Source organism: Ciconia boyciana, chromosome 20 (assembly GCF_034638445.1).
Source record: "Ciconia boyciana chromosome 20, ASM3463844v1, whole genome shotgun sequence".
Classification (NCBI taxonomy): domain Eukaryota; kingdom Metazoa; phylum Chordata; class Aves; order Ciconiiformes; family Ciconiidae; genus Ciconia; species Ciconia boyciana.
This window is the reverse complement of record NC_132953.1, coordinates 3,404,549-3,633,962: the sequence shown is the minus strand read 5'-3', so window position 1 is coordinate 3,633,962 and position 229,414 is coordinate 3,404,549. Positions and strand designations below refer to the sequence as shown.

The 229,414-nt window shown below is 46.9% G+C and overlaps 7 protein-coding genes and 1 long non-coding RNA gene across 17 annotated transcripts; 4 read left to right on the top strand and 4 right to left on the bottom strand.

Annotated features, from left to right (window-relative positions):
• The first annotated feature begins 41,590 nt into the window (after positions 1-41,590).
• B3GAT1 (beta-1,3-glucuronyltransferase 1) lies at positions 41,591-93,226 on the top strand. 3 transcript variants are annotated; one of them, XM_072884695.1, is made up of 7 exons: positions 41,591-41,728; positions 77,516-77,634; positions 80,806-80,891; positions 80,975-81,314; positions 83,960-84,256; positions 91,178-91,295; positions 91,494-93,226. In XM_072884695.1, the coding sequence occupies exons 1-6, from the start codon at positions 41,671-41,673 to the stop codon at positions 91,262-91,264; spliced, it is 987 nt and encodes a 328-aa protein (XP_072740796.1). In that variant the 5' UTR covers positions 41,591-41,670; the 3' UTR covers positions 91,265-91,295; positions 91,494-93,226. The 3 variants fall into 3 exon arrangements, with proteins under 3 accessions (XP_072740796.1, XP_072740795.1, XP_072740794.1); XM_072884694.1 differs by lacking the exons at positions 41,591-41,728; positions 77,516-77,634 and adding an exon at positions 77,825-77,936 and having other exon boundaries at positions 80,806-81,314; positions 91,497-93,226; XM_072884693.1 differs by lacking the exons at positions 41,591-41,728; positions 77,516-77,634 and adding an exon at positions 77,825-77,936 and having other exon boundaries at positions 80,806-81,314.
• A 154-nt stretch (positions 93,227-93,380) lies between these two features.
• On the bottom strand, positions 93,381-121,338 carry GLB1L2 (galactosidase beta 1 like 2). 3 transcript variants are annotated; one of them, XM_072884689.1, is made up of 19 exons: positions 121,207-121,338; positions 116,477-116,674; positions 115,804-115,872; positions 115,391-115,486; positions 113,712-113,820; positions 113,302-113,394; positions 110,323-110,404; positions 107,069-107,133; positions 104,266-104,350; positions 103,068-103,205; positions 102,312-102,392; positions 101,978-102,084; positions 101,425-101,571; positions 100,937-101,008; positions 99,902-99,980; positions 98,590-98,677; positions 96,646-96,760; positions 95,622-95,738; positions 93,381-95,144 (listed from the first exon to the last, which is right to left on the bottom strand). In XM_072884689.1, the coding sequence occupies exons 1-19, from the start codon at positions 121,287-121,289 to the stop codon at positions 95,058-95,060; spliced, it is 1,911 nt and encodes a 636-aa protein (XP_072740790.1). In that variant the 5' UTR covers positions 121,290-121,338; the 3' UTR covers positions 93,381-95,057. The 3 variants fall into 3 exon arrangements, with proteins under 3 accessions (XP_072740790.1, XP_072740792.1, XP_072740791.1); XM_072884691.1 differs by lacking the exon at positions 101,425-101,571; XM_072884690.1 differs by lacking the exon at positions 115,391-115,486.
• Positions 121,339-122,250: 912 nt separating this feature from the next.
• On the bottom strand, positions 122,251-129,918 carry ACAD8 (acyl-CoA dehydrogenase family member 8). The gene is made up of 11 exons (XM_072884601.1): positions 129,708-129,918; positions 128,454-128,554; positions 127,876-128,045; positions 126,953-127,062; positions 126,615-126,691; positions 126,198-126,335; positions 125,647-125,782; positions 125,447-125,544; positions 125,049-125,201; positions 123,994-124,096; positions 122,251-123,161 (listed from the first exon to the last, which is right to left on the bottom strand). Exons 1-11 carry the CDS (start codon positions 129,808-129,810, stop codon positions 123,109-123,111), a joined length of 1,242 nt encoding a protein of 413 aa, XP_072740702.1. The 5' UTR covers positions 129,811-129,918; the 3' UTR covers positions 122,251-123,108.
• THYN1 (thymocyte nuclear protein 1) lies at positions 124,001-135,180 on the top strand. Of its 3 annotated transcripts, none has more exons than XM_072884605.1 (8): positions 124,001-124,164; positions 130,679-130,769; positions 131,695-131,924; positions 132,417-132,485; positions 133,195-133,287; positions 133,974-134,069; positions 134,714-134,864; positions 134,965-135,180. In XM_072884605.1, exons 2-8 carry the CDS (start codon positions 130,727-130,729, stop codon positions 135,009-135,011), a joined length of 729 nt encoding a protein of 242 aa, XP_072740706.1. In that variant the 5' UTR covers positions 124,001-124,164; positions 130,679-130,726; the 3' UTR covers positions 135,012-135,180. The 3 variants fall into 3 exon arrangements, with proteins under 3 accessions (XP_072740706.1, XP_072740705.1, XP_072740704.1); XM_072884604.1 differs by lacking the exon at positions 124,001-124,164 and adding an exon at positions 129,878-130,096 and having other exon boundaries at positions 130,683-130,769; XM_072884603.1 differs by lacking the exon at positions 124,001-124,164 and adding an exon at positions 129,879-130,096.
• Positions 135,181-135,726: 546 nt separating this feature from the next.
• On the bottom strand, positions 135,727-146,269 carry VPS26B (VPS26 retromer complex component B). Its single transcript, XM_072884600.1, has 6 exons — positions 145,899-146,269; positions 142,305-142,461; positions 141,297-141,461; positions 140,341-140,516; positions 139,522-139,664; positions 135,727-138,925 (listed from the first exon to the last, which is right to left on the bottom strand). The coding sequence occupies exons 1-6, from the start codon at positions 146,119-146,121 to the stop codon at positions 138,779-138,781; spliced, it is 1,011 nt and encodes a 336-aa protein (XP_072740701.1). The 5' UTR covers positions 146,122-146,269; the 3' UTR covers positions 135,727-138,778.
• A 313-nt stretch (positions 146,270-146,582) lies between these two features.
• Positions 146,583-176,305, top strand: NCAPD3 (non-SMC condensin II complex subunit D3). The gene is made up of 35 exons (XM_072884598.1): positions 146,583-146,744; positions 147,007-147,161; positions 148,187-148,349; positions 149,177-149,349; positions 150,200-150,376; positions 150,816-150,877; positions 151,125-151,212; positions 152,527-152,660; positions 153,374-153,446; positions 154,062-154,187; positions 154,374-154,626; positions 155,162-155,224; positions 155,399-155,482; positions 158,223-158,296; positions 159,243-159,377; positions 160,136-160,356; positions 161,828-162,019; positions 162,363-162,460; positions 162,591-162,706; positions 164,183-164,290; positions 164,817-164,931; positions 165,027-165,134; positions 166,160-166,398; positions 167,147-167,226; positions 168,522-168,659; positions 168,996-169,129; positions 169,280-169,479; positions 170,088-170,198; positions 170,615-170,770; positions 171,559-171,728; positions 171,969-172,108; positions 172,235-172,312; positions 175,279-175,353; positions 175,456-175,516; positions 175,610-176,305. The coding sequence occupies exons 1-35, from the start codon at positions 146,684-146,686 to the stop codon at positions 175,719-175,721; spliced, it is 4,473 nt and encodes a 1,490-aa protein (XP_072740699.1). The 5' UTR covers positions 146,583-146,683; the 3' UTR covers positions 175,722-176,305.
• A 1,058-nt stretch (positions 176,306-177,363) lies between these two features.
• Positions 177,364-209,958, bottom strand: JAM3 (junctional adhesion molecule 3). The gene is made up of 9 exons (XM_072884602.1): positions 209,783-209,958; positions 185,261-185,326; positions 184,261-184,374; positions 183,232-183,384; positions 182,795-182,997; positions 182,339-182,438; positions 181,862-181,991; positions 180,596-180,650; positions 177,364-179,950 (listed from the first exon to the last, which is right to left on the bottom strand). Exons 1-9 carry the CDS (start codon positions 209,838-209,840, stop codon positions 179,915-179,917), a joined length of 915 nt encoding a protein of 304 aa, XP_072740703.1. The 5' UTR covers positions 209,841-209,958; the 3' UTR covers positions 177,364-179,914.
• LOC140661837 (uncharacterized) lies at positions 192,115-208,823 on the top strand. Of its 4 annotated transcripts, XR_012045912.1 has the most exons (9): positions 192,115-192,240; positions 195,125-195,416; positions 196,386-196,511; positions 203,331-203,670; positions 205,335-205,515; positions 206,227-206,488; positions 206,683-206,805; positions 207,501-207,604; positions 208,549-208,823. It is a non-coding gene; the product is annotated as an uncharacterized lncRNA (long non-coding RNA). The 4 variants fall into 4 exon arrangements; XR_012045913.1 differs by lacking the exon at positions 206,227-206,488 and having other exon boundaries at positions 205,377-205,515; XR_012045910.1 differs by lacking the exon at positions 206,227-206,488.
• Positions 209,959-229,414: the final 19,456 nt, after the last annotated feature.

The following is a 229,414-nucleotide window of genomic DNA, read 5'->3' as shown; positions in this document are numbered from 1 at the left end:
CAGCTGTAACCCTGACAACAGTGACCCAGATGGTAATCAGCAAAATGGACTAATTGGATAATGTTGAGTTAGAACCAGTGCTTTGCAGAACTCTGGTAGACCCTGCAGTAACACAATATAATTTAAAGATGTTGAGTGAATTTCACATTCTCCATTGTGATCCTACACCTGGAGATGCTGGAACAGACTTGCATATGGACAGCACAGACAATATATGAGAAACAGCCCAGTGCGGCAGTGTGTATCTGGGGAGATCTTTCTGGAATTAAAAGAACTGGATTTACTTTTCCCCATAAAACTCTTTGAGGCCCTTGAATAACTTCAAGACACGGCTATTCATTACCAGTCAACAGTCATAGTCAGGGACAGATCTGCTGTAGAGTAGAGTAGACTTTAGAAGAACTCTAGAAAGAAGTCTAGAAGACTTTAGAACTCTAGAAAGAGCTCTAGAAGACTTTAGTAGAGCACCATGGCTGCGTATTTTTAGGGCTTTCCATTAGTTTGTGAGGCTTACCTGTGCCCTGAAAAGGGAGGGATGTACAGCAGGTTTGTGCATGCTTTTTCTCTGCTGGAATACTAACCCAGGTTGTTACCATGAAACCTCATTTTATATGTAACGTGCCGCAGCGCTGCTCAGGCTAGGGATGTTGCAGGGGCACTCTGAGCATCACTGCTCACAGGGACAGGGAAGGCTGGTAGCATGGGGTCCCCCTGGAGCTGAGCGCATTTGTACTAAGGGCCACCATACCTCTGATAGGACACAAGCAGGAGAAGATGTATTAAATGAGTCAGCCCACATAGAGACATATGACAGATGTCTGGGGGGAAATAGGAGTTAGAGTGTCAGAATGGTTGCTAAAAAAAGGGATGAGGAGCTAGTTCAGGCCTTCCCACCTATTGAGGCTATGGTAAGCACATAGGACTGGAAGGCTGGGCCCAGTGTAGAGAGCAGAGATCTGTTTCCAGTGTTGACTGAGAGGTCTGGGCTAGTGGTGAGTGTGGGAGGCTGGGATTCAGCCACCCCCAGGGCCTGTGTTTCTGCAAGCTTTGAATCAGCCTAGCTGCAGCAATAGAGAAGGATGGTTGGAAGCAGAAAACAAAGCATCTGTGAATGGGAAGGAGCATTGACTTTCTGTCATTAACCTTTGAGACCCTCTTTGGCAGCCCTAGCAAGGAGAAGAATAATGAGCAATGGCCAGTGTTGTTGCTCTGCAGAGACCACTCCAGCCAACTGATTTATGGGGCAACTAAATAATTCAGCCTGCCCCTGCAACGCTGTATTAATTCTTGTTCTGTCACCAGGGCTGAGGTGTGCCTGCGGTATATAGGCTTAGGATGGTTGCTTGACAAGCTCTTCTTCCTCTATGTAGACAGGACGCTAGAGGTGAGCCGAGACAGAAGGGTATGAAAGAAAGGGGCAACTGGAGTAGCAGCAGAAAGGTGCTGCTCGTGGGGAGTGTTGGGAATAGTTCTTAGATGAACGGGGAGCCCAGAGCAGTGCAACATAATTGCCCAGAACAAGACCAGGTCAGTCCAAGCCTGGAGCATCCATCAATTTAGCCATGGTAATTCCAGCAGACATGCACAACTTTGTCCCTGCTTGAGGGCAGAGACCAAGGGAACCTCTTAGCTGCAAAGGTCTGAAGAGCTTTCTCCTGTACACAGTCATTTCAGCTATGGTGATTGTTTGTGTGCTGCTAACTCCATTAAGTGTAACAACTCCAGGAATGCTACAGCTGTAATGATGTGTTACCCCTAATAATGAGTCCATTCGTGAGAATTGCAGTCCCCAGTGTGAAAAATGTTTTGAGACTACATTCAAAGGTCCATCAGTGGATAGAGGGCTGGAGTGAAAAGCCAGGAGAGGAATGAAGACACCCAGGTACAGGGGGTGGATGTGGGAGGGAGGTTGATGATGTGCTTTTGCCAAGATAGTCTGGGTGGCATCTGACATTTCAGAAAGCTGTAAAAAGCCAGAAAGTAAACAAGCCTCATTAATTCCAACAAAGGGCAATGTACATAGCTGCCAGCTTTTGCTCTTTTCTTTAGCTTTCCCCCTTATTGTCTAAGGGCTTCATTATCGTAAACAGCTTCACAAATTGCATAACAAATAGAGCTTTAAAATATTTAAAGAATAGTTGAATGGTAAGTAACTCATATTCCATGGAGTGAGTCTTTTTCTTCCCTCCTTCTTTCCATTGCCATAGATCCCTCCTTTCCTCTTTCTCCCACTTCACCTTGTGTCTCTGCTCCCTTGATGTCTTCCTTGCTCTCTGCTTCTGCCCCTCTCTCTGTCTCTCCTCTCTCAGCTTCTCATTCTGCCAGAGAGCACGCGTATGTTCCCAGTGCCTCCAGTGTTTAGCACAGTTATTCTCCTAGCTGTTGGGAAGGAAGAGATTTGGGGTGGAAAATTTAATGAGGTGATCCATAAGCCAGCTGTTTCCCATTTGTGTTTGTTTCTTGCTGGAATGAGATAATTTGTACATCCACTTGGCAAACTGAGGGACAAAGTGTCAGAGTCAAGCTCTGTGACACACACAGACTTCCACGTGCTTTTGCTCATGTATGATTTGGGAGATGCAGAGCTGTAGCCCAGGGTCACAGCTAAACTCAAGCTAAGTCCCACCCCAGGCTATGCCCAGCATAAAGCTGCCAGGAAGAGATCTGCAAGCAGGGTGCCTTTCAGGCGGAGGAAAACAGCTTGAGAAAGACACTGACATCGAAGAGCACAGGCAGAAGTGACAGACATTATTTGCAGAGGTGCCAAATAATTTCTGCAGGCTATTTCAGTTGAGGCACAGGGTAGCGAAACCACAGCCCCTCATAATAACCTATCATGCTGAGGAGCGCCTGGATATGGATGACAATTCATGCAGGGGTGCTCTCCTCTTTTCTTAGGGCTCGTCTGTTGGCCCACACATAATATTAGAAGATGCTGTATTTTTAGATATGAAGTATCATATTCAGGCATGAATTTATTTTCAAAAGTGAAGGTTCGTAGTCTGTTTCTGTTTGTGGAAAGGTTCCTTTTGAATGACCTGAACCAAAAAAAGATACAGACTCACCTATGGATACTAGAGACAGCTCCCCCACTTGAGAGAGCTTTCTTCCTGCTAAATTCTGTGAAATTCAAACTGGGCAAAAGTGAATATTGTTCAGCCAAGGATTGTTTTATTATTTAACAAGCCTACCCAGAGTTATAATCAAAGTGAAGAGCAGCTTAGGAGTATATGTTTAATATCATGCTCCAGGATTATGTCACACTGTGTTAAGGCTAAGATGTGATGTTGGAGATTTGGTTACTCTGTTATCCACTGGGGTAGGAGTTGATACTCAGGATGATCAGAAGAGGCAATGTGACAGTCTTATCATGTGGCTATTGGCCTCCTGCAGAAAGGAAAGCAGGTGCAAAAGTATAGCCGTTCTCATTTTAAACTAATCCAGCACATATATGTGAGATGAGAGTAGCTGCACAGAAGTCCTGACTCCGTACTAGAGTTCAGGAACGGTCTTCTCTCCGGCCTGCTTGCGTGGGCTCCCTGTTTCTGCTCTTTTCATGTCAGCCTATGTCTCTGAGACTATGCAGCATAGAGAAACTCCTTTTTGGTCCAAGGATCCGCCTGAAAGCAATCTCCTATCTTTTGTGGCTTGCCTGCCACTGCTTCAGAAGTTTCCTGTTCCATGAGCCTGGAATTCATTCTCTGCTACCACGGTTTGTGGTTAATAGCGCTGCTAACTTGAGCGCCTCTGGGATCTTTCCTCTGGCTGGAGAATCACCATGGAGACCCCTGATGTGTCTGTGCACCCAGCACACCTCTTGGCCCTGGCATTAATCCTTTTGCAGTGTACCACAAAGTCAGCTTTAGCTTGGAGGAGTGATGAAATAAATATGAAAACTGCTCCCAGAGGAGGTAAATATTCGCTAGACAAGCAGAAAGAAAAGCAATAATATACCATGTAAGCTACTGCCTTTTATTAGCTCAGCTCCCTTTTCTCCCCTTGTAAAGTATTGTTGCATTGTTATATTAATCTTTACTCTGAAGCAAATTAAAGCAGGGACAGTTGTCAGAGTATTATTAAGAACATCTGTTTAATTAGGGCTGCCTTTGCATCCATTTGAGAGAGAAATGTAACACCCCTGTTCATCCACTCCTGCTGTCTCGCTCCCCCTTCCTACCCTTCCCCAGCTACGTTGTGTGCCAGAGGAAGAACGTGTAGTGAATACAGGAGCACCTGGGGCCTTTATTACCTTCCATCTCCTCTGCTCATAAGAGGTGTCAGTTCTTCCTATTAATGCTGGGGAAGGAGGCGGGGCAGGCAGGGAGGTATAGCTGTCATGGGGTTTTTTAGTGATCTCTGTCTTGAGAGCCTCTATCCCTACTTTCTTCCCCTCAGAAAATAATTTGGAATTCTGTAAAGAGATCATGAATAACTATTAATTATCATTAGCAATTTGCCATTCCAGGCTAGCCTTTCATCTGGGAATCTCAGAGCAGTTTTACAAATGCTAATTAATTGAGACTACTTCATGAAGTAGTCTGTTAAACTCATTTTACAGGGGTAAATCAAGGCTAAGAGATATGAAGCAACTTGCTTGAGTCAAAGGTGGTGCTGCCAGTGGAACCCAGGCTTCCCAGCTACAAATCGTGTGTTGCAACCACCCCACAAGTGAGGTTCTCAAGCTCTCCCACCTTCCCCACAATGCTTCATCTGGAAGATGGCATCTCCCCTGACACTTATACAAGGCAACACCAGGAGGTGATAAAAACAGTCACCAAAGCTTTGGCCTTGTCCATTTCTTTGTCTTCATGAGATGGTTCACAAAATACAGGTTCACTAATAACGATAAAATACAATGATCTAACTGCGGTCTGCCTATGATTGCCAGAATTTGAAGGGAGGTATGGCACTGCTCTGAACATATTCTGTTCTTCCTTAAACACTTGCTACTGGTCTTTGTCAGGGCTGTGACCCAGCAAGGCTTTTGCTCTGACCCATTCAAAACAGTTCTTACAATCTTATGCCTGTCTGTCTCCCTTTCTCCATGTATCTCTGCATTTCTGTGTCTTTCCAGATTGCAGTATCTGATTGTCTAGGCACCATTTCTTCGGTATTTATGTAGCCATTTGCCCAGGCAGCCAGCAGTGAATTAATCATTATGTCTACAGTCTCAGCTGGGAGAGGTATTGACTCATAGATTCAACTCCAGGAGGCCAAGAGCTTGTTTGTTACCTGATAAGACTAAACTTCATTTGGGGCTTCCCAAGATGTCACGGGTGGTTTAATGAACTAACTTCGTGAACTATGAAGGAATGAGCTTAGCTCTTTGCCAGTGCATAGGAAACACAGTTTTTGTATCTGATTGGTCCTATTCTGTGTGCAGCAATTCGGCATGCTGCAGATCACAGCAGTGCAGGGAGGCGCTTGCAGCAAAGAACAGTTATGAATTCACAAGGGTTGCAAGAAACAGAACTAACTTCTCCCCCGCAACCCTTTCTCTTCTCCATGCCCTATCTGTCCCATCATGTGTTTTTGAAAATTAGAAATTTCAATTGAGTCAAACCTTTTTCTCCATTTAGCACAGACTGCTTTCCCCTAAGAGTATATTCCCTGAAAGGTCTGCCTGTTCAATCATATAAATTATCCACAGACTCAGGCTATCTGGTGAGTTAATCAGGTTTAGAGCTATGTCAGGTCACTCAGAAGTTCAAAGCAGGCCATACATACATGTGAATGCGAATTCCAGTAGCAGTCTGAGATACTGTGGCAAGAGCTGTTTTACATGCTCGAAATAGTAAAAAACCCATAAATCCTAGGTCCATTTACAAGTGCTTGGAAATATCTGGGGTTCTGGGATAGTCTAAAGTGTCTGGACTCTGAATATTTGAGGCTTTCCCATCATTATAAGTATTAACCATATAATTAGGCATTATCTGAGAATTATCCATAAATGCTCACTACAACATGATATTTGCTAAGTAATAATTAGCCTATGAAAGGAACTCAAACAATACCTTTGTCTAGGAAATTAAAGGCCCTGCATTGCATTTATACAGCACCATGCTGAGGGAGTAATAGGGTTTAAAATTGCAGTAAATTACAGTTAGACCAAATCTCAGCCCCCTTAAGCGTGAAGAAGCTACAGGGCAAAAGAGAATCAGGCCTCCAAAGAAATTTAAAGTCAGAAAGCTAGGCAAATTCCAGTTCTTTACGGCAAATTTGAAATCCAGTCAGTGAAAGATGCAAGCATCACAGTGTGCTTTACCATCCAGCTCCAGAGGAGCTGTCTGGCTGTTTTCAGCACGTTGGAAGGCCCACAGGCCACGTTCACACATTTCTGATACCAGGTTAGATGTACCCAGCTCCCTGGGCACTGCACAGAGCCATGCACTGACAGCTACAACATCCCTCATCGATGAGTTGACCATGTTACAAAAAAAAGACAGGACAAGGCACTAGGTCCGTTCACAGGGACAGCACCTGTGGACTACACCTCCTTCAACATTTTCATTTTAATTGAAGTCCCTATTTTCCAAACTCAGGTTCTTCTCAGAAGTACAGGATTTTTCTTCTCTAAACTTTCACTGTCTTAGATTGGGTGAAAGGAGAGCTACCAAGGATGGGAATGATTTCAAGGGGATAGAGTTACATTTTGCTTTGGTTTGCAATGTTTCAAAACTCTCCTGATGAGCACGGCAGAATCTTATGTCTTTATTTGTCATCATTAGAGATTTTGAGTTGTACCTAAGGAAGACAAACATGCAAATTTCATTGAATTTCGTATTTCCATTAGATTCATTTCAGAATCACAGGGCACAAGCACATTTAGGGCAAGCCTTTGCTGCATAGGACTAAGTGCTGAGTGTCTCAAAGCAGACTGCAAAATTAAAGGATAATTTAAACATTAGGTCATTTGTATTTCAACTTTGCCCTCCCTCCCCCTTTGAACACAGTGTAAAACAGGGATAGTAACCTTCCACATGAACTCCCATCTCAGTTTTATAAATATAAATCCACTCATGTTTGTGTAGATGTGTATAGATAAGCACTTCCAAAGAGATCAGGAGGAAGTGAACAGTTCTGCATGCACAGCAGGGCTTGAAAAGCAAGCTGCAAATAAGGCTTAGGGCCATGCAAAGAGCTTTGAAGGTAAAACAAAACCCTGAGTAGCTGCTCAGTTGTGGGGCACCATGTCTACTGGATGAGGATAGAATCAGCTTTGGATGAGGATGGTGTCACAGAGATAAGATATGGTGGGACACTCTGGTGGCAGACTGATCATAACGCATCTGCAGAGAGAGGTGAACTGAACATGGCTGGGTAGGCTTGGTTCTGAAATTGTCTAACATTTGCGTGCTGGAACTTGGAACTTGACCATTAAAGGTAGTATTTAAGGTTGGGGTTTTTTCCCCTCTCTCAGTCTGATAGGTTCTTTTAATTTTATCACTGGTGATCTCTATGTAGTAGAAGAAGCCCACCTCTGGTATCTTGTCTGAAACCCAGGATTTACTAAAAGCTCATTGCATCCTAGTGGTTGGCAGTTTATGGTGTTTTCAAGAATAAAAGCAGCATTTGACTTTTGGAAATGGAAAAGAACAAGAGCGTACTGCTTATGTGAGGCTTACTTATTCCTCTTCCTGCATGCTTTGCTTGTGGGATTACAACACATTTACGTTTTCTTTCCTGTGCAGCCAAACCTTTAAATGGATACTTTGGTACCTGGTGCATTTTGATCAATAATACTTGCTGTCTCTTAGTTACCTGTAGAGAGGGACTATAAATGAGAACAAGCAATACAGCAGAGTGTTATAACCACTGGCATAAGTCACCCTCTGCAGCACCTGACACATGACTCCTTTTGCCTTGAATATGTTTGCCTGGTATAGTAGTGTATGCCTGGTCACTATATTTTGAAGAGTGATTTTCTATGGATGAGACCAGCTCTCATCTTGCTTCTTGTTTGATGGCTCCTTGAGCTCTCTCCTTACCCAAGAGAGAAAGAAAATACATTTTCCAGCAAAGAGATGTCTGCACTGAATGGAAATTTAGTCTTTGTGTGGTTTAAACACTTTCATAAATAGATCAGTGCTGATGAAAGCGGCAGTCATAGCGGTTGGAATCCTCTGCAGGAGGGGAACAAAATGAGCAAATTCTCACTCCACACCTTGTACCATCATGATGCCTCAAACCTCCCCCTCTGGCCTCTCCAGCTGAGAAATGGCTCCCTTTTCTGGTCAGCAGAAACCAGTGGAGTTGAGTTAGTGCCACCAGAAATGGGGATTTCTTGGTATAGAGACCTGTCTGTTCACACTGGGATTGAGCCTCACCAAACTCAGTTCATGCCATTACCCAACTGCCACCAGTCAGTGCCAATCTGGGTTTATACAAGATTGGGACCTGGTTATCTCTAGCTTGGAGCAGGTGACAGCTGGGAGTCTGGCATCTGAATTAAATTCTAATCTCTTTTACACTCACCCTCTGGCAAAGACCATCGGCTTCAGGAGATCCAAGTCCTGCCCTGGTTGTTAGTAAGAGAGAGAGGCTGTGACATTTTCATACCATTAGGAAATAACAGAGCTGAGGAAAGAAGACAATTTGGCTAAAAGAACAGAAGTGTGTGAGGGCATCGATGGTGCTTAAATCTGTGCAGAAAGTGCAGTATAAACATCAGTTGCTGTGCAGGAGGCTGAATCAATTGAAATCTCAAACAGATTTTAAAATGTTTTTATTAAAGTTCCCCTTTCAGCCTTTTTATTGTAGGTTTTAAATCCTAATGTGCAAAGAGGACAAAGTAGATGACTTAAACCTGCCACTGCCTGGTGAACTTTGGCTTTTTATATAGAGAGTTGTCTGCCCAGAAGGCTTTGAAAAGAAAATGTGTTTCTGTGCTCTGATCCGTGAAGGATCTGTGCTATGTTTGTTCACTTCACAGAAGTAAACACCTACGTGTTGAGGACAGAAAATTTAAGGACAATGCCATGCTGGTAACATTAAAACTGGCTTAAAACTCTTGCAAATTTGGCTGAGGATGTTTAGAAAACCCAGCCCATATTCAGTGTACACAGCTATACCGGCTTGGACTGTTCAGATCTGCATCATGCCTGAGTTTTGGACAGGAGTCTACAACTTAAAACATACGTATTGTAGGACCCTACAGTTGTTAGTTGTTCCTCAAATGTCTGATGCAAAGGGCCTCGTGCTGGTTACCCTATGGGCATGTTTGTTTTGCAGAGCTCTATAGGTTTGAATGCTGCAGCCCTGCCCAGGTTACTTGTAACCCATATCTCTACCAAAGATTACTGTCTGCCTGTCTGTGGGAGGAATGTTTCACATGAGTGCCCTGTAAGCTGCTTCCATCAGACTCAGCCAGGTTAGTGCAAACATATCATTTATGCCATTTGAGCTAAGCCGAACCATTATGACTGAAGTGGATCGAGAAATGCTCTCAAGAAGCAATCTGTCTGCTGAGCTGCAGGGATGGTAACTTCTGACAGAAGGGCAGTAACAGTGCCGTGAGGTAGGGAGACAACATCTTAAACTTCTCCAGCTGGTCTGTAGAAGAGCCATCTTTTGGAAAAGGCGTTCTGGCATGGATACCAGCCTGCTAGCTGAGGTTCCTCTGCAGATGCAGGTCCCTCCCAGTGTGGTGTCAGTATAAATCTCATAGCAAGTTTTGCAGGTCTTGTTTTGTAAATTGCTGCCATCTCAGCCAGGTTTCCCCAGTGAATTCAGGTATATAGGTGAGGGTTTTTCACTTGCCATTGCAGAAATTTCCATATTCCACCCATCTGGCTGTTTGGGAAGAAATTCCACGGCTTTACAGTGGTACAGCCCTACTTCAGCATCCTCAGTAACTGGCATTCTTTCCTCTGTGGCTTCTCACAGTCCCAGCACTGGGACATGGGATGCTGCACTCTGCCTTGTGAGCTTCAGGTCTCAGGCTGTAGAATCAAGCAGCTCTGAATCTCTTATTGCAAGACAGAGATCCCACGTGGCAATAGTGAGCAATTGGCACCATCTGCCACTGTGCAAAGCCTTGTAGGCTTTTCTGTAGCTGGAGGAGGTTTCTCTCCATTGCCACCTGTGTGCCATTTAAATTATGTATGTGTCCCCTGCCTGATATCTTTGTTTCCAAATGAAAGGCAGAGATGAGACAGCAAGATATTGCTGGTCTGCCTCCTTTCAAGCACTCTAAATCTGCCATGTAACATTTGGAGTGGTTCGGGCTTGGTTCTTGTATGGTTCCCACTGGGGCAAAAGTAGAAGTATCCTCCTCATTGGGGCAGACTGCCATTTTACCACATAGGCCATTGAATAAAGAATGACATTCACCCTGCAGTACATCAGCCTGGGTCAAGTCACATTATCTTTTTCCATTTTCTGAAATCTTCTTCCCCACCTTATCTCTGTTTTCTTTTTTTAAACTTTAAAAAATCAGGACATGGTACTGAGCTTTGGAGTCAGAGTCCCTGGTGGATTATTAACACCAATAATGAAGAGCACAACTTTACAAGGACGAGGAGTTTGTTAAACTCATTAATTTTATTCATAATAGGGAATTAATGTGCAGAAAGGCAATGCCAGCCTGGCAGTAATTGCTTTTTGGCTTTAAAACGCTAAGTGGAAAAGTTAAAAGTCATTTCCAGCTGCTGCTTCCTTTCTCTTCTCCTTCACTCCCCACTTCCTTCTCTTTCTCTTCCTGTCTCTTATTTTTGTTTCACAAGAATTGGTTGGGTTTTTTTTCTTCTGCCTCTTCTTCATTATTAGTCATTATATTTCATCATTACAAGACTTTGGTCATATTTCATTGCTTTCCCATTATGTTTTCATAATTCTTTCTCCCAATATTACTGTACGGAGCAGAGCCAGGCAGAGAATTCAAGCGGCTCAGGTCTCTTTCAGTGCCTTAGCTCTTGTTGGAGTTAATGAGCAGCCATATCTCTGGCCACTTTTGGCCTTTGAGCTTGCAGATGCAATTTGTTTTCCCTCTTTCCTCTCACTGAATACACCACCTCCTTCAGGCAATGGGATATCCCGTGATTCAAGGTTAATGCCTTGTGAAAATGTAAATACCATTTCATGCTCTCTTTAAAGTTGAAATAGCTCTTTCTCCTGTAGACTTCAGAATGTGGGAGGAGGGAAGATTATTGAATAAAACAATTGAAGAGGAGCACTGACCAGCCTAAAGCTTGCTTAACATTGTCTGGCATTGTGGTCTTTTATGCTCTTGGAAAGGAGCATCATTCGATATCTACACTGCAAGGAGAAAATCTGCTGTGTCAAGCTTGCTGCTGTTGTAATGCTGTAGCCCTGGACTAAACCCCGGACTTTCTTTTAGGTTTGATAACACTGTCATAAGTACAGCTTAGTCCTGGGCTGAGCCCAGAAGTTCATGGTCTTTATCGTCTGACTCATCTAAGTCTTATGCAGAAGAAGATGTGTAGTTTGGTTGTCAACGTTTCACATACACATGTCCCCAAATGCATGCAGTCAGCTTCAGCTTTGCTTGAAGACAGAATGGGAATGGTGTGAAAAGGTCAGAGACAGACGTCACACTTCAATTTGAAGAGAGGAAGGAAGGAGTAAAAGTTCAGTCTTTTAAATTCAGTTTTTATTGTTGCAATAAATTTTATCAATTGCCTAAATGCAAGCAGATTCAGAAAAACTATATGCCAAGTTCCCAGAGCCTTACAGGACTGGAAACTTTAGAGGCAGCTTTGTAGTGCCTTTCTTCCAGGGTGCTAAAGTGATTCAGAGAAGTCTTGAGAACTGCTGTCAGTCAGACTCGGTCTCTGCTAAGGAGTCTCAGTTTGGGCTTCTTTTTAATCGTCTAGACCAGAACTTTAAGTCTGAAAAAGTCCTGTGACCCAGTTCCAGATACAGACCTCGTGACTCATTTCAACTGCACCAAAATATAAGAAAAATCAGTTATCATCCTTTTCTTGCTCTTTCCCTCTCCTTCTTTGTTATATCTTCAGTGTGTGTATGGCTTAATTTTAGTTCTGATAAAAGCAAATGACATTCTAATTTTTATAGCATGATTTATTGTCATTTGGGTTTTAATTTATGAAAAAATAATTGAAAAGAAAGAGAGATTTAACCCTGACCAGCATTCTTGATAGCTATGAGCCATAGCTATGAGACTGTAGCTATTTCAGGACATATTTTATTCACCCAAGCAAGACAGGGATATATCATTTTCTGATACTAGTTCTGTGCAAAGGCCTAATTGCTTGCTTGCTGGCTGAAAGAAGATTTGAAAAGAAAAATCAGCTGATGATCATAGTACACATTTTTTTCCACTCATTTTCTGCAATCAAAATGAAATATCGAGGAAGTTTACCTGTTGTTTATTCTATTTCTCTGCTCCATCACAGACCTTCTTTGTTGCTTTGTGGTGTGACCACTCTGTCTGATAGTCACTCCATGAGATATTCAAGAGTGAGGAAATAGCTGTGTTTCCATCCAGCAAGGTCTACTGGTCTTGGCACATGTGAAGATATCCTCACCTGCCCCGTGAAGGCAGAACTTCTCATTTTCCACTCCCTGACACATCCCCATGGTTGCAGAGTGCCAGGGCAGAGAAGAAAAGAGTATTGCTACCAGCAGCCATGTCCCTCCTTGCCCACCCTCCAGTCATTCGGGAAGAATGGGGTCTCCTTTCCCTCCTTTGGAAATGATAAATTCTGTTTCATAGCACCAAAGATTTGTGTCTGCTATAATTTATGGCTGATTTAGAGAACTCTCTATCTTCCGTCCCTCCTCCTTTCATGCCCTGGTCCCACCAGCAGTATCTGGCAAGCCAGGAAGACTTTCATCTCTAGCTGGCTGCAAGGATCGCAGTTCTGTCCAGGTCCTAAGCAGACGGTGGCTGCCTCATTGTCAGGAGTCGTCTATGCCTCTGCCACAAGCAGCCTGGCAGGCCAGAAAATATGGTTACCAGGCTGCCTTTCTAATTCCTGCTATGCTCCTGCTCTGTGAACTGCAAAGGGATTTCATCTTCCTGCAGGGCTGTGCCTCTCAGAGCCTGACCAGGACTTGGCAGCATCCAGCAGTGCCCTAGGGGCCCACAAAATAGCACAGAAACATCTACCGGCACCTCTTTTGTTCTGTGAAGATGCACATGGTGCCTCATCAGAGGCTAGTCATGCTCTGATGCACGGGTTAAACCCTGATAGCTTGCCAGGGATCCAGCCTGTATCAAATGGGGCAGAGCTGGGTTCCTCAGCCCTTCTGCACCAGCTTGCTGCCCTAGTGGGCTGCAGGAGCATGTCCTCTGCTCCCTCTTAGTGGAAGGTGACACTGGGGCTGTGCTCCATAGCATGACCACAAGGCACTTGGCAGCTGGAGAAGCAGCGTGAGTGCTTGGACCCAGCCCCAGTGTGTACCAGGGCCTAATTGGCACAACCAGTCCTTGAATGCTAATCAGGATCCTTATTAGCATCAGGCAGCATAGGCGCTGGAGAAGGAGTGGGCACAGCAGCAAACAGAAGCATAAGGAGTGCTACCCGAGTCCAGTGGAAGGGTCTAGCTAATCCTCTGTCCTGTCTAAATGGCTGGCATGTGCTCAGCTGCAAAGAGGGATCTTTCCTCTGATGCTTTTCTTTATCTTTTATAGCAGCTGTGCCCAAGCTCAGTATTTATATTAGTTCTTTTAAAATCCTCTTGGTCTCTATTTTATCTGCTAGTGAATTCAACAGCTTAATTATGCATTTGAAAAAAGTAATAATTTACCTATATTCATCATAAATGCCCTTTCCTCACTCCCCTCCCCCACGACTTTATTTTATGTATTCACAAGTTCGCACATCTTCATCGCAAGATGCCATTGCAAGGTGGATTTGTTAGGAGGGTTTTCTTTGGTGCCTGCTGTGTATGGCGCAGCGAGTACATACCACGGTGAAAGATGAGTATGCACAGGGCTGCAGCTTCCTTTTTTCCTCCTGGTAAATGTGTCTCCGTGCATTTGGTCACTGGGGATTTATGCAACGTTTTCTTATATGAAAAAATGCGATACAAAAAGATCTTGGCCTCTCTTTCACCTGCAGAGGGAGCTCTGTGAGGGCCAGGGAGATGCTAGCACTGCCTTTTCTGTACAATTCTGCAGATTTATCACATTTCAGACCCTGGACTGTTAGTTAAAGGCCTTTCACCAGGACTAAACTCACCTGAAGAAAAAAAATCCCGCTACATTCGTTCCCAAGCAAGTTCCTCTGCTTTTCTGTGCTTTAAACATCTTTGGGTAAACTGCTGTCAACTGCATTCTCTCCTTCCCTCCCTCCATGGGTCTGTCTTGTGAGCACAGCACGGGTGAAGAACAGTGAGCAGATGTTTGAATTTCACACTGCACCTCTCCTCCCTGCCCATCTGCCAGTCCTGGAAGAAGATTTTTCACCGATAAGTGCAATGGGGATTTTTAATGAACAACCTCTGCTAAACCAGAAAAAATGTCCTGTGAATACCGGGGACAGCTGATAGATGTGTGCTGGTGTTGAGGGCAGGATTCTGGGGAGCTGCACGGATTTCTTGCTTGGACAAGACAATTCAGAGTTCTTCCAGCCTTGTCTTTAGCTGAGGGGGTAGATCAAGGACTGCTGACCTGAGCTTTGCCAGTTCTGTAAAATTTAACATGACTGTCAGTCTGTGACCCCCAGTACTGAAGGACTCATGGTGTGAATCACAGTCCTGGTACCTGCGGACCTTCTTGTATCTTGTCTGCGGTCTTGTATCTTGTCTTGTATCTTGTCTGCAGTCTTCTTGTATCTAAGAGGCCAAGAGGAAGAAGCTTTTGGTTTCCTTTCTGAAATGCCCACATCCTCATGTATCAGGAATTAAAATCCTGGTCCTAATGTCCTGACATGACACCTGCTGCACTTAAATACTGATATTTATTTGTGCAAGGAGGGAAGGAAGTGAAATCCTAACCTATGTAAGCAGGCTTCTAAAGTGCAATTCTAGCAATACAATGCAATATTCTAGCAATAGATAAAATCACCGTGCTTTGCATATATTAGGGATGTGGTGATAAACTAGGCATTTACATAGCCCGAAATTCTCAGTGGATTATGCTAGGAAATGCAGCTACTAAAATGGGATCTGAAAATGGAGTGCATTTTTCCAGCTAGCACATAGCACATCCTGGGATGATATAGAGCCATGGGCATGATTTCTTGTCAGTCTGGGCATGTGTTTCCTACAGAAAGATTCTCCCCCTTTGGAAACATTTTCTCTGATTGTGATTCCTCTCAGCAGTTTCTCTCTGACCTTTGAGTTTAGAAAGCCCTTAAGTACCAGAAAGAAGGAAAGCAAAATATTTGTAGGGATAAATTTTCACCCTTGCTGGCAAGTCAGTATTGGTCCTATTTTTGTGACATTGCCAAGCTCTAATGGATCAAAAATGGACCTTGTTTCCAATAGCTTTGACTCCTCAAGCAGGTACCTGTGCAGTAGGCCACATTTTGTCTCCAGAATGTAGTAAAATGATATAAAATTTTATAGACGTTACATGTTTTGTTTATGTGCTTTATTTTATACATTTCAAAGGGATAAAAATGACAGACTCAAAATATGGTACTTTTGCAAAACTGCACCAAATTCCCAGCAGCATCCTAAATTAGAGTAGGTGTAAATAGACTGTACGGCATTTGGAGACCCTTGCTGCAGGTCTAGCTTGAGTGGCTGATGGCGTAGAGACATTGTTTGGCTAAACAGCTCCCAGTTATGCAGCTCTACAAAGTGGCAGCTGGGGCAGCCTAAGCATGGGCACTTGGACTCAGAAAACCCAGTGACTCAGCAGGCAAGTCCTGCGTGGAAGGACACCCGACCTAGCACCATGGTTTTCCACTAGCAGGTGCTGTGCTTGCTGGAAGGGTCCTCCTGCATGTGAGTTAAAGAACCAGCTTGGCTGCAGCCTGCAGACAGCGAAGAGCCCAGTGGACTCTGTTGAGACGTGGCTCACCTCAGTGTGTTTGCTGTGGTCTGGCTCACTCACTTTAAATCAATCCTGCAGTTTCAGACAGATGTGGTATGTTTTACAGTCTCTGCCAAACTGTTTGGTTGTCTGGCAGCATGCTGCTGTAAGGTCTACTGCTTGCCATGCCAGTACTGGCTGTATTTCAGTGACAGATGACATTTTCCTAGTGTATGCATAGTTTATAACCAGCTTTTATTAAAGATTTCTCCTTGAGTAAAAAAGGACATCTATTAGGAGGAGAGACTGGCAATGGAATCAGGGGTCTTTGATGCTGTCCTGTTGATTGACTAAGAATGTGGCATGTTCTGCTTCACAGAGCACAGCAGGAGTCAAACAACAGAAAATATCTCCTTTCCTTATATTTTCAGGTCTCTCTCAGCCAGCAATTGGGCCTAATATTCTCCCTTCACTGTCTTTCAGAGCTGCTAATTCTGCCTCTACATAGCTTCTCTCTTGGCTTCCTTAGACTTCTTGCTACTCTTTCACAAACATACAAACCATCAAACAAAATAGCCAACTGCATGTCTTCTGGGAGTAGCTTGTACGCGCATTTATTTTTGGCCGTAATTTTTCTGTTTGATGAAACACACTCATGTTTTAATTCTCTGATTCCATATATATCTCATAGGGGATAGGAAAGGAGGTGTGCCACATGAACATATGCAGTACATGGATTTTGAAGGAGTGTGGATGTGAATATACATTATTTTTGTATGCATGCATGCACATATCTTCAGATGCCTCTCAGTCTGTGCCAGGCGCCGTATATGACAATACAGTGATTTTATACATATTTGATGCATTTCTGTGCAACATCAATATGGTTTATTCTTCATGTGAATTCCTGTTTTAAACAACCTTCCTTTCCTTCAACCAGATTATTGTTTTAAGCTCTGCTTCTCTGTGAACTATGAAGGATAGGTAAATAGGGAGCCAGAGAATGGAGTGAGGCAGCTGGGAGATTATTAATATTGAAAATATCAGCAAGCATCAGCCCTTTGATCACAAGGTATGTTTACAAAAGGACCTTTCCCCTGCATGAGGACACTTGCACACTCCACCAAGCTAGTTGGCATTCAATGCATGCCACAGCATCTGGTTCTGTCTCTTGCTCTGTGGCTGTCCAGAGAGAGATTGTAAAATGAGTCGACAGGTAGATAAATAAAGAGAGAAAACTGGGCTATCGTCAGAGACAAATGCAGGTTTATGTAGATGCAACTTGACAGGAGGCGGGGAGGGATAAGTCACGTTTGCAGACTGCATGTGGAGGCATTGCAATTGCACTGGAGCCTGTGGTCCAAAGGATCTGGAAAGCTGGCTGGGAAGACTGGGAAGGAGAGAGGAGAGGTGGGATAAGCACTGTCAGTTAGCTGGACCTGGTGTCCAGTTTCAGCCCTTGTGCCACGCCTGATGCCAGCTGTGCCACATCACTGCTGCAAAGTGATGGTCCCCCAGTTCGTGATCTGATTGTGTTGATGCTGATTATGGCCTCTGGGCTGTTCCAAAACAGAAATAATAAATAGCACCAGTCTGCTCTGTGCTGCATCCTCATCTGGGTACTGACCTGAACCTTCTTCTGAACCATGCCCTTGGGAGAGGCTTTGAATCACTGCAAATCAAGAGCAGAAAAAGAACTGTATGGTCACCCAGTCCTGTCACCCCCAGTCCGGTGCAGATATTAATACAATTTCTGGGGTTTTTTTTCCCATGGGAAATTAGTGTATGACTCTGATGGCTTTTTTTTTTTTTCTTTTTAAACCAGGAATCCGCAATATCCAGCAAGACAGTGGATCCACTTTAGCCTTTCAGAGCCAGGTATGTTGTGACTAGTATAAAAACACCTGTAGCAGGAGATGGCATAGTGGAATCTCTGTTCTCTGGCTAAGACTGCCGGGTGCTAATCGCAGTGTAAATACTAATAATTAATAATAATCTATGAGTAGCTATCTGAAACTCTCCCTTGCTCAGTGCCATCCACATTGGCAGGCAGTGGCAGGAGATGGCTCAATATTTCATAAACAGCATTTGCAAGCTTTTGTTCAGACTCAGTACAGATGTTCAGTTCAGCCATGTTTGTGCCCCTTTTTATTCACCGTTGGCTAATACATGGGGAGAATCTGACTGTTTGGGGGAAGGGGGTTCCTTCTGGTTGTTCAGAGGACATTTAGAAAGGCAGTTATGGGTAAGTGTGAGAACGGACCTTAGATCATAAGTGTTACATGAAACCTTTGCAAAAGGAGAATTTCAGTCCCTTGCCAATGTGCTTGTCAACGTATGCCTGCCAAGCAGGGCTCTAAATTGCATGCTCCCAACGTCCATGAAGATTAGACCATGTTTGGAAATCAGTGAATTTCTAATGCTATAATGCTATGGGAGGAAAATATCCCTAAGAGGAAAATCATCTTAGATTTCACTGAAGTGATCTACACACTAAAATGATGGGAACAGAACATAAGGAGGAGGGACAATTCACCTGTCTCAGAGGCTGCTAATTTCCCGATCTGTCCTGTGACATACAGAAGAAAGGTTCTGTGTTTTTACTTCTGAATCTCTCTATACCTCTCTCTTACTCACATGAGGTATTTTTTATAGATTTAACTCCCCCTTCCCTTGTCTTTTCATCACACACAGAGGCAGTGTTTTATAGGTTTAGGTTCTGTATCTTTCTAGCACATGCAAATACCTGTATACAGAAATGCACACAAACTTTTTTTATAGATTTAGCTTGTGTGTATATCTGCCTTACAGTTGAGAAGGTTCCTATAGCTTTAGCTTGCACATATATAAATAGTCTCTCACATACACACATACATGAAAGCATGCTTCTATACCTTATAGTTCTGGTGTCACACAGAAACAGCTTTTGCTTCTTTTGAAAGGTAAGAAGTGTGGGAGGGGGTTGCCTAGCTTTACATTACTAGAAGTCAGATTAAAAGATCTGAAGAACTCTTTGCTGTGGCAAACTACAGTTTAGCCATAGGAGATGGAAATGCTTTAATTTAGCTGAAATTACTGCATTTAGTAGAGGTAAATATCATGTATATCATGGTAAGTATAATATCTGTGATATACAAGAGATCATCCTAGATAATCAGCTGGCTCCCTCTTACCTTCAAAGAAAGGTTGTGTCTTCTTTTGTACTGTTTACTTCTGGAAGAAAAAATGACAAAGCAATAGAAGAATGTATGGTTATAGTATTTGTTTCTCTGCTTTCCAAAACTAGAAAATGGTACTGGAAGCCAAATATGTTGGTAAAAACAAATAAAAGCTCATTTTTGAATAGCAGATAATATTTTGGTTTGCAGCAACTTTGTTCTTTTCAGGGTTTTCAATTTTCATTAGACTAAAATAAGCAAAGCAGTAAGCAAACAAGCGAAAAAAAGTATTCAAAGGAAATTTGGGGGGGGAGTATTTTCCCCTCATGATTTTTGTCAAAAAAATAATGAGCATTGTTTTTTTGCCAGCTTGTCCATAGTCTTTTGATTCAGTCCTACATTTTTGTACCTCTAGTAATGACCTGCTGTAGTATGAATCAAAAGGGTTTTTAACGTTATACCTCACAAATAATTTTAGGGCATTCTTCATATAGCATTGCCCCTTTATGCCAGCAATGGTCTTACCCACAAGAGAAGAAGCCTTTAGTGGGAGATGCTTACATTGGGAGGGAAGATAACTGCTGCTGAGTGGATGGACATGAATTAGCTATAAATTTCCTCAAGGGTGAATGTTACTCTAGCAGCATTTTTAGCATCTTTGCCTGACAGAGAACAGGGAGCTGAATAAGTGGTAATATTCTGACGTCATTTTAAATGTTCTTAGGGCTATCTCTAGTCACACTGTTTATACAGTTTAAGGTCTGAAATGTAAGTGTTACTGTTATCCCAAGATAAGACACAATGAAATGGTGTCTGTAGCTGGTGAGGGTTATTTCTGTATATCAAATTATTTCATGCTACTAGGTTTTCAGATGGACTCTAATTAAATTAAACAGCTTTTTTTTTTCCTTTATCACCACAGGCAGATTGAGATTGTGTTGCAATTATGGGGGAAGATCTATATTTATAGTGTGGAAAGAATTTCTACAGAAGCCACAGTTGTCTCTGCCTGGCATGACATTTTCATTCTGCACTAATGTTGTGTAACCTTCTGGTAAGTAAAACAAGCACAAAGTATTTACCAGCATTGTAAAGACAAAGCTACAGGTCTGTCTTCTCTTGTGCTTAAAATATGATAGCAGGTGCTAAAAACCCTTTCTCTCTAATATGTTGGTGGTTAGAAGTTGAAAGCTGAAATTCACACTTACTGACATGAATGCAAGAGCTAGGGCTTCAAGAGAAATATCAGGTATCCTTAGTTGCAGCAGAAAAATACACAAGAAATACAATACTGGTAATTTTTGCTGTGGAATTCCAATTATACTTTGGCTTTCATTTGCTATTTTATACATTTGTATCTGAGCATCTTATAATCTTTCATGTATCTGTCCTCAGAACATCCCTATGAAAAATTGCTGACCTATTTTCCCAGGAGTCACAATAGAGATTGGCAAAAGAAGTTGTTCATAACTTTTCCAATATCAGCCCCTCATCAATTCACTGTTGACAAAGGTTACACTGGAAAATTGGTTTCCCCCGGCATGAAAACAATGCGATTGGAGGCATTCAGTATTTATGAAAGATGCTCTTTTTGTAACAGGCCTTGGCTAGGGAGTTGTAAAATCTGAGTTCAGTTTGTAAAATCTGTTGTAAAATCTGAGTTCAGTTTTGGCTCTGCCAGACACTTCCTTAGTGTATGTTCTTGGACAAAGCAGGTCTTCCTCTGCCTCCGTTTTTCCAAGTGTGAAATGCACAGCTCTGTCTGATTAAGCACTCTCATTAGTGGTCCAGATGCACTGGGATATTGAGGGACGGAAACTGTTCATAATTGTGTGAATTCCAGCAGTGCAAATAGCATTCAGACATACAAATGCTGGCCTGGGAAGCTTGCCTATCACTGGGCTTGTCACTTGTCACTGGGCTCTCTCATTACCATAATCGATACAATTTATGCCCAAAATAATGAGTAACTGTCAGGAATGTTGAGAGCTGTGTATCTAATCTTCTGCTCCAATTCTGATCACTTTTTTCTCTACTGCTTGTGCTACAGCTTGCATTGTTATAAAAATGTCTAGAAGTTGCGCATAATAAAATGAAAAAAAAATTCCGATTCAAAGTTAAAGGTGCAGTCTCATTTAACGTTTCCAGAATAGCTCAGCTTATGCAGACACTTGGTGTCAGCTTCTGTGGCCCATGCCATTATTACTAAAATGTTTTGTAATAAATTTTTTAATACATAAAAAATAAGATAAGTATAAATGCAGAACCCAGATTCTTTGTGACTTTCTGGTGATAACAATTCAGATTAAGGAGAAATTAGAATTAGCCACTGAATCTGTTGCAGCAAACAAATTATAATATTAAAATGTGCCCTTTTTTGCTCTGCTAGTTTTTCTTTAACAAGCTGTGTTTTTTAGCCTTCTGCCAATGCTCCACAGTTTCTCAGGGAATTGCTCAGTGGGCAACTGGCTGGTCAGCTCTCAGATCGTCTTTTAACGGCAGGAGAGGAATGTACACCAAAGCTCTCCATAGCTGCATAAGCAATATACATGATCTGTGCACACAGAGAAGATTTGATGTATCCCAGCGGTGCCAGATTCCCTCTGTGTGTGCAGATCAGCTAAACTATCCGTGTGCAGTCAAAAAGCCTTCATCCTGCTCCCTGTTTGGATTCAAGGAGCACTTTGCAAAAAAAGGCTGCTGAGGGTGACTGCGACTACTTGCTCATCTAAACAAACACATGCTCATTATGCAGCAAGAGGGAAGATTGTGGTTCACCATGACAGTTCATTTACTCTGACACCTGAGGGACCATTTAGAAAGAGGGACATCAGAAGCAGGCTTTTTGCCCAGAAAATTGTCTCTCTGTGATATATGGCCTGCATTCACAGGTGGAGCATCTCTGCCTCAGGGAACAGATATCTTTGAAGAAGAAAACGACCATAGTTTAAAATCATTTTAGGCTTGCCCCACAAAAAGACACAGGGATCACTCATCTGATCTTCATGCAGCTGATCTTTGGGAGCCCTTGTTCTTCTAAGTGACTTGCCCAAAGTCTCATGACAACTTAAATTCAACACTGGAAGTAGGAGCTATGTGTCCTTGGCAGCTGCTGTAACTACTAGGCAGAGCCACACTTGTGGCTTGATAAAACCAAGGATGCTAAGCAGTTGCCCTGGCACTGTGCTCCTGAGGCAGCCTCCCCTGTGTTTTCTGTTCAGCACAAATGATATGTGGACAGAGTTGTAAGAGACCGGCTGGGTAAGAAGGTGAAGGCACTGGCTCTCCCTTTAGCATCTGGAGATGAGGATACTTCCAGATGGCTGTATGAGCTTTCCAAATAGAAGATTCATGGTCATGTTCAACTGATTATTTGCATCCAGAGAGTTCTGGGACATCTTTCAAATGCTGCCTAGATAAGCAGTAAATTAAAAACCTGTTAAGAATGAGAAGACAGAGGGAAATGATGCCAGGTGTGGAAAGCGGTGGTCTAGGTCTGTTTAAACTTGATACTCTGCCTGTCACACTTTATCTGATTGCTGGCTGTAAAACCAGTGTGCTTGTGCTCAGGGACCTCAAGGTAGCAGCACTGTTGCATGTCTGAAGCAAGCGGACACCTGAGCACTTGCAGGCAAAGTACTTCTCGAAGAACATCTCTCCTGCCTCATACCATTCATCATAGAGCCAGTTCTGTTCTCCATGTTAACATTACTTTCCTTGCTGTGCATCCACAGGAGCTCTCCTGCCTTAGGATTTCCTAACCTAGCCAAGTCACTAATATTATGAATCCAGTCTCATTATTATTAGTGTTACTCAGTGTGATCATTTTTATCACAGTTGTGCTTAGAAGCCACTCCCAAATTCCTGGTTTTGTTCTGCACACCTAGTAAATAACAGCACCTTTCCAAAAAACAAATGTCCCAGGTAATCCGGATGAAGCAGATCACCACTGCAGCATTTTGCATCTTTCTTGCAGTCTAGTCCATGTAACTGACTTCTCACGTCAAGTCCTGGCCACACTGAAATCAGCAGGAGCTTTGCCACAGGCATCAGCTGGACAAGGATTTCATCTCTAATGTATTGAGTGTGATCCAGGGTAGTTAATGACACTTGGGTTTCATCTTCGTTCAGAGGGGCTGAATTTATTTATGTATTTGTTTATTTATTTTGGGTTTTGCTAATGAACAGGTGGCCTCTGATTCCTGACTCCTCTTTGTAATGAAGCCATTTGCAAATACGCTGCAGAATTGTTTACTAAACACAGTTTACCAAGCTTTTGGAATAAAAACTACTTAAGATGTCCAAGTGCTGTGGCTAGTGATGTGCCTCATATGATCTGTTTTTCAGTAATGGATTATAATTCCAAACACGACACTACTTATTCCACTCTGTGGAGTCTAATTAACTGTCAGAAATGCATTGTTGAAGGAATGATGGATTATACCAAGGAAAACATTAATGAAGCTCATTCCAGGCAGCCCACGTGAAGACCACAGCTGATGTCACTGGCTGCATGGAGAGTCCATTCCTTTTGGTTTCCAAAGCCTCAAGCAGGGAGAACCTCAACTGCCTGTCAGTCCCACCCAATTAAGAGCCCATTAGATGCACCCTTTTCTTTCACTGTCATGATCAAGGTGATTTTTGTCTTTGCAAGTAGCTAGCTTTACCGCAGAAACAGAGACTGTGGAAAGTGAGCAATGACTATCTAATAGTCACAGTATGACTTTATTATTCCTGACCTGACAGTGCTGCCTACTAGCAGAGCAGGTGTAAAGTGGCCAAGGTGAGAGAATAAACTATGCTTGGCAATACACGCTTCCTAGAAGGTCAGCACCTGCCTCCTTTTGCAAAGCTGGGGACAGCTGAAAAATCTGAGCTCTGAAGAACAAACAGAGCATTTGTCTTTTCATGCTACCGTGTGTATCCTCCCACCTCAGGTGAATGATATCCCACACAGTGACATCCATCTCTGAAATTGTCATTCTGATCTAAGGCATGTGTCTTCTCCTCCTGACCATGGCTTGAAGACAGCCACCTCCAGTCTGGGAGCAGTAGGCTGACGCTGGTGTCTCCTTCCTGTCTGTGTGCAAAAATCTTGCAGGATCAGCTTTTCTGTGCCTCTCTTCCTACTGCACCATCCCCGGTAGAAACAGTACAGACCTGGTAGTGGCCTGCTGTGCTTCCTCACACAAATTGGGAAGGTATTTGTTTTGAGATCATACTGGGGAACAGTCTTCCCACTGGTGAGAGCTCCAGTTTCCCAGATGGCCTGCAATGCCTGACCCTCTCAGCAGGGAACTGCTGGAAGCAGGGCAGAGAGCATCCATTCAACACTCACCACAACTTGTCTCCTGCTGGCCAAGGCTGTGCCATCTGCTGAAGAGAGAAGAGCATTTCTCTCCAGCCACTCTCCAGCCTTCGGGTGCCAGTTCAAAGGCAACAGCAGTAAATGTGACAGCATGTAATTAAGTGGGAATGGATACCCGTGTGAACTCAGCGGACAGGGGTGAACATAAAATGCTGGCCAAATTCTTCTCACCTCATCCTGAGCAGATGGCACCAGATTAGCCCTTTTCTTTTTTTTTTGGTAACCTTTTAAATAATGAAGTAGCAACCTGGCTAAAATAGCCCCATCTGCATCATATAATCCTAATCTTCCTCAGGGTTAAGTGCAGGTTATCTCACCACAGGCTGAGGTAAGAGCATGGTCACTGGCACACAAATTGCATGGCTGGAAATCGATTCTCTTAAGTGACTTCATTTCCACCCATGTTAAATCTGGGATTAGAAACGCTCCCTTCTAGCTGAAGACCTTTGACTAGAAACCTAAACTAGTGGATATTCCACTGCTGCCTTTTTTTACCATTAGCGGTTCTCTCCCCACTCACCAAATCTGCAACAGGCTGGAAGAACAAGAAAGAGCCTTACTCTAAATTTAGCTGAAATCACATTTGCCCGATCTCGGAGCTGGCCCTAGGCTTGTAAGAGGTCAGGTCAGAGAGCTGGTTGTGGACTGTTCTCTGTTTCTACTCAATGGCTTGTCCAGCTACTTGATTTATTATAGTGGGATGCCCTGGGGACTGAGTCTAGGACTTGAGCCTTCCAGTTCTTCCTTCCAGTCTCTACAGGACCAGCCTGTGAAAGGCTGTGGGTACCAAGATAAGAAGGGGCTTCAGGGTGATGCAGTAAAGTCTGAATAAAGCTAGTGGGATTAAATAAAGCACAGAGAGGTTTACACTATCAGGAATTATATCCTATTAGACTACAGGATAATCCCAAGAGAGGTGGCAGAATGTGGCAGACAGTTTAAACCAAGTTGCTTATACCAGAATGTGAATACTGAAAGATAAAAGGCAGCAGATAAATTAATTAAAAATTCATGGTTCAGACATGCCTTGATATGCCTCTTACTGTCCTCGGAATTCATGAGGAGAGAGAACAGTACAAAGCGAATGGAGCAGCACAAGGGCAAGGCTCCTAGCATTTTTTTTGGCATCTGATTATGTCAGTTAATTTAAGCCAAAGACACTGCAACACAAAAAACATTCCAGCAAACAAAAGTCTTATCTGAACAAGTCATTTTTCACTTTTTTTATTACTGCATTTATCAGACAATCTCTGAAATAAAGTTCACCTCACTTATATCTCATCATGAAGACTCAGTGTCTGCTGAAATGAAAGCAATTAATTGAGGTCTTTGTTACAGAGAGTCGCATTACTTTCTCTCATGCATCGTTGAGTTAATTATTTAATGATATATAAATCCTAACGGTTCAAAAGGTCTGGGGCTGTGCTGGAACTACATCGCAAAGCTGTCTTTCATCTATCCTTTCTCACAGAAGAGCAACTTCCGCTTTCTTGTGAAGAAGTAGCTATCTCTTTGAAATATTGTTGTGGCAGCCATCAAAAGGTGCGATATGAAATGTTTATTCACACACAGATACCAGATATTAAACGAAATGAAACATATGTGATTGCCTGTTTGTTTGTTATTCCCCTGTTAAACCCTAAAGACATGTTCCTATCACTCTCTCTCGTTGGATTAGCTGTTGAATAGTGTGCGTCTGTTTGATGTAGTGTGTTAGTTTCATTAGATAATATTTCTCATTAAGGAAATATCACAAATTAATTAATTTGTAAAAAGACTGAACATTTTGTTAATAATGCTTTGGATTTATTTGGTACCTTTTATGTAAGAATCTCAAAGTGCTCTGCAGAACTGAATTAATTAATGATGAAGTTGCATTTTCTATCATACAAGTGTGATCTTGGCACCTTTGGGACTACAGCTTTTTGTTTGTCCTTTAAACAGGGTATTTGGACCCATCCCTGGCAGATGCTGGGTACCGTCATCACTGAGTGATGCAGGAACTCACTGACCCTTTCACGGCCTTGGGCACGCCATGTTTTCATATCAGTGTAAGCGTACTGACCCTTGTCTTGCAGAATCTTTCTAGGGACGCTTTCTGAGCCATTTTTCTGGGTTCTTTCACTGCCCAGAAATGTCTTCTTTTTGTGAACAGCTAGACCACAGTGAGGGTATGGTTTCTGCTAACGTCCCTACCTGTTCAAGTGACGTAAGACTGCTGAGAAAGTGGACTGGAAAGAGTTGAAGTCCTAGCTCCCAAAGTAATAGTAAGTGCCCAGTATTCAGAATTGCCACGTCACCTCTATATCCTTGGTCTGAATGCTGCTGTGAGAGTACTTTCCCCTTCTGTCCCTAGGTATGAAAGGTTCCTTGTGAACAGTTTGGTTTGGACATTTAGCCTGTGTTATGTTATGCTTTGCTAAGCGTGTGAACAAGATCTGCAGACAAACTGAGCCCACAGGCTGAGATTAGGCTTGACTTTGCTTCCAGTGGCAGGGAGATGCTCTGAGCTTGGAGTCTCATATCCTGCTGCCAAAAAAAGTGAAAGAGCACACATGGCCAGTATGAGTTTCCCTGAGATAATTTTCTTTCAGCTGACACTGGCTTCTTATTTGTAGCCATTTTGTGAATGGGATTGAATGCCTCTGTTTCACAAAAAAGAAATGGCTGTTTCTCAAACCCTTACTCCAAAGGCTAGAAACAATCATTCTTCATTGTAGACCAATCTTTGTAATGTGTAAATTATCTTGTGTCCATTACAATCAGTTAAAAATCTAGCGTAGATACATCCACTGTGGCTGGGGAAATTCGAACACATTTGCAAACATCCCTTGTCTGCAACGGAAACAATAGGCTGAGCACAGCTGCCTGGAAACAGCTCAGCCACCAGTGAACAGCTGCAGCTTTTGCAATGCCTGCTTTTCTGAGAGATGACATCTGTGAAGGTACTGTGGCAGGGCATCCAGACAGTTTTATGTGAGGAGAATACTCTCTATGTTGAAATGGTGCATAAAAGCCCAGGCATCTTTAGGAGCTGCTCTGGACCTTTACCAAAGAGTTAAAGGTGTTCTGGAGATCTGTTGAGGCCATGTTGTTCTGTCTTACATGATCTTGGTAGCTCATCTGTTTTGGAGCTGCAGAGGCACTTTAATACACAGGTTGCGTGCAATGGAAATTGAAGATGAGATGGGAAATCAGCCAAAGAAAACAGCCAAAGTTTCAATATGAAAACCACACAGAATTTCAAATGCCCACCAGAGCAGGATTTTTTCTAGTGCCAAGAACGTGTGCTAACATGGGGGTAAAATAGATAAGAGAAATGGGGCTTGGAAGAGGCTGGCCCTGATTGTCTTCTGACTTGTGTCAACCCCTATGCTGGAGCACAGATACTGCTCTGGGAAGGGTAACTCCAGCCACATGATGTTAGTGTGTCAGGGAGTCAAGCTCATTCTCCTGGAGTGCAGGGCTCCTCGGTTCACCAACGTTTTTGCAGTGCCTTTTAGTAAAGAGCTGTCGCAGCCTAGGGGGGAGCTCTGAAAAGCCTTCTATTTAGGGGACGTTCTGCATGCACGTCAGCTGGCATTTCTGTTCCCTTTGCTAACCATGCTGCAGGGGCCCTCCACATGAAAACAGGAGCTGCTTTTCTCCCGTGTCCATAATTTCTGCAACATCTACTCCATCCTCCCTTCCCTACCCTATCTGGAATGAGGGCTTTCTGCAGCAGTTGAAATCAGAAAGTTGAAATCAGAAAGTACTGAAGAAGGGTCTGAGTTGTCTGAAGTGTCTCACTCAGGTCAAAACTAGGAAGACGCAGCGAGAATCCAGGAAGAAGTCATTCTAGGTCATGTGTACCTACCTGAAAATGACAAAACACACAGGTATGCCTGCACAAATTAATGGGAAAAAAAAAGAAAAAATCCTTCATGGCCTGTGAAAGACAAAGATGCCACCTGTGAATCAAAAATCTTTTGAAATGCCCAACTCTGGAGGCTGTGATACTGTGTTGGGGAGAGGTATGCTTGCCCTCTGGTTACACTTTTTCCTTCACATTTGGTTTTACCCACTCTGAGAGACAGTATCTTTGGCAAGCTGGATTTTTAGTGAGATTTGGTAAGGCTCTGCAGACAAATTGAACCCTTCTCCTTCTTCCACCGAAGATGCTAGCAAATCTCTCCCAGTCTTCAACAGAAGTATCATGCTTTAACCCTTGCTCAGAAAACTGTGAGGCAGTGATTGCCACACCACGGCTGATTTTACAATAGAACATTTTCCAGGGCATGTTTTTTAATAAAAATACTTTTCCAAGGACTCCTGCTACTAAAGAGATCAAAGAAAAAGCTTAGCTGGTACAAAGGCAGTTGAAGGCATACATATCAAAATGAATATGAACAGAAATTAGCAAAGAGAGTGAGGACTACTCTGAAGATAATTCATATGCCTGATATAACAAGAGCTGTGCAGTTTTATTAATTATTCCTAAAGCAGTTTTTAGGAAATACCCTTTTTTACCTACTTGCTTTCTGATTCCTTGTTTCAGCCACAGCTAACAGGTTCTCTTCGGTTTCCTTTCCTCAGGGAAGGGGCTGTAATTGAAAGAAAGAGGAGAATGAATTAAATAGATCCACTTTGAAAGTGAATTGTAGCTTTTCAGGTTTCCCAAACTCATACAAGCTGCCCATGAGATAAAGCTTTTGCATCTGTGGAAGAGAAACAACTGGATGGCCCGGCCAGGAGAACCACTTCCAGTACATTTCAGCCACACTTTCTAAATTAAGTGTCTTAAATTAGATTCTGTCAGGCACTTTCTGGGTGTTAATTAAATACTGGCTGATTACGGAAAACATATTTATGGGGATACTAGACCTGCTGATGCCTCTAGGAGTATTTTATAACACATCCTACTTAGAAATAATTTTTTTTGCATTGATTTTTCTGTAGTCTTTTTTCACTTATTTTAAGAGTATTATCATGAAAAGAAATATATTTCTTTCTTAAAAGTTTTCCTGCTGTAACTTCTAAATTCTCTGCTTCTTAGTAGATGAGTAGGAGACCACAGGCAATAAATCATAAACTCAAGTTAGAAATATTTAGACTGTGGGAAATGTAGCAATTTCAATTTAAAAAGAGACATACAAACATTTTCTTCTGATTTGTGGGGCTACACACACGTTTTGCTATGAACAACCATATTTTTATTGTGAGTGTCAGCAAGTTAATAGTTAAAAGCTGACAGAGGATTAGAGATTCAGTGGCTCAAAATGTTTGCAAAACCTCTTTGTGGCTTCCCTGCAGGAAAAGTGTTCACATAAATGCAACAAGTGTGTGTGGAACTCTGGCAATTTATCTTAAGAATATAGCTCCTGTAATTGTCACTGTGATGTTTCACTGTCAGTAAACAGCTGAGATAACTAGCTCTTCTTTTGAAGCCTCTGCATAATTTCTGTCTGTCTGTGGGTAGAGGGGCAGCCTCTGCATGACTGTGATTTTACAGAGGGCTCCTGGCTTTGCGTTGTGCTGAACTAGTGATGCTGCTCGTGCTGGACCAGTATGTGAGATCCTTGCATAATTCAGCCCTAAGGAGTCTGTCTAAATAATACAGTGTAACATACCATACAAAGGACCTCCGTATTTGACTCATACATTGGAAGTCCAACATAGCACCAACATTTTGCTTGAAACTATTAAAACTGAGATTAGGAACACACTCCGAAAGAACAGGAATGGCAAACAAATATGACCGAAGCTCAAATAGATCAAATACAACTCTTTCAGGCTGGCATTTGCCCAAGAAAGCCAGATGAACAACTTTACTTTGCAAAAAGCATCAAAGGTCTTCAGAGACACGGTTTAATGTTGCATCAAAGGAAGCATGACCTCTTCTGTAAGTGCAGGTTCCTTGAACATCACGTTGCACTGCAGGTGGCCTGGTTCTGGGTCCAGATGAGCAATGCAACTGGCTGAATCACAGAGACAACTTGATATATCATCATTTGGCTTTTATTTAATACACAATAACATTGCCTCTAAGCCTAAATTAATTGCACAGTAGTACATATGAGTCACTTAATTGTAATTGTTATTACCTTAATTTCTACAATTACAGTGGATAAACAACTGTACTTCATTTTCCAAGTGATGTGGCTTACATTTATAGCATGTTTTCTTTCTACCTTGTGCGTTTCTCATAGCAATTCTCTAGAAAACTTACATAATGTAAATCCTCCCTAGCAGAGGATTCTGAAGCATTGTAACACGTTGTGTTAAGAACTTACCCTGGGACATGGTGACGGATTAACACCAACCTGCCCTACTAGGCGACAACTCCAGCTAGTAGCTGAGCAACCAGTGTCAATAGCTTACACTCCCTTCTCTTCTTTTAGTGGCTGTACCCCACAGAGAGATTTATAAATCCATTGTGCTGTCAGATTTATAGCTTTTCCAGACATTGTCCCCTTTTTTACTTTGAATGGTAAATATATATATTGTAGATCTCCTGGGTTCTGTTCTAGTAGATGATTGAGCCAGGAGTGTTTCCTCGTGACTGAATGGGACAATGGCTTTCCAGCAGCAGAGCTCTAGAGATGCATCACAGCTGCTGCACACATGCAGATCTATAAGACGAGAGTTCACTAATAACTTTAATTCCTGTACTCTCCCTTCAAGCTACTATCCCTTTAATTACAGGCCTGTAACATTTTTCAGTAGTTCTCACTTCCCAGCAAATAGTTTGGCTAATAGTAGCTGTATTGATGGACCCACCTACCAGAGCAGAGAAAGAACCAGAGCTCATAGATTTAAAATGAATGGAGTGTTTACCTGTACATCATTTTAATGGATGGTGAAATTCATTCTCATGATAGACCCATAAATGTCACTTTCTGTCTGCCACAGCAAAATACTTGTGTAACAAATGGCATGCTGCATTAATACCCAACAAGAGGACGTTCAAAGCAGCTTGACTTGCATTACACACGCTAATAAAGGCTCAACCTGGGATTTTTATTCATTCCGTTGGCTCAGGGAGCAGCAGAAACACATGGGTGGAGGTACAGCAACAAGGAAGATGAATGATATGAAGACAAATAAACCAGTCTGCCTTCCCAGAAATGATATGTCTTTGTTGAGCTTGGGTTTATTCCAGATGCTCTGGTAGAAACAATTCTTTTTTTTTTTACCTGTAGCTCCTTCTTCAATTTATACACAACCCACTGTCAGTTTGCTCACCTAGCCTGTGCTCCAAGAAAACTTTGAGACTGATTAGTTTCTTACATTCAACAGTGGAAATAGGCAGTCACATCTCTGAAATCCCAGTGTCCAGGGAGGCGATGAAATCAAAGCCCTCAGACTGACACAGGTGTGCATGAAAGAAGAAACATAGCCCTTTGTTTCTTTACATCCTGATTTGCCACAGTCTTTTAGGACTGCAGCAGTGTCTGTGCATGTCTGCAAAGTACTTTGGACACTGTGGGCAGTATGCAGACAGTAAGCATCAAAACATATTCAGCCTTCCTTTTGTTTTCCAGTGTGTCTGTGTATTTTCTACCCAGGAAAATCTTTTCTCAGGTTCCCTTTACTGAGTTCCCCTGAATTGTGGAGTGGTACAGATACGAAAGCAGCAATACTGCTCATCAGCCTCTCCTAGGCTCAGGGGCTGGCGTGCAATGTAGCAAACAGCATCACTGTTGCTCAGTAGGGAAAGGACCACAATCACTGTACCAGTACGCAGCTCTGTTTCTGTCCTATTGCTTTTAAAAAAATGCTGTTTGTCTGCCTCACAAATCCATGCTGATGTCTTGAGAGAGGCCTGTAGAATTTCAGAAGGATGAAACCAAAAGAATTCTTTAGAATTAAAAAGGGTTCTTAAGCAGTAACTCAAAAACTATGTAGTTCTATAGAGATTAGGTCCTTTCTGTACCTGTAAATCATCCACTAGACTTTAATAGAGAGTAATGTCTCGTATAAGGGATTGTAAAAGTAGGTTCAAAATGTAGAGAAAAATAGTCTCTCTCTCTCTCTTAAGTTTCCCATAAGCAGCTGTCTTCTTGGTATTTTTGATGTACTTATCACCCTATGATGGAAAGGGCTGGATGTTTCGTGAGCTATAAACAGTCCCACCACCACTTTGTGTTTGAGGCTTTTCCTAAGAAAGGAGTCCTGTGAAAGCTTTCTTGAATCAGCCCTTTATTGTTCAAGAAAGGTTTTCATTGAAGATGCCTACCTAAAGAGAACACTCACTCTTTGTGCCACCCAGCCTTTCCCTGGCAAGGTAGGTGATAAATTGGGAATGGGGATGGATTAGGTGGGTGCCCAATCTAATTGTGAGTGCCAAACTAATCAAAGTGCGATGCTTTTATTTTACTCAGTAACAGGAAAGAAGTTGTTTAACAGGACTAGAGTGACTGAGCTGAATCATTTAGTTCATAGAAAGCTCCCCCCTCCCATACCCGGCCAATTTTTTGTTATACCTTTCGTTTCTTCTTTCCTCACTTCAGCTTACTTTCAACTCCCTTGTATCTAAACTTTGAAAGGGTAGGCCTCCTGCTATTAAAAAATGCTGCAGCTCAGTTTCCAAGACCTGCTCAGCTCTGTCAATCAACCTAAATGGTTAACTGGGCCTGGATGGAGTATTTTCTAATTAGAGTTTTCTGTGTTAGAGGAATGTTCGTTAATTTGCATCTTCCAATATAAATATCCCCTGGATACCAGTGCTCAAAGCTAAAAACCCTTTCACAAGAAGAAGCTGGTAGGGACAGAGCTTGTGTAATGCAGAATAGTTTTCCCCTGCTTGCCAGTTCCCATGATCAATGGCCATTTTCCTCAGCCTTGGCTACAGCTCAGATGGCCCCGAAGCATCCAAAAGGGCAGTGTTGCTCAGTATCTGGATGGAGTCATATCTTCGGTCTCCATCAGAAAGCCAAGAGCATCTGTTAATCTCTTGAGCACTACTGTTGGATCAGGATATATGGCAATTGACAGGCCCTCAGCAGAGATGCGATCTGAAGCGTTCATCTGCTGCTGCTACTTTCTCTTGCTGAGCTGTTGTGCGAATATGTTTAAGGCAAATACCCTTGCTCCACTCTGATGGCCTCTCTAGCTTTTTATGTGAGGAGAGTGGTAATTCCATAGTGATATTTCAAGAGAGCTGGTTCTTTGTATTTAAGAGCTTTGAATTGTGAAGAGAAAGGGAAAATATAATCTTCTTACATTATCATTAAAGGCATCAACTAATCCTGCTGCAAAAGGTGTGATTTGCTGATCGGAAGGAAAAAATTTCTGCTGCATGGGAATACATATTGCCAGCTAATGAATACTTCTTCCCTAGTTCCTCAAATGCTTATCTGTGTCTGATAAATTCCATATCCCTGCCTAGTTAATACAGAATCCCCACATAGCAAATGCTATATCCCTTTCTCTAAGTATTTTCTTTTTTTCACTGCTGTGTAAATTCAGCCTGCGTAAAAACAACAAACTAATGATGCTGGGATATAAATGTGCTGCAGATCAGGCAAGAGGTGGCATAGTCAGGTGGGCTAATCATCACACTGTCAAGGGTCACACACTCAGTTTTTAATTTTGCTGCTGACTTGATGTGCTGCCTTAGGAAAATCACTTCACCTCTTTCTGCTTCATGTTATACCCATAGGGAAAATAAATATCGGTATATCCAGCTTTGCCCCACTCCTTTTAAAAACAGAAAAGGAGAAAACATCTGGGAGGAAGCATCTAGGCATTTAGGTAGTTGTGTGACAGTGATCTCTATCTGCCCTCTTGTCCATGGCAGGATGAGGGAAAGCCGAACTGTTGATTCCTCGTTTTTGCAGAGAGACACCCCAGCAAGTGAGCCATGAGATGGGACTCAGTTGTGCGAACTCCGCAAAGAGGAAGAGGGATATGAGCAAGGTTAGTGAGCTTCTGGGCAAGATAATTTATGGTGGAAAGAGATGCCAGTTTGCTGACAGTACATTTTTTTCCCCATGATATGTTTTGCTACTATTACAGGTGCAAATTGGCTAGATTTACCTTGCTGCTGTGTGTTTACAACAGTTCCATCTATAGACATGCAGCAAATTGGCTCTGCTGATAACATGTGCTGCTTCCCTTTCCTAATGCCCCAGGTCTTTGTACAGAGATAAATCATTCTCGGGGCCTTGAGCTCTCAGTTCTGCAGTGGCTTCAAAAAAGTGTTCCATGGTTTGGATGGACTTTGCATAAGGAAAAATCTGAGCTAAAATGTTGGGAGATGGCTAAAATGGTATTAATAGAAATGGAGTTTCAGGTTTGGTGCAAGTTGTGCAGAAATGTGAGTCAAAGCCAAGAATGCCTGTAGAGGTGTGTGGGCTGGGGACAATAACAGAGAATTTTGTTCCAGGGAAAGGAGGTTTCACAAGTAGAAAGTACATACAAGCAAGATGAATGCAAAGGGGCTATTGCTTAGAAGGCTGGAGGAGTTGAAGCATCTAATATGCGAATGAGAAATATTATATTAAGAAGCCTAAGGCGCATAGGGAACAGCAGTTCTGCAACAACAGCTAGAATTGTCTTGGACACGTGGGTTGACCATCACCAAATGCAAAGATACAACCGGCTTCTGACATTGCTGTCAGCAGACTTGAGGTTTGCAGCCAGCTGGCAGCAGAGGGTAAGTCTCTTATTTTAACATTTATTTTGTGCCAGTGTTTTGCAGTGCATCTGAGTGATTGCAGCACTATTCGAAAATGAACAAAATTATTTTGGATTTCCCATTTCTTATCTTTTTTTTTTTTCCTTAATGACTTGCTTTTAGTTAATGAAACATCCTGCTTCTTAGGAAAGAAAAGAATAGACCATGATTTCCAGCCAAATGTGTATGTGTTTGCCAGTGCCTGTCAGCATAATACCCCATTAAAGTTTGTGCATGGATCTGGGCGCAGGAAGCTGATTGCAGGATCAGGACCTGAGACTCTTCACTTGTCTAGCGTTTTTCATGCGTGATCTGGAATTTGTATTTAGGGTTACTTGTTGGCCTTTTATCAAGATGTGTGACAGTGTCGCTACTGTCAGTAACCTGGGTGGACATGCCAGGAACTGAACTAGGAACACACAGAGAGGAAATCAAACTTTCTGTAGCTCGGACTCCACACCTCCATCTTCTGTGGGTTGGACACAGATGACTTGTAAAATCCTGATTGAAAAGTGGTTAACAGTTGTGATTAAAAAGGAAAGCATCCGTTGTTATCTTTTGTGGGTTTTTTAAAAGCTTTTTTATCCCATACGTGGGGAGAAAAAGAGGAAAGATGCCTTTGAATAGCAACTGTGTCTTGGAAACATTTTTAAGATCCCTTTAAATATAAGCTACAGCATATTTCTATACAGCATGAACTGCTATTATATGAAAAATGTAGCAGTGGTGTTTTATGAAGGGGAAACATTTTTAATGCAAAAGTAGTGCTATTTTAGAATGAGTTGCTTTTATGAAATGGATGAGGTGGTTTTATTAAAAAAGAGCATTTGGGAGGGACAAGTGTGGCCGTATTTCTGTCCCACAGTATAAGGCAAATCTGCATTTTTCCCCCACCCCCTTTTTTGAAAAGCAGGGGCTAGGCTCTGATCATTTGGGTTTTCTGTGGAGACAGTTTAGGCTCTGTCTGCACACAAAAATGCTCTGCAGTGTTATGTGAAGGATGTGGTAGTAGCTGTTGACAACAGTAAGGTGTTTCTTTGGCCCAAATATAGAATGACCTTGTGGAAAACTGTGCTTAGGCAAAGTTTACATTCAGGATAATTGTAAATTCTTCCTCTTCTCCTCTGCTGTGTAGAAACTGCTGTGATAGCAAGTACCCAGTACTCCAGGGTAAGGAGGGGAGCAATCAAATATCAAATGTATTGCCACCAAGTTCAGGGTGCACCTCTCTCTCTGGGAACCACTCTGTGTCACCATTGCTAGGATCATTACCAGGTCTTTGGTTCTGGTAGCAAAGGGCTTTGCATCAGCCCTGAAGGGGGAAGCGGGCCTTGCAATGGCGCAGATCTTGAGCCACGGAAGTGGATATCATTGCTGATAGTTATCTGGCAATGAAGCCAGCACTGCATTCCTCCTGCAAGAGCCATGAGACCGGATGCTTTTAATTCAGGCATGGTAATGTGCTATTCTTGCTATTGCACAGAGAGAGAAAGCTGCACAGCAGGTGGTTGGTGCAGTTAAGGTGGTTGGCTAAGGCTCCCAGTCTTAGCCACAGGCTTGTCCTTCCTGCCAAAGGTGCGCTTCTGCTTGAGGAGAGGAAAGCATCACCCCCGCTTGGCCTTCAGCAGGCATGCCAGCTTAGTACATCTCCACAAGAGGATTGGAAACATAAACACTGTGTAATTCGGTTAAGTGGGAAGAGAAGGCAAACTCATCATAATAGCTCAAAATAAGAAACCCAAAACCAACAACCACCCCGAAAACAACAAATAACAGCTGCTTTTTGCAGGAGCAGCGACGGCCAATTTTCCTTCTCATAAAAGAGAGCAATGATGTGTATCTCTCCGAGCATGCTGCAGCTGCAGCCATCTCTCTGAGCACAGCTCTAACCAAGTTTCCGGAACAATATGATAGATTGTGTCTGCATAATCAGAAGAATGCAGGATCCTAACTGAGCCGAACTGCTAACAGGCAATAAAGCCAGGGCACTAACACGCTCACCCTATGAAGCACCTAATCGGTTACCTTTATATTTATACAAGTGCACTGCTTATGGATATATTTTTGGTTGAGTATAATGCATTTGTGCACTCTTTGAGTGATGGCGTTGGAATTGTTGGAACAAAAGTTAGGGGAATGTATACTACTTCTCTCCTGTCTCCTGTTGCCTGAGAGCACTCCACTGTTCCCAGCTACATTGCAGTCACTTGAGACCAGCTTGCCGAACTGTGATTCATAATACTGGGTTCTCATCTGCATCACCTGTGCAGTTTGTTTTCTCATTAAAAGCTCTTGTTCCTGGAATCACATTATTTTCCCAGAATCTCAGCGTGCTGCTTTCTCTCCCCCACCCCTTGTCCTCCGTAGTGAGCGTCACATCTTCATGGTTGTGGGCAGAGGGAAAAAGCTTGGGAATGCACACTCCAAAGATCAAAAAAGTAAAATGCCAGGAAAAATTTTTTTTTAAGTGCACTTTGTTGCATGAAGTTGTGAGTGTAGAAATAACTATGTAGCTGTTGTACAGAACTGTGATGCAGATCCATGCTTACTCGAAATGATCTTGAAGACAGACTGTGGGTGGCACAGGACCAAAGACAGATTTAAACTTTGTTTTCAGAGGTGAAATTGCTCCTTTCCTAAAGTACTATCTTGGCTCATCTTAGGGTATGTAGTGACTTGGTATATGTCTGATGGAGATGTTGCCAGAGAGGTAATGCTTTACCAGTCCTATGACTGACCTCAGATGTTATTTCCATGGTTCTGTTATTCATCCCAGGAAATTTGTGTTATTGAGCAGAGAAAGAAACCATTAGTCCTGTCACATCATCATCCAACAATACAGTCCACGTAGGAACTCAGTCTCCCTAATCATTTCGGTTTGCAGCAGCCAGTACTGCTGCAGTCAGTGTGTGCAAGGGGCCTGGGCTGTCAGAAAGCACCTTGTCTGCGATGAGCCCAGCAACATGTGCCAGGGCAGTGTTACACACATCCCCTAAACACTGTACATGTGTCTACAACACCACAATTGGCTGGAACTGGACCCTCCGGACAACCCACGTCTGGCAGTTCCCTGACAAGGAGTGCAGGAGAGAAAGGACACTCAGGCGCCCAAGGAAATAACTGCTGAATATACATGATCTCTCCTGACCTGAACAGCTGTGTGTTGTTGCTGCAGTCATATTGCTGGTACTTCTCCCCGTCGCAGTGTCTCACTGTTTCATCAAACATTGCAAGAGTCATGAAGTATCTTTTTTCCCTCCACAAATCTTCACTTTCTGGTGCTGCACAAGTATATGAATACCTCAGCTTTCCATTCAAATTAAGACCATAAATAGTTAGGTAGATCAACTGGTTGCAGATAGAGTGTGCTTCAGGTTAAGTTTCTATAATTGCTGGAGTTGAAAGGCAAAGGAAAAAACCTCCTAGTGTTTGTTTTGTCTTTAATCATGCCTTTACAAAGTCAGTTTTGTGACTCCCTGGGGTTTAGCTGGATATTTTTGCATATCTAAAAGAGGCGTTGTTGCCTTCCCCCTTCCCTCTCCATTATTTGTCTATTCCTTTGTGTCAGGTCCAGCTTAAGTTGTGAACATTTTCTGGGCTGTGGTGATAATTATATTTATTCCTCTGAGACGGTTTTCATTGGGTTTGCAAACAAGACAGAGCCTCTGAGATCCTGCTGGTTTTGGCCCTCTGATAGCTTTTGAACCATTTGCAAATTTCAAACAGATTTCTCCAGAACATGTCAGTCTCAAAGCGAACTCAAAGAGAATGTTATTTTTATTACCTAAAGGGACTGGCAGAATCCTATATTTCTATAGGCTTCGTAAACATAGGTGGCCAGAGAAAAGACTCTGTTAATCCCACTGCTGGGGGCTGCACTGTAAGGTCACCCTTACTAGAAATCAGGATCTGTGTCAGAGACATTGCAAATGTCCGAAGAACAGGAAAAGCTGCTTTGTGAGCATGCATCTCGCTAAAAAAAAAGCGCCTAAACCTCAATCCATTTCCAGAGGAAATTCAGAGTTCTCTGGTTCCGCTGCTTACAGAGTGACCTGAGTGTTAATAGGCTTATATATTTAGCTTATATCTTTACATGGTGTTCCTTTCACTGTTTAAGCAATATAACAGACATCTATCACATTATTTGTTTTCCCCACCCTAAGAAAGGAGTATCTGAGGACTGGAAAGTAGTATAAATTTTGCTGTGTTTCAGATAGAGACGGCAATGTCCGAGAAACACACCTTGTGTATGGCATTTTGGAAAGTGCTGTACACTCTGATCACTTCCCTTCCTGGAGGCAGAGATGCTACTTGGGTGCATGATTCAAGTTAACTTAATGACTTAGTCTCTTTTACATCTAAATGAGCTGGTACAGCATACCCTCTGGGATTAGTACAGATGACCTCATGTCTGGAAGAGCACAGTGTACCCTGTTCGTCTGCTTCCGGCAGGAACAAATGCACTTTCTGGATGTTTTGAGATTTGATTTTCAGTTGTGCTCTGACTGAGCATCTTCATTTAAGAAAAAGATGTGCAGAGCCTTATATGTCCAGTTTTCAAGGGATCAGGAGAATCCCAGTTTCCTGCATGAGAAAAAGGTAGGCTCTGGGTATAGAACAATTAAATTTAAATAGTCTGTTCCTCTTGAACTTGCATTTAAACCAATGAGAAACCTCTCTGAAAAATGCTGGAATCTCGTTTAATCAGCTATCTCCTTCACTGCATTTCAGTAAACTCTGAGGGTAAACAAAAGGCCTCTTGCGGTGTGAGTTGGGAAGGGACCTGCACCCTTCCCCCCGCTAGCCTTGCAACACAAGAACAGTCATTGCTCTTCTCTGTCAAAAGCTCTAATTCCTAATTTAGGAGGTAATTCTAGTGCAAATTAGTGCGCCTTGCAGATAGAATTAGAGTCTGTGTGATGATTTGGAAAATACAATCAATTTACTCCTATTGTTTGTACATGTCAGATCTCTCCAATAATGAAGAATTTACTCCTCGTGCATGAATACAAACAATGAGCTATTAGCCATGCGAGATGAGAGAGCCTGTCAGAAACAACAATCCCAAGATGCGATGTGCTACATTTGAACATCAGTGAGGATATGCCCAGCTCTGTGCCGTAGGTCTTGGTGCAGCAAATCCTGCCATGTGCAGAGGCTGCAGGATTGAAGTGCTGAGTATGTGAGTAGGGTGACTCCCTAGTTAGGGCATGAAAACCTACTCCCCTGTCCAAAATGATGTGGGAGGAGGGTAAAGGGAAGGCTCTCAATCCTGCTGCTACAGCAGGGGAAGATAATCCAATGCTGGGTTCTGGCTGGCACTGCCTCTGAAAGGGGGATTGTCTCTTACCCCTGCCGCTGAGCTCTGTTCTCGCAACGTGGCTGTGGTGGCCCTGTTACCCAGCCATGGGCTTCTCCGCAGCTCCTGTGCTCCTCAAAGACTTGCTTTGCCTCTGGAGCTTGTAAAGAGTGCCACTGTGCAACATCTTTTGAAGTCCCATTTGGGACTTTGCTGATGCAACTGTTATTAATAGTGTAGGTGTGGTTTCTCTGTTGCAGTAATACATTTTTTGAGATTTTGCCCTGTGTGGAAGACAGACTGGATCTTCAGCTGGTTCAAAGAGCTATGGATTATTTCTCAATATGGTGATTTACATCAGCAGAGAGTGTGTCCGGTGCTCCTACCTCTTTTAGAGCTCTTACAGACTATCCCTTTGTTCCACATCCATCCAGGGCTCATTAGAGGGTAAATGGAGAGTGTCTGTTGATCTAATCCTTACTTTCTGATCTTTCTGTGGTCTGATCTAAACAGCTTTTTAGGAAGCAAACAATATGCATATTTCATGAAATTCATTTCAATATCTGTTTAATTGTGAACACTCTCTGTGAGACTGTGAGATGCTTACTGCTCCTTGTGAATCATCTGAGCTAACAAGCAGGGAAACTGAGAAACTGGTAATGAATTTCTGAGCGCTAAGCCTTCTGCAGTCTCCTGCTCCTCTCCCTCTTCCATCAGAAACTAGCTCTTTTGCCTGGGTCCAGGAGCAACAGTCTGGCAGCCAGACCATCTGGTTTCTTCCCAGCATGGTTTCAGGTCTGATTTTTGGCTTTGGGCAGTTTCTAGCCCCCTTTCTGTCTGATACTTCCCCATGGTTTCTGGACCTCCAGAGTTAGGAGGATAAGTAAATCATGTAAAACCTCATTCTTGTACTGTTGTACTGAACTGCTTGCTGCCTGCAACCTGGATTATTTGCTGTTGTTTCCAAAGGGGCAGTCTGGCAGGTCGGTTCTTCTTTAAGTCAAATGACAGGGAAAAAAACACATGTGAGGTCTTGGTGTCTCTCAGAAGTCCCAGGCAGTTACTATGCAAACTTCCTGCTGTGCTGCTAGCTACATGGTATTTTTTCCTCAGTTTTGGTGATGTGGCAGTTTGTAAAATGTGCTCAGCCCTCCTCCTCTTTAGAGACATGGCTGAGGAATGTTGGCTGCGCCAGAGAAAGGCCGTTCCTAGGAAAAGGTTCCCTTTAATCCCCATGATGCCTACTGGAAAAGGTGACTGCTTTAGCAGGGGCCCATGCTGGCTTCTGGGGCTGGAGGCCAGGATGCAGAGATCACCTCTGTGCTGAATCCAGGTAGGAGATTCTGGTGACTATAAATTACTTAGGCATACAGATGTTTAAACATATGTATCCTATCGCTGGGGCCAGCCTTAATGCTGTGGGAAATGTATGAGATGGTAAAACCTACATTATCTGGGATTTAGGATGTTTGCTTTGCAGAACAAGGGATTAGAGAATAGAAAGCTGAAATGACCATCTGTCTGCAGAAAAAGGACCCTGTGAATTCAAATTTCCATGGTAATTTTCCCTAATCTGCTTGGCTTCATTTGATATCCTCTATCAGAGCTGATGTCCTTGTGCCCCAAACAGTAACATAGTTCATTTTCCACACACGGACGTTTTCTTCTACTTATGCCTTTCTACAAGGAGTTGCAAGGTATCTGTAGAAAGCATTTACTTAGCTGTTGCTCTTGGAATTTCCCATTGTTTGCAGCCCTACGTAATCTTAGTGCTTCCAGCACCTTCTATCTCCAAAGGATGACAGCTGTGAATGTGCACCTGGTTTTCGTATTGCTTCTATATCTAGTATTGAAATGCAATTGCCTCTGGGGTGGAATGACTCATGCTGTTGAACCGTATCACTGCACAATAGTTTAGATCAGGAAGTAAGTAGTAATACTGTGTGCTTATATACTAGTGTTGTCAATTTTTGCAATGTGATTGTGGATCTAATGGTATTTGATGTTCCTCTGTAGAGCCTCGGTTCCTGGAAACATAGGAACCTTGAGCTTTTGTTTTTAAATAAGCTTCTAGGCCTTGTGGCTATAGAGAAGAAATCTCGAAGTGTGTTAAAAGTGTAGCCTACAGATGCACAATCTAGAAAGCTGAAAGCCCCAAGCTTATTAATTTTAAATCTCATTATTTTTAAGAGCAAATTGTATTTTCCTTAAAGTAGCAGAGACATAATACCTGCAAAGAGCCAGCAGATCCTTGATTCTGTGGTGGAGCTGTGCACTGTGAAATGCAGTTATGTTATGCTCACCTAACATAACTGATACAGAGATGCTTAGAGTCTGAATGAAATAAGACTTCTCTTTGTTTTAAAACCTTTCCTTGCTGTCATTCTGTGGTGGATGTAGTTCTGAAGACAGAGATCCTGCCTGTGGGAGGTTGATTCTGGATATCTTCAGCAAGACAAAGAGGTTGCTGAGCACTAATCAGTGCAGGCAAAATGGCTTGCCCTTGTGCTGGTATTGGTATGTGCTCTCCAGAGGCTCACAGGTGCCTTCAGAGTGAAACACACAAAATAGATTGGGGTTCTCACCCTTGTGCTGGGATTCTCACCCTTGTGCAGGCTGTCTTGCAGCATAGGAGCTTGAGATTTTTTTTGCTGTACTGTGTGTTTTCCTTTTTCTTTTATTTTCTTTCTTTCTTTCCTTTTTTTTTTTTTAATTTAAGCACAAACCAGCACTGCCACTTAGCATTTCCTTGTTTACAGCAAGGTGAGTCGTATTTACAGTGCTGGGGAATTTGTCAGGAGCTGCATTCTGCTCGTCATCTGTTTCTTCCCTATTTCAGAAAGCAATTAGCAGGCGGAGCATGTGAATAACAAAATGTGCTGGAAGGGGCTGTTCACCCAACTGTGCTGAATGAAATGCTGCCTGTCAGTTGCTGCAAGCGACTGACAGCTCTGACACCAGGGTACAACCCAGGTCCCGTAAACAGAGATGCCCTGGACTGGCAAGTCAGCAGAGGAGAGAAGAAAGAGATCCACATGAAATAGCAACTGGACATCAGGATCCTTGAGGAGACTGTCTTAGGGCAAATAGTGGCAATTAGGGGCATATAGTGTAGAGCTTGGTCCTTCCTCTTTCCATATAAGCTGATGAGTTGCGCATGCAGACTTTTAGCAGTGTCCTGAGCTGTTACTATCTTAGAAAGGAAGAACAGAGGAACAAACTTTGTGCTGACTTCTGCTACTTGAGATGCAGCCTGGGCTGAGATAGCGTGTGTGACCGGCGTTTTAGCCAGGGGAGAGCTAAAAGATGCAGGACAATGGAGCAGTGTTTCATGGACATTTAAAAAGAAATCATCTACAAATATAAGTTAATATTTTACTTCAGTTGCATGGGATGTTTCACTGCCCTTGGAGTTATTGTGCTGAGTTTGGATGCTGGATTCAATTGGGGAAGTGTGAAGCAGAGGGATTTTAGTCTGCTTTAAGTGCAAATGTCTGTGCAAACTTAAACATGGAGCTGCTATAGACTTTTCCATTATTCATATATTAGATGTCTCGCTCTAAGTATGGACTTGGTTTCTCCAAAACTCAGCCTCTCCACTATATGTGTGGCTTGGGGGAGGGATGAGATTACCCCACTTGTTTTAGAAAAGGAGCACAGTAAGGCTTTTTGAGCTGCAAGACTGAAATAGGTGTATGTTCTTTGTCCAGAGCTGTGCAAGTCTCAGAAGAGCAGGTTAGAGCAGTGCCTGGCAACTGGGAGGCTTGGGTTCGTTACTAACCTACTCTGGGAACTTGAGCACACTGCAGATCTGAAGCTTGGAATTCTCACTTTGCTTCATGGAGATAGGTCTGAGGTACAAAGTTAATTTTTTGCAAAACACTCAGTGTTTGGACAGGCCCTGTTCTAAACCAGAAAATGCTGTCTCCCCAGGGTGAGGGACCAGAAGGGAAAGAGGAGGAGGAGAGGACGAGAGGAAGAGGAAGGAGGAGAGGAGAGGAGAGGGGAGGAGAGGAGAGGAGAGGAGAGGAGAGGAGAGGAGAGGAGAGGAGAGGAGAGGAGAGGAGAGGAGAGGAGAGGAGAGGAGAGGAGAGGAGAGGAGAGGAGAGGAGAGGAGAGGAGAGGAGAGGAGAGGAGAGGAGAGGAGAGGAGAGGAGAGGATCCTCTATCCCAGGCATTTGGATACTTCCAAATCTTTTCCTTCCCTCACAGATTTATTGTGGTGTCCTTCAAGTGAGTTTGTTGCCGGAAAAGCAGGCCCACTTCATAAAGCTTTGCATCCATCCAGCTTACTATAAAATAATAATCATACCATTTAGAATATGAAACCCATCAGTATCGCCCGAGGGTAGACGCGCCCTTGAAAGGGAAAGTTAAGAGTGTTTGTTCAGAGCAAGAAGGCAGCAGAGAGGATGGAGCTGAATGCAGGCGACAGCTCCTGAGCATGATGCTTTCTGACGGACAGTGGCTGCTCCCTCCATCAGCCAGTACCTGTGGGAATCCATCAGGCTCCCCACCTGAGGCCACGGTGTAAGGGTGAGCGAAGGTTTGGCTACACGGGCAGCACTGTGAACAACCTGGGCACAAGCTGGCTTGTGTGTGCAACATTGTGGGTGGGTCCAGAGCTTGGTCTCAGGAAGGATATGGACTGAAGAGCAGCCTTCCCAGGAGTGGCTGTGGGAAGAAGTCCCCTTCCATTAATCCAGATGTGTTTACGGCAGTAGTTTCCCTAGTGGGAATGGCGCTGTACATAGAAAAGATTGTCTTTGCAGGGCCGTTTCCCAGTGGAGCACTGCACTTGCTCATTTCATTGCAAGGGAAAAATGTTATTCCTGTCCTGTCTGTTTGTTTCTCAGCTGCTGGTAGAGCATATTCACATGTATCAGAACTAACCAGGGCAATATTTAATTTACCTGAACAGACATGAGCTGCTGAACTGTCACAAGCAACAAAAAGAAAGCATGGTGTCTTGGTGCTACAACTTGCAGGCTTGAAGTGAAGCATCATGACCAACCAAGCCTCTGAGCCCTGCTGTTTTGATTCTTTGTCTTATGCTGGCATTGAACAACTGCATTTGTTGGAATGGAGATGGGAGGAGAAACTGGGTCAGCATCGAACACAGCATTAAACTGGGTATTTGCAGACCCAAGTTTATTTAGTTCTAGGGACACTTTGGGCCAGTTTGAAAAAGTCCTCTGTGCAAGTGGAGCCCTGTGGCCCAAGGAAGAGTCCAGATCCTGTTCCTGTCTCTGCTGTCATGCCTGTGTGACAGAAGCATTGCAGCAGCTGTGCAAAAGGGCTTTGAGATTCAGCAACAAAGTGGTTATTTAGAAGTGAGATGTTTGTTGTTTTTATAATAGTGTGTTCCTTTGAAATGAGGGGCTCAGCTCCTTGGCAGAGGGTGCTGCTCTGTGTGAATGCCACCACAGCCTGCACGTCTACAGACACCGTGGACATAAATGCTCTACGTGCTGGAGACAGCCCAACTTGCAAAGCTCAGATCTGTATTCCTGCAGGAAGAGTGCACGTTTGCGCGTCTGTGCTTGAGTCCAAATGCTGAGCCTTTTCCTGCCTGTACGTATGTCATCAGTGTATGCTGTGAATAAGATTACTCTAAATCTGTGTGCTCCTGCGAGCACTGTAGCCCTTTAGGTTTCAGTCAGGGCTTGAGCTGTTTTCTTCCTGAAAGGATTTGGGCAGTCCCTCACCTGGAGTGCAGTCTGTTCACAGATGGGGCAAGACTTTAGCTCGCTTTTGGCAGGTCTGCTTTAGGAGATTTGTCTCTCTCTTTCTAGATGGGAATGAGTAGCTGGGAGACAAGGGAGGAACGAGGAGAGGAGTGAGAATAATGAGTAAATGTTAAATTTCTGTTTATGAAAAGGCTTTTTGATAAGTTGGTAGCCATTTAAACAGCACTGTTAATAAAATACAGTCTCTCAGAAAGGCCAGTTCAATTCTGTGCCATACATGGATTTGCAGTATCTGAGATGGATGAGATCTCTCTTCTGCTTTCACGAGAAACAATTTATTTACAGGGTGAGGCTGTCAGACCTGCATGAACACTGCCAAACCTGGCAGGTCTGCAGAATAAGCTTTTGTTTGGTTTATATTTCTAGCTTCTTCCTTTAGCCAAAGTGGCCCTGCTTGAGCTGCAGGGTTTGTTCTGAGAGGTATTAGATGGTCAAAAGATGGGCCCTGTTCTCGCCTGCCAGCTAGTCCTGACTGATGCTGCATGTGTTTGGCAGTGTGCTGTGTGGGATGGCTTGGAGCAGAAATGAGTACTGCAAAGGTGTTGTTGCTTGAACCTCCACTGAGAATAAAAGCCTGATTTCTCTCTTTATCTGGGAATTAGTCTGGGGAATGATTCACTCTGTTGTCCAAGTAGCTAATGCTGCCTGCAGGATTATCCTGGCTGCTGCAGCTTGGACTCGCCACTCACATTGTTCCAGTTAGTCAAGTGAGTGACACTTGGCCTTATTTAAAATTTGTAATTGTAGTTGCTTTTTCTTCACTGCTTGCTAAGCTAATGTGGTGATCAAAGAGAGAGGCGGGAGGATCTACTGGGAAAAGTCAGAGATCTTTCACGGCATTGCCAGAATGCCAGAGCTCAACCTGGTCTAGCCTATGGCATCATTTTTTACCAGGAGAGATCAAACACCATGAGCTTTGCATCTACTGTCTATAGAAGATTAATGTTTCTGTTCCACTGGAGCCTATGGCCCAGAAATAATGACCTGGTGAGAGGCACACCAAAATAGTGCATGGAAAGGTCATGATAACAATTACAGGAGAGTAATAAAAGCAATTAAGTATTCACAGCAGCTTATTCCTTTGCAAGGGTGGAGATATCCCATTTTAGAGAGGAGCAGAGGTCATGCTATAGAAAGATGATGAGCATATTTGATGTGGCAGGTGATGGATTCCCTGACTTGAGCAGGGTGAGTGTCCTTTTTGTCTGTGTTCAGGGCGGTGCAGGAGCAGGAGTCAGCATAGATGATGAAGAAGCCTTCCCTTACACCTGCTCTGAAGGCTGTGAGGCAAGAAGCTGCAGGACTTCCTCATGCTGTGGAGGGGAAGCGAGCATCTGTGCCAAATCCCCACGGTGGTACCAGTCCTCCAGGGAGAGAGAGCAGCAGCAGCATGCTGGAGCTTTCAGCATCCTTAGTGCGAAGATGCACATCCTCTGTGGTTTCAACATCTAATTCTGCCACTGCGATGCCTCTCCATCCCTGGGCTGAATCTAGTGGGTTGGGAACATTCCTAACACCAGAGGCTTTATCTGCCACGCTGCAGGCTTGTTCCTTCATCTCTGCCAAAGGGTTTGTAGCCTGCATCCTCTACTATGCAAAGGCAACATTTTGCTGCCAAGGTGATGGTGTAACTGAGATTTAAGGCCTGTGTATGTTCAAAACCCTGCAGTGTTTGAAATGGAAGTAGAAACACAGTCATCCTCAATCTGTTTTTTTGTATGATTCACAAGGGGACTCTGGGCCTTGAAAAGAAAACGTGTATCCCATGCCAATAGGTAAATGTCGCAACGCTTACTGGTGCATTAACAGTGTTTTCAGCGTAGGATTGATACCAAAGCATTGGGTGAGAGTGTATGCACATCCCATCAGCTTTATCAATGACAATGTTGTTGCTGTTGAAATGGGTGAGGAAGCAGGCTCAGAGTTAAGTGCCTTGGACATTTGGAGTCAGCGGCAGAGCTGGAAATAGGACTCTGGTGCCTTGGCTCTCAATCCTCTGCTAATCACGGCACCGGAGGTGAAATGAAAGCCTTCTTCAATCTTCTACTTCTAGTGCCAAGGGCCGGGAGGCACATTTCCTCCTTCTTGGAGCGGCTGGAGCGGAGATACGGATGGAGGGCTGTCAGTGCTGTCTGGGAGAGAAACTGCTGGAGAAACTCCTCGTGCTGCTCATGTAGGATGCTGTGGGGATGTCGGCTGCTCTTGCTGAGTTGGAGGGACTGCAGTAACACTCCCTGCTACTAACCCTGGACTGCTTTTTTTGAGTTCTCTGATTCTATCAGAAAGCAGTGTGCTTCACTCCCTTTTTGTTGTCTTGTCGGTGGTGGTGGGCTTTTTGTTTAACAGCAATTTCACCTTTGTTGCCAAAGCTGCGAGTAGGGCTGGGCCGAGCGAGAAAGTGTAATTAAAGTTTGCTCAGACAAAGGCATTTGGTGACGAGATGCAGTGTTGCTGAATCCACAAGGGGCACAATTAACTGATAAGAGTAAACTAATTGTTATTCATATTAAATTAGGGCACAGGTGATTTGGAAAATCTATAGACACTCCCATATGCTTTGCGATTTTGCATTGCAGATTATGGTTTTATAAGGCCCTTCTGGGATTCGGATTATAGAGGCAAAGTGTGGAGCTGTATCTAAACTGAACATACTCTTTCCTGATTAACTACATGATAAAAACATAAATGTGCACATCAGAGGATTTATCGCTGTGTTTGCATACTAATTTTTCTTTTCCAGGCATGAAGACAACAGTTTTTTATAGATCCAAGTGATTCTGTTTAGTGGCAGCTGGATAAACCCAGACAAGGTGATGTGATTCCCATGTTGTCACATAATAGTTTTGAGATGGAGGTTAATAGCAGGGAATGGGCATATGGCAGAGACATGACTGCCACAGGAGTGGTAGGAGATGCTGAGATATTTGCTGCTGGTTCTTTTGTGCTGTGCTGTCATGGTCTGCGAATGTTTGTAGGCAAGAGGCAGCAGGGCCATGCTCACCCTGGCAGGATGAAGTGAGGCTGCAAAGAGGTGCAGTTTGCCTGCACACTGCACGGGAATGGCAGGCTGGTTGAACTTTTGGGGCCTTTCTGCATCAGGCTCTGTTGGTTTAAAAGAGCTCTGACATGAATATTTATAAACGTGACACGAAAAAAGAGTCTAAATTGCTTGTGTGATCTTGGGACATGTGAGATATTATGATTATTTATGCGCTTCTATGTCTCACTTTATCAGTTCATTGTGTTGCAGTCCCAGAGTGTCACAAGCTGCTCCTGAAGGAGGTTCTCTTTCAGAAAGATCCAAAGCTGCCTGGCAATGCAGTGTAGAAAATGTGGGGACATCAGAGCAGAAAATGGGGCAGAGCATGTGTCAATAGCATAGCTAAAGTATTAAGGCAGAGAGAAATGCAGGCCTTTGGCTCGGACTTGCTGGTAAGTCTTCTGAGCCCTACAAAAAAAAAGGGCCTGTGACTTCTGTCATCTGGAAGTCCCCATTTGAGGTTGTCTCACTTAACACACTGAGAGACCTAGCAGTAATGCCAGCAGTGCATGCATGTTCTTGCTTCCTCTCCTCTCCTCTCTTCTGGTCTCAGGCTGTGGCATCCCAAGCAAAGGCAAGAGTTTCTGACTTGTATGATGGGTGTGTGGAAGGTTGGGCGGAGGGTTTGGAAACAGAGCTTAATTACAAAGCAGTGTGGAGAGAGCTGGGTCGCTGTTTATGTTTGTTTGCTAAGAGGGTGCTTCCCAATAAATTAAAATCCCTCAGAGAACAGTTTGGATGTATGTGATTTAGCACTGTCTGGGTTGCACTAGTCTCTGAACAATCTCTGCCTTGGATTCTGGCCAAGATAACGATCGGAGAAAGGCTGTAGCTGGACAAGGAGTCTAGGGGTTATTGAATCACTCCTGCCAACTCCCAGCACTGTGCTAAACCATTTCCTTTTAGATGTTCCCCTGAGTTAGGTTTACCTATGATGGGTCTTTAGCCTGCGAAGAGTTTCTTCCCAGATGTTAAGAAGCACCACTGTCCATGGGGAGCTCCGTGCAAAGTGTGGCTCTCCTTTCCTGGGCTCTGAGCTGATGCAGGCTCCGTCTCTCTCAGCAATGCAGAGAAGAGGGGTCTTGCGTTAGGCTGAAGTATCTTTACTGGAGGAAATCCCAGTGGTAAAATGCCAGGCTAGGGCTTAACTCGTTTGCCGATTTGAAGGGGAGAGCACCACCTGCTGATACATCACCACGACTTTTCTTTTGGTCTCCCCAATGCTTGCTCTGACCTGCTCCTAAATGTGTTTTGCGTATATCTGTGAAGCAACCTGAGGGCATGCTGAATCCACACGTCAGGGTGTATAAATGCCCTCTGTGCACGTACAGAGCCTTAATGGGGTGAAACAGCTCCTGACAGGCAGTGCTGCCAGGGAAGAGAGTATCTCCCTGTCTTGCCTTGAAGGTAAAGATGGGCCATACTCAGGGAATGGTTTTCCTCCAAAGGTCCTTTTGGACAGTCATCATATCAGGTAGATCAGTGCCCTGCCAGTCTTCCAAAGCCCGTTGTTGGGGCTGTTGGTTCCTTGCGTATGTCTGAGGGCACTGCCCAGCTGGGAAGGGCTGAGTGATCTGTCTGTGCCTGTCTGCTGCTCACTCAAAGGCTGGTCGCAGAAGTGGAGCTGGGTGATGAGGAAGGATCTCCAATAGCTTGTGTAGGTGAAGCCCGTGAGATAGACTTCCTGAGTGGAACATAAGGAGATTTTGGATGGGATGACAGCTTTTATTATTGCTTGCTGTACCTTTACCAGAAGAAAAAGAAACCTTGGCTTCAGAGTAGATTTGTCACAGAATTATCCGCCAGTTTCCCCCCACAACAGACTAAAAGGCTGGTAATTGCTCTCTGTAGCACAGCAACAAGGGCAATAGCAGCATGCGCTGGAAACGGTCTCTGCAAATAGCAGAACGTGTTGCTCCACTCCATGCGAAGCTTATGCTCTGCTTGAAAACCTGTTGGCCTCTGTTTGGCCCTTGGAGAGTAATAACTGGGCTAGCAGGTGCTTGCTAGAGGATCTTTTTGCCCAGCATGCACATGTCAACCAAAGTAGGAGCAAGGATCCGTTCCAGAGAGTGGGATGGACAGTGGTGCTTAAAGGGAGCACCATAAATAGGTGGAGGGGTTTTGTTGCATGCAGAATTAACACAAGTGATTAGTTTGATTTGTGGTTATGAGCAGCTACTGCTCAGCCGTCCTGTGGGAAGAAGGGGGTTGGCAAAGGGGCCAAACTTTGAGGGTTTTTTTCTCCATGGCCCCTCCTAGAGCCTAGGGTCCCTCTCATCTGCATGACAAGGTAAGTGGGACTATCAAATGAGGTTCTCCCTTCCTAATGTCAAGGTTGGCTCTGAAGAGCTCAGGCATGTAATTTCAAAAACTGGCCTGTCTCTTTCCTCGTCCTGTTTCTGTAGATAGTCATATCTCAAGTCTGACACCACAAGGTGGTAATAATCTTGAGAGATTATTAAGAATCTATCTTAAAAAAGAGCCCAGCCTATGGGCTGAGGAAACTCCCAGAAAGCCTGAGGCAAGATAGTTCCCATGTTCAGGCTGCCTGTGGCCTGAAAACAAGACAGTGCTGCTGGAGGGAGTGAAGCTGTGATTGGGGTAGCAGGGGAAGCTGCCAGCCAGGTTAGATGGGGAAACATGGACCACAGCAGCCCTTGGGTTGCTCCAGCTGGTACACTGCACACTCCCAGCAGCCTAGCACGGTGCTTGTGCGTGCACGGCTGAAACGTACCCTGCTATTTGCTGAATATTTGCCCTCGCACTCTTCCCTTTGCCCTGCGCTGCCTTGGCTAATGAGGTTATTGTTTAGCTGGGGAGAGGCATCTGCTCGTGTTTGTGCCTGGCTACAGCGTGGTTCCAAGCAGAGATCCTCCTGACAGTGCCAGATGGCAAGCTGCAAGCACGAGGAAGAGGGGGAAAGGGAGCTGCAGCTCTGTCCCCTCCTGGGAAAAAAGCCTGGTGGGAGTGTGTCTGCCCCGGCTCTGCTTCTGTGTGTCTTTGGAGTCTGGAAGGGGCAGACGGAGCACGATCAAGGAGTGGGCCTCCAGACGGCTGGGGCAGGCAGAGCGTGTCAGGCTGTGAGCATCTAGTTCAGGTTTTCTTGTGCCTCCAATCCTGTGGTAATAAACCTTACATAAATCTAGCTGGAAGCACAGCATTAATATTTAAAAAATGACATTTAAGGTATTGAATATATGCTACGTTCTCCAGAAGAATATCTATGTGTGCGTGTGCATGTGTGTGCACACTTGGGGCTTTGTTTTCCTTTTATAGTGCATTGTTGTGTGTATGTCTTTTACTTGGGGTATTTTGTGCTATAATAAGAAGGGGGAGGGAGCGGGAAAATACTGCTCTGTTTATATACACTGCTGTCAACAGTGATGCTGCGTGTTTCAGATTCACATCCTCTGTGAAGCACTCTGGATTCCAAGCAAACAACACCCTTCCCCCCTTTATCCCAAAATCCTTCGGGAGGATTGCCTGAGCCTCTCCTCCCATACCCCTCTTGCTGGCAGGCTTGCCCTCTCCTGGTATTTGGCTCTGGTGAATGTGGCACACTCCATACCCAGCATGCAAACAAGTCGATATGCTAAGGTTCAAAGGTACAACCTTGGAAAATGTCAGAGCAGTGTCTCTGCACCATTGTTCTGCTCCTCTGATCACAAAAAGGAGCTCTGAGTGAGTCAGGCTGTAATTTTCAGTCGGGGGGGCAGGGGAGAGACACAGCAATGCCTCTTGGTATGTGTCTATGTCCCTCCTGAGCTTCTTTGACACTTTTCCCAGTGCCTTTCACCTTTGTGAGTCTTCGGAGATGCTGATGCAGGGCTGAGCCTGAAATGTTACTGCTCACCCATAATTTTTATAAATCTCAGGTGTAGCACATCTCCTTTCCCTCCTCCCTGAGTTCTTATGTGTTTAGATCTTGTGGCAGGAGCATTTTTATGTCTCTTCTCCTTTGTTTTCCCCTCTCTCACCCAGCCCTGAAATAGTCAATGAATGTGCCGTTTCTTATCTCTTGATATAGGCCTCAAGGGACAGTTCCTTCCTATCCATCTCCTGAATGCCATAACAGCAGGTAGCCTGGGACATGCTGGAAAAGTGCTGGGTCTGAATCTGCCCTTTTGATATAAGTGGACATTATGCATTTTTAATAGACATAGAGTTCAGTGAAACCCTTAGTACTAGCTGAATTGGCACAAAATTCCCAGGCAAGTAGTCTTTGGAGCTGATCTCTCCCTAGGTGCCTTGCAGAAAATTAGACCAAGGACAAAAAAAGGCCATGTTCCCTTTGATTGCAGAACTGCCTGGTTTTGCAGAGGAGGTGGCTGAGCAGAAGCTAGCCCGGCTGTGCGGTCTCTTTAGCTCTGCGTGAAGGATTCTGGATTGGCAGTCCTTGTTCATCCTTGTTCATCCACAGAGTAGGCACAGCATGAGGGGAGAGGCTGTTACAAAGCACCTTCCTTCAAGCATCACCCTGTGTGGACAGTACTTCAGCACTGGCCTGGAGGTATCACCTCCCTGGTTTGTCCAGTGCAGGCCTTGCCAGTCTCAGCAAAGCTCACTTCCACCTCAGGCAGTGGCTTGGGGCCATGTGTGGAGTCCTCCAGCTTGCTTCACTTAAGGGGGAGAGAGTATGGGAGCTGCTGTCCATGGCCCTGTGATGGTGCAGTTAGGATTTGTCAGTGCGTCTTCATGCTTACTAATTTCTGGGTAGTGCTTTGACTTCCAAGCTACATAGCAGACATTTCTGCTCCCAGGTGTCCCTTGAGATCCACGAGTTAAAACTGGGGTCTGAATGCTATAGGTTTAAAACAAAAAGCCTGGTGAAAATCGTGGGAGTCACTGGTGAAGATCACTGAGATTGCTCCACGATATGGACCTCACTCCCTGAGTACTGAGGCTTCTCACAGTAACTGGAAGGTTGTGGTTTTTTCTTTGTTGTTCCTTTTTTGGTAAAGTGTAAGTAAATCTCCCTATACCTCCTGGTTACCATGGCACTGTAACCTTACCAGATCTGGAAGAGAAGGAGTAACAAGGGAGTAGCTGTAGCTATGGGTCAGTGCATGTCCACTGGGGAACATGTAGCCAGGAAGAGATGGTGGTATATGGAGGGGGTTGGTCTGGTTGGAAGCAGGTGAGCGGGTAGCAGTGGCAGGACAGGTAAAAGCTAACTCGCCCCCAACCTCGGGACTGACTTTTGGCTCATGTTAAACTGTCCAGCTGCGAGCGTGGCATTCAGAGACATATGTACTGTGGTGTTCAGCCATCTCTGAGAAATCTGCTGCTGAGCATGAGTCAGCCCTGCCTGGGTTAACTATTAAAGGGCAGTATCAGGAGATAAGATCTTTACTCTGCTCCCCAGACCCTTCAAGCCCTGCATCCTCCAGGTGGTCCTGATGAAGGAAGGGAGTATCCCTAGGGTCCTGCTGCATTGTTGGAGGTCACAGAAGTGTCCTGTCTGCCCACTGGGCTTGGTGCAGTTGTCCCCAGATTAGGGGCAGCCCTAGTCACATCTAGAGCCTCCTTCCCATGGGGGAAGCATGTTCCTGCTGTCCTTTGCCCAGTGCCAGGGCCCTTAGTCAGCTGCCAGGGTGGATGTGGGGGTACCTTGCAGTTTGGGTAGGGAAGGCTGAGTGAGGCCATGGAAAGACACGGTGCTAGATAGAAGGGGAGTCGCATGAGATCTAACGAGTGTTACCCACTGCTTGCAAAGCCCAAGTGGACTCAACTGGGGAGCCATCAGTCAGGGCATGGAGGCACGGAGGAGGGGGAGTGGAGGGTGCTTCCGCTAAAGTGTGCGTGCAGAAAGTGGAGCAGAGCTCAGCCTGCCTTCCTGAGAGGCTGGAGGGGAACCTTGCTTTCCACCTAGCATATGGTCACTGCTTTCTCTCAGAGAGGTGCTGAGCCTCCTCACCAGCAAGACCCTTCCCTCACACCCAGCCCTTCCTAGCCTCACACTTTCCATTTGCCTGCTGAGCTGGGAGAGCGTCTCCCCTAGCCTCTGGCTGCAAACTCGGTGGGTGATGCCGTGGAGTGAGGAGAGCAGGAACCAATTCCTTAAGGGGCCATCTCAGAGCCTTCCCTGGCTTTTCCTCCCGTCGCAGGGAGAAGTGCCCCTGCCTAAGTGGAATAAATTGGTACAGACCATTAGCAGCGCAGGTCCTCCTCTGGTGGGGGGGAGGGAAGGGGCTGTCGGCACTGCTCTGGATACAAAGCAGCCAGCCACGCTCTGGCTCCTTCCTCCCGCACCCCGTTGGCCTCCTCCTCCTCCTCCCTGTTTGCACACTCCCTCCCTCTTTCACTCTCTTTCTTTCCCTTAACGCCACGCTGCAGAAAGGCAGACCTGGGGAACTGGAGGTCCACAGAGGCAGTGGAGGAGGAAGGAGCTCTCCAATGCTGTTTCTTTGCGAGTGAAACGGGAAGGCAGAGAGGCAAGGAAGGAGTGTCTTGGTTGCTGCCTGGATTAAGAAAGAATACATTAAAAAAAAAAAAAAAAATCCGGACCCAACAAACGAGGAAAAAGGGAGGAGAGAAGGAGGAGGAGGTTGCTGGGGGGAGCCCACTCCGGTGGGTGAACAGCCGCTTTGAATCGTGCCTCTGTTCCCAGGGATTAAAGCATGAATGGGAGCAGCTTCCCAGCCACGATGGAGAGAGAAGGCGGTTCAGGCTATGGGAATAAGGTAACTCTTGCCTCTTGCAGGCATTGCATGGCTGAGCTGAGCAGGACAGAGATCCTTTATGCACAGGGCTGGGTGTGTGTGCGTATGTGTGTATGCAGCGGGCAGGGAGTGGGAGGAAGGAGGAACGACTCAAAGCGATTTTTCTACCCCTCCCAGTGTATTTAAAGAATGCAGAATGGATCCCGGGGGCTGCAGTGCTGGAGATCACTTTGCCCCCCCTTTTTGAGGCTGGGTGCCTGAGGACACCAAGCTGCTTTGCCTGGGGAAGGCTGGCTGGGTTATGGGGAAATATGCCCATGTCTCGCCTCCAGGAGCACTGTGCTCCCAGCCTTGCCCTCCCAGACCTGCACCTGCTCTGGGGCTCCCCTCGTGGGCTTGCGTGCGGCTCTCGGGGAAGCTGCGTGGGGACTACAATGGCCCCGCGCCCTTCCAGCCCGCCGGTGCATCCATGCAGAAAGATGGGAGGGAGGTGAGAGGCGACTGAGGGAGTTGCTTTTCTCTTCCCTTGGTCATCCTCTGCCTTTTCTTTGCAACAGAAAGGGATGGGATTTAGGAGGAGGGGGAACTGAAATCCCTTTCATTCGTGCCAGCAGTGGTGAGAGCCAACTTTGAGGCGGCTTAAAGGGAAAAGCTTTCTGAGTGCTAGCTTTTGGAGGAATAGGAGGTGGCTGAGTGATGCTTTGCCATCTGAGGAGTGATCTCTGTGTCGTGTTATGTTGTGGGAGTGGGTGGGGATGAAATATAGTGATTATGGGGGAGAAAGTCCGTGGTGAGCAATGAAGCTGTCCACAAATGATGCTTTCCTTTTCCCTGCTGGGCCTCTCTGTGACTCCATTCCTGACCCTGAAAGTCCTAGTTTCTCTCAGTCAGACCAGAAAGCACAACTTCAAATAGTATTGGGAGGTGGCTTAGGCCAGATGTTTGGGAAAGCACTGAGGAGAACCTGATGTTTACAGCTGTGGAGCCCATATCCAGTTAATCCCAGCAAGTACAGGTCTTTGCTTGGCGTCCGTCACTATCTTTGGCAGGATCTTGCTGCTGCAACATCCATTTGTTCCGTGCTGTCCGTCAGATACCCCCTCCTCCCCTTGCCTTCAGGGGCTTCGTGATGGGTCTTGGCATGGGGTTAGGAAGCATTTGCTTTGGTTACTTAAATAATGACGTGTCACAGAAGTCCCCACTTATGTGCACACAGTGCAGAAAGTCATGAGCCCCTGTGTGCCGCCAATTGATGTAAGAGCTTGTATGCACATCTGAGGAGCTTATGGTCCAACGTTATGGACTGGAAGAGACTATGCAGTCTGTTGCATAGGTCTTTATGTACTTGTCTAAATTGTTAGTGTCCCTGAACATCTACAGTGAGGTGTCACCAACTTGTGTAAATGAGTGAGGTTGGGTGTGTTTGTGCATGCACATAAATATGGAAGAAGGGCTGTGTAAATGTACAGTGGAGCTTCAAGCCGTTCTTTTGTTTCGTGAGTAATCCTTGCTCATATGAGGAAATTCTCCTAACTCACCCGAGATGCATCTTGTTTGCCTTGTTCGTGTAATTAGTCCTTCTCTGTACACAAATCTCCAATGCGAATGAATTGACCAAAATTTGGCTAGAAGGTTACAATGGTTGGGATTGCTTGGCTTACCTGACAGAGTTGGGATCAAAAAGGTGTGGGAAAATGGTGGCACTTGGGAAAAGAGGGTAAAATATCTTCTCTCTGTATGTAGCACCCAACTCTGTTTTCTGTTTCAGCCTCAAAGCATTGAGGATTATGGAAGATATTCTGGTGAAGGAATTGAATAATTAGACAGTGAAAAAGAAGGATATTTCTCCCAGGAGGGTTAATTCTGTGATAGGGGCCAAGAGCTTTGGAAATGACCAAAGCCAGCAGGACAGTGGATGCTGCTAGGATGGGAAGGTAGCTGACCAATAATTTTATTTCCCTGGTTGAATTATGGATGTATGAAAGACAGAGGAAGAAAAATGAAATCAGTGATGTTGGCTCTGAGTACTTTCCCATTTCATGCAACTGAGTTATAAATCCCTCGCTGCACCCCCCATAGGCATTCCTAGTGAAACAGTGTCAGCTTCTCTGGCAGAGCACTGTGAACTTGGAGTCGTTAGCAAGGCAGTAACAGCTTTAATGAGAGCTGGCTCCCTCCAAGCCGGGCTGACCCAAGGAAGGTGCAGAAGAGGGGGACCCAAGTCTCAAGTCGTTTCGATTCTCTAGGACAGCAAAGTGAGAGGGCATGTGTAAAGGTCTACCTCCACATGCATGGGTCAGCAAGGAGGAGAGGGGGAGAGCTTTCCCACTTGTTAGTTGGCATCCCAAAGTTTCCTGACCCATCGAGGTGGCTCATAGTGGAGAGTGAATGCAAAAAGGGGATAGTGCCCCAACCCTAGGAAGGGACTGTCACCTTGTACGTGTCGCAGGCCTGACACAGTGCCACTGGGGTCAGCGATTCTGTTCTCCTGTGGTTTTGTCCTCATCAGGGCAGTGTCTCACAGAGCTCCAGCCAACTACAGCAATGCCTGGATTTGCTCTCTTTCCTCCCTTGACCTGCAGCGTTGTTCTGCATCTTTCTGGTTTTTGCTCTGCAATTGTGCACCTTCTGAGGCAAGAAGAGCAGCGAGTGCCTCCAGTGTGCAGGCCCTTGTCGGTTTTTAGCATGCTCATGAATGCTGCATCTTTCTGGCAAACAATTGCTGTAGCTGGGAGATCTGGCCCAAGCTGACCAAGAAATCTTCCAGTAACAAAGTGTGAGCACACGCTCTCCCCTTGTGCGAAGCTGGCTGCTCAATGTCAAAATAATGCTTTCTGAAAGGAAAACAGTGCATCTGCCCTTTTAATCTTTTCCAGCACCCTCATGTTGCAACAGCAGAAGCCTTGGGAAATGAAAAGAACTGTCTTTTAAGGGACACTAGGGCAAATGTTGCAATTCATTTTTTAGTGTTTCTTGGAGGCTTGCCTTTTGCAATGCTTTTGCTCTCTCTTGCCGTTGTTCTATTTCTACTAACTCAAAAAAAAGTTGCGCAAAAGCAGTTCTTTCTTCTTCAAACAAAACCCAGTGGGCAGATTTGAATCCATAGGAAGATAGGATATGGTCCTTTCTTGCATCACTATGTATTTTGTCTTGCAGGGATGAGCAGTGCCAGAGGCTGCCTGGCTTCCAGGGCTGCTTTTCATATGGGCTTACCAGCAAGATCTCTGACTTCTGGGGATGCAGCAGGCCTTGGTCAACATCTTTCTCTGTGGGTGATGCCCTCTGTGGCTTTCTTGCCCTCCACTTTTTCTGCAGCCCTCCATTGCATGCAGTAGCCTTGAATGGTTAGGTGGGCTGTAGCTGTAAGTCTTGTTTGGGGGTATGGCTGAAGGTGCATTTGGTGTGGCTGCAACCCACCTGAAGGCAAAGCACCTTCTGGAAGCAATGTCATTGGAAGGGCCCTCTGCAGTGGCTTTTTCATGGTCCCTTGTTCTCTGTAACATGTTGTCTTTTATGCTTTGCTTGTGGAGATCCTGAATCAGTGACCTACCAGTGTTTTCTCTCTCTGCTGGCAAGAGAAGTGATCTTTGCCAAGCACCAGGTCTGAAGGGTGAGGACAGATTCTCCCTTCTTCTCCTGCAAGCCCCAGCTGTTTGTGTTTGGGTTGGCAAGTTGACATCAGGGCTGGATTCACCTTCAGAAGCTAATAAGGGCTTTGCTGAGTGGAGATCACAGGGTGTGGCCCCTAATTAATCTTCATATCCTGATCTAGACACGTGAACCACCTGCAAGTGCTCTAAGTAATACAGTGTATTAGTCACTATTGAATATATCCTCCTACCTTTTTTAATGGGAACTCCACACCTTCAGGGAACTGAGGCACTGAGAGATTGAGGAAATAACTGCGAACAATTCACTGTTAGGGAGCACACTTGCATAGGCAGCTTTGCACACCTATGTTCTCCATCCTGGTCTGTGTATAGAAGTGTGTTTTCCTCCCCTTGTACAGCTGTGTGCAGATGCACACATACTGTGTGTTTCTGTCTGAGAAATGCCCTGTCCTGCCCAAGTACCGCAGAGCCTTTAAGCAATTTGCCAGTTGCAGTGGTACCTCAGAAATCTCTCCAGCTATCCTATCCATATGAGCCGTGGGGAACACAATGTGATCTGCCTGGCAGTGACAGCAGAATAAATAGGAAATGCTCAAGATCCCCGTCCTGCCTGGATCCAAGCTATTTTCCTAAAGATGGGACAAGAGCTAAGCTTCTGTACAAGGCTTCCTGCGCTTCTTGTGCTGTTCTTTAAGAGCAGGTGATGTATTAGCTCTCAAAGTGTGTGTTAATGCATTGGTCACTGCTGGCCCAGCTCCAGCCTGTACACTGCCCTGGAATGCTATTTATTGTTAGTTCCTGAGACGTGGTTTGATACTCTGGAGTCCTTGGTGCTGTGAACATCTAGTCTCTGCACTGGAGCATAGCATGTAAGTAAACAGGATGGACAGAGAAAATACTGCATGCTTGCTTTTGATGGAAGGGTAGCCAAATGCTGACAAGGGAAAGGTGATTGGCCTGTGATTATGTAGGGAGTCCCCTGGCAAAGATATGGGAACCCAGAGAATAAATTCTGCCAGATAGAATGGGACAATCTTCAGAAAGGCATTAAAAAAACCCATCTCTGAAACCTCTGGGGAGGGGATTTACATCTTCACATTATGACTGAGAATTCTCTCCGTTCAGCTCCGGGCTGTTGCAAAGACATGTGTGCACTGCAGAGCCCACAGAAGAGAGATGTCTGCTGACCCCCGAGTTCCTTCCAGAGTGTCTGCTGGAGACTGGTTATCCACTCTGAAATAACAACAGCTGGTGCCCTGCTAATGCAACGTGGAAAGTAGAGTTCAGACTTTCTCCTTCCATTCCTGCCTTGTGCAATCTAGACCGGTGGACTGGGTTGTCAGAAAAATTTGCTCTTCTGCACTGTCTGCCATCTGGGAGCCTGGTCAAAGCCCAATGGATAGGGAATTGAAAGCTGTAGCTCAGAGAATGAAGTCTGCTTATACCCCAGAAAGGTGGCAAACCCTTTGCTTAAGTGTACTGAAGATGTGGATGTCGGCTTGTGTAGGTTCAGATGTATAGTAAAGAGAAATGGGCATTTCCAGGGTGCAGCTTTCTCATCTGAAGGCATTAATCTAAAATAGGCCAAATGAATTCTCCCTGTTGATTGCAAAAAGAATCTAGACAGCAAGCTCTGCTGTGGGGATCTACACCTATGGCACTGCAGGAAGCAGGGGTGGGTGTCTCCCACCCTAGGCCCCTGCGGATGGGCACTGCAAGGCCAGTGCAGCTCTCATCTGACCTTTTGTGAGTGGGAATTCATCTGGAGCCAGATGTCCACACCTGCAGCTGCGGCACAAAGATCTCCTCCCAGCAGGCTGCAAGGTCTCACTCCTCCAGCCTTGTGAATGCCGCGCATTATGTTGTGTGGGTGGCAGAGCCCCAGTTTCTCCAGTGCCACAGCTCACTGTGGTTACGGGGGCCAGAGCTCACGGAGAATAAGACACACTTCACTGTCTGACAGGAGAAAGGGGCATGGGATTTGTCTCAGCTGCCTTGCTGGATGTCATTCTTAAATGCCCTAGCACAGTTTCTTCCTCAGATTCAGTACCTGAAAGACAAAAGGCTAATCCAGAAGAAATACCTTGACTCTGCCTCACCTTCCACTCAGCTGGAAAGAGACCTGGAGCAAAAGGATGGATGCTGAGGCTCTGCTCTGGATTTCATGAATGGATGAATGTAGAGACGCAAGTGGGGATTTTGAGGGGATTTGGAAGCCTGCTCCAGGATTTGTCTGGCATGCAAAGCATTTATAATACTTCCAGCATTATCATAACATAATGCCAGTGTGATTCGGGGCCCACAACAGTTCTCAGTGAATATAAAGCATAACTCCTATCACCATCAGTAGGAGAGGGATCCCACTTTTCATAAGTTGTAGTTTTGCATAGCCCATACTCTTCTCTTGTCCTGGTGGCACAAAGCGAAGGCTAAGATGCTTTTGTGTGCTGCTGTGAATGAGTGGGACTGGTTGCATATGTGTGTGGGTGCTGAGCAAGCTGCACGAGTAACGCTGCCTCAGAGCAGCACACCGTGGCCTCTTGCAGAGAAACACAGTGTGACAGTGGAGTGGGTGCCTGGGTTGCCTCCCCCTGGGCTTGTCTATAAATACCACCTTGGTGCTGAAGCGTTCTGGCTAAACTCCTTAGATTCTGTCCTTAGTTTTTCCATCTGTTTAGCAGCTTCTAAAGCTAAAGAAGAAATGTGTACTAATGCATTTCTCTTAATACAGGTGGCCCTGTGAGGGCCAGGACTATACTTACCAGAGGCTGCATGGGAAAGCCCTTGGGAGAGTCCAGCTTCCCAGGGAATAAGCAAAAGCCAGCAAGCTCTGGGGATTGACATTGCTCTGGCCACATGGGACCAGACTAGATGATCTTCTGTGATTATTCCATCTGAATCTCATAGACTGTAACATGGAGAGTAAACCTGGAGCTGTGCTGAGACACCGATGGCCCTGCAGTGCTTCTGGCTAGTGCATCCAAGCAAGCTTTTTCCAGCTTCAGCTCATGTCTTCCCCATCCAACCACAAAAACATAGTGCCACCCTTGTACTGATGCCGCAGTCCTAATGGTAGGAATTAGTACTGTGGGAACCACTGTCCCAAGGCCTTCAGCCCATCCCTGCACAGGAAAAGCACATCAGAGTGCTGTACCAGTTTTAGGCACTCCGGTACAGGATTTTGGGCCTTTTTTGCAGTCTGCACTGATGTGCTCTGCTCATTTTTAGAATGGCTGTGGATGCTCACAGTGCAACAAGAGATGCACTGAGCTTGCCTGTTTCCTTCTGCCTCCTTCTCTCTGTGCCTGCCCAGCCAGCCTTGCCTGTCATCAGCAAAGGAGTAGCACTTCTGGAACGATTTTCTGTATGGGTAGATGAGGGGCAACGCGGAAAGAAATCATTCATACTGTTTCATTGGGCATAGGAGCCATCGTCCAACCCAGGGCAGCTATTACACTGTCCTGAGCGGTCCAGCACTGCCACATTCGGATTCAGACTTGATGGAAGGGAAGCATAACTTTGCTATTTTGTGTGAGCCCCTGCGTGCCTGCTGTAGCTAGATTCCTCCCTGGTACGTGAATAACTCTGCAGCGGCCTGTGACAATGTGCTAGATAAGTCACCGTCCTCCTGTGGGCACCATGTCACTTCCCATGCCCTCCTTCCCATGCCGTTCCTCTGTCCCTGTGGGGAACTGTAACTGCAAGCCCAAGGGAAAGGTTGGAGTTTGTGGAGTGTACAGGAGGTGAGCGATATTGTGCCATAGCCATTAACGAGGTACATTAACCAGATGATGAGGGAGCGGCCTGACAGGGTTGTTAACTCCTGTCCCTCACCGTAACAAAGCTGTAAAACCCTCTGGAGGGATCAAAGCGAGAACAGCACTACACTCTTCTTGGTTGAGTCCAGGCTGAGAAAAAAGCAGCTTTGCAGGAGGAATCTTGTTAGAGACTGGGTGCGGTACCTGGAACCTATTTTGGCTCATGAATAAGTTGATATTTTTTCTGAATAATAGATGCACATGATGGTTGCTGAGAGGCAGATCTGTGAGTGGGCTGGGTCTCTGAAGGAGGGAGTGAGACATAAAGAGTAAGCTGCAGTCCTGTTCTGAACTGGGAGCTTGCTGGATGCTGGAAGCCTGGCAGGACTGTGCAGGGGTGATGCTTGGATGGTAAACCTGTGTGACTGAGGCAGAGAGGGTGCCTGTTTGGTCTTTTCATGTCTCCTACGGTCGGTATATACCACTGCCCAGCTCAGGCTCCGGGGCTGAGGAAGATAAATATTTGTAATTATACCATTTATCTGCCTCCATGAGGGGCTTGGTGAGAATGTGTGAATGGGAGGAGAATGGTGCTGTGATTAAATCTTAGCACAGTTTATGGTGGAGGTCAGCAACCCGTGACGTGTGTGTGCCAGGGCAAGTAGGCAGGTTTGGGACAGCACAAAGCAAGGCTGTACCCTGAGAGCTGTGGCTTTTTTGGGGAGACAAAGGCTGTGCTCAGATTAGCAGGATGCTTTAAGATGCTGCCTCACACAGTGGTACTGAGAGGCAGCCTCTTGCTTCCTTGAGAGACAGCTTTCACCTGACTTTCTAGTGGCACGTTTTGCTTCTAATTCGGGAGAGAGAAGTATAATCTGGCACAAGCCTGCCACCCTTGAAAGGCTGCCAGCCAGTTTATGGCACTCTCTGTCTGCATGCTCCCTACAGCCTTGGTGAGATACAAGGATGTATTGCATGAGGATGGGAAGGAATATTCTGTCCTTCCCATCCTCAGCTCTTGCAGTAGCTGCAGGGATGCAGTGCCCCAGGAGAGGCTGACTTTGGCCGTGTGATGTGGGGTTGTATGGACATTCAAAGGTTTATTCAGATGGGCTGTGATCCACTTGGATGAACGGCAGCTGGCTATGGAGATTAGAGCTACAGAAGTCACTACTAATGAATAATTCTTCCAGTGTCTTTCTTATAATAGTGGCACATCCACGAGGCATGACTCTAACATATTCATTTTCAGAGAGTGTGCAGCTCCTGGAATGACCTTCTGCAAGGGTTCGGAAGTATTTGTTTCTGTTTGTCAGTTAGATGAGCATCATTTCTGGCATGATTTTTACCAGGAAAAAATTGCAAGTGCTAAAATTGGGAGCATCAAAAAGATTGGGTGGAATCTGAGTGGTAGGTGTGGGGGCCAGGACAACTCTACCTGCATTGGAAGCTGCTGGCGTGCAAGTGAGGTGTCTGTACAGTGGTAGGCTCTTTGGGCCAGTGGGAAGGATGCTGATAGATTTGTATGTGCTAGCTTGGCCTGAGCAGTGAGATTCAGGCATGGCAGGAGATTGTTAAAAGAGACTGTGAAGCAATGTGATGGGAATTCAACTCATTCTTGGGTGGCTCAGTTTGAAGACTCATCTACCTAGCTAGTCACTCTAAGTTATTAGTCACTTTAGCTCTGACATTCTCCAAGTGCAAGCAGCCAGTGTTCAGCCAAGAGTATTGAGAAGGGGGCCTGGCAGGCATAACTGTGAATAAAATCACTCTAAGATGAATCCCTTGGCAGCAAGGTGGAGCCGTCTGGATCCTGGAGGTGTAGATACTATCTCTGCCTCGAGCCTGGCAGACTAGCCTCAGGAAGAAGCAAAAATGGCAATAAAAGGTGCCTTTCTCTAAATAAAGCCCAAAGGACGGTAGGAGGGGGAGCTGCCAATTTCTGCCCTTTGTGGAGGAGTATCTGTCCGTGGCATTGTGAGAATACTGGGATTATTGTCACCGTAATCATGCGAAGAGGTGCTGGGGTCAGGAAAACATTGCACGCTGTAAACTTATTGCTGCTAAATACTTTTGGGGTTTCGCACTGGCAGGACACGTGTATGGAAGGGGTGCTTTGACCTGTGGAGCAGGGGGACCTAAGCTGTCTCCCTGCCACTGTCTTGTCCCTGGCTTTGGGAAATTTGACAGCTGTGAAGCCCCTGGTGGCAAAGGATTTGTTACAATCCTCTGAAGCTGTCACCCCACACATACACCTCCTTTCTTCCTCCAATTTATATTTTAATAATGCTGCCAACATTATTTCTCATTGCTGTCTCGTGCGCTCTCTGCTCTGCCTGGCAGTCCTTTTTGTCTCACCCAGGCATCTCGTACCATAACGCTCTAATGGGAAGAGACTCTGGCTGCTGAAGTCAATAACTTGTCCGACAGCCTGAGTCATTCTTGTTACAGAGCAAATTGTGAACTATGCAGCAATCCAGGGCTGAGACCCCGGTCTGTGAGGGGAAAGGGGTTGTGGAGTAGGTGAGTCTTCGCATTCGGGTTGGGATCAGCACACGCACTCCCCTGCTGCTAACGCTATGGTGCACTTTCAGCTTGTAAATCTTAGGATGCTTCCCAAAGCAGTGTTACATTGGGTAGATGTGGGAATATGGAGGATCAGGGAGTCCAGGGAAACCTGGTCAAAAGGGAGCCTGTGGAGGAGGCAGAATGAAACGAGGTCTTCGCTCTGCACTGAGAAAACCAACACATTCAGAGCGACAGAAAGAGGAAGGTCTCTTTTTTGTCAACATGACAGCGACTCGGAGGAGCAAGTGTGCCGAGATGTCCTCACAGACGTGCCGCATCCCCCTTTTCATAGCCTGCATTCTGCATTTGTCAGGAAGCCCCAGTCCCTTGAGCTGCAAAAAGGCTTTAGGGCCACATGCAGCACTGAGCCCTCCTGAGCCCAGGCAGCACTGATTTCTCCCTCTCTGTCTCAACCATCATTACTGCTCTGGCTCATTATCAACTGAGTCAAAGAGTTTAGTAACTCTTGTTTTTAAAGATTAGTCATCTGTAAGAATGACATTTGAAAGACTGACAGTTCCGATCAAATGACAAGGGCTGCTCTTGTGCTTGAAGATATTTGTTTAATTTAAAAAAGGTAAAATCAACCTGACTAATTAAGTGTTGTACCTTGAGATATTGCCTAGGAAAGTACAGATGTGGTCCTAGTCACTTGAGGAAGGTACGAGGCTGCCATCGCACAGGTTGGACAGGCCTGAAGGGAGTGTGGTGGGTCTGTGCTGTAGCTCTGTTGATACTCTCCTAACCCTGTTCCCTCCTTGGGCAAGGGATGGCCTGTCTCTCTGTCCCTGCCATGCAAGGTTGGTGACAGTCATAATAATAATGATGTAATTTGCCTGGTTGATTTGAGATGCACTGTAATTACTGCATGATTACAATATTCTTAGAGCAGCCATTACAAACCCCTCCAGTTTCTCAGAGCTCCCCAAGGGCTTGTCTCGCTCCTCACCTTGCAAGTAAAACACTGCAAGGGAGTCTGTCTGTCCATCAGCCATGTCTGCATCTCTCTTTGTGTCAGACTACATGTGCATGCTTTCAGCCACTTGTAGATTAGAATTCCCTGGTGCTGAGACACTCTGCGGACCACAGGGAAATATTTTCCTATGTCCCAACTAGTTTGGTGGCAGGATGGTGCTTGGCTGAGCAGGTCAAGCTTTTGCAAGTGATGAAGATGGTCTTGGAAATGGCAGGGGCTGGCGAGTGGTACTGGGGAGCTGGTCAGCAGGGAGAGGCACTCGTAGGTGCCTGTTTTCCTGTGAGGGCTCCCTGTTCACTGCTTTTTTGAGTTAGGCTGTGAAACTATTGGCTTAATTCTGTCTCTGGCTTTTGTTTGGCTTCTCCATTTCTCATTCATATGGAGAAGATCTGGGCTGGGTTTGGCCCTTGGGTGATTCTAAAATTAGGAGAAATGACCTTCCCCAGGCATGCACACCGGGCCGTCGGATTGGTGTGAGTTGCGCTTTGCCAGCACCTCAGGCATCAGTGCTTGTGCCATTTCTGTATTTAGCCTGTGAGCTACTTGAGCCTTGTGATTCCTGTCCAAAAGTAGGCAGCTATTTTCATCTCACCTCTAGAGCAAGCTGAGGTGCAGGTGAGCCAAAATAACTAAGCCACAGGGGAAGCCAGAGTCAGAACCAGGCTTAGATTGGAAGCTGGACAAACTGGTAGATTTAGCCCATGCCTTTCCCACTAAGAGACAAACTAAGAGCCAAATCCCACCTCCCTGGGCAATGCTGGAATAGCTCTGGGTTTATTGGATTGGCATATGGGGGTTTTATGCTAGTAGAAGGAAAGAAATCGTTTCCTTCCAAATGCCTCTCAAATGGAAGACGGGCCATGTTATTCTGACATGTCAAAGGTTCCCAGGCAGGCAAAAGCCTCCATGTTCACTGTGGAGAAAGGAGGTGAGGGAAGAAGGACAAGTGCATCACAGGAAGCCCTGTGCCCTTCCTTTCAGCAGGCACAGTAGGGTTAGGAGACCCTGCCGATTTTCGGCAGGGACCAGAAATCGAAGGGAGATAATTTTAAAATGACCTTCCTGTTTCCAAGGAGAAGGTTGTGTAGGTTTGTGGCTGTACTAATGGACTGCAGAACTGCAAGCGGCGATTGATTGTGTTTCAAGCTGCTGAATTATAGTTGGGTGTTTGCTTTATCATCCCAGATCCCCCCCCTTCCCTTTCCACGCTGTAGCATGAAAGAATCGATGTTAATCCCTCAGTCCCATTAGTGACTTTTGCAGAGATCACAGGCTGTCGGACTCTCTATGCCCTGTTTGACCACCCAGCACTGAGCAGGGTTTAGGATTTGAGCCTCATCTGCCATCTACCGGGGACGGGAGCTGGGGGTTTTCTCTGTAGGTTGATGTAATGGTTTTGGCTATGATTTTTTGACCAACTGCTAGCCAGGGAGCTGAGAGAGCTCTGAGTGCCATGCTGCATCTTTGCTAGATCTGTCCCACAAGGCCATAGGAGAGAAAACGTGCAAGAAGTACTTCTGTGACTCAGTGAATGGCCCTGTCCCTCCAAGCACTGCTGCTATGATATAAATATATTTCTGCAGCATTGGGGTATGCTATGATTCTGGAGGGTTTGTTGCTCAGGCAGCAGCTAACAAGGACTCTTGAACAGGCTGCTTGACTAGGGTGCAGCAGCTAACCTGGGAACCCTGGCCCTGTTGCAGGCTTGTCTGCAGTGAAAAGGTAGTTTGCAATAAGGCAGAAATTCATATGTGAATTTATAGCCCAGCAGCTCTTCAGCTTGAATTACCTGCATAGCTGCTCTTAGTGCCTCTGAAATACAAAGCAACTAATTCCAGGCTTCCGCAGCTGCCTCGTGAGCAGCACGTGTTGGAAGTGGCGTTGTGGGAAGGAGTGCGGAGGAGATGCCACGTGTGAATTTACAGCATGCTAGGAGCACTCTGCCTCCCCTAAGCAGGAACAGCACCATTGTGCTCCCACCGCACTGGATGCTCTTCACTGCCTGTCCAGAGCACCTCTCAGCCTGGACATGTGCACACTATCAAGCAACTCTGACAACGGCTCCTGCAAAGCAGTTTTTGCTTTAGTGGCGTCTTCAGGGACTTGTGCTTACAACAGCTGCTGTTTTCAAAAGTAATGGAGAATTTGGATGCCTGCATATTTTTTTCCCCAGCCTTCAAAAAAACCCACCTTTAAGATACTTGATGTTTGCTACTGAAAAAAAGGAAGAATTATGCTTTTGAAAACTAAATCCCTTTTTAAGGTGTTTAGGGTGCACAGTGGTGGCTTGCTGCAGTGAGAGAGGGCTAGCTTGCTCACTAGCTCTGCAAGGCTTCTTTTTTTCCACTTTTTTTATGCATTAGAATCAGGTTATTAATAACTTTTTAAATAGAGCAGGATTTCTTTTTTTTCAGGGGTGAAAAAGGGAAGAGCTCAGTAATTAAAAGTAAGTGCTGATGGCTATGAAGCCAGGTGTCAGGTACGGAGCTGGTGAGCTGCCTTCTAGCTGATGCTGAAAGGTGTGTGCCACATGCTGCGGGCCCTGACCCGCAGCTGAGCGGGGCAGTGGGCTCTGCTGCGCTCCCCCGGCCTCGTCTCCCTGGCAAGTCAAGAGGCAACAGTGTGTGGGAGGTGAGCAGTCTCATCTCCAGGTCTGGAATTGGGAACATATTGCAGAGCCAGCTGGGAGATAAAATTAGGGCTTGTGGCTTGCTGGGCACAGCTCTTCCTATTTGATGGTCATATTTGTGAACTTTCCCAGGTGCCAGTGTGATGGGAGGCAGCCTCCAGCATATCCCACCAGCCCCGGTTTCTCAGATGCACCCACGGAATCCCACGCCCTGAATTTAGACAGTATATAAAAGCCTGGGACTTCTCTCAGCCACCAACAACAAAAGCTGTGAATTGTGTGGTGGTGAGGTAATCTTACTACAGCATTAGCAAGCGCCACAGTCTTTCTTCTGACAGCCATGTCCATTCTTTCATCACCCAGCTATGTTACGCGTGTTTAACTTGTTAGACCTCCTTGGGTAGAGGGAGAAAGGCAAGTCCACAGGGAGCCTGGTGTTAGCTTGATATGTTTGGCTCAATGATTCAGTCTTGCAGATCCTAAAACAGTGGCCTTCCCTGGCCTGCTGGTTGGAAAGGTGAGGCTTGGTCATTACGGTCTGCCGCCTCTCTTACATGAGGAATCACGCGGAAGCGCGTGTCTTCAAACCCTTTGGACAAAGCATTGCAAAGCCTATTATGGAGCTGTGGAATTTAGTCCAATCATGTTGAAATTGGGTCATCCTTTGTTAGTGTCACTTTTTAAAATCTGTGGAAGTCAGCAGTGCACAAAATATTCAGTGCAATGCAGATCACAGAGGTGGAAATTGAGAGTCTGGAAATATGTCTGTCTCTGACAATGTTGATGTTGTCTTAGATGAGCAAAGAGGATAACTTAAGGTATCGTTGCATCACCAGTTCAAGAAGACTTGATGGAGAAGCCCTTAAATGAGCTAATTGTTGGAGCACTCTTTTCCCAGCACTCATTCAGTGTTCACCCACAAGCAACCTTAAAGAAAGTCGAACAACTTTTCATGGGTGTCATCAGCATTTCCCCTAAGAAAACAACTCACAGTTGTCTATTTTGGAAGTGGGCTGTAAGTCAAACAGCTTTTCATCGTGATGGAGATGCTTTTTAAAAACCATGTGTGAAGTGCAGCCGTTTATCAAGAAGTATTGGGTGCTTTCTCATCCAAGACCTGAGTCAGCCCACAGCTTTCCTGGCTTGAGAGAGAGTCTGGACCAAGCATTGCCAATCCTGACCAATAGGCCAGTGCATCCTCTGAAAGCAATGCTGCCTCTACGACAGACAGGATTTCCTGTGTGGCCAGGCCAAGACTGATGAGACTCTCCCAGGCACCAGGGATCCACATCAGCCTTGCCACTTCCTGTTGCCAAGTGCATGACACATTTTTTTGCTTCTGCCTTGCTTATCACAAGAACATTGCAAAGCCCAGGTTCAGCCCTCTTCAAAAGCACTGTAATAAAAGGATACCTGCCCCTTCCAAGGCATTCCCCTACGTGTCTTTGGATCAACAAGGAAAGGAAGTGCAGTGACTGTAGCTAAGGATCTTTGAGAAATCCTGGATGGCACTTGGGCACTGTGGTGATGATTGTAGTGTAAGAACCTGTACAAGAAAGCAAACACATTTAGGACAATGCATCAAATCTTTTAAGGATTTAACGGAAGATCTGCCTTGCTGTTGGAAGCAGCAAAATCTTGGGACTAGGCAGTGTAGTCAGCATAAGAGCAGTGCCATCGCATCTCCTGTCCTGTTTCTAGCTTTGGCCACCTCTGCCGGCGTCTGCAGAGATAGAGCAGCATGGGGGGAAGATTAATCTGGAGAAGAGAAAGTTTCTGATGCTTGTTAAAATTTGGCTGAAGCTCTGAAACTCAAGGGTTTATATGTTTTCCAAACTGGTGGGTGGTTCATTCTAATTCTGGATATGCAGTTCATTCACATACACAACTAATCCTTTTTCGAATCCTGTTAAGTTCTTGTTCTTCTTAGTATCCTGTGGCAATAAGTTACAGAAGCTAATTGTGCTTGCGTTGAGCTCCCTTGATCCACTTTGCTCATGCTTGCTTTAAATTTTAAGTGTTGTTCTGAGAAGCTTGGTTAATATTATTTTTTTCTGTGAGATAATCTGTGTTCTTGATCCCATTTGTTTGCAACAGGGCTCAAGGGCTCAGGACTGGAAGGGGAGAGTAGGTCAGGTTTTGCTTCAGCTGTTTCAAACTGCCTCAGTTTCTCGAACAGCTTGGAAAACACAAGCAGTGGCCCCTGTGTATGTAGCCAAGGCAAGTGTAGTGACAGAACTAGGGTTGGCAGGTGAAGCCGGACAAAAGCATCAAGTGGAAAAACAGCCTCCTAAAACAAAGCTTCCTTTACGGGCTTTTCCAATATTTCTGAATTTTCTATTTTTTGTGTTTAAAAAAAAAAGAAAGAAAAAAGAAGAACACATTATTTCTCTATTTTTGGCCACAGGAATTATTTTAATTTTTTAAAAGAAGGAATCAAATGCTGGATGAAGAGATGATGCAAACCATCACCCTCTGTCACAGACCCAGTCTGCATTGGCTCAACACTTTTGATTCCCGTGGATGAATCCGGTTCTCCTCTAGCTGGCAGATTGGTGACGGTGGTCTGAAACATTTCTGAATCATTCTCACTCCCTTTCTCGACTTGCAATTCAAGCTTCGTGTTGTACAAATCAGCTCTAGCTCAAGGATGGTGCATTGTCCCTTGCGGCGGCACGCAGCCTGTTGGGAGGGCTAGGCTGCAAAGCCTCTGTCCTTTTCTCCCGTGAGTCGGGAGAATCTGAGGTTGAAGTTAGCACCCCTGATTAAATCCTCGAAGAACAAGCAATTCTGCGTGCTCATTACTCAGTTCTGGCTATGTTCTGCTTAATAACTAAACAGTAATTAGCTCCACAGTTTTGCTACTATACTTATAATAGCCCCCATTAAAGTTATGGGGTTTTTAGGCAGTAATGGCTTACAGAGTAATTAACGAGCAAGAGGCTTTTATTACTACCTTTATTTTTAGCCTGTACTTTACAAGCCTTTTCTGCCAAATACCAAAATCTTAGACAGAGGCTTGTCATGCCCGTCCCCTGCCACGCGGTGTGGAGAGAAGAAGGGCTGCGTACGGACACCTGGAGCCAGCCACCAGTGTGCCCGCATGCGGCCGAGGGGAGCCCAGTGACAGAGCCCTTGTCCCCGGTGTCTGCTGGGCTGTGTGATTGCAAGGAAGAGCCGTAATTGCCCTGTGCCTCAGTTTCCTCATCTGAAAAGTGGGCATGACGGTGTTGGGCTCACCTGCCCGCAGTCATTTTCTGCGCAAGACAACTGGCTCAGGCGCGTGAACTTGGATGTAAAGTCAAAAGGGTTTGTTGGGTCACAGGGGTTGTGGTCCCACTGCTCAGTGGATTGAGGTGGGCTGAGCAGTGGGACCAGCTCTGGCTTGTGCTGCTCCTGCATTGTTTTTCAGCAGGGATCAGAACCAGTTGCTATTGTGAAGGTGAAAGAAACCCTGTGTTTAGGTTTAGGGGATACTTTGCCCAGGGGGAAAAGCTATTAGTGAGAATATACTTTGTATCCTGAAGTATGAGTGTTTATTTTCTTTGTAAAGCTTTTGTTGTAGGATATGGCTGTGTTTGTTTGTTATTTCCTGGCTGCTTTGTAATACAAGTGAGTGTTTGGTATGTTTGTTTGGCTTTTTTTGTGTGTGTTTTTCTTACATCTAGACAAATGTTTTTACTCCAGTGACTTTGGTATATATACAAATTCAACTCAAGCAATTCTTTAGTTTAACATGTTCTAAATCACTTCTGTTCAATGTGGGAAAACCAAGGAGTAATGACGCTGGGGCTGATCAGCCCCAAAGGAAGCAGGAAGGTAAAACTGACTATAAACCAGATTGGAGATCAAATCAGTGTTTCCTACGGTGTCAGAGCTGACGCCAATTAACTTGACTTAAAAAAAGAACCTTCAGTGTTTAATAATCTGGCATGTTACTAACACGTGGCTCCAGGATTTATTAAAGCTTTTTTATTAGATGAGTGCCCTTTTAATATTGTCATGCCTTGACACCATTGCCCTCTGCCGGAAGATGTGAAATCTCCTTCACCATGTGGCACAGCCCTTCTGCTTGCAGCATCTCAAAATACATTTCTGCCAAGGAAAGTCTTTCCAAACTATGCAAAACACCTTTGTTTTAGAAGTATTTTAACCCCAAAATCACTTACATTTGAGCTGGGGATTTGTGTCTTTTGCCTGATTTTTCAAAACTGAAAAAAGAAAGTATACTTTCTGTAGTGGAAAATAGAGTTTGATCTTTTTAATTAATTCATGTTTAAATTTGTTCCTCCTCTTTCTTTTCCCTGTGGAGGAGGAGAAAGCAGAAGCCTAAAACTGACAATCTGAACAAAGCCAGGTTTAGTTTTGAACGTTTTCAGTGGGAAAAGGAGAGTGGTATTATGATGGGGCAGGCGTAGAGTGAATGCCTTGAAGAGGAGCATAATTTTCCCCAGACTAATTTTTGGCTAGCCTCACTTGTGCCATAAACAGCAACAAAAAGCATTGTTTGGCTTCAGTAGCAAGGGATTTTTTGGATGTGGGGCAAGCCCTCTGTCTTGGGCTGCGAAGCTGTGACTTCTCTCACCAGCAGTGTAAAATCGCAGGCAACCATGTATTTCCTAGCTGATGTTGTTCACAGGAGAAAATGGATTTCACCTTTTGCAGCTTTAACATGTGACGGTGAGGTGGGAGCGTGGCTTTGTTACACTGAGAACTAGCATCACCCTGCACTGAGGCCCTCAATTGCATTAGCGTGTTGGGAGGGAACACGCTTGAAATACTTCATCTGGATCCAGATTTCGTAGTGCTCACAGCAGCCCCAAGTGAATTCTTCCAATGTCCTTCAGTCAGGCTTCTCAGGGTCATCAATAAAATCAAATCGCTTCAGGAATTAACAGTAAGCAAATGTCTGTGCTGCAGAGCAGAGTACATGGTACACTGTGGACGCTGACAGGCAGCTCGGTGTGCAGAAGCGTGGGTCAGCAACTGGGGGTCAGGCTGTGGTCTGTGCCTCCACGTTCTCCCCCAGCCGACCATTGCCATCTGCGGTTCAGATCCATACTGGGGTTGTGTCCCTTTGGGCATGTGGAGCGCGCTTTATGTAGGGAAGGGAACATTCATTACAGCCACTGCGCGCGGGGTATCTGATTCACATCTGCAGCCCGCGATTGCCAACGGTGCAAAAGGAGCTCAGCATTCAGCCAGCCCCAGGAGGACACGGGGAGGAAGCGTTCCCATGGCGGAGAGCGCCGTCCCCGGGAGCTCTCTGCTGCCAGCCGGAGCAGAGCTGCAAAGCAAAGCCAACAGCTCTCTGCTGGGGCATGAGTGGGCTGTGTTGGCCCTTGGCAGCTGGAGCATCAAAGTGACAGATGATTGACCAGGGAGCTGCTAAATGCTCTGTAGCAAATTAAAAGGAATCGATCCTGTAGAGACCAATGCACAAATCGTTGGAGCTGGCTCATTTTCCCCTGTGTTGAGTGGATGGAAATCAGAGTAGCACCCCCACCCAAAGGTGCCCATTCTCCATCATACGAAGCCCAGGGTCATCCTGTCCTATGGGAGGATGCTGGCAGTTTGAGTCTGGATTGGCAGGAGGCAAGGAAAAGGCATCTTTAAGGTAAGAGCACTATATTTGGAGGAAGCTGCCCTTGACAAACGGGGCATTTGATGCATGCCAGCCCACTGTGGCAGCTTGCCAGATGCTGTGAATTGACTCTGAGTGGCTTTTTTAGCATGTCATTTCCTCCCACCCCCTTTCCAGTGGCAGAGTCCTTTCCTTAGTGCATTTGCAGCAAATGCACTTTACCAGGCAAGGTGCTCATTCTTTTCAGAGTTGCCCCTTACGGCTGTACCCTACAGGGATGCTCAAGGGACATGTTCTGGCTTTATTAGAGGATTCAAAGGATGCCAGCGCTCAGTGCCTCTGTTCAAGCACTGACAGCAACTGCAGGGAGAGCAAGGATGAGGCCAGATGCTCTTTCCTGAGGGCACTGTGTGCTTTGGCAGTGCTAGGCCAGCGGGATTTCTCTGGCTCTGAGAGCTGGACAGAGATGCAGCAGAAGGCTGATGTTTGCTGGAATAATTCCTCCTCTTCCTCCCTGGTTTATTTTGTCTGGATGAGGCTGCTTTCTCCAGTTCTGAAAAAAATAGGGACAAGTCTGCATTGCTAGGAGATGCTTCCTTGAAAGACTGCAGGGTGTCTGGCTGCACAGAGCATATCCTTGGGCTGTGAAAAACTTTTTCCTGCTGGCTCCCCGTACTTGACTGCAGGAAACCCTACTTTCCGTAGAACCAGATGTGTTTGGTGGTTGGCTTAGAGGTTTGTTTTTGTTTCCTCTGGAGACCTTTCCAGGAGACTAGCTCCCTCTTATAACCCTCACTAGCTGCAGCTTGCCCTGATCCACCACAACCTCCTTCCATACCACTGGGTCCTTGCATTTCCTAAATGCAGTTTGCCAGCACATCTGCTGATTGCATCCTCTGACAACCATCTCCTGAGTGAGGCTTTGCCTCTGTGCACGGTGCCAGAGGAGTGTGGGTGCACATGAGGAGGATGGGTCCCCAGCTCTGTAGATGCTGGCACCATGATCTCTGGCACAGGTTTTTGTATGGGAGGAGGCAGGTCTCTCCCTGGTGAGAGACCCCTGGGTGGGGAACTGGCTGTTCGGTAGAGTTGGCTGGAAATTTTTTGATGAGTTGGGTTTTTGTATATGTGGAAAAAAAAATTGATTCACTGAAACTTTTGTTGAGGGACATTTACATGTCCCTTTTAAGGACAAAGGCCAACCTGTGTTTTCCCTACCCATTATTTTCCCTGGTAAATTAATACCTCTGTGATTGAAGTGCTAATTTGGAAGAACCAGGTTCTGTCCAGCAACTTGAATATCACTTGCTTGCACTTTAAACGGACAACCCATCAGTTCTTGGAGCCATTTCACTTCAAGTCTTCCACTGGGCTCAGTGCCGGAGGCTGACTGTACAGCCCAGTGGTCAAGGCATGGCCAAGGGAAATTCAGATCAATCCAAACTGGGCTACTCAGGGATTTGAACCTGGATCTCTCCATGACTGCCCCATGCAACCAAGAAGCAGCAAGCTCCCAGGGTCTCGGGGAAAACATTTGCAAAGTAGCATCATATCTACAGCCCAGGCTTGAGGAGCTCCCCTCTGATTTAAGGGAAACTATTCCAGGGCACCGAAGTGGCAGTGACTGACCAGCCAGCCAGCAGCTGTGCAGTGGGAGATCAGTGCTTTTCCCCAGAGCAGACTGCTCCCTGCCCTCGACTGCGGCATTCTCTGGGCTCTCCCTTGTCTGCAATGCAGCCCTTTTAGCAGCGGGCTAATGCGTTCCCCCATACGGGAACTAAACTACTACCCATGTTTGCAAACTGCCCACTGTGCGTGTCCCTGCTAAGTGATGTGCTTTGCTTGCCAAGATACTTGGATAAAATACAGTCTGCTTAAATCTTGTATGTGCTTGTATTGAATCAAACTAAGCCACTGTGGCAGTTTAATATACTCCAGTCGCAACACCTCCGAGATGGAAGAAATGAACCTGAACAGGCCATTGGAAGCCTGATTTAAAACTGGCTGCATCAAAGATGCCAGCGGGATGGTCTGAGCTGAGGGGATTACAATGACGGGCAAAATGCAGGGTCACTAGCTTCGCTGGAGCTCTATTCCCAAGAGCGTAGGTGCAGTCACCCTGAGTGCTCTGCCTGGCAGAGGGAGAGGGCCTGGTGGGTCAGAGCACTTGCTGATGTGTCAGGCAAGTAATGTGGTCGTTACGGTCTCTGCTTCCTCCTAGGGGCTTGGGCCTAGGACATGGTGGTGTGAGGCTTGGCTGGCTTGTGGATGAAGGGTCCTTGTCTGCTGGGGGATGGTTCAGACACGGCGGCACTGAGCAACTTTTGCTTGGCTGAAGCAAGGGACTTGCTTGTCAAGTGAATGCAAAGAAAAGCAAGGCTCTGGACGCCCAGGAGGCATCTCTCCCTGGAGGGGTGGGACACATTTCTGTTGCTCACTGCCCCAGTTTGATTTGCTCTTCTTGAGGAGGATTTGTGAACTCTGTGGAGCAGCTCCCTAGTTCTTTTCTCAGCCTACTCACCTTTGCTCTGTGTTGCAGGTTTCCTTCCAAATGCGTCCCTGAGGTTCCTGCTGGCAGCTCCAGCAGTGTCCTGTAGAAGTGCCCTCCTGCTCCTGGCCTCATCAGCCGAGGCCCCTCCAAACCTGCTTCTGCAATGGGTGGGTTGTAAGCACTGGTAAGACCTACGAGTCGTGTCACCTTCGCTGCTCTCTCCCTCTCTCGCGTTCTCTCTCTCTGTCCTTGTTCCTTCTTGCCCATTTATTTCTGTTCTCCATGTGCTCTGCTGTTCTGTCTCTGGGGTTTTCACTGTCAGGTAATGAGGAGCTGTGGGTCCAGTCAGTCTTGGAGATGCCGAAGAGACGAGACATCCTGGCTATCGTGCTGATAGTTCTGCCCTGGACACTACTAATCACCGTCTGGCACCAGAGCACCATTGCTCCACTGCTTGCAGTGCACAAGGGTGAGAGAAATCAAACCAGCCCATGCCAAGTCTGTGCATCCCTCCCTCGTCCTCATCTCTCTCATTTCATTTCTCCATGGCAGCCATGTTCATCTCAGCTCCCAGTCCATGCTCATGCAGAAGCCTCCCCACTTCTGCTGTAGGAACAGCCCAGTGCTCATAGGAGTTCTTCAGAGACATCAAACTCCAAGCCATGGGATACGCTTATTGCACTTGGAGAGCTCTTTATGGCCTAAATCCAGAGTACTGAAGGAAGATGCTTTTCTTTGTTCCCTGATGATCCATAAGAGAGGATTCCCTTCCTGCTGGCCTTTGCAGCATTCTGCACAGAAGTTAGTCCAGCAGGAAAGCTGCAAAAATGAGAGCAGAGGAAACAAAGCTGCCACTTGAGACAGCTGCTCTGGGAGACATGAGGCAAAGAGCCTTTTTTAAGTGTCCTCAGGAAAGCAGCAAACTGATGCTCTTGCACTTGAAGGAGAAGGCAAGAGCCAGCATCTCACCTGATTGTTTGGTGGAGTTAGAATGCTATGAGAGAGTCAGCTTCCACGCTACCTGTCACACAAAGCATTAAATAGAGCCCTGGCCCAAATCAGATGAATGCAGGAAGTTCTGAGGGATCCTCTCTGGCCAGAAGGGTCCTAGTTTTTATCCTATTCTTGGCACAGCAGCAATATCTAAGGGCTGTGAGAGCTCTTGGGGGCTGGAAGAAGCCACGCTGCCTACTGCAGTCTTCATTCTTGGTTCTGCCCTTCTGCTGAGCGCCAGGGCAGGTGGCTCTGCTTGGGGAGGCTTGTCTGTGGGGAAGAAGGCCAGCTCATTTTCCCTCTCTGGTCCCTTTCTCTGGGAGATTCTCTCCCCTTTTCATTTTAATGTTTGCACCCATCCTCCACAGTTGCTTATCCTTTTGCTGAAGTCTGATGTGCAGTTTGAATTGTCAGAAGTTCAGAGTCTGTCCCGAGCAGCTTTACCTTTGCCCCTGGAGGACTGACAGCCACCCCATGAGGCTTTGGGCAGCGTGATCCCCTCTAGAAGGTGGACAGTGTGTCAGAGGATGAGGGATCTACGGGGCTCTAAAACAGGACTTGAAAGACTACTAAGAATACACTGTCTGTATACCAGTTTGATTCAATGCCCTAAAAACTAGGAGCTGTTTTTTGTGAATGGCCACGGACACTGAAGTTACAGCACAGAGACTGCTCTGCTCTGACTCAATCCTGAGCTTACTGATGACCTTGGTAAGACACTTCCTCTGCCTCTGCTTCTCTGAGCCCCCAGTGGAAAATGAGTGGTGATAGAGACCAACCTGAAAGCTCTTGGGAGAAATCGTTTTGTTCTTATAATGTGTTTCTGAGATCCTTTGGTAGCAGGTGCTGAAAAATAGATGTGCATGCTAGCAAGCACAGAATAGCAGTGCTTACACATGCCAGGATTTACAGCTGAGGGTTTGACCTGCAGGGGTTTGCAAACTGTCTGAAGCACCGTCCTGGCTAATTACATTTGTGTCTGTGTCCAATGCATTTTGCAGATCTATTTTTGAATTGATTCCAGTGTTCTCTGCTTTCAGAGAGCTCTGCTATGTGATGCTGATGTGCTTTGCCTGATATAGGGCCTGATACCAACATGTGCAGGACACCTTGTCGCTGTCCCCCTGCCCCAGATCCAAATATACACCCTCCCTCTGTCAGTGCCATGAAGTACGAGGCCTTCATTCAGTTCAGGGCTGGTATCAAAGTCTATGCTGCTGGAAGAGTAACGTGCTATGAAAAAACCATAGGTAGTACCCTGCTGGGTCAGATCTAATGTCTGTCTGTTCCTGTTCTTTCTCATCTGAAGTTCCTGGTAGTAGCCGGTTTTGCAAAATCTATGGCTCAAAGTATTATGTGCCCACTAGAGAGCAGCTGGCTTATATCCTGAATGGAGGTGCCCCTTCATCTCTGCCAGTTCCTAACTGTAGACCGTGGTATTCCTGCTGGTCTACAGTGGTACGAAAGTGTGAAAGTTGCACCCTGGAAAAGTGACAGGTGCATGAACAGTTTTTTTCCCTTGAGCTGATCGTGAACAAGTCTCTCTTTGCAAGGATTTTATATGTTTGGATCAGTGTATCCCATATATATATGCTGTTCGTTGTTCACATCCGCACTACTGAATGGGCTGTTACGTTCAGAGATTGGTAGGGGTCTTTTTGAGGAGAGGTTAGTCAGAGGCAGGTGAAAGTCTCTGCAGGAAAAAGCCTACAATTACAGGCTTTAATTTCTACTCTCCATTTCTGGATTTGAAGTGTGTCTTTCCCTGCTTCTCTGTGCCCCATCCCAAGCCTGTCAGAAGAGCAGTGGGGTACTGCAGTATCCTGGCCAGATGATGCTGCTGGGGGATCTTCACTGGCTTGGTATTTTCGACCAGTTAGTTCCCTGCCTCCCAATCCAGGTGCTCCAGTGCCTGAGTGCAGAGCCATGAGTCCTGTCCTGCTGAGTGTGGTGCCCAGAGCACTGGAGCTCTTCAGGAATGACAGATTGTCAATCCATGTTGCTGTTTTCTTTATCTAGACCTAATTGCTGTACAAGCCTGTCTCTTCGGGGTGCTTTTTGAAGTTGCTTATTTTGAGCACTCAGCTGCAGCATTGTCCTCGGCTCTCAGGCCTTGTTTGGTGCTAGTCTTCTAACAGCAGGAACGTCTTTTCTCATGTGTGTTTGTCCCTGATTCCTTTATTTATTTGTGTACTTATTTATTAAAGCCTCCATCCGAGCTTGTTTCCTTTCCTCTGAAACCATGAGGGTGACCTCCTATTAGCAAGCAGCCTGCTGGCTCAGTCGGGGGGTGTTGGAGGACTGAGTCCATGCGGCTTTTTCTTCTCTCTCATACCCTTGCTCAGATGATGGTGGTGACTCCCGGCGTGATCTCGCTGCAGGCTTGGACTCCAAGGAATACTGCTTGTCAGACCGGGACATTGTGGAGGTGGTGAGGACAGAATATGTTTATACCCGCCCACCCCCATGGTCAGACACCCTTCCCACCATCCACGTCATTACACCCACCTACAGCCGGCCTGTACAGAAGGCAGAGCTGACGCGCCTGGCCAACACCCTCCTGCACGTGCCAAACCTGCACTGGATCCTGGTGGAGGACTCACAGCGGCGCACGCCTCTCATCACCCGGTTGCTGCGGGACACGGGGCTTAACTACACCCACCTCAATGTGGAGACACCCCGCAACTACAAGCTGCGGGGAGACATGAGGGATCCCCGCATTCCCCGGGGGACCATGCAGAGGAACCTTGCCCTGAGATGGCTGAGAGAGACCTTTAACAAAAATAACAGCCAGCCTGGGATTGTTTACTTTGCCGATGATGATAACACCTACAGCCTGGAACTCTTTGAGGAGGTAAGACCCTGCTGGGGGGCTCCCAACGGGCTGAACACAGCAGATTAGCACGTGAGGTGTAAAAGATGCTGTGTAGTGAGCTGAGGAGATGCTGCATACGTCCTCTCCTGAGCTCTGGGTCAGTCTTGTCTGTATAGTGGTCCCACCGCAGCTGTCCTGAAGTTTTCTCTGGGGCTTGGTTACTGCGCTGCAAAGTGTGTGTTTCCCAGAGTCAAAGGCATCCTCTGTGAAGTAACAGGAACCCAGTTTATCCTGTGGCATGTGATCAGGACACAGGTCATTTTTACTGTAAAGGAAGCTAATGAGGAGCTGCCTTCCCCTGTGGGGAGCGTTGTTAGGGTTGGAACATTGCTTGCTGTCTGATGTGCCTGTGCAGAAGCACGTGCCTAGCAAAAGAAACCTTGGCCATCCTCCTTCCATGCCACACCCTGGAGGGGATTTCCGGCTGGTTCCTGATCTGATGTTATCCACCTTTCTTCTCCACCGCCCCTATGTATTGCACTTGGCTGTCTGTTAATTCATGTTTGTTCTTGTTTGAGGAGTCCCTGGGGTTTCTCTTCCTTGTTTGCTGTTTGCATTTGTTTGCTCTCATCCCAGAGTGTCCACTGGTTAAATTCTGTATCAGTCAAGAGCCTGACGCCTGCTCTGCACAGATCCCCAGCTGAGGTAGCAGTGCCCTTTCAGAGTTCCATCTGAATGGTGCCAGCACAGTCATAGGCTTGCAGGACACCTTGTTCAGAGATGCTCCGTGTGGTTGTCTCTGGGTTGCCACACACGCGAGGAGCATGCGTTTGTCAGTGCTTGCTTCTCCTCCCAGGAAAGTGGAGCCCTTCACGCACTGCCTTGGAGAGGGCTGTCTCTCTGCCGGGAGGTGTGTGCAGTGCTCCCTTCCAGAGCTCCTCCTCTTGCAGCATCTGGGGACGGATGGTCTCTCATGCTGTTGTAAGTAGGCGATGGGGCTGAGGTCTCAGCCTGGAAGTTTGCGGCTCCAGGAACTGTGATGGCAGGCTGAATTTCAGCATGTCCTGATAGTCTTGTCAGGCTTGAGCAGGGGAAGGTTCCCATGTGCTTTCCCACCTTTGCTGTTTGTTCCACTCCTACTGGGGCTCGAAATGAACTCCTGTGCCTTTCCCTGTCTGCAGGTATGCAATGGTCTTACAGTGCCAGGTACACCATACCTCACCTGGCTTCCAGCTCAGAAATTACTTGTTCCCTTGCTCTCCTAAGGCCGAGCTCTCGCAGCAAGGGACAAGAAAGGAGGATTGCATCCTTCCCCACCAGTTACCAGTTTTCATACCAGGGATTTCCTGTTTATTCGCTCCATACATGCCCCCTTTCCCTCCCCTGTTGGCTTTCATTTGAGCTTGGATAGCCACAGGAATATACATGCTTTTAAAGCTGAAAGTAAATTCAGACTGAATGACTTTCTTCCACAGTCCCCTTTGAGGCTGGCTCTGGCAGCATCCTGAGACAGACACCACACATTAATAAAGCAGAAAGGGTTCCTTCGTTCACCCGTGTGCTTTTCTCGTAGGGGCTTCTCCTCTCTGATATGTAGCTGCAGTTAAGGTCACATGGAGCCAATGAAATGTGCTGTGAAATGCAGAAGACACGCACTATAGTTCCCTGTGGACAGGGGCTGCTGTTAGCATGTGTATAATGCAGAAGGGCAAGTGCCAGAGCTCTTCTGGTCTCGTTTGCAGTAATTAGCAGTGATGAGATTGGCTCTGGGAGATCCCTGATCTAAGAGACTGAGCTGAGAGTGAAACGCGAGGCCGAGCCTGCCAGCAGAGCAGGACAGGGCACTGGGGGGTGAATGGGCAGACTGGCATTCAAATCATCTGCGTTGGCAAGTGCAGGCATCTGAAGTGTCCCCTGATGGCTCCTATCTATTTCTGTTGACTTTACAGGGAGTAGAGGCATCCAGCATTGTTCCACTGGGTAGCAGGAGCAGCTACAAAGCACCATCCTGCATGTTGGGAGCTTCTGGAGAGGCTGTGCTTCTCAGCTGTCCCTGAGGTTGTGGGCTACAGCTGCAGTGCCTCACTCTAAAGATGCTTTTAGCCTTACTGGGGCTCATGGGTTGAAATTGCAGCTCAAACTCCTTAGCTTTCAGAGAAAGCACCTTTCTTCCTAGATATGCCATTCCTGCACTTCCAGGTGGCCTTGGACAAGGTGCTTCCCTCCTCTGTGTCCTGGTTTCCCCAGCTGTCCATGTGGAGGACTGATGCCCCACAGCTCTAAAGACCTTTGGACAAAATACCACTCTAAATCTCACTTATGTTTATTATTGGCAGCTTTGTTTTTAGTGCTGAACTCGTGCTTGGTTCTGTGGCTATCCATTACTATTGCTATTGTTAGTTGCCACTTTCCAAAGCACTTTGCTTCTCCAGCTCCAGGATGTGCATCCTTGTACAGGTGAGTAATGAGCTCTGTGGCTTGGTCCAAGCCACAGAGGGTGCCTGGGAACATAAGCCAGGCTCTTAGCTCTGGGGTTTGTGCTGAAGCTCAGGGACGTTTGTCTCCTGTAGGACAGTGAGCAAGGTGAAGTCATTCTGCTGGGGTGCTGGTTTGTGTGTTGGAAGTCGCGTGCAGCCGATCCTTCTGTGTGCGCCCACCATACCCTTCTCTTTCCTTGCCTCCAGATGCGCAGCACCAGAAAGGTGTCAGTGTGGCCAGTAGCCTTCGTCGGTGGCTTGCGCTATGAGTCACCCAAAGTGAACGCTGCAGGGAAGGTCTATGGCTGGAAAACTGTGTTCGACCCCCATCGCCCCTTTGCTATAGACATGGCGGGGTTTGCTGTGAACCTCAGACTGATTCTCCAGCGATCTCAGGCTTACTTCAAACTGCGAGGAGTGAAGGGAGGCTACCAAGAGAGCAGCCTGCTCCGGGAACTAGTGACCTTGAATGACCTTGAGCCGAAAGCTGCCAATTGCACTAAGGTATGGTCTGTTCCTCATACATGGGTTGTAAGGATCCAGAGGTAGGAGAAAGCCCATTCAGCCCCATCATTCAGTCACTTGTCCTCTGCGTTTGAAGAGAGCACCCTCCCATTGCAAGGGAGCTGGGAACGGGCGATTGTATTAAAATGTGTGGAGGGCAGTTACCTGTTTTGGTTGCAGACTGCTAGCGGTTGCCATAGGCCTTGAAATTCGGAGTCTTCTCTCCCTTGTAACTGTTCCTCTTTCTTATATTACCTCTAGAAAATATCCTTATTATTTTCAGGATGAGCTTATCTGTGGCCTTGCTAATCCCCTGGAGCAGGGAATTCCATAGGTGAAATGTATGTCAGTTGCTTTACATGAATTCCTGAGGGGGGGCTTTTGAGTACTGGTACTCCTGTGATAAGCCAGCATCAGATGAGATTTGGCCCTCCGGAACCCATCTGAACTGTAACCCAGGAGTACCAGCCACGGTGTTTCCTGGCTGCAGGGAAAGGCTGTTCACACAATCACTGCCTTATTGTGAAGTTGCCTTCTCCCTCTTGACATCGATGCAATATCGCTGTAGTTGTCCACAACAACCTGAATCTTTCTGTGCCAGAGATAATGTAGAAATGTTTTAATGCCTGGGATATTGCTCTGAGCTCTAGGAGGCTTCCGTAAAGCTTCATTTTGGGGGGATTTTACTGCTGTCAAATGACTGCTAATTATTTGACTGTACACATTGCCTAGGAGCCACCAGGTCATGGAGCAGGACCCCTATGTGCTAAATAATGTAGAATCTCAGAATACAATGATGGTTCTTGCCCTGAAGACTTCCCAGTCTAAGATGAGAGACAACAGATGGATATCTATCTGAAATGACAGGGGAGCATGCAAGATACAATGAGACAATGCTGGTTAGTGTGACAGGCATCAATCATAGCACATCAGCAACAGAGGTGCTGTCAAGTGCTTCTGAAAGCTTTGTGAGTGGGTCCACTGAGCACCGCAGGTGTGGAGGAGGTCCCTCTGAGATCACAGACCCCTGTGTAGCACTCTCATGCCTTTGTCTGTAATAGGCACCAGCCAGTCTGATTTAGGGAGGTTTTGCAGGAGGATTATTCTTTTTTTGCAAATTACCTGTTACTGCCAACAGACCCAGTGTTGAATCCCAGTCTCCATCCCTTTTTGGGATATGAAAAAATTTTGAATAATACCCTTTCTCTCTGCTTTCCATCTGCACTGCTCCACAGCCCCTAGCCATGGAAAAAAAAAGGATCTCAATGTTCAGCAGTGCTCAGGCAAGGAGTCCTGGCAGAAGGAAGAGGAGCTGAGGGGGAGGAGCAACTTTGTTTATTATCTGATACCTGCTGTGCCTCATTTTTTAAATCTACATGTCTGTGGTTATGGCTGTCCAGCACTGGGATAAATAACACAGATGGTCTCCCCTGGGTGGGAAAAGAGATTGGAATAAAATTAGATCTCTGTTCTTGGGCACTGTGTGGCCTACTAGCTAACAAGAAAGCACTGGCTGGAAGTAACTGTGTTTGCAGCAGGACAAGGGAGATGCACAGGTTGATTTTAGGCTGGTGTACAGAAGATTAGGGGCGTTTACTCCATGGCCAGTTATGCAATCTTTGGTATATTGTCCCTGCTGTAAATAACTATTGGAAAGAAGCTGTGTTAAAAGGCTGGGGATAGGAAATGACAGTTGTGGAGAGGAACACATGGAGGAAAGAGAGGAAGGAAAAGGTTGTTTCCAGGCAGGAGGAAAAAAATGATGCTGTCAGACAGGCTGCCATGTCAGTGCTGTCACACAAGAGCTGCAGGTCAGAGATGGAGACAAAGCAGGAATTGCTGGCCAGGATTTGAAGCAGACTGCGTTTCTTTTTTTGGCTAGGATCTTACAAGGGTCCTTGTTGTGAAGTGAATGCTGTCTGCTCCTGGCAAACTCTGAGTGCAGCTTTGCAGGTTGAGCTTTGCCTTTCTGCTTTTAGCTGATGCCAGCAGCCTCCATTTCCCAATTGCTGTTTTGCTCACCCATTTGACAAGGAGGAGGGTCCAGAAAAGCAGCAGAGGACAAAAGTAGGCTGTGGTCTGGGGTCCTCTTGCCCTGAGATCAAAGCACAGACTTCTTTCTCATTATGCTAGTGTGCTCCCAGCAGTTGTCATGGTTTGCTTCTGTTAAGCATAACCATGCTCCTGCTTTGCAGTGAGATTTACATTAAAAATTATGATGTGCTCAGATACAGTTGTTAAGGAGGGATCAGGGAAGTATGTAAGATAAGCATAGTCATCTGTTCTCCAGAAATGCTGCCTTCCCTGTGTGCAGTGCAGGTATTTGTAATATTTATCAGAATTCAGCCCACAAATGCACACTCCTGCAAAAAGCTTAAGCTTTGGCCAAAGACATGTATCCTGTTTATTTTCTTTGATTTGGGAACTGCCCAAAATTAAGGAGAAAATTAAGGAAGTCAGTATTAATTGCCAAGGACAAAGGGGAGAGTTATCCCTCCTTATCAGGAGGGAAGGGTTGGTTTATACTGGAGTTTTAAGGAAACAAGGCTTTGCAAGAGTGCTACGTATTTCTGTGTTCTGCTGCTTCTGCATTTCCCCCACACACACCCCCAAAGCAAACCATACTCTCTTCAATCCATTGACACAGGATAGAGGTCTGAGATTCTGTATTCCCATAAGGTTGATGTAACTGGGACATACTCTGCTCCCCATTTTCTATTAACACCTGAGGAAAAAAGCTGCAGTGTGCTCAACCAGGGAGCCCTTCAAGGAGAGAGACTTTGAGTGGTCCCAGCTATTGAAAAAGCCTCAGCGTGGGCTGGCATGAGAGGACAGACCACAAAATACAAGGTCATTGGAAATGAGGCTGCTCCTGGAGCCGCTTGTTTCTCCAGGGAGATAGGCGTAGGTGTGTTTCGCTGGGTGAGACAGGCTTTTGTGCACTCGGGTGGTCTCGGTAGCAATTCACTGGGATTGAAGTGGTGGCTAAAAGTAGTTATTCCTCCTCTCTCCTTATCTCTTGGCTGAGTCAGATCTGAGATTAAATCTGCGGGTTAGCAGCTCAGTGTTTAGGTGGATGTTGTGAAAGGGAATCGGCTGGCAGCTTTGCGATGGACCGGGAACGGCTGTCTGTGAGCCTTAGAGGCAGGGTGCGTGTGGGCACTGTTAAATGCCATAGTCAGTATAACCAGTTGCTATCAGACACAGGCTAGAGAACAGGGAGCAAAGAGAGCTCTCCCAGCAGTACCTGAACCACACACCAACACTGTGGCTACCGTGGGACTTGGAACTGGCTCTAGGAAGGGAATAAATCCTTGTGCATATGGAGGAGACCAAGCCTTTGGGCCCAGCAGCAGCCAGGAAATTGCACAGTAAAAGGAGACCAGAACTGGCTGCTTCGTGATGTCACAGATCTAAACCAGCTAAAACTGGCTCAGAATGGGCAGGAGAGAGGGTAAACATCAGCCTAAGGCAAGAAGGCTTGAAAAAAAGAGTACTTCGCTTCCGCCTGATTTTATCCTGTGATAAAATATGGCAGGGAGGGGAATCAGCTTCACGAGATCTTTGTTTTCTTTGCCTTTCAGGGGCTGAGCAGCAGGGTACGGATGGAGCAGATCTGTCCTCTTTGGGGTTAGATTGTTCCTGAGACTGGGCTCCTCTTTTCATGTGGGTTTGTGACCAGTGGTTTGCAGTGAGCGTTCAGTATCCTGGCTGCTCTGTGACAGCACTTTGTTGGTTAAGCTTCACACGCACACCAGTGAAGGCACTAGCACTTGAGCTGTTGATTTTTACGACAGAGATGCAGAACTTGGAGGGTTCTTTTGGACTTGTCTTGTCCTGATTAGTCACCAGAACTGCTGTGCCAATGCCATCCCCTGTACCACAGCCGAAAGCTGTAATTTACATTAGAGTAGTCTGGGTTTTGCAGCACTGTCTGCCTGCACTGCTCCACAGTGGACCTTCAGATCCATGCTGCAGCTGCAGTAGCTCAAATTAGACCGCTGTAACCCTTTCTTCTCTTGTGGTCTTCTATGTTTTGCCTATAATACCCATCACAAAGCAGAAATCTTCAAGTTGGTGTAATTGCACAGTTGAAGATTACTGTTTGAGCTCTGGTTCATTTAATAAGAGTGGCCACGATTCTCTCAACATATGAGAAAAGCAAGATTATAGGGAGAAGCAATCTTTATTTTTTATACCAGCGGATGTGCTTTTGGGAGAAGAGAGTCTCCACGATGCCTAAGAGAGCCTGCAGAAATTCAGTTTAGCAGAAGCTGAGAGGATGCAAATCTGTCATTTCAGCTTGGTGTCTCTTTTTCTTCACGTTGTGTAGTCTCCATTTCAAATAACAATTATTTAAACCCTCCATAGAGGGTCTGTGTGCTTGAAATCCTGTGACCCCCTCCAACTGTAGGTCGACTTGCCTGTTTGCTTTTTAATTTCCTGTTTAGAAGACAATGAAGAAGTCTGTTATGGAGATGAATCTTTGTAATGTCTTAGATGTGTTTTGGGTCCTCTGATTCGGAATGGCAAGGCTGTAAATCATTGGAAGTGTTTTGCAGTAGTAGATTTTTAAAGGGGACTCCCTTAGGTGACCTATATGAAACCACTGTTCAGAAGTCAGATACTTGGTCCCCCTCACTCTTTACTCCCTTGCAAGCTGTACTTTTTGCACAAGCCAGAGCTTCCCTGAGGCATAAAACAAACACACTGCTTGTGGAAAAAATCAAGCAATTGGCTGAGAGGAAAAGCAGGTGTTTCTTTACTAAATGGTGATCTCCCTCCCACATTAAAGAACACAGCATGAAAAATGGTAGAAGCTGCTGTATCAAGCTGCAAACTCTGAAAATTGGTCCATTTTAGTTAATTTAACTGTCTTTTTTGGCACTTGGCTTTAACAATCCAAAGGTGGGATCCAGTTTAAAGAAAAGCTAATAATGTGTAGTTGTGGTCTTCTCTTTACAGAGTATGTGGTTAGAGTTGTTTGAGTCCCATTCCTGGCAGAGTGCAGCCCTTGGCTATCAGCAGGGTTGAGTGTTTACGTGTCATAAGAGGAAGGAGCTCTTACCTGCTCCCGCTGGAAAGGAGAATTGGCTACAAGATTTTTCTAGCACCTGGACTGCATTAAGGTTTATACATTCTGTTTGTTGGATGAGGAGCCCATAACTGATGCTTGCATAGCACTGTGAGCCACTTGTACAGACCTGTTTGGTTTTGCCTTTTCATAGGAAAGTAACGCAGTAATTGCAGCAGCGTTGCTGCAGTGGGTGAGCAGGACTGTAATAAAGGCTAACTTTGATGAGCAGGCTCTGAAGTTGTTGTGGGGGAGCGATGAAATGGTTTTTTGGACCCACTCCAGACAGCAGTTGGTCTCCACTGCCTTAGTATTAGCAGGCGAGATTTAAGCCCCACACAGGAGGTGACTGCGCGCATCAGAGACAAATTTGGTCAAACAGCTTCTTGGGAAGGTGGGGGTGCTCCTGTTTAACCAGAAGGGTTTGAAAAGTGCTTTGTTCATCCTTTAGAAACAGAACATGCCCGTGCCCTCGTTTTTCAGAAAAGCAGGGACTGGGTATGAAATGGTTTGCAGATACTTGGATTAAATGTGCAGAGTATTGTCATAGCAACAAGAGGGGAACCCCCGCAAGGCAGGAAATAGCAATGCGAACAGGTGAAGGGGAGCAGGAAACTGTAGCTCTGAAGGGATAAAGCTGCTCCTCGCAATCCAGGTTCTGGGAGCAAAGCAGTAAGTATAATTGAGTTTAGTGAGGGGAGATAAACAGCTTCCAGAACTGTCTGTGCCAGCAGTATAGCACAGCTAGTAGAAAATATTTACCTATAATACTCCCACCCACCTTCAAAAATGTTAGACCACCTCTCCAATTTGTATTTTTTCCAGTACTCCTCCATGGATGTTGGTCTATATTAAACTTTGCTGCTAAGACTGAGGGAAGCTTTTAGTAGAAGCTTCAGTTCTAAGCAAGTTGGAGAGGGGCTCTAAAGCGATGCAACATACTGTACCTGGTACAGAGTAGTGGATGGCAGCGTGGGGCCAGCATTTCAAAGGAAATGTGTATGGGGCTTTTGAGGTGATATGGTAGACTAATGCTTGCTGGGTTATGAAAGGGCTGTGTACAGCCCAGAACGTGGGAGGAAGGGAGTGTTCTGTAACTAGCTCCTGCATCTTGCAGTTCTGAGACAGCAGAGGTTGCAACAGAGAACCGGAGCAGCAGTAAATACTTCTCAGATCAGTGTGACTCTCACATCTTTTTAGGCTCTTAAAAGAATTTAAAAGTCAAAAATAAGTGATAATGAGCAGACTAATGTCTTCCGTCCAATAATGTATTTTCAGAGACGCACTGAAAAATCCATTTTAATATTTCACACAACCAAAGACAAGGGTGACGACTGGAGCAGCTGGTGGTACTCAGGATAACTGCCTCTTCCCTCAAATGCACGAGTCACAGTGTGACCTGAAGTGACAAGAACTTGCATTTCCACTCTGAGCCTAGCAAATAACTCCACGCTGGCCAATGATGTAGTAACATGTAATAACCAAGAACCAGAGTAAGGAACTTGGTCTATGGGGAAACATGCATATCATTCTCTGGTTATGAAGGAACTGCCTTACATCACTGAAAAGGTTGATGAGCCTTTAGAGGAAGATGGTTGATAACTACATGGAAGGAGCAGGTTAATGTCCCAAGACAGTACACTGTAAAATGGGTAATTTCTGTGCACTGTGCATTTTGGATAGCAGTAGGCCTGCCTAAATGAAGTTTTATGCAAACCTCCTTTCAGCTGTGAATGCGCCATTAGGCTCCAGGGTAGATGGTTAAATTGCACTATTGATTTAATGTGCAAGAATATTTGTTAGTGCAGTGAAGAGATGCAGCTAATGACTTCTGTTGGCTTCTTTAGATTTTAGTCTGGCATACGAGGACAGAAAAGCCTGTGCTGGTGAATGAGGGGAAGAAAGGATTCACAGATCCCAATGTGGAAATCTGACTGTGCATGGCTGAGCGGAGACCAACACCTGGTAAGAGCTCACATTTTTGAACAGTAATGAGAAGCAACAGTAAAAAAGGAAAATACTAGACAATGACAGTAGAAAGACAAGAGCTCTTTTAAATCTGATTTTTAATCTGAGATGGGTTTTGGGATAGTTCCAAGGGTTGGCAGCTAAGTGCAGCGAGGCAAAAGGGTAATATACATGCTGGTTGTGTCTCTGTTGCAGAAGATTTCTTCATGCACAGCCTGCGAGGTTCCTCTGCACAGCATACAACCAGCCAGACATGCAGTAGCCAGGACCTCTGCTGACTTGCAAGAGTTTTAGCGTACTGAAAACAAGCAACACTGCATACATAAACTACCCGGATTCCCCTGCCCTTCCTCCTGGACTCTGAGCAGAACCAGATGCTCTGGAGGTGGAGAAAAAGCACAGAAAATACAGGACTAACATCGACTTCAGTACAAGACCAGCTGCCTCGTGAGATGCTCAGTTTGGGAGAAGTGCATGCAGGGCACGATGCACTGAAGACACAGCCCAGCTGGAATGGTAGTCTAGGCTGAGGGGGCTGTTTTACAGGACCTGAAAGCAAGGGTGAGAATGCCCACAGGAGTGTGTTGGCCCCTGATGACTTGTTTTTCCCGAGACACACGTACCTTGTGGCTATGTGTGCAACAGCCTAAGCAGCTCTCTGTTCGTGGAGGGGACAGCTGCCTTCTGAGATGGCACCTTAGCCCTTAATTTTAAACCTACTTTAATCAGTGTTTATTACGCTGCACAAGACAGGAAGGTTTCGGGGGAGGGTGAAAAGCAAGGCAGGTTAGAACAAACCCATTAAGTATCTCTGTTCTCTTTGTATTCCCTCTCCTTTCCCTTCATTAGTTTCATGGTTTGGAGGGCACTCTGACATACCTCTATGTTCCTGGATGGAGTTAAGTTTACAGCATGTGGTTCTTTATTCATCCATGCTAAAGTAATTGGAAGTGGGTTTTAATGAGATTGTTGTGGCCATACACCATAATACTTCAACCAGGCGCAGATCTTGGTTCTGTTTAGCTCTAATTTGGTTCACATGAGCATTAGGTGTGGGATTCTCTGAAGGGTGCTCCTACATAAAGCCAAATTTCCACTCTTAAAAAAATAAAGTTAACTGCTTAAAACTAGGGATTGAATGATAAAAGCTGATTTTAGTGCATTTACCATTCTACTGGAATGTATCCTTCAGCCCTAGCCCCTTTTTCAGGGCCATGCCATACTACTCCAGAGCTACTGGCGTGAAAAGCCACGCTGGAGCAGTTCGAGAGTTAACTTCTAATGGATAGAGCAGCACCCTTGTAAAGCGGATCCTGTGCTTAGTGCTCTGTTTCTTCAGCACCTGGCTTGAGGTAGGTTGAAAAACTATCTATGTAGAACACTAGTCACCTCTTCCCTGTTCTGTAACATCAAAGGACCTGAGATAGCATTGATGAAAGGGTGTTCTCTGATGAAACTGTATTTTGCTTCTCAGTGAGAGACACAGGACTGAGCAATGCAGAAGAGGAACCTGGGTGCTCCTACCTTGGTTGACTCTGTATTTGAGATTGACAAACTTGCTGAGGAAGAAATTGAGGTACAACATACCCCTTCTCCCCACCTCCAGCCCCTTTAAAAAAACCCAAAACTTACCTCCCCCTTCATAGTTGTCAAACCTTTGATCAACCTCCACTGTCCTAATTCTTTCAAAAAGGTCTGAAGCACAATTTTACCTTTGAATTGAGGGAAAATGTAATCCTGGAAATAGACTTGGTTATTTTTAGCCCTAACACATAGAACTATTAAAATGCTATAGATTTGATTGTTAGCTTCACAGTGCAGAAGTCTCCCCTTGGACTAATGACATTGTGTATTTCCTAATATTTAAAAAAAGGTATTTTTTTGTAAGTTATTTTCTCCCACTGTATATCAAAACCATTGGGGAAAAGTTGCATTCTTTAGTTCCCAGTCACAGAAGCCTTGCTATGTAGCCTTTACAAAAATGTTCCTTTAGATGCATTGGCTGAAGCACTACTTACATAGAAAGCATTTGATGCTACTGGCCGCTGGCTGCTCTATGGGAACAGGTATTGTTATCTTGTATTAAAACAGTAGCTCTCTGCACTCAAGCAGATTTATTCTGTTATTGTACTAGCCTTCCAAGTTCACTTCAGTCTGCAAACCCTAGAGTGGAAAGAGACATTTTTGAAGGACTACAAAGTTTTCATACTATTTAAATAGTTTCCAACTGATGTCCTCTCCCAGCTGCATGTTTTGTTTCACTAATCTTAATTCCAGTCCCTGCTGGGTTGCAACCTTCCCTCCGTGGAAGGAAATAACTTTCAGAAAAATGCAAAGAATCGAGTCCTGAACACAACCCTGCACATACGCTCCACTCTCCTCAAAGTTGGTCACACGAGCCAGGGCCCTTCCAACTTGCACGGAGGCTACCGTGGTCCTCGGGAGCAGAGATACATATGTTCAGTAAGACCAGCTCTGGCCAGGATGGAGTGTATTACAGCTGCACTGTCTGTTCTCAGTTTTAAACAAACTGTATTTAAATTTGTTAAATAAAATTATGGTTTCTAAGAGCCAGAATACCCCGCAACTCCATTATCAGAGACAGTGCACATGTCTGGTGTTTCTCTCATAGCCTGAATCCTCTGGTTACTGGAACAGAAAGCAGGGGCTGAGCGACTTCTCGGAAATTCTGAACAGATTCGCAGCTTGAATTTGATCTCTTCCTCTCCCTAAAGAGATGGCAGCTCCTCAGTAACTGTGGAGCTGGTGAGTTAAAAAAACCATGTTTTCCTAAATCCTAGGTTTCTGTTTTGAGGGACAAAAAGAAAAAAGACAACAGAACCCAAGATCCCAAGATTTCACAGCAGGTTTAACTAGAAAGTACAGATGTGCTCTCCCATTTGCAACTATGTATGCAACCCCTTTACTTCTTCCCCAACCAAGATCTGATCTCTGCTCATTTTACAAGGGGGAATTTCATCTTCAGGTGCTTCACAGTGAGAGCAGGGGTGGAGGGATGACTGGAAGACTAACTTGTCCTTTTCTCCTCCTGCACCTCCTCCTTGGAAGTTCTCATTCCTGCCTGGCCTGAAGCATAATGATATATTTGATAGAGGACAAAACACATTTCACTTTTTAAAACTTCTTTTTTCCTTTTTGAGAGAGACACAACCTCCATAGTAAAACTTAGTGGAGAAAGAGCTCAAATTAAAGTCATTTGACAACCAACTTGGCTTCCAACACGTGAACAAGTAATGGCCTCTTTGCGGAGTGAGTTGCTAAATTCTGCCTGGAAGCCCAACAAAATGGTTTTCCACACCTGGTTACTCACATGTTCACCAACTATTTTCTCCCTATCTAATTATAAAAACAAGGAAGCCAGTAATAACACATTTTTAAAGTCACTGGAGAACTGAGCTCAGCTTTCAGTTCAGATGGCTTCAGTTCTTTCTCTCTCTCTCTCCTGCCTCCAGCACCTTTTTACTCCCCCACATTCACCAGACGGTGCATAACATCATGCGCAGCCATCCAAGCTGTGGGTCCTCAGTAGTGCAGGGAGATGAGCTTCCGCATCCATTTATGAAACAATGGACTCTGGTTCCTTCAGGGACCATTCTCTCTTCTGAACTTACTGCCAAAGAGCAAATCCTTTACCTGGGTCTAGTGGAAATTAACATGCCCAAGTGCCTGGGCCATCGTGTCCCCAGACATGCAACCAGGAATATTCGAGATGAACCAAACATGGGAAAGAAGCTCTCATCAGTCCACATACTGGGTCCTTCCTAAATAAGGTATGTCGACAGATTGTATTATCCGTCCTGCAGTGCGTTCTTCAAAAATGACAATCTGCATAAGAGAGGGATATATAAAGTTCCTCCATACAAAGGCTGAGTTACTTTAAATATTTTTAGGAGGAAAAGGCATACGATCACAGCAGGGGAAGGAAGCATCATTTAAAGAGATCAATCAATATGAGTCTGAACAGTAACTGTGATTCTTCTTCAGCACCACATGATGCAGAAAATGAACCAGCATCAAATCAGGTTTGTCTTGATTTTGAACTTGATACAGTGCTTTGAAGTTTAGCTGCCATCCTCATCATGTCTTAATAGTTGTCAGAGCCATAGTCAGCTTTAGAGCAGCACCTTCCCTAATTTTCACAGATCTTAGGAGGTAACAGTCTCCTTCCTCTCTATTGAGCTGGTTTTCAGCTAGAGATAGGTAATTAATATACTGTATATGTTTAGCTCTTCAGGACATGACTCAAAGCAGGATCTTTAATAATACAAACAAGCAAAGAGAAATCCCACCAAGGCCTCTCACCTCATTGCTCCCTTTCCATAACCAGGGGCCAGGAAGGTAGAGTGTTTCCTGAGGTCCAATTTTCCAGTAGCGGCCCAGGTTCTGACCATTGACAAACACAACTCCCTTTTCCCAGCCCTACAATCAAGACATTACACAGAATTACTGATGCAGCTGTATTGCCTAGTTAGCATCCCCACAGGAAACTAAGTCTACTTTCACACTTGCATTCTTTCAGGCCACTTTCTGCAGGTTTTCTGCTTGCTTTCCCTGTGCAACTCCCTGAAGCCATGAACATTTAAGTAAGCCCTGTTGAAGAGGAGTTATCCTTAATGTACTAATTAAAAGGATAAAGCTTTCAAAAATGTGCAATTCATGCTTGTACAGGAAACTTCATCCTTTTGAACAGATGTATCTTTATTTCTTCCCAAGCATAGAGTATCTCCCCTCACCTATTTCCCAGGTGACAGAAATACTGTATTGCTACTGACTAGCATAATTTACAACAAAGCATAAATGGAAAAGTGAGCAGTACAATAATGATTGGCAGGAACCCTGGCTCTAAGGTAGCAAAATCAGAGGAGGAAGTTTAATAATACTTAATATCTCATCTTAAGTTCTGTGCAAGAACAGCAATCTTCTGCAGAAGGAAGATGTGAACGCTAACTCTCATGCCATGTCTACAAAGAAGTGACTCCTTCTGTATCACGTTGAGGAGGTAGGGATAAAACTAGTACCTCCTTTATTTTTTGTGCCCATTACTCCTCTGTGACTAGAAAAGAAATAGCATTTGTATGTCAATAAAAAAGACTAACTGTTCATTAGCAGCTCTGCAGGGTCAGTATTGCACGTTTTCTCATCAGGACCACTACAGACTGAGCAGAATTACCTGCCAGCTTGAGAAGACTTCTTTCTCCACGATCAGAGGAAGACTACAAAACTACAGGCAGAGCTCAGTCAGAGCTATTACACAAGTGTCTCTCTAACCAGCTTTTTAAAAATCTTGATCAAGAAAAAATAGAGGGGAAAGAAAAACAGGACTTGCCTGTAGCTTCAAGAAAGTGTCCTGTGGCTGATGCTCTATCCACAGCCTTCCACGAAAAAAAGCCGGACCGACAAAGTAATCTGGGACCGCACTCCATCCAGCAATATGTCGCAAGCTGTAAGAGAATGACCAAAGACAGCAGGGAAGCACCAGGCAGCACTGAGAGACACAACACTGGTCTCAAGATCATTTCAAACTGCTGCTTACAACGGCGGATGGATGTTGTTTCAACAAGGTTGCTATTTCCTTGCATGCCTGAAATGTCAAGCAGTTGCCTTCTAGTGGTAAGGCCTAAAGGTAATATTCTTCATGCTGCAAAGGGATGAAGTGTTTATCTCCTGTAAACATTCAAGGCAAGCACCTAGCTGATCCCTCCACTTAAGATAAGTGTACTGGTGGTACATGTCTCAGTCTTCATTATCCTATGCTTGCCACATCACTGATAGGCCAATTTCTGGTACAAGGAAAGGATATATGGGGCTATCACCATCTCTAATGCTTTACAGCAATGTAAAAATCTCTGCTTCATGTTGGCTGCTGAAGTACCCATCCTCCTCCAGATATGACAGTGCCATGGTGCAAGCTTTAAATGCATGTGGCTTGCACAGGCTAAAGGAAAACCTGCAGAATTCACAGGATTCAAAACAGACATTCCTGCCCATATACCTATCAAGGAACATGAACACATCCTTGCAAGTTTGCAGTAATCAGGGGCAATCTGCTATTATTTCTTACCTGTGGCAACAATTTGGGAGCAGGGGACAAACAGAAGAGAAAATAAGGAGTGAGTCCCACAGAAGCCTTGAGCTTCTGTCAGAACATGTTCCTTCCAACCCTTACAAACTGCATCTCTTGGATTCAGGGAAGTTATTGATCCAGTGCAGCTTGACTGCTACTGAATTATTCAACTAAAAGCCTACGCCAATTCCTTTCACAATACCATGCGCTCCATCCTCCTACGCGGTAACTGTAAGCTGATTGTGTTTCATTGCTACTGGTCAATTGCCAGTAACTGATTATAGTGTTGACTAATCTTGCTTTTGTTTGGGCATGGCAGTTCACTTGCTTTAATGTTCCTTACTGCAAATATTCTTCTAAAACCCTGCAGTCAAAGGTTATGCAAGTTACCCCATCAATAAGAATCCTTCAGGTAGCCCCCCAGCACCTGTTAAGATTGTCCTTAGAAATTTCAAAAGGTACACTTTTTTTCTTTTAAAAGCCATTTCAGTTTAACATGGCCTCTCTCTCCTTCCTACACAAAATGCGGGAGCTTGTGATATCTTGGGGGATGCACATGTGTTACTTTCTGGTATTAACAACATAACTGAAAACAGTCTCTCTGGATCGTGGCCAGAGTCCATAGGGCATCTGTTGCCTTAAACGTTTGCTAAGGTTTTCAGTATCTACTAACAGAGGCTCCTTGACTTATCCCTGCTAGATTTCTTTTTCAGTCTTTCTTGAATTAAAGCAAAATAACTTAAAAGAGAGGAAGCCATCTGGACTTGTTAATGTACTATTAGTAGCTTCCTAGAATTAATCCGTCCCTTGTGAGTTTGAATTACTAAATATATCAGCCATATTGCTAATTTCAAGAAAGACACAAACTTCTCCAACATGTGGGTGTGTTGGGACCCACCCCTTTGGGTAAACCATGCTTTTACCTACCCGATCTAACCCTGCTGTACAGGCTGTGAGGAAGTCTTTAAATCCTCCACAGTGGGAATATATTTCACCCCTAAATAATGGTATGGATAAAGTGGCACCATTTTCTGCACTATTTCAGACAAAGGTATCAGCAAGGAACTTATCGGTGCAAAAATCCACCTACCTACTTTTACCTTGTGTTGCCTTTCCGATACATTTAACTGCTAGCTATTAGATTTTGTACTGCTGGTAAACAGTTGCTTTCAAATGAGGAAGAAAATATTTTTAAATCCCACAAACCTTTTCATGAAGCCAGGTTTCATCTCCAAACTGTAAATCTTGAAGTTCCTCAAGGGGGTTTTATTCAAGAAGACATCACCAATTAAGCCTGCAAGAGCAATGGGGGTAATGAAGAGTTGAAAAACAGCTAAAGCTGATAGATCTTCCTATTTGAATGCGAGGAACAGCAGGAGATGGAAAGCAGCCACATTCTGCAATGGAATTAGAGTCCATATGGTCCCATTGCTCATCCAGATTGAGTGGGGAGCATTACTACACTTTGGCCTCCCCACTCTCCCCTTTGCTTCAACTCACCAGGCCGTTAAACACCCTCCAAGCAGAAAACATTGTTGGCAAACGCAGCAGATGGGGTTTTGTTGTTATTGTTGGTTTTTAGTTAGCTGTCCACGTATAGATTTTTTTAAAGCAGTTATTCAGTTACTTCTCTAATAGGCACAGCAAAATATAACATGGGCAAGCACTAATGTCCAGTGCTGATCCAGTGCTTTTCATCCGAGGATCTTAAGACACCTTATAAGTAATTTACATTTAGCACTCTCCTGTTAGATAAAGTTATTCTCCATGTAGCAGGCAAAGCCTGGGTCCTAATCCAGCCTCCTAATTACAGGACTGCAGTTGAGACTGCCTAAGCAGCGATGAGGCTTTATGCACCTCTTCTGCAGTAAAATAAAATTAGTACAGTCACATGCCTAACTCCATTAGCCTATTTTGTATAGTTTTTGCATACACTTCCCCACTAAAATAGAATCCTGGAGTTTTGACCTCTTCCAGCTCCACAATTGTGTGTGACAGACTTGAACATTTTAGTAAATTCTGCTCAACAGGATGCAATTCATTCCTTCTGATATTGTGTGATTTTTTAAATGTTGTGATCCTCCAATATCAAACCCCCAGGTGAAAACAGATTAAAAAAGGTATTTTCCTTCTCTCCCTGTGAAGTAACATGCTCACAGAGCAAGAGAAAGGGTACCCTAACATCACCTAGCAAATCTAGAGCAGAATAAGATTCATTGATGGCCTTGGGTTTAGTTGTACCCCTACAAAATAAGAAGCCTTAATGCAAGCCATCAGGCAGCCACTACTTTTCATCTACAATCACTCCAGACAGGGGGTGATGAACTGTGTTTTTTAACAAGTTCCCTCCGTCATACCGTTTCCCACCGACTCCCAGATGGTAGTCTTGGCTAGCACTATGATAGCTGTATTGGGTCTTCAGTTTGGTTCTGTGTAAAGCACACAAGAAAGACAGTTTTATAGTGTTTAAACTCAGCAAACTATCTAGGACAATTTGAGAACAAAGAAGTTAACTCACCTTTCCTCTGTTCATTCAATGCCAGGCCATAATTGACACGACCGCGGTTCTCTACCAAGAGTCTTAGCTGCCTGAATCCCTGTAAAAAAAAAAACAACAAAAAAACCCCAAACAAACAAAAGGAAGAGCATCAGCTGGACCGGTGCGCAGCATGTGCTGTATCAGCCATAATGCTTGGTTAGCAGAGGTCAGTAGAGGTGTTTAAGAGGGGAGGTGGCACCAATACCTTTGGCAGTTGCAATTTATTTGTTTACTTTAAAGTTCTGGATTATGTGACAGAACAGCGTCCTCATATCTTTCAGCTACTGCAAATAGTTATGCCACTGAGGAACTCTCAGCCTTTTCATAAAAGTTGTCTTTTTTTTCTGTTGAATTTTTAAGTACCATTTTGCTATCACCCACAGAGCCAGAAATGGAGTTTGACATAGTACAGGCTTATGTCATATAGCTCTCCCGCAAGTCATAAGAACAACTAGTATATCCACCCACTCACCTACTCCTAGGAGCCATGCACAGCTCTGCTGACATGCATTCAATCAATATACTAGTCTTATTGCCAACTTCTGCCAGGGTACGACTACTTTCAGAGCTAAAGAGACACACTGCCCATCATTTCATTGAGACTCAAAAGGTGCAAAAGCCCCCAAGCCCCTTTAAAACCTGCTTTGTGCTAAGGAAGATGAAGCCTACATGGACTTAATCTGCACAAACAGGGTACCAGTACTCGATGTCTACAGTTTGTGGGTGTGGCAGGAAGGCTGGCAAATTTTGTGCAAGCACTACAATGACTTGAATTTTCTCCATGGAAAAGTATTCAAAAACCACTTCTCAATCACAAATAGTAACTTGGCAGTGAAATCACGCTGTATTTCACTAGTGAAATAGTGTCTAATTAGGGTGTGACAACCATTCCCTGTCCGTACCAGCTAGTTAAATGGATTAAGTGGGAGGTCCCTTCTTGAGAGCTAGGCCTCTTTAGTGGTCTTGGTTCTGTTATCCACATACTATTGCTGTGAGCAATCTCCAATTAGTTACCTGTCCTTCAGGAAGGGAGAGCTCCACTGTGTTGTAGTCCAGCTCACCAACATACATGGTGTTAACAAACACCTGCAGAACAGAGCACAAGAGAGGAGAGCAACTTCTCATCAATTATACTATAATCATGTGTTGCATAGGTTACTGAAGCTGTATTGGCAGAGGAAATTGTCTCTACTTGAAACTAGAACTCAGTGTCCGTAACCGTGTCACTGGTTCAGTCTAGGTGGGAAAAAAAACCACAACATTTCTCAGAACATTCAATGTTCTGATGTTTAAAGATATTATAAGTTTTAGTAGACTGGAACCTCAAGCTGATTGACAAATAATAAGGGTTGGGGCTTAGCTGAGAACTGAAAAGAGAGAATCACACATGTAATCTAAAACTTCACATTTTCCTTCATGGCTGACCCATTTCCTGCCTAGCTGCCAAGACCAAAGCATTTACATCTGACTGAAGTTAGTCACAGTTGCCCTCTGCTCCTTACCTGTGCTCGGTCACGGACATGATCCCTTGAATGGAGATGTCCACCACCAAATATGACAGTCTCATAGAGCACATATCCATACGACTGCCCACTGCTATCATTTAGATGCAGATTCTCCATGTTAATAGGAAACTCTGACTTAATGGGCTGCAAAGGAGAAACAAATTTAATGGCAGAAGTGGCCTCCCAGCATTGACAGGCCACATAGAGGCAATTCATTTAAGATAGGTGTTCCACTCTGCCACAGGTTACATTTACCCTATAAGCCTCCAGAGGTCTGTTCCAACCTGAATTACCTTATGACCCTATGAAAGCTACAGCAATGAAGACAAGGTACCAGAAAAGGGAGCCAAGGACTTGCAAAACTGGAATTCCAAGAGAAGAGAAGTAGCAGTAAAAAAGGTGAGATAAAAGATTTGCCTCCTTTGCATATCCTTGACAAAACATTCCCCAACCTTATCCTCATGGGATACAAGCCAGTGCGCTAATTGCCTTTTCCACCCAAGAAGCGATGCCTTTTAGTACTGAGATGCATTAAAATTGGTAGTACTACCTGTAAAAGAGATGGTAACACATCCCAGAGAGAGATATATTGATGCAACAGGATTGCACCATATGATGCCTTGCTTTCAATCATGGGAGGGAGAGGAAGAGGCTGGCCTGTGATGCAAAAAGAAAGATGGAACAACTATTTCAGATGCAAAAAGCCAACACAGACTTAAGGCCCCTCCAGATCTCCTTTGGTCCTCCCTCCCATCTTTTGGAAAAAGCACCCAGCCAGTCAACCAACCAGCATCACAGGGCTCCAGCAGAAGGGCCAGTTTAAAAAAGTCTCTGATTTAACACTGTAGGTAGAACAGTATTTTGGTTCTTGGATTCATAATTACCAATTATCATGCTGAAGAGTTGTCGGAGCTTGAAAAATTTGGATGTATAGTCTCCAGCCTCTGTCAGCACAGCGTCGTAATCTGAAAAAGAAGCACATATGTTTTAAAAAACATACAGCAGCTCTGGGACAGCCTTCATGTACGCTGTCATCAAAGAAGTAAAAGCCCAAGACACAATTTTCTTGGCACTGTCTATATTATGGCAACCTGTACACTTTTGTCTGTGTGAATGTAGCTAGACAAGCATAGAGTTGCTTAATTTGGACAAGAGCCACTCACTGAGGAGCAACATACTTTTAGAGATCTAATTTGCATATATCCAGAATTTCACACAGGATAAAGTCAACAATTAACAATTTTAACAAAGGGCTGTTGGGATGAAAAGAGCTTTATGGTACAATGTGACTTGGTAAAATTAAAAAACAGAACTGTATCTTGGATCACCATCTTTCCCTAGAAAGAAGAGCCAGCATGGAGATAACATGAAGCAAAGTCATCATCTGCAACTTCTATTCCCAGTTCAGAATAAGGGGATCCTCCACACCCTGGCATGGGTCTGGAAATAGGAAACACTAATGTAAGCCCCCATTTAGACAGGCATTTGCTTCTGAGCTATGTTCCAACTCGTCTCTCCGTGACAAAGTGGTTGTACTGATCATTTCTCAATGCTTCTGTCAACTGTAACTAGCCCAAAGGGTAGTCTGAGCTGCACTCTCACAGTAGGTGCATTGGGCAAGGCAGTGAAAGAAAACTCACCATAACTGGTAACATCTGACTTGTATTCATCAGCCTCCAAAGCACCGTTCATGAAGCCAAAGTTGGTGCCTCCGTGAAACATGTAGAGATTGATGGACGCTCCTAATTTGAGGATGCTTGCTACAGTATTCACCATTTCTGTAAAGGAAGGGCAGTGCCAGGAAGGCCACAGACCAAGAAGCTAGGCTAACACTCTTCCAGTAATTCAAAGTAGACACAAACATTCTGGTCCTTGTCAGTCAGTCACGCCTGTGTAATTACAGTGATTTGTATTGTGATTTCTATTTTGCCCTCAGTAAGGGCAGCATGTCTACTGACATATCGGGAGATATTAATACATTCAAATATACCTCTCCTAAAGGTGAAAAAGGGTAAAGCTCATGTACTTGAGCAGGAATTTTGCTTTTAAGCAGAAGAGTTGTAAGGACTACTCAGTCAGACTCCTAAACTCAACACACCAATGACCCAATTACAAAGACAATTGCAGGAGGATGAGAGAGTCATTAAAACAGTCTGATATAGCTCTGTTTTCACTGTACTTTAGATGCCCTGGAGGTTCTGGGGTTGTTGATTTTTTTTTTTTAGTACTTGTCTTCCTTCCTAATGAGCTTTTAAACTAGAAAAAGCCTGATAGTTTTCAGAAGGTGCTATACTTGCAAGAGGCTTAAGTTCACCATATTCCCACAAAAGGTAAAATAATCCTCTCTTAATGAGGAGTGTTTATTCACTATACAAGTAATGTTGTTATGGTGGAGGTTTCATAAAACTTGTGACATTTTTACAAAATACAGATAAAGTCTTCACAGGATCTAGATTAGCTCAGGAGGTGAAAGAGACAATTTAAATCACTGGGCTGCATTTTTAAAATCAACAGAGAGTAGCACGAGGCCCTAGGACACACTGACACTAACATCTTAAGATGTTTGGCACTCTGCACACCCCATAGAGTCCCTCTTTGAGGAATAAGAAGAAAAATATGATTTTTTTAAAAAATATCTGATGTTTACTAACACTACTAAAGAAAATCCAAGGCACGGCAATGTGACCCACTCACTGAGAGATGATTCATTTACAAAGACTCACACAAAGCAACGGTTAGAGCAGGACAGAAAATTTGAAGAAGTTGTATGTCATTTTCCTGTGACTGTTTGCAGAGCAATAAACTCCCCTATCTACAAGAACAGTATCCAGTGCTCACCGTCTGCATCAAAGACATAGTGAGGGCCTCCCCAGTTATCAAACCATCCGGTCCAATACTCCATGACCATCTTTGGCTGATCTCTCTGTGTCAAAACAAAAACAAAGAGTTAAAATGGAGACAGCGCAGTCTTGCACTCATCCCTATTTTCTAGAGAAGCATTGTTCAAATGCAGCTTAGCAACATGGTTTACAAGAGTGTTTTCTTCTCAAGCTGGCATAGAAAAAAGCAGCTAAGGAGTTCCAAACAAGTAAGGAACAAGATGCTGTGGGCCAGCAATGCTCAGAACAGGCAGGCAAAGCAGAGAAGTTCTCTGCTAGGCACAAAGCAAAAACCACGGCACACAACCAGGTGATACCAAACAGCTCTGGATATTGTTGTTTGGTAGAGCTGTAGCAAAAAGACAAACCAACTGTCTCTGTTTAGCTCCTGCTAGAAATACACATTTATAAATGTCTGCTTATCAGCTACGCCACTGCCAGCTGAGAGTTTGCAGGTGCACTGCAGCCAATGCTTGCCAAGGTAGGAACAGCAGACCTTAGCGGCTTAATGCCTTTTTAATGCCGCATATGGTGTTGGCAGGTAAGAATTAGCCTTTGCAGGAATTAGGTCTTCATTAAAAAGGCTCTGCACACAGAGCAACAGCTTCCCATTTGTCACTGCTTGCCAGCTCCCTTAGCTCCTGTAGAATTCCATCCGGCCCCATCACAGGACAGGACAACATGTGCTCAGCCTGGCTGGCACTCCCTGCTCATGGTATTTATTTCTAGTCAAGGCAATTTTGCCCTTTATTTTATAGGGGCTTTATCTGATGCCACATGAAATGGCCAAGGTAAGTGGCATTAAAGAAACTCATGTTTCATTAGGAAAAAACAACTGCAGGTGCCTGTAATAATCTAATTGTTCCAGGTTCAGTCCAGCTCTTGGAAATATGTTTAATCAATCCATCCCCAGTAAACTAGTCAAAGAAGGAGTTTTATCACCCTCTGGAATAAGAGACCATAACAAGGAAAGATAACATAGCTTCATAATCCTTACAAATTTGAATTACCAGCTTCCTATCTTGTAATTAGTAAGTGTGGCAAAGGAGGAGCTGCTTTTATTGGGCCATGTTGCATTTGTGTATTCAGTTGGTGGGGAAGCTGCCACCTTCTGTTCATTTGCAGGGTTTGGTGAATTTTGTAAGACCTAAAGAAAGCGAAAGTACATGCAGTAGACCCTCTTTCGCCCATACAGGAAAAGAAAACAAATTAAAGTGGTAGGATTCAATGTTCAGCAAGCCAGCAGCAAGGCTTCCTTTCACAGTCCAGGCAAAAGCCAAGGGAGGAGATCAGAAGAGAATCAATCACGGCCACAGGCAGATGTCAGTTGTTCACATCTTTCCAGGCTGACATTTGGAGCAAGCAGAGCAAGAGAGCAAGAAGAGGACAGAGGATGCAAAGAGAGAGAGAACTTGTCACTAAAAAGCAAAACTGGTTATTTCCTCACTACTCCCCCATCACACAATCAAGATACTTTTCACATCAAGTGTTCATTAGGCAATTCCCTACCCCTGATTCCTATCTTGGACAGCACAGGGGGTTAAAGACGGTGAAGCGATATACTAAATATACTAAGGGTCTGGAGAACAAGTCTTATGAGGAGCGGCTGAGGGAACTGGGATTGTTTAGTCTGGAGAAGCGGAGGCTCAGGGGAGACCTTGTCGCTCTCTACAACTACCTGAAAGGAGGTTGCAGTGAGGTGGGGGTCAGTCTCTTCTCCCAGGTAACTAGCGATAGGACGAGAGAAGATGGCCTCAGGTTGTGTCAGGAGAGGTTTAGATTGGATATTAGGAAAAATTTCTTTACTGAAAGGGTTGTCAAGCATTGGAACAGGATGCCCAGGGAAGTAGTAGAGTCACCATCCCTGGAGGAGTTCAAAAAACCTGTAGACTTGGCACTTTGGGACATGGTTTAGTAGGCATGGAGGTGTTGGGTTGACAGTTGGACTAGATGATCTTAGAGGTCTTTTCCAACCTTAATGATTCTATGATTCCATGATTTGAATGCTTTTCTGCAGTAAGCACTGTTAAATGCCAGGTAGGTTGGGCTGCTGAGAAGGCAGGAAGAGCTTGGGACTGCGCTGTCTGGAAGGTGTTTTTTGAAGTTACTGTGGAAGTGTATCTGAAATCAAAGTGTTTCTCTGATCAGTTCTGCTGCAGGTGCTAGCAGAAATAGGACCAAATGCCTAGTGGAGCCAATACACTCTTCTGCACAGCATGCCATTAATACAACTTTACATATCTACACTGAATATGAGGTGTGGGAGATGACTGAAACACCCATCACAGTGTACCCTGAAAGAACTGCAGTAGACCAACACCCAGCATTTGAAGACTAGAGTTTTCAAACATGCTCTTGATGGCATCCACAGCATCAGCGTAAAAGAGTTTGGGAAAAAGACGACTGAACTTCAAGAAAGAGGTCTGACAATTGCAAAGCAGGATGCTAGTGGGTATCAACACTTGAAAGTGTGAAGAAATCTAACCCCTAACGCCTAAACACAGGCCACAGGGCACAGCTGAATGGAAAGCCTTTAAGAAGGTGCTGGATAACAGCATACTTAAAACCTTCACTTTCCAGAGAAATTATCATAAGTGTTTTCACTGATTCCAGAAGGATTTGGCCTAATGAGAAGGAAGCCCAAACATTTGCTCAAAAAAAAATACCCAAACCAACACACTAAACCAAAACAAGACTATCAGTGCTTCATTTCTAAAGCTGTCCTGGAAAATCTAGGTGAACAAAGTTTTTCTGCATCTTACCTGTACTGTGTCCAGATATTTCAGTAGCCCAGGTTCCAGTTTCTGAAAGTTAACAGTGGCCAATGCTATTGGGAAAAGAAGAAGTTTGTATTAATTTAGACATGTACAAAATGCCTAGGGGACCATCTCTTTAGGCGTCAGCCCGACATATGCTGGAACATCTTCTGAATCACCAATACAACCTCCTCGGAAATTTCCCATCAAAGTTTTCACTTAGTATGCAGAATCTAACTGGACCGCAGCACACAGTGGAATACTTGCAGGCCATCTTTTTAGCTTTAACGTTCAGAGATACTAGAAAGAGAGAGCATCAGAGCAGTTCATGGGGTGTCACAAGCTTTAATTAGAGGCTGTAAAGCACTTGGAGATCCTCAGATAAAAGGCACCACATAAAAGCAAACTTATTATTAGAAAGTCATATCTGGATGCCACACTGATCTCCGAGGCTTTAGCTGCAGGAATCACTACCCAGGCAATATCTTACAGCTTGTCATGTCTGTGGGGGTGGGTGAGAGAAACCACAGTACAAGTGAACCAGATAGAAATTGTAATTGGAAGACTTATCTGTGCTTCTGCCCTGTGCAGCATGGGGGAACTGGCAACTAGTTTGTGTGTGCTGCATGTATAGCAAAAGTCGCTGCATGATCTTCAGGTACTGGAGTGGGAAGACCTGTCTGCAGGGGCTGATGCATTAGAAGATGCTAATCTGGTATCAGTGTCCCAGCCCCTGGTACACCTTTGAACCATTTTCATACTTTTCTAGCCCTCGGTCACACTGATGATATTTCTCCCAAGAAACTTTGAAAATGCAGGAGCAATGGTATGATTTTGTATTAAAAACTGACTTCTTAGAAGAGAGCTGGTATCAAATCCAGCCCCAGTTGTGTCAGACACAGCACTTCAAACAGAATACTTACAGAAGCAAAAGCTCACTTCTCACTATTTATACCTTGATTTTAATAGGCTGACCTATGTAGTGTGCTGAGCTAAAGAATTTAGCCCAGGCAAACATGGTAGGAGAACAAAATCAAACATGGATTTAGCACTGATGTAATACATTAGTTGGCAATCCTGAAAGCGAACATGCCCAATTCTGCTCTTCAGGCAGATTAACAGCACACCATTGAAAATGGTGTAAAGGTGTGGAGAACCAGTCCCCAAAGCCTTATTCATCCTTTCCACAGCAGGTTGTTTTCACATACACACAGCTTTCCACCATGGTGCTTTAGCCATGGCCTGGAGGGGAGCCAGAGGTTTTATTTTGTCACCCGTCAGCTCCCAGAAGGGAGGCTGTACCAGGCCAGATTAGAGCCACCTGGTTTGGGATTCTTGCCACTGACTGTGCCCGTGAAGGGAGGAGGATTGCAGGAGCTGCTCAGGTACTCTGAGACTGACTGAGATTTTTCCCCTACAGCATGGGACATCCCACTATACCTATGAGCACGAAGGGGACCCACGACAACAAAAGCTTTCCTCCTCATCCCCTGAAAACGTGCTGCCACTACTGAACAAGGGCTACAATGCTGTAGTCTCAGGTCCTTCTACAACAGACAGTTTTCTCCGCAGAGCACCAGACTGATGACTCCTGGCATTAACAGGAACCTACAAACGCTTCTTGGAAAGAAATCGGTACACCGATTCATCGAACAGAACAAACAAAATGACAGAATCACTGCATTAGTTTTTGACCCCAGTATGGAGTCTTCTATTTTCTTAATGCATTTCTACAGTGGATTTTGTTCTCTCTCCTTTAGCGCTTTCATAACCACCTTGCTGCTATACCGCTTTGAGCCCTAGTTATTCCACGCATCTGATTACTTGACATGTTGACTCTAATGAGCAGATTGTTATGACATCTGAGACGCAAATTGGTATCAAAGAGCTCTCAGCATGCAACATGCTGGAAAAGACAACTCCAAACAAGAACGAGCTCTGAGGCAGTAAACATTCTCACAGAAGATGGTGAGGGCTAGACAGGGATTTCCACACCAGCCCTTCTGTATGTCAGCTCGCTGGCAGGGAGAGACTGACTCTATGTGGTCAAGGCTGGAAACTGCTGCGCTCCAAAAAAATACAATTGAGAAGAGCACCGTATTGGTGAAGGACCACGGACTTCAGAGTTATTGAATTTGTCCCTCTCATACTTTCAAATAAAAATAAGAGGAGGAAAAAGAGGAGGGAAAAGTCTTGTCTTTTAATCATCTTCACGCCTGAGATTAGAAAATTAGCAGTATTTATGACTGAGTGATGACAGGAGCACTCAAAGACTGCACCCTGCAAACACTTCATCCAGGGAAGCAATTACTACTCAGGCAGGCAACTGGCAGAAACACAGGAGAGATCACAGGCCAATCTCAGCTGAATTGGATCTGGAAATCTGAAAAACAGTATTGCACTATGCCCCAAAGTCGGAATTAGGGCATGGTGAAACTCAAACAGCTGTACCTCCATTTCTTCACAGTGAAAAGCAGGAGGGGTGCTAAGCAGCATTTTTAAACACTTAATAGAATTACACTTTTTAAAAGGGAAAGGGAAAATGGACATCCTTTCGCATTATGCACATCTGATACCCTCCTTTACCTACCTACCAAAGGCTGCACACCCCAGAGCAAGCTCGCTGAGAAGACAGGGCTGCCCCGCAAACTACTGCTAAACATACAGAATGTTAGATTTCAGAACCTAGGTTTTGATGGACTTTTCTTCCTCTCTTTAATTGCAAAGCAGGTATCTTACGAATGAGTTATTACTATTAGTAACTGCTGAGGTACTTGTTTAATATATATTCAAATAAAGCAATAAGAAGTAGTATTTTCAACCTTGTAATCTGGTGGAAACAACATCAAGAAATTCTAGGTGCTGCCATCTCTTGACTAACCTCATTGGGAAGTACAGATGCCCAATACTAGACAGAAGGCAGCAAGGTATTTAGCCTGCACATGCTTAATGTCCTTGAGAGCAGAGAGGACGCTGTCCATGAGAGGACCATGTCCTCCCCATGGAGCAATCCTGCTATCACTGTGTTACACCTTATGTTGAAAAAAACCACTCTAAGCCTTTCTGGGAAGGGATTCTGTGTGTACACCATCCAGCTAAGGGCGTCCCTGCTCTGTGGCTGAAGCTCCTACCGCAAACAGAATACAGTTAATGGGTGCAGCTTAGCGAATGAAGCCTACTGCTCTCATTCAAAGGCTATGTTTCATCAGCTGCCACAGACAAAGAACACAATCTTACCTTGCTCTCCTATGAGCACATACCTCCTTCCACTAAGCCAAGTGACAGCCCGTTCTTGTTGTCTGAGGTCATTAACAATTCCACAATCCCTCTGTTTAACAGGGCCTAAATTAAAGAGGGGAAAAGCCATTGTGTTAACAGCCTGAGTTTAGCATTTGTCAGGATATTAAAGCATTAAAGTACATTATTACCTTCTCTTGGGATAGCTTGAAACTGGTAGCGGCTCGGTAAGAAATATTATTCCTGTGACATCTCCCATTCCTCCTGAAGCTTCCCTGCCTACTTTTTCCAGCTTAAAGACAACTGAAAAATCTTGTTTTGTTTTAGAAACCTGGATCGGTTTCTCACTGAGGCATCAAACTTCAGGATTTTATCTTCTTCTTCTGAGATCAGTTTAATAAATAGCTTCACTGCTTTCCATCAAAAGAGGGCTTCAGGTAGAAGAAGAAAAAGAAAAGCAGCTCACCCTTCCTGACTAACAATGGAAGCTGAAAGGAGAAAATAGCTGGTTTGCCAGCAAATGCCATCACAGGACAGCTCAGGTACCTATGTTCTTGAATAGTCAAGTCTGAATTAATTTACTGGTTCTTCAATATCACAGCACTGTATGAAATAGCCCTCTAAGGTTTTTAAAATTCATATGCACACACAAGGTTCTTCCCATTAGGATTTTTCTCTTGCAGATATTTTTTTACAGAACAGTGGCTGACGTTTGAAGGAGAGGTAAGGAAATCCTAGTTGCAAATTAACCCCTCTTTTCACTGTACCTGCATTGGAAGTCACTCCTTCAGTTTCAAGGAGCTTTGAAAACAAGCCTTCGGTCTCTTAATTCTAAGTTACTGACTGTAAAATGGTGATAAAGACACATCAGCTCACACAGGAGTTACCCATGTCATGTGCACCAACTAGTTAATGTCTGCTGTGTATTTAAAGAAATCTTTGCATATTGCACACAGAGTAGACGTAAGCATCCCACACGGTCTACATTAGAGAAGCATTACAACACAGAGTTTAAAGACAAACCCAATTCAGAGTTAAGACAACCTGGTTAGTTTATCAACCTATCATCACTAAATTGATACCTGAACAGATGCTGGTATCTGCCAAACTCAGCTATTGAGGGAACTGGAATTTCTAACAAATTTTATTAAGATAATTCTCTGAGCACTGCATTAACACTTAGTTTCTTCCCCTCCTTTTGAATATAAGTGCAAAATGGAGAAACGGCAGAGAGCTGCCACCCATTGAAATGCATTACAGGATTTCAGGGTGCAGCAGAGAAACCAGGAATAGAAACAGCGTCTGAGGCAGACACAGGTGTGTGCTCAGCTAATCCCAGCTCATGTACTGTGTGGGGAGGGAGATGTCAACACACCCTTTTGTGGCCTAGATGTTTTGGAAGGCAAAGGCACTGCACCCAAAAGAGTGAGATAAGGACAGGGATTTCAGGTTTTGTGTGAGTTGTGGGGTTTTTTTAATGGGTATATTAATTCCAGAAAGATTGCAACATTGTCATATAGGCTAGATGCAGATGTGAATTAATCAACTTGCCACATTCAAAGCTCAAAGCTCAAACCAGAACAAAGACTAGGAGCTCCACCTCACATTAGATCCCACTCCAACCAAAAGGGAAGCTCTGCAAATCTTGCTTTCCCACATTTTTGTCTTTAACCACTATAATATATTTCCTCAGATGCAACTTGCACACGATACCAGAATATGACAAAACAGCACTGCAAAAATACACCCACAGGCCTGGTAAGGAAACATTATCTGTTCTGACAAGTCTGTGAAACATCACAAGCTCTTTCATCACTGAGATACGGAAAAGCAAGCACCGAGTCACCACGCTGTTCAGACACAACAGAGTCTCTATGCCCCATTTGTTTAGGGCTCTGAAAGCCATTTGCTTATATGCTTGCCACTGGTGGGACATAGGGAGGGAAACTATGTAGATAGACAATTTTGACATTATCAGTTCAGACTGGCAATTAGCTCTTTAACTTGTTTGTATGTACACTTCATATTTAACCTTCTAAGCAATGTTAAATCACTCCACGAGATGGAGTTAGTGCAGGAGCAGGCACCACTCTAAACAGATTAGGACTCCGGCCACATGATTTATTTGGTTGAAGAGCCTCTGTATACCTTGAGCAATGGGACAACCTGAGCCAGAGCTAACCTCAGGATGCTCAGGGAGAAGCTGGGGTACCCAAAGGGTGTCAGAATGATCTGATAATGCTGTAGCAGAAGAGCAGGGAACATACAATTTATAGCACATACACACCACTGGATGGGTAACCTCTCTCACATGCAGCAACACTTTTAAGCATTCAGTGAGAAGAAATTAAGCAATAAACCTTGTAAGACATACTGCAGATCCTGTTAACTGTCCGCCTTGCAATTGTACTGGGGGCAAATGAACAGGTTAGCCTCATGTTAGATCCACCAGGATAACCTGGCCTCCTTGAGCACTGGCCAACTCTACCATTCAGTTCAGAGGCAGGAGCCAGAGCACAGTCTAATCTCTGTTTGACAAGGGTAAGGGAGGCATTAGGCAAATTAACCAGCCTGATGCTGAGCTCCAGATTACACAAGTTTAGGAGTGTGCTGGTAGCTTGTTCACATAAACCTTCCTCCCAGGGAAGTCAACAGAGACAAAGAGAAACCTTTCTCTGATGTCGTCTAAAAGAAGCAAAACAGGACCAGCAGGAGACAGCTTCTTCAAGGCCAGCTATGTCTTACAGATACTCCCTCATTTCCCTATCACCCTGTTCTCTGGAAGACATAAGAACACAGGCTTATCAATATTGAGAGGGTCATATGCCATCTCTTCCACTCCAGGAAGAAACATCAAGGGAAATGCAGCTGGATTATGCACTGATGCTTTCAAGGGTTTCTGAAGCCACGCTAAAAAGTCATTCAGAAAAAAGAAAATACTATAAGGAAGGTGGTTTATGAGAGAGATTCACCACAGAAACAAGTAAATGTGCCAACATTACCATTTTAACATAGGTCATGTAGTTTGGGTCTTTGGCATAGGAGCCATATTCATTCTCCACTTGCACTGCAATGATGGGGCCTCCTTTCTTGTACTGTTGGGAACAAAAGGGAGAAGTTGTTCACCATGATTTCTAACCAGAGGGACTGAAATCACAGTGGCACTGGCCTGCAGGAAAGATGTACGAGTCTCAGATAGACTCAGCTCCACCCTCTCATCCCCCCAAAGTCTATGCATAACGAAACGGCTAGATCTGGAGAGCTGACACGGACAACTCCAGTCCATACTGGTTCCTAAAGTGAAGCTGGTAGATTTGTTATTGCTCCAACCTGCTGCCATTACACACAGCTCACACTCATCTGGGCAGACAGTCCCCACTTGTGGACAGAGAGGGTAATGGATTGTACTTGCCTGAAGAGGGACTACAATAGGCATTAGATGATCAAAATAGGCATCCACAGCTTCTGTGAAGCCCTTGTACGTTGTCCTCAGTTGCATCTCTGGGTCTTGCAGCAGCCAACTATGAAAAAAGCAGCAAACAGAATCTATTAGTCTCCTGTCCAGTCAAGGCTGCCAGAGGTAACACCACCCACCAACATCAAGTCACATCTGGGGAAGAATCACTGATCCTTCTGTGTCACTTGGCTAAGCCCACAGTGCAGGTATGGACAACATTGTAAGTCAGTGAATGACACCATGTGAGGCTATCTACCACTCACACTCTTAAATGAGTCCAGACTGCAATTGCCAAGCTGTTCCCCTTCTTTTTGTTCTGTATTTTGGGCCTAAGCTCATTTCATTAACTTTCCCAATAAGATTTCAAGGGCTAAACTTACCACTCTAAAGGTTACTCTGGAATTACCTGCATCCCCAAGAGCACTCTACAACCAAGTGCTCCCTCATAAACCCCCAATCATCGCTCAAAACAAAGCTTCTGGTAATTGTTCCCATGGTTTCTACTGCTAATTTACAAGACTTAGTTCGCTGATTTGGGGTTAACACAGAAAAGGGCAATTTGTTTAAGAGCAGAACAATGTACTGCTATAACAATTTAAGCAGAGTGAGCTTGCGCCTTCCTTGTCTCTGCAAAAGGAGGCATTAACTAATAGTGCTTCCAGAGGTCTGAAAGAATCAACTCATGTATGCTATATACAGCTTGGTGGGCTTACAAAATCATCCCCTCCTTATCTGTAAAATGAGAACAGTACTGTTGCTCTTTATCAGAATCTTTCATCTGTCTGATAAAAAAATATGTGGGTGATGGGGGAACAACTGACCATATATGCACTTCTCATAATCCAATGTAGAACTAGCTACTGCCTCTGCTCACAAGTAGCCATGGTCTCGTGAGCGAGTCCCTGACACACCTTCCCAGTTCTGCACCTGAGCTCGCTGATGCCAAAGGCAGGGCATTCTGAAAAATGAAAAGATTAAAAGAAATAATCCCCAAATTTTGTCAAGTGTCTCCACTGAGGTTTATGCTCTGTGAAGGTAAGGAAAACAAGTGGTATGTAACCTGGCACTGGTTCCACTGGGATCTAGTAACCAGGCAAGTCTCAATGCTGACGTATTCAACTCTGCTCTCAAAGCCTCTTACCAGCAAGCTGTGTGCTTTAGGAGAAAATGCAGTAGGAGTTTGGAAAAGTTATGGGTCTTTATTACTGCCACCCATATAGTACTTATGTTCTAGCAGGACTTTTAAAATGGACCCGAGATGAAGCAAATTCTTACATCAAGCTGCAAATACTACTATTCATATTATACAGACAGTCAAGTTGCAACAGCAATAGAAGATGGGTTTCCCCAATTCTGTTTTCTTGCTGTAACCATTATGCTATAACACAACTATTATTTTAAAGAATAACTGCTCATAAAAGATTCTGGTTCCAGGCTTACTGTCTGTGCTGCTTAGGAGAGCTCAATAACATAATGGGTCTTCACCTGCTTTGGGGACACAGGAAATAAATATTTCCATCTAACAGCCAGCCATTCTGAATCTCTGAAGGAGGCTCAACTGTATGATCAGCGGTTTGGGGGTTTTTTCCCACAGTCCCAAACGCTTGCCTCAACTGAACTACTTACACACTTACCTGGGCAGACCACCAAGGTCCCATTCAGAGCAGATATAAGGTCCGGGACGCAGAATCACCCACAGTCCATTTTTAGCTGCCAGTGAAAGGAAGGCCCTAGAGATCCAGACAGCGTAATTATTGTCTGACTGGAGAATCCCTACTCCATGCACTCCTAATACACCAAACACCATGAAATTTAGGTACCAGAAGCAGAAGAGAATTGCTTGATGAAGCAACTATACTGGACTGGTACTAAACCTGTAAGTTCCCAGAACTCCAGAAAGCAGGGGAAAGAATGAGAGTCTCCATTGCCTGATCAAGCTACAGGCTTTGCTTCAGAAGCTGGAAATGACATCTTCATCCAGAACCAACACGCGCACCCTCCCCTCAAAACAGGAGTATTTAATAATAGAGTTGTCTGTACCACATACTCTAGATCCAGATTTCGACTGAAGTCAAACTTCCCTCTTTCTTGTTCATGAAGGTTCCACGGCACGTACCTGAAATGCAGAAGAAGGGCAGTGGAGGTGAAGGGCTGAAAAGGGCACTGCATTTGTGAAGCACAGAAAAAAACTATGCACTCCCTTTTTTAGTCAGTAACAGATCCAGAGATTACTGCATGTACACATCACAAGTGTCTATTTACATATTATTTGTGCCTTTCTTTCACTTTTCTGGCAAGTCCATACTTTGTTGCACTCTTTTCCTGTACTCTGCAATATCTGAGTTTCTCAAGATCATCAAATGTGGTCTCTCTCTAGGTGTATCTTTCATTCTCCAAACCAGAGCAATTTAGAAATCACAGCCATGCTGAATGGCCGTTTCAGAGCCTGACCCCTCCTCATCGGGTCAGCATTAAGAAGGCACTTTCCCAGTACATCTGACAGACATCTGTTCCAGTCGGTATTTGAGGATACTGCAGCCTGTGAAGGTTATAGAAACCTGAGTCCCCACTACTCTTCTGTGTCTTTTCTTGTAATGACAAGTACAGAAAGACATTGCTATGGCCCACTGGAATTAATTAGAAAATCCCACCAACTACTATGGAAGAGGGGAGAGGCTGCAAGGTATGTGTGACAGAGCCTAGGGAGCGAGGACACTTACGTTGTGAGGGTGTTTAAGCCACACGCTTTCATCTTAAGCATGCGGTCTTCCCAGTATTCCCTGGGGACTCGGAAATAGTGCATTGAACCTCCAAATATGCGGAAAGGCATGCCTTCCAGGAGGAACTGCGAGTTTTCTGTCTGCAAGCCTAGGGTCCTCCCCCATAACCGCAAAGGGATTAGCTCACTCCAGTTAAACCTAGAAGAGAAAGAGAAACGTATGAGCATCCACTCTCTAGTAAAGAAATCTGTGCTTATCGTAAAGAAATCTGTCCCCCTAAGAGAGGCTGCTCATTTCACCCTACCTGGCAGGATCAGCTCTGACCTTCCTACTTCTTAAGTAAACCATGCCCTTTGTCATATAAAGCATATAGATTTTTCAGAAGACTATAAAACAGATGAAAGATCTGCCCAAGATGTGTATTTAATATTCATTTCACTAGTAGCTTCCATCCTGAATGGCCCAAGCCACTCTGCCATACTTGACAACTGAAATGTAGCACTACTCAGGCAGAGATCATAAAACTAACTTGCTGAAAATACAAGATGGGCAAGTTTTCACTCCATACTCACAAACGCTTTCATAACTTATGAAATGTAAGATCTCCCTGTTTTGCAGTAGGATGACATATGCTGGCTGATTTCCAGATCCTCGCTCCAGCTGCGGCTGCATTTCAGTATTGCTACCCTGAATGTCTTGTGGTCTCTGATACCTTCCAACTCAATGCACGGAAAAAATAAAGAACTCTCAGCTGTTCACTGTGAACAGAGAAACATTTCCTTAATTTAAAGAAAACTCCTGGACTACATTCAATCACTCAGGAAAGACGAGGTCTGCTGTCCTCACAAACTTACCTCTACCTGCATTACTGCTTAGGTTAATTCCTTCGTATATTATTTGCCAAAAGAACCGGAGCAAAGGAGATACCAGGTTCCAAAGCACTTACCAGTTTCAATACTCATGCCATCACAGCTCCATTCGGGTCGGTTCCTGCATGCAAGAAACTACTTCCTATTGCCTTACACGGCTCCCTAGTTCATTTCGGCTGAACCAAGAAAACATTTTATCAACTAGTCCAGATCCAAAGCAGTTACACTGCCTCCATCAGACCATCCCAGTTCCACAACTCTGAATACACAAAAGAGTTAGACAATAGCAGCTTGTTCCTCTGAGACGTTATCACAGCCAGATGTGAGGGATGAATTCCCGTCTCAAGAAAGCAAGAGTGACCCACACATTTGAGAGAAATGCCACATTCGGAGAAGAGGGAAATACCTAAGCCTCCGGCTGTTTTCTAGACTACATGTAGAGCAGGTATTAGCAGAGGGTGAGGACTTCTCAGAACTCACAGCTTACAGGGATTGCTAACCAGGAGCCTCCAGCAATTACCTGTCCTCCAACACAAGACAAGGAGACTACAAAGGAACTAAATCTAAGATTTCCAGGACACTGCACGGGCTGGCTGACAAGCACAGAGGGTACCTGTGTAGCACAGCATTCTCACAGGGCTCTGAAACAACCGGCAGCAGGCACGGGTAATACCTGGAAAAGGAAGTCTAGATTAGATATTCACTGCCTTCAGTCAATGAGCACTCATGTGCATTTACTGTCAAACCATTTACAAAAAATAGTGCTGAGCAAGGAGATAGTAACGTATCCTATTCAGAAGGTGGTGCAGCAATAGCAGAGCCTTTATGAAGATAGTGCAGCTCAAAGTAGGAGAAATAAGCACAAAATACCTAAATGCCATATTTAAAGGGTGACTGCCTGAATAGGAACAGGATCAAAAATGCTCATCTACACAAGAAGCTAGGTACAGCCAGAGAATGATGATGTGAGGCTAGGAAACAGCGGCATTGCTCCCAAGGAATTACTATGAATTTTCCCAGCAGGGGAGGTGGTTCTCAATCCACACACAGGATATCCTATGCCTACCTGCCCCTCTATTCTGCTAAAAGTACATCTCGCACAGATTGCAACTTTTGCAAATCAGATCCTGAAACTGCAGCTATACCTGCTTCTATTGCTTGGTGGCAAGCCTGAGGCGGAAAGCTCAAAGGGGTCTGGAGACACAAAACTCCAATTTTTAAAGGTCAGGTTGGAAAATACCTAAGTTTCCAATTTGTTTCTGAGCTAGGTAAAGCCCTAAATTACCCCTGTGCACAACAGTACTGCTAGCTGCCACTGGTGCCAGAATGAAGGCTGTACTCAGGAAGCATACACAGCCAGATAAAAATAAACAAATCACTTAAGCTCATCTTCTTAATCCTGGGCATAACTAAGTTGGCAAGTTTCCATCAAGTTTCCTACCTTAAAACTCCCCGGCTCCAGTGTTTTTTCTCACCAAGAAGCACTGGTAGGAAGCTCCCAATATTTTCAACAGATTATCCTGGATATCCTGAAACCCACATCTCTCACTGGGATCTGTTCAAGTGGCTTCTCCTGAAAAAAACTTCTGTGACTCAGCAGAGCTTCATCCTGTTACCCTGAGCTGGATTTCCACAGCTCAAAGCCCACCTGGGCTACGTGCTACCTCTCAAGAGCAATGTATAGCTCGCAGTAGATTTTTTTTCTCACTTCTATAACGACAGCACAGGTTGCAAAGAATCTTTTTTTGTCTTTGCTAGAGGTTACTGGCCTACTTTGTCCCTCTGTAGCCATTTCCTCCCTGCTTCAGGCAAGACTCGTTTTTTGCAGAAAAATAGCATTAGATCACCAAGCTCCCCCAGAACAGAAGCTTCGACATTGGGCTGGACAGATTAGTCTTAACAAAACGATCTGTCTTTATAAGACGTAAGTTGAAGCGCAAAACACTCCAAACGGAATAGGGAAGTTGCAGTTAACTGCTAAACCAGACAGCTACGCTAAGGCATTCATGCCTGTAAAACAAAACCCAGCTGAAGTCCTCTCTGCATGACATAAGAGATTTAGCTTTGGTATAGGCCTACCACATACCCAGAACCGTTCAGAGAAAAAGCTAACAGAAAAGAAAAAGAAGCTCAAAACCGGAAAAAGCTTGGAGACCATTAGCTTGCTTTGCTGATACCAAAGGACGCGCTTCAGAGGACAAGGGACTTTACAGTTAATCCCTAAGCTCTACTTAGACCTGCCTCAGAGGGCTTTGCCATTTATTCTGGGCTTCCTCTGGCCAGAGGAAAGTGAAAGCTTTGAGTTGCCTCCACTCATGACTCGCTGTCTTGCGGCAACCGAGGTCCTGTGTCGGTCAGACAAGCCCCAGGTGCACATTCAACGTGGCTGGGATAATGATCACTGCATTTTCTAGTACGGTTTATTCTCAGGTGACCTGGGCCACGGAGAAAAACACAGTGTACCAATGGATACAGTGTTTTAGAGACACACTCTTACAGGAGCCAGACTTCTATGCTTTTATCAGGTATCGGTTTGCAATGATCCTCTGCTGAGAACCTATGTGGCACAAACCCAAGACCAGCTATAAAAGAATTTTGTTTCTAATTAAGCAAAGATTTATCAAGGCTTTTCTAGAGCTTTGAGGATCAAGTAACTTTCTACTACGAATTTAAGAACCCGTTATAAAATATCCAAGTTATAAAAAAAGATCTGAGTGGTAATAAATAACTACATTTTCCCTTGCCTGAATATTATCTCCAGCACTTCGCTGTCAGGGACTGAAGAGCTTCTGTCACTTGCACGGAGAAGCTACTGTGCGGACATGCACCTCGACACGCTCGTCCAGGCAAGAGCATCGCCCCCAAAACGAACGTGATCTAAACCACACAGGATTCACGCTAGAACCTCGAATAACCTCGTTACTATAGATGGGCCACAGAGGAACGGATATTGGCCTGGGGCGTACAAATGGGACCAGAAGAAGAAAGTTAAAGCTGGTCTGAAAGGAGAGGCAGGCACCACCGCACGCTGCAGCCCAGGTCTCGGGGTACCACGCCGCTCGGTCCGTGCTGCTACTGACGACACAGGGACGCAGAAAAAACAGAGCCAGAACACGCTGGAGAGAGAGGGAAACAAAGCTCTGGTGCGAGCGCACTGGAGACACCCGCGGCACCTTCCGAGATGGGTTAGATCTGGCAGAGCGATTGATTTGCAAACGTGCATCATCCATCAGAGCTGCGATGATGTAAAGCCTTACGAGAGCCAAGGTCAGCAGGGATAGCATTAGCCTAACGTAGAATCTGATTTATAGCGCTGGCAATTGGTCTTTCCTTACCCATTACTTTTTATGATAGACAAGAAGTTGTGTATATTACACGTAACGTTTATTTAAAGCTTTTAAATCATTTATGCAGGAGGCAGCATTACTCTCTCCAGTCCTTCCCACGCTCCCATCCCGCTGGAGGAATGCTCTCCGTCAGTGGCTGGTGGGGAGCAGTGCGCTTTCCTTCCCTATGCATTCTGATAAGAAACGATGTTTGGACTGTATCGAGCCTGGGTCGCCGTTAATGAGTTTTCCAGGCAGCGAGCAGGAAGCACGGAGTCAATTACCCTTTTCCCCGTAAAAGGCGGCCCCCATTTCCATTCGAGCGCAGTTGCTCTCAACAGCAAACACAAGTCACGGCGGCAGGCCTGCGCTCAGGAGCGCTGCGGGGCAGCGGCGGCCGCGCAAGCCCGCTGCCCGCCCCGGGAAGCCCGCACGCCGCCCCGGTGTCCGTCCGTCCGTCCGTCCGTCCCCCCACCGCCACCGGGGCGCGACCCCCGGCACCCCCGCGGCGCGGCGGGGGCGTGCCGGCTCTCACCTGCGCAGCAGCAGCCACAGCACAAGGATGAGGAGCGCGACGCCCCCGAGGCGGCGCTGCCGCCGCCCGCCGCACGGCCACATGGCGGCCGCCCGCCGCGGCCCCGGCCCCGGCCCCGGCCCGCCGGCACCGCCGCCGCCGCCGCGCCCCCCGCCGCCTTGGGCCGCTCCGCCCGCCGCTCGTCCGCCATTGGCCGCCCGCCGCCGCGCTCCGCCCTCTCCCCCCCGCCGGCGCCTCCGATTGGCCGCCGCCCGCCCGCCCGCAGGGTGGGGCGAGGGCGCGCGGCGCTGCGCACTGGCGGCGCTCGTGCCAGTCATGAGGCGGCGGGGCCGCCCGGGCCCGCCCGGCAGCAGGTACGGGGGCAGCGCGGGCCCCGCGGACACCCCCCGGCGGCGGAGCGGCCCCGTGCCCGGCCGCGGGCAGCGCGGAGACCCCTTCCCCGCCGCCGGGCGGCCGTTACCGCCGTCTCGCTGAGGTAACGGCCTGGCGCGCGGCAGCCGTCACCGCCGCGGGCCTGTCCCCTCAGGGCGCCGCCCGCCCCGCGGCCGCCTCCCGCCCTGCCCGCCGCCGCGGGCACCCCGGGGAGAGGGGAGGCGGCTCCGAGCCTCCACGGGGGCGGCTCTCCTGCCCGGGGAGAGGGTGTCACCGGCCCCGCCGGGGACCCCGCCGCGGGCAGGCGGCTGTTTCTGTCCGAGGCGGGAGTGCTCGTGCTTTAAACTGCCCTCGCCGCCCTGCGAGAGCCTGCAGGAAACGGAGAGAGGAGACGTGGGGCCTGCTAGCAATAGCCTCTTGCCGGGTACCAAAGTCCGAGATCGAAAAACGCCTACGTCTTCCGCTAATGCTGATCTCTCCCTTCCCTGCCACGTCCTATGCATGTAATGAGAGAAATGAGGAGCTGGTTCATTCGACAAGGTTAACAGAGACACTAACTAAAACTCAGAAACAACTTTTTTGCAGCCCCCTACTTCAAAAAGCTCCTGTGACCTCTGGTTAAATACCTGAAATACTACAGAAGAAAATTATCATTACTTCTGACACTCTCAGTAAAGTTGCCATCATTGCTTTATTGATTCCAAATCTGAGGGGAAAAAATAGTTGAATTTACCAGTGTTTTTACTCCCCCTATATTGCACACAGCAGGGAGTATTGATTTGAGGCAAGAGTTAAATGTTTCTGTGCAGGACCTTAGCTGTTGATTTGTACCTCTGTACTGCAAAGGCTTCTTTGAGATTAAGCACCAGTATGTGGTCGGAATATGGAGAACAACAAGCACTTGGTACATTAGAAAAAAGGTGTGCTGGGAAAAGAGAGAGGAGTGCTTCTAGATAAACAAGAGGCATCCTGCTCCTCAGTTAAAAACCCATTGCACTCTGCAAGTGGTTAGAGCTGCAGTACTTGTGGCTAACTTGTTCCCAGTGGTGCAGTCAGCACCCAGGAGGACAGGTTTTTAAAGCAGAGCAACTAGTTCCCTCAAACTAAAGATTTCACTGGTAGAGGAAAAGTCCTATGGGATCAGGCCGCACCTCTGCCTGAAGTTCCCGTTTCAGTCCTGACTCAGCAGAGATGACCAACAGGTCTAGTGTTTCTCTTTCCGAGAAGGATGGGTGGCAAGCAGCCCACGATCAAGATTTGGAGACAGAGGCTCGTATTCACTACCGTGATTTATATCTTCAGGCTGTGCAATACTAGCCTAGTAACAGCAGCTCTGCCAGGCACAGAGTGCAGCTGTGGCAGCATGTGGGTGGCATCCAGCTGTGCTCCTGGTCAATATAAGGCAGAAAGACTGTTTCCACTGGGGTATCCCCCTCTCCACTCCCGGGGAGAGAGTTGGTGAACAGGGGAGGGAAACAGACCGGGCTGTAACAGACAAAGTAATTTAAGGCTGGAGATTAGCTCCTGGCTTCAGCCCTGTAGCAGATTCCGGGCCACAATCATCCGCATCACCTCATTGGTACCTGCAGCAGGATGAGGGTGCAAAAGAAAGACAGTTAGGAGATGGTCCCACCCTGCCCCCAATGAAGGCAAAGAGAATTCTTCCCTGAGCTGCAGTTGACAGCACAGAAAAGCTCTTCCCACCAACTGAGGTGTCAGTTAGGAGATGTTGGGTCAAAATACAACTGCCAAGTGCCAGCACATTTCTTGGGAAAGGTTTCAGAGCGGTAGATGCTGGTGCTTCTTGTTATTTGGGCATTGAGAGGATGCGGGCACCAAGCATCAAGCAGAATTGGATATATACCAACATCCGAGTTTTCTGCTTTACTATTTAACACATATACAACACACAGAAGGGAAGACTGTAGACCCACTTGGTATTGGAAAGAGTATGTCCCTTATCAGGTACCCTGGTTGTAGGTAAGGGATTTCAAAGGAGGGAAAACGAAATGGTTAGGAGGCCAAACTGAGATTAGAAAAGGCCAGACACTGTTAGAGACACGATGTCAAAGAGTGAAGATAGACCGTAATCACAGGAAAGGAATTGTTGCGGAGTGTCAGCAGGTGTCTGTAGGAGTAATGGGGTGAAACTGGACAGAGGCACCGCTAACATGACAACTAGATATCCCACCCCCTGCTGTAAGACTCTTAAAATACACAGTAACTGCTCCAATACACCAAGAGCTCTTGGCCAGGGGATTACACACATGACATCCAGGGGCACCTCATGCTCAGAGCAAAATGGGATTCTGAAACCCAAGAGTCAGAGAGTCATGTGGGAAGGTGGGGGCATCCAGAGGGTCTGTTCTCTCCTGACTCTGCTGCCAAGTCACTGGTAGTAAGAGTGTCTTTTACCTTCCAGGATCTGGTGGACTCTGATGTCTCGCACAAACTGCTGCACAGCATAATCCTTCAGGTAGCCATAGCCCCCATGCATCTGTAGAGCCTGGTTACAGATCTAAGAAGATAACATCGCTGGTGAAGTGACTTGCGTAGTGTCGAGGACAAGTCAGTGACAGAAGCTCGGTAAGAACCCAGGAACCTGGGCTCATTTTTTTTTTCTAGTCACCTAATCTCATCTCTTAACAAAGTGTGGTGTGACAGCAAGGCACTCTCAGCCCCCATCAGTGCTGCTCTCAGTGCTATCACATTACCGAAGTGCTGTTTCACCTTAATGGTGCATTTATGTGAACACGATAGCGTAGAAATACCCAGGAAACGCTTTACTTAACTAAGGCAATTTTTGCTGCATTTCCATGGTGCTACTGATGCAAAAAGTAAAACGCCAGATCACCATCTAGCGGTCAGTCAGGCGGGGGATCTGTTCAGGGCTCTGGTTTCTACTGAAACATGACACCATGCGTCATTATCTGTCAACTTGGGACACAACACAGAATAAATAGCAAAAATGCAGAGTGCTGAGAAAATACAGTAGCTTCTAAATGACACTGATCTAGAAAGTGTCAAGGTGCAGATTGCCTTTCCCTTTCTTTTTCTCCCTTCTTGCTTTCTCTTTTCAGGGACATTTTGTGATAACGTATTTTTCAGTGGTCTAGGAAAGACCACTTGCTACCTAGGAATGATCAGCCTGCAACATGCGTATTATCCTTTGAAAATGAAAATGCTCTACTCCCTGTCCTGTCTCCCTGCTTGGTCCCCTAGAAAGGTCCCCTAGAAAGCAGTGTAGAAAACACTAGAAGCCAGAACTGTGGAGAGGCTAATACTGCAGCCTCCACAGGGTGCAGAATTCTCTCTCATCAAATATCCCGGTCCAGAAATGAGGCTTCTGGCTCAATGAACGTGCTTGGGTCTGGGTGCGTACAGTGTCAAACTTCTTTCTGACATCCTGGGCACCAAGAGGGGTCTCCAAGCTTCCAGTTATGATGCCAACTGAGCTTTGAGTAACCTACCGCAAAGCATTCATCAGTAGCAAACAGCTTGGCCATGGAGCACAGCACAGCAGCGTCCTCCCGTCCCTCCTGCAGCGCCCGCGCTGCATTGCGAACCATGAGCCGTGCTGCCACCAGGCGCGTCGCCATCTCTGCCAGCCTGAACTGCAGGTACTGCCAGCAGGCAGCACGAAAGGAAAAATTAGGTCAGCATCTTTGGAGGAGCCTGGGTCCTGACCCACATCCCCACCACCTTCAGGTAGGTCTCAGGCCTGACACGCTTTCTTACTCAGGAAAAGCATGTTCCTGACTTCTCCAGGGAAGACCCTGTGAAGTGAGTGAGGGGCCCTCTGGCTGCTTGTTCAGCCAAGATCAAAAAGAGCACAGCTCTGGGAGTGCAGATCTGGTGGAGAGGTTACCTGATTGTTTGCCAGGGGTTCTCCAAACTGTTTGCGGACAGTGAGATGTTCCTGAGCGAGAAGAACAGAGGCATGAGCGGCTCCTAATGAACAAGAAGCTGGTGGGAGAAGCCAAGGGGACAGCATGAATGTGAAGCTAACGCAGACGGGCAACAAGATGATCCTGCCCTCCTCCCTTTGCCCTCAGCTGTCTGTCTTACCGATATTTATCCTGCCTCCATTCAGTCCCTTCATGGCAATGCTGAAGCCCTGCCCTTCAGCTCCCAGCCGGTTGCCAACAGGAACAACACAGTCCTCAAAGATCACAGCCCGAGTTGGCTGGGAATTCCAGCCCACCTGGGAAAAAACAGAGCACCTTCCAGACTGCCTGAGGAGCAGCACACCTCCAGCTCCCAGCAGAGCACTGCCCAGCCTGCTCTCAGCCCCTCGGTCTCATTACCAAGCTGCCGCAAAGCACCCATGGTCTACGTGGTTTGGTCTCAGTGTGCCGAGTTGGAAACTGGAATGCATGTATTTGAGAAGAGGCACAGATCCAACAAACCTTGATATTCCCAAGATTAAAATCCTTCACATACCAAAGGGATGGAGTATTGGACAAACTTCACCAAAGCTGGACTTGGCCTGGAAAAACCACACCAGGCTGGGACTCCAGTCCCATCCAAGAAGAGATCCCTAATGCTTTGTACAGATGAGCTCATCTCTGTCCTGCACTTTCCTCAAGCACACAGGAATGAAGAACCAAGCCTCTTACCTTCTTCTCTTTCTTGCCAAAGCTGAGCCCTGGCGTCCCCTTCTCCAGCACCAGGCAGGAGATGCCCTTGGGGCCTGGGCCTCCTGTGCGACACATGACCACGTATACATCGGTGTCACCTCCCCCACTGATGAAGGCCTGCAGAAGGGCACAAGAAGAAAGGGGTGGCTTTCGTATGCTACCCCTGAGGCTGCAGCAGCAGCTGGGGTACAAAGACGGAGGGGCAAAGACCCACGGCCAGGAGGTATTTAGGGACCCAACTGTACTAAGCTCTGGTGAATGCTCTGCAGAGCACATCCTACCTTGGGAGAACACACAAGAGATAAGGAGACAGTAGGAAATGGAAAGGACGGTGAGACCCGGGCCCCCTTGTGCATGCAGTGCCATCCAGCAGCTTTAGGAGGAGCAAAGAGGTACCTTGGAGCCATTCAGGATGTAGGTGTCCCCTTTCCTCTGAGCTGAGGTCAGCAGGGAAGCTGCATCACTTCCACTTCCTGTTGGAGAGGTAAGGAAGCAGCCAGTGAAGCAGCAGGTCCAGAGCCTGCAAACTCTCACGGGGATCGTACCCAACGACACTCGAGTTTGAACCACAAGCATCTCGGCAATCATCACCTGCCCCTTCCCAACTTCCTGGTGACTGCCCAAATGAACATGAAGAGAGACTTTCCACCTCCAGCTCCATGCAATGTTCATGTCCAGTTAAACCATGTTAGGAGCGAGGGAAGGGAGAAGATTTCTTGGTTGAGGATGCTCACCTGGCTCAGTCAGGCAGTAAGAAGCAAATTTTTCCATGCTACAGAGCGATGGGCAGAACCTGTGCCTCTGTTCCTCGTTGCCAAAGGTGTCGATCATCCAAACACACATACTGGAGCAGGAGAGAAGGAGCAGCATTACAGTACATGAACACAGCCCTGGGAGGAAGGCGAGTCATATGAGAACATCGCTGGCTCAACAGAAGAATAAAGCTCCATGGAGTTCAGTCAAAAGCACCGAGGCTTGAAAGCATATTGCTCCACCTCTGCTGCAGGTAATGTGAAGTAGCCCCAGAGGCAGCCCTCCTTCCACCTGCCCCCACGCACACTGAAAGGGAACAAAATTACGTGCCGCAGAGGCCGGGAGGAAGGAGATCACCTTCCATTCACCACAGACTCACTGCCTTGTGGAACAGCACGTTCCTATTTAACAGCCTCGGCGTTCCCCTCAGTGCTAAGCCCTGCTGTCTCTCTGGAAAACTGCACCTGGAAGAAGGAGGCATTGTCACTCCATCTTTCTGTGCAAAGTGAGCCTGTCACTGAACATGTCTGTACAAGCAGGATAGGGCCCCGGTATCAGCTGGTGCCTCTGGGCTCTGTCACAGCACGACCAAAGCACAAAGGCTTTTTCCAGGCAGGTTACTATCTATAGACAGCTTAAGTGGAAGAGCAGGGAACAAAATCCAGAACTTAATCCCATCTTGCATGCCACAAAGCTAAAATTACTTCTTGGTGGCATCTCAATTTTTGTAGCCTATTCGTTTACTGCTGTCAAGAGATCCTCACAGGGACGTGTCTACTTGGGGTCCTAACTTCAACGAATAAGCAGCAGCAAGAGAGCTGTCTCCAGCTGGATTTAGAGCCCACAGAACAACTGTGTTTTTTGGCCAGGCTGACACCATCCACCACTCGGCAGACACACTCACTTGTGGATGCTCATATAAGCAGTGGTGCTGGTACATCCTGTTGATAAAGCTTCGAATATTACGGAGGTATCAAGTCGTGACAATCCAGAGCCACCGACGTCTGGTTTCACATAGATCCCACCAAATCCTAGCTGGGCTGCCTTCCGCATTGTGTCCACAGGGAATATTTCCTATTAGAACAGGCAGAGACATCGCAAGTGAATATTCGTGATCAATTCAATCTTGATATTCAGTCTCTTCTTTCTGGTACACCTGGCCTACCAAGTCCAGTCCCAAACTCCTGCAGAGTTTAAGTTAATCGGGTGGGTTAAAGAAGAGGCAGCTATCTAGACAGATACATACCGTCTTCAGGAGTAAATTTGGGTTTTCAGATTATTGAACAGCCTGGCTAGGAAAGCTTCAAGGAATTTCTGATGGCTTCCCACCCCAGTTATGGCAGCAGCTTCAAAGAAAATCTCTACAGATGGCATTATAGCACTGAGGAGCTACTGCAGGAACACCTCTGATGAGACCCAAAGGATATCAACATCCTAAGGGAGGAAACACCGAGCGGTACAACCCTTCTGAGGCTGTCATACCTTTTCATCCCACTCAGCCATGTGAGGAGCCATCTCCTTGGTAGCAAAATCAAGGGCAACTTTTTGGAATTCCTTCTGCTCCTCAGTCAGGCCGGCAGATGCTGGAAAAGCAGGAAGAGATCAGAATACGTGTCTGTCACGGGAAAGCAAGCACCACCACCTCTTCTACACCCAAACAATTTCAAAGTGTCCCTTAACTCCCACAAACGGTTCAGGGTCTCTGCTGCAGAGACCATTTTTCCGTTCCTCGGGGCCATCAAGAACTGTGCTGATGGAGGGCAACGGGCTTTGGGAGGGGGCTTTCTTGGGACAAAACCCGAGGTCCCAGCTACCTCTGTCTACTCAACACTAACTACGTTGCAAGACCGGGACAGGGGCAGCACAGTTCACGGCAGCTGTCACTCCATCTCACTAGGTCTGCGCTACAGAAGTACAAGGACACGGTCCTGGGACTTCAAAGAAGTGTCACTAGGAAGCAAGCAATGAATAAAGAAGCCCTTTGGAAACAGCAGCTGAAGTTTTAGTTGCACGCTGCATTTGGAAACTCCTGCTTCATTTGCACATAGATCCAACATTGTTTTGTTAGCTCCTCTCGTGAAATTCCTAGGGATGCTGCTGTTTCAATCCTAAACGTGGTTACATTTAAACATGGAAGCAATTCATCTGGGAAGCGTTTGGGAATCCTGTAGAGGAGTCCGGCTCAGACACAGCTGTTATTCCGGTAACCAGAGACCAAGCCCAGCCATCAGAAGATGACTTCAGTCACAGGATAACCCAGACTTACAAATGGGTACAGCCAGCCTAGCCTGCCTCCCCGGTGAACCTTTCGCAGCGTTTTACCGAGTCTTTTTAAGATACTCTTTGATTCACAGCCAAGCTTGAACAGCCGCGAAGATCTAGCGAAGGTACAGGGAAGGGGAAGGAGCTTCTCCTCGCAGGCGGGCACAGTCCCACTCGCCGTGCGACTGCAGGGCCTCGGGGCGGCCGGGGCCCGCGTCGCCCTGCACGCAGCTGCTGCAGGAGCGGGGACATCTCATCGCCCTCCTGGCGCGGCCGGGAGGCCCCAGGTCACCGACCTGCTTCCGAGCTTCACCCGAGACCGCCTCCCTCCCTCAGGCAGCGATTGCGGGGGCCGCGGGGGGGGGGGGGGGTTGTCCCTGCGGCCGGCTCAGCCCCGACTCGTCCCACGGGCAGGCGGGGGCCGGGGCTCCCCCGCCCCGCTTCGCCTGGCGGCCGGCCGCCGCGGAGCCTTACGGTCAATGCAGGAGGCGATCCCCCGCCGCCCCGCCGCCGCCGGGCGCCGCAGCAGCAGCAGCTGCAGCCGGGCCGCGACGCGGGGGGGTCCTCGCCAAGCCATGGCGGGGCCGGCCGGGAGCCGTCGTCCGCGGGCGGCACCCCGTGTGCCGGTCGGCGGGGCAGGCTGGGAGCTGTAGTCCTGCCCTCGGCGCCTCCCGCTCGCGCGGTGGCTGCGGGGAAGGAGGCAAGCCTACAGGCCATGCCTTATTTTTTGCATAACGGTCACCCACTTCCGACTCCAGTCGGGTGGGGGGCGGCGTGCTTCCTCCTCCTGCGCCGAGGCTTGGGCAAGGCGAGAGCATCCTTCTCCCCAGTCCGAGGCGAGGGGGCTGCTGCGGCCAGAGCCGGTGAGGGGGAGCCTGGGGCGGGTGGGAGGGAGGGGAGAAGCTTGGCATAGAAGGTGGAAAAGTTGATGCCACCCGCTCTGGCAGAAGGAGGCCAGCTCAGAGCCAAACAACTTCTAACGGGCTGCTGGCAGGAGGGGGCAGGGGTTGGACCAGCCAGCTTGCTCCCGGTCCCGAAGGGACTTTGCATGCATAATCTCCGTGAGCAACAAGCTGAGCCAGACCCCCGTGGTGTGAAGCTGTTCTCCCACTTCCAAAAGCGCAGCTCCTCTTGCACGGCAGAGAGGGACCACGTATGCCGAGCACCTTCGGGACTTTTCTCCAACAGCTGCGCCACTGTGGAGAAAAGCAGCCCTTCTGCTAGTGTCCATCAGAGCACTGCTGTGGAGGGCCTGCCGGCCTCCAACGTGCCAAGGGTGTGGTCCTCAACCAGTGCCAGCATTTGCACTGATAGAGGAAATGGCTGAGCTCAAGGAAGGAAACTTATTTACTCTCCACTTACTGTACAGCTTTTACTGTTCTCTGTCTCAGATATCTCTACTTTTTTCAGTTTGCCTGAATAAGCAGTAATTCTTCTTCTCTCAGTCAGCAGGTGCTTCTCAGTGAAGAGAAGATAATTCAAAGAGACCAGAGATGCCTTGGCCGAGCAGAAAGAGAGACAAAGGAGCAGTAGCAGGTCTGTGCTGACATCCTAACTAATTTAGCATCTCTCACTTGAGGCTCCAAGCTATAGTGAAACTACAGACAGTCATCTTAACAGTCTGTCTTTCAAAGCCACATGTCTGATAGACAACATTTCCTCTGTAAAAACAGGCTGAGCATCCGTGTGTGACCGAGACAAGTCTGCTAGATATAAGATAGGGACAATGACGTATTTGCAGCACAAGGTGCTTAAGAAATGTAACTCATTCCCATTTATGAAGAGTTTTCAGATCCCATGCGTTAGAGATGGTCAGGCAAAGTATGCCTAGTGTAGTGGCAGGAAGCTGATGTGGTACCATCTGCAAAAAAAACCCAAAAAGCAAAAACCTTGCACTTGAGGCAACACTATGTGCTGTTTCAGGTGTAAGACGAAAAAGTTACAGAGTTGGCTCATCTGTGCCACTCATCTGCTTAATCAACTCCAGCAAATAACCACCTTCTTAGCCTTTAATCACTTCTTATTAATTGTTTTTTGCTGTCTGGGTCCTGGACAAACAAGGATATAGACCCCCTCTGAACAGGTAGCACAGTGGAGGCTTAATCTAAGGTTTCCAGCTACTGCAGTAATTGAAATAGCTTGCTTTGCTGCTGATTTTTCCTGTTATTCACCAGACTCACCTAAATCAATCTTTTTATGATTAACTATGACTGTTAAACTATGTTTGTGCATACCACATAAAAAAAAATCCTTATTTCAGATACAAACTAGAAATACTCAGAAACACGGGTGCATAATGCTAGTACCTTACACATAGCAGCTGGGGTGCACCAAACTCCTGCTGCAGTCAAATACCAGTATGTGAAACTAGCTTGGATGACTAAAAATGTTTCAGCACCAGTCCTTATCAGAAACAAAACATGTTTTACCTGAATGGTCTTTTTTTGTTGCTTCTTTTAAGATAAAAAGGAGCCTGATGCTAAAATTGCCAAGACAGAGGAGGAGACCCCAGATAAGGAGGAAGAGGAGAAGTCCACAAAAGCACCAGCTGGGAGTTCCAAGTCGGGATGGAAGAACTGGAAGAAGACAAAAGAATCTGACTCCGGTGGGGAGGAAAGCAAGATAACGTATTGTCACTGGCTTCTGAAATCAGAACCAGAGAGCAGGCTCGAGAAGGGAGTGGATGTGAAAGTAAGCACCGACACCCATCCTTACTCAGCAAAGTATAGAAGCAGTTTCACTACTATCCAGAGCATTAGTGCCTGAATGCTGAGTTACAGCATCAGACAATTCAGATTGTTTGCAATATTAACACTATCGTGTCTTTACTTCTCAAAACCCATTTGTCTTCCTGGAAATAGAAAGATATAGTGTTGTTCTTTTCCAAGGTGACAACCTTGGGGTTTGACACTTGTAATAAAAGAGGAAATCAGGTCCTCAGGATGCTTAGGTGTTGATAGCAGGGGCAGCATCTATTTGAGACTCTGCCTTTACACTCCTGCAGTGTTCCTCCTTTGTGATGGCTTTTATTTAGCCCCTGTGGGAACCAAGAAAATTGTGTCAGGTTCGTACTATAATTGAAGGAGCTACTAGGAACAAATGCTTAGGCACAATGTAGACAATGACACAATAAAGATCAGACTACCTCCTGAGCTTAACCTGTATTTTCATTCCATTTGGCAGTTCAGCATTGATGACTTGAAAGCTCAGCCGAATCAGACAACCTTTTGGGATGGAGTAAGAAACTACCAGGTAAGGGGCACATGTCAAAGATGGAGTCACTGAAATAGCACTAGAAAAAAGGTGGCTCTCCCCACAGATAACTTGTTCCCTTTGCCTGAAGGATTTCCTTTTGAGACACTCTGCCTATTTTTACAGGTACATTTTGTCAGGAGTCAAAACTCCTGCGTAATTGCCTCTAGGTCAAAGGTAGATTCGGGCTGGCTAATATTCTGTCAAATCACCATTTTTCTTTAGCTTGGTCTTTAGCTTAGACCAGCCTTTATTTCTCTTGACACCTTTTAGCAAGTCTGTACTTACCCAAATACTATGCCTTGTCGGTGTACAGCTTTCTGTTCCAGGCCTCTGCAAAGGAAATCCACGTGTGCTTCCCCTACTGTATCTGATCCCCCTACTATATATGCTTTCCCCCTATATATGATCTGCTCTGCTGCTTGTTTGCTGACAGCTAACTTAAGTCTTCTGCTATCTCTGAATGAGGGTGGCTGAGCTGTTGAATTCCCACATACTTTCTAACCAACAGGATCTTGCTCTTTCACCTTGTTTTTACTTCATTTCATTGCAGCACAAAACACCTGTATGACAACTATAGGAAACCTTATCTGAGTAGCTCTGAAGCACATATACCTCTCTTGTTGTTAGTTCTTGTTCCTAGCTGCTTACAGTGAAACCCTGAGAGCTTGATACAAAGAGCTCAAAGTCTCTCGTTTACACCTGGCAGGCAAGGAATTTCCTGAGAGCCATGAAACTTGGGCAGCAGGCCTTCTTCTACCACAGTAACTGTAAAGAGCCTGGCATTGTTGGCATTGTCAAGGTGAGTGCCTCTTTCTCCTCTACATTTCGGCAGGGGGGCGGGAAGTAATAATCGATGGGTTAACAAACAGCTCATTAGCCGGACTTCTGGCTCAGCACCAGAGGAGTGCAAAAGTTGTCCAACCAGAGCAGCGACTAAGCCTAGGGCATCTAGGCGCAGCAGTACATATCACAGCAGAGCTGACCCGGGCATCTTTCCTCAGAGAAATGGAACCAAACTGCTGTTTTCCTGCTGACATTTCAGAGCGCTTCCAGCCAAGTCAAGTGTTGTTCTACACTCTGATTAAAATCCGATTCACTAAGTTCTAGTCAGCTGACCCTGCAAGGCAGTAGTATAAAACCTAGGGCACAGAAAAGCTTTTTCTTTAAGAGAACTCATCACAAAGACTATCATCATCTACCCAGTTTTCCTCTGTTGCCTGTGGTCCTTCCACATTGCTCTCCCAAGAGGTGACGATGCTTCTTTGACAGCCATACTGTTCTGCAGTGCTTCGACCCAAGAAATGTAAAAGAAGGAAATATATCTCACCATTAGAATGGAGTTCAGGGAAAGCAAGGCTGATTTTTGCACCAGGATTATTCCTTATGTCTAGTCACAGCTTGCTCAAGGGCATTTCATACCCTTTGCTGACAATAGTTTTTACCTGATGGGAACTTGTCTTACATTCTTCTCCCCTTCTGCTTCAGATCGTAAAGGAGGCATACCCTGATCACACACAGTTTGATCAGAAGGATCCTCATTATGATTCCTCCAGCAGAAAAGAGAACCCCAAATGGTCCATGGTAACGTAGTAAACTAAATACAGCTGTTTCAAGCTCTGTGTGCAAGCTGAGTGAGGTTAGAAGCCTCTTATCATCATGTTGCATACCTTCTTAAGCCTCTGTCCTGGCCTAGCTTCCTTTTTCTCTCTCAACAGAAAATCCGATCCTGATTGCTTTCTCTGCCTTTTCCCCTCTCTCTTCCAGAAGGCTGCCAAAATGTATCTCCCTAAATTTTCAAATCTTACTTGGATGCAGAGCTGACCTCCATGCATGGCAGAATTCTGGGTTAGGGAAGAGAAGGAACATCTTTAAGTACCACACTCAGCCTACAGCAAGCAAAGCTGTAGTTCTGAGGCACACTAAATGAGAGGGAAGTGAGGTTCACAGGCTGGCTGCATCCCACATCTTAATTTTGTATTGTCTGTGACAAGATTAATGTATGTTGCTAGCGCACAGTGCTAAGATTCATGTAAACAGATTACCTGCCAGAAGTATCTGAAAGTTATTTTAGCCTTGAGCAAGAAAAAGCTTCCATACCATTATAAGATAGTATGCATCAGTCATTTGCTTCAGTTTAAAATCTTTATCCCCCCAAAGATCTTATGTGACATCTGGAGGGTATATCCTTCTCCAACCATGCTCCTTTGCTGCCCATCATATCCCAGGTGGATGTCCAGTTTGTGCGGATGACAAAACGTTTCATCCCCCTTTCTGAAATCAAGGCTCACCACCTGGCACATAAAGCAGATGGAGGCCCCCTAAAGAACATGATGCTCTTCACAAGACAACGTCTTTCCATCCAACCACTGACACAAGGTAAGAACCTTCTTCTCTGGACTCCTAGTGCCATTCCCTCTGAGAGGCAGCCCACAGAAGTTCCACTGATAGCTTTTTCTTCCTTACCTTTTCAATGCAGAGGAATTTGATTTTGTCTTGAGCCTGGAAGAGGAAAAGCCACATTAAGAAACTGACAGCAGCACAGCTTCTACCCAGCCCGCTGATGCCTCCTCCTAAACCAGCGTAATCCTAAAGTTTACTTGCTCAATCACAGCAACAAGAACATGCCCGCACATGATTCGCAGCTACATGTCCCTTATTCTGACACACTGTTATTTTTGCTTATTTTTAAATAAAGCCTTTTAGAATCAGTTGCAGCTACTCAATTTTTAATAGGGGAAAAATCTGCCATTTACCTCTCAAAGGACGAAACACGTACATCCTCCTTGAGGATGTTTACTACAGGATCCAGTGCAGCTCCACGTACTGCAGAGGAACATTGTTCTGCAGAAAGGTATCACTAAGCTTCTGTCTAGAACAAGAAAATTTAGATGCATGTACACATCCAGCCTGATTGCAACAAAGCAGATCACAGTTAACTTCCTGCAGGTACAAAACTTCCCATGTTATTTTAGGACTGACATCAGGGGAATAGAAGAAAACAAAGCTAGCTTGCTGATTTTTAAGCTACATGAGTCCTCCACCAGCACAGCTTCTAAGCAGTGACATAGCTTAAAGAAAGACCAAGAATTTATAAAGATAACAAAGGACAAACTCCTCGAGCATGTGTGGAGGGCTGCACAGTATGACACTAAAGAAAAATGTCTTAATACCATAAAAAAACCCGAACAAAACCAGGCCCGGGCCAGGCAATATAAACCATATCAGACAAACTCATGCACAGCATTTGACAGCCAGGGCTGGCTCTTTTTAATTGGAGAGACAAAAAACCCAAGTTTTAAAATACAGCCATTGAAAAGACAACGAATTAAGAAACATGTAAACACAGCAGAGGCTTAATTACAGGTTGCACTGCTTGGTTTAGTACTTGCACAATCCCCCCTGCCTGACTCTGCCTGGGAGAGAGGGAATGACCCAAGTATTGAACAGAACCACCCAGCTCAGGGGGACATGACTGCTCGAGTAGTGTCTGCCCCTTACCATGCTAATGGAACAATTTTCTGAAGTACTTTGTCCTGGAGTGACCTTATGCTTCAACTTCTAAAGATGCTCAGCACATCTGTTCCACCCCAGACAAACAGAGGGCCTAGTGAGTAACAGGTTGAAAGGTCCATTTAGATTAAGTAAAAATGGGGATCATTTCTAAATTCTGGTTCCACAAGTAGGGACACACGGGAGAGGGGCACAAAGTAGGAAAAAAACCCAAAACCAACCCAATGTATAGGCTCATGCACCTTTTCCAAGTAATCCCGCCAGAAGTGATGAGCAGATGTTTAACAGAAATCTCCTTACAGTGCACTGTCTTGTCAGACAATTGTCTTACGTCCAGTACTGATGCTGTTCGGCCAGTAAACAAAACACTCCTGGAATGCAGAGACATCTTCATCCATGGGGTTTCTCTAATACCACATGGCCTACAATCAAGAATAGGCAAGGAAAAACAATTCTAGGCGGGATGGGAGTTGAAGGAAAGCTAGAGGGCGGTTAGGGTGCTGCTGTGCTCAGCTTAGCCACAGAAAGATAGTCTGCTATCCCCAGAGGCTCCCAACGGGAGCTTCACTTGTCTCTAAAAGATTGTGTATTGCCACAGCACAGGTGGTTCCCCCTAGCCAGAGGGGGGAGTAGAGTGAGTGTCAAAAGTAACAACCAGATTCCTTTGCCATGTGAGACCTGCAGCAGGTTGCCACCTCTTGCCCTGGCATAGCAAGGTCATTGTCTAAAGTAAGCTTTTGCTTCAGTCTTAGGAAGACACGGCTCCAGGCCATGGCACAGACTTCTCATGTAAAGAAAAGCAAGCCACGTCTTCACTATTACAGAGCAGAAACATGGTGTGACACGAGCATTCAGCAGAAATGAGATCATTAGTGTCCTCTACAACAGAGCGAGACTGTCCAGCTCTACTAAAAACCACAACCTTACACGTGGTGAGTAAAACATAACTTACTTCGGCAAGCAGAAACACACATTTATCACTGAAATACAGTAGCTGTCTTATTACATAAAAAGCTCCCTTTCCCACCCAGGCCCCGTTCCCTCCACCAGCACTGTTCCACTAAACAAAGCAGAAGATACTTCCATTTCCCAGCTGCAAGACAACTGTTCTACATTCAGCTGTAGGACAGGGGCAGACGAGATTCATTCCAGAGTCAAAAGGCAGCTGGACAAAACCCTGGCGAGCCACAAACTCACAGGGAAATCCAGACAAATCCTACTTGGTAGAGCTCATATCCCAGCATTTAGTGCAGGCTTGTCTCTCCACCTGGTAGGAGGTCTAACCACCTGCTTCCTTGAAGGGCATCTAAACAGGATGGATATTCTCCAGACTCAGTCAATCACATCTAGAAAGCCACATCTAATTTTTAGTGGAGGAGTGATTCCCTTCTGGGAACGTTCTCGTGATTCTACTTAGTTGAAGACTAAAAGAAGCTTATTTTAGAAAAGAAAAAACCTGCATTCAGGTTCTCAGTTCATGGCATACCCTCAGACCTCACTGGTGATTTCAGCTCAGGCCTACAGGAATGTCTCTCTGGCATCAGAGAGCTCTACCATCCTTCCAGTTGCTGCTTGGCTTCATCTAGCAGCACACGCAGGCCATGAGCTTCTTCAAACAATTGCATCCACCTTCTGTCCTTACTAATCCTCATCCTGCAGGCGCGAGGGAGGGAGCAAACAAAACAATACACACGTGTTTCTATACTGCTGTCTGTCCCCACTACAAAGCCTGCTCTGTCACAAGGACGCAGACATGAGCAGGGCAGCGTGTGCAGCGTAAGCCCACTCCCAAGACAGCCCCCATTTATTTCTCACGTTCCAAAACTATTCTCTAAACCTCTCACGGCTGGTCTGCCCCTGCTCTGCAGCAGCAACTGGGACCTGTATGAGTGCAGCAACCAGAGAGACTGAATCTCAGGGGTACTCAGGCAGCTGCCGGGACAAGACTAGGAAGGCGCTGCTCTCAGTCAGGAGCCTTCCTGCCCCCAGTTCTTGCCCACCCAACAGCACTGGGACCTTCACCGCTCGGCCCAACCTGTGCCACCTCCTACTGCATTTGCATGCCTCACTCCCTCCTACCAGCCACAGCTCTCCCTTGACACAGCATGGCAGTCAGGAGCTCCTCAGCAAGGACACCCCAGCACGCCTGCTGGCCGTGCTCTGTGCGGCTGTGTGGCGGTCCCAGGGCTGACTCAACTACATTATATAACTGTTTGTGACAAGGAATCCAACGCCAGCATGAAGAGGAAGGGGAGGCAGCGACGGGATAACGCTATGCCATCTCAAGTTAGGCCTCACCTCAGTCTCTGACTCCCTCCTCTACCTTCCAGCTAATCACTGTGTCATTTTCCCTCGTGAAGATTTCAGAAAGGCAAGAAAAATATCCATCCTCCAAAGCCCCAAAGCAACCTCCACACCGCTGGGAAGAAGCGGCAGATTTGGCCTTCACTTGCTCGCTCTCTCCCTCCCCACTGCCACACTGAAAGGGTCTCAGGGCAAAGAGGAGATCAAGCAGCTCGGCAGCCTCCGGACACATACCTCAAAGCAGCCGACCCCAGAGGAATGTAGTTGACTGGGAAGCACTGAGGCACCTTCAGCTCCACACCAACAGTGCTCCAGCTTGCCTTGCCCTCCCATCCCCTTCCCACCCTATGAGTCCTTTGAAGAAAGGAATTAAGTCAAAAACGGATATTTATTTTCATGAAGTCTCTGAAGTGTTTTTTCTTCCTCCTTGCTGCTGTCCCCACTGGCTCCACAGCAGCCTTCCTCTGCGTGGCCTCTCACTGCCGGCTGTTGTTCTCTGCAGGCTGGCTGGGGGTCTTGGCCTCGGTGTGTGAGGATGTCCCCTCAAACCGCTGGGAGGCGATGGCTGCTTGGTGGGACATGCTCTTCCTCACTATGTCTCCTTTCCGCCAAAGCACCACCTCCTGTAGTAACACAGCCAGCAGGGCTTGTCAGGGCTTGTGAGACCTTCTTCTGGCCCCACCCAGACCCAAAGGCTGAACCAAGCTGCCAGGCAAGCAGCTTGCACCCAGTGAGAACTCAGCCCATGCTGGCATGTTCCACCACCCGCAGCCATGCACATGAGGCCACTTGCAGTGGCAAGCAGAGGCCTCGCAGTGCGGCCTTCCTGAAAATTGGGGTAGAACGTTCCTCCCCAGGATCTGAGCACACAGAGGCAACCCACTGGACGTCTAGGACAGCTCTGTCCGATTGCCGTTGGCTACCACATTGGAATTGACAAAGTGAAGCACAGAAGCTCCACCACAGGGCAACAGAGAGGAAAAGAAGTCCCAGGTGGGCACCCTCTACATGCATCCCTACCACCACGCACATCTGACCTGTGCGGACCATTCCTTTTAGACCCTCTTTGCACACTCTAATTTGTCTAGTCCTTACAGATATTCAGTCAAGAACATGATTCTCCCCTATGGGAATCCCAAATTCCCAGAACGTCCTTATAACATAGTATCCCAAGTGACAGTCTACAGGTCCAAGAAAAACTAACAGCTCTGTTTCTCACCTGCTGTTTAAAGTACCGTCTCTCTTCCTCATCGATCAGTACCAGATTGAGGTAATAACGCACCGAGAACTTCTTATTGATGTCCCTCATCGTTGGAGTCAGCTCGTAGCCAGCCAGAAAGAGTCTGATGGGAATGGACTCCCCTACAAAGTGCACAGAACCATCAGCACAGACAGAACGCACAGATATAAACTAGGAGAGCACAAGCAAAACAAAATCTCACTAGGCCACAAACTTTGTGACCATTTCCACAAGTGGAGTAAGATGAGCTAAAAGACCTCAACTCCCTTCAAAAATCAGCACGCATGGTGCATAGCCAGATCCTGCCCTTGCTGACAGCTATTCTATCTCCACTTTAACAGCATAGGACTCATTTGTGACCTCCATCAAGCACTGCAGGAAAAAATGAGTAAGGTGACATTTTCTCTGGCAGGTGATTCTGCTGGGCAATGGAACTGGAAAACAAGTGGCACAAGAGATTGGCACAGAGCTAGAACACCATCTTTCTGCTCCAAGCTGAAGCAGTGCCAGCTGGTGGCCCATGCCAACAGTGAATTTACATCTGTTCCTGGTTCTGCCACTGCTTCATCAAAAGAGTTAAGTCATTGCAACTCATCATGCCTCAATTCCCCCTCATCATACCAGAGAAGGAAGGGGATCATATTTAATCACCTATGTAAGCTGCTGTGAGTCCACCAGTGAAATAGGATGCATGCTACTTCTGAGCACACAGGTGCAGCTGAAGATACTGCAGGACTCGTATTCCCACCCCAAAAGACTTCAGAAGAGGAACTCTGAAGGGTTCATCTGCCTTCTCACCTCTCACAGGTGCCCCATCCATGATCTCATATTTAGCTATTGTGTCATTCTCGTGATACACGTTGGGTCCGGTCCCTGTTGTTTCTCTCTTGATGATATCTATCTCCATGTGTTTGATCTTGATTCGTACTAGCAGGAAGTAGATCTTTCCAACAATCACATCTTTTAAATGATACCTAGCACATGAAGGAAGAAAGCACCACAATCAAACACTGCGCAGCAGACCAGGACTGAGACTGTCAGGGAACTTGCTTGTCAGGCACTTTGCTCTTATATCCGCAGCCCCAGCTGTAAATTTCAGATGGCATATCAACCACCTCCACTAGCCTGCTGTAAACAGCACTTCATCTTTCATCCTCCAGTCTTTTGGAAATCGGCAAGAACATTTAGCATGATCAGGTAAATTAAAAACAGAATTTCAGGCTGAATATCTGCAAGAAACTCCAGGAAAGCCTCCAAAACCAATTTTTTAGGTCAATTAAAACTAACCCAAATGTTACACTGCAGGGAGATTTGCTAGCATCAGCTGGGAAAGATGCATTAAACATAGTTTAAAAGAGTTGTTTCCAACTTCTGTGCCTGAATTAAGGTCCCACTTTAGCTGTATTGTCTGGTAAAGAGCAGATGTTATACTTTGACAACACTTGGAAATACTGATCTTGCTGAGGATACAGGGAATGCGAAGTTACTGCAACAGCCTCACGCTGTGCTCCAAGCTCAGTAAGCCACAGCCGTTGCTTCCCACTCCTGCATCCAGAGAGTACATCTGTGGGGCAAGGAGAGGAACCCAAGGGTCCTCAGCCAGGATCTGAACTGTCTGGCAGCCTCGCCGGAGCGCACAAACAAAGAATCCCTTTGATGATCACATGCAAGACACATGCCTTGGGCTTCCAAACCAAGCTGTCCCCTGTAGCACATGGTTCCCCACAGCCACTGGCTGCTCTTGAGACACTTACTTGGACTTGTTATACTCGAACTCGATGTGCAGGCAATCCTCAATCCCCACCTCCATCTTAATAGAGGAGTTGAGCTCTGGGTAGGTGCTCAGAGTGTGCACAACCATGTCCATCTCCTTCACCACATCATTCAGTCTGCGGCTAACAGTCGCTCGGAGGAAATACCTGCAAGGAGAGTCCCCCTCCTGTTAGGGTTGTACAGGTAGCAACAGAGACGAAGCAGGGAGGGACACGGGGCTGAATGGATTGCACTGGGCTATCCAAGTAGTCTTACTGGTACCCTGGCTTCTGGAGCAGCCAATACCCCATGTTGGAAATGACAGAAGGGAATTTTCAAACAGAAAAGCAGACTCTTTTCTAAGACTTCTCTAAGCTTTCATGCATTTGTGAGCCTGAGCTACCTAAGCACCATTTTGGGGATCTGCTTGCACATGTTAAAACCACTGCCCTTTTGCAAGAGATTAGATCACAGCGGTCTCCACAGACACACCTCTTTCTGCAGATCTCAGAATTTTCCAACCCCCCCCTTTGAAGCCAGTGACTGGATTTCAAGTCGACTGGAGTGCCTAGATGTGAAATACAGTTTGCAACATAGGCACAAGATACAAGCTAGGCATCTGTTTGCATACAGAGCACAATTAAAGTTGACAAGACTGATTACAGGACAGCGAAAATGTCCCCATTGGAGACTAAAACAAACAATTTCTTTTGGTTTTTGAATTATCAAATAAATAAGAAAGTATTCAGTTGATTCAGAAGGGGCCGATTTCTCTTGTCACTTAAATGGGGCAAAACAAGTTCCATAAAGCCTGATGCACGCTTATAGAAGTAGAGCCCTCAAAGACAGCATTTTACAACTCAGCCCACCAAAATTCATTTGGAGTTACATTATAAGCTTGCAAGGACATCTGGGAAGGGATGCCACACTCCAGTGTCATCATGGTAAATATCAGTACTTGCACACTGCATAGAACCAAGGACTGGGGTCAGCAAAGGGAGGAGACTCACCGTAACTTCACATTCTGCCCCGTGTAGGACTCGTAAGGTTTTTCCACATGCGTGAATTCAAAGTCAAATGTCTGCGATTGAGTGAATTCACCAGGACGGGCCAGGTCTTTCACCAGAGACACAAACTCATGGTGGTTTCCTCGGTCATAGTAGAGTTCTAGGAAGACAGAAGTCCAGGTTAAGCAGTGATGCTTAATCCCACGTGACCCAGTGAGGAAAGGTAGGAGGTTTCACAGCTGCGAGCAACTCTCGTGTCCAGATCACTACCTCCTTCACCACTATTCAGAGAACCTACAAGGGGAGCCTGTGGCTGCAACGTACTGCACTTGTTCACTACTCTCCATCGGAGCCAGGTACAGGCCAGAACTTTCCTCCCTGAAACAGGAAGGAAGAGGTCTGCATAGCCTCACCTACTGCAACGAATCAGAAACTCTACTGGCCTTAGAGTGACATGGGTGACCTATTATCAATATTAGTTATGTTCAGACTGTTTGAGAAGAGGAGGCAGCAGCTCACACAATCCCTTCCAGTAATTTTCTACACAATATTCCAGGCCAAAGGCATTGCCACTGTAAAGAGAGGAAAAAACACCACTGCTTCTGTGGAACAGCAAACAGTGACAGAGCAAAAACAAAGGGCTAGGAGGCTTCCAGCTGTTCCCACTTATCCTTTGAACACAAAGAGTTTAAGTGGTCTTGATTCTGCACCAGGGAGTAAGTAAGAGTGGAGATCCTCACCGATTCTGCACAAAGCCAGCGTTCAGTGCGTGACTACCAAGTGTGTGGGGAGGCAGCTGACTCAACTGTTCCACCAGCCCCTGGCTAACACATTAATGGCCATGGGAACACCCATGAGGGAAGAGCATTCACCTTTGGAAGCACTGTTCAAAGCAGGTCAACTAACCAACATGGTCACATCGCTTCAGTCTTCCCCACAACCTTCTTGCATGAGCAGGAAACGACTACAGGTTTCCTCATTTAATGAAAGCAATCCTCTCTACACTTCCACCAAGTTTTCTCCCTTAAGTCAAAGCAACAGAAACTTAAAACTCTGCAATTTGCATTAACAGCTCTGTATTACACATAACCATCAATGAAATCTGCCCTTCCCAACCCTGCGCGAGCTGTGTGACTACAAGACACCCACACAGTCCTTCTAAAAGGTAAAGCCTTAGCCAATCTGATACGTTTAGGTGAGGAAACAAAAACCTAAGTCATCAGACAATCACATGCACACAAGTTCACTGTCAGCACTAAACTGTGCAGAGGAGGCTTCTTGAGAGGTATTAGTAGAGTTCAGGAACTGCAGCGAGACTCAGTTCTCTGCTCCTTGAGATGCACAATGAGATTTCAGCTTTTAAATAATGCCTCTTTCTTACACCCCTTTGCTCACCTTATCTCTGTAATGGAAATATTGGCACCAGAACACCCCTCACTTACGCAGAGCAGTGAGTGCCATCGAGCCCTTTAGACTGGGCAGGCAGGTGGCATAAATAAACCAACTCTCTCTGCATCAAATACATGTCCATTGAGAGGAAAGTCCTTGTTGATGTGACAGGGAGAAGCCACGTGCCACATAAAGAGGAATATACCATCTTCCCACACGATGCAGAAGGCAACGACTGAATTTAAAGCCAGGGGAAGCAAACGTTACCGTACTAAGTTCTCTGCTACCTCAGAAGGGCACAGATTGGTGCTTGGCAGCCTTAAGAAGAGGAAGGATTGAAGTTTCCCACACTTAGGAGACATTAGCACGTCAAACAGGTATAAGCTGTAATTTCAGGTTTTCAGAGCTATGAGGTTTCCAGATTAAAAAAAATAACCTGCCAACGGTTTGGCGGCACGCTCAGGACACAGTAACCGCAGGCAAAACGAAATCTTAAATGGGTTCTGTGCTCACAGACCCGCGCAGGACAGACCGCGCAGGACACAGCGTTCACAGTCTGGACTCGGGTCTGGACCAGCCATCTTCCCTGTGACACATCACTCCTTTACGTCTCAGTCCCCTACCTGTTAAATTGTCTCATATAGCCACTCATCTCATGGCAGCGGGAAGTCAGAATGTAAGGCAAGCTGTTTTGAGGTGGAAAGCATTAACGAAGTGCCATCAGCAGTGCAAACTTCAGTGCTTTATTAAAGTGGCGTGATGGGCAAAGAGAGAAGACTAATGTGCAGCCACAGCAGCACCTAACACACCCTGCTCGGGCAATAATGTGAATTCAAAGCAGTTTTCTAAACATGTACAGCTCAAAAGTCTTCCAAAATGGGGGATCAGACACAGGCAAGGCAGCAGAGACAGAGTGGAGCAGGAAGCAAAGTTTGTGCTTAATTTCCACTGACGATCATAATCAAATAGCAGGAGGTCATAAGCTCCTGATGAACGGGCTCATTTACGCTCCATCATTTACAAGCTCTCTGCCTGTCCTCCCCTTTCTTTCCAAAGGCAGTGTTATGCAAAGCGAGGCCAGCAAAAATATTAAACAGCAGTATCAGGGTCGGGTGGGAAAACCTCTACTTCACTTTCCGACACCGCATGATTTGCAATGCAAAAGTTGCAGGCCCACGGCTCGCGCAGTGATTCTGAGGGTTAAACCCGAGTACAGAGAGCCACAGACGTGAGACATCGCACACGCCGAGCACAGTGGCGTCACTGGGAACATCTTGAACTTATTTTGGCTTGTGGGTCTCAGGCATGTCCATGAAACACGGACATCTCTGCTCTGGTCGAGGAGTGGGCGTGGCAGTTACCTTTCCTCTAAGAAAGCAGGAAATATTAAATCTAAATCGGTTACACACACAGGTAACCACAAGTTTTGAGCAACTTGAAGTTACCCAACTAACCGTGCAGGGATGCGTGGTCAGCCACTCAAAGAATAAGAGAGTAAAGGACGGAATCGGCCGCGCTGAGCCCGTAGGCCTCAAGAAAGCCGATCTACCCGGGTAAAACGCGTTGTGGGGTAGGGGCTGGGAAGGCGCCGTCGGTGATTTGAGACACACGGGCAAAACCCACCCGATTCACCGTCCTCGGCAGAGCCATCGCCTCCTGCAAACCCAGGCCTAACCGAATCAATGGGCACACAAGAAATGCAAACAGACAGCTCGTAGAGCTGCGAATAAAGACAGCCTAGAGAATACCACCCGACAGCTGGCGTTGCTAGGATGGCCAGGCTCAGACCTGCGTCTGCAGGACGGAAACCGAATTTGAGCCTGCCTCCGAGCGCGTGCTGAAATCGGTGACCGAGCGGGAGCAAGAAAACAGGACGAGAGAACGACGACCTGGAAAGGGACTGGGGCTCCCTCCCGGTCGCCGGGGCTCGAGCCCGGAGAACAGGCCGAACGGAGGGTGGAATCATTTCGGGCGGCCCCGGGAATTCTCCGTGCGGCAAAGCGCTTGCTCGGGAGCGAGCCTAACCCACTTCGCACCGGCGAGGATCGCCATACCGTGGGGCGCAGCCACGTCCCCAGGGCTCGCACCAGCCCGCGGGCGAACCGGCCTCCGCGCACCGCCAGCCGCAGGGGAGGCACCCGGGCAGGGATGTCAGGGACCGGCAGGCCGCCCCCGGGACGCGCCGCCTGCGCCCCGCGCCCCTCTCACCGATCTGCCCGATGAACTCCACTTTGATGCCCTGGTGCTCCAGCCGCTTGTTGGGGTGCTTGAGGGTGAGGACCACCCGCCCGGAGACGGTCTCGCCGTCGTAGAAGAGGAAGTATTTCTCCTTCTTGCCTTCCTCCGTCTTGTGCTCCACCCGCCGCCGGCTCTCGGCGTCGCTCAGCACCAGCTCCAGCTCCGCGCTCTGCCCGAACCCGAAGAAGCTCATGGCACCGGGAGGGGAGGGGGGGGCGCGGCCGCGGCCCCCGGTCCCCGCGGAGAGGGGGCTGCCGCGCAGGGCGGGGAGCGGCACGGCGGTGACAGCGGCCCCGCGGCGGGCACCTGGCGCCGGGGCAGGGGCGGGGGGCCGCAATGCGGCAGGGAGGCCGGGGCCGGGGAGGGCGGCGGCGGCGGCGGCGGCGGGGCCCTGCGGCCCGGCGCCTCCCCGGCTGCCGCTGGAGGGAGCCCGGGGCGGGCGGGCGCGCGCGGCCGCGCAGGCCCCCCCCACGCGCGAGCGCTGGCCCCGCCTCGCCGCGCGAGCGACGGCGCCGTCCCGGGCCGGGCCGGGCCGCGCACCGCGCATGCGCCTCCCGGCCGGAGCCGGGGCCGCGGCGCGCTCCCCCGCCCTCCTCCCTCCCTCCGCCACGACGCGCAGGCGCCGCCCGCCCCCCTCGCAGCGCCGCCTTCCGGTCGGCTGCTTCCGGGAGGCCGGCGGGCGCCGCGCGGGGATTGGCTGCGGCCCGCGGGAGCGCGCCATTGGGCGGTTCGAAAGGGCCGGTGGCGGCGGCGGGATGGCGGCGGCGGAGCTGTCGCGCGCCCTGGAGGGGTGGCGGTTGCGTGACGTCGGCGCAGGTGCGGCGCGGTGCGGGGGCCGTGAGGGGCAGCCAGGGGCCGTGAGGGGCAGCCGCGGGTGCGTCCTTCCCGTGGAGGCGGGGGTGAGGGTGACGGCAGCCGGCGGGGGGGCCCTCAGCTGAACCTGCCCGCCGGGGCCCTGGGGGCCCGGTGTCCCTGCTCCGCCCGGTTTATGCCGTGTTGGCTTTGAAGTGTTCTTTGGGGCGAAACTTGCGCGTTCTGGAAGAAACTTGGCGTCTGATCGCAACTCCTTTCCTCTCAGTCTGGGCGGACACCGTCTGGGAGCTGGATTTCACAGAGACCGAACCGCTGGACGCCAGGATAGCGGAGGAGATCGCGGGAGATGGGCTCGATGCTTTCACCTGCCTGTACCGGTCTCTGTCGGCCTTTGCTGGGGAGGACGGCGGGAGCAGAGAGGTAAGGCCGGTTACACCTTAACGAGGGCGCAGGCCCTGTGCTTGTCCGTTCTGCAAGTCTGCCCTGCCTTGAAATTTGCAGAAGAGTCTCAGACTGCACGAAGCGCTTCTTCTCATGTGTGCCCGAATGCTTCAGAGGGAAGCTATTCCCAGGTTTTAAAAATACCTTTATAATCTAATCTAATATAAATTATGTATAGTGTTAAACATTATAACATTTATGTATAGTGTTAAACATTATAACATTATTAAAACATACTTTTAAAAATGTATAATATATATAGGGGGTGGTTGCAGTGGCAACTGTTAAAATGTGAATTAGTAGCTATGTGAGATGTGAATTAGTGCTATGAATTAGTAGCTGTGTGGAATGTGAATCAGTAGTGTCGTGGTTTAGCCCCAGTCGGCAATTAAGCACCACACAACCGCTTGCTCACCCTCCCCCTCGGTGGGATGGGGGAGAGAATCGGGAGAGCAAAAGTGAGAAAACGCATGGGTTGAGATAAGAACGGTTTAATAATTGGAACAACAACAAAATAATAATGAATTTTAATGAGAAGGAAAACAACAAAAGAGTGAGAGAGGCACAAAACCTAGGAAAAAAACTAGTGATACAACCACTCACCACCCACCGACCGATCCCAGCCGGTCCCTGAGCAGCGATTGCTGCCCCCTGGCCAACTCCCCCCAGTTTCTATACTGGGCATGACGCCATATGGTATGGAATAGCCCTGCAGCCAGTTTGGATCAACTGTCCTGGCTGTGCCCCCTCCCAGCTTCTCGTGCACCCGGCAGAGCATGGGAAGATGAAAAGTCCTTCGCTAGTGTGAACGCTACTTAGCAACAACTAAAACATCAGTGTGTTACCAATATTATTCTCATACTAAAATCCAAAACACAGCACTATACCAGCTACTAGGAAGAAAATTAACTCTATCCCAGCCAAAACCAAGACAAGTAGCTATGTATGGTAGAGAGCTACGTTGTTATGGGATTTCTGACTGTTACCCGCGTATTTTGCCTCAGAATATCTGGACCTTGTTTGCTGAAAACAACTTATCTCATAACGCTCTCGTGGCTGTGTTGCATCACTTTGTCCAAGCCGGCCAGCATAAAAGAGCTAACGCACAGCAGAGGGTCTACGCTCTTCATGCGGCTGGGTTGTACTTCTTACTGCTGGAAATCCCAGGTGAGTGAAGGGATGCACCTCTTTATTGTTGGATAAAACATTGCTCGGGCAAAATCTGCTTTCTCTTATTTTTAAGAATTCCAGGTGGAACAAGCGATGGCTTTTGAACTGTTCGCTTGAACTCCCTGAAATCCTTGGGGATCGAACTCAACCACGGTGTTGAGTGCTGAAGAGCTGTTATGCTCTGACAGCAGCTTGGTCTCCTGTCATAAAGTGGCTTGATGGTCTCGGTCCGCGTCTGCATTGCCATGCATCTTAGTAGTTCTGTGACAAGGTTGACAGAGGAGTCTGTGTGGTACACAGAGCTGGAACCACACATACCCCTCTGGTTTGACAATATGCAGTGAAGGCAGAAGCTTATTCCTGTTACTGCTCTGTAACTAGAGGGAGTTTCACTGTGCAGTGCTTTTGGACAGGTTCATTTCTGAAAACAAAAGTATTTGTTTAAAATAACCAGCAGCTGGAGTTTTCTAGCAGGTTGATTCACAGCAGTATCCTTTGGTATTCAAGGCTAATACGTACCTTAAGTTCTGCTGATTTTTGTTGTGCAGCACATTACCAGCTAGAAGGGGTCGGTCAGCTGGTGATCCTGCTGGAGAATGTCATCGCTGATCACATCTCATCCTGATGCAGTTTGGCTTTGTTCAGATAATTCTTTCTTCTTCTCCTGAACTTTCTTAGGCTCCCAGGGCAATGCCTTTGTCCTGGCCATCTATTTGGCTGTCAAAGGAAATGGAGAGATGGCCAGATGACTCGATGCTCTTGCTGCATTTTGTCTGGAAGATGGTCTTTTCTGACTCTGGTCTGATGTTTTCTTTTCTGGGCAGGCAGCGTAGCTAACCAGCTGTTCCATCAAGTGATGTTTGATAAATGTCTTCACACCCTGACAAAAAGTTGGCCTCAAGAACCAGATATGATGAGGAAAAGAAAGAAGATGCATGCTCAAAGCTCTCAGACCAATGCAAGAAGAAATAGAAAGAAAGGAAAACCATGCAGGAATGTAAGATGTTTGTGTAATCTCTTCAGACATAAATCTCTATTAATAAGCAAATTGTTGGCAAGCTATTTCACTTCTAGGTCAGTGTGATACTCTTCCTCTTTTTTGCCCTTTTTTAAATTCTTAACCTTTCATTCAGCAGTTCAGCTCTGCTCTTGATCCTCTACCTATTATTAGGAATTTCAGAGGTCTGATGATTCAACATTAGCTGCTGTTTCCTGGCTGCTGACTAATAGAAAAAATGTAGCTTACTTCTCTGTGGCATATTGTTAGAAAGCTCACTAGCAGAGGGAGAAACTAATCTATATCAGCTTCTTCAAGAGACCTTCAAGTTAGTATGTGACCAGCTTGCAAATGACGTTTGAGTTTCCTTGCCAACTTACTGATGGGGAGTTAAGGGCTAAATGCTTTGGTTAGCTGTACTCAGCTGCAAGTTCTAACATTTATATGATTTTTTTTTTTTAACGGAACTGAGGATTACGCATCAGAAATCCTGAGAGAACATCGGTGCCCAGGGTCATGATAAGCAAGGGAAGAAGGGCATAGGCACAATGGGAGTTACTTGAGATGAGTCGCCAAGTGTCATGTTCTGATGGACTTTCTCCTTCAAAACAAGAATAGTCTGTGCTGGAGCTTTCTTTTTTTGTACACAACTTTCCTCTTTCTGTCTGTTGTTTTGGGTTTTTTGCCACAGTTAAGTGTGTTAATTCATCTGAAAGAAAAGATGTAGAATTTTGGATGTGAAATCATGTAGGATCTGGCCTGAGAACTCTGTGAAGCACCAAAATGTGCGGAAGAGATCAGCCGGTGCTGTGGGACAGGATGGTGCTTTTTCTCTTTTCTACCAATATAGATGGAAGAGACGTTGGAAGAGGAGGAGGAGGAAGAGGATTGTGAAAATGTTTACTTTTCAACGGATGATCTTCTTCAAGTTCGCAACTCAATCTTCCTGCTTTTGAAAAACTTCTTAAGACTTCTATCTAAGTTCTCTCTAAAAGAAAAACCTCAATGTGTGCAGAACTGCCTGCAGGTAATAAGATTCAACTCAAGGCACTTATTTCCCCTAACTTGTGTCCCCTAACACAAACTTTTGGTGGATGCAGAGCGCTCCATAGCCGCGGGAGTGATGGCAGCCCTGCCTTTCATAAACTGGTCCCCTGATTAGACTGTCCTGTGTCAATCTTGGGGCAGGGTGCCTGCTCCATGTCTGTCTCTTAAGGCTTAGCACTTGCTAGCTAGTGCCAGCCAGGCAGTTCGTGTTTTGTTCAGAGGTGCTTACCCCTCGCTGTACCCGTGGGGAAGACGCATGGTACTGAGCCTCTGGGCTTTGGGGTCTGCTTGTGTTCTGCCTCAAGGGAGGTACTGTGACTTGAAAGTTAGACTCAAGTTCTCTGTGGTCTGACATCCAAGCAGACCTGCACGCCTTCCCCTCATGTGAATTAGCTAAGCTTGACTGTGTTTCCTTGCAGGTCTTTGTTGAAATGACAAACTTTGAGCCAGCGGTACACGAGTTCGAGTTTTCAGCAGCAATGTGAGCAAATAATTCTTAACATTTGTACGGCGCTTTGAACAAGTAAAGCGCTCAGTGCTTGTGTTGTTGTTATCCTGTTTATACAAAAGTGAAAGCAGTGATTTCTTTCGCTAAAGATAATTAGAACATGTTCCACCTAGCTAACAGGAAACAATGTTTTCCAGTCAATGAGCACGTTTAGTTGTAATAGTTGTAGTAAATGTCTCTCAGATGAGAGATGAAGACATCTCTGCCTTCTTTTGCTTAGGAATGTTAACAAAGCCAAGTGCGTTCCTGAGCTGGCCTATCATGGACTGCGATTACTGTCTTCCCCTCTACATGGTACAGAAGATAAGGTAAAAGTTGGACAAAATCTTTAGAATTCTCACTGCTGTATTGAAAAGGAGTAGCTGTTTCTTTCTTTCTCTGCACATCATTTTCCCTTGTCTTTGCTGAGTCGGAGGCAAGATGCTTTCGTCCACCCCAGTCCTTATTTACTTTGACTTGTATGATGATGCATTTCATGGTCACTGAATTCTGTGCTCTAGTGACTCTTGTGGCAAACGAATCAAAAACAGAGGATAGCTACAGTGGCATTAGATCTCTATATCTTAAAAAAGAGAATTCCGGGTTACTGCCTTTGCCTGGAGTTTTCTTGTTTCCTGCTAGGTGGAGCTCCAGCACTGCTTGGTAGCGTGCTGTGGCTTTGGGTTGTGCAGCAGTGAAGCATGATGGGGAAGTGTTATGCGCAGATGACGGTAAGCAGGGCTGATTGTCATTCAGAGAATATTCTGTCATCATGGAACATCCAGTTCTACCAGAAATGTGTCTGCAGCTTTACATATTTATTTTGCTAAATTGTGAAGCACACTGTGTCATCTCCCACTTATCTATGTGCTGCTCCTATGGATGGGGCTTTCGAATGTTGGGTGTGACCATGCTGCTGTGTTTGAGAGTCTCTGTAAACCCATCTGAACTAGTTCTGAGCTAGCAAACCAGGGTGTTAGCGGCTGTCTAGTCAGGAAAGCCTGGAACTTAGTAAATGCTAACCTGACGTATACCTGAGTGTCTGCCCAGCTTTGGCAGCCTTAGACCTGTGTGTTTCAACCTCCTTTGTTTCTCAGTGCAGCACAGGCTTTTCAGAATTGTTGATGTTTGTGGTATCAAGAAGATGTAGTAGCTCCCCTTCTCAGACCTGCCTCATCCTCCCTGCCTCTCCTGTTTGACTGCTCCGTGAATGTCAGGGTAATGAGGCATGCAGTAGTCCCAAACGTGTGGCAGGGAGGAAGCTCCAAAAGTTGAAGTGCACATGGCGGTAAAAACATGCATTTAGTTTAAGATGTCTTCTGTGCAAAAAACAATGAATTTCCTCAAATTCCAAATGTCTGCTGAATTGAAGTCCACTGCTTTGGAGGAGATCTGTTGATGTTGTCAGGACGCCCTTCCTAGGCCTTACTGGACTTGTATGAGAACATCACAGCTAGGAAAGATGTTGTGTGTATTAATGGGTCGTCTTTGAATTGTTCTGCTAGGAGTCATATTCTGACAGGTGCTATTATTTGGATCTAAGCTTGTTTGGTTCAGAATTATTTCATAAACCTGGTCAGAATACTTATCCATGGGCTCCAGTTGCTACTGAAATGAACTTGAAATTAACCTTTTCTTTCCAGATTCTTCGTTGTGTCTTCCAGCGAACCCTCAATGTCATTCTTATGCTGGAAAGTGGTCCAGGTTCCAGACACTCAGTCCTTGCAATCACATCAGCTGTGATCAGTGCCAGGAATCAGGCTATAAAATTCATCAGGTGAAGTACAGAGCTCTGGCACTACCCTTCCTGGGTATGTCTGCTCTTTCTTCTGGCATGCCTTTGCTTTACTGTTTAGTTGATAAAGGGATGAGACAAACTGGCACTGATTTTGAAGTCGTTTGTGCAAATGAAGTTTAATTAAAATGTCTGTAATGGGAATTTACTGGAGGGGAAAGAAGGTTCTGTTTGACAGAAAAGTGGCAGTGAGTGGAAGGGATCTCCCTTCTGTATTTTGCTTTGTGTCAGTTTTTCAGGTTTTGTAATTTACTACAAAGTATTGTAAAGAAGATAAAAGATGAATGTGGAGCTCGCTTCTCCTTAGTTCTTTGCTTTCTCCTGCTTAAAGATATGTTTGGCCTATGTTTATTATTCCCTGGGTGTGGGGATCCATGTTGTTGGACAGTGTGGTTTGTGCAGAGATCCCCAGACAGCATATAGTAAGTAGATTGAGAATGAAGAAGCTTTTCATGTTGTCCTTCTACTTGTAGAAAGGTATTGGAAGAAACGTTTTCTGCCTGCAAAGCCAGGTTAATGTAGAAAGTAAGTAGGTCTGCTCTCTGACCATATCCTGTTGCACTAGTGCTCGTGATTCCAGAACGCGGACTTTTCTTGACTTTTGAAATGCATTCCAAAAGGAATGTCCTTGACTTGATTTTTGCTCTGTTATAAAACCAGCCTTATTAAAATTTGCTGCTTTTTCTTCTGTGCAGTTCTGTAGTAGATGAGCTGAAAGAAGTTGTTTTTCCTGTTCTTCGAATATTACTGCAACATATCTGTACCAAGGTATGCTGAGCTTTGTTGCATCTTAAGCTGAAGAATTCATGTGTGGATACATCGCAGTATTTGTAATGGTTAGGAAATCCATTTTCACAATGTTTTGTAAGGAGTGAAAAGATTTTAGTCATTTGCAAACTTCTTGACAGCCTGATTGTGTTTTATGTTGATCTTTATTGGAGTTTTCAGACATCTTAAAAATAGTGTCACACTCTAGGAGAATACTGAGGGTGAACGCTTCCCCCCTCATTCACAATTGATTGTACCCTACTTTTGACTTTTCCAAAATTTGCAGTTGCTTTTACCACTGTTTTGGTAGAGGAAAATGAGGATTGTGAGAGCTCTTTGCTTAGCTAACTATCTGAAGACTGCCACGTAGAAATACTGCCTCTGGATTTAATCTAAGCTCCCCCTTTGCCTTGGGGAATTTGCTGTGTGACTGTGGGTGAGTGCTGAAGTAGTGACCAAGGAAGCGGTGATTGTTCTCCCAATCCAGTCCTTGCTGAATGTGACTGTATCGCCTCATTAAATAAAAAAATATTTATCTTGAGCCCTAAAATGCCATTCTGGCTTCTAGAGCAGAACATTGAAATATCATACCGTGCGACTGCCCTTGTTTTTCAGGTGCCAGATAAGGCTGATTATCGCACATATGCTGCACAGGCCTTGGTGAATTTGCTGAATAAACTCCCTTCTATAGAGTTTGCTGACTTCATCGCTTGGCTTTATAAATACTCACGCAACACTAAAGTAAGTACCTCTCCTTGATGTTCCAGGGTTCAGATACAGCAGCATTTTGAAGATTAAGGGTCCAATATCAGTACTGAATAGAATTGTTGTTATTGCTGGTACCCAAAAGCGAGTAAACTGAGTAGGCAATGCTTGTGTCTTTGCTTAAATTAACAGAGCACCTTGTGTGCTTTTTCTTCCGAACAGATTGCCTACAGAGTGTTCGCTCTTGATGTAGCGTTAGCTTTGTTGGATGTGCCAGAGAGGAACTTGGACAGCTCCTTGTCCCTGGATCACCAGAATTTTCTAAAGCATAAGTTTCTAGTACAGGTCATGGTGTTTGGCCGGTGTTCAGACAAAGCACCCGTGGTCCGTAGCAAAGCTTTAAGCAGCTTTGCCCACTGTCTCGAAATGAAAGCTGCTGCTACCTTGGAGAGTATACAGGACTTACTACAAAGCTGTAAGTATTATGGATAAATTGGATAGACAGTGAAAATATTTCTTGAACGTTCTGGGGGATAATTACTGGGAGATAGGAGAACTAGTTGTCAGGAACTTAAAAATCTACACGTAGTGTCCTTGTGTATTGTGTCATAATGAGAAGTAATAGATGAGTCTTGATACTCATGAAGCCTTATATTTGGAAGGGATTCTCATATATCGGTTCTAAATAGATTCCTCCATGAGATACCTTTGAAGGATATTTACAGACGACTGAAATTGCTCATTGGGAAAAAAAAAAACCAAAACCCCAAACGGTTGATTCTTGCCTGAGGGTTGATTAAATCTGGAGTTGCCTTTTGCTTCTGCTAAGTTGTTTTGTTCGTGATTGGCATTCTGAACTCCCTCAGGTGTGGTAAAGGCCAGATGGCACAATTCAGAAGTATGCATGTAGCATCCTACGGTTAGATTACTTGCCTGGAAAAATTTGGAATGACAGAATATCCAGAATTAAAATACTTCATTTAATTTCTTTTTTTATTTCTTTTTGGCAGCCTCTGACCATACAGTCTTGGAAGCAAACACAAACACTGCGAGTTTGATAGTCAGTGCAGAAGGTATGGAGTCATTCTCTTATAGTAAGTCTCAGGCTTTTCTTGGCATGCCATTTTCTAAAAATATGCATATCTGTAAAACCTAGGGCATGCATGAGGCTCTCTGTTTAACAGTGAACTATCTTGCTGGGTGAGCATATGCCTTTTTTATTCTTAAACTTTTAACTTTCCTTTCAGCTATGTCCAACCATCCACTGAAGACCTTACCGACTTTCAAAACTATCGAGTTGATGGACAGCAGCAATACTGCTGTGCTTGACGGTACGTCAAAATGATACTAGCCTTTTTAGATATCTTTTCAAAACCTTAATTGAAATTAGACTTTCTGAAGTGTATTCATTGTCCATTTTTCAAAGAAAGTGGAGAGAGCTTTCTGTAGAGCTGTTAAAAAACACTTATGGGTGATGAAGGGGGTGGAAGTGCCAGCCATAAAGAAATACTATTTCCACTCAAGTCTGAAAAATACATTTAATCTTGAAATACTGATGTTCATTTGTACTAATGTGGTGGTGACACTTGTTGAAAAGCAGGTAATTTATTCTTTCCAAAAAGGATGGTAATTGATGTGGGATATAATACTTGTAACTCCATAAATTTAAGGGTAATTAAATCTCTTGCTCCAGTGCACAAGGAACTAATGTATTTTTGCTACATAAAACACAGCCCCTTTGACTAGCACTGTTATGTAGGGAAGAACTCGCTTCTCTGTAGCATCAGGTATTGGCTGGAGTTGAAAGCAAAGTGTGAGGTTAAATGGACTGATGCAGAATGGCAAGCAGCTAGTTCTAATTTGTTGATAGCATGAAATCAGCATGTGAGTTGGCTTTTGTGGCCACGATGTTCCTTCTTTGAATCTCTTCCTTTCTTTTCCTCTTCCACGTAAAAGCTTTTCTTCCTAACCTTTAGGCCTCTGCCAGTATCTTTGCTTTCAGTTCTTGCTGTTCACCTCTCTTGAACTGCTGACAATTCAATTTGCTGCTTACTTCACCTCCTGCATTTGTGTCTTTGTTACACGTCTCGTGCTACTCTTCACATGGGATCTCTCTCCCTATCTCCATGAGCCAGGCTCCAATCTTCTCCATTGAAAGCTTTCTTTTAAAACATTTTGCTGATAAATTTCGTTAATCTGCTCTCTCAGACAGAAACGTCCTTCAGGCCACTTAAGGTATTGTGTATTCCCTGTTTAGTTGCAGACTCCTTGTGGCAGAGGATGCCTGGTTTTGTATCTGATACCTAACTGAGCATACACTTGGCAAAACAAATTAAAGAAAGGATTGGATGAAAAAGGACTGTCTGGAGCTCAAGAGGATGGCTGAAATACAGGGCGCTCGAGTCAGTCAAGGTGCATTAGTAAAGCTGTCTGGCAGACGCTTGTGTTTGGCTTATGCCTGTGCTAATTTTGCACTTCTATGAAGACCAAGCAGCTCATATTTTAGAAGCGAAATGAATCTTAGCTGAGGATAGTCAGAACGTGCTAAATGCACAAGGGCAAAGATAAGAAGGGTAGGGATAATCTGCAGGGTGAAGTATGCACTGCAGAATTACCACTGCCCAACAGTATACAAACATTCTGTTCCCTTGATACTTCTCAGCCATTTAGAACTCGGCTTTTTGTTTCGTTGGGGTTTTTTTTTCCTCCTTTTCTCTGTCACTGTGAGTAAAATCAATGTCAATTGGCAAAGTGTGATTCTTTTAGCAGATTTGGTCACCTTCACAAGAGCTGGACTATTTTAATGGCAAAATCTTGCAATAAAAAGGTTCTGTGCTTTTTCTGTCAAGCTGTTCCCGGGAGGAAGGTGCAATTGCAGTTAGCTGCCCATTAGGAAAGCACAGATCCAAGTCCCTTTGCTAAACATTTATTTTCAAACTACTTTTGATTAGTTCCTTGTGACTAATCCTATTTCTTAATGGCAACAGAGTGGATCCCCACATGAATCCCTCTAAGTAACAGATCTCTGAATTTGGGAAAAATTTATATTTGGGAAATCTTACTTAATGCTGTGAGAAATCTAACAAACAGCAATAAATAGAAACCTTAAAAGCAATGGTAAAATCCTTGAAATCAGTATTGCCAGCTTGTCAATAGTCCATTTGAATGATTCAAAAGGTGAGAAATAATTGATTGTGGCTCTGTGTATTCAGTTGTGTGTCATTTAATAAACTATCATCTTGATTATGTAGTTTTCCTGAGAACGTGCAGGAATAAGTATGACTATGGCTATGAAAAGTAAAATTTGAGGCCTAACAGGACTTTCAAGGAGGGGAGCTGCATTCTGGTTTCCTTGTAGACTCTTGGGTTCCTCATTGCAGCTGCCATTCTGCAGCCTCAAGGAATTCAGTCAGTTCATATGTGGAGTAATTTCTTCTCTGTAAAACACAGCAGTTCATATATTAATACTTTCTACTGTGTGGAGCTCTGGGACATGACTCACAAAAGGTTGTAGGCATTTTAAGCTCTTGGCATACAAGTCTGTTAACCTATCTTGGGTCTGCGTTGGATCCATTTGTCTGTGGTCTGCCCTCAACGTGCTTTTCCCACAGATGGCAGGGTTACCTGTGCTACAGACTTTTGTTAGAACTGTGTGTGATTCATCTGATGAGCTTTCAAACTGTGAAGGCAGCCTAACATCTTTTATGTACAAAAATAAATAGGTCAGAAATTGCAGATTTTTATTTTTTCTTTTTGCTGCATGTATCAAATGCTTTGGTATATCACTTTTTTTGTGATATGCCCTAAGATACATTTTCAAATGAAAGAACTTGGGAAAATGGTTGGTTGGTTTGTTTGTTTCCGTCTGGCTTCTACCTCATTCTGAATTATTTTGGGTGGTTTTTGTTGTGCTTTGTTCAGTCCTCTCTTGCCCTCTGAAAGTCTCAGGCAACAAATTGTTGCTCAGTTGAGTTCAGAGCTGTATTCCGCCTTACTGCTGCACAGTGTCCAGTGCGTTAGTGCTGCTAAATGGTGGTGTGGGTAACTTCTTTTTATCATGGTTTTGGATAGGAAAAGAAGTCATGGCCATGCTGAGACTGAGAGCTGGGGATGAGAAAACCAACGTGAGGAAATCTGCTCTCCAGGTACAGTGTTTTTTGCATGCTTCCTTGTTCTCAGTGATTACCCAGAATGCTGTTAAAATAAATAATTAGGCCATAGTGCTGCAGCGAACTGTATGTAACTTTGCCCACCTGTAGCTTCTTGCTATTCCTGCAGAGTGCCTACAGGCCCTAAAAAGGTCTTGTTTACTAGTTCCTGATAAGTAAATAATGCAAGCATGATGATGGAAAATTTTTCTAGTACTCTTGCTGGCATTCTCTTATTCCGTCATTTAGAAAGAGAGGCTCTTTTCAAATGTCAATAGGCATTTCAATTAAGCAACTTCCTTATAAACTGAAGCATATTAGCTGCTTAGTTTGTTTTGACCTTGTTAACAAAGAGATTAGGTTATATCCAGCCTCCTTTTGAGGTATGCATTGCTTTGCTTGTTGCTTGATTATTATTTTTTTTTAAATGAAGTCATTAGCTTTTAAAGAGATACTCTTCAATGAAAATTCCATCGTTTTAAAAAATATGCATCTGCTGTTGACTGCCTTCCTCTGTTAGTCCTCTTCACCCCAACTCTTCCCCCTCAGTTCACACACTGGTTTGAGCTTCTCAAGTTAAGGCTTTACAATTGTTTTGGTTTCATGCTTTTTTGATTAAAAAAAAAAAAAAATCCCCTCTTCCTTATTACCAGATAAAAGACATGGTTCATACAAGACACACATTATTTTCAAGGGGAAATTGTGACAATCACTCTATCCAAATGCTGTTATAAAATTGGAATGACTGAAAAGATGCTTTCTGTTTCATGCTACATCTCTGGTTGTGCCCAGTACTCTTAAATTGTTAATGTGATGTTTCACTCCCAGTGAGATAAATTAATCTCTAGTTAAAGTTGGTAGGGGGTAGATTGTATTTTTGATTTGCTATGCAATGCACATGGCCTGTATTCCCAACAAAGTTATGCTGGTATTTGACTTCCAGGTTTTTATGAACATCCTGAAGCACAAAGTGATCCCTTGTACTGCAGAAGATTTGTCCACACTTCAAGATCGTTGCCGGGACCCTGCTGTTTCTGTGCGGAAGCAGGCCTTGCAGTCTATAACAGAGCTCCTTGTGGTGAGAAAAAGATATCTTGAATTCTTATGCAGACCTGAGATGAGCAAACTGTGGGTTAAAAGAAGGAGGGAACAGACAAATCTGGTACACCTCAGTTGTTCATTCAGTGAATTTCATTTTATGACTGCTTTAATTTTTTTTTTTATTACCTTTTGACTTGGAAGTCATGACTCATTCTTATACATACTTGTGTTTTATGTAGGATGCTTCCAACTGTTGGAAACATTTATTTTCCTGGCTGTTGATTTATGTGTCACGGAGAAAATGTTTATGTTGCTGGCCTTCTCAAGTTAAAAAAAAAAAATCTGAATCACTTTACTAAGATGTAATGTGTAGATGATAGCACTGCAATATTTTTCCTCCTTTTTCTATTTATTCACAAAGGGTTAGTAACTTAGGCTTGGAGCATAGGGTTTATATTCAGCAAAACTTTTTTAGTGTTAAATCATCTGCTGTACAGCTTTACTGCGATACTGTTATAATTATTTATAGGGTTTCAAAACAAAGTATTACAGTGCTTTAGCAGAAGCAGCAGGTAGCTTGATCATAGATATGGTGTCAAGGAGATACAAGTTCCCTTGTCCCATATGGTGCCACGTTGCAGTGCTAGTTGAGCAGTATGCTGGGGTTTATTAAAATTTATTTTTAAAGTTAGGGGTTGAATCTGGAGATTACTAGGCCTTTGCTGATCTTACCCATGCATATAGGATCCTGTAATGATTTAAAAATGTTTCTAATACAACGTGTGTTTCTCTCAGTCTCAGCACAATAACGTTCTAGTGCAGAAGGCCTGGTTAAATGGAGTGGTGCCTGTTGTGATGGATACTGAAAGTTCTGTCCAAGAAAAGGCTTTGGATTGCCTTGATCAGCTCTTGTTGCAACATATCAAATATTATAATAAATTCAGGAGTGAAGATGGAAAGCAGGCTCTAGCGTGGGATCTTCTTACCCTCTTGACTTCAGAAAGCCAGGAGCTGAAGTAAGTGCATTTTTCCTTTCCTTGTGGGCTCTGATGGCTTTTCCATAACAGCCCTTTGTTCGATGAGTTGGATGTTTTTGCCTTTACTATGTTAGCATTTAGGGACAAAATCCAGAATTTTTTTTACTTTTAATCCTGTTAGAATACACAACTCTTCCTTCACAGAAGGCAATTGCCTATTGACTGGAGGACTAAGATAAGAGTATGAGTTCATACTCTCAGCGCTCTCATTCACTGTGTGGCCACAGACCATTAGGTATCATAGTTTACATATTGTTTAAATGCATGTTCCGTCTATTGTGCAAGGACAAGAAACTAAATTTATTGGTTGTGGGTTTTTTTTAAGCTATTTGAATTCCTTGCTTGAAACAGTTGGTGTAAGTGCATATTACTGCTAGATGGAAACTATCATGTTGTGAGGGGCTTGTGGTGCTCTGCCAGTTCCTGGGACAGAGGAGCAGTTGAGCATGGACAAGTTGGCAGTTGGTCAGAAGCGTGCAGTTTTCCTTTGTGTCAAGTATTTTCACTTGCTGCTCTTGTTACCTGTGCTCTCTCCCTGAACTCAAGTGTTCATATACAGGAGTGTTGCATGCTGTTCTTGATGTGTTGATAGCAGCATGAATATTTAAGTCAAATGGAGGTGTTCTGATGACAGAAGTAAGAGAGGATATATAAAGAAAGGAGAACATCGCCTTTTATTAATTCTGATGTACAATATGTTACTTGTCTTATGACAAATAGAATTATTCTGCCTTTTGCAGAATGCTGTGGGAAGAAGCAGAAGAAATGGGATGACACACAGTATGACAAGGACACAACATTGATTAAAGACAGCTGTATGTTTATTAGTCAACAGGGCATAATAGCTCAGAAATAGAAAATGAGGTACTGGTTGTGCTGCCTTGCCAATCTGTGAAACTGTCAATGTTCTAATTTGGGCTATTTTATAACATAGTTTGCAGATTCATGGCACCTTCTTCATGACCTTAGAGTACCTTGCAGCTTGATAAATCTCAGAACTCTTTCAATGTGAAGTAGGTAACTAGGGTTAAATAGAAAAATGAGCAAGTTACGGTGCCTTAACATTGCTGTATCCTGTCCCATTATGGGTATTAAATAACAACTACTAGAAAGTCTTTGTTACAGATTGCTGAAATTATATTTTCTTGATGTGTTATGGTATCAGTTGGACCTTCTGTCTTACTGACACAGAGCACTACATCCATGCTTGTATGCCAGGTCTGTAGTGCATCAGGATTATGAACTAAAAGACTCAAAATATTGCTAGTACAACACGTAGTAGAAATCCCTACGTATTCTGAGTAGTGGGAATGCCAAGCGATAGCAGCTTTGTTGTGTTGCCCAGCGTGTCCTGGACAGTGATGTTGGATTTTACTGCCAGTGTCTAAGACCAAGTGTTTTGTTTACTCCTCCTTTAACTTTTTTCTTTTCTTTTCTTTCTTCCTTCTAGCCGTTACTTGAACAAAGCTTTTCATATGTGGTCCAGGCAGAATAAGTTCAACTCCACTTTCATTAATAATGTCATGTCTCACGTGGAAACAGAGCATGCTGCACCAGCTTGGATGTTACTTGCTAAGGTGGCAGGTTCTTCACCCAAGCTGGATTATTCCAAGATCATTGAATCCTGGGACAATGTCAGCAGGTATGTGTGTGCTTTGAACTCCATCCTCCATTCTGCAGGAAAGAGATGGGGGTGAAGAGGAGGAACAAAGCAAGTGAGCACTTTCTGTCCTTCCACAGGCAGATTGCTGTTTAGCTGCTTAGATGACAGTTCTTTACTCAGGCAATCGGTTCTGCAGCTAGGAGCCAAGCAATGGCCCGCAGATTTGTGCAGTAACCAACGCTTACCTTAAGCTTTTTGAGTTTTCATTTGGTTTGACAGGTCTGCCTTAATAATGCATAACCCAGATGAAAGGATTTTTCTACTGTGATTTGATGTTGTTCCTTAGTGTTAATGTTAGTTTGTCTGCTCTACAATTTTTCAGGCAGCAGAACATGAGCACTGATACTACAGGGCACATACTGTGTGTCATCGGTCATGTTGCAAAGCACCTCCCTAAAAGCATCTGTGAGAGGCTGATTGGTGAGTGGCCCTGAGAAACTGCAGAGGGGAAGGCAGGGTTCCTGCCTCCCGTCTTAACGGTTATTTCTTCTCCATAAGGAGTTGATAAGCTTAGAAAATGCTCATTTTATGTGTGTGATCTCGTTTTCAGACAATATCAAGTGCTGGCTGAGGGAGTCTCAGTGTCCCTTGGAGGTGATCAGCCCAGCTGTGGAAACTCTGCAGAAGCTCTGCCATGCCTATGCAGATGTGCCGGAGGAGGCACAGGTGTCACTTAAAAAACATCTTTTAAAATAACTTGTTTGACACTTAGGAGGGCTGGCTCTTGAAGGCAGCTTCTGTCTCCAGTCTGTAGGTTGATTAGCTCTTTAAACAAAGAGGATCTGACTCCAGCAACTTGAGTCTCTTCTGCTTAGCTCTCTTACTTGCTTTACTGCAGTTGTGCTGCAGAGCATCCTGTGGCAAAGGATGGACTTGTAAGAAATCTTCTTTCTTCAGAAGGATTTTCCCTGCCCCCCCCCCCCCCCCCCCCCAATACCTTGCATTTGCCTTCTGTCAAAGTTTACAGAATTGCTAAAGGAGACCTATTACTGTGCCTTTATGATATCAGCTATTTCTCAGGCTTGGTCCAGTTCGAAGCTATAGGCTTATACAATAAGCTCTGATTATTCTATATCAGAGCTGCCGTAGATACACATATTTTCTAGACCTCCTTCATGGGACCAAACAGGGAGTTAATAACGCATCATTTGCACATTTCTCTTTTCTGCCCCGATTTGTTTCATGCCGTAGCTTTGTTCCGCTCCTGTAGTGAGAAGGTCAGCTATCTTTTGCTGGTAAAATAGAGCTCTCAGCCTGAGCACAGTTGCAAAGAAGCTAAAACTGATCCAGGTCTCTCTTGCTAATGATTTTCTTGCTAATGATTTCTCTTTGTGTATGTTTTATATTTCTCTTTCAGTATTGATGACAGCTATTTTATAATAGGCATCCCAATAAAGTTTAGTAAATAGTATGCAAAACTGCACACCCTGTGCTTCAGAAGCCAGTGTGGATTGATGGTTTCTGGGTTTTTTTGGTTTTTTTTTGTTTTTTGGTTGTGGTTTTTTTTTTCTAAATTGACAGTTGGAAAATCCTCCCTTGTAGGTATAGTCATCACAATATGTTGGCTTACAACCAAATGCAGATGTTCCTGTACCTTGGTCGCTTTAGCAGTTCTAACAGCTTAGCTGCCATACATATATGTATTTGGTTTCTTATGTTACCAGTTTTAGATGGTAGAAAAAGAGAAATGATGCTTTATTTTCATCACAGTCTGGTTAGACAATTAGTAGCTTTTTTTTGTTTCCCCCTCCACCCCTTGGAATTTGCATCGTGTTTTCATTTGAATGGAACTGCATTTTCCAAACAACATGTAAAAATTCACACAGACAATCTCAAATACATGAAACATTCGCCTAAATCTTTTTTGTTTAAATCTGTGTGATTTCTGTAATGAAGTAAACTTATGTCTGTGGATCATTAAAAGCCAGATTCTCCAAGGTGTTTTGACACTTGCATACATCCTTTGATGTGTAGGAAGAATTTTAAAGCTCTAAGGCACTGTCTGATTGATTTCAATAGGACCTAGATTATTAAAAGCATATAAGGACTTTCAGATTAGGTATTCATGTGTGGACAGATATTACAGCTACATTTTGTTTAATTAATAAAGTGCCGAATTATTTTTGTTTAATTATGGAACAGGAGCTGCTCAACCAGGTGTGTGGAGACTTAGTATCCACCTGTGAAAGCCATATTTCAAATATAGTCCTGAAAGAGGATGGAGCAGAGCAGCTGCAAGAAGATCTCTTGGTAAGTTTGGTTCCCCTTCACAGATTGGTCAAAGGATGACCGTGTACTTGAAACTGGTGTTCCTTAAAGTTCACGCCAATAACTGTGTTACATACACGCCCTGTGTGTAAGCTTATAATGAAATCTGGTATTTATGGGCCTGGGAGCATACAACACTTTTGTACATCAGCAATTGCTTTAACGATATGATACCTCATGTATTTTTAATAAAATGACATGTTTTTTCTTTGCTTTTCCACTCATACTTCTTAGATGAGCTGTCTGGGAAATAAGTCTGTAAAATGCATAGAATGTTTTGAGGAGTATTTCAATATTATTAGTAGATGTGGGGGGGTTATAGCATATTAAACACGCACACACACCATTTCTGTTTCAAAGCTTCACGTTCTGTTCTCTAGCCCCTGTCTTCTTGAAAGGACTGAGGGAATTTTAAGTTGTTTTTGGAGAAGTACCATACCGACCCCTGCTGACTTAATTTGCAGCTCAGCCATTGCCTTTTGACTGCAGTGTTGCTTTATCTCTGTAGGTGAGACACCTCTTCATCTTGGGTGAGGCTGCACAGCTGTGTCCAGCCAAAGTGGAGAAACGCATTTTTCTTTTGGTTCAGTCCATTCTGGCTTCTTCTGTCAACGAGGACCAATGTGAGGCGTTCTCCTTACTGCCTTTAGTTTTGCATTTACAGACTATACTGTTTACCGGAAAAGCATGTTTTCATTCCTGACCTGTTCTTTCTTAGTGTCTAGTTCTGCAGATGGTGAGGAAACTCCAGCTTCTCAGCCACTGTCCCAATTCAGAGGGTCAGTCATGCCTCCAGTGGTCAGAGCTCATGCATTCATTACTCTAGGTAAGTGCCATACTGCAGTAGAAGCGTGCCCTTGTGTATGCAATTCTCAGCCTTTCTGGTTAAAGTTCTGCTCAAAAGCTGTGTCAGTCGTAACAGATAGCCACAGTGCTCAACGTTTGCATGGCCTCAGCTCATAGCTTTTAGCAATGCAAATATCCATGGTAACAAGTTGCACAAACCATAAAAATACTGCCATCTATGTGACTGCTTCTCAAGGTGGTTAATGCATTAATAGTGATTAATAACTAGCAACGTCCTTCAGAATTGTACTGTCCTTGTACTCGGAGTTGGTTGCTGTCTGGCTGAAGGATCATCTTACATGTAGTAAGGTGCTCAACAGAGGATGAAGAAAACTTGGTGCTTTTGGTGCAGTTCAGAGCAGCATGACTGCACATAGTTACTTGTTCTCCTCAGCTTGGATGAAGAGCTTCTTTGTGATAAAAGCCTGGTCAAATCTACATCTCCAGTATTATGGAGAATACTAAGTGAAAGTTCTGGTTTTGTAGTACCCCTGTGGTTAGGAACAAGTCTCTTCTCTTGCAGATAGATAGTATTATTCTTTCCTTAACTGCTTTGGGAAGCTTAAAACTTTTGTACAGAGCTTAGAAACGGTTAGGGAGAAGTAATGTTAGAACGCAGGCTATTTTATATTGAGTTGGTTTAGTGATGCTCTTAGAGGTGGGTGTCTCCCTGCTATGCCTATGACAGCTGGGGCTGTTCTTTTTAGCTGCTTTGAATAATACCCTGTACACAGAAATAGTTCTCTGTGAAGGAGGGAGTTTGGCATAGAAACCCACACTGTAGGTCTAAGAGGAGTTTGGAAGAACTCCTTGAAGTATCATTTCGTTGAGAGATCGTGCAGATTGCTCATCAAGTTTCAGCATGTGTTTCTTGTTTATTCCCCTGTTTACTTCCTGATTCCTTTCTTGGCTCATATTGGACTCAAAGGAGGCAGTAAGCTGGGCTGTGGCGGTTAGGAAGAAGAATATATTCACAGCAATGACAGTCTCGTCTCTGTTTCACAGGTAAATTGTGTTTACAGCATGAGGATCTGGCAAAGAAATGCATTGCAGCTCTAGCTCGAGAACTGGAGGTGTCACATGATGTGGCTGTTCGCAATAACGTTGTCATCGTTATGTGTGATCTATGTATCCGCTACACATCCATGGTGGACAGATACGTTCCCAACATTTCCTTGTGTCTTAAGGACCCAAATCCCTTCATCCGTAAGCAGACGCTGATCCTGCTTACCAACCTTCTGCAGGTAGAGGTCCTAAGCCTGTATCTGAGAACCCGCTTCAAGTACCTCGGTTGTGCTGAATACTGGCACCTGACCAGTGGGTATATTGCTTGTACCTTGATTAATCTACACTTAATCAAGAAGGCTTTAAACTATGTATTTTGTTACTGCTTTTTTTTGCTAGCTAGGTAGAAATCATATCGAGGACACTTAACACAGTTGGATAATGAGATTACTTTTAGTCAATAGTTACCTCTTTTCTTGTCTTCTCTTTGTTTCTTTGAATTCCCTTCAATTTCACTCTTATATGAATGAATATAACAGGCATCACAGCACCTTTTTCTCCTACTGTCTCTGCTTATTGTTCTAAAGATGTAAATGTTGAGAGGCTTAAGATGTTTACTCTCCCAGTGTTCATATGAAGGTAACCAAGGCAGATTTGGAGTGCATTTGGCTCCAAGAGCAGTGTTGAAGGGCGTGTGTGCCTTCGGATGGGAGAACAGATTTTGTCATGTTTCTACTTTTTTATTGATACCTGTGGTAAACCTAGATGCTTGCCGCTGTGGCATTTATGCTGTTTAAAGCATCCTCGAGAACATTGTTTTCTTGGGGTTTATTTTGTGTACCTCCAGCTGAAGTTGTACAGCTTGCTCATTTGCCTGATGTACATTCTGCTAGGCTCCATCAGATATTGTCCTGACTATAGTCTGAAGGTTCACACTAGGTTTTTCCTGATTTGGTTGATAATTTATTGTCCACCAATTTCTTACAGGAGGAGTTTGTGAAATGGAAAGACTGTCTCTTCTTCCGTTTCGTCAGTGTCTTGGTGGATCCAAATCCAGATATTGCCAGGTAAAATACTCATCTGTAAAATAATGGAGGAGTTGAAGATCAGAGATGTACTCAAAACCAGTCTCAGTCTTGCACCTTCAGCATGCGAAGAAAAATTTCAGAGAGAATAGATTATTCCATTCACCTCTTCACTTCTACAGTTGTTCACGCTTTAGGGTCGGCAATGGTAGCAAAGGAGTGGTGAACCTCTTTCCAAGTTATTTGAAGGTCCCAAAGTAGCAAGCTATGTGTTCTTCGCTGTCTTCAAAACATGCAGCTCTGCTCTGTTTTGGACTCTCGGTTATCCAGAAAAAAGGAATTTTTGAAACAAGCCTTTATGAAATCTTTCTCATGGTTTTCTAACAGGCTCTGTCTTGAGTGCTGGTTTTGTTTTAGGAATAGGATTAAATATTTTCTTTTTTCTTATATGGCATGCCTTCTCCTTTTAAGCCTTCTACCACATTTTGTAATACTTTGACATGTAAGAGAAATTATGCACACTGGCATGGTTATGAAGTTTTTGTAGGTTTCAAAGTCTCAAGCTGCTCTGTTACGTGAGAAATGAGAGTGGGGCAGGCTTCTCTAAGGATGGTAGATCGTGTGGGGGTGCTGGCTGCAGAGGAGGCCTGCGCATGTTGCTACTCGTTTCTGCCTGGAACAATCAACCTGAAGATTGGTGTTTCCAGGGCCATCAACCTACTGTTGCTTACTAGTGCATATTCACGCTTTCTTTTCTCTTCAGTGAGTATTTAGTATGTAAAAATATCTTTCCAGTAGATGGTGACATTGCAACATCACGTTCCTAGAGCTTTAGCTAAGGAACACAGTGCTATTTCTTTGGGACCCTTTTTCTTTGCATCTGCATTCAGTGACTGCATCCAGACAAAAACGCGTTCTTCAAGTCTGGGATTGACTTGCAGCTCTTGCAGGACTTTTGATGATTAACTTTGTGCAAAGTCCTGGAAGTGTCCCAGCCACAATGGAACTTAAGTTACTTAAATAATGAAAGCATTGTGCGTGGATTCAAGTTCAAATTTATTTCTGTCTGTGTTTACTTTAATGGCAAAAAAATGAAGTAGTATTGTGGATGTTGAAAACTTCTGTCTCTTTCTGGATGAAAAAAGGCTTAAAGTCAATGAGCTGATATCCTTGTTCAAGCCCAGATGGAGCTCGGCAAGAATTAAATGTGGCATTGAGGGAGACTTGGTAGAGGAAAACCATCCTCCTGCTTTACGGCTTGTGAACCCTACACTGTGTTTCAGGCGTGGCTTTTAGAAGCTACCTGATGGTAAGTTCTTTCTTTTCCTCCTTTCCAGGTTTGGAGAGTTCTGCCTGGTGCATCTCTTACTGAAGAGGAATCCAGTAATGTTCTCCCAACACTTCATTGAGTGCATCTTCCACTTCAATAGCTATGAGAAACATGAGAAGTACAACAGGTTCCCCCAGAGTGTGCGGTCAGTTGAGCACATTTGTATCTCCTTTTTGCTGAACGATGGGCTGTCTGGCCATGCAGCTTTTGGTTGCAGCAAAGCACTCATGGCACTCTATAATTATGAATGCAATAGGGTGAAAACCACTAGGGGAAACAGTGTTAAATTAAGTGTCCTGCCTTCCTCGTGACACTTCTGGGAGGACTTCTGCATGTGATTTGTGGGAGTGTGTGGTATCCTAACGGGTTTATGGGTCTTGAAAGCGACATTCAAGTATTCCTTGCTGATTTAAAGTTGTCTTATTTCTGTGAGTTCGCATAATGTGACTTGGCCCTTGTAAAATGTCTTGCCCTACCACAGGGCGAAGAATCTCTTTTCTTTGAAGGGAAAAGATAACAAAGAAAAAAGGATGCATATCTACAAGTTCCTGCTAGACCACTTTACAGATGAGCAGAGGTTCAGCATTACAACAAAGATCAGCCACAGCATCCTAGGTAAGGGTCTGTCTTTAAAAATCTGGCAAACAAAGAACTGGTGTCTATATAAAACCATTAGGCTCTCAATCCAACCGTGTTATCTTCCTGTCTTTACTGGCACTGCTGTTTCCAGTAAAATACTTCTTATTTCTTCCCTGTGTGTTCCAGCATGCTTTGTGGATAAGGTCCTTCCATTGGACCTGGAAGCTAGTGAGCTGCTCTCGGATACGTTTGCAGTCCTTAGCTGTAAAGAAATCAAGCTATCAACTATGAGATCAAAACCCGATGAAGACATTCAGCCTGATGAAGATGAAATGGCAATGGCCAACGCTGTCATGCAGGCGGCACAAAAAAAGCTCATCTCGCAGGTGAATGGCACTTGATCTGGTGTGGGAAGAGGGCTGACCACCATACTGGGAGGAATTTTAACTTTTGGCGATGGAGAAACTTGTGCAAAAATGATCCAAGTAACGTAGCGATGCCAATGACATACTGCGCCTGTAGGCTGTTATTCAGGCTCTGTCTGTAGGCCCACTCTGATCTGAGGGCACCGGTGGAAGCACTGTGTGTTGTAAAAACAAAACATTAAGGCTAAATTTGTGAAGGATGCTTGTACTTGAGGGGTCAGTTGGAGTGATCAGAAATGCGTTTCCTCTAAAGTCAGTGAAGCTATGCTAGGTTCGGTTTGTTCCACAGATCTCTTACTGGTAAAACATTTGAGTGTAACAATGTTTTTTGGTCCACCTTTTGGCAATTTGCCTTCGGTGTGAGAACTGACTGAATTAGTGATGTATCTTAAAAGACTCCACTTTAGGTTAAAAGCCTGTGTACGTGCGAGTGGCATAAAAGCAAGCTTAATTGCGGTAATTCCCTTGCTATGGAGTGATAACTCCTCTCACTTAGGCCATTCATCTAACTACAGAGTGGCTTCTCCTTTATTGCATCGTGTAACTGTTCATGCCTTGTTCAAACAAAGGTTCAAAAGAAGAACTTCATAGAAAATATCATCCCAATAATCACGTCACTGAAGTCTTTGATGGAGCAGAAGAGGATCCCAGCTCTTAGGGATCTTATGAACTACCTACGGGTAAGGGGAAGTGTTTTCTTGTTGGGGTTTTTTTCCTCTCTTGCGTTAATGTGTTAGATGTGCAACCAGTAATGGAACGAACAGCCTTCTTAGAAGGAAATTTAGAAGGCATATGATGTTGTGACACTGCCGCTGTGTTAAATAATGTGGGAGGTGGAGGGATTTTAGATAAGGATCTCGGAGTGTGTTACGTGTGAGCCTCCTCAGTGGAACGTGGGCAGAAAGCTTGAATGCTGGAAAGCTTTTTCGTGTTCTGAAGTACAAATTGGAATCGAAACTCTTAGTCTGTTAAAAACACCTCTGCTCTACCAACTGGTATTTCCTTTTGCACTTAAGCAGCTGTGATCTGAATGGAGACATGAATCAGTAGTCAGGAGAGATTTCTGAAAGAATTTAAACATTCCTTATTGCTCCAGGAAATGATGCAAGATTACCGAAATGAAATCAAAGACTTCTTTGCTGTGGACAAGCAGCTGGCAGCCGAGCTGGAGTACGATATGAAGAAATATGAAGAGCAGCTGGCCAGGGAGAAGGAGTCAGACCAAGAGCAGGTCTCGGCAGCGCAGGCAGAGGTTGTTGGTGCCATTAACTCTGTACACGTACTGTCGTCTCTGCTAAAGTTTGTGTACGCATAACACCCAGATTCTGTATGTCTGTGGGTCTTGTTACAGCGCATTTAACAGAATGGTTATGTAATGTTCTCATACCTCTTCGCATTTGCTGACAGAAGCTTTGGTTTCAGTCATTTAATACACTTAGAACGACAACAAACAACACGCGTTAGGCAAAGAGGAGCAGCAAACAATTAATGTAAAAAGAATTCAATTTAAAGGGAAAACCAAGTCTAATTTGCCACTGGCTGTGCTTACATGTTGTATTGCTCTCCGTTCCCAGAGCGCTAAAGATGATAAACAGGTCAAAAAGAAAAGGGTTCTTTTTGTCTGACTCTAGGTGTGTACAGAGTGGAAACGTAGATCTGTCCTAGCCATGCAGATCCTCTTTTAAAGTCAACGTAAAGAAATAAGTATGTGCTTGGGTCAATTGTCCTGAACTATTTTAGATACCTACCTTAAGATGAGATGACTTCTACCCTGGAAGTACCTTTCTCTCTCTGCTGCCTTTAAAAGAGCACCTATATATAGACCTCTAAACTAGGACATCTGTATCCCATCAAAACTTCCTGTTCGCTTCTTGTTAAAATTTTGGCCAATAAATTCTTTCTCCCTAGCACCCCTTTACGTCCATCGTACAAAGGGCAGTTCTTAATCACACTGCATGTAGGTCTGAGCGTCTTGTCTCTAGGGTTTTCTACGCTTGTATCCATTGTTACACATATGATCTTTTCTCCTGTTTTCTGTAGCAACCTCCATCTTTGGAGACAGCTGTACCTTCTGGTGGCTGGAATAATAATGCTCAGTCTCCTGTAAGTGGGAGACAGTCCTTGCCACCTGGATCAAGTCCTTCCTCTGTGCCTTTTGAGTTTACTACACCTAGCGCTGATGTTCTGAAACAGCCGTTACTCAGTCGCAGGTATGGGTTTCTGTTTATATTACTGGTTATGATATTCTGCAGGGCTGTTGCTTTGCTTATCCACTCCTTACTTAGTGGTATGAAAGTCACCAGTGTTGCAGCATAATCTCCATTACATTTGGTGTTTAAGATCATAAAGGATTGAGAGGGGACAGGTCTCTCTCCTCATTACATGTATCTCATCTGGGCTTGCAGAACGAAATCACTTCACTGATTCTGTCATGTTTTTTTGCCCTGTAGGCCAGCATCCTTGAGCACACTTGCCATCCTGAACTTTGCCAGGAAAGCAATGGAAGCCAGAAGCAAGCAACGCAGCAAGAGCGTTGGAGGAAGTTTATTGGCTGTATCGCATCCATCAAGCGCAGCTGACCGCAAGCAAGGTAGGAAGCTTGCTGCAAACTGATCTGGCATTGGACTAGATCCAGTTGACACAGCCTGATTGTTAGACCCTTGAGGTCTCTAAGTGAATACACTTCTATTCTTAATTATTTTCTTGTTACTTCTAGCATCCTTTCAAAGCCTGAATCGACAGTCTACCACAGAAAATGTTTCTGTGGTGGGCCGTGCAATCAGCACACCAGAACGTAAGTATAACCCAAAGAAACCCTTTCCAAATCGCGCTGAGCACTTGTTCTCTGAGAGAGGTAGCACTGCATGGCTCTCCTAAAGAGCAGAGAAAATTAGTCTTTGATAGCTATAGATTATGTATTTATCTAAATGGTAGTAAATAAGAACTGTTCTGAAATCGAAGGTCTCGGATGAATGATGTACCTAGGAAAGGACAGTCCAATAGAGTCTCCGTTTACACGTCACAGGGTATTATAGTATTGAGTCAATGCAGAAGAACTTTTTATTTTGGGCTGCTGAAGTAGCAGAGCTGCTGCCCTTTCTTCTTTTATCAACTCTGGCATGCCGAGGAGGCATGTTGTCATGGTTCCTTAATAGTATGCATTGCCTGAAGTGTGCAAGATTCTGTTGCATTGAGACATTTGCTCTCCTTAACTCTGGAAGCATAGCTTAGCATTTTTTAGACTGAATTACAGAACCCTGCTGCGGAGGAAAATACTCAAGGTCTGGTCCTTTTCAGCTCTAAGACAGGGGTTTCCTGTTGTCCAAACAAAGGATCTCAGGTGAGCTACAACCTGCTTCTAGAGCAGGCAGTGAGCTGTGATAATTGCAAGAGAACAGAGAGATCTGCTCAAGTGGGATTAATAACCTGCACAGTCATTTCTGAGTGTGTGTGTGTGTGTGTGTGTGTCCTACCCTAAGAAAGAACTGAACTGAGCATTGGAGAAGGAATGATTTGGGTTTTTTACTCTGCTGTGGAAATTAAAGTAAAAATGGACAGAGAGTAATCTCTAATACACAAATCATGAGAGTCTGCTGCACTTATGTCCACTGCAGCTGAATTGCCATCTCACAAAACCTGACCTTCAAAAGTTAGGTTTTATTGGAACGCTTTCTGACAGCCCCACAGCATTCTGCAGTGTCGCTTTCTGCAAGCGCAAGAGGCAGTTGTAGTAAAACGCAAGCGGAGCTGAGTTCCAGCAGTAGATTCCCTTCCTTTATGTCAGTTCTCTGCTGAACTCCTTTAGGGCATCTCCGTTGTAGTGTGAATTATGAGTGGGATGAACACCCTCACGCACTCTGGAGAGAGCTCCCGTTAAGCTGGGAATATAGGTGGGTGTCTGACAGGTCATCTCTCATTAGGCAGTTGTGAATTGTTGTGGGGAGGAGTCGATGTTCCAGAAGCATAGGTATCTGAGTGCACCCTTTGCCTGTATCTGTGCAAACACCTGACCTGCACGCACACGGGAGAGCAAACGACATGCAGCCAGTAAGGCAGTCAGCTGTGCGGCAGTCTGCAAATACCTGACATCCGCGAGCAGGCAGGAGCAAACCAGCGGCAGTGATGTGCATCCACTGGAAAATCTGACCCTTCTCTTCCCTGTATGCTCCACTGTTTGGCTAGATTTGTCTGCCTCAATGTTTCTCTTTGCTGCCTGAGCAACAAGCAATGATCTTTGTGCAAAAAAATTGGGGCTGTGTTTTTAGAGAGCAGAAATCTTTAAGCGCCATATCTCTGTCTGGAAGCTTGCACGGCTGTTTCTCTTAAGCACCATATGGTGAAAAAGGAGGAAGAACGTTAATCTGCAGTGGTACTAGGGCTGAATTCCTACTTTGCTTCGAGGCAGCGTGAGCCCTTCAGCAGGGAGACAAACTGTACAGAGCAGTATCATCACTTCAGTTAGCGTGTGTTGAGCCATCTGCACGGTGGTGCTGGGTCTTGCGGGCTGATAGACAATCAAAATAAAACATTTTTATTTCTCTGGTATATCGTTCTACAACTATTGGAGATGCAGTTCTTTGTAAACCATTTTGTACTTGAGAAGTTAAGAACAGCTGTCTCTTCTCTTTACCTTATTTGGCTGTTCTGGCTGTCAGTCTCTCCCCTGCTGTCTTTGGGTCTCCTGCTCAACTCCTGCTCGTTACTTTGAGCATGGCTAAGTGGGTCTGGGCAAGTGCAGATTTCTTCACTGTGGTACATAAACACATGTTGTGAAGATATCACCTTTGATTGCATGGGAGTGCAATCCTACTTGATGACAGTCGATCCCTACTTGATGACAGTTCTCTACTATTTCCTTCCTCCCTTCCTTCCTTTCGCATAAACTTCTCATTAACCAAGATAACTTGTTAAGGCACACGCTGCATAAAGTCAGGACACTTGCAGGTCAGTCTTGAGAGATGCAGAGGTCAACTAAGACAGATAGATCAAGTTGGATTTCCACTACAAGCTTTAGTGATTCCCTTCCAGAACAGGGAAGCAGTTAAAGAGCAAACCCAGTTAGCTGTAGAGAGAAGTCGTTTTAGCAGAGTCTCCGACTCCTGGCCTATAAAGCACTTTCTACCTTAATTCCTTGTGAAAGATTCTGGGAAAGATGAGCATAAAACAGAGTGTTGAGTAAAGTAAAATCTGAATATTGTGACATTTCTCCTGAGATAAATGACAGGAAAGAGACAGCTGACAACTATGGCCAATTCAGGCAAGCTAAATTCTACCTAGCTTCCTTGTCAAGTGATTCCTCTTTTCTGGCTGCAGGCAGTTTCTTACAGAAGGGCTGTTCAGGTCCTTTGTCAGTCTTCAGGGGCCCTGTATTCCACCTCAACTAGGCAAAGCAACTGGTCTGAATATAACATGTTGTTGTGAAAGAGGGCAAAGCTTCAGTGGAAGGTGTGGCTTTCCCACCTAGGTAGGACAAGGAGGTGCATGACTGAGGTCCCGTATTGAAATGAATTTCCTCCACATACAAGGAAGGCTGTAAGTCTGGCGTATGAAGCTGATGTGCACAGATGGCTCATCAGACTCAGCACGTAGTTTTGAGGCTGGATGGGAAACACTGAGATCTGCTGGGCTGGAAGAGAGATGTATATGTGCTTGCAATTAACTGGATATACTTACTCTGTGACACTTAAGTGTTCTGCTACAGCATGCCTTGCCCTCTGGCTATGTCACGAGCTGACTGCTAATCTGTGCTTTTTCTTTCAGAGACCATTAATGACTTGACTTTTGGTGCTGGGGTCAGTTACATCAGCTTGACGCACACACCCGGTTCAGCTCCAGGCAAGTTATCTTTGTGCTTCTAACTTGAGTGGGGGGAAAAAAACCCAAATGATCAAATCTGTGGCATTTTTAAAAATATGAAAATATATGCATTATTTGCAGAGAAGAAAGAGGCTGAGGACGAGCCAAGAGATATTATCTGTTTGACATCACCAGAGAAACCGTAAGTTCAACGCAGGTCTGAAACAGCAGTGACAGTGAGAAGGACTGGTAAAGTGCTTTAAAATAAATGGTCGTTCTGCTTGCTTCCTTCTAGCCCGTCCGTGCCACGGGAGTGGAAAGTAGAATCCCCAGCAAGGAAAAAAAGCAGCCAGCGTGTCCCTCTGAGACGGTCCCAGCGGAGAACTCCACTGAAACCAGACAACTGATGCTTTCATTGATCTCTTGTACAGAATCATCATGTTGCCTGAAATCTGTCCTTTTCCTCTGTAATTATAAATCATTGTGGGCGCACGTCCTTCCTTCCTTCCTTATTCTTATTTGGTTTTTACATGAAACTGTCTAGAATATGGGCATACAAAGCCTGCATTAACGCATGTATGTATTATAAGCTGCTGCTGTTGACAAAGCTCACTGGAGTGCTAGAAAGCTGCAGTATAAAGGGAGGCTTGCTCTTCACTCACAGGATGTATAATTTGTCCATTTGGAAAAGAGCATAATGTTGCCACAAGCTTAGCAATAAATGCATTTATCACAGCTTGCAGGGAAGCGAGTGGCTCAGTTTATTCACTCGATCCCTCATTGACCCTTGTGGTTATATACTAGAGTTGCTTTAATTTGAACAAAGGTAAAACAGCTTGTCACTGCCACACCCCTAAATCTGGTAATTGCACGCTACATCACCTCTTATTTGTTGCGCAAACTCCTGTGTGTATGAACAGCCTTAATGTTCTTTTATATGGAATATTTCCATTCTTGAACTATGTTATTTCCAACTATTAAAATTTTATGAAAATAAATGGTTACAGAATTAATTCCACCCACAGCTTCTCTCCTCTTCTTGATCTGACAGAGAAATTATTTTTTTCTATAGATTTCTACAGCCTCAAAGTCTCTTCTACTACGTCGCTGGTATCTTAGGCATTCAGTTCAATTAATGTTGGACCCAGCAGCTTTTAAATATAGACTCTTATTTGACTGCAAGCAGGATATGAGTAACTCACTAAAATCAAGGTTGGTAAGTCATATGCATAGCTCTGTGCTCTGCGCAGATAACCTGTTTATCGTAAACGCGCCATGTAGATGCTGGCATCTGACCATTCCTGAGTCTCTCTAATGCTCTGTTAACCTAACTGAAGTTTTTCCATTGTTAACTTCTATTACAGAGCTCTTGCCCTAGATTTCATTGAAACTTGAAAACGGAATCTGTTTTATTCATGCTGGTTTGTCTTATTCAGGCATGAACAACAGAAACGGAGTAGGCTGTTCTGTACAAGTGGAAACAAAGAGGCTGAGCGTGCTTTTGCCACAGCCCTTCCGGAGGCACTTACCTCCTGCACTGAAATCCCATAATTTGCCCTCGCTTTCCCTATTCTGTTTTGAAGATCAGAGAAACCTTCAAGTGAGGTTAAACTTTATTCTCAAAACCAAAGTTGAAACCTGGGAACAGGGGATGTATGAAATGGCTTTGGCTTAAGCGATGGTCAATTATGGCCACATCCATTCATTTTGTACCTTCTCTGCTGCCTTAAAATATTATTTAACCACTTTGAATGGTAAATTGGAATAGTTTATTTCCTAATTTGTGCTCGTCTAGTTTTTGTTCTGTCCTCGAGCAGCACTGAGATGAGCCCTGTGAGCATTAATCTGTCTTCTCTAGAGAAGAACCAGGGATAGACAAATGTCCAAGAACAAGCTGATAAATGGCAACATACCTTGGACTTTCTGTAACCTTCAGCCCAATACAAGTACATGAGTGTTCTGACAGAAGAGACTTTCCCTTACTTCACTGAATTGAAAACAGAAGCTTCCAATAATATGGCTGTTTAAAAACAAAACCAAACAAAAAACCCTACAAGAATGCTTTATAGCTTGGTATTTATGTAAAACATTCTTGGCAAAGTTAAACGTAATACATTAGTACAAACCTGAATATTATTCACAATGATACACTGAATTCCATCAATCAGATCTCATGAGCTGTATCAGGGGGATCACCTCCCTTTCTCTCGTTAGAGATGCCACTGTCACATTTTAGAACTGAAAAATAAGTCTTGATTCTTAGCTTGCTGGCTTTTCACATGAAGGCTGCCTTTGGCTCATGGTGAGACTGTAGATTGTGCTCCCATAGTGCCCAGAGCTACCCTGATTCAAACCTTTTCTTTCTCTCCCTTATAGGTATCCTAAAAGCAGCATAGAAAAGGAATAGTGGATATACAGAAGGTGCAAAGGAATGTTACACTCACTACTGTCATAATGATTAGAGGCAGCGTGCAGCCAGTGAACAGTACTGTGTGGCTTGGTTGAAGAGCATGTCTTAAGAAGGTAACCATAATGTAGTTGCAAGATAGCAGTGGTAATGTCCAAGTTACACAGAGAACGTATGGCTATTGCTGCCCCATCCTTATTTTTACTTTCATTAGCAAAAGCAGAAGTGGTAACACTTTGTTTAGGCAAAACAAATGCAGCAATGGCATGTCCAGCGAGGCCCCGAAGAAACAAAGCAGATTAATGCAGAACACTAAAAAATAACAATGACAGTCCAAATCGTCAAGTATCCAAAATACTGTATACAGGAAAAGTTAAGACAACTCAATTCATATTGGAAATACAAGAACACTAAATTATGCTACATTAAAAAAAATTCTTAAACCACAGCACAGTTCTAGTGTTGCATCCACATCTTGCAGTCTTATATTATCCAATGCTGTTCAACACTACCAACGTACATGTTTCTGGGAAACATGTGTTTCCAATTATTTTCTCTAATGGCAAGAGAACTAGATTTGTTTTCTTTTTTTTTCCTTTTTTCTTTTACCATCTAGAGAAAAGTTGCAACTGACACTACAAAAGTGCTTTTTGTATTGAGCTTTTGCTTTCCCAACTTCAGGAACAGTTGCCTTGGCTATGCAGTTTAAACCTGTAAAGCTGCCATAGCTGTCACACTGTGTTAGTGCTTTAGGGAACTTGCAGAGGGGTAGCAGACATCGAAGTCACTCTGTCACCTTGTTGGAACTGAATCCAAAAGCCATCCCTGGATATTTCTTGCAACAACAAAAACAAAGTGTTGGTCACTGGCAAGAAAAGTAAGGGTTTTTTTTATATAAAAAAGTTGATAGCTCCTGCCATAAATTTACAAAAACTATCCCTGAGTGACTCTGTTCTGTGTCTGGTAAGACCTCTTGTGACAAAGAAATTGCTGAAGCTAGCTTAAGAGGCAAGAGATGGTGTTCCACCTGCAGTTTTTTATTACACTTTGCAATAATACTGATATGCTCTGACAGTGCCATACTATAGCAACATTTGAGCTCCTCTCTGTAGCTTAAAAAGTAAAAAAATAGCTACGTTACTTAAACACTGCTGGCATCATGTATTTACACTTTAAATAGAAATGTTACCTTTTCTGAAGTAATCAAAATATATCTTTGCAAAAAATTTAGAATGTGGGATTTTACAAAATAAATGGAGAAGGTAAAAAAGCTTGAAGATATCTCAGTACCTTTTATGGGAATCTTAGCCCCTGAAAGTATTTGGCTTTAATTTTCCTGAAAGCGATGTCTTAGCACTAGGTTCTCTGCCTCCACTATAAGACTCTTTAAAACACCAAAAGACACAAGAGGCAAGCCTGCTTTGTGGAGATTAGAATGAGGGGTTACCTGTGTGCAATGGGTTTTCTATAAAGCGGTGAACAGAAGCAATCCTTCTGGCCTGATGCTACCCATGTTTCATGTTAAATGGAGTAACGAGAATTCAGTAAGTTTACAAAAGGGCTGAGAACATTAGTTGCATGTACTGTATTGGTATCTGTCACTGTAGGCTATTCAGATACCCCGTTCTGCACCTGAGCAGTCCGAGTCAAAAGCGCAAGACAATCACAAATGTGTAAAAGTCACCAGCCAGGCCTGGGCAACAAGCCGCTGAGAGGAAGACTCCCCCTTGCATGGATAACTCTTATTCTTTGAAGTCCGTCTATTGCCGTATGAGCACCTTTTTTGTCTACTAGTAATTTGTACTAGTAATGTCTACTACACGTTTACCTAACGCTGTTCCCCTGGTTGGTCTGCACATTGTGGCTGTGTCCCTGCAGCACAAATAGAAGGCAATTCCACAAACTTCCACAGCCCAGTCTCTTGGGAAGTATTAAAACCCTTCCTTAGTCCAAGGACAGGTTTAGGTGATCCTGATGGTATCGCCGGAGGCAGGGGAGATGCAAGTTGGGCAGTGAGGAGTTACTTTAAACTTTGGCAAAGAAAAAAAAGATATACAGATAGCTAGCTATCGAGTTCTTGTGTGTTCCAAACTCTTCCGAGCGCGCTTCATTCATCTTTTGCTCTCGCTTTGAGTTCCTGGAGGAGGTATTTTCACACTTGCTTTTGCTGGTTTGCAATATTCTTTCGGTGTCTTATATGACAAATGAAGACTTGTGTCTGAAGTCACCCTGCAACAAAACAGTTCTGGATGTAGGAAGGATCTAGTGGCTTTTCCAGGCACCTCTTTGTTCCTGCTGCCCCCAGCTGCAACATGCCCGGGAAAGGTAGATCCAATCTGTGTAACTTCTAGCATTCGGTCTAGGTAGCACCCCCTTCCAGCTGGTAAGGAGAGGGAGACACCAGTCATACTGGCCAGGTGCTCCTTCTCCTACTGTCCTCACATACCAAGGCATGGCAGGGGACTTTCGTATTCCCTCTTCAGTATCTCTGCTAATAGGGAGAGGCTTTTTCTGATCTTAAGCTTAGTGATCTATTCAAATCCCAAAATGCAAATTCTCTTGTAAAAGCATCGTGGCCTGCCCACTTAATCCAATGAAACTCATCCTAAGGGGGTCAAGCTATAAGATAACTGACACAGAGCAGAGCTGCATTTGATAGCTGTTGGCATCAGTCACTTAAGGCAACTTAAACTGTTCATCGTTTCTAAGGAAATGACTCAGCCTTCACCCTTCTGTTTTCTATCTGTTCTACATCCTTGCTCCTGAGTGGTGCCCACTCTAAGAAAGTCTGTAGGCCCTAAAAAAGCTAGTAGTCCTCTGCCCACCCTCTTCCTCTCCTAAACAGAGAGATGTTAAATGCAAATCATTTGTTACCTCATCATCTGTCCGGATATAGTTAACACCATCAGGTTTTGCTGGAGTCTTGTAGCTGAAATAAAGGAAAAGAACTCATTTCTGGGACAAGGAGACTGCAGGATTTTGGAAGGGAGGTTCTGAGAAAGATGAAAATGAGGAAGAGCAGCTGAATGAAAAGAAAGCAGAGAGAAACCCAGCTCATTGCTCAAATGATAGCTCTGTGCTTATTCCATCATTCATCATGACTGGGATTTTTTCTAAATTCCCCTTCAGCACAGGGTAAAAAGATTGCTGTATGTTTCCACAAGGCTAACTCTGCAAAGAGATTAACTAATTCTTTTCTGGGCTCTCCTGCTCTGGTCCCTGTGCACTACCTTTGTGTGCCTCCTGTGTTGTTTTCTGTGGCAATTACAAAGTTCATTTTAAACCTTCACTGCCAGATGCCTTCAGCATTTTCCTTCGTTATAAGGAAGCGCCACTTGGTTGCAATCCCATAGGAATTCAGAATTTATATACGACTGTCAAGTCCAGTGTATGCCAACCCTCAGCTGCATTTAAAAAGGATATTTGGAGCTTTTTCTGAAAACCAAACCAAACAAAAAAAGACGGGACTTCTGCTGAAAAGCAACGTTTAACATGGAACAAATCTGTCTGGTGAGAATCTTGGTTTTACATATATTATCTCTTCTACAGATTCTGTAAGGATATCAAGGCTTGTTTCTGATGCTAATGCTGTTGTTTTTAATGTTTTAATGTGCATTCTAAAATGGTTGGTTTTAATCCCAAATTCAGGTTCTCACAACTAGTGAGATTTCCTGCAGAGAGCCTACTCTTCTGCATATATTTTCGATGCATGTCCTGATGCTTTAAACTAATTGTGCAGTGAGCTCTGTTCGTTAAATTGTAGACCTCATACACATAACCTACTGGACAAACACCTGTAGGCATTTAATTGTGCTGATCCCCCCCTTTCCGTGCAAAGTATGAGGATATTAGAGCACAGATTTCACTCCTCTGTCTCATCTTGGTAGCAAGCACAAGAAGCAAGCACAAAATTCTCCCTTAGGCAAATAAACCTTCGGAATGGTGCAGGGTTTACAATGGGGAATTGGATACTTCAAGAATGGGGTTGGCCTGTAGTCTTTGGTAGGCAACTAGGAAGAAATATGTCCAAGTCAGGCACTGAAATACATTTTAGCCACGGATTTCTGGCGCCCTTCAGACTACTTCATGCTAGCTGTGGGCACAGGGACTTGTATAAGAACACTTTGAATCCCAGCTTACCTTTCCCCGCTCTCTTTGCTATTTGCAAAGTAACCCCTTCTGTAGGCGCAGCAGATACCAAGAGTGATGAGCACCAAAACCGCTAGGACCACCAGGACTCCACCAATTATCCCACCAATATTGAGGTCATCTGGCAAAGAGAGAAGCCATCATCCAGTATTTCCTTAAGGCAGCAGCAATATTCTAGCTTTACCTACACTAAAATGACGTCTCTCGAATATTTTAAGCAAACCCCAATAATTCATAGGGAACTAGTGAGTCCCCGATTCCAAGACTAAAACTGTTCATGAATCTGAACAGTGTTTTAATGTTTCCCTGAATTTTTAGATTTTTTTTTTTCTTCCTGTGTTTGGGGCTACAAGAAAGCAGGAAAGACTTGATGCTCTAGGATGTCCCCCTTCTTTCCCTATGGTGATGACAATTTACTTATGGTGTTATATTAATCAGCATTGATGAAAAGTACGTAGAGCCACTCACAGACTTCCATCTCCTGCTCCTCACACTTGGCAAAGCCAGCATCGTTTGTTGCTATGCAGGAGTAACGGCCTGTGTCGCCTTTGTGCACGGCATGGAAAACCTGGTGAGGAGAAAAGCGGGGGGGGAGCAGGACGTGAGAGACAGAAAGCTCTGTGAGGGTATAAGCATGTATAAGCAACTCGCCATTGCTCAGGCTTCCCGGCAGGCTGTGAGACATCGTTCCCTCTTTCTAAAAAGGCATGTGGTATTGGCAGTGATCAAAACCAAACAGCTAGGGTAATATCTTCTTCCATCATTAGTCTTCCCTTTCCCAAATCATCCAGATCCTAGAGCACCTAACCTTCTTCAAATTATACCTTCCTTGAAAGCCATGCAATGACTTTTTTCTTTTACAAGTGACCTTAAAAATAACCTGTCCAGCAGAACAAGTCTTGATTATGACTGTAAGGGCATTACCAGAGTGCCTGTGGTGGGGTTCAAGGTGTAGGAGGAATTCTGGAATTTGGCATTTGATTTCGTGTCTGGTGATAAAGGTTCACTGTTGCGGTACCAGCTGTAAGTGGACTTTGGGTAACCTTCATTCTCGTGGCAGTGAAGAGATGCTGTCTTGCCAACAGGTACAGCTTTAGGCACAGTGCATCTAGGAGTCATAGGTTTCACTGTGGGAAAGACACAAACCATGTGAATGGCGCTGCTGAGTAGAACTAAGTAATTTCTGACATACTTTCTAAGATGGCTGTGCTACAAAGCTGTCAAAACTTTCCACCATTTCCAGCTGGTTTTAACAACAAATTCCAGAGTCTGTTGAGTGCCACTGTTTCAACTCTGAGAGACTCACAGCCTCTTCTGTTAGCTAGCAGTGCTTGCAGAGGTATCTGGGTTTAAAGTAATACCTTGGACTGTAAGCTGGATATTAATCTCATCTATGGTTTTAGTGTCAGAAGGTGCTGCTACTTCGCAGCGGTATGTGGCAGTGTCCATCCGGGTGGTGTTTTTAATCACCAGCGATGTCCGGCTCAGAATTTCTGCACGAGTCGCAAAGTCTCCTGATACAGAGAAAAAAGAGAGAAAAACTTCAGGGTAGTCACACAGACTAACTTTAGGCATCTGAATTAAGGGGTTGACCTTGGACTCTTTCTGGAGTCAAGAGAACCACCTGAAAGGAAGTCGAAGCTCTAAAGTTAAGAGCCTTCCTCTCACCACTAACCACAAAGGAAACCAATGCTGCTAACCATATAAGAGGATGAACTGGAAAGCACTACCCCAAATCTCAAAAACTGTGGCAAAATTGAACTTCCAAGACAGCCTCTGGTCTTGTCTGCTTTGGAAGATTCATTTGGATGTGGCTGTTGGTCCCATCTAAAGTGTTGGAGTCATAGTCATTCCAGATGGAGTCAATCCCTACTGGCAGTCCTGTGTTTGAGTTTCAGCATCGAGCCAAAGAGTCTGCTTCTAACCACGTGCTCCCAGGATGCTGCAAGCACTGTGCTACCTCAGCAGTAAGCACTGACAGCTCAAGACAGAGATCCCTTCTGAAGTGCAGGTGGAGCCCTCAGGTTTCATATAGAAAGACAGGAGGGGTCAGTGTCTGGTCTTGAGAGCTCAGACACCCAGTGACCTCCAGCAAGGACCAAGAGGTGCTGGAGAAGGCAAGCTGTAGCATTTGCTCTTACCCCAGAAGTATCTCCTACATAGGATCTCAGCCCAGGTCTTTGTGGCTCCCTACTGTGAACTGTCAATAATGAGGGCAGAGAGCAAAGACCATCCTGCTCTCTCTCCATCTTGCACTTCGACTGCTGAACTCTAGTTCCAGACGAAAGCAGCAAGACAGCCAGAGGTCCTGCCTTTTACAGACTTGTGTGTTCTCAGTTGTATTGTTTCTGAGGCTGTTTTGGAAGTCTAAGAACAATGAATCTTCATACCCTGCATTTTATTGTCAAAAAACACATAAGAGGTTTCGCCATCTCGGATTTTCTTCCACTCGATTCTGGGATCTGGTGTTACGGTGGATTTAATGATGCAGGACAGCTCAACACCTAGCAGGAGAAATAAAGGAAATACAGGTTAATAGGAAGCAGCTGTATTTTTGCTCTGCTTTAAGCAGTCTTGCACAGTGTTTTATTAGGAGATGCTGCCCAAAAAGCAAAGCCTTCTCTTTCATCTGCCTCACAAACAGAAACACTGCTGGGTTCCAGGAGCTATTGGGGAAGATGGATTTTGGCCAGCAAAAATAATAGCCGAACAGATATCAACTATGGAGAGAAATGAACACACTGTTCTCTACAGGCTCTAACTTATGGCAAACAAGACCTTATGACAGGGTGAGTCCACAGCACTGTCTTGCTGCTAATCAGAGCCTACAATGTGAGTCAGGGATGCAGAGTCTCCCTGGGTGGTGTCTGGTAATGTACTGAGGACCACGATGCCTGGGGATAAATTCAGCAAACCCACTCCCCTTTGAAGCAAGCATTGTCATCTCCATCTCCTCTACAGAAGAAGGCATCGCAGCAGGGTTGAGAGGTGGCTTACCCAGTATCGCATTGCACGTCTGTAGTATGGCCAAGATAAAATATAAATTTCCCAACCCCCTTTTCAGTATATTAATTGCAAGGCAACCGCCTTTCCTCCTTTTGGGATCCAGTTCAAAAAAGCACTTAGGCAGACACTTTGCAATGCCAATGGCTTGCAGGGGACTTCAATAAACCATTTCAAGCAAGTGCTTTGCTAAACAGGGAGAGATACAGACATATTCTTAAGCGCTTTTCTGAATCTCAGGCTCTCGGTTGTCCTGCCTCCCCCAAGGAACCAGATACCATGAGCAATAAGCAAAATTTTTCTCAGTTGTTTGGACTGATGCAAATCCCAGGCAGAGGGCAGTGCAGCCATCGCGTCAGGCAGCCAGCGGGCCCCCGCAGCACTCACTCTGGAATTCCTGCACCACGGGCTTGGTGTTGCTGGATGTCAGTTCCACAGCCAAGAGTCTGCAGCCTGGAAAAACAAACAGAAGGTAATAAGAAATAGCACAGCTCATAAGTCACCCAGCTAGAAACACACTGCCTGCTGAGAAATCTTCTCAGCCAGCCACAAGGAATAACTTCCCCAGATAAAACCTATTCCTGGCTACTAATGCCAGTCCAGCAGGCCTAAGTTTATTTAGGAGTTGTGGTGTAAATACAGGAAAATATAATTGTTACAAGTAGCAATTAAAGAGGATTAACATAACGGCACAAAAACAGTGCCAGCACAAGCCATTTCCTTGCACCTTATGCTTATTTAGATGGTAAAGGAACTCTTACTCTGACAATGCAAGAGTGAATGTATTATTTTGCAAATTAATTTGATGATCCGGAAAAGACAGGAAGCAGACCAACCTCAAGAGTTCCGGTCAGTTCCTAGAAGATGAAATGTGCCAGGCCTCTAACATATGCTGATTACATCTTCAAGTATTTTAAGACTCAGCATGGTAATGTAAAACGCAAGGTAGTAAATCATGAAAGGACTGCGATTCAGGAGAAAACAGAGGAGTTCAGCTCTTGGACAAAAGCTCAGTCATGCAATGCTGCAAGGCATCCTTATACCACAAGCTATTTCCCTTTACTGGCCTTCTTGCTCTGAGCACCAAAATGTTTCCAATTAATACAGTAATTTTCCATCTTTCGTGTATGATTTTCTTTTGAAAAATCTGCCTTCCATGTCTTTTCTGCTGTGCATTTCACCGGAGCAGGCACCAACAACGTTCAGGTGCTACTGGACAGCCACACTCACAAACAGCTCTCCTGAGGGAGAAGGAAGCAAGCGGGCAGTTTCCGACACGGCGCAGTAGAAAGAAAGCGAATCAGACAGCAGAGGCCAGCCATGCCTTCATCATGGAGGGTATTTTGGAACTGGGTGTTCTGGTTGTTGCAAAGCCCATCGCCTCTCAGTCAGACTACGGTATTCTGCAAAACACAGGCTGCTCCAAAGCCCTGTCTTACAGGAGGAGGATACAGACTATAATCGGTGCCAGATAATCAGCTACAGGGGGATGCCATGGCCCCAAATGCAACTTTGCTGTTACAGATCCCATCAGAAGTTTGTTGAAGTCTAGGGGAGGATGCCCACTGACTTCACTGGGCATTCGCTCAAACAGCAAGTTAAAGATGATGGAAACCAGTGCGTCAAGTGACACGGGAAGAGATGTATCTAAAGGTTAAGACTGTTTTACTCGGAGTAAAAAAGTCATAACAAACCTGAATAGAAAGCAGAAAAGGCAGCTGAAGGGAGGTGTGGAGAAAGAAAGGATCTTCAGCATCACAACAGACAGCTGGAAATTCCTGTGTGCTGGCCTTCAGGGTGGAAAGCTTTTGGACAGAGAGAATCTGACAAGGCAGGGGCAAAATTCCTCTGGTGGAGTGGATCAGACAAGCGTAACAGAGCAAGGCAGCAGTCTGAGAAACACCCAAGGGCTGCGAAGGCCCTCCTACTGAAAGCTCAAGGGCTTTGAACACCTAAAATCCCTTCAGCATTTTTGAAATGTTCCCTGCCGATTCTTATCCCTCATTGTTCGTTAAATACTGACACCTTCCTCGGTGCCTTGGCTCTCGCTGCTTATACCCCAAAGACCACTGGGGAGAGCTGGAGTTTGGCAAGGTTTAGAAGCTGTCTTTGTGTACAAAATAGTTGTTACTCACATAAAAGCCACCGGCTGATGCAAACTAATAGTTGGCCCAGCCAAAACTGCTCTTAGCAGGACATTTCCACCCTTCCCCCTTCTGCACTTGAGACATTCATGCAGCATTTGGGAGAAATCCAATATTGAACTAAGATGACGGTGCTCTGGACTATAATGTAGCTATTTGGGAGAAGTCTTGTGTATCAGAGCTGAAATGAGGAGTAACAGGGCAGTACAGTGAGCACGTTGCTTTCAGCCTGCTTATGCTTTACTTCGGAGAGCCAGGAGAATGCCATTTTCAGAGCTTGTTCTCAGCAGGTTGAAGCAGGTGCTCCGGTCTTGGTTTGTTTCAGTCAGGAGGTGGTCTAAGCAACCACGAGTAATTTGTTCAAGTCTGCTATGAAGCAGAGTCCATTTTCATCAGGCCTGGTGCTTCCAAACCCACCCCTTGAAAAAAGGGAATGACGCCACAAGACGCTGACACGTTCCTTTCCCTCTGTTCGTCCTTTGATCCTCTCAGGTGTTCTGTCTGGGGTTGCGATCCTTGCTTTGCTCCCTCGTGAGCACAAACAGATTTCACTGATCCCAGCGAAACCCCAGAACGTTAGAAGTAGCTAGTCACCAGAAGACAAGAAACAATCTTGGGAAAATCCTTTTGAAATCTTTGGACACATTTTCAACACCACTGTAGGGCACTTTGCACCAACAAGGCATCTGATTGCTTCTGCTGTGAGATTCCTGCTGCTGGAACCAAGAGAGCTTTTCTTGAGGGCCCAGGCCTGAGCACTCAGCTTAACTGTGGAGATACTGGTTGGCTTTCTGCTTGGGACAGGTGGCTCTGATAACACGTTTGGCTCAGTTTTCAAAAGGGGGGGAAGTTGTAGGTTCTGCTTTCTTCAGAGACAGCACCCTCCTTCATTGGGGAACTGCATTACAAAGACGCTTCTACAAATGACAGCTTTCTTCTGAGGTCTGAAGTAGCAGATGACTATCGAGAGTTGCACTGCACCTGAAGAGCTGAAGAAGACAGCTTGCACAGCATCTATCTGGTCTGTAGTATCCTACAAATCTTCCTTTTGGAAATGCTAGAGAAAGGTGGGGAGGGAAAGGCACATGGCAAAGGCTCCTTGTTCCTTAAAGGAACCTTGATACACCAGTTTGCTTTTTGTTACACATTTCTGTTTACACAAGATCTTTTTTCAGAAAAATTGTGTCCCATCAAGTAGATAGCATGGTAACAGCCCTACTAAAGTACATCTACTGTAGCTACAATATAAGTTCAGTTGAAGGTGGAGATAGTAATACTACAATGTTGTGTTACTCTGAAGGAGTTATGACTCTAGAAGTATTCACTCCAAGATAGTGGGACTCCATCAAACTCCAGCCCCATCTCATTTCTCGGAAATTGTTCACAGCAGGCTTTTTCCCACCCACTAAACACAAGAGATTTAGGTCTATCCCTCAGGCACAAAGCAGGATGACAACAAATTTTAGACAGAAGCTGAGTCCTTGGAGACTGTGTGAGAGGTTCTGACATTATTACGTGCATTGACTGTGGGCAGAGATCAATGTGCCTGCTTAAATCACTGCTAAGACAGATTTATTCTGTGTGTGGCAGAAGAATACTGCAAGTAGCATGTTCTAAATAACAAAAAGGCTATAGCTATGCAGGGATCAAAACAAAACAAAAACCCTGAGAGACCATGCCAGATTGCAAAGCAGGAGCAGAACACCGTTACAGCTCTTCTTAGCGTTACTTTGGGGTATCCCTTGTTCACCAGTCTCCATGGGGCTGGAGGAATCTGCACCAAGCCAGTGCTTCCCAGCTGTTAGCACTCTCCTGTTGAAGGAGCCTGGGCATCTGTGCTATGTCACATTTCCCTGCTGTTGGCAAGTCTCGTCTCTTTGGTGACCGCAGTTATGGGTTGCTTTGTTTTGTGTGTTAAATCATCAATAGTGGTGACTGCCACCTTTTAAAAAGACTATTCCAAAGAGGTTCCTTTAGACCTCTTTCAGCCCAGGGCAAATAAGCAGCAAAGGTTTTGTGTTATGTCAATCTCACTTCAAAAGCCTCAGCACCCAGGATTTGGAGAACAGCCGGGCATAGACATGCATTCCTTTCCAGAGCAGCATACATGCCACAACAGACGCACCTACCAGATCTGTATGTGCTACATCTCCGAATACCTACCAGATCTGTATGTACTACAGACTCAGCCAGACATATGGTTGAATCCCAAATGCCATCAGTTCTCCAAAATAGAATCCAGGACAAGGCAGTGAAGTCTATAGCATATTCTTATGGCACTTCTTTCAGCTAAAGAGATCCAGCCCATGCTCGTTACTGTGACTCATGTTATCTGAATCATTTAAAATGCTACACCGAAACTATAGTTTCAGAAAAAAACCTAGCAGCTTTATAGACAACTAGACTGTGTTAAATCTCCTATCCCTGTACTGGATTTAAGGTAAAGCCTGACCTTCCATCTCCTTCCATCCCAATCTCTTCTCTGTTTAAAAACTCTAGGCAGAAATTTGAAGAGGACGTGAAGTATTCCTAAAGTATTATTGGCAAGGTAAAAGGGATGAGCAGGAAACAGTTCAAATAAGTTGCTGCCAATGGCCTATGCTGCTATGCTGCAGCCTATGCTGCAGAAGCATTTTTCAATGCTTCTTTGCCGATATTGCAGCTACCTGATACGGTAATTTTAGTTAATGTGCTGTCAGGCACAAGCAGTACAAAAACATGCAGCTGCATTTAAACACCTGCCCACTAAAGCAACAAAAATATGCCTTGCTTGAGGTGTCCATCATCGCTAAGCCATTCCTTGATTTGCAATTCAAAATGCATCTAAGCCATGTGGGAATGCTGCTATGAACCACATGCCTTGTTAAGCATCTTTGCTTTCTGGGTGGTTACTCTGTGTAGCAGGAGTGCTACTGAGTGAGCGTGAGTGATATCTTGTTAGGTGTTAGAAACATGTTAGCCGAACCCGCTGCATGTCAGCACATTTATGACTGCCAGTTTGGAGATGCCCCCTAGAGCATCCATCCTCAATGCCGTGAGCTGCAGTGAAAGAAACGGTGACAAGGATGACAGAGCAGAGATGATCAGAGCAGCAGGCAGGAGACAAGCACTGTTGTTAAGGGCAGCCCAGCTGACCCCAGGACTGTCCCTGCCTTAGAAGTGTTGTGTGTATGTGGTAGGGAGGAAGCTAAGTGTTAAATGTGTGAGAAACCTCCAGAGGAAGAGCAGAGGAAGCCACACAGTGCTGGACTGAGTAAGACAAGGAAGAGGGAGGCCAGGTTTCTGCCCTCGGCTTATTTTGAGGAAATCATGATAAGCCCTAACTTTCAGAAACATCCGACCATCTGCACCTCGAAATATCCATCCCTTTGTCTCTCAGTGCTTCAGGCTCTTTACCCTCCTTCCTTTCTGTCCCCAGTGCATCTCACTGCGACTCCGCAATGCAACTTGTGCCAGTGTAGACAAGGTGGTGTAGGGTAGGCAACGCGGCATGGCGTAGCAATGAGATACCAAAAAATACCTAACCCACTCTGGCTCTGGTAAGTTTTGGCGGGTTTTTTTTTGTCCAGCTGTCCCTTGGCTGGGGTTTTGGGAATAGCTTAAGGGACTTAAATGTACTCGTGATATATAAAGACTGGATTTATAAAGGGTGTATAAATGCGTGGGCAGGGAATGAATGGCATACCTCATTCTTATTGAATTTCAGTGGGAATTAGGCATCCTATTGATCCTCATTTACATTTTTAGGTGTCTCACTACCTTTCTAAGTGACAGTTCATATAGGTCTGTTTGAAAAACCCAGCCTATGCCATCAGATGCAGTCAGTAGGATTTTGCTTTGTAGTACTCAGTCTTAACTTTCAACTCTTGCCTCCAGTCCAAGGAGCTGGCTGTATGTTTGCTCTGGCATCCAAGTTGCAGGTTAAAAGCCCCTTCAAGCTGACACAAGGGAGCAGGCAGGTGGACCGTGCTGGTCAAGTGACCAGACATTGCTGTGTGCCTTTCTTTTATTCCAGTTTTCCATGGTGCCTCCCCGAGATCAGCAAGCCAAGCCTGACTCACGGGTGGGCTGCCCTGCTAGAGAACAATGTAGATGTGCAGCGAGAGATTAGCGAACAAAAGCTTAGGAGTGTCTCCGTTCAAATTAAGTAACAGATGGACCTGGTCTGTGTGGGAGCTGATAACAGTTATGAAAAGGCCATCACCAGACTGTGGCCAGCCCACCCTGGAAAAAAACTCACTCGGTCGTAAATCCTCTGTGCTGTTATAGCTGCTTGTGATAGTAAGGCTTTATTTTTACCAGCTATCATAAAACAGCATGACTTATTTTAGATGCATGGCTTGTACTGCTCAGTTAAAAGGGTGCCAGCTCTCTGATAGACACCTACAAACAGAGGAGATGTGCCCGCCTGGGCAGGGAACATGAAGCATAATTAACCCAGAGAAGGCAAATGCAGTATTACAGAGCAGAGTTTGGCGCTCCACATGGTTCTGGCTTTTGCTTTTCTCCTCTCCTAGGTACCTAGCTGATAGCACTTGTTTATTCTGAAATGCTGATAATAAGGGAGTCTCTGGTGGTCTCGGCAGGACCAGGACCCCACAGGACAAAGTTGTGTGGAAAACCATTGAGTATTTGCATTCATCTGAAGATGTGAAAATTTTGGATTTTGCTCTGAATTCACTCTCTTCCTGCTCACCACTAGAGAAGGCAAGGAGATGCCTGTCTGCCAATAGAGTACATACAGTTCTGGAACAAAATCTCAACCTGTTTAAATCCCCTGACTTAAACCAGCACCTGAAAGACCTGACTGCATTTGCTGCAGAGAAGAGGGCTCATTAGCATCCAGGCCATGCACACAATCTTTTTTCCTTCCTTTTTTTTTTTCTTTTTTCCCCCTTTTGGACAGGAGGATTTACTGTTCTACCTCCTAATCAGACAGCAAAGCCATTGGTATACACACAGCTTACACACCCACACTCAGTAGTGAAACAGGTTGCTATCAAGGAGATCCAGAGCCCTCTTAAGACAAAAACCTCTCTGCAAAGCAGTCTCCTTCTGCAGCAAACCTTCGTCCTCTCTCCCATGCAGGGAGGGAAGTGTAGGTGTTGCCTGGTGAAGACCGCACAGTGCTTTCTGATGGTTTCCCAAAGTTTGGTTTCATCACATTGGGATGCAGCTGCAGACACACTGCCTCAAATATCCACCTGACAAGGGCTTCTGGAGGTAAGAATTTCACAATCTTTGGTTGCAGTTTTGCTCATGGCATTGCAGTGTTTAGAGATGAGATATTAAGGCCCTGCATATCTGCACCTTCACAAAAATGAGACAGCCTATGCTCAAGATCAGATTTGCACACCACCCACTTTGCAAATCCTTAGGCCTGTGCTAGGAGGAGGCATCATGAGCCATGCTCCAGAGCTGTCTGAACAGGGAGAGTTCAAGCTTACTCACAGCCTTAGCATAAGCCTGAGCTCTTGGCTGGACATGTTGAGCTTGGACCTAGTCCACCAGTAGGTTCTCATGCTCTGCTCTGCCTAAGGGAGCACAGATGCTGTAGGAGAGAGCCAGAGCTAAGCCGATGGCTAGCAACCTGGGGAGAAAGCTCCCAGGTCGGAGGGCCTAGCACGCTTAGCCCATTTTATTGAAATAGATTTTCACCTGTCAGATCAGACACGGCTCGAGAGACCAAGACCCAGCTCCGCAAAGGTATTTAAATGCTGTTGACATTAAGGGGAAGATGGGCATTTAATACTTTGCAGATGTGGCTGTACGTGCCTTGCCCAACATTTTAATCTGTGCATGATCTGGTCCTAGCTCTCCTGTCTTCCCAAGCTCATACCCCAGTTTCTGGCTTTTCTCCTGGAAAGGACTGAACGTACGTGCAAGACAGGAGAGAAGCAATACTTGGGTGGATGACTAATACTTAATACTTAAAAGAGATTAAGATGGAAGCAGCAAGGGCTAGAGAGTTTGCAGCATGTCAGATTGCATCTCTTTCTGTAACAGAATTTCGGGCCATCTTCAACTCAAAGAAAAGATGGAAGGAGTTAGAATTTGCCCCTCAAAATCTGGAATGAAGGGTAACAGAGAGGGAACAGAAAAGAAACATGAATAGGAAAGCTGTGCATAGAAGAGGCTGTTATTACCAGCCCTTGCACTCCTGAATTGCTTCTCCCTTCCCAAGAAAGAAACGCGAGGCTGAACTGAAAATCTCATTTTCCTTGGGTAAGCAACGTGGAATAGGGCACGTGGCTTCTGCGTTGTATTAGATACCACTAACCAGGGGACTGAGTCCTGCCCAGATCATTTATTTTGCCTTGCTACTGGCCTCTAAGGTCAAGCCCCTTACACAGATGCTTTGGGCTTGCAATGTTATGCTGACTCTCCAGGAGGAAAAAAACAGGGGCAGGTGGCCTTACTGTGTGGCTCTGAGGGAAGGCCATTAGGCAGGAGAGCTTCTAATTACGGCTGCACCAAGTCTTTGGCAAAAGCCAGAAGAGAAATAAGGCAACAAGGAAACAATTACAGATCACTTGGCTAGGAATGTATCAAAACAGTCACATTGTACTGAGCCCTGTTCTTGCCATTTTCATTAACAAATGGACAGTGTAATTACATCTTCAAACTGGTCTGGCTCACAGCCAAGACGGACCATGAAAATTAGTGCATTCACAGAAAATGGGACATGGGAAGATCTCAGGAGGTCAGCCCAACCCCACCTCTGCTTTACGGCATGAAAACCCAAGGAATACAGCTGGCTGGGCCCCGGATGTCTGCTGAGGTTCTCACATGCAGTGTTTCCCCATGATCATTTTCATCTGTTTAAATGCTGTACATTTATCAGTTAAGCCTCAGTCCCTTCAAATTCAGTGTCCCCTGCAATTCGGTAAGGATGTACAGTTCCAGTTCACTGGAGGAAAAAAACTGAGGAGTGGGAAGCCACAGGAAGAGTAAGGAACATACTGTCTCAGCCGGTATATCTCAGAGTGCATATACCACTCTGTGATCTGTTTACCGGATGAGAGTGCCTTACAACAGCAAAAGCAAAGGCCAGGAACAAAAATGGTGAGCACTGAAGAGAAGTGGGAATATTTGCACAGGGCAGATTTGAAACGAACCCTTCCTGCCTATTCCCACTTGCCTTCCATTGTTTCCCTAGCCAGCCCCAAGAATTGCCATACAGGCACATCTACGTTATTTCTCACTTCAGCAAGTCCCTTTCCTCCCAAAAGTGGCAGATGCTGATACCAAATTAGTGCAAAGTGGGAGGGAACCAGCAGATAACTGTGATAAGAGCCAGGGGCAATGGTCTTCCTCCTGTCCTCTGCCTTCCTCCCGGCAGGGCTCTCATTGCAGCAGACAGATGCTAAGAGAAGTCTCCAGGGCAGAGTCAGATCAGCGAGACATGGCAGGGATCTATGGACAGGATCAGGGAGACAGAATGAACTGTAATGGAAAAGGGGCAAGTTCCTTTATTTTTGTCTTGTGTGGGAATTTGACTCAAGGATTGCTGAGAATCTCATAAGCCAAAGTGACGTTTTCCAGGCTGAGCGCCAGCCAACGCACAGACTTGATCTCAGCAGGTATTTGACTTCGACAGGAGCTAGGATGCTCGGTACCTGCCTGACCCTGGCTTTTGATGAGGACACATATATCAAAAGCTGCCTGAAATGCAAAGACAGGAAATAAGCGGATATGCTATCAGCACCAGGCTTTGCAATACTCTTTAGTGTCTGGCTGTGTCCCAACCATCAATACAGAGACTCGCAGGGTTTTAGCCTATAATCCTCTACTCCTCTGTCTGTGACTCTAATCTCTTGATCCTCCATTCTCCTCCAGCCTATAGCTTGACCAACAAAACACAGATCTGAAGTTCTGCTTATCAGAGACCAACCATGTCATCTTCCTGTGGAAAATGGGAGTTGGGAAGAGAGTAGTAGTCATCAGAGCCAAGAGCTGAGAGTAGGCTAGAGAAGGGAACAGGAGAGGGTGTGAGCAAGCACACAGAGAAATCATTTATGACAAGACTGAAAACAGCTCTCTCTTTAAGAACATTTTTTCCGATTTTACAGTATAATTTTTGTCTTTTGTGTGTGTATAATTCTAGCCTCGGGTATAAAACAGAATTGTCTAGCTAATGCGTTGCACAAAACATGTACAAATGAACATTGCAAGAGACTGACTGCAGGCACCAAGGGAACATTCACATCTGCCTATGAGCGTGCGACCAAGAGCCTGTGAAACTACTGCTGTCATTCCACACTGGAGAGGTGGGGCCGTCTTCTGTAAGGCAGCTTTGAAGCTTTGCAGTGAATCTGTCAGAACAAAGGATGCAGATCTACAAGGGAAGAAGGCATTCAGTAGAAAGCTGCACGAGCCACGTGCAGGCCTGAAGACATGTGAGTTGGGGCAATATTGTTCTAAGGGCAGCCCTGAATCACGGGAAAAGATGTGAAAAGACTTACCTTGTTAACATCAGCCTGAGCATAGGCTGCAAACCTGCATAGGGAGTTGTGCTGCAGGGTTCAATAGAGATTATTTTCTTAGGAAGTACATCGGGAATTAAAGGGAGGCCAAATGAAGTCACAGACAAGACAAAGATGAAAAGCTTTACATGGAGCACTATTAGGAATATGCTGGCATAAATGAGCAGGGGAAGAGGGAGGAAAGTAATGCCATGGCAGAGCAAAGAGTGAGGATGAAAGCCATTCTGGCTTGTCCCAACCTGGATTCCTGACCAAGGCAAGCTTGTTCAATAGAGCAGAAACAAGCCTTGGCATGGAGGGGTTAAAAGATTACTTGTCCTGGGAGAGTTGAGTTAGCCACGTATCTGGGAACGAACTTCTCCCAGACCCTGACTTGTTTTTCTCCTTAAACATCTCCTGCTGCTATTTTTAGCAGAGAATTTTCTCAGCCAAACGCTCCCAGTTGAGTCCTGGTCAGAGGCCCTTTTCCCAGAGAGACACAGGCTCAGCAGCAGGAGGGTTGCTGCTCTGCATGGAAGATCATTCCTGGCTATGTGCTGCTCCCCAGTTCAGCTTAGCTCTGTTTCATTGTCCTGCCAGCTTTGGGGTTTACATGTCACACTGCCAGGCCTCTCCTGAGGCATGGGAGACAATCCCCCCACCAGTCTGGTGCAGGCATATTAAATGCTCTCACAGACCCTAAAAGCCAGGGGAGGCTGCAATCTGGTCTGCAATTTCAGAAGCACCTAAGGAAGAGGGTGGACTGGGCTTGATAACCGCCTGCAGGCTTTTTAGGAGTATGAATGGTGAAAAAGGTGGGAAGGAGATAGAAAGAAATGATTAGGCTGACATTAATAACAGGATCTGCTTCTCAGCACTAAAATCTATTTGGATTCTTTCCAGTTCCTCCAAGGGAAACCATGGAAGCCTTTATTGTTCATAAAAGTTGCAACTAAAATCGGACTGGATAAAGCTTAAGGAAATACCTCTCAGACGACAACCCTACTTTGGCTGCTGGAAACAAATGAGGTAACTCCCTTCCTCTTCTCTGGTTCTCTTGGGGCCCTTATTCCTCCTTAGCCGAAATGCTAACCTGTCCATCAGTCCATCACTCCCTTCCCCTGGCTCCTCGCTGCTCAGCCTCCAGCACCGAGCAAGCTCTCTGCCTGCTCAGGCTGTCTGCCTATGTGCAATTAGCGATGTGTCAGTGAATGTTTGGGGTGGTTCACAGGGAAGCAATGCTCGTAACTTCTTTTATCTACAGCTTGATTTAATACCTGCCTGCCAGAGATGGGCATTAAATCAAAAGGCCAGATCAGGGCATATAGATGGACAAATTGAGTAAAACAGGAATTAACCCCTGGCTTGTCTGTGCTGATGCGCAGGGGACCCAGGAGGATCGAGCGCTCTGGATCCTGTGAATGAAGCATGGGGAAGGCTGCAGTCCAGCGCTGGAGAGCAGCAGTGGTCGGTTGGTTACAGCAGAGCCACAGTCAAGAAGGTCCCTCTAACAATGGCCCCTTCTTGGTCAGTGTATCTGTTGCCTGTGTGTCTTGGAGTCACGTCAGTGAAGCAAACAGATTGGGAACATATTTGTACTCCCCACAGCAGTACAGAAGCCAACCCAGACAGAGGAGAGCAAGCTGGGCTCTTTTCTGCTCCTTGCCTCAGTGCCAAGTTTCCAGCTCTGCTTGAAACCTGTGGCCGAGCCCTACTTTGGCAGGGGTGAAGGGAGAGGACAGGCAGGGTCAGGAAATACTCTGCTTTCAGCTCATGTTTGCAGAAGTTGGCAGCTGGCTACAGGAGAGGGGAGCCAGACCGAACTCAACTGCGCACCTCTGAAGGCCCCCCAAGAGATTAAATCTGGCACTGTGTGCCTTTGCCCTTCTCCCCAGCTATGCTTAAGCAAATGGGGCCGAGAACAGCAGTCACCTGGACAACCCACAGATGCTGCACGAGGGTTTGTCCCAGTAGCAACAGCTACCTTCAAAAAGCTTCCCCAAGCCCAGCAGGAATCCCAGGAGCCCAGGACTTCTCTCTTGACCTTCATGTGCACATTCCAACACATGGGCACTTAACCTTTGAGGCTCCTTTGAAAATCCCAGTGACAGCGTTTTACGGATGAGTATGTTTCCCCTAACATCTGCCCCTTGTATCAGATGCTGCCAGAGCCTCTCTCTCTTCTGGCTCTGCTCCCAGCTGAAGGACAGACAATAGGCATTTGAATGCAGTCTCCACTTCCCCTCCCAAACAGCCTGGGGGAGATGGCACATCAGAGCCAAGACCGCGCTGACAGCACAGCTTGCCAGCCAGCGACAAGTCTCTCTAGATCATGGCCTGCCTTTTCTTCCCCTCCCAGTGTAGCTGAACCACTGGCTACAGTTGTTACTGGGCACGCAGGCCAGCTCTGCTGGGCAAATCCTGGCAGCATCCAGCTAGCCAAACTGAGGAAGTCTTTTCTCAGCATACTACTGCTGGAGCCAGCCTGATCCCTCTTCGAATGCTGCCAAAATCAACTGACCTCCTGGATTCCCAACCCTGCCGGCCAGAGCACTGGTTAATGGACCTCTCCTGTACCTCTCTGCCATGCCAGCTCACCTGGAAACACACTGGCCACCTCTTGGACTTCCCCTTCCTCACCCTTAATAGCATCTAGCTGCAATTAACTGATCCAGGCAGGGCATGGGGCACAGAGAGGAGCAGTTCCACCTGCAGGAGGTTCGACAAGGGTTCAGCGAGAGCTGGCTTGGATTCTCCTGAAGAACCATTGTTCCATCTTTCTAGAAATAGCTCTGCTTCTCGCATCCTGGAGCCATTCAGCCTGTTTGGCACCGTTTCTGCTGTTTCAGAGACAACAACAGAGAGTGAGAAAAACCTGTCTAGACACCGTTTACCTTCCATCGACTCCCATTGCCACATCAAAGCACCACTTCAAACAAACCTGCAAACTGGCCAAGTAATAATCCCCAGCTCTCCTGTGCCTGCTCCAGCCAGAGGCAGTCAGACCCATCCCATCATGCTTCAGAGTTCATCTTTAATCCAGGCCCTTCTGACAACAGGAAGAGAGGTAGGATGAAAAATCTCATTACAGGAACATCAACAGAAGTTACCTGGCCTCAGACTACTCAAGTGGGGGCTGTGTCCTTTCTGCTCGGCATCCAGGTACAAGCACAAATCTCACCTGCTTCCTATTGGCAATCTGCAAACCTCCAGCTCCTTTGAATAGCACCCATACAAGGTAGTCCTCTTGGCAGTCCCACTTGTTCCACCTGCTCAGATGCTGGATCCCTTACCTTTCCAAAGCCATGCACATGACTGCTGAGCAAGCTTTGCTACAACTCAGAGATCAAAGAATATCCTCCTATGGCACCCATGGAAATGGAGGTCAGCAAGAGCTACAAGCAGCTTATCCACCGTTGAGGCAGCAAGTCACTATCAGAGCAGGACAAAGTCACACGAGCTCAGGTAAATGCTCAAGATACCTTGAAACCAAGGGAGCTGGAGAGGCTTTTAGGTCACTTGAGCACAAGTTACTTGAAGTCACTGCTTTGGGGAAGCACCTGGCACTAGCATCAAGCACTGACCCTATGCAGCCACCACAAGAGCAACATCTAGCTCATTATTTTAATAAGGGTCCTTTGAAATACCTTCTGTGTGAGAGACAGCTAAGAAAATCCAGTCTGGCTTTATTCTGTCTCAGGCAGAAACAGCCTTTATTTAGCAAAATGCTGCTAACAGCTCTGTCTCATTAGTCAGTGTTTAGGGAACCAGGCTGCAATTGTTCTGAAGTCTGGCATTGCAGAAAGAGCCTTGGTAATGAGGTCTACAGGAGACGATTCCTCCTGACAGGCTCACAATGACCTAGAAATCCTACTTAATTCCCTGTCAGTAAAAAGTGCTGAGTAACAGCAAGGTGCAGAGGCACTGGGGGCTGATTTGAGAGGGAGGCTGCAGCCTCTGTTCACACTTTGGTCTGTGATGCAAGAGCTCTAGGGTGGAAAAGCCAGCACTGCTCAGCTATGCAGCAGCTCCCCAGATAAAGCAGAGGGGAGGCTTGCCAGGCAGATAGACAGGGGTTTGCTATGGGAAGGTTTGTAGCCTCATCTGTAAAAGGCTTGCCACCACATAGAGCGTGCAGAGTGCTGGGAGCAGAAGCCTCTGTTTAACACAACAGTAGAGACAGGAGCAGGCACTTGGAAACAGCCTGGCGCTAGCTAGGGCTCCTTTGAAGCCCCCTCAACGGCAGCACCTGGGTGCAGTCTTCTCAGTGCAGTAGGCATCGTCTCCTCTGGACCACGCTTGCTTGCAAAACGTGCCAAAACCCTGCCAAAGGCTTTAACTCCCTGACTCAAATAGCTCGACTTTTACCTATGTTCCTAGGCCTAGCGTGCCCAGCAGCTCACCAACTTCATCTGCACAGCTACCGTTGCTACCAGCAGAGACCGTGGTACTGCGGAGGCAGCCTCTCCTGCCACGTATTGGAGTCGCGCAGGTGCCGTTTCCTCTCACATGGACTTGGGATGAGCAGCGGCTCTCTGCCGCACCAGGCAGCGTGCGTGCCCCAGAGGTGTTGTTGAGCTTTTGACGCATTCTGCCCCAACCACTTTTCCCCGTTTCCTTGGAGGAAAATGCAGCAGGTTGGCACAGGCTTGGGCCACAGACACACTACTTTCAAGTGGTTTGTTTTTGACAAGCAGCGTGCGTACCGTGGTTAGGAACCTCTGGGCTGGATGGCCCAGAGCCAGCTAGGCCAGAAGATGAGGTAGAGGGACTGAGCTGGAATGCGGGCTGGATACAGCTGACCTTGAAAGCCACCCCCAATAAAGACCCTTACAGGCATGTGCTTGCCACCTGTTTCAGCCAGCAGACGAGGGACTAAACCAGGAATTCTGGAACTGAATGCAGAGTCTGTTAAAGAGTGGTCTGAAGACTCCCACCCACATGAAGCTGTCGCTGATGTGTGCTCTCTTACAGATCCTTGCAGAGGAATGCATCTTTGCCCATCATGTGCAAGACTGCTACTCGCATACTGCAAATGCAGCCCTGTTTAAAGTACAGCTCAAATCCGCAAAGGACTGCTGTAAAAAAAGAAATGTGGAAATGAAATCACCAGCCGAAACAGTGTCTAGAGACAACTCAAGCCAAGTCCCTTGAATGTCAGCACCAGAAGGAGGGCTCTGGAATGGAGAACCTAGCTCGCTCTGCACCAGCTCTGCTGGCACAGACAGAGGATCTGCCTCAGAGACATGAGGAAAAGACATATGCTGAGAAAGGAAGGACCAGCTTTATTTTACCAGCCTGTGTTCCCACCAGAGATGTGCTTTAAAGACTGCCTTGCAAAGTAGGAATTAAATCCAAAGGTGCCTATGCATCTTCCTTGCTGTCATCCCCTTATCGGTTATCTCCAGCCTGCTCTGAGCCAGAAGATGAAAGGATCGTAACAACACTTATCTTCCCACTTAAGAACATGCTTAACAGCTTGCTGTTAAAGAGGAGGACACTCAAGCCCAGGGAAGCAGCTGTAAATTCTGCAAATGGGCTCCCTCGCATTTCTTTGAAGGAGCTACTGCTTCTCAATGAGGGACACAGATACAAAAAGGAAACCAGGGAGGGAGGAAAAGAGGGAAGCCTTTGTAGCAAAGAAAGACTTTGCCTCATGTCCAGAACTTGAAGCTGAGTGACAGATGTGAGACGTATGACATGTGTGTCTCAGAAGTGACCGAGGATGAGCCAGGAATTGAAAAGCTCTTGGGAAATATTTAAGCAGCCAGAATTATGACATGTTTGTCACTAGAGCACAAGAAGCTCCAAAAACATGCTCTCCTCGAGACTGTGCAGCGTTACAGCCAAGAAGGTTAGGGATCCCCTTGCATGCTGCAGGCAGAACTGCTGCACGCAACCCAGATCCGGCTGTAACGGTTGAGGCCAGGTCACTGCACATCCTCTGTGCTTCTCCCACAGAGCATGCTGCCTCATCTCTGAATTTGACCCTCATCTCCCCTCTTCGCAGAGCTACTTGTTATCACAGTGAACCTGAGTCCAGCTTGCCTTTGTCATTTAATAGCCGAGTCAAACTGTCAAAACGGCCAAATAGGATCTGTTCCAAATATTTGCAGAAAGAGGAGGATCAAGGAGCCTGCAGCAGAACACCAGGAGCCTCCCCGGGCGAGGAGAACAAGCGCTATTGTTGACCAACAGCAGGCTGCTGGCAGGCGACGAGCAACGTCAGGAAAAAGCCCCCGAGCCCTCCCATGCGCTCAGAGCACCGCAAATGAACTGGAATCTGGAGTCCCCCTCTGTCCCCTGGCAAAGCCCCAGCGATCCAGCGCTGCAGACTTACCAGCCCTGATCGTAGCTCAGCTGTTGACTTGGAGAACTCAAGGCGCAGTTGGCAACTGGGAGAGGGGGGCACCCGAGTGCCTTAGAAGCTGCTGCCAGCCCAAACGCAGACTTCAAAGGGCTTATCTTGCCCTGTTGTGTGGGAGAGCATGCAGTGCCTGTGGGTGAGGACAGCTGTGTGTTGGCCAGGCCCACCAGAGGATTTTTGATGGAAGAAGAAAGAAGTTAGTACCTGGTTTAACCTCCCCTCCAGCATGCACAAGGCAGCTTTGGCAGGCAGAACTCCGCACTGCCCTGTTATTTATGGGATGTTGAAAACTGGCCAAAACGAAGGGAAAACACCAGGTACATAAGGATGCTTACCAACTCAAATAGCCGGTTCTGCTTGAGGGAGAACCCATGAGACTCAGGAGGCGATCAGAAGGCACTCTGCCTTTCATCTCCAGATCGCCAGTTCAAAGGCAACTCCATCAGCACTGACCAAGCTGTAGCCAACTAATAGCTATTTGCTCGTGCACAAGAAATTAGATAAGCCATTGCCTCCTGGCTCCCTGCGAAATCAGACTAGCCCCATCGATGTACACTACGTGCAATCTCAGCAGAGTAGCTAAGACCAAAGAGGGAAACAAACCAGCACCTCCTCTGCTGTAGAGGCTACTAGATCAACAAGATCCGTGGCGGTTGAAGCTAACTCATTTCATGGCATGTGCATCCAGCCCTGTCAGCAAAGCACGGATCATTCACGCTACTAGGGGGTTGTGTATTACTCCTTCCACCTTGGTTGTTGGTATCTAAACACCTCAACAAAAACAAGCCACTCTTCCAAGGATGGGGGACTCCCACCGGCCGGGGAAGTCAGGGCTGGTCCAGAGGTGCAAGTCACTGTTGTGCACAGAGCTGGGACTTCCCCTTCTAAAGTATGTTACTGATGCAGAGGACCTCACTACTACAGAGCGGATGTTTTCCAGGCTCTAAAAATAACTAATTCCAAACAACATGGTGGGTATAAAGAAATATTTATCTTGGGCTTTTGCAGAGATCAATGCAGAAGAAAAAGATTAAAGCAAAGATTTAAGTGTGTATTAAAAATAGCTGTTGATAAGATCCTTGGAGGGGATAAAAGCTATTTTACAGAAGCAGCAAGAACTGCAGGACTTTGCAACACCTTCCCTGCCGTTAACTGTGTAAGCTCCTGGAAATCATTCAAGAGAATGTTAGCAGCCAGAGCGCCTCAGGAGGAAGTCCATTAGCAGGCAGCAATCTCCTTAATGGATCCTCGGGGTATGTGGTAGACGCTGCCTTGCCTATGGACACTCAGTTCTTTCCACTGCTGTGACTCAAGGGCTGCTCATGCAGCCATTATCATCCAATACTCTCAGGAATGCTCCTCACCTTTATGGCAGCCCAATAGCGTGATGAATTAGTCTTTTGGGTAGCTTTCATTGAGTGAGGACACAAATGGGTATAGTGAGATTTTTCTTACTCTTTTTTTTTTTTTTTTCCCGACAGCACCTAGCAAAGACACTTATCCGTGAACAGAAGCCGTACGTGCTACTGTAATGCAGGCAAAAGCAGCAACATCTATCAAGGCCTTTGTTTTCCAAGGATAAGCATCCTAGCAAAACAAAAATATTGTCTCCATGTCTGATCTTGGCCTGAAAGATCAAGCACAGCCTTGTACATTTATGCGCAGACAAAATCATTAAGTCCTCAGCTGTGCAACTGACTCCAATCGAGCAGGCTTGAGAGAGCACACAGCCACCCCGGAGAGATGTAAAGTGGCCGCAACCTTTCTACCGGGAATGAAAAGCAGGACTGCTGTGCAGAGCACTGCTGGCCCTGTTAAAAGGTAGGCTTGCTGTCTCAAAACAGTTCTCTTTCTTCACGGCATTGTTTGCCAGTCTTATTCCTTATTGCTAATGGAACAAAAATTCTGACTTACTTTGGATATGTAGAATATTATGGGCTCCTTCAGCAACCATTGAAGGACTTCATGGTTACACATCTTGAGACATACTGGACAAGACCGTCAAAAATGGCAGGTGAATTAGGTGTCTCAGGTGGGGGAGCGAGCAGGGAAGTTGGATGCTTTCAATGGACCTGAATTTTTAGAAGTATTATACTTCCACCCTTCAAAACGGAGTCTAAAACAAAGTGCCCCAATTTACATCCTACCCATAAAATGCTAGCCACTTATATAAGGAATTGCCCCAAAGTTTATTAAGGCGGGGATTTTCAGAAGAGGCCATGGGCATTAGAAACACCGCCTAGTAACGGGAACAAATCCCCTTAGATTTCAGTGGATTTCTCCAGAAAATCCACTGAAATCTAACCTAGCAGAAATTTTCTGCTGAGCAGAAAATCTGCTCAGCAGAAAATCTTACCTAGGCCACCAAAATATATTTTTAATAGTGCAATTAAAAATCTTGAAATACTGCTGAACATTGTCAACTGCTACCTTTTAGCCACATGCCAAAGATATAGTTAAGTCCCTGGCACACTGCAGTTTTAAAGCTCAATGCCTTCAAATGAGCTGGCTGTGCCCAAATGAATTAAGAGGACTCTTAAAAACCCCCTGATCTTACATTTGTGTTGTAATAATCAGGTACGCTGATGGGAGTAGGTTAGAGTGTGTTCTGGCTTTAACTCTGAAATCCCTGGGATTTATGACTTTAAAAAAAAAAACAAAAAGCCTTGAGCATTATCTGAACACAATTTCATCTACTTCATACATTGCTGCGCTGAAACCTTCATTTCCCCTTGTAACTGATTCTGTGTTAAGCCCTGTGCTCCATCCCACGAGGGGCACTACATAACCCAATACATTATATTATTTACACTGACAAGTGATTCTTGCATGACAGAACAATTCTCATTAATTTTTTGAGCTTATCTCAAGTACCTGTGGGCTGTCAGGTTACAGCACGTATGTGGCTGGTTTTCTTTTTAATTAGTTAATGCCAGGCCAGTGTTGACTGGACTCCCATTTGATGGCTCTCAGCAGTCTGCAGGTGAGTTCATGGGAATCCTACCCAACTGTGCTCTCAGGCGCAGGGGAAAATGCAGAGATGACTTTTTGTTGTTGTTGTTGCCAACTCCCATTTATAAATTTTGCTTCTGCATCTGCTGGTCTTTTCTCTGCCAGTTGTCTGGTTTGGAACATGCACCAAAAGCAATTTCCTTCAGTACCCAACACAGCAGAGAAGGAGCTTTGACAAGACACTTAAGAAGTGCAGAGGAACACCCTCTCTAGACCTTGCTTCTTGCATATTAGTTTTTTTCCTAAGAAATTTGAAGGCCTGGCTTAGGATGGTGCTCTAATAAGAACAGGGCACCAGCTCAATTATGCAGCTGTCTTGGTTTTGCACTTCCAAGCTGTGTGTTAGACAGCTGAATTTCTGCACAGAAGTCACACAAAGCTTTCCTACAGTATGAAATGCAGCAAGGCAATCAAAGTTAGCGACTGCTGAGGAAGAAGCGATAAGAGAACCTCAGCTGGCCATTCTTGTGCAGGAAACATCTTCAATATACACCTCCCTCAACGTTTATCCCCAGAGGAAGCCTTCTTGACCTCTGCTTATCTAAAATGAGGAGCAGAAGTTTGTGAGGAGTTGGTTATCCTTGAGACCGATGTTCTGCTGAAGTCCATGGAGTGCCTTGCTGTCCTGCTCCCCACAGATGTACTCTTTTGCTGGTAAGTTTCTAGAAAAAGAATTAAACTCTCCAAACAATACCTCTAATCTCAAGTTAATATTGAGGGTGTTAGCACTCTGAAGGATCATAAGCAAACAGAGACCTGAGCTTTCCAGCCAAAAAAAAGTCCAGTTTTTATGTTATTGTTTATTTTTCTGAAACTGAAAACTCTCACTTCCAGCATGGGAGTTTGAGGACTGCAACCCAGCAGGTATTTCCTCTGCCCCAAGCACAGCTATTGACAGAAGCGTATGCAAAGAGCAATCCAGGCCCTTTGGGTGAAAATTAAGAGCGAGTCCAGAACATTCATTAGTGCAATTAAAGCCATTAACTGGTTCTTAGGCCATGTCCTGACTCAGCAAAGGAATGGGTTTTGTGGCATGGTACACACCCTTACTCCTCTACTACATGGAACTGATGTTTAGTGGTTGAATTTGGTTTTGATCCTGTGTCTCATAAAAACATGATACTCCCTAGGGGCTCAGAGGGAAGGCAGACAGCCCTTATCAATTGGAAAAATATGGTGCAGTTCATATTCCAGTTGATAGAGAAGCCAGATTGAGAATGTAATTATCCTAATTAATTTTATATCTTGAATTCATCTCTTTTTATATAAACAGCAGTTTCAAAGCAGGCCACCAGCTTTTACGCATAGAGCAGTTGTTTTATCTTGTTGAGGGGCACGTTAGCAATACACGCTCTTGTTTTGCAGAAAAGGACTCTTAAGGACTCAGGATCCTGTTGGTCTGTGGAAATCTCTCCCCTTGCTAACTCCCTCCCACCACTTCACGCCTGCTCTGTAAGGCGTTCACGAGCCTTCTCCGGATCATCAGGGCTTGATGCAATCAACTGTGAAGCATTAGCTCTAAATATACAACTGGGAGGCCAGTTCTGCTTCAACACACAAACACTCATCGCTAAGGATGATAAAGCAGGGAACGCAATTTGCAAGAGAAACTTAAATAATAATCCAAGTAAGCTGCAAGGAAAGCAGGAGCAAGTCGGGGCTAATCAATGTTTTAGCCTTTGGAGATGGCTGAAGTTTGGGGCAAAACTGGCAGGAGACTCGGAATCCAGGCCCACCCACAGCCGTTATGTAAAGCAGCTTTTGCCCTTATTTGTGAAGCTAAATGCAGAGAAGCTCATTCCGCTTTATTTACTTGTTTAGGTGATTTTTGGCAACTCATCGTGTGTTCCTGGTGCAAATCCTCAGTGTGTGGACAGATAAATGAAAAACAGTTGCAGCGGGCCAAGAGACCCAGAATTCAACTTGTACAAGGAAAATAAACAGGTCAGTAAAAGAACCTAAGTTCACAATCAGAGCAACAGCTCAGTCCACAGCTCTTTCTCCTCACTAAAAAAAACACATTTTACTCTTTGAATCTACTTGGGCTTCAGTAACCAAGTAATTCTCAGAAGTATTCAGAGCAAGAGGGAATGTGCTGGTGTCACGTTCTTTGTCAACAGCTGTAAAGTAGATGTGCATCCAACTACTCTTTGGTGGTGATGCCAGATATTGCCTACCCAAATAGGAACACCAAGCCCTTCCTAAGAATTTTTTTGAAGATGTTATTAAGCGTCTGATTTTGGCATGGCTCTCAAAGCTGTTTGTCCCAATTTTGTACTGCCTGTTGAAAAGAAAGCAATACTGCAAATACTTCCCATCAGAAAGTACCAATAAGCAACTTATCAGAACTGCAACAGAGCTAACAACATTTCCACTGAGTGGTTTTTGGCACTGACAGCTGACTCGGAACAGTTGTTGGTGGCTGGGACAGATGGACTTCATATATTAAAAAAAAAAAAAGGAAATGAGAACTTTTACGCTGTAGATTTTGAAAAGCCCTTTGCAAAATCCAACATATTACCAAAACCTCAGAATTAAATCAAAGGGAGATTTGAATACCTTGAGCTTTAAAACTGAAATGTGCCAGGGACTTGCTGGATCAAGGACTACAAGGTATCAACATGTTTTATTTTCAACAGGAGTTTTGGGAAGGGCTCCACTGCTCTCCCCTCAGTCCCACATGTGAAATCCTCAAAATCCAAATGTTTGTTTCCATGGGGAAGCTTGCAACAGAGACCTCAAGGTAGGACATAACACTGATGTCAACTGTAAGCCCCACTTTCCATCACTGATGCCAATAACTTCCACTAGTATAACATCCATGGCGTTCCCCTGATGCGCAGAATCATTACATGCTTTTAGTGCCTAGAGCTGGGTATGCTCTGAGTACTCCTTGTTTCACTGGCTCCTGTTTCATGGCAATGTTTTAAGGCCATAATCGAGAGCAGGGTCCATTCTGGCAATAAGACTGTAGGAGGAGGCAATCCCTGCTCCGCAGCGCTTATAGCCTAAGCAGCACCTTATAGCCTAAAGCACACAGGTCAGAGTTTTGCAGCTTGGGATCTCAGCATCTCGTTAGCTTTGTCAGCTTCCTTTTGTGCCTTTTTTTCCCCCAAGTAGTCAGTTAGCATCAAACACATTCTTGTGGTCTCACTCCTATCTCGCTATCCAGCACCAACACTGCGGACTTCAGTACGTGTTTAATTTTACATACTGCTGACAGCGTAACCTTAACTTAGTGGGATGCCCCGCTGTATTTTAAGTCAAGAGTAGCGGAACAAACTTTTTTATTCTCAGCCTCACTTCTGCCCACTCTTTTGGGCTTATGACCCCAAATTTGAAAACAGCTGGAAATCATTGCAGGATGAGGCACTCCGATTTGGCCAGAACCCATAGTATTTAAACGGAGAGCAAATCCTGTTACCGCCTGGTTTACTCACCAGATAAGTGTTCTCAGGAAGAGGTGTGAAACTAGCCGTGTTTGGCTGTTTTTAGCAACTCTTGTCTGTCTAAAGAAATGCAGAAGTATCTGTAGTTCATTTCCAGTCTTGCTATCTTTTAGGCCAGATTCACCAGGACACTTAGGCACTGCTCACATAACGGAGGAAGGAAATGAAGTACCTTTCTACCTTGCAGCCCAACTGTAAGGAAAAGTTGTGTTAAGTCTGTCATTCTTCTCATTCAAAGGGAGCATCTGAATCCAGAGTTAGCACCTGGAAGACTACGTGATGCTCCAGGATCAGGCACTCCCAATTTCTCCTGCTGAAACTGTTTCTGCTACAAACCACAGTAAAGCAAGTGAACAACAGACCCTGGAGCGCGTGACAACCATCTCCTCGTTGCAGATGAGCGTCGGAGTCATCTTCTCACCCCTTTGCTTGCTTTTTTGGTAAATAGTGCCCAAATCTCACTTTATTTGAGGCCCAAGAGGCTCTGTGAGTTATTTTGGAGTCATTGGAGAATTGTTTTGTCCTTAGATAAACTGTTTGAAGTATTTCAATACACTTCAGTCTTGAGTTGACCCAAAACAGTTATTTGTGTGTCTGTACACAGGTGCATGAGTGCACAGCCCCGGGTATTTTAGTAATCAGTTGCTGGTTGTCACCCTAACCCCACTCCATCCCATTTTCTCCTTCTGCCGTCTGGGCAGGTTGGGGGAGGGCAAGGCAAGCCCACCGGCTGCTGTCCCCCTCCTCATCCCCCCCACTATTAATAGCCAGACAACAAATGAGCCCAAATTCATTCCTGAGCGGAATTAGCAAATGTTTTTGCAATTAAAACTGCAAACATTCATGCGGGGCCCCCGGAACAATAGGCGCCTGTGCCTGGTCTTGAATAGGCACTAGTGTCCGCCCTGCCTGCCTGCCGAGGCTGCACATTCCTGGCACCCTCATCCCTGGACCCGCTCCTCGCTGAGCTGGGCTTTTGGGCTGGTTCCCCCCTCTCTCGCCGCCCCCCCCCCCCGCCTCCCTGCAGCACCGGGTACCCGGCGGGGGAGCCGGCCAGCCCTGGCTGCGGGCGCCGGGGCTGGCCCCGGACCCCTCGTCCCGTCCCGTCCCGTCCCCCGGCACGGCGGCGCGCAGCCCCCGCTGCATCCCCCCGGGGTCGGGGCAGCGCATCCCATCCCTTCCCTCCCCTCCCCGGGACGGGGCTGGGGGCAGCGCGTCCCTCCCCACGCTCACGCCGGTACGGAGCCGGGGCAGCGCATCCCCCCCTTCCCCGGGGCCGCCACCGGGGTAGCGCATCCATCTCCCCGCTCCCCCGGCCCGCCACGGGGCCGGGGGCAGCGCATCCCGCATCCCCCTTCCCTCCCTTCCCCGGGGCGCGGCCGCGGCGGGGCCCGCCGCCCCGGGGATGCGGCCGGGGCGAGGCGGCCCCGCTGCCGCTGGCCGGCGGGGCGGCCCCGGCGGCCGGGACTCACCGAGCAGGGGCAGGAGCAGCAGCAGCAGCAGGAGGAGCGCCGGCCGCCGCAGCGCCATGATGGGGTGTGCGGAGCCGAGCCCGCCGCGCCGAGCCTGCGCACTGCCCGGGCGGCGGCGGGGGCGGCCGGCGGCGCCCCGGGGGCGGGGGGGGCCGCGCTCCCGTTGCCGCGGAAACCGGGCGGGGAGGCGCGGGTCGCGGCGCCTGGCACGGCGGGGGCCGGGGCCGGGAGGGGCCGGGGCGGCCCCGGGGCGGGGGGAGCGGAGAGCCGGCGCGTCCCGCGGGGTCCCGCGGCCGCCTGCCGGGGAGAGCGGCCCTGCGGGTGGGGAGAGGCGGCCGGCGAAGCGCGGCGGCCGGGGGACCGCTTGCGGAGCGCCGCGGAGGGAAACGCGCCGGCAGCGAGGAGCCGGGAAGCCTTTGGACGGTTTTGAGCCAGCAGAGGCTGGGAGTCGGCTTGAAGGCAGCGTTCCGCTTACCAAAACCCGTCCGAGCTGTGCTCTAGAGTGGCCGTTTTCCCCTGCGTTTAACGACAACCCCTCAACAGAGGAATTTCTTTGTGCGAATTTTCCCTAAAAACCTATCTCGTGTTGAACTGTGCGTTTCACTATAAACTTTTGAGCAACTCAAAGGAAGGGAGAAACGCACCCAACCAGCTGGGGAGAGCGCGCTGCTCCTGAGGAAGGAGCTTCCCTGAGCCCCCGTCCTGTGCCAAATTGCTTCCGACACAGCCACGGGCTTCGTTTAGTGATTCTGCCCCGAAAGTGGCTTTGCACAGAGAGCGTCCCGAGCCGCTGCGTGGTCCTCAAAAGTGTCCCAGAACCTTTTTCTTTGATTAACAGAAAGAAACAAAAATTACCAGCACTGGACACTCGCCCCGAATTCAGCGAGTCAGCCTGGGCCAGTGCTGGGTCATGCGTGGCTAACCGTCGGTAGCGTGTGATAGGGATGTAATTAAGATGCTGTTGAAGATCAAGCAGCTGGAATGAAAGCCGAGCTCTCCTCTGTGCTGTAAACCAGCTCGGTAGAGCTGGTAGAAATTAAGGGATGTAAAAAATGTATTTAACTTGATAATGCAGCAGATCTAACTCAAGATGCTAATGAGTAGATTTAAAGGGCTGAGCTGAGCCTGGTGAAATTAATACAGAGATTCTCATCAATTCTAATGGCCAGATGGGACGTTCCACCGAGGATGAAGGGAAAGGAATCGCCTAATAAGACTATATGGCTTAAAACCTGACTAGCAATCTTCGGGTTGGATCCCCGTTGAGTAAGGGGTTATTTTAACACAGTCCATTTGGACTGAAATGGCAGGAGATGTAAAATATGATGACACAGAGTATAATCAGCGATAAAGTGTAATCACCGAGGTGTCAGGTTCCTCTTTAACTCCCCGCAGCAGCTCGATCAGGGAAGAGCGGAGCTGAGAAAGAAGAAACAAGAAAGGATGGAGGGTTTCTTATGCCCTTCTTCTGGCCTTCCAAGTTGTGTTTATGCGGCCAGGTGAAACGTGGACCTGCAAACAGTCTGCAGCACCTCGGCGCTGTGGGCTTTCCATCTTCTGCTGGCCACAGACCCCGCTGGAAGCCAGGCGCAGCCTGTCCACGCTGGGCTGGGGAAGGGCTGTGCTGGGAGAGCAGCAGGGGGACGGTCCTGCGGCGTGCTGGCTTCCCCGGGCCATCTGGGCTACTAGAAGGGGAGCTGGATCAGCGCTAAGGGGCTCTTCTAAGCCTTGATTTCCCTCTCCAGGCTGCTGGAGCTTAGCCTGGGCGTGCATTGAGAGCACGCTTGTGAATAACCAGTGCAGACAGAGGCCGGGTTTGGAGTCAACCGGCAAAGCAGATATGACCTTAGCGGATAACACCAGGGCGTGAAACCTTGAACATCATCTTGTATATACATCCTTGCGCAGGACTTACGTGCCAATTGCCTATCTCGGGCAGATAGGACTAGTGCCAGCTCTTCTCTTTATGCTGCCTCCATGGCTTTATTGCGGCAAGGTTCTGCCTTTTCATCTGCCATTGCCACCGAGGAGCCATTTGAAATGTGAAACGCAGCAAGCAAAAGGAGTCACAATAAATATTCTACAAGAACCGTAGCGCCCGTCAAACCAGGACGGCAATGCACTGCAGTGTAAAACATTGATTGTCACACTTAAATGGCTCCCATTTCATTATTTAATGTTGAAACAAGTAACTAGAATAAAATATGTGCTAAGAGCAGCCCTGTGTAGTGCAGGGATGTGCTCAGGCATGATGAGGGGCAGCACAAACCTGATTTCTTTGCTCTCTGAAGGGCTTCCCATCTGTGCTCAAAACAAGAAGAGGAATCTGCAGGATGAGAGGGAGGGAGCGCGTGTCCTGCCAAGGAGCCCTCCCGAGCTCCAGCAAAGGCCTGTGGTGGGGACTGATGGAGAAGAAAGTGCTGCATGATCCCGCCCAAGCGCAAGCAGCGGTGGTGGTGGCAGTGGAGAGGTGCAGGGTAAGGCACTGGGGCCTCGCTCCTGGCACTTGTGAGAACGGAGGGAAGGTGACCGAGAACTAAACTGGAAGAAAACCACCTTAGGGATTTCTAAAGGTTGTACGGAGCGTGTTGTACACAAAGTCGTTTGGGATCTGAAAGCAGCTGAAGGCAACTCAGAGAAAATGGATATCCTTTTGATGCTTGTAGCGCCTGGAGGCCCAAACTGAGGTTCAAGCCCTGCTGGGAAGAAGCTGCTCAAACCTGTAATAACAGGCTGTGCCTGTCACGATGAGTTTTCAATAGCAATGGCAGACAGGAGTGTTATTATCTGAGGCACCGGGGCTCCAAGGACTCTGCCAATGAGCTGTGACATACCTTGTGTGCGGAGGAGCAGCCTGTCTGAGTCCTCAGGGCTGTCCATCTGGACCTCTCCCAACCATTAGGTTGGCTCCAGACCTCTTTAACTTTGAAGCTGTGATGATGGCAGGCTGGTCTGCTGTCCTGTGAAGAAGGGGGTCCTGGCAGACACCGCAGCCGGTGCAAGAGTTTGGCTGCTCTCAGAGATGGGAGCTGATCGTGCTGCCCTGGCGGGAGGACAGCAGCCCTGGAGGTAACCCACCTTGTTCCGCGTGAAAGAGAAGCTTCTTTACACGTAAGAGGAGGGCCACCGTGTTTGCTCAGGGGGCAAATGCCAGCAGACAGGGCTTTGTTAGGTGATCTGAAGTGGCTCCAGGGCCATCTTTGCACGTGACAGAGGGAAGGTCATAGGTGACATAGGTAATAGGTGACAGAATCAGCTGCAGAGAGAGAAAGTCTCTCTAGAGCTGCACTCGGGTGAGCAGGAGGTGACGGCATTCCTGTGGAGCTGTATCCCAGCCCTGGCTGAACGCGGCCGTTTCCCCTTTGTAGGGGCTGCACAGAACCTCTCGGTCTAACTGGGTAGGACATTTGGAAGCAAAGTCCTGCCTTGTCTTGAAGAGTTTCTAGAGCGACCAGGCTCTGCAGATAAAAAGATACTCTCTTATTTATACATATCGCTTTTGATTTGAGGATCTCAAAGCACTTTGCAGATATGCCATCTACCCAAGATCATTCTCAGCAGCTCTGGGAATAGATGCAGGTATCTGGCCTGCATCCCTCCCTCTTCCGCGCTGCTTCTGCTGCTAGGGCAGCTTTCTATGGATGCACTCATGCTGCAGTGCCTCTCACTCCTAGCTTAAGACACCATCTCTTTTTTTGTCTGCTGTAGTCTAGACAAGTTGTTGATTCCCTGGTGTCACAGACCATGACCCCACTCCTACACCAGTCCCATCATTTTTCCCTAGTTCATTGCTCAGGCATATGCTCGTCTATTTTGAATCATTTGTATGTGTGAGGCTGAGTCGCTCCTAATCTCGTCTCCCTCCCGGGGCGTCAGTCACACTGGCATGTGCCTTTTCCCTGTCTGCCTCCCTCTGTTTATGGACTATGGGTATTTTTAACGCCACCCTCTAATTAGAGGTAGTTTTCTCTGGATATTTTGCGCACAAGGGCTCTCACGTCTGTGGTCAGCAGGGCAGGCAGTAAGCACTGGGGACTGGCCGTGCATAGAAACCTCCCTGCTAAATAAATACGCTGCCCTTCACCTCCCCGCGGAGACCGGGACGGGGGGAAGGCTTGCATTCCTCGGGGGTCTGTCCGCAGCAGCGCGGTGGGATATCAGCTATATAGAGGAGCCAGCCAACACCCCCGAGAGATGGACGCAGCTGCCTTCTCGTCCTGCAGCCCACTGCCTATGGCTGCTCACAGCTCCGTGCAGCTGTCTCCAAGCTGTACGGTTAGCGCTCGTGGCCTGGAGCAGTCTGTGTCCCTGGGGATCCCTGAGTTCAGCTCACTTACCCTTGTGCTGGTCCAGGGATGGAGAAGAGAGCGATAGTAATGAGAGATGGTCTCGAACCAGGTTCCCCAACGAGGAACCTGGTCTCCCTGGCTTCCCAGCACCGCGCTGCCCAAGCATCGCTGGCTACCTGGCTCTCAGCATCCTCCTAAGCCGCAGCCAGGAAGGAAGCTGCGATCCCACCGGCAGCCCCAGTGCAGCACAGAGGCGCGAGGCAGCCGCCGTGCACCGTTGGTGCGTGCGGTCCTTTTCTCTCCTTGACGAAAACCAGCATCTGGCTGACCCATCAGGCAGCGAGCACCCCTCGGGCTGCCTGCATCGTGCTGCAGATTTCCTTTAGCTCTGTTCACAGCCAAGTCCTCTCTCTCCTGCCCCATCCCCTAGCAAACTGGAGCTGCAGATTACAAGGCCAGCTGGTCATTAGCACGTTACACTGCTCTCGTCCCTTGCCAAGGCGAGCCCGGGGGATGGCACCAACTCGCAGAGCGGCAGGTCGGATGCTCCGGCTGGTGACCCGGCTCAGGTCTTAACGCTACCGGACGCGTCGCTGGCAATAGCAAGCGCCGCTTCCCCCAGGCTGGGGCTGTGTGGAGGAGATCGATACTACTCCCTTTTCCTCTGCCTGGGGTGTGGAAGCAAGGTTTGACATTCAGCGGGAAAGGGATGCTTCCTCTCTCTCCTGATCCCACCTAGACTCTGGTTGACAAACATGCTGGTAACTGCTAGAGCTAACACTCTATTGAATTTACCTCCGTTCTTGAAAGAAGCCAAGGGATAAAGAGGGAAAGACATTTGCTTAAGGAGAGCGAGCATGTCCTGCAAAGCTTGGAGCTCCTGCAGTCCTGATCTTATGCTCGGGCTGCTGATACCCTGGGGCTGAAGGAGCTGCATTATGGCAGGAGGGCAGTCAGGTCTTCAAATCCATACTGTGCAGGTAAGAACAGCCTGCTTTTGCAGTGCCTCTCACTGCCTCCCAACAAACCTTTGCTCATTCTCTTCCTGAGTCACTGTTTATTCTGGCTCCGAGGGTTCATGCTGATGTGGTGGAGCAGTCTTTTCTGCGAGCTGAATTTTCCAAACTCTCCAAGATTGTTTTGACATGCTTGACTAGCAGTCAATGTGTCAGCCAAGGGTCTCCCACCACCCAAGCAGCACCTTGCTCGCCAAACGACACATGTCCCGGGGCGAGCCATGCAAACACCCCCCACGCACTCACGCCTATTGCACTGCTTTATTGTTTAATAAGTGCCTTGGGTTTCGCCGTCCCGGCTCTCCTCTGCCTGTCTCCAGCAGACAGGGCTAGGGTCCCCAGCTGAAGCTGGTTTTAATGGCTCTTGATGACTCCCATGGAAATCATTACTGCGTCGGGCTCTGGATTGGCAATTGCGCTCAAGTGCAGTAGGTTGCTTGGAAAGGAGTCAGGAATTTGCTTCTCGATCTCTCAGGTACCTGTCAGTGCTATTTCTTTATCCCCATCTACCTGACAAGTTAACCAGGGGATGGGTGTCCCATGCCTTGAGATCTGAAGCAGTCAGAGAGGAGGGCTGGTCTCGTGATGTGAGCTGCCCAGGCTCCCTTGGTGGCTAGTAGAAATGGGGATTTCTTGGTCTGAGGTCTGGCTGCATTAGGGCTTTGGGTTTCTGGAGGCCTGCGAGGACAGGGGGGACTTGCTTCGTGTAGCTGAGTGCCATCCTTCGTACCCTCCCTCCCTGCTGGCCTTGAGCAGCCAGGTACAAAGCACTCTCCTCCTGCTTTGCAGTGAAGTGCAGTGCTTGGTTTGGAGGAGGAGCAGGGCCTTAATCTCTGCCAGCCGAGTTGCGCTCGCAAAGACGATTAGACATATGCCAGCTAATTCATAGTAAACAGGATGGAGGGAGAATTTGCCACTTATAAATGGCAGATGAGCGAGCCCATCATTCCTTGTCACTCTCGGGTAATACATGCTGACATAAGCCCAGTTTAGCTGCGAGTTTATCATTGCTAATCCTGCTGGTCCATGCCTCTGTTCTCCATCCTCCTGGCATCTTTCTTCCCCTTTCCCTGCTTTGCCTTTCTCTCCTTTGCTTCCAGTACTAGCATCTCTGGCCTTTTGGGGCAGACAAATTCCGCAGCATCCCCTACCCTTCTCACAAGACATCAGTGTTAGTTTGCCTTCCAGGGAATGTTTTTCCTTCTTCTGAAAGTGTCCCTGTGCAGATTAAAGCCACAGGGAAACCTTGGCATCCCAGAGTTTCGGATAGACGACTTCCCAACCCCGTTGTAGGTCCTGTTACCTCTATTTGCCTGTCTGCCCGCCTTGGTGCTGCTGCTCCATGCGATGAAGCATTGCCCGGGTGCCTTCCAGGCGCGCTTGGTGCCCTGTCACCCATGTGTCCGTGATGCTCCTGCCAGGGCCCCAGATGTAGGGTTGGGGAGCTCAGACAGCAGCCCACAAGTGGGGGGACCCCGCAGGTGCCGAGCTGCTGGCCCAGGGTCTGCTCAGCTGTGCTCAGCGCTGGAGCCTGCCCAGCCTGGAGTTTATTCGATACTTTTACCTAAACAGACACTCCCCTGGGCTTCTTGCTAACAGCACCACGGGGAGCCTTAGCCTGGAACCGCTCCGTTGTTTGGAGAGCCACGTAGCCAACCTAAATACCGTGCCCTTCTGGGGGGGGGGGTTGGATCCTTCGGGGAGGTGGAGGGGAAGATGCACGTCCATCCGTGAGAGCAATGGCCGCAAAGCTTGACCTGGCTTCCAAGAGCCGTTGGGGGTATAAAGCTGAACGGCAGGACTGGAGACGGGTGCTCAGCTCCGGTGGCTGTTATCTCTGCCTCACCAAAGGACCCCGGGCTCCCTCCTGAGTGCTGCAAGTCCTGCCGGGATGCAGAGCCTGCTCCGGGTAGGCCTGTGTGGGTGCTACAGGATGGCAACCGGAGCCAGGCCAGCTACATTTTTCCTGGAAATCCTGCTGGCTTTCCTTCACCGTGATGATACGAGTGTCCCAGCTGTCCTTGCTTGACTGATCCACCCACGCAGAATATGTGGCTTTTTCTTGTGGTACAATCAGATGCCTAAGAAACCTTGCCCTGCTGTGCTCCCTCGTTCGGCTAAGCGCTCCTCTGCATCCCACGGGTGAGTCGCATGTCCTGCCTGACCCTCATCCCTCCGATCAGATCAGCTGGGGAAAGGAGGTCAGAGACAGGAATCCCATGAACCGAAAACCGGGTCAGGGCATGTATCCATGGGCCCACGCTGCCCCCGGGACAGGGTGAGTTGTGGGGTGACGGGAGGTGCTTGCAGGTAGTTTGGGGCAAGAGAAGGGGTCCGAGGCCCCTTGCCAGCGAGCTGAGCGAGAGGAGAGCATCCTTTCCTGGCCAAAAACCCCTCTCTGGCAACAGGGGCTGTGGGTGCAAAGCCGTGAAGCAGCTCCAGGACGGATTTCTCCAGCCCAGGGGTTCCCTCTTGTGGCAAGATGCTCCTGGCTGGGCTGCTCTGCTCGCAGCCGGGCGCGGAGCCCGGCCGGTCCCCGAGCTCCCCCGGGCAGGGTGGGGGGTGCCGGGGGAGCCCTGCCCGGGACTCGGGGTGGGCTGAGCCCCCCCCCCCCCGCCGCCCCTGGGTGCTCCGAGGGTCGGCAGCGGCTGCACGCCGGTGCCTCGCAGGCTTCCTACGTGCCGCCAGCTAAGGAGCAGCACCCCTGGGTGCTGGGGCAGGGGGTCCAGGGGGGTCTTCAGCGCTGATGCAGCAGGTACGGGTGTGCGGTTATCCACCGGGCTGCAGAGCGGCAACTGGCTCTGGGTTTCTCATCCAGGCGGGCGCAGGGATGCCTGGCTCGGCTCAGCAGAGCTCTGCATCTCCCTGGGCTTGCCTCCTGCCTCGCAGCAGGGGATGAGCCGGTTTCGGGTGGCCGGCACCCGGTACCCCTGCACCCCATCCCTGCGGGGCAGGCTCCATCCGAACGCCCCACGTCCCCCCGTCTTTGCGTCTGTGCGGGGATGCCGTGGCGCAGACCTGCCCTGCAGCACGGCTGAGCTATGGAGAGCCCCTTTGTGGTCCGTAACCCCGACATTCGCAGCTGCCATGGGGGGGCTGCAGCAGGGTGCCAGGGCCCGAGAGCAGGACAGCCGTGAAGACCCTGGCACCTCCGTACCCACCTCTGGGCGGGTGAGCTTGGAGGATGGACTGGGCTTCCCTCTTACGTAGGGAACGAGATGCTTTGCAGCTGCCTAGCGATGTTTGCGGCTGCTGCAGCAGCCAGGCACACAGAGGAGGCCTCTGCGGGCTTCCCTGCGCCAGGCCGGAGGGCTGCGCAGCCTCCTTCGGCCTCGTCCCTGCTGGAGCTGGGGAGAGCTGGTTCCCTGCGAGCCGTGATGAATCAGCACCTCGCTGCAATGCTGAGCAGGGCTCCGCACGGCGCGGAGGCGAGCAGCACCCGCGCGGCATCAATGTTTATTAATGACTGTATTGGGGATGCTGTTTAGTCACCGCTCCCACAGAGCCTGAGGCAGCCTCCCTTCTTGCCGCAGGGTGGGAGGCTCCTCCGCTGTCCTCGGGAGATGTCTGAGGCACCCAGGCACCCGCACCGCTTCGCATGCTTATAACCAGGTCCCGTGAGAGGCCTCGGCGATGCTCACCGCCGCTTCCACCCGATGCTGCCGCGCTGCCTGCCGCTTCGCTCGCTGCCTCCCCTCCCGGCAGAGCGACAGGGCGATTCCTGCTCGAGAGACGGGGGAAACTGAGGCACGGTGTGTGGTGAGGGGTGACAGCAGGACACGGCCCGGCCACGCTGATCTCCTGATGGCCTGCGATGCAGCGGGCTGTGCTTGCTGCCTCATCTGGCGCATCGGGGGGGATTTATTAATACGAGAGTGCTGCAGATTTAACTAGGAGGAACGTGAGCAAAGCGATTAGAGGATGGGAGCGGGGTACGGCCCTTAAAGTGCTGGGCAGCGTTGGGGGGTGCTCTGGGCGGGCAGCAGGGCCACCAGCTGGCCGGCACAGCCCTCCCCTGTGGGGAACCCGTTTAAGGGCCAGATACTGTTATTAAACTCTCCGACAAGCGTTTTCCCACTCCGCCATCTGCAGTGCCATGAAACTTGCATAAGATTTGACATGAAAAATCTATTTCTTGGAATGAAGTTTTAATAAGATCAAATCGGAAAAAGAAAATAGTAACTCTTCTCCCTCCCCCCTTGCCCCCTCCCAATTCCTGTCGGATTTAGGCAAATCTTTGGAGGCAAAAATCTTTGCAAACTGGCGGTGCCCCTGGCAGGCTGGCGCTGAGCGGGGGCCTGGGCTGGGCGCTGGGTGCGTCCGGGGGGTCTCTGCAGGGGATGGCGGCGAACTCAAGGGCTATAAAAGCTGTGTGGTCTGCAGCTTTGCAGCACTCGCCATGTTGCAGTGGAGGCGGCTGTCCTCACGCTGGGGGTGATGGGGGCTGCACAGCCCAAAGCAGGGGGGCACACTGACATGGGGTGCAGCGAATGGGGGACCCAGCCCCTCGTCCTTGGTGCCTCAGGTCCCTTAGGGTGCTGGGATGCGCCCAGGTGCAAAAGCCTTAATTAAGCCTCTCTTCGAAATGTGATTTGAATGGGCTTAAACGGAGTCTCTGCTGGATGGAGATGGGGGGGATGCCACCGGCCTGTACCCCACCGGTGCTCTGGAGCTTCGGGCAGCACGGAGGAGGGCGGCTGGTGGCAGGGGGCCAAGGGATGCTGCTGATGGGGGATCCCATCCCTGCCTGGGCCGCAGGGCACTTTGGGGGCTCCGGGCATCCTCTGCCGAGCAGCATCCTTCGCATCCCCTGCGGAGCATCATCCCCTGCGGAGCACAGTCCCCCACCGCCCCCCGGGCTGGGACACGCTCCCGGGCGCAGGGCAGAGCACCGGGCTGTCCCTGCCTGGAGCTGCCAGGCTCCCGTGGGGGTTCTCAGCCGTGGGCTGCAGCTGAGCCCTCGGCGTCCTCAGCATGACGTGAAAGTCCCACCCTGCCCCAGAACCCCCCCAGTGCCTTGGACCCCGTGTCAGCCCAGAAACACGGCTAATGTGACAGGTCCAGCAGTGGGGCCCAGGAGGAATGCAGCAGGGAGCCCAGGTAGGTGTGAAGGGCTGAGCTTTAGCCAAGGAGGAGCCCGAGGGGAGATGCATGGCCTGGTTTGTTCTCGATAACCACAAAGCCCAGCTGGCGTCTCCTAATTGCCTGGGTAATGGCTGTGAGCACATGGCTGCACCCCACGTGCTGGCAGCGAGCAGCAGCGTGGCGTCATTTTGCTCTCGATGCACAGCCTGGCTGAACGCCAGGCCGGGGCGCAACGCCCTCGCGGGGGGCTGCAAGCTGGAGCCAAGACCCGCAGGAGCCGGCCCTTCGCCACCTCTGCAATGACCCGGTCCCAGGATTTGCAGGTGGGTCAGGCTCGGCAGGTCCTGCTGCTGCGCTGGGGCCAGGTCGCAGAGTCGGTAGGCGATGTCTGACAGCGAGGGGAAACTGAGGCACATCCCGGCGCATGTGCTGGGCATGCATAGGGAAGAAGAGCAGGTTGCACCCCAGCATGGCTTGCCCATAGGTGCCAGCCTGAGGAGCAGGACCTTCAGGCAACTGTGCCCAGGTCTGCTGTTAGCCGTGAATCAGTCTCAGCGTCATGTCAGCAACGCAGGACAAGAGTCCATGGAGTTTCGCAGCAGTCCCCGGCCACAAAGGGGCCTTTCTCCGGCAGGTCCTCTTGGCCATATCTGCTGGGAACCAGCTTGTCCCTCCGCCGTGCGGGCCGACACGCCGCTGCCCGGCTGCTGCCTCATCAGCGCATTAATAAACCATCTCTCCCCGGCCTTCCTCGCCGCTGCCAACTTCTGTTTCGATGCCAGAGCGATAGCTCTGCCCCAGCTGGGAAGGGAGCGGGGAGGTACCTCCAGCATCACCTCTTCCATGAGCTGATGAGGCCGAGGGAGAGGCGAGAAGCTGCCTGGAGCTCAGGGAGTCTGTTAGCAGGAGCGGCAGCCCTGAGAAAGCAGGCACAGATTCAATTCACTCGGCAGCGTGGGCTGGATCCTGCTGCTGGATCCTCCACCGTGGATCCCGAGCACCTGCAGTGTCCGTGGAGGTGGTGCTGCAGGGGCTGCGCTGCACCCAGTGCCGGCTATTTTGGGCACGCGTGGGTGCCCCGCTCCTCGTCCCCCCTCTGCTCCACACGTCCTGGCTGCTCGGTGGCATCGTCCCTAACCGATGGGGTGGTTAGGGTGGCTGGGGGACCGGTGCGGTGCCGAGGAACGGGCTGGGGGTGCGATGCAGAGGGTTGAAAAGCTGGGAGAGATTGGGAGGTGACCCCAAGACCCCGGGCGAGGGCTCGGCGGAGCAGCCCAGGGGCAGAGCAGGGTGAACGGCCGCCGGTGGTGTGTGCGCCCGTGTCTGAGCACGGCTAGCCCTGCCTTTCCCTGCCCGCCGGGGTGGCCCCGGGTGGGTTCCCCTTCTCCATATGGCTGTGGATGTCTGTAGATGCGTTTTAAACCCTTGGATGGGTAATAAATAGAAGCAGGCCCGCTGCCTTTTGTTTTGATTGATTCCATTTGTTCTGCATAAGCAGCTCCTTCCCCTTGCCAAGGCTCGGCTCCTGAGGAAGTAAGATGCTGTGAGCCGGAGGGGGCCAGCCGTGCTGTGCTGGGGAGGGTCCCCGGTGCTCCCAGCACTGCCGGAGACGATGTGGCCAGAAGCTGAACTCAGAACACGGGGGAAACTGAGGCACCCGACAGTGCCAGGTCTGCCTCTGCAGCGGGTGGAAGCCCTTGGAGAAGGGAAACTGAGGCTGGGAAGCGTGATGTGCCGTGCCCGGGGACACACGGCGAGGCAGAGGCGGGTCTCAGCTGCAGAAGCTGCCGCCTTCTGGTGCTGGGTGGGGGCGAAGCCACCAACGGGCTGGGCCAGCACAGGGTGATCCAGTGACATCGGCCACCCCGCGGCACTGCTCTGCAATGGGCACGCAGGGGAAAATTACTTTACAAATGAACTTGGGATGAAGATGAACATGTAAGTCGGGACTCTTGGCTTCCCTTGCCGGCTCTGGCGCAAACAGCGGCCTCGGGCAAGTCTGGCGTCTCCCTGCCTCAGTTTCCCCAGGCAGGAGAGGCTGTTTACCTATTGGGAGCTGGGGAACCGGCAGGTTGGCAGCAGGAGGAGCCCTGCGGATGAAAGGCACCGCTCAAAGCCAGGGCGGCCGGTCCGTGGGCTCCCTGCGGGGTGGCACAGCAGCGAGAACCCGAGCGGTGGGCAATGGGTGGGGGCCCCGGAGGCACCATCCCGATGGTGCCCCAAAGGCAGTCCTACTTCCCTCTCGCCTCCTCGCCTGGGGACCCCCGTCCCCGACAGGAGGAAGGATGGATGTACCTGGGGGGGGGCTAAAATTATCCCCCCGCCCCGGTGCTGCCGTGCCCCCCGGGTGAGTCAGAGCAGCCGGGGGCGCGTGTGCCCGCACCCCAGCTGCGATGCTGCGTAAGGGGGGAGCGGGTGTAGGCCCGAAGGACGCAGCTGCCTCCTCGCCACGTCCGCTCGCCGCTCCTCTCCTCCTTCTGATCTGCCTCATTATCTCCTGAGTCATCGCTCCCACCTCCGCCGCAGCCACAGCCACCCGCAGCTGGCACAGCTCAGGGGCTGCTACCCGGCCAGGGCTGGGGGCTGCCGAAAAGGCGAGCGAAGCCGGTGGGCTCCTGTGTGTGACCTCTTGGTCTCCAAAGGTGGCACAGGGATTCGGGGTGCGGGGCAGCACGGGCGGGCAGCGCTGCGGAGCATCTTCCCGACACGTGCTGCTGGATGCCCGGACGGACATACGGGATTGCGGCTGCTCCTGCCAGGCAGGGAGAGATTCCTGGGCGCTGGAAGCTGCGGTGCTTCTCTTGCAGTGATGCTCCTGGGCTGGGAACCAGGCTTCAGTGTGCCAGGCAAGGCTGCAAGCTGCTTTCCAAGCCCTGCACGGGGCAGGAGCCGGGGACAGAGCTGGTCTGCTTGCTGCCAGCGAGCTGCTCCCTGAATAGGTCAGGATCCGGCTGCTGGCATCGCTGAACACGTGTTGGCACGGTGTAGATCCTGGGTTTGGCACGTGCAGGCTGCGGCAGGTCCGGGGCACAGCCGTCCCCCCCGGGGAGCCCGGGGGATGCTGCAGAGGTTTCCCCTCTGAAGGTGCCTGGGTAAACCAGGGCCAGGGCTGGCTCCCATTTTGATGCTGGGATGGGAGACGTGGCTCTGCGCTGAGCGGAAACCCAAGGTGCCTGCCTCTCCCCGTGCCCCTTGGCAGCCTCTTCCCAGCGCTAATCCCTCTTGCCGCCGACAATTTGTGCCTTATTAATTCTAATTTGAGCTTGCCTGGTTTTCTTTCCCAGCCATTGCTCCTTGCGCTGCCTTTCCCCGGCAGACGGAAGCGCCCGCAGCGGGCAGCGCTGCTCCCGGGGGTATTGCAGCCCCCACATCTCCGCTCAGCTGTGTGGGTGCAGCAGTTTAAGGCTCTTGTCAGAAGGTGTTTTCTCCCGGCTCTGGAAACGTCACCGCGGCTTCTTTGTCGGCATGGCGTGACCGACGGCAGGACGAGCTGCGGTGGCTCAGAGCCAGGGTCTGTCTTGTGGACCGTTTTGGAAGCTCCCTGGCCCTGGGTTAACTTGTCCATCGCCTGTTTATTTCTGCGTCTCTGGACCTGGGCTCTTCCCCCATCCATCTCTGCTTCGTGCTTTACTTCTCTGGCTAATAACTAGGTCAGGAGTCCTGGAGACCGGAGAGCAGCAGCCCGGCGGGCGGTCATCTCCCATCTGCTTTCACTCCCTTCTCTCCTTTTCCTCCTGCCTTTTTGGCTGGCGGGGCAGGGAGACCCTCCGGCCCCCTCCTCTTCCTCTGGGACATGGAGGAGCAGGAGCCGCCGTGTTGACGGGACGGCCAGGACCTGCTTTCCGCACAGGGAGGTATTTTCATGCAGTAAATGGATTTCGGCCCCACCAGCCAGGGCTGTTGGCACAGGGAGGCCGTAGCCGAGGTGTGGGGTTGAGCTGGCGGCTGCGGGGAGCCTGTCCTGGCACGAGCATCCCTGGGGTGCTCAACCCCAGGTTCCCCAACCCCAGCACTGATGTGGTACTGGGGGGACCCGGCAGGACACCGCTGGGCGTGCAAAGACGGTGGTGGCAGTGGCCTGGGAAGGACGTCGCGAGTGGGAGGATGCTGCGAACAAAGCGCCGCGTGGGGGACGCTGAATCGGCGCGAAGGTAGCAGGCGGCTGAGTGACAGCTACAAGAGAGCCCGAGGGCCAGCCGCATGCTGCTGGAGGGCCTGGAAACCAAAGGCTTGGAGGATGCTTATGTCTGCAGGCTCGGAGGAGAACTGCTGCTCTCGGGACGAAGGTCTCGGATGGAGACGCAAAGGCCACCTGCTCGCAATGCCCCGTGCCAGCGAGGACTCTGGGTGACATGGAAAAAGCTCTCGGTGAAGCAGCCGTGTCCCCTGAAGCACGGGCCCACCGATGCCTCGGTTTCCCCCCCAAGGGGACAGTGCTGCCCCTGAAAGGTGTAGCCCCCGGGCAGCGAGAGGCTGCGCTGGGCCACGGGGGTCCCGCAGCAGCATCCGGTCGTGCTGGCAACCGCTGGGAAGGCACTAGCATCGCGCCGGGGAGCGCGGGTGCCTCCGAACAGGCTTCTCCTTGTGTGGCGAGGACGGCCGGCAGCTCTGACCCTCCGCCGGGGAGCGGGGAACAAGGGCGGCTGTGTGTGCCCATCACACTCGCTGGCCTGCCGCCCCGACACACATTCCTGCAACGGGCAGGGCCTTCCGGGCTGCCGGTGCTAGGATGCAAGGGGGGATGTGCTGGCTACTGTGGGGGGCTTGTTATGGGTTTGGTGGTTTTTTTTTTTCTCTCTCTTTTTTTTTCTTTTATTAGCAGCCTTTGGGTGTCTTTTTGAGCAATTAATCTGGGTCATGACATTCACCGAGCAGATCGGAGAGCCCGGGGCTCATTAGCACCCGGCCGAACGTCGCTGGAGAGATGCTCTCGGCGGCTCCGTGCCTCTGCCTGCTTGTTATTCCGGGCGAGTCGGGGGCTGCGGCAGCAGGAGGGTCCCTTTGGCGGAGGTCCCTGCCACACTGCTGTGGGCAGTGGGGGCAGCACCGAGTGGCGGGGGTCCCCCTCCTGCCGTGGCAGCGTGGCCGGGGCAGCCAGCGATGCTGTGTTGGCACTGGGGTACCTGGTAATCAGCAGGCAGCGCTGTGCTGCAGGGCTCAAGGACTTTCGAGGGCCTCAGCCTCCCTACTTCGGCTTCGGCTTGACTTTATTCCCTTTCTCATCAGCTGCTCGAGTCCTCAGCAGTGACCTGCAGCTGCCACTGCGCTGGCACCAGGAATGGTGTTCAGTCCGTGTGGCCAAGGCCCGGCCAGCCGTTCACACAAGCTGATGTTGCTCCTCTCCACTCTCCTGGTTGGGGAAACTGAGGCAGAAGACCTCACCTGGCCCCAACCCAGCCGACCGCCCTGCCCTGTCCCTGCCAGCAAGGGGGAAACCATCTCTCCCTGGCCAAAGCCACCCCAGCTGCCATAGGGAATTGGTCTGTGATTCCCCAGCCAGGAGTCGTGTCCGTCTCATGGACGTTTCTTCTGTGGGTTTGGCCACCTTTTGCTTTTGGCTTCCACAACGCCCCGTGGCCATGAACTGCACCCGGGCTTCTTGTCCCCGCCGCTCTGGGCTGCATTCCCACCCGCCTGCTGCAAGCCCTGGCTTCAAAACCCCCTGGGGTTTGTGCCCCGAGCCTCGAGCCTTCACCCCCTCCCACCGCTGACCTCCCCGTGTGGCTCGGGCCCCTCCACGGGGACAGGGACGGGGATGGCGAGGAACCTCCCTGCGCCTGGCTGGCTGCGGCGCAGCATATGTGCTGGGATCTGCTCCCTGCCTGCTGTTTATCCGCTTCCTTCAAGTTAACTTATGTTTCCATCGCTGCCCATCTGTCTCCTTCTCTTCCTCTCTTCCCTCCCCTCCTTGTGTGCTGGCAGGCGCCGGCAGAGCGCAGGGTCCCGGTCCCCAGCGGCTCCAGGTGAGCCCCAGGGGGTGGCAGGCATTTTGCCTCCCCTCGCCGCTCCCGCTTGCGGGGGCCCTTTTTGCAGGGATCCTGGTTTGGATGCACCCGAGGCTGAGATGTCTTGAGCTCCGGCCGTTCCCTCCATCCACCATTAACTCCGCTAGCAAATTTTGGCCGGCGGATCCCCTCTTTCCCATTAAACCTGAAGCCATCGGGGCTGCCTTGGTGCCGGCAGCCCCCCTCGCAGCCTTCGGTTCCCCTCCGTTTCTTCCTCGGCTCCCTCCGCTCCCCGGGCTCGGCGATGCTCCCATCCATTCTGCGCAGTATTTGCTCTTCAGACGTCTGTGCCTTCCCAGCGGCGCGGGAGGGAAGCCCAGCCCCGCTCCCCATCGGCGCAGCGCTCCCACCCAGAGCCCGGCTATTAGGGATACCCGGGCTTCTTCGGGAAATACAAAGGCATCGAGTGCCGGAGCCAACGTGCACCTGCTTTTCTTGCTGCTTCAGAAAGCCCTTGTGGCTGCTGCCTCCCACTTCTCCAGCTTTTATTTATAGTCTGTCTTGCTCGCGCTGGGTTTTTTTTCTTTCTTTTTCTTTCCCCGGCGCAGCTGAGCTGCTGAACTCGTAACGCCGTGGAGAGGCTTCTCCCTGGGCTCGGCTGCGCGCAGCCACGGCAAAGGGAGCGGAAGAGAAATCGGATCCCCGCAGGAGCGGCTGAGAGCCTCGTCACCACGCTCTTCGTTAGCGCTGATCACCCCGGCGGGTGGCTGGGGGGGTTGTGCATCAGGTCGCCGCTCGCAGCCATGACCCACATTCGGGACCTCGTTAGGTGCCGAAGGCGCGAGGAGCATCGGTCCTCGCTGCGGCGCTGGGGTCTCGGCAACCCTGCGAAGGACAGACTGGGCCCTGAGGAGGGATGTCCCTCCGGCTGGCCGTGCTGCTTGTCACATCAGTTTGGTGGCACCGGTCACTTGCCTGCTGAGAACCTCACTGAGACCCAGCGAACTTGTGCCGCTGATGGCCCTTCGGGGGGTGCCAGGCAGTGATGGGGCAGGAGTTTTTCTCTTCACCAGTGCTTCCGAGACCTGTCCTCTCCCCAGGGCACTGCAGGATGTCCCCATGCCCAGGGCCGCTGTCTGATGTGCAGAGGAGGAGCGTGTAGACCTCAGCTGGCGGACACTGGCATCACCCGCCCCAGCTGGCAGCAGTGTCGGTGCCACGGGAAGCTCCGGGGCTGGCCGGACCCCAGTGCACCAGCCAGTGAGGTCCCATGTGGGACACCGCCAGCCTGCGATGTCCCACAGGGAAGCCACCAAGGGCTGCAGGGAGGCACGGAAAGCTCCACTCATGCAAAAACCTGGTGCTTATCACGGCCGCCCTCTCCTCTCCTCCCGGGAGGAGGTGGCGAGGGGACACGGCAGGGGGAAGGGAGGGAGAGGGGGCCGCGGACCGAAATAACAGCCAAAAATAAAAAAAAAAACCCTCAAATCACAAGGCGAGAGGCTTGCCATCTGCCGTGTGGGTGCCGGAGCAGAAGCCGCCCGCCAGCCCCACACTGCCACTGCAGCCTGGGTACTGCCGGTGCCAAGTGACTCAGCACCGCGGAGGGAGGGATGCTCTGGCATCCCTTGGCGCTTGGCCCCGTGCACCCCGAGACATGCCCCGGGAGGCACAGCCGGGGGAGAAACCCCCGGGGCACCCGCAGGCAGGAGCCGTGGGCCACCCATCATGGCTGGGGTCAAACCCTTCACACCTCCGGTGTTTCCTCGGGAAGGAGGGAAAACCAGGTAGAAGAGGAGACTTGTTTTTTTTTCCACAGGAGCCACGTTTCCATGGCACCCAGCGGGGACGTGCTTCTCCACGGACCTACCGCTTCGTGGGGTCCAGCAGCACGGCGAGGGGAGCCCCGGGGTGCCCCTCCACCATGGGCATGCCGACCCGGGGCACCCACAGCTGGAGGGAGCCCAGATAGAGGATGCTGCCCAGATGTCACCCGGATGTCCCCGGATGGGCACGGCTTGCCACGACGCCGTGGGCAGAGGTGGCACCGCGTGGCGTGAAACCCCCACGTGTCACCCCTGAGGTGTCGCCTCCGGGACGCCGCCCAGGGTCCCACCCTGCCCGGGTCCCGTGTGGGGCAGGGGGCTGGGGCGGCCGTGGGGCTGCACCAGGAGCACCGTGTCCCCGGCTAACACCGTGCCGGCAAGGGAGACAAAAGCGCGATTACTCACTGCCAGCGAGGAGCAGCTCAGCACATTACTCAGCCCTGCCAGCGAACGGGTCTATTCTTCGCACATCAACCTGGGGGACCGGGGAGGAGGAGGAGGAGGGCAGGGGGACGGGGGGGCTCATTTTTCCCATCGAGTGCTGACAGCCCACCTCCCTTCTCCAGCCCCCTCCTCCTCCTCCCTGCGTCACCGCCACCCTGGGGGGACATCGGCCGGGGGGGATGCTGGGGCAGGGGGCTGTGGCAGTGCCAGGGTTGGGGGGGGATGCTGGTGCCTCCAGTTCTCCCTGTGCCGCTTCGCCGGGGCTAATTGGAGGTGATTAATCCAAGGAGGAGATGCAGCAGGGCCAGGTTGTGGTGGGGGGGCTCACGTGGCCGTGGGTCGCGGTCCCCTGCTCCGCAGCACTGTCCCCTGGGGATGGCAGGCAGTGTTGGGGGCCGACAGCGAGCGCCAGGCCCCGGCTTTCACCCCTGCCCGCTCCCAGGGCTGCCGGCGTGCTCTTTCCCAGCAAGCCCGTGCCTGCAGGGAGGGATTTCAGTGATGCTGATGAGCTTTGCCGAGTCCCTGGGAAGCTGGTCGGTGGGGCGAGCGGCCACGGCCGGACACTGCCGCCCGGGGCTGGGTGTGCAGCCTCCTGCACGCCTCTCCCCTGCCCCAGGTATCTCCAGGTGGCTCTCCAAAGGACGTCCCCACGCCCCCTCCCCGCAATGTGCCAGAGACTGCGTGGCAGTGGTTGGAGCACACCTGGGGCTGTGGGTTTTGTTGGAGTCCGGTGGACACGGGCACGCCTCCGTGTGGGTGCCGGTGTCACGCCGGTGCGGGATTTTCCGGTGGGCCGGGTGCACGCTTTCCCCCCCCGCGAGGTTTGCTCCTGGCTTAGAGGTCTTTTAAGGAGCTCTTGGCGAGGCTGATGCCGGGATGGATGGAGGTGCTCATGGAAGGGCGCTGGAGAGGGGAGGCAGGGCCGAGGGATGAGCCGCTGGTGGATTTGCCACTACGGACACTGCTTCTTAATGGAGCAAAAGAATCAATATGGGTTCAAGCGGGGAAGGGGATTTTAAGTGGGGGA

Excerpts from the sequence above, each read along its gene's own strand:
- JAM3 (XM_072884602.1), bottom strand. The coding sequence starts at position 209,840 with ATGGCGCTGCGGCGGCCGGCGCTCCTCCTGCTGCTGCTGCTGCTCCTG. Across the intron at positions 185,327-209,782 it reads GCTGCTCCTGCCCCTGCTCG|GCTGCAGACTCTTGGCTGTG; the intron begins GTGAGTCCCGGC and ends TTGTTTTTCCAG. Across the intron at positions 179,951-180,595 it reads ATATCCGGACAGATGATGAG|GGTGACTTCAGACACAAGTC; the intron begins GTAACAAATGAT and ends GTTTTGTTGCAG.
- NCAPD3 (XM_072884598.1), top strand. The coding sequence starts at position 146,684 with ATGGCGGCGGCGGAGCTGTCGCGCGCCCTGGAGGGGTGGCGGTTGCGT. Across the intron at positions 151,213-152,526 it reads TACATGGTACAGAAGATAAG|ATTCTTCGTTGTGTCTTCCA; the intron begins GTAAAAGTTGGA and ends TTTTCTTTCCAG. Across the intron at positions 172,313-175,278 it reads TGCAATCAGCACACCAGAAC|AGACCATTAATGACTTGACT; the intron begins GTAAGTATAACC and ends TTTTTCTTTCAG.
- THYN1 (XM_072884605.1), top strand. The coding sequence starts at position 130,727 with ATGCCTTGGCCGAGCAGAAAGAGAGACAAAGGAGCAGTAGCAG. Across the intron at positions 131,925-132,416 it reads AGAAGGGAGTGGATGTGAAA|TTCAGCATTGATGACTTGAA; the intron begins GTAAGCACCGAC and ends TCCATTTGGCAG. Across the intron at positions 133,288-133,973 it reads GCATTGTTGGCATTGTCAAG|ATCGTAAAGGAGGCATACCC; the intron begins GTGAGTGCCTCT and ends CTTCTGCTTCAG.
- B3GAT1 (XM_072884694.1), top strand. The coding sequence starts at position 77,825 with ATGCCGAAGAGACGAGACATCCTGGCTATCGTGCTGATAGTTCTGCCC. Across the intron at positions 77,937-80,805 it reads ACTGCTTGCAGTGCACAAGG|ATGATGGTGGTGACTCCCGG; the intron begins GTGAGAGAAATC and ends ACCCTTGCTCAG. Across the intron at positions 84,257-91,177 it reads AAGCTGCCAATTGCACTAAG|ATTTTAGTCTGGCATACGAG; the intron begins GTATGGTCTGTT and ends TGGCTTCTTTAG.
- GLB1L2 (XM_072884689.1), bottom strand. The coding sequence starts at position 121,289 with ATGTGGCCGTGCGGCGGGCGGCGGCAGCGCCGCCTCGGGGGCGTCGCG. Across the intron at positions 113,395-113,711 it reads CTATTGTAGTCCCTCTTCAG|TACAAGAAAGGAGGCCCCAT; the intron begins GCAAGTACAATC and ends TGTTCCCAACAG. Across the intron at positions 104,351-107,068 it reads AATATCTGGACACAGTACAG|AGAGATCAGCCAAAGATGGT; the intron begins GTAAGATGCAGA and ends GTTTTGACACAG.
- VPS26B (XM_072884600.1), bottom strand. The coding sequence starts at position 146,121 with ATGAGCTTCTTCGGGTTCGGGCAGAGCGCGGAGCTGGAGCTGGTGCTG. Across the intron at positions 142,462-145,898 it reads GGAGTTCATCGGGCAGATCG|AACTCTACTATGACCGAGGA; the intron begins GTGAGAGGGGCG and ends CTGTCTTCCTAG. Across the intron at positions 140,517-141,296 it reads TTCGAGTATAACAAGTCCAA|GTATCATTTAAAAGATGTGA; the intron begins GTAAGTGTCTCA and ends TTCATGTGCTAG.
- ACAD8 (XM_072884601.1), bottom strand. The coding sequence starts at position 129,810 with ATGGCTTGGCGAGGACCCCCCCGCGTCGCGGCCCGGCTGCAGCTGCTG. Across the intron at positions 125,545-125,646 it reads TGGAGGCAGGATAAATATCG|CTTCTTGTTCATTAGGAGCC; the intron begins GTAAGACAGACA and ends TTCTCCCACCAG. Across the intron at positions 124,097-125,048 it reads CTACTGATGAATGCTTTGCG|ATCTGTAACCAGGCTCTACA; the intron begins GTAGGTTACTCA and ends TTATCTTCTTAG.